This window comes from Balaenoptera physalus, assembly GCF_965194825.1.
Source record: "Balaenoptera physalus genome assembly, chromosome: 5".
NCBI classification, from domain to species: domain Eukaryota; kingdom Metazoa; phylum Chordata; class Mammalia; order Artiodactyla; family Balaenopteridae; genus Balaenoptera; species Balaenoptera physalus.
The window spans coordinates 51,740,860-51,991,408 of record NC_138884.1 but is presented as its reverse complement, the minus strand read 5'-3'; the positions used below and the strand labels follow the sequence as shown (position 1 = coordinate 51,991,408).

The 250,549-nt window shown below is 42.8% G+C and overlaps 2 protein-coding genes and 2 long non-coding RNA genes across 9 annotated transcripts; 2 read left to right on the top strand and 2 right to left on the bottom strand.

The window, feature by feature from the left end:
* Positions 1 to 15,840: 15,840 nt before the first annotated feature.
* Positions 15,841 to 158,136, top strand: LOC309661883. 6 transcript variants are annotated; one of them, XR_014264332.1, is made up of 9 exons: positions 15,841 to 15,912; positions 19,910 to 20,055; positions 145,567 to 145,758; positions 147,405 to 147,550; positions 148,677 to 148,776; positions 149,513 to 149,924; positions 150,104 to 150,391; positions 152,007 to 152,115; positions 153,797 to 154,321. It is a non-coding gene; the product is annotated as an uncharacterized lncRNA (long non-coding RNA). The 6 variants fall into 6 exon arrangements; XR_014264331.1 differs by lacking the exons at positions 148,677 to 148,776; positions 149,513 to 149,924; XR_014264330.1 differs by lacking the exons at positions 148,677 to 148,776; positions 149,513 to 149,924; positions 150,104 to 150,391.
* Positions 150,398 to 163,221, bottom strand: LOC309661851 (stearoyl-CoA desaturase 5-like). Its single transcript, XM_082463991.1, has 2 exons — positions 162,683 to 163,221; positions 150,398 to 151,571 (listed from the first exon to the last, which is right to left on the bottom strand). The coding sequence occupies exons 1-2, from the start codon at positions 162,921 to 162,923 to the stop codon at positions 151,468 to 151,470; spliced, it is 345 nt and encodes a 114-aa protein (XP_082320117.1). The 5' UTR covers positions 162,924 to 163,221; the 3' UTR covers positions 150,398 to 151,467.
* Positions 163,222 to 185,277: 22,056 nt separating this feature from the next.
* Positions 185,278 to 203,500, bottom strand: LOC309661505 (protein transport protein Sec31A-like; the record flags this gene model as incomplete). Its single annotated transcript, XM_082463189.1, has 7 exons — positions 203,140 to 203,500; positions 195,261 to 195,299; positions 193,688 to 193,746; positions 191,922 to 192,185; positions 189,429 to 189,548; positions 186,930 to 187,001; positions 185,278 to 185,454 (listed from the first exon to the last, which is right to left on the bottom strand). The coding sequence occupies exons 2-7, from the start codon at positions 195,286 to 195,288 to the stop codon at positions 185,278 to 185,280; spliced, it is 720 nt and encodes a 239-aa protein (XP_082319315.1). The 5' UTR covers positions 195,289 to 195,299; positions 203,140 to 203,500.
* LOC309661887 lies at positions 189,558 to 191,629 on the top strand. The gene is made up of 2 exons (XR_014264338.1): positions 189,558 to 190,078; positions 191,572 to 191,629. It is a non-coding gene; the product is annotated as an uncharacterized lncRNA (long non-coding RNA).
* Positions 203,501 to 250,549: the final 47,049 nt, after the last annotated feature.

Genomic DNA, 250,549 nt, shown 5'->3' with positions numbered 1-250,549 from the left:
CTTCTTCGACTTGGGAGCGGCTGGTGGAGCTGGACTGAGGCCCCTTCTCTGAGGGGAGGGGGCCTGGGGAGCACTCTGGGCCCCCCAACCTCCAGGAAAGGCCAGGCCTGAGGCAGGGGCACGACTCTGGGACAGCCGGCAAGGCGGCAGGCCCTGCGGAGAGGCCAAGAGGGAGGCCAGGCTGGGGCGCTCCTCCTTGTCCTTACCGGCCGCGTCCCTGGGCCTTCGGGCCTCCCGAACAGGAGGCGCCACTCTGAGAACAGACGCATCCCTGGGTCCCAGTCGAGGGCCAGTGCGCCTTTTACCCTGGGGAGGGGAGGGCCGCCCAGCCCGGGATGGAGAGACCTCCTGACGTCCTGGAGAGGGAACAAAGACTTTGGGCCCGAACGGGCCAGTGTCTGTTCGGATGGGCCTATGAAGAGCCTCAACATCAATCTCTGGTGGGCAGGCTTCATCACTGACCCCTCGATGGCGGTCCTGGTCGTGCCTCTGGGCACCTTGGCCGGCGTGGGACTCAGATGGACTTGAGCCCATTCCGGGTGCACTGTGGCTCGGGGCTGCCGGCCCACCCTCGTCCTTTTTCAAGGCCAGGAGTCGTTTCTGCACCAGCTGGTAGGAGGGAGGAGGACAGTGACGGCTCCACGCGCACGTGTGAGAGGAGGAGCACTGGGCAGTGGGACAATGGCCCTGGGGGGGAGGAGGGGACGGGTGACCCCAGGACTAGACTCCAAATCCAGACACGGTGGCATTCCTGCCATCCTCCTGCACCTTATTCCCAGCTGTGTGTCCTTCCCTGCGCTCCCGGCTCCCCATCCTCTCCTTCCTATCACCCTGCGCTGCACCCACCCCAGAGAGGGCCCTTCCCCATGCCAGGCCTCCGAGGCAGGGAAGGGATGGACAGAGCCATGTGGGCCTCCTGCTCTGGGGCCCTACCTCTCCCCTGCTCACTGGGGTCCCTCCGTGCCCTGGTCTTCCTGGGTGTCCCTTGTCTCCCCTGTTCTACCTGCGATCCCTCCCTCCTCGGGCTCCCCTGGGCCACCTGGTTTCCCCTGTCCCCTGGATCACCTGGGGTCCCCCCTCCCCTGGAGTCCCCTGGCTCCCTAAGTGTTACTCTCCCTCCCCTGGCTCACTTCTTCAGGGGTGAGTCCTTCCTCCTGCTTCGACTCCTCAGCAAGGGCCGAGACATCCAGCTGTGGGTCTGGGGAAAACAATTCTGCCGGGAATCGAGGGTGAATGACTGCCTCCACCTCGGACAGAAAGAAGAGGCTGTGAGCATCCTTGGCCAGGAGTGGCCTGTGACACAAGAAGACCAGGAGGGAAAGTGAAAAGCAGAGACCCACCCACACTCTCCTCCACAAGGCGGGGATGGTCAGCACACACACACACACACACACATGCACATACACAGTCACACAGAAAAGAGCACATATACAGATGCACATACACAGACACACAAAGGCATACACACAGACACAAACATATACACACATACATCTGCGTAAACCTCCCCTAACACCAGGCTCAGGAACAAGGAGCTGAGCTTAAGTCCCATCGGCCTGAGCAGAACCCAGATCTTGGGTGCTGAGAGTTCCATGCCCTGGCATCTTGTAGACCCCAGGCTCCAGGCCCAGCCTACCTTGGTGACAGAGTGTTCCCGGGAACGCAGCTCGTCAGTGTAGCTCAAGAGACACGGGTCCAAGTAGGTGTCGTCCTCTTCCTGCTTCAGCTCATTTCCGGCCTTTCCACATTCTGCATGTGACTTGCTTGGGGCTGAGTGGACGGGCCCCACCAGCGCCTCCATCCTGTCCACATCCTCCCTCACAGCCTCAGGGGGAATCTCCTTGGGCGCCTTGGGCTCCGGGTTCCGCTGGGATCTGTGTGGCTTCGGGTGCGAGGGCTGGGCCCTGGGGCCGGACATCCTGGGAGCACAGGCTGAGGCAGAGCAGGAGGAAGGGAAGGAAGGTGAGGGACTCCCGGTCCACCTCCTGACCACCGAGCGCACGTTGGTGAGGGCATTGTTTGGGGGACGTTGATGTGGGTGTGGGAGGGGTCAGGACCATCTGAAGCCTCATGCACAGTTGGAGAGGGGAGGTTAGGGGGTCATCTAAGAGAGTCACAAGTAAGGAAGTGGGGAACCTCCAATTTTCTAGGGGTCTCCCCATCAAGCCCACTTCTTAGGCAGACTTAGTGTGGGGTCCTTTGAAAGGGAGGTGTGAGAGGAGTTACAAAACTGACCAAGTCAATACCCCCTAGTGAAAAACGGCAGCTGAGACCCCCACCCACCCCCCGCCTCGGTGGCTGTTTTGGTTGAAAGACCAATGCCCCTGTCTTGAAAGAAAAGGATCCACATGGGGACGGTGGCCAACCCTAGGCCCCTGTTACCTGTGCCTTCAGCTCCAGTGGGAACCTGGGTGCCTGGCTGAAGGCCCACTTTCGGGGCTGGGGGCCCCCGAGGATCCAGCTTCGGTGGGTCCTGCGCGCACTGCATCCACTGCAAATTCTGAATGTGCATATCCTCCTCGGCTGCAAATTCCATGAACCTGGGGGGTGACGGAGGCACAGGCCACCCTGAGAAAAACGCCTGGGTTCTGGAGCCCAACAAAGGCAGCCAAGAATGAGGCACTGGGAGAGGATGTGCCTTGGGGCCGTCAAGGCCCTGTGAGGTGCTGTCCACAGGAGAGAGCTGCTCCTGGAAGTGATAACAAGATCTGGGACCCTTCCTGCCTCACCAGCACTGCAGGGCATTCAACAGCATAGACCCAGGTCGCTGAATTGAACCAGGTCAACGGGACACATGGCTGACCCAGGGGGCACCCTCCTCATGCCCCCGTCCCCATCCAGGACCACATGCAGGGCTGCCAGCCAGAGGCTGGAACAGGCATGTGCTCCCCACAGGGGTCCTTGCCCGAATCCAGGACCCTGGGCTAGGACTGAGAGTCCTGCAACATAGACCTGGAGACAGGGCCCAGGAGAGGCTGGACGATGTGGATGCTGAGCTTAGAGGAGAGGCCTTCCCTTCCTCTGAGAGGCGCTCGTTTGTTTGGTTTTGTTTCTTAAACCAAGGGGATTACCATGGAGCAAACACTGGAAGGGCCGGAGACCCTTGGGCTGACGACAGCTGGCTTCCCCAGCCTCTTCAGGGATGCCAGGGTACCCACTCAGGGCACTCTTCATGAGGAGAGGTGGTCCCAAATCTATGTTAGTGGCCGCCAGCCACCCACCACTAAGGAAGCAGCAGGCTGGCGGGTGGAGCTCTTTCCCCGGCCCAGCCCATATGGCCGGAGTGGGACCCCTACTGGACTCACAGCTTCACCCTGCCCCGTCCTGAGACCTTCATGTCAAGGTAAGGGTAGGTCAAAATCAGGGGAGGGCAGAGCTCCTGGTGGAGGAAGGACAGAAGTCTCAATCTCTCAAGGTGAGGGAGGGGTTTCTGGGGGACAGTAGGGCCCCTGGGCTGCGGGGCCCCTGTGCTGGGTGACAGCCCTTCTCCTCTGTCCTCTCTGATGCGCACCCCCACGGCCAGACCCTGCCCTCACCCACTCGCCTCACCCTCCACGCAGCCCCTGGGCCCAGGACGCTGACTCACTTTTGCGCCGTCTCGTAGTAGGTCTTCCGGTCAAGGTTGCTCAGGCGCCGCCATTCCTGCACGGCCCTCCACAGTCCCTCCTCCAGCAGCATGGTGGGATTCAGGCAGGCCACGGATCGAAGCACTGGGCTGTAAGCCCTCGGGGTCAGTCTCCGGGCCCAGCCCAGCCCCCACCTGCCTGACCCCACCCGCCCATGTGGACCACACATCACTCAACCCAGAATGACTGAGCAACAGGAGGGTGAGAGGCGGGCGTCTGGGAGGGCAAAGACAAGCCTTCCCGGCCACTGCTGTCACCGCCTCACACTCACTCAAGGATGACCATCCACTCCCAGGCTAGAGCTGGCACATTGTGCCTTGGGGAGCTCTTTTCCTCCTCAAGGCTGCATTTTCATAATAAAAATCACTATCATCAATGAGGCATGGCAAGTGCCAAGCAATCTGCTCACACTTCATAGATTAGCCCAAGGAGTCTTCTGCACAGTCCTCTGAGTGAAGTGTAATTGTCCCCTTTTTACGAGGGACCGGAAGTTTAGGATGGAAATGCCTGCCAGGCTCACAACTCTAGTGGGAGAGAGCCCACGCCCTTAGGAGAGCTCTACCATCACCCTGTTCCTAGTGGAATTCTCCACAACGAAGTGGAGGCATGCATAAAGCGCTCTCCTGGGCCCCGCGCTCCTCCCCCTCCTCTGAAGTGACCTCCCCTGGCCATGTACGCTCAAGTCCTGTATGAAGGACACGGCACCACAGGAGAGTGCGGCATCCGCTCCTCGGCTCCTCACCTTACACCACGACCCTCTCTGACTGCAAGTCTTCAGTCCATATTACCATGAGAATCATGGAAGAGCAAGCTGGCCAGACTCACAGGGTGGTGGGGCCAGTTGAGATAGGGCACATGTCAGTCCTGATGTCACGGACTGGCAGGCCCACCCATGTGACCGACAGTGTGCCTTCTCATAGCATGGACATCGCCCTCACACCTTCCTTCCAGTATCCCTAGAAACCTAACGTGCGAGTCCATCCCCAGGTCCTCTTTATCTAAAAGCTCCCATAAGCTCAGGACCCCCTGAGCGTTCACTCACATGAGAAAGCAGGAAAAAGCTTCTGCATCAGGACTCAGGTGAAAGTGTCTCCGGGCCAGGGGCTTGATGTGCTGCCAACGTCTGAAGTTACTGTACTCTCTCTGGGGGTTAGAGGAGCCATCCTGCGAGGTGTTGGACTGGTTGGTGGCCAGGCGGCCCTCCCTGGAAGTGCCATGTGGCCATGGCCCAGAGTTCACTGGGCGAATGATAGGGGCCAGCTGGGCAGCTGGTGGTGGAGCTTGAGGAGGAAAGCCTGGGGTCCAGCCTCCCTTGCCAGCCTGACGTCCTCGAGAGGGAACAAAGACTCTGAGCACGACCGGGCCAGTGTCTGCTCGGATGGGCCTATGAAGAGCCTCAACATCAATCTCTGGTGGGCAGGCTTCATCACTGACCCCTCGATGGCGGTCCTGGTCGTGCCTCTGGGCACCTTGGCCGGCGTGGGACTCAGATGGACTTGAGCCCATTCCGGGTGCACTGTGGCTCGGCGCTGCCGGCCCACCCTCGTCCTCCTTCAAGGCCAGGAGTCGTTTCTGCACCAGCTGGTAGGAGGGAGGAGGACAGTGACGGCTCCACGCGCACGTGTGAGAGGAGGAGCACTGGGCAGTGGGACAATGGCCCTGGGGGGGAGGAGGGGACGGGTGACCCCAGGATTAGACTCCAAATGCAGACACGGTGGCATTCCTGCCATCCTCCTGCACCTTATTCCCAGCTGTGTGTCCTTCCCTGCGCTCCCGGCTCCCCATTCTCTCCTTCCTATCACCCTGCGCTGCACCCACCCCAGAGAGGGCCCTTCCCCATGCCAGGCCTCCGAGGCAGGGAAGGGATGGACAGAGCCATGTGGGCCTCCTGCTCTGGGGCCCTACCTCTCCCCTGCTCACTGGGGTCCCTCTGTGCCCTGGTCTTCCTGGGTGTCCCTTGTCTCCCCTGTTCTACCTTTGATCCCTCCCTCCTCTGGCTCCCCTGGGCCACCTGGTTTCCCCTGTCCCCTGGATCACCAGGGGTCCCCCCTCCCCTGGAGTCCCCTGGCTCCCTAAGTGTCCCTCTCCTTCCCCTGGCTCACTTCTTCAGGGGTGAGTCCTTCCTCCTGCTTCAGCTCCTCAGCAAGGGCCGAGACATCCAGCTGTGGGTCTGGGGAAAACAATTCTGCCGGGAATCGAGGGTGAATGACTGCCTCCACCTCGGACAGAAAGAAGAGGCTGTGAGCATCCTTGGCCAGGAGTGGCCTGTGACACAAGAAGACCAGGAGGGAAAGTGAAAAGCAGAGACCCACCCCCACTCTCCTCCACAAGGCGGGGATGGTCAGCACACACACACACACACATGCACATACACAGTCACACAGAAAAGAGCACATATACAGAGGCACATACACAGACACACAAAGGCATACACACAGACACAAACATATACACACATACATCTGCGTAAACCTCCCCTAACACCAGGCTCAGGAACAAGGAGCTGAGCTTAAGTCCCATCAGCCTGAGCAGAACCCAGATCTTGGGTGCTGAGAGTTCCATGCCCTGGCATCTTGTAGACCCCAGGCTCCAGGCCCAGCCTACCTTGGTGACAGAGTGTTCCCGGGAACGCAGCTCGTCAGTGTAGCTCAAGAGACACGGGTCCAAGTAGGTGTCGTCCTCTTCCTGCTTCAGCTCATTTCCGGCCTTTCCACATTCTGCATCTGAGTTGCCTGGGGCTGAGTGGACGGACCCCACCAGCGCCTCCATCCTGTCCACATCCTCCCTCACAGCCTCAGGGGGAATCTCCTTGGGCGCCTTGGGCTCCGGGTTCCGCTGGGATCTGTGGGGCTTCGGGTGCGAGGGCTGGGCCCTGGGGCCGGACATCCTGGGAGCACAGGCTGAGGCAGAGCAGGAGGAAGGGAAGGAAGGTGAGGGACTCCCGGTCCACCTCCTGACCACCGAGCGCACGTTGGTGAGGGCATTGTTTGGGGGACGTTGATGTGGGTGTGGGAGGGGTCAGGACCATCTGAAGCCTCATGCACAGTTGGAGAGGGGAGGTTAGGGGGTCATCTAAGAGAGTCACAAGTAAGGAAGTGGGGAACCTCCAATTTTCTAGGGGTCTCCCCATCAAGCCCACTTCTTAGGCAGACTTAGTGTGGGGTCCTTTGAAAGGGAGGTGTGAGAGGAGTTACAAAACTGACCAAGTCAATAGCCCCTAGTGACAAAGGGCAGCTGAGACCCCACCCCCCCACCCCCCGCCTCGTTGGCTGTTTTGGTTGAAAGACCAATGCCCCTGTCTTGAAAGAAAAGGATCCACATGGGGACAGTGGCCAACCCTAGGCCCCTGTTACCTGTGCCTTCAGCTCCAGTGGGAACCTGGGTGCCTGGCTGAAGGCCCACTTTCGGGGCTGGGGGCCCCCGAGGATCCAGCTTCGGTGGGTCCTGCGCGCACTGCATCCACTGCAAATTCTGAATGTGCATATCCTCCTCGGCTGCAAATTCCATGAACCTGGGGGGTGACGGAGGCACAGGCCACCCTGAGAAAAAGGCCTGGGTTCTGGAGCCCAACAAAGGCAGCCAAGAATGAGGCACTGGGAGAGGATGTGCCTTGGGGCCGTCAAGGCCCTGTGAGGTGCTGTCCACAGCAGAGAGCTGCTCCTGGAAGTGATAACAAGATCTGGGACCCTTCCTGCCTCACCAGCACTGCAGGGCATTCAACAGCATAGACCCAGGTCGCTGAATTGAACCCGGTCAACGGGACACATGGCTGACCCAGGGGGCACCCTCCTCATGCCCCCGTCCCCATCCAGGACCACATGAAGGGCTGCCAGCCAGAGGCTGGAACAGGCATGTGCTCCCCACAGGGGTCCTTGCCCGAATCCAGGACCCTGGGCTAGGACTGAGAGTCCTGCAACATAGACCTGGAGACAGGGCCCAGGAGAGGCTGGACGATGTGGACGCTGAGCTTAGAGGAGAGGCCTTCCCTTCCTCTGAGAGGCGCTCGTTTGTTTGGTTTTGTTTCTTAAACCAAGGGGATTACCATGGAGCAAACACTGGAAGGGCCGGAGACCCTTGGGCCGACGACAGCTGGCTTCCCCAGCCTCTTCAGGGATGCCAGGGTACCCACTCAGGGCACTCTTCATGAGGAGAGGTGGTCCCAAATCTATGTTAGTGGCCGCCAGCCACCCACCACTAAGGAAGCAGCAGGCTGGCGGGTGGAGCTCTTTCCCCGGCCCAGCCCATATGGCCGGAGTGGGACCCCTACTGGACTCACAGCTTCACCCTGCCCCGTCCTGAGACCTTCATGTCAAGGTAAGGGTAGGTCAAAATCAGGGGAGGGCAGAGCTCCTGGTGGAGGAAGGACAGAAGTCTCAATCTCTCAAGGTGAGGGAGGGGTTTCTGGGGGACAGTAGGGCCCCTGGGCTGCGGGGACCCTGTGCTGGGTGACAGCCCTTCTCCTCTGTCCTCTCTGATGCGCACCCCCACGGCCAGACCCTGCCCTCACCCACTCGCCTCACCCTCCACGCAGCCCCTGGGCCCAGGACGCTGACTCACTTTTGCGCCGTCTCGTAGTAGGTCTTCCGGTCAAGGTTGCTCAGGCGCCGCCATTCCTGCACGGCCCTCCACAGTCCCTCCTCCAGCAGCATGGTGGGATTCAGGCGGGCCACGGATCGAAGCACTGGGCTGTAAGCCCTCGGGGTCAGTCTCCGGGCCCAGCCCAGCCCCCACCTGCCTGACCCCACCCGCCCATGTGGACCACACATCACTCAACCCAGAATGACTGAGCAACAGGAGGGTGAGAGGCGGGCGTCTGGGAGGGCAAAGACAAGCCTTCCCGGCCACTGCTGTCACCGCCTCACACTCACTCAAGGATGACCATCCACTCCCAGGCTAGAGCTGGCACATTGTGCCTTGGGGAGCTCTTTTCCTCCTCAAGGCTGCATTTTCATAATAAAAATCACTATCATCAATGAGGCATGGCAAGTGCCAAGCAATCTGCTCACACTTCATAGATTAGTCCAAGGCGTCTTCTGCACAGTCCTCTGAGTGAAGTGTAATTGTCCCCTTTTTACGAGGGACCGGAAGTTTAGGATGGAAATGCCTGCCAGGCTCACAACTCTAGTGGGAGAGAGCCCACGCCCTTAGGAGAGCTCTACCATCACCCTGTTCCTAGTGGAATTCTCCACAACGAAGTGGAGGCATGCATAAAGCGCTCTCCTGGGCCCCGCGCTCCTCCCCCTCCTCTGAAGTGACCTCCCCTGGCCATGTACGCTCAAGTCCTGTATGAAGGACACGGCACCACAGGAGAGTGCGGCATCTGCTCCTCGGCTCCTCACCTTACACCACGACCCTCTCTGACTGCAAGTCTTCAGTCCATATTACCATGAGAATCATGGAAGAGCAAGCTGGCCAGACTCACAGGGTGGTGGGGCCAGTTGAGATAGGGCACATGTCAGTCCTGATGTCACGGACTGGCAGGCCCACCCATGTGACCGACAGTGTGCCTTCTCATAGCATGGACATCGCCCTCACACCTTCCTTCCAGTATCCCTAGAAACCTAACGTGCGAGTCCATCCCCAGGTCCTCTTTATCTAAAAGCTCCCATAAGCTCAGGACCCCCTGAGCGTTCACTCACATGAGAAAGCAGGAAAAAGCTTCTGCATCAGGACTCAGGCAAAAGTGTCTCCGGGCCAGGGGCTTGACGTGCTGCCAACGTCGGAAGTTACTGTACTCTCTCTGGGGGTTAGAGGAGCCATCCTGCGAGGCGTTGGACTGGTTGGTGTCCAGGCGGCCCTCCCTGGAAGTGCCATGTGGCCATGGCCCAGAGTTCACTGGGCGAATGATAGGGGCCAGCTGGGCAGCTGGTGGTGGAGCTTGAGGAGGAAAGCCTGGGGTCCGGCCTCCCTTGCCAGCCTGACTAACTCCAACAGCTGAAGCAGTCACCACGGTCCCCATCACAGGGGTTGCTACGAATACGGGTGCAGGACATGAAGCACTCCTGCTGAGGGCCCCTGCCGCGCTCCAGTTGAGGGGGGCCTGAGTAACGACAAAGGTCTGAGTCTGGGGGACCTCCACTGTCCTCCCTTGTGACCTGACTTGTACAGTGAGGTTGCAAGCCCCAGGGGCACTGGGGCCACGGCCACCATTAGCCACCAAAGGCGTCCTGGGGAAAGCTGGCAACAGCAGGCTGCTGCCAGGAGGGAATGCTGGCGTGATGGGACGTGGCAGGTGCTGCTGCCAGGGTGGCCGGTGCTGGGCGCCAGGAATGGGTGGAGGGAAGGGCACTGCCGTGAAAGTAGACAAGGAGGCCCCGGGGCTCATGGTCATATCCGTTCCCAGCACTGCAGATGCTGTGGAGGCAAAGGAAAGGAGTGAATGCAGGAGGAGAATGGGCACGTGGCACTGAGGCTTTCTGTGGCATCAGAGTGTAAATCTCCACAGGGGAGGGACACTTGGACAAGGGAAACTGTGCAGCGTGCAAATGTCTTCCAGTGATTTTCATGCCCTGACCTCCAGTTGAGAATTATTCCACTGCTGACCCCGCGCCCATCCACCAAGGTCCCTGACCCCTGTCTGCCGAGAAGAAATCGCCTCAGCAAGCACTGACTTGGAGAGCCTCCCTAAGGCACCCCCTGGCACCTAAGCCTCACAGGCTGTCTCCCAAGACCTGGAACTGTGTGGACATCCGCTCTGTGAGAAATGCCCCTCAGCCGGCGTACTAGCAGGTAGGGACCTTCTCCAAAGTAAGTTCTAGGCACCCAAAGGCCCTTTGTGGACAGGTATTGTGTAAAATATTAGGGCCCCACCTCCTCCTCAGTCCTCCTTTTCCTGATGCTCAGTAGAAATCCCCTCTTTCTTTCCTAGCCTCACAAAACAATACAACAAAATGCTGGAAAATATCTCTCTAATGGAATCCCGATACAAACCCAGAACACTGGCCCAGAATGCACCTGCATCTCAGAACAACCCACAGCAGACACGTAACATGGGCCAGGTCCTGCCACCCCCTCCCCAGTGCCCAGAGTCACTGTCATCACCCAGGAGTTCTGTTCCTAGGAGGCGGGGGTGGGGGGAGTGGTGTGTGAGAAGTAGGCACGTGTCCCTTAGATTCTGTCATTTCACAGCCAGTGATGGCTGCAGAGGATTAAACAAGGGCCAGGGAATTGTCATGTTACATTGGTCATGGGAGTACAGACCGCCTGTGGTCCTTCCCCCTCCAGCTCCCAATAACGGAAAGACAATCTGAGAAGCAGGCATAAGCCAGTTGCCATGGCGATCAAGTTGTCTGGATCACATCCCTGTTCAGGAGAACAAGGTACACACCACGGTGCACCTAATTAACCGGAACAGGTGTCATAGGACGTTTAATAATAACACAGAAGATCGTCTTCCTGCCCCTGGGCTACACTCCTTCCCCCTTTAAAAGAGGAAGCAGCCTTCACAGACATTCCACCCGAAACAACCCCACTCCACATCTGTCCCCTGTCCATGAAGGAGTGACAGGAAATATGAACAAACTCTTCCTCTCAAGGCAGCCTGAGGGTCCACCATGAGATACTGGACGAGATGAAGTAGGTCTGAAGTACTGCGATTCCACAAAAGGAAGAACAATTCAGAGCAACTCAGGAACCTGAGCCCTCTCTTGGCTGAAGTTACACGGTTGCCCATCCCCTGTTGAATCCAAAGCAACAGTTGCCTGAACTGAGAAGTGAGCTCTGGGCTGGGAGGAGTGGACGAGGTGTGGGCTGCGGCAGTTCGAGTAACCTCCGGCCTAGCTCTCGGAGAGGACACTTCACTGCAGGCGTGGCCACACACAGCCCCACTGAATAGTTTTCTCACCAAGACCATCTCTCCCCACGGCCCCCTGAGACACAGTATGCTCCTGTTCAAATCCCGTAGAAAGATACGGTGAGGCAAGCTTCAGGCGCCTCAGGAACACAAGACAGGTCTAGGCTTTCCTCATGACCCTCCCTGTGTCACCACCAGGACATCACACACATCCTTACACACACGTTTCAAAGTGGCTGGTCTCCCTTCTAGAAAGAATCAACCTGCCTGCTGCCATCCTTTCTCCATAGCCAGGGCGATTCCTCTTGATCCACCTCCAATGACCCCTCCTCCCCAGTGCAGTCTCAGGTTTCTTCAGGCTCCCCAGTCTCCCAGGTGAAATGTCCTTGTGTGTCCAGGGCTCTCTTCTCCCTCTACTTCAGTCCAACTGTGTGCCCACCGTGAAGTGTCACGTGTGAACCCGAAGGATGGGAGGGATGGCAGGGTCTCTGAGAACACACCCCCAGCCTATAGGCTTACCTCCTTCTGAAGCCATCCTGCAGGCTTGGGCACGGACTACTGCTGCCTGGTAGCCTCCATGAGAAAAGTCAAGACCAGGACCCAGAGAGTGACCTGCTTCAGCAGACGCTCAGGATCCAAGTGAAGGAGGGCCAGGTTTGAATCATAAAAGTAGAATGTGGCTGAAACGTTCTGCAGTGGGGGAGGGGCAGAGGGCACGTGGGTCTGGGTAGGGTGGGGGTGGGGAGACATTCCACGAGGGCTCTGGCAGGTAGGCAAGAACCGGAAGTTCCTTCCACCTCACACAGTGGCAACACAATTGGCGTGGGCCTCTTTACGCAGTTTATAGACTGTTTTCTTGATCCACGGCACCGAGGTTGGACTTGACGGTCCCTTCCTTTCACTTCTTTTTCCATCAACCTAGTTTTGTGTCCCTCAACACACTCTGCTTCCTACCTGGCTCTTGACTTACTTCAACAGAGACTAGACTTCCTGAACAAAATTCAGAACTGTTAGTCTGATAAACACTTGGGTATTTATGGCCACATGGAACTGAGTATTTGCAATTAGGATTGTCTCAGCAGATCCAGTGTCTTTGACTGCTGTATGTACATCACTCCTAAGGGAGTGGTCCTTGTGCTCCAACCAACATCCAGCAGGACCAGCCTTACTAATGTTCCTTTGTGCTGGAAAGCCCCCGTCCATGAAAAAACCATCATGCAGCCCCCATGTCCAAGACCAGAATTCACTAAATGTCTTTCTCATAGTATTCCATGGTTGTAAAAGATTTAGTTTTGTACCTTTTAAATGATTTTAGTATAATATTTTAAGCGAGCCACACCTTCTCATGGTTCAAAATTAAATTGTGCAAAATGGAATATGCAGTGGCGAGTCCTCCTCCCACCTCTTTCCCCTGTCAACCCAATCCTCTTTCCCGGAGGAAACCAGTGTTATCTCTTTCACTAAAATCTTCCCAGAGATACGTCATGCAACTAAAAGCGAAGGCAATCTGTTTTCAGTTTTTAAAATGCCTTCATTTTTTTTCTAGTTGAAAATTCATGTATGTTCCAATATATCTGAGGATATTTCCAATGATTGTCTTTGTACGGGTATCGTGGCTCCTCTGTTTCTGCACTAGATTCCTAGAACAAGAATTTCTAGTCTCTTAAAATTCAAAGCACCTGAAAGAATAGGGTGGCTCGATCTAGTAAAGAAAAGTAACAAATGCCTAACTGAATTTGACTTTTGAATTTCACATAAACAATGAATTCATTTTTAGTACAACTTTGTCCCATGCAACATTTTGGACATAGTTTTACTGCAAATTCTTTCCCTGTTTATCTGAAATTTACATTTAACTCGAAATCTGTATTTTATCTGGCAACACTACCAAAAATTCAGAACATACTAAGCTATTCTCAGTTACTCATCCTTATGACAAAGAGAACTTGGAGTGACGAGACTCAAGTGTGCACCTTGGCTCCAACAGAAAACACAACTGTAAACATCCACAAAATCTACAGGCTCTTTGGATGAAATGGATTTGGAAGAGTCATCATATAGCACTGAACATCTTGGCTTAGTAGCGGTAAGGACAGAAGTAAGGAACAAGAAGGCAGAAAATCTTCTTCTCTTTCCTTATGTTAAAGGGACTAAACATCCTAGAGCCCTGGTTTTTCTAGGTGTTAAAAGTCCACTACCCATGAGATGAATGTGCACCTTGACACAGTGCCAAGAGTTTATCCACCAGTGTCCAATCCCCAGACAAGCCCACTTCCATCGAAATCCTAGCCTGCAAGCCCTGCTTACAAGTTTGTTCATTTCCTGTCTGCATTACATACACTTGCTCTTTACAATCTAGGCTCATCATTGCATATGGCCCCATCTGCATGGGAATCATGGTAGCATTCCTTTTACAAAACTTGTTTGATTATGATTTTCATATTGAGAATCCATGTCAGTCAGTTTACCACTATCAAAATGATATGAAAGAGTATTCGTGTTTTGTGTCGTGAGAAGAGAGGACTGTTAGGAAACTTGTCAAGGGAGATGAAGGCTGAAAACCTCAGAGGATGGCAACCAATCACTTAGGAGACGAGATTCTCTCACTGCTGTAGCTGCAGTAGAACTCCAACTGATTGTGGGGTGTTGGGGAAGGAAACAGAGGTTTAGAAGGACTGTTCCACAGTGTGAAAAAGACTCCTGTTGGTGCTTAAGAAGTTCCTTGCCCCTTGTCAGGAAAAACTGACTCCGAAGAAGATGAGAAGATAAGGTGAGAATATTTCAAGCAACATCATGGTGAACTTTATATCTAAAGAAACTCCTGTCGGGGGCTGAAAAAAATAAACAGTTTGGGAATATCGCTCAGTACTGGAGCTTTTACAATGAAGGAAAACGCATATGATTTTCACCCAATAACTTCATACTAGAGGGATGGTGAGGCAAAATATTGTACCCAGGCACTCGAGAAAGGCAGGCTTCCTTGTTGCTTCCTCCCTTTGTTCAGTCATTCAACCAATTATTTACAAGAATCTCACTCATAATTCTGATACAGGATTTGAAGGACTCTTCTCAAGGCCACTGATACAAAAATTGCACTGTGCAAAAATTAGCCAGTCCCAATTCTGCAATCACTTTTGTAATACTTCAAAATCCCACACCCCAGAGACAGAGATCATCCAATTAGCCCAAATGTAATTTGGGAAGAGCAGTCACAGAAGGGAGTATCTAAAAGTCCTTTGGATCATGATCTCTGACTATTCCTGCACAGAGGCTGCCGGCAGGCATTGACTACTGAGAAAAAACAACTCTAGACATGCATCACAAGCCTCAGAAGACAGTTCATCTTCCACTCAATCACGAAACATTAAAGAAATGAAGAGATACCATGTTTGTGTCTGGTGGAGTTTTCAAGTCTGTGCACTTGGAGGCGCTTAGTGCTGTTAGACGTGAGGGGTCTTCAGAGGCATCCTGTTGAGTGAGAAATGCTCTAATCTTGCAATTGACCAGAAAGAGGATCTGATGATTGAAGTTTCTTTGGGAAGTACTACAAAGTTAGGGCAGTAAGTTGATCCCGCTACTATTTTTGTTGTTGTTGTTGTTTTTAATGCCAACTGAAAGTCTGCAAGATATTACAAAAAAGGAGGGAGGGAAAGTAAAATTGTTCCCATACTACCTGCTGTGTTGAAATTGGCCCAGATTGTCCACTCTCTCTCAAAGTTATTAAAAAAAAAAAAAAAACCGTACAAAGGAAACACCTGTGAATCAACATTTATTGAAAAACCTCCATGTATTAAATACACTGAGAAAAAATATTCTAGTAGAGTAAATGCGTTTGGAAAAACTCTAGGAACGGAGTCAGGAGACAGTATCTTAAGAGTGTTTCCCAGGTCTGAATTCTTTGCTAGAATTGTTTAACGGAAACTTCAGGCTTGCTAGGAAAAAGGACCTACTGTTTTTTGAAAGGCTTGAAACAAGCCAACCTTGAAACAAGGTTCTTGAAACAAGAACCAAGGAACTGCAGTCCAAAGGGCATGAAAGCACTTGCCTCAATTGGAGGCTACTGTGCTTAGAGCAGAGCTCTCCAGAACTCTTTGTAGCTAAGTGCATGGGTTTCACGTGTGCAATAGAAAACTCACGAGTGCACATCTCACAAGAGCTGGTTTTAAGAAGAGACCATCACGAAAGTTCCCGGCGAGGAGCGTCGCCAGAGACGCTCCGCAGCGTGCCCGACACTCCACCTCGCTCCTCTCTGGCAGAGAGCTGCAGGACCAGATGCCCGCGTGCCCCGCGCCTGCACGCCTGCGCACGCTCACTAGGGCGGGGCTCTCGGGCACGCGGACCGCCGTCCTCCAACTGCTCCTGGCGTCAGTTGGGGCAGTCGGCTCCGGAAGACAGGAGCGCATGCGCAAGCGTGGAGGGTGGGGCCCCAAGGGCCGTCCGGCGGGGGAGGGGCCTGTCATGGCGGCCTCGAGAGTCAATTCCAGGAACCCTGAGGTAAGGGGTACGGGGACTTTTGACCCCTCAGGTGTCACCGCTCTGCGCTGTTGTTCACCCTGTGGGTTATTTTTGCCCTTGTCCGTGTAAGGAGACTCCCCACAATGTGGATTCACGCCCCCATAGAGCTCGATTCCCTTGAGGGGTTTACCCCAGGGTTATTGGCCCCACTAGAGAGCCGGCTGCATGAAGTGTTCAGTGATTGCGAGGCCTACAGTGGGGGGGAAATAGTGTGTGTGAGCTATTAAACAGGTGCCGTTCTAGGCTGCGCGTTCTGAAGAGTACAAAAGCTAGAGGGACGTTCCTGCGAGTTGAAAACCCTCATCTGGTTCCAAAGGTGTAGCTCAGGTGATTGGCAAATGAGTGAAGAGCGAAGGAACACACTCATGGTTTCACTAGTGTCTTCCTTCTTATCATAAAAACATCAATCACCACTTATGTCCAAACTGCATTCTTTTGTCAGTGATGGGAGCAACTTTGCTGAATGTGGTAATAAACATGTATTTGTAGTCTGATGTCACATCATGATTGATTTGCAAGCATAGATGGGGTCTGTACATATTTAATTGGTTGGTGGGAATCTGATATGTAGTCAAATGTGTGGGTTGGTTTTGTCTGTGGATGTTTGTGTCTGAAGGGAGGTCGTGCCCGTGTTTTTGTGAGAGCGTGTAAGAGTGAGTGTTGTACTTGGAGGGTGTTGAGATGTGACGCAGGCATACTCAAGGAGTTGGTGGATAGGTGTTTGTAATTTGGTGTTTGGGGAATATGTTTACATGTGTTTTTTTCACCCATGAATTTGGGGATTTATGTGTGTCTAATGGTGGATTTGGAAGGATTATCTGCATGTGCATAAGGGCAATGTCAGGAAAAGTAGTGGTGTATATTACTTTGGGTGTCCAGTCTGTTTATTTTGTATATTTGGGGAATGTAGGATGATCATTTGTGTATTCAGGGCATGTTGTATGGTTATGGGGTGTTTGGGTGTGTGCATTTTCAGGAGCTGTCTATGTATATTTGGATGTGTAGAGGGCAAGTCTGTGGCTATTTTATGGGACTGGTGGATGTTGTATATGTAGGTATGTTGTGTTTGTATGATTCTGTATTCTGCAAGATGGCAGAGTTAGTTCTGTGTAAGAGGTTGGGAATGTGGGGTTATATATATGCCAGTAGTGTGGTACTGTATGTGCATTTGGAACAAAGGGCATATAGGATGATATTATTGCATATTTGTAGTGTTCTGGGTAATTGTGGTTGCATTTGGGACTTGTGGAGAGTTATGTGTTAAATGAGTTTGTGTGTGTATTCAAGGGGCATGGCCACTTGGAGGAATATTTGCTGAGGCTGTGCATTTGTAATTTTCAGTAGGAGCCTCTGAAGCTTATGTATTTTGGGAAGTGAGTATATGTGTATCTGATAAAGAGGTGGGGTTCTATGTTTCTACAGGGAAGTTGGACAATTGCATTTCTATGTATTAGAAATATGTGATACGGGTATTTGTGAGTACTTGCATATGTGTGAGCTGGCTCCTAATAGCTAGGGATAATTTGATATATGGAAGTTGTTTCATAAATGGTTTGCTGGAGACACTTCCATGTATCTTACTTGTGTATTCTAATCTGTGTGTGTGTCCATCATCAGGTTCATGCATTATCAAAGTTTGTTCATAAGGTATGGAATTGTTAGGAGTATTCAAAGTGTATTTCTTTGGAGAATGCTAGGGTGTTTATACATGTGTTTGGTAGGAGTAAGAGGTGGTCTGTCTATATATTCGGGGTGAGGGTAGAAATATATATATATATAAACACCCCCACACATATACAGTTTATATGTTGGGGTAGTGGCGGGGAGCTTGTGTTCTGGAGAGGTAGCATAATGTATAGTGTTTGGGAGGGGATCTGTATGTTCAGGGCTTGGGAATATTTGCATGTGTGTGTCCATAGGTGTGTGAGAATTGTGTATGTATAATAGTAAGACTGCAGAGGTTTTGAGTGTGTCTGAGCATTTGGGGTGTACACTCATGAGTAGTTTGTGGGTGTGTGTATTTGTGATTTGTGAGTATAGCAGGAGGCTTAGAGTCCTCTATGTGTCTATTTCAAAATGTAATGCCTGAAGAATTGAGTGGTGTTGCTTGTATGTGTTCTCAGTATTAGTGAGGTGGACTTATATGTACCGTTGACCCTTGAACTACACACGTTTGAACCACACGGGTCCACTTATAGTGGATTTTTTTTCCAGTAAATACTACAGGACTACTACACGATCCATGGATGCAGAACCACTGCATGGAGGGTTGGCGCCCTAACCCCCAAGTTGTTCAAGGGTCAGCTGTATTTGGTAAGTATAGGTTATTTGTGGCTGTGTGTGTTTTTGAGTTCCTGGGGCTTCTGGGGTATGTATTCTGGGGGATGTGAGAGTTTAGTTTGTGTGTTTGGAAACCAGTAGACGGTGTAGGTTATGTGTGTGTGCAGGAATCCTGGAGTATATGTATTTTAGGGCTGTGGGACTGCATATGGGTCTTTTTTGGGTTGCACGTGAGACAGTTGTGTACTTGGTGAGCCTGTGTGTTTAGGTACTCAGTGTGTACATCTGGATGGCATATTGGTTGCACGTGTTTGTTTTCAGGCCCATGTTGTGCGTGTATATATAGTTGTGAGAGTGGAATGTGAATATTCAGGGTGAGCAAGGTTTCGTCTGTAAAAATTTAGATAGTAAGAGGTGGTCTGTTTGTGTATTTATTCAGGGTGAGGGTAGAAATGTATGTGTGTGTTCAGGATATATATATATGTATGTATATGTACAAACACATATGTATATGTGGTATCCTTTTGGTTCTATATCTGTGGTGGGAGTTGAGGGGTCTACTTGGGGTGTAAGTGGATTGTGTGCACAAATTCATAGGAAAAGGTATGGGATGTGCTGGAACTGGTTCATACTATCTTGGGATAGTCAATGGTGCATATCTCTTCCCAGCTCTGTGTTCAGTGATGTCAGGTGGGTAGCTTGAAATTGGTCATGCTGGGAATATTTATACCATGTAGATAGCATAAGTGAAGTCTTTCCCACCTTTCTCAGAGAGTTTTTTAGCGCTTACCAGCAGACCACTGATGTGCGTGTTTGGATGTATGTATGTATGAAGCAAGAATATTTGGGCATCGGTGGATACGTATGGGACACCCATGTGAATTGTGAGTGGGGCACCTGGGGCTATGGGCCCCTGTATATGTGCATTGACCCTGGTAATTGTGAATCATTGCATTGCTCCTATCAGGTTGGTCTGTTCTTTAGGGCCAAAGAATCCCCATAAATGTTGTAGATTCCCAGTAGAAATCATGCAGATGGATACAGGGGTGTCTGTACCTTAGGCAGGTGGACACTCCTTCAGCATTTGGGTGGTCCTAGCATCTGTGTCCCTAGAAGGGGGGGCCTGGTGGACAGATGGCCATGCAGAGCAGAACCTTCACAGGTGTGTTGTTGGCGTGACAGGCAGCAGTCAGAAAGTCACGGGGCTTCCTGGATAGGAGGTCAGATGACCAAGGGCTCTCCCAGGAAAATACCCTGAGAATCAGTTGGACAGCCACAGGCGTTACTGGCTCTTCTGGGGCACAGCTGACGTGCAAGGACACCCTCCACATGGGGTCCAGAGCCACGTGTCCCTGAGCCCAACTGCCCCAGGGTGGTGGGAACTGTTGCATATCAGGCTGGTCAACTGTATCACTAGGTCTCAACCAACCTGTCTCCATGGAAATCTAAGTCCTCAGGGGTAGGCAGGACCTCTAGGGATCAGTGAGCTGACTAGGACAGGGGTGGGGAGGCTTTGTCCCTGAGGGAGAGTTGGGAACTGAGACCTGGAGAGCCTGGGGAGTCCCACTCTGAGGAGATATGGCTGATATGGCTCTGATGTTCCCAAACCCTTTAGCCATGTTCTCTGTTCTTTTCTGAAGGCTCATGATGCTTCTAGCAGTGGGAAGCTTATCTCAGTTTCATGTTTCTCTGATAGGATGAACTGACCCTTTTATTCACTATTCCACATCGAGCTGCAGACCCATCAGATGGAACCATGTGATCATTGTGGCCACCAGCTGACCCCACAGCCACCTTGTGCCTTCCTTGGACCCACCCAGGAATTTCTGAGCCTTCTTTATGGTGAGTCTTGTGGCCTTTTCTCCCTCATTGGGAATCCTCCTGCCAATAAAACATGCTGTGAATGTTAACAAAAGGAAACCTCAACTAGAATTGGAGTCTGGAAGGCCCGTAGAGGGAGCTCTCATGCCGTGTCACTCATCATCCATGACCCCAAGAGGAAGAGGTCATTCACTGACCCCAAACAGGAAGTGCAACCACTTTACTACCCCAGCTGGAGGAGGGAAGACTTCCTTCCTGGCCAGCAACAAGAAATAGAAAATAGAAATAGCTAATAGAGAATTCCGCAGTTTAGCCAATGAGAAGCCATTGTCACCTCAAGTTTCACTTTCCTCCAGTGAACTTTCATTTTTTCCCTTGATGATGACTTTCTTTCCTTGTCCCACCCTCTTTACTTTGAAAGCCTTCTGGGACTTCCCTGGTGGTCCAGGGGCTAAGACTCTGCTCTTCCAATGCACGGGGCATGGGTTCGATCCCTGGTCGGGGAACTAAGATTTCCACATGCCATGTGGCGTGGCCAAAAAACAAAAAGCCTTCCATGTTGTGTAACCCGTTGGAGTATCTCCCTTTCTGTCAGATGAGATGCTGCCTAATTCATGAATCGTTTAATAAAGCCAATTTATTCAAAATTCAAAGTAAATCATCACATTTACTCAGTTAAATTTTGTTTTTTAATACATTGGTGGCATTCAGAGGTGGCTGCTAACAGTTTCATATGTACCCCTCCAGAAATGTTCTGTATCAAAATATGTATGTGCACTTTTCTAAAATCCACTCTTATGATTCCTCCTGCTAACAGGATGATTTTATGATTAAATGCTTATCTTTTTAAAAAGAAAAAGATAAATATATTGGTGGCAGTGATGGGATCTGAAGCAAATTTCTGATAACGTTTGGGACAAGGAGAAACAGGTGTAGTGCCCACAACTCCTTTGAGTTCACTGTCTTTCTTGCCATTCCTGAAGGTTGTTGGTAAGCTCCTCTTGGTTTGAGCTCCATTCTCTTTGATTGAGTTTGTGCTCGCAATCTAATTGGCTTTCCTTTACAGGGCAGATCAGTTTGGCTGGTAGAGGATTCTCCCTGAGGCCAAACCCCTAGCCTTTCAAATGGAAATTCCCAGGACACAGTAACATCTCTTGGTTATTGCCAGTATATTTTTGAGTGGGAAACCTTAGCCCCTAATTTTGTTCCCTGGATTCCACATTGCGCACGGCTGGCAGTGTAGTCTGCCCTTGCCCATCTGTTTGGAATCAGCCCTCAGTTTCCATGCTTGGAACTGTTGGTGGCAGCTATAGTTCTCCAGTTTGTTTGGCATCAGTTTGCAGTCCCCATTCCTTGGGATTTGCTGGTTGGATCTTTTTCCTCAGTCCAGGGATCCCTGGGAATTGGTGGTGGTGCATACCAGGCCTTCTTTTGGCCAGGACATAGTGACATCTCTTTGTTACTGCTGATATATTAAGGCGCAGTTCTTTTGTGTGTTCTTTTGGGTTGACAAAGGCTAGCTAAGGAAATGAGATCCTTTATCACCAAAGAGTTGAGAATGCCAGCTTCTGGCACACCTGCTTATTTTATATTTGAGAACTATGGTCCTGGAGGCTGTAGATATTTAGAAAGATGGCAAAATTATACTAATATTGAGCTAGAATTACAATGGTCATTGTGGGGAATGTTCCAGTTAGACAAGATTGTTCATTTGAGGAAAACACTGGAGAGCAAGGGTTCCCAAATTGGACAGGGAGAATGAGATGCCTGCTTTAGTTGGTATGTAAAAGTTTAAAGAAGGTTTCAAGATTCCAACATAGCTTCGTTTAGAGACTTAGAACAAAAAGCTAATGAAATATTGAAGAGACAAAAGGTACCTGAAACAAAAGACCATAGGACGGATGTGACTGCAGATTGAACTCCTACTGTCCCCCCCTTTCCTTTTTCACCTGAGTACTCTTGTTTTACTCATTTTCTGTCTGAAATACTTTTCTATTCCCAAGAGAATATTTAACAATTGCCATTTAAAGTCAAACTAGCTGAGGTTGCAGGTGAGCCCCCTCAGGTGTCCTTTACCCCTAGGTCAAAGACTGAACTGAGAGCTATAGTCAAAGAATTCTCTAAACCTAGGGAGGAACCCCCAACATTTTTTGGAAGAATTTAGAGTCACTGTCACGGCCTATGTCCCCAAACTGCTAGATCTTTATCCGCTTGTACACATGTTGGTAGGACTGGGGGAAGCCCCAGAATGGACGCGGGAAGCAAAATGACATAATCCCTAGGATGATATTCAAGATCCTCAACCTAAAAAGGCTTGCAGAATAACAAGTAACCTTTTATAAGCTATTCCTAAAATCTTCCCTGCTCACACTTGGTCTATTATTAATTGGCCTAATAATGATTGGCCTATTATTCACGCATACAAACAAAAGAGGGGTGAATCTGTGGAAGACTTTAGAGCCAGTTTGTAGGCTCTCTTTTTACAGCATTTGGGGTTGCAAGCAATAAAAAGGCCACTCAGCCTACTTTAACTGCCCTCTTTGTAAATGGATTATCTTCTGAGATTAGTGGACTGATTAAAGGGCAGAAAATAGGCTGGGAAGCTGTAGGCCTGACTGAACTCCTGACTGTAGCTGAGCATTTTGAAAGGACCTTGGAGCAAGATCACAAACAGAAATCCACCAAGCTCATAGCCTTACAGTTACAACAGCTCTAAGGCAAGAGACACAAAATAACACCTAGGCCTCCCCCCATTACAACCTCCTAGGGGTCCATGATCAATTCGATGACCCAAAGTTGATGTTTCATTTGTAATCAGTGAGGACACTAGAAAAAAAGGTGTCCTCAAAGGTCCTATGCAAACTCTTCACAAATGCTCTCATATCTGTCTCAAAGGGAGGGCCCCCCACCATGACCCTCTCCCCTAGTTGGCAGAACTCCAGAGGTTCTCTGGTAAACGATTGCGAGCAATTACCTTAAACAGCCCAGAGGAAAATAGAATGAAAATTAATGATAAACTGCCAAATTTTAGTTGATACTGGAGCTATGCTTTCTACTTTAAACCCCACTCTCATATTCTACTTTGAAATCTACATTAAACCCTAACCCTAACTGTAAACGTAATTACCTAACCCTTTAACACCCTAGCCCTAGCCCTAGCCCTAGCCCTAACCAGATCTGTGCTTTCTACTCTAAATCCCACCCTCAAAGAACAACAGGTCCCTCTGAGTCAAGAGGATGCTTCCATGGTGGGAGTACCTAAGAAAGTTCAGAGAGAATTTTTATCTCAACCAAGATTCCTTTTTGCTATGCAATATAGCCCCAGTTAACCTATTTGGTAGAGATCTCTTTTGTAACTTAAAAGGGCCAGTACATTTTGCCTCCAGTGGAGATCTCACCTTAAAGTTTCCTGATCAACTTGAACCTGATTATTTATGTTCCTTACAATCTGTCCTGGACATAAAAGAGGAAGTTCAGCACAAGTTCTCTAATTTGATGGAGATGCCTGCAAATTTGGGGGCTACTTCTGACAGTGTTAACATCAGAAGAATAAAAAAAATGCAAACCTATAAAGATTCAGATAGATGTAGCTAAACCTCTCCCTAGGTTTCCTCAACAACTATTAAAGCCTGCGGTCATACAAGGTCTCACACCTATTGTAGAAGACTTAATTTCCCGGGAGGTAGTCATTCCTGTACTCGTCCCTGCAGCATGCCAATCTTGCCTGGTTGGAAACCTGGCAGGATGGCGATTTGTCCAGGACTTGGGAGCTGTTAATAAAAATAGTTATTCCCTGTTTTCCTGTTGTTCCAAACCTAGCCACCCTTCTGTCACAAGTTTCAACTGACTTGGAATGGTGTACTGTTGGAGACCTTTGTTCACCTTTCTTCAGCATCCCGGAGACCCAACAGCCAATATCTATATGCCTTTACTTGGAACAATCAACAATATACCTGCACTTTTATGCCTCAAGGGTTCACTGGGACCCCTTCTTTTTTCTCCCAAGTACCTCACCAAGATTTAAGTACCCTCTAGTTCCCTGAGAAATCCACCTTTTTACCATATGGAGATAACCTCCTGCTGTACTCAGCTACTGTAAAGATTCCATAAGGCATGCATAAAAGATTCCATTTATTTGTTGCAACAGTTAGCTGAGAAAGAACACAAAGGAAAAATTACAATTATCCCTAGAAACTGTTCATTACCTAGGACATAATCTAAGCACTGAAGGAATTCAGCTATCTGCAGAGAGAATTCGGCTGATACAGGAACTTCCTAGACTCACAACTAAGTGCTAGCATTGTGGATTTCTAGGTTTAGCTGGTTATTGCAAGCTCTGGGTTCCAAATTTTTCTCTGTTACCTCTTCCACTCTATGAACTTATTAAAGATTTAGTCCCTGAATCCTTTGCTTGGGAAGATAAACATAAGCAGGCTTTTACAAGGCTAAAACAAGCACTGCAAGAGCTGCCTGCCTTAGGGTTCCCCAAATGATCAGGTTCAGGTTGATCCGGAAACTTTAAGGTGAGATCTCCACTGGAGGCAAAATATATTAGCCCTTTTAAGTTAGCAAAGAGATCTCTACCTAATAGATTAACTTTAGGTTATTCAAAACCTTTTACTTGATTTGTGCATGAATGGCATAATCAGGCCCCGCGGAACTATGTGAGCATGGTAGTAAACATAGGCCTTTTGCCTATTATAGCATGCAACTTGAGTCAGTTGCTTATGCCTATCTCAGTTGTCTTAAGGTTATAGCCACAACTGCAAATTTAGTGGAAGCCTTGGCAGATTTGACTCTAGAAAATGAAGTTTATTTGCAAACTCCACACATTGTCCACAGTCTTCTTAACTCTGAATTGGCAACGTTTCACTGCAAGTGTCACTAGATTCACTTCCTGTGAAATCCTGCTTTCACCACCTAATCTTTATCTTAAACTTTACAACGTTCTCCATCCTGCTGCACTACTACCTCTGTCTCACAAAGGTGAGGACCATGACTGCAAGGTAACAGTGTCCCATGGGAATTCCCTGGTAGGCCATTGCTTAGGACTCCGAGCTTCCACTGCAGGGAGCGCGGGTTCGATCTCTGGTCGAGGAACTAAGATCCCACAAGCCACGTGGCGCAGCCCAAAACAAAAACAAACACAAAACACAAAAACAAAACAAACAAACAAAACAATGTCCCATTTTGTGACACCGTGTCCTGCGTAAAGATGTTACCAAGTCCAAGCTTGCTGTGCTTGCCGCACGACAGGCCAATAAATGGGAGATGAGGTGTTGAGGCAAGGAATATGACTTTATTCGGATGGTGACAGGGAATACCTGGAAGGGAGTTTTCCTCTTCCCTGACTCATATGCTGCCACTTCCCGTTTAGGGTGTCCCAGTCAGCCTCGGTGGGGTCAAGGGATGATTTGCAACAGCAGCAAGAATTGCAGCAACATAGGAGGCACTTACCTCAGCGGCATTTGCCCGCTCGGGGTGCCATGATGCCCCTGGTAGAGCTGCCTCTGTCACGGGTTAGGGCTGTGTGGGGAACTCATGGATGTATGTTTGGGGTATAGGACGGTTTGGGGTAATAGTAAAGCTGTGTAGAGACTGTGTATGTGTGATCTGGGGAGAGATGAGGGGCCTGAGTGCCTTTATGAGTGTACGGTTGGTGTAGCATGGTGCGGCTGGGTGGTGGGGCTGGTTCTGGGTGTTTTGAGGCTCTGTGTGCAGGCATTTGAGAAGAGGCAGGGGTATGCATTTTAATGTTTTGTGTGTTGGATCTGTGTGTATTCAGAGTATAGGGGTTATACATATGCTCATCCTGTAGGGTAAGAGTTTAGGGAGTGTATTTTTGGTGTGGAGGAATTTGCAGAGACTGGGGATGTCAGTGTAAATTGGGGTTGTTAGCTGTGTGTGTATAATCAGGGGATGTGACAGAGGCTGTTTATAGTATCTCAAGAGGGAGATGGGTGTATGTTTGTATTGGGGGTGTGAGTTCATCATGTGTTCTGGGGGGAGTATTTAGGAGAAGGTTGGAAACATTGTGTCTCTCTGATGGTATTTTGTGTTTGTCTCAGCTTCTGAGGCATTGTACATACGTGGATGTTCACAGCTGTGGGGGGACTGTATGTGTTATATTTGGATTTGGGGGGTTGTGTCTTATATTAAGAAGTATGTGAGTTTGGTTTGAATGTATTTGGCTATTGTTGAAGGGTTTGTGTGTTTGCATTGGGGGGTTATATGGGGTTGGGTGGATTTTTGTGGGATGTGAGGATTTCGGAGTTTGATTATCGGGGGCCGTTGGGGGTGTGTTTTTGTATTCAAGACTGTGGCTGTGATTTTATTGGGGTTTGTAGTGCATGTATATTGGAGCAGGAGGGGTCTGGGCACACAGGCATCTGCTTATAGGTAGGGAGTTTGTGTGTTTGAGGATGTTTGGAGCTCTGTGGGGCTGTGTGATGGTGGCACAGGCGACTGTGGGCAGGTGGAGTGTGTGTTGGGCTGGAAGGGAAACTCGAGGGCAGGTTGGTGACTGTGAGGCGCCCATGTGAACTCCCACGTGGACTGACCTTTGTTCCTTCTGACCTTCTATGGCTTGTACCCATCCTGATCTTCTGTGGCAGCTACTCCCCTGGAATGGTCAGCAATACTCTGCTCATTCTTAGCCAGATGAGTCAGGAAACGTCACTTCCTCCGGCAGCTGGATGTGTCTCTTGCAAGTGAGTGGTCCTGGAGTCCAGGGTGCAGGACTGGTGGACAGATGCAGAGTGAGGCTGATTCCCCCGTGAGCCCTCTCCTCAGTGAGGTGGCCAGGAGGTCAGGGCTGTATCTCCAGAGGGTCAGACATGGCCAGTCCTCTCTAGAATGTGCTGGAGGGGCCAACTCATTGAACGGACCCTGCCAGGAGATAAACAGACCCCGAGGACAATTCCTAAGGGAGAAGTCTCTACCTACCCATCTTCCACTTTCTCCTTTGGATGGCCTCTACCACAAGGTAAAAGCTAAGCCCCCTCACACGGCCCTTCTTGGCCTGGTCTTACTGACCGGCCAGTCTCTCCCCACATCCTGGCTCACTCTGGGCCCTCTGGTGATACCAGCATGAGGCCCCCCTGCATGTCAGTTCTCACCTCCTTGCCTTGGCCCTTGCTGCCCTTGCTGTTTGTCCTGCTCTTCCTCCCCCAAGGCCGTGAGTCACCTTCTCCCGGTGGGAAGGATCCACTGAAAATGCAACTTTGGGTAATTACTGCATCACCTGAGTCTCTAGCACGTGCCAGGCACTATGACGCTTGCCAAATCCATAAAAACCCCACAAAGCGGATGTGCTATTAGTTGCACTTTGCAGGTGATGAAGCTGAGGTTCAGAGGTGAGCAACCATGACCAAGTACCCTGTATGTACCAGAATATCAATCAGACTGGTCAACGTATCCAATAAAGCCAAACATTAGTCTGATCAGGACGCCTAGATGCCAGGCTGTAAAGGCGCAAAATATGTCCCAGCAAGAGAAGGAGCAGTGCCAAGTACCCCAGCAAAGAAGCAGAGTTCATATCCTGCTTTCTTAATCAAAATAGCTGCAGATCAACCCACAGTTTCCTACTCTGTTAATAGGAGGAAAATACCAATGTGCGTTGCCCCATAAAACTACCTTAAGACAGTATGTATGATCCCAAGTGCTTTGGTAATGACCCCAAATCATCATCATGAAGTTGGGATACTTCTTAAAACACTGCAAGTCTTACACACTGGCATATAGAATCTGTAAAGTCAGTTCTTTGGGTAATGATGGTAGACAGAAGTGGCCCAGAAGGACAGAAGACAGAAAATAGAGCAGAAACTATTTGTCCAGAGGTGACAATGGGTCATAGCCAAGGTTCAAGCATTACTAGGGAGGTGGTGAAAATAGTAATGGGCATAGAGTGTAGTAAGTCAAGGATATCTCATGTAGTTTCCAATGAAAGTTTGTGAAAGACATATAACTAAAAAGATAATAGGCTGGGAGGTGAAATAGTACAAAACATTTGATATATTTTTTACAAGGATAAAAGAAGATAGAAATGAACATTAAAGAAGTCGGTCAAATAGAAACACTGTAAGATGGTAATAACCTCACAATATGATGAGGCAACTTAGATTTATTTTGTTTAAATAAATTGGTAGACTATATTTAGAGTAGTTTTAAGTTTAAAGAGAATTTGAGCAGAGTATAGAGTTCTCATACACCCCCTCACATCTATTCCCCAAACCAAAGTTTCCCCTATTATTAACGTCTTGCATTAGTGTGGGGCATTTTTTACAATGGATGAGCCAAAGTTCATACATTACTATTAACTAATATCCATAGTTTATATTACAGTTTACTCTGTTGCATATCCTATGGGTTTTGACGAATGTATGACAAGCGTTGACCATTACAGTATCATACAGAATAGTTTCAGTGCCCTACCTTTTCCAGGATGTCATATAGCTGAAATCATACAGTATGTATCCATTTCAGTTTGGCCTCTTTCATTTAGCAATATGTGTTTAGGGTTCCTCCATGTCTCTTCCATTTAGTACTCTTATAGCTCAAGCTGCCATAACATAATACTATAGCCTTGGTGACTTTAACAACTCACAGTTCTAGAGGCTTGGAAGTCTAAGATCACGGTGCTGGCCAATTCAGTGCCTGGTGAGGGCTCTCTTCCTGGCTTGCAGACAACTGTCTTTTCACTGTGTCCTCACATGGTGGAGAGAGACAGAAAAAACTCTCTGGTTTCCTCTTACAGGGGCACTAATAGAGCCTAATCCTCATGACATCATTTAATCTCATTACCTGCCAAAGGCCTCATCTCCAAATACCATCACTTTGTTAGAGCTTGAATGTATGAATTTTGGGGGGACAGAATTCAGTTGATAGCCTCATTCTTCTAACAGTATAAAATATGACGAATAAAGAAAGCTCATCATTAAATTATCTCTTTTCTAGAGTTTCTGTCCCCATGTAGTTATCAACTCCTGGGTAAGATAGCCTGGGCAAGCAAAATTTTAAAAAACACATGAACAAGTTTTTTTGAATCTCAAAATGATTTGAAGGCAAGAAACAGTGTCTGAGAGAAAATTGGGGAACCTTACTTGCATAAGAAAAGGTGATATTCCTGTTCAGAGTTGAATGCCATTTTGGAGCCAGTCAAGCCAGGCTGAGGAAGCACATTCTAAGCAGAAGCAATAAAAATTGTGTGCAAAGAGCCAGGCTTGTTCTAGAAATTAAACAAGCCCCACTGTGAATGTGGAAGAGTGAATGAAGGGATGAGAAGCAGGATAGGTGAATGGAAACTAGGTTACAGAGGCCTATGAGTACAGATGGGCATATGCATGTAAGAACACTACTCATGGCAGGGAAAGAACCACCTGGATGTATCAGAAGGAACAAGTTCTTAACACTCACAAAGGGAAAAAAAAAAAAAGAAAGCCTGGTCTTCCCAGCTAGAATGGAAAACTGTTTAATACATGAGTATTCAGAATAGTTTTCAATCCTGAAATGTGGGGAAAAACTTAACATGGTCTAAACATTACTTGGTTTCCACCTAGAAAGCTTAAAAGCAAGACTCAGAAGGATAAAATTATTTTTAAGTAATTTAACTGCATCCCAGAACAAAGTTCAAGAATATGTACAGAAATACTAAAATATTTAGCACCAGAAAAAGAAAATCTACAGTGACTGTCATCCAATAAAAAAATTACCAGGTATATCAAGAAGCAGGAATATAGAACCACAATGAAGGGGAAAAAACCTAATTAAAACTGACCCAGAAATAGAAAAATTAAAGCATTAGTAGACAACAAAACTAAAGTAGATATTATAATTATATTTCATATTTTCAAGAAGCTACAGGAGGGATTGGACATGTAAAGGAAGGTATTTTTTAAAAAGCAAATCAACGTTTTAGAGATTAAAATTAAAATAGCTGAGATTAAAAGTACATTGGATAGAATTAACAGTAGATTAGACATTGCAGAAAAGAATTAGTTAACTGAACAAAAAGCAATATACATTATTCAAAATAAACACACAAAGAAAAGAAAAAAAACTTTAAAAAGATATGAATATCAAGAGAATGGGAAGTCAAGTCATACATGGGGAGAAAAAATTTGTAAAAGACAAATCAGATAAAGGATTGGTATGAAAATATACAAAGAACACTTACTGCTTACCACTAAAAAAAGAGGACAACCTGATTAAAAGTGGACAAAAAATCTAAACTGACACCTCAGTAAAGAAGATATAAAATATCAAATAGGCATATGACAAGATGCTCAACACCTTATGTGTTTGGAGAACTGCAAATTAAAACAACAATGAGAAACCACTATGCAGCTATGAAGAGGACAAAAATTCAGAACACTGACAACACCAAATGCTGGTGAGGATGCAGAGCAATAGGAACTCTCATGATTGCTGTAGGGAATGCAAAATGGTACAGACTCTTTGGAAGACAGTTTGGCAGTTTAATAAAAGAGTAAATATACATTTACCATAAAATGCAGCAATCAAGCTCTTTGGTATATACCCCAAAGAGCTGAAAATTTACGTCCATACAAAAGCCTGCACATGAATGATTGTGGCAGCTTTATTCATAATTGCCAAAAATTAGAGGCAACCAAGGTGCCCTTCCATAGATGGATGGATTAAAAACAAAGAAACAAACAAACAAAAACCTGTTCCACATTCATACAAAGGAATATTATTCAGCAACAAAAGGAAATAAACTACCCATGAAAAGACATGGAGGAACTTAAATGCATATTACTAGGTGAAATAAACCAATCTGAAAGGGCTACGTACTGTATAATTCTTAACTATATGATAGTTTAGAAGGCAAAGCTATGGAGACCGTAAAAAGATCAGTGGTTGTTGGGGGTTTGGGTGGAGGAAGGGAAGAGTAGGTTGAATAGGTGGAACACAGGGGATTCTTAGGTCAGTAAAAGTATTCTGTGTGATATTACAGTGGTGGATACATGTTGTATTAGTCAGAATTCTCCAAAGAAGCAGAACCTATAGAATACATGCATGTGTTTGTAACAGGGAATTAGCTCTTATGATAATGGAAGCTGAGAAATCCCACAGTCTGCCATCTGTAAGCTGGAGGCCCCAGAAAGCTAGTGATATAATTCAATCCTAGTCCAATGGCCTGAGAATCAGGGGAGGTGGTGATATAAATTCCAGTCTGAGGTCAGGAGAAGATGAAACATCTCACCTCACACCATGAGGCAGGAAAAAGGGGCAAATTCTTCCTTCCCCCAGCTCTTGTTCTATTCAAGCCCTCAACAGACTGGATGATGTCCACCCACATTGGGGGGGGGGGCAATCAACTTTACTGAGTCCACCAATTTCAATGCTCATTTCACCTGGAAATTCCCTCACAAAATATTCCCAGAAATAATTTTTAATCTGGGTCCCCCATAGCCAGTTAAGTGGACACATGAAACTAATCATCACAAGTCGACCCTGTGTCAACATGACACCCATATGCATCTCCTCAAATCTTACTTAATCCCCAAATAAGACAATAACAAGGTCTTAATTCCACTTAATATGATACAAAAATTCTGAGTCCAATCAAAATACACTAACCTTATCCCCAGAAGAGGAGGTAAATCCTTGTGATATAACTTAAAGTACTATAATGTAAAATTAAGAGTACTTACATATTATGATATAAGATCAATACAACTCATGTTACATAATAAGGGAATATGAGAGAGAAAAAACAAATACACACTTAACACAAATATATTCATAGCAAAAAAAAATGGTGTACTCATGACAATTACAGTCCTCGTTTCTGTAAGTGGTCAGTTATAGCTGGTCTTTGTAACTACTTTCTTATACCCATTCTGTATTCTTTCTATCTTCAGCAAGCACCTCAGCAGATCGTGGTTCTTCCCTGGTGGGTGACCAAATCCTTCCTTCTTGAATAGTCTGGGTCATTAGTAGCCCTGCCTAGACTGGGTTGTTGTAGTTTTCCACTGAGCTTAATCAAAGAACATGGTAATACTAAGGGATGCCTTAAGCGATCTACTATATCCAGATACACTTTTCCTTACCCGCCGGTGGGGTCCGCATTTCTGGGGGGCCGGGCGCCTCAAGCCGCAGAGGGGATGGCGGCTCCGTTGCCATAACGGAGAGCTGAAGCGGCAGCAGCAGCGAGAGCAGGGAAGAAAATAAGGCGGAGGGAGGGGACGCCGGAGAACCCGGGGGTCGCTCAGGCTCGGCCGCGAGGAGGCCCGGGGGTTCCTGCGGCTGGTGCCCTCTGTGGCCCGAGGAGGGGGCCCATGACGCCGCGAAGGCGCGGGCTCTGCCGTGCCCAACACTCGGCGGAGCGCGTCTCTCGGCTCCCGGCTCTCGCTGCTCAGCCGCCGCGGCCGCCGACCCGGGCGCAGCCCAGGAGACTGACCTCAGCGGATAAGCGGCGGCGGCGGTGGCGCCCCGCGCTCCCTCAAGAGTTCTTTATATGTTCTTTATAGATACAAGTTCTTTATCAAATATGTTACTTACAAGTATTTTCTCCAGTCCATGGCTCCTATTTCGATTTTCTTAACTGTGAATGCTTTTTTCAAAGAGCAGACATTTTTATCATGATGAAGTCCAGTTTATTGATTTTTTCTTTTATGTATTGTGATTTTAGTGTCATATCAAAGAAATATTTGCCTAACCCAAGTTCACAAAGATTTTCTCCTATGTTTTCTTGTAAAAGTTGTATAATTTTAGGTTTTACAATTAGGTCTACAATCCATTTTGAGCTAACTTTTGTACAAAGTGTGCGATATGAATGAAAATTTATTTTTTGTTTACACAAGGATCAAATTGCTCCAGGACTATCTGTTGAACAGAGGATCTTTTCTCTACTGAGTTGCCTTTGTAGCACAAAATCAAAACTATTATGTCATGAGTTTTGCCCAAACCCAGTCAGATTCCCATCTTGAAAATCCACCTTAAACCATTGGAGTTCAGACCCCTAATCTTGTAAATATGTTCCCACAACTCCTGCTTCTGATAACTGCTAAGATTCTCCCAAGGTGTGGTGTTCTCACTCGCTGATGGAGGTTTAAAAAACTTAGCGGTGCTTCATGGAGAGATAACCAACTGACAAATTCCAACCCAATCTGATAATTTCTTTATTTTAAATTGAAATAATTATTTAAGAATGTGTTTAGATAGGAGACATTATACATAATTAGGGTTCATTTTGTCAGGTGTGATTTCACAAGGAATTTTTTTATCATAACTTAAGATTTACTGTTGTGAAAAATATTTGACAGTAGCTTTTGAAAAGCACAATTAGTCAAATTTGCACTTAAAATTATAATTCTTTTATTTTTCAATTAGAACTGTTTATCCTTTCATATTTAATAAGGGCTTCATAGGAGTGCTTCTCACTTTTATTTGTTTATTCATTCAAAAATTACTTTTGGGAAACATTAGTTTGTAACACTGCAACAAGAAACTACAGGAACTATAGGACTAAAAACAGTAACATTTGGTCACAGCAACTCGTGGCAAACATAATATAAACTACAGCTTAGAGACCACGATGGTATAGATTAAATCTTTGGGATAGAAATGAGTGATCCAAAATGCATTAGGTTATAAAACATATTCTTATTAGCTTCTTGTATTTATTTCTGTTAGTAATTATAAATATAAGCCGTTTATTGAAGTCTCATGATATTTCTAGCCGTGACCATTTTCCAGGAAGTGTTTTTATAAAATACACGTGATTTTATTCTCATATTAAAAATGTGGATACTGAGGGCTTCCCTGGTGGCGCAGTGGTTAAGAATCCGCTTGCCAATGCAGGGGACACGGGTTCGAGCCCTGGTCTGGGAAGATCTCACATGCTGCGGAGCAGCTAAGCCTGCAAGCTACAACTACTGAAGCCCGCGCCTAGATCCCGTGCTCTGCAACAAGAGAAGCCACCGCAATGAGAAGCCTGGCACCGCAAGAAAGAGTAGCTCCCGCTTGCCGCAGCTAGAGAAAGCTCACGAGCCCGAGGCAACCAAAAATAAAATAAATAAACATAAATAAATTTTTTTTAAAATGTGGATACTGAGATTTAGAGAGCTCTGGTGAGGAGCAGAGCTCCAACGCCTTCCTCGTCTCCTATCCTGTTGGGCTCTGTACCCTCTCCTTCCCTAGGTCCACAGAGCCTCAAGTCTATTGAAACTGATTTGGTCCTCTCTCCTCAACATCAACCTGCCTGTTTTCTTTGTTACTTCTTTGCTCTAATACACCACCCAGAGCGTGGCTTGGAGGATTTGTATGCAGGGTTATTTACCATACACAATTAGGAAACCCCTCCCCGTGTGTTCTTCGGTCTCTGGCCATGGCGTTGGCAGTAGTCTGGGCTCACTCTCACTTATCACTGAGCCTCTGATTGGAGTCCTGGCGGCCGAGGCACTGTCACTCATGACAGCACAGCCTTTCTCCTTTGATACTTTCATAATCTGAAAATGAAATGCACATCTTTCACTGGTAGATTAGAAATAGAATTTTCTTCTCTACTTTTCATTTGCAGACTAGGTTTTAAAGCCTCAAGTGACTGTGTGAACTTTATCTTGTCTCTGCCAGCTGTCTGCATCCGCAGCATGGGGTGACTTTGGTGGCCAGACCTTTCTCATGCTCTCCACCCATCAAATGGCTTCAACCCAGGGTCCCAGGAGTGTGTTGGTTTCCTGAGGAACAAAATCCTGTCTTCCAATAGAACGCTTACTTCCAGCTACTCACTGGCACATACAGAGTCATACAGAGTTTGTAAACCTAGCTTTTCTTCTTACTACTTGGAGATTAATCCTATAATGCCCTCATTCTTCCAGAACAATAGTTCTCCACATGAGAATTAAACAACTGCTTCTTTAAGCCACATTGAGCCACATCTGGCAGGAAATGTTGTACTGAAAATTGGAAGATCTAACTGGTGGCTGGATTTGACATTGCTGAGTCTTTTGTAATATTCTCTGCTTCATTTTGCTGAGAAATGAAAGTTTGCATTAGGTGGTCTGGAGTTGTGAAACACAAATGTGGACATATGGAAAAAATTCTCAAAGCTCTTTTTATTTTTCTTGAAGTGACAATATTGCCTTATGTTTAAATCCACTGAGTAGAATAATATTACTTATTTAAAAGCCTACATATTTTCAGCTTTATAATATCAGGCACGCCTATGGAAAGAAGCCTTTCATCAGAGAGGGGAAATAGTTAGTATTTAGAATGACAATTGTAATTTTAGCAGTTTAACTGGGACTTTTTATTTTTTATTATTTGGTTAAAGGGCCAGATAGTAAATATTTAGGCTCTGTGGGCCTGCAACTCCTGAACGCTGCCACTGCAGAGTGAAAGCAGCCTTGGACTGTACTTAATGAATGGGTGTGGCAGTGTTTCAATGAAACATTGTTTAGACAGGAACAAAGCAGATTTGGACCTCATGCCAGTTTGTTGACCCTTACCCTAGAAAAAACTCTGAGTTCCACATTCTTTTTTTATATCCCCATGACCCTCCTTTTTAAAATCATCTGCCATCTATACCGTGCAGTGCAATGTTAGGTTGCCAGATTTATATTTGTTGATTGTAAGTATGTCTCCCAAACTATATATTTATATGAAATTCAAATTTATCTGGGCATGGTGTATTTTACCTGGCAACCCTATCCCAGTGACCTTTTTCCCACATATTCCACCTTAATTTGGAGCTTGATGTCCTTCCCTAGATCAAAATCTTCTTTGGAAAATGTCTGACGTTCTTAAAGATCAGCTGAGGGGGAATTTAGGGCCACACTGCCTTTCCTACAATTGCCTTTGTCGCATGTTAGGAACAATAATGAAGGAAAAGGAACAAAGTTTTTGTCTCAGGCTAAATACAAACACATCTGTACTTGTGCAAGAGAGGTTTGGTGGAGTCGTAATTTCCTTTCCATTCCCTGAACATCTGCCCTGGTCACAGGTTACCTATTGTTTCTAGGTAAGTGAATCCTGATGGAGTCAACATGGAGGACGATATTCAGAGAGGAGGCGTCTTAAAGGGATATGATACAGAAGAGAACCTACCTAGTACAGAGTAAATGCTTCAGTGCATACATGTTCATTATCATTCCCTAGTCCTTTAACATCCCAATTATTTCAATTCATTCAATATAAAATATTCAAAGAAAAATTCTGCCCATATACTCTGTACTTGCTTAATAAATAAGCCTCATTAAAGTTAAAATTTAGAAGAATGAGACTATACAAGTCACAAGATCAAGGTATTATTTCAGTCATTCTAAATGATGTTGGTATTTGAGTTCAAATTACATTGCACGCTGGCTCTGAAAGGGGCAGAATTATTTTCCAGAAAATGTTGGCAAAAATCTGCTAGGCTGTGAGAAGTTGGTTCTCATGTACTCTGGGCTGTGAGAGAACACTGTCTTTTCCCATAAACACGAGGGAAGGTGAAAGGGCTCTGGGGACTTCTGATGGGGAAGATAATGAAAGGTGCCTTCATACCTCAGCTGTTCAGCACCATTAACCTTCCCAGTAATTGAAACACACAAAAGGGGGGGGGGGTAAGTGAGAGGCCTCCCTCTCGTCTATTACCTGGCAGGTACAATTACTTAAGCCTTCAAATAAAGGAACGACTTTAGGTTCCTTTTCAACCATTCTTTACAAAAAAAATCAACCAAAGCTTTTTGTTTTTTAACTCTAATGTTATAATCATTTCTTTCTTTTGATTTGTGCCTGTGGATTAAAGCATACCCAGCTCAATAAGGTGGGCATTTGTTATTTAATTAATGTAACTAATAAAGTCCACCATGTAGAAAAGGTTACAGCAACAAAAAAAAGAGGTCTTAAAGGTTTACCATAGGAGACCAATTTACGATTCAAAGTGGTTTTAGACTGACAGGCAAAAATAAGATTTCATTTTCCACATGGAAATGAAAAATACAAATGCAAAATTTTAATCTAGTTCAAGCTGAGGAATAACATCATATTGTAATTACAATACAAGGAAAATGAACCTAATCCTATAAATGTGTGTATGGACATGAAGGAAACTAGTTTTCATCAGTTATGTCAATGACATAACAATAGAGCAATGGAAGTGTGTGTGTGTGTGTGTGTGTGTGTGTGTGTAGGGAGTTGTTATTAACACTTCTCTATGCGAATTATACATGTACATATAAGAATGTATTTCTGTGATAAGACAAGAACATCTAGAAAAGCATTTTAAAAAGTAGTTATCTTTGCAAAAGCTAAAAGTTCCTATAATTAAAAAGCAAGTCATCCAGCTCATGTCACATACTCACAGTATCATCCAGTGGCATTTATATCAAAACTTGCTATTATAAGTTAGATTGTATTTGCTTTTGAATCTACTTGAATTATGCAGCCATTATTTGAGCTAAATTACAAAAATGTTAAATGTTTCTATTATCTAAATCACGATGAAACAGAAAGATATTTCAAAGTTTCTGATACAATTTTTTTTTCTTTTTTAAAGGGGAAGAGGAGGAAATGAGGAGTCTTTTGTTTTTTTTAATTGATTGATTGATTGATTGCTATGTTGGGTCTTCGTTTCTGTGCACGGGCTTTCTCTAGTTGCGGCAAGCGGGGGCCACTCTTCATCGCGGTGCGCGGGCCTCTCACTATCGTGGCCTCTCTCGTTGCGGAGCACAGGCTCCAGAAGCGCAGGCTCAGTAGTTGTGGCTCACGGGCCTAGTTGCTCGGCAGCATGTGGGATCTTCCCAGACCAGGGCTCGAACCCGTGTCCCCTGCATTAGCAGGCAGATTCTCAACCACTGCGCCACCAGGGAAGCCCTCTGATACAATTTTAAGTGAAAATGGTGAGAAAGTGAAGCTGCCAGATGGCAAATATTTAATTTCTGCTCAGTTTTCTTCCATCACAAATACCCTGTGCTGGGCAGAGACTGAGGTCTAAATGGTCCTCATTCTTCACGCTCCTGGATTCACCCTCTTTGACACATGGCTTTTCAGCTCCTTTTACTGAAGAGGCAGAATCTGTTCTCCCGACCCTTGATCCCGAGTTAGGTTATGAGATTTACTTCGGTCAATGGAATGCCAGCTGATGTGACACACGAAGATCAGAACAGACTTGTATTTTTCTGCTTCTTCTCTTAGTTCTGTGCCACCGCGGTGAGAGGTGCCTGGGTTTGTTTGCTGCGCAATGATACACAAGTCCAGTCATCTCAGATGGGGCCATTCTCCATCAGCGGACAACAGCCTCCCCAAGGCAGGTGAGCAGGAGACCAGAACACCTGCTGAGCCAAGAGTGTGGTCTTGAGACCCCTGAGCCCAGTAAAGTGGTGTCTGCCACTGAGGTTTCTGGTTGATTCACAGCATTATTATGGCAGTAAATAACGGATATTGCTGCTTATGTTTTTTAACTCCCATTTTTCAGTTACATTTCTATTTGGAATAGTGTGGTAAAGTAGATGTCAGTGGATTCAATGTTTTTCTAGAGTTTCTGTATTCCTTTTTAAAAACAGCTTTGAGATATAATTCACCTACTGTACAATTCACCTACTTAAAGTGTCCAAATCAATTGTTTTTTTGTATATTCACAGAGTTGTGCATTCATCTCCACAATCTATTTTATCAATTTTATTGATAAAAAAATTTTGGAAATTTTATCAATTTCCAAAAAAAGAAATCTTTCTTTTTCTAGCCTACAAGTCTCCCATCTCCCACAGCCCCAAGCAAACACTCATCTACTTTCTGTCTCTATAGGTTTGTCCTTTTTGACATTTCATATCAATGGGCTCATATAATATATGGTTCCTTATGACTAACTAATTTCACTCAGAGTATTTTCAAGATTCCTCTACATTGGAGTACTTCATTCATCAGTACTTCAGCCTAAAAAATATCACTGGAATTATGGAATAAACTTAATCCTTAAGGGTGTGTTTTTTTAATTAACCAGCACTATTACGAGTTCTCAGTCTTGTTTTCAATTTAAAAAGACTTTTAATGATAATCATTAAAATGCTTATGGTTGAATTTAGATTCAATTCTGTGCAATAAAATCAAATTGGTTATAACACAATAAAGGCCGTATATGAGAAGCCCATAGCTGATGTCATACTCTGTGCTTTTCCTCTAAGATCAAGAATAAGAGAAAGATGCCCACTCTCGCCACTTTTATTCAACATAGTATTAGAAGTCCTAGTCAGAGTAATTAGGCAAAAAAAAAAAAAAAGGAAATCAGCAGCACCCAGCTGGAAAGGAAGAAGTAAAATTGTCAATATTTGCAGATGACATGATATTATATATAGAAAACCCTAAAGACTCCACCAAAAAAACACTGTTAGAACTAATAAGCAACTTTAGTAATGTTGCAGAATACAAAATCAATATACAAAAATTGGTTGCATTTCTATATGCTAGTAATAAAACAATACCACTCACAATTGCATCAAAAGAATAAAATACCTATGAATAAATTTAACCATGGAGGTGAAAGACCTGTACATTGAAAACTATAAGACACTGATGAAAGTAACTGAAGGAGACACAAATAAATGGAAAGATATTCTGTGGCTCAAAGATTAGAAGAGTTAATATTGTTAAACTGTCCATACTACCAGAAGCAATCTACAGATTCAATTCAATCCCTATCAAAATTCCAATGGCATTTTACACAGAAACAGAGCAAAAAAATCCTAAAATGTGTAAGGAACCACAAAACACCCTGAATAACCAAAGCAATCTTAAGAGAGAACAAAGCTGGAAGCATCATGCTTCCTGATTGTAAGTTATATTACAAAACTATGGTATGGTATTGGTATAAAAACAGGCACATTGATGAATGGAGCAGAATAGAGAGCTCAGAAATAAACGCACACATATATGGTCACTTAATTTATCACAAAGGAGCCAAGAATATACAATGGGGAAAGGACAATCTGTTCAACAAATGGTGTTGGCAAAACTGGACAGCCACATGCAAAAGAATAAAACTAGACTACTACCTTACACCATACAAAAATTAACTCAAAATGGAATAAAGACTTGAATTTAAGACCTGAAATCATAAAACTCCTAGAAGAAAACATATACGGTAAGCTCCTGGACATTGGTCATGGCCATGATTTTTTGGATATGACACCAAAAGCAAAGGCAATAAAAGTAAAAATAAACAAGTGAGACTACATCAAACGAAAAAGCTTTTGTACAGTAAAGGAAACCATCAACAAAATGAAAAGGCAACCAATTGAATGGGAGAAATATTTGCAAATCATGTATCTGATAATGGGCTAATATCTAATATATATAAAGATCTCGCACAACTCAATAGCAAACAAACAATCTAATTAAAAATGGGCAAAGGATCTGAATAGACATTTTTCCAAAGAACACATACAGTTGACCAACAGGTATAGGAAAAGATGTTCAACGTCACTAATCATCAGGGAAATGCAAATCGAAACCACAATGAGATATCACTTCACACCTGTTTGTATGATTATCATCAAAAGGTAAGAAATAACAAGTGTTGGCAAGGATATGAAGAGAAGGAGACACTTGTGCACTCTTGGTGGGAATGTAAATTGGTACAGACAGTATGGAAAATAGCATGGAGTTTCCTCAAAAGATCAAAACTGGGACTACCATATGATCCAGCAATTTCACTTCTGTGTATTTGTACAAAGAAAATGAAAACACTAACTCCAAAAGATATATGCACACCCATGTTTATTACAGAATTATTTACAATAGTTAAGACATGGGAACAACTTCAGTGTTCATTGATGGGTGAATGGATAAAAAAATGTGATACACACACTGGAATACTATTGAGCCATTAAGAAAAAGGAAATTGTGCCATTTGTGACAACATGGAGGGACTTCGAGAGCATTATGCTAAGTGAAATAAGTTAGAGAAAGATAACCTCTGGTCTCACTGATATGAGTAATCTTAAAAAGAAAAAAAAGGAGCTCATAAATACAGAGAACAGATAGTTGGTTGCCAGACTGGGGGGGTGGGGATGGGGGTGGGAAGTAGGTGACATGAGTGAAGGGGGTTCAAAAGGTACAAATTTCCAGTTATAAAATAAATAAGCCACAGGGATGTAATGTATAGCATGGTGAATATAGTTATTAATACTGTATTGCATATTTACAAGTTGCTGCAAGTAAATCTGAAAAGTTCTCATCACAAGAAGAAAGAAAAAAATCTGTGACTGTGTATGGTGATTGATGGTAACCAGATTTACTGTGATGTTCATTTTGCAATACACACAAATGTCAAATCATTGAATTGTACACCTGAAACTAATATAGTGTTCTATGTCAATTATACCTCAATAGAAAAATTCTTAGGTCAAGATCAGATGTTGATTTTAATTTTAAATTAGAAAAGGACTTTTAAGGATGCACTCAACTCTGCCTCCCTCTTCCTACCCCAAAGGAGTAAAGAAAAATTGTGACCTTTTATGCCTTTCATAAAATTAGAAATTTTGTTTAAAGGGTATAATATATCTCAATTTAAAAAGTTTAAAAAAAAAAAAAGAATTTTTTTTCCTGGACACTCATGTAGTTGATTCTGTGAATTTATCCTTCTTTGTGATATGATAGAAGGAAGTTCTAGAATCTCCCTTTTCTCTATATGTATGCACCTCAGCTGCTGCCATCAGTGGACATGTGTGCAAGATGCTATTGGAGACTCTGGTGCTTGAATTGGGTAGAATGCTGGACAGCTGACTCTGCACTTCATTTTAACGTTAAGCCTCTCTGATTCTACTTGTGCCAGAATGTCAGAAAAAGTGTGTTGTTTATGCACAATCCTGTGAAATGTTTATTAAGCACTTTTGGAAATACCATGCAGTATTGCTTTTATACTTCAAGTTCTTAGTTGTGGTTTGTTCTATCTTAGATACCAGTGTTTGTTAGTCCCCAAAAGTCCTACTGGGTTGAAATGGGCTGAATTGGAAAGAAATAGTATGAGCAGATAAGGTAGGGGGTCTATGGAGAAAGAAAACCAGGCATGGCTTTCTGGACATAAGAGAACACCTATTAATTTAGTACAAGCCATTTTGTGATCTAAGCCTGGCCAGAGTGCTTGCCCTTGAACAGGTCTCAGTAATGAAGGATCTTAAGGGAAAACAAGAATGCTGACTGTTATCAGGCAAGAGAAGTAGCACTAGTAATAATGTATCAGTTGTAAAGACTTGCAGTTCTGTTTCCATGGTAAAGATTAGCCTGAAGCACTCAAGCACCAGGTCAAACGGAACCTAAGGGATGATGGCGTTGACCTTTTCTGATCCTCCGGATTTCAATCTACTAAAGCCTGGGCTCTGCCTACCTCCCAAGTCCTTTCATGAATATACATGTACCCTTAGCTTAAAACTTCCCCAGTTTTGCTGTTTGGGGAGACACCGCTTTGGGAAAGATCCCTGGTGTTCTACTTACTTGCTGCAAGTAACAAATCCTTCCTTCTCTCACTCTTTGTCTTGGTTGTGTCTTTTGGCTCGACACCCACCAAGAGGCAAACTTAGTTTTTCGGATAACAATATGAGGCTGACTATTCTCTAGCTGAGATTTATGTAATTAGATGCATAATCCTTTGGTTGTTAAAACCAGGGCTTCCAAGGGCTAGTTATAGGGAACATAGCTCATCAGAGATAACCTGCAAAGACACCGTGCAGCGTGTTTTTTATCACACATGTGACAATTCTTCTCCCTCCAGTCTGTCTCTCCATAATCGTTCTTCAGGATTTGTTGCCTGGGGGCTTATGGGAAAAATGACTCCTAATAGAAATACTATTATATTTTATTCACAGTATTCTTTCAGAGGATTGAATGATAAATCTGTTCCCATTACAAGAGTAACGTTAAATGTATTCCCAGATTTAGATAAAACACGCAGAAATAATTTACAGGGAGAAAACTGCTGAATAAAGAAGAAAAATGAATGGAGTCATGTTTTGATCTATGGAGAGCATTGAGAAAGGATTTCATTCGGGTGGGGTGAGTTGATCCTTCCCCTTCTCGGTAGGGAATCCTGAGTGCACAGACTGCTCCCAGGTGAACAGGAAAACAGAAGACTTTGGTCAGGAAATGCCAAGGGTGTAGTTTCACTTAGAATATACTTTCCTAGGCAGCCTGTCTGCACTTACACATATGAGGGTCCACACACTTCTGAACATCGGAAGTTGATTTCTTGTCTTTTATTTGTGACGTGTGCTGATTTCAAGTTCTCTTTTGTGTTTGGTGTGAACTCTGCAGACACATACATATATGCGCGTGTGTGATTTGTGGGGTTTGAATCATCACTTATAGAAATGTGCAAGATTAGATCTACACTTTTGTTCACCTTTCCTTTGTTTTGATTTTTTAAAATTTAATTTAATTTTATATTGGAGTATAGCTGATTTACAATATTGTGTTAGTTTCAGTTGTACAGCAAAGTGATTCAGTTATACATATACATGTATCCATTCTTTTACAGATTCTTTTCCCATATAGATTATGACAGAATGTTGAGTAGAGTTCCCTGTGCTATACAGTAGGTCCTTGTTGATTATCTGTCATCTTTCTTACATAAAAGAGCAAAGGGCTGTGGAAACAGGTCACAGAATGCAGCGGACTGCCCCTGACCTGCAGGGATTTAGCTTGGAGGCCTTGGCGGTCCCGTTAGGCATCCTTTCTCCTCTGAGCCTGGAGCTCTAGCATCAGCCTACCTGATCCAGCGCCCTGTGGATGAGCATGGTGTTAAGTACTTGACATTCATTTTCTCCTGTAACCCTTGGATCAGTTGTCTGCTGGTAAGACTTCTATTATCTTATGAAACAGACAACGAAGCTGAGGATCACAGATGCTGAGCAGCTGCCGGGGGTCTCACGGGTGGGTACCAACTCCCAGGGCAGCTCTGGGGCTGGTACGTGGAATGCTCAGCAGTTTCCATCCCTTTGTGGGGGTTTCAGACCTGTAATTTCATAATGGCTCTATGACTGGCTATCATCACCATTCTACACACAAGAAAAGTGAAGCACAAAGCCACGAAGTCTCCAGCGAAAGAAGGCAGCTGGAAAGGGGTAAAACCAGGAGTCGCATCAGCTGTCTGCTAGCAAGTCCCTGCTTTGGGCCCTGCTTTGCCTGGTCTCTTCAAGCCTCCTCACCTGGGGCTGCCCTTGTCTTGGAAGATCATGTAACAGCCCCAGTGCTGTCCAGTGGTCAATGCTGTGCACTGCACAAGGACATCTGCCTGCAAATCTCAATCCCTCGTGGGCTGTTTCATCTCTGACTTGGAAAATCCATCCTGAATGTCTGCTCAAGTAATTTACCAGCATTGTCCTTTTTGGTTTTAATTGACATCAATTACTGAGGCGCCTTCTAACCCATTTTAAATGGATTTCCCATGAACAACTGAATAGAGTTTTCACAGGTGACAACTTTTCTGTTTCAGAGACCTGAGGGCCAGTGAGAAGGGATTTCAGAGCTCAGCTGACCTGGTCCAAGTCTGGCTTGCTTTGTGACACATCCATTAAACTCTCTGAGGTTAGTCTGTCTATCCATTAAATGGGCAGAGTAACATTTACTTCAAAGGAATGCTGTGACCATTTATTTAGATTACACACACACACACAGACACACACACACAGACTGTCTGTTGTATAGGCTTTAAAAAATATTAGACACTTAATGTAAATCATTAATTTATATTTGCTTTAAAAAGTAGAAATACCATATTCAGGTTCTGGGACATGTATTAGGCACTAGGAAAATGTCTGACTAATAAATGAAGGTCACTCTACCGCTTGTGGCTTTTTTCAAGGTTCTAAATGCACCCTCCGAGCAAGCTTTGCTCAGTGTTTCCCGGGACTGCTGATTGATGGGGTGAGTGGGAAGAGTTCCTGATTCCCAGGGGCCCTGAGTAGGAGTGGAGAAAGCTGGAAAGTTGGGATCAGAATCTACATATTTGGGTCAAATTCTACTTGTAAATTCTGTGGCCTTGCCAAGCTATTTACATTTTCTATTCCTGTGTTTGTTTTTTACCCAGGTTGCAGAATAGAAATAATAAAAACAGCTTTTCTGCTTTGTTCTCAGGCATATAACGCCCTACTCAAGGTTAAAGTTACTTTCATATTCTGATCACTTTGGATGGTGCAAGAATGCCTGGACACTGTTCCTAAGTCTCAGCGCATTTGTCATGAGTCTGGTCACACTTTTAGGAGAGTATTGATCCTAGTGATGCCATGCTCATCCCTCCTTCATTTACATCTGCTGGCAGCCTCTTTAGGAAGTAGAGGAGGCCATGTGACTTACCTCAAGGTCATGGGTCTTGAAATCCTTCTTCCTCCATGGGCCATCAGGCCTCTATCTGTATACTCCGAAACAATTTATCTATTTATCTGCTTATCTATCTATCCATTTATTTATCTATCCATTTATTTATTTATTTAAGATGCCTTTTATATTCCATCATTTTTCAATATGAACTTTTGGGTAACTGTATTAAAGAATTTGAATGGAAAGGAATACACATACAGTATATAGAAGTTGATTCAGAACTCTTCATTCTTCAATTAAGTGTATTCAGTTTACCTACTTAACATAAGGTCACTTCCCTGATGATATTTGGAGTAAGATTCCTTCTCCCAGGATGCCAGTTTTTAGTTTTATATATCTGCTGACCACAATTCTCAAATCTCCAAGTAGGAATATACATAATAAAATGCTGACATTATAGTAGAAGTCGGGTCGGTGTTTTAATTAATTATTTTTTAATTTTAATTTTTTCCAGCTTTATTGAGATGTATTTTGACACATAACACTGTATATATAACCGTATATATTTCGAAATGATTACCATAATAAGGTTCTTTAGGTTTTTATTTTTAAATATGAATCATTAAATGAGTTGGGAAAACAAAAGCAGTCTTTTTTACAACAGTTCTCAGTACATGTAAATATTTTCTTCAAACCGGATTAGTTACTTGTCCTAAGTTCTTTTCAACCAAGAAAAAAAAAAAAGAAACTCACATTTTTCCTAGCATCGGTGTTAATGCTCAAGCATCATCAGCGTGGTGAAGCTCGGTCTCAGACTGAAGTCCGCTGACCTGCTCAGCTGTTCAGAGTGGGAAACCTGCCGGTGAAGGAGCTAGGACCGCGGATTCGGATTCGGAGCGAGTGCAGGTTGAAGACCTTCACCGACTTGACTCGCACTTCCTCCCGCCACCGCCAGGAGCGCCCGGGACGCGTGGAGCTCGCAGCGCGGCGGGAGCGGGTGGGGGTGGGGTGGGGGTGTGGCTGCAGGTTGGGGCTCCCGCCCGCCGGCTGCGCGGGTTCGCCGAGCCCGGAGGAGGGAGCGCTAGCTACCCCGAGCGGGAGGGAGCTTGCAGACTCCGGCTCAGAGCAGCTGTCTGGACACCTTGGGTTTTGGGGTGGGGAGCCCAGGCGACTGTGAACATGGACTCCGCCGCGGGAGCCTGTCTCAGGATGCTCTTTCTTTTGTCTGCAAAGCCCTGGAGTACATTAGCAGCAGGGAATACTTGTGAGTACAGCAAATCTTTTAAAACTTATACTGACAACTGAGAATTCGTGTTTTTTAAAAAAATAATTGAATTTTACAAATGGAATCACTGGTCTGCTTCTGAAAATGAGGCATTTAAAAAACATCGCAAAGTCCCAACGCTTGGATAGGATGGTTTACAATGGTTTTTCCACTTGTCAAGTCTGTAATACACAAAGCCTGTTTTGACTTGTCTGTGAGCTGAATTTTGTCTGTGTGCTGTTGTTTTGAATATTCATTGAGAAAGCTCAAATTCTAGTAAAACCTAAAATTAGCATGAGAATATTGAGGCGGAGAGAGACCAGAGAGAGAGAATAGCAGGAGATGAGGAGAGAAGAGCATGCCAATATGTCATTTATTTCTTTTTACTATGAATACATTTTGCAGGATTTATGTCAGAAAGGAAATCGTTGGCCGACCTGGCCGGGTCCTGCATTAGCGTAGATGTTTGCAGTTGGCGCCCTGCGGAATCGGGTACCAAGAACTCGGGCGCTGCAGCGGCGGGCAGGCTCCGCAGCAGAGCCCAGGCGGCAAACCTGGTTAGTCCCCAGAATTACGAGAAGGATAGACCCCTCAGAATTAGAAGGCTTTTGCTTAAAGGAAAAACATAACCTGCCATTCAGGTTCATTTGCAAGTGCACATGCTTGTATATTGTGATGTGCTGTGTTTCTCATTTTGTTGGTTCAGTGAAGATGTATTAACCTCTCAGTTCTGGACTGGCAATGTGAGTCTGATCTAAAGATGCTAGCCAAATTGATTCAGCCGACCTCAAGGCATTTTAATCTGGAAATCGGAAAAAGTTTTCGAAGTGTTATTCAGATTGAAATTTCCATCATAGCGCTTTTCTTTCCTTGAGGGATTGGAAGAAAGCCCCCTTAGTCCTACATCCACACCCCATCCCCCTCAAGAATTTTTTTTAAATCAGGTTGTAGGGAGTAAGGCAAGCTATTATGCATTTCAAGAAAGTGCTAGTAGGCATGTTAGAAACCGACCTTGCTGCTGGGTATCCAGTTTTATCTGGGGGTGGGGTGGGCTGGGGAACTCCGCCCTTACCAGGAAGTTTGTGCTAAAGTGAAAAGCATATTGTACAAAGAGTTACCCTTCCAGCATTCATCCATATATGCCCCGAGGCTGTGATAAGTTTGTGTTGTCATCATTTAGTATCAGCTGATTTAATGCCATATTATATGAGTCACTCCTGAAAATGAGCCTTAGTCTCCTTTAAGAAAATACTGCCCCGTGTTTCAGACAGAATTTTAATTTAGCTTTGGGCACAATTTCCATGAATTAATTAAAATGGAGGCATTTACATGAAATCCTTAGGTCCTGCGGTAAAGCATTTATCACTTTGCTAAGACATTTAAAATGTAGTACTAAATGATTTGCTAGTATAAAAGAATTGTAGAATAATTTAACATAGTACACTGAGGTGCAATTAAAAAGTCACCAGAGGTCACTCTTACTTAAAGGAAACATGGCTTCAAAAATCCTTCCCTTATAAGAGAAGCAGAGTGCTGTGCTGCCTTTCTTGTCTCCTTAGTTGTGATTACAGGATATTGCAAGATCAGTTATTTTGATATTTCTTTATTTTCTGTTTGTATTTTATTCCCTGAAATCCGCAGAGGTATCATGTTCTTCATACTGAGCATCTTTTTTAAGAGTCACATGCTCTGAGGTGCTCCATGTCTGAATATCCAGGCAGATATCCTTTTCTGAATTGAATATATCTCTAAGCTCAGTTCGTCTGGGTCTCTGGCTGACTCTTCAAATGTCAATGCTAGTTTTCACTTTTCAGCCTCTGTTTTATTTAGATGTGTTTAGTAGTCTGATTAAAAGTTCAGTAAGTTAAAAGTACCTATGTAAATGTGCATGGCTAAGAACATTTTAGATACTATAGAGTCCTTGATCACCGCAAAGATGGCTACTATAGTTGTTCAAGTGTCAAGTATATATTTAAATGTCTTTGCAGACTTAAAGATTCATAGAGGGTACACAAACTGTGTTTGATAATTGCTTGCTAATCTCATTTGACAGTATCCTTTGTGGCAGTAGAGGTAATTATAGTCTAGATTATAGACTATTATATTCTATATATTATAGTATTATAATATAGATTATTATATTATAATATAATAATCTATATTATAGTATTATAATATTACATATATTACTATCGTATTATAGTCTAGATTACATATTATAGTAATATGTAATAGTCTAGATAGTCTATATAGTCTAGATTACATATATAATTACTATTATATATATAATATATATATTATATATATTACATATATATAGTCTAGTCTAGATAGTCTATATAGTCTAGATTACATATATAATTACTATTATATATATAATATATATATTATATATATTACATATATTATTATTATTATAATATTACATATAATACTATCGTATTATAGTCTAGATTAGCTAATTTGACCAATTGGATTTTTCCTTAACTCTCGAATATTTGGGAGGTGTTTGTTTGTATGTGTAGATGTATATACAAGCAAGGTATTTCAAACCCATATTTGAAATTTGTTACTACATAAATCAAGGTAGAGGGTTCTTTTAGTCCTGTCCCATCATTTGAGAAATTCTAAAGAGGAGTTTGCCAGCAGGATGGGATTTAGGTTACCAACAAGAAATCACGAACACCAGCATTTGCTCAAGTCTTTTGATCACTAACCTTTTATTCCTAAGAAGTGTTTTAAGAACTCAAGTAATCTTTTCAGACAAGACTTTAAAACTAACAAAAATGAAATATTCTTAAGCCCTGATAAAATAATGAGAACTGTATGTAAATGTTCAAAAAGGTAAAGATCTTCTCCCCAAAAGGATACAGTGACATTTTTCCTCTATTTACAATTGGTTCTCAGTAGTAAATTAGTCAGACAGACGCGGGGGCGGGGGGGTGTCAACCTGGGTGAGGTTCTGGCATAAGACATACTCTCATACAGGACTTGGTTGAAACATTTGACATCTCAGAAATTATCCATGTTTTGACATGAATCTTTATAATTAATGGGAAATTTTAAGTCAGGAGGAGTCTACACAGGGCGAGAGTAATGTTTCTAAATAGCCAAAAACATGGGCTTTTTTTTTTTTTTTCTCTTATTCTCTCTCTTTTTGAAGATAAAACAAGTTGAATGGACAGCATCCTCTAGGACCTGATATTTAAAAATTGTGCATCTCTACTTGGTCTGCCTTCTAGAACTCTTTGTATTTAGTCAAGATGAAAGTGTTGTTCTAATGGAGTTATCCTCTTAAATGGAACGCAAGAGGAAAGTTAGAATATAGATTCCAAGTTAGAGCCCTGTTTTCCAGAAGTTGTTGTGCAGACAGTGGTTGGTTTGCTCACTTCCTACCATGAGCCACAAGTGGAAGAGGGCAGTAGCTCTCTGTTTTAGGATTATCCCTGTGAATCTACTATTTGTTTATGAACTTTCAGATCTTTTGGGGGGGGGGGGAGAAGAAGAGATATAATCTGAATAAGAAAATGTCAATATTTTGATTGCATATTTAGTGTTGTAAATCTGTCTCCTGGATCGCATGTCACTTTGAGGAGTAATGTTTACTCTTTCCCGATTAAGGAACAACACAATTGGAAGTTAATTTACAGCTGAATTATTTTCCCCATATAAGTAAAGTGCCAGCTATAGCTAGTAGCTGCTGTCCTCCCTAACTCTGCTCCCCAGTGAAAAGAAAAAGGACTGAAGTCTCTGAAAAGGACTGAAGCCAGTGTTAGACATTTCAGTCGCTGTTGATGGTGATTATTTGACGTAAATGATGACATTTATAGACCCAGGGGTTCAATTTAGTGAGTGTTACACATTCATCCGCACCTTGTTAAATCTCAGTACTTGTAATTTTCTCTAGAAGTCTTCTTTTGTTTCCTTCCCCTGTCAAAAGTGCCCTTCCTGTTGTGAGAATAAAAGATGTATTTCTGGCCCACTACAGGTGGGGCACACAACTTGAATCACTGTTCTAGGAGTGGTAATCAGGATTTGTTTTTATCCAACAATGTCTCTTCCCTGTTATGGCCTGCATATGTATGAGAGGTCTCTGCCCTTGGTTGGGGGAGCAGATCAAGCCCATTTTGTTGGCCAGCATGGGAGACAAACATGTGCTCTTCATGTAATACCTAGTGCTTGATCTAGGCAAATATATTAGCACCTCAATTTGAAGATTTGTATCAGATTTGAATCCTTTCTTCACTGGAGCAATGGCTCCTATGTGCTAAAGTGTTACTGTATCATCTTTAATGAAAGTTTATTAATATGATCCTCTAATAGATATTATCACACAATATTATTCTTTTAAAATAAAAATAACATACATCGTATAATAGTGAGACACTTGTTGTATAAATTATCCTAACCCAATAACATGATTAACCTTAAGAATTTGGTATAAAAATACATGAATTGCAGAATGGAGGAACTGAACATAATGCTACAACTGCTAAGACGTATAAAGTCGTGAGAATTGATTTAAGTGAATGTCTAATAGTGTGTTTATCAAATGTCTCTTCTCAAGGGTATTGGTTGTCAGAACTCCTGTTATTTCAATGGGCACAGATTCTTTGTAATTATTTGCTAAGTGTCATCAACATATTCTATTGCTATGTGAGCACAGTCAATCTCAAGTAATGCCATGTGTGCTAAGACAATACAGTCCATAAAGAAGTTTTCACCTTGGGTAATATGGACTAAAATCCTGCTACTGTTTTAATTGGTGCAGGCTTCTTTTTGTCTCAATAGTGTGCTTAGTGGTTTTCTAGAGTGAGTCGAATCCTCCAAGTTAATCAGGATTATCCCTGTGAATCTACTGTTTCTTTATGAAGTTTCAGATCTTTGGGGAGGAAGAAGAGATATAATCTGAATAAGAAAATGTCAGTATTTTGGTTGATATTTAGATTGAATTACTTATGTCTACCTATTTCTGAAAGGCATTAGACCATATGTAATATGTTCCTTGGTTTAGGGAGGGAGCCTATCAGAGGATGTGCCCCTGGAGCAGGTGAATGGGGAATCCATTCGTGATTCAGTGAAACAGGTTGGGGAAAATGAGCATAGAATATGGAGAGAGGTATTTAGTAAGCACTGGAGCTTGGACTTGTTGGAAAGAGTCTTCAACAAACTGGTAAACGGACGGTTTTTTTTCAAAAATCATATTTGAATAAACTTCCCAGAAATACTGAGGTCAGAATATTTTTGAAAACTTCGGGAAAACAACAACATTTTTTTCTCCAAAAAAACTTACAAAGTCCATGTGACTATCAACACAGAGTGACAGGCAAGGCTAGAGCTGTGAGGGTCCTGAAGCTTATGCAACTGGGGGAGACTCTTTAAGCAAACAAACAAACAAAATGACCCTAAAGACACATTATCAGTGACCCTCCCACGCCTGAAAGCCTGTTCTGGGGAGAAGACTGGAGCTCAAGAATGTCTGCTCCTTTGAGTTGATTTGGAAAAACAACCCCAAATCATTCAAGAGTACTAAATAAAGGACATATTCACTGACAAAAATCTCAATTAACTGAGCAAATTTGAATTTGAATTTTTCCCTTTAAATCAAAATCAGAATTTGAATATAAAAGTATACTTATAAAAGTATAAAAGAGTTCAAACAATTTGGAATGAATAGATCCAGGGTTTACCTGCAATTCTAATTCTAATCCTGAAAAACAAATATGAAATTAACCTCTGGATCTTCTCCCCACTTAACTTTTCAGAGCCTTTAAAGGCTTGGCTTCAACATACAAAGTTCTTCAGAGTAACTTCCAAAGTGTCCCCACTCAATCTGCCTACCTGGGGCCCGTTGCGGTGCTGATTGCTATAGGCTCTGTTGCATCATATTGAATAACTTTTAAAAACGGAATTATTTATGTCTACCTATTTCTGAGAGGCAGGAAACCATATGTAATACGTTCCTTCAAAATATCATACATGTTTTTTCCAGTTTGAGTTCTATGGCATAAGGTTAAAATCTGTGTGCTAATTAAAGTTATACACAACTTGTAAATACTGTAAAAACTAACACAACATTGTAAATCAACTATACTCCAATGTAAAATAAAAAGTTAAAAAAAGAGAGGGTATGATAGAGTGACCTTTTGACATTATGCAGGAACATTGTTTAATAGGCCCACATGATTGTTTAATTACCTAGAAGAATGCACCCATGTCTGACTTGGTCATTTACTATTTGATTGGAGTTTAGAAGCTGAAATTGATGATTTTTTTTTTTTTCAGGTACATATGGTAACTACAAAGGTTTTATTGCCCTGTAGGACATTGATCAGTTTTTTTGTAACCTAGCAATCTCATTCTAATGTTCTTCTATAAATGCCTGTAAATTCCTAGTTTCTCAAAATGCTCTTTTACTGGATTAGTCATTAATGAGTTTATGATTCTTTGGCATGCATTTGTTCTATATTTGTACGTGTTGTGTTTTTAACTTTTTGAAAACAATGCTTTGACATAGAGATTGCACATGTCTGGTAGGTGTACACATAACCTTGTGTGATAATACATGTGCTTAGTTTGAGTGTTGCTTTACAATAAATTTCCTTTCTGGTTCATTAGAAACTTTACTTTTCAATAATAATATAGGGAGTCTGGCTCACAATAAAAAATAAAAATATTCTCCTTAGTTTCCAGGTAATGTGTATTTTCAGTGTACTGATTTGAAGTAGAATTGAAACAAAGTACTTGAAATTTTGAGTAGTTTAAAGTTAGAAACTATATAATTTTTATTTAAATATATGCCCATTTAATGGACCAGTTTAAAAAAAAACCTCCCTCCAAGGCTGTTAATCACAAATGAAAAAATGATATATTTTATCTAGGCTATGGCTTTTATTAAGTTTTTACTCGGTAGTACATCAGGAAAAGATACTCATGGAGGATGTGCTAGTTATAGCTAACTCATGGAGAGAAACTTGAAAAAAGTTTGTTTTTTAAACTGGCAAATATGATACTTTCGGATGAGTCATTTTAGGGCTATGGTAAATGGTGTATCAGATATTTAAATGTATGTGTTCCTAAGTTGTATCACCTGTGGTTCCATCTCTGGCCTTAGTGGCTGTCACCTGTGGAGAAGGCATTTTTATGCCACGTGTTCACTGGACCACTGTGGGAGGAAGGGGCTGGTGAACCTTGTTTGGAATCAGTGGCAGTTTCGATAACCTCAGAAGCCACTTAACGCTGTGGCATAGACCTAGGGTCCCCACATGCTCGTTTCAGTAGCATCTCATTACTTGGGGTGTTCGAGACCCAACAGAGGGTTTCTCTGGAGCTTAGGAGCAAGCAGTGACATTGCTGCTTGGATGATGCAGGAGCGACCTGCTGCCTTGAGACATAAGACCAGGTGCCACCTGCAGTTCTCAAGGTTGTAATTAGTTTTTATTTTAACATTTATAAATCCTCAGGCAGCCAAAGAGCTTGATAAAGTTAAGCTAAATACACTCTTCCTCGGAGTGGTGAATTGGTGGGAGAAGTGGCAGAATGAACCATGTGTGTGTACGTATGTTTGTGTGTCTTAAGGGAGGCTGGTTGGGTAGAGAGACCTGCCGAAGGAATTAAAAACCACTGTCAATAGTTGTAAGAGAGGCACAGATTGGATTAGGTGACAATCCAGTTACGTGGGATTGAGCTATTTCTTACTTGTTACCATGCAGAACGGATATTCTCCACTTTGGATTTCTGAGCATGTGAGTAATCAGGAAATACAAAGACATCTGCCCTGACCCAGTTGAACCCCAGTTGAAACTATTGCCTTCACGTGTCGGAGGTGTTTTGTGTTCTAGGATATTGCTATGCAGCCACCGTTAGAACCAGCAGCACTTAACCTGCCTCTGAGGCCTTCCCAGGTCCTGCTTCCTGTTAATACAGTTCTAAGGAATGGCTGGTAGGATTTTGATTTAAAGGCGAGTAGATATAATAAAGGGAATCTGATTAGCATGCGAAAATAATTCAGTAATTTGATTCAGGTCAAAGAAAGTAATTTTAATATAAACTTCTATTATGGAAGAAAATATTTTAAGAACTGTTAACTATTTTAATGTCTCAGATTTGGCTGATGTAAGAAAAAGAATATGTTTCTATAGACATCTGTTCAAATGTTTGGAGATTATCAAAATTAAGGATTTGTCATATAGCTTTACGTTTGCTGTGTCTTTGATGATTAGAAACTTGAGAATAAGGACATTGCTATACACTAAAAGTATAATAATACAACATAAAAAGAAAAATATAGCTGTGTAATGTCATCAAGCTGGCTAGCTGCTGTGTGTCTGTGATTCTTAGGCTTCTCTGCAACGTTGTGTTAATTCATGGAAGTTTTCTTGTTTTAATTAATTAATTAATTAATTAATTTTTGGCTGTGTTGGGTCTTCATTGCGGCACTGAGGCTACGGGCTTTCTCTAGTTGCGACCAGCGTGGGTTACTCTTTGTTGTGGTGCGCGGACTTCTCATTGAGGTGCCTTCTCTTGTTTCGGAGCGTGGGCTCTAGGCGCAAGGGCTTCAGTAGTTGTGGTGCGTGGGCTTAGTTGCTCCGCGGCACGTGGGACCTTCCTGGACTAGGGATCGAACCCGTGTTCCCTGTATTGGCAGGCGGACTCTTAACCACTACTCCACCAGGGAAGTCTCGATTCACGGAAGTTCTGATAAGAAAACCTGTGAGCCTTGACATTTCAGAGCACATCCTTTTCTATGGTGTGAACCATGCCGTCATTGCGAGGGGTTAAAAAAATTGGGGGACTGAAAGAGGATATGTTGACTAGAGTTTAGTTAAGGTACGTATAAGAGAGTTTAAGGGAGCGAACGCCAAATTACTCTTTGCTTTCTTAAAGTGACAAGGAACATTTCTGAAAACTATTTTTTCTGGCATAGAACACAGTAGAATTGACAGATCTCAGAGTCAATTACCTATTAGAGGTAAGTCAAATGATCTATTTTGAACTATGGTACAAGGTTAACAAACATAATATTGATTTTCCAGTTTATAAGAATAAACTTTGGATCATAATTATTTACTATTCTTTTGTCATGATGAACTACTGATCTATTTTAAGAAACCTGAAAACCTGATCTTTGGGAGATTTGCATCGCTATGGACTGATTTCACTTGTTCTTCTTGTAAGTGATAGGATTCATTTGTTGGAAGATAGGCTGCATGCTTGCCTAGGGAAAGTTCCTTTTCCTCATGAATATTGCTGCAAGGTGAAGCAAGAGTGGGGAGATACATCCTGCAGGCTATTGCGCATTTGAGCATGAAAAGGACATATGTTGTATCTTAATCTCCATCCCAGTTCCCTAGGGATGAGACTGGCTTACCCACCCTCCCAAGGCCTCCTTCCCAACCCCCAGCATCAACATGCCCAGAGCCTTCACGAGCATCTTCTTCCATTTTCTTAGATGGAGGTGATGCCGAATGACTTCCTGGGTTGACTTGCGTGGATTTGGCCAGCCAAAGAGGTGTCCTTCCTCCTTCACTACTTCCTGTGGGATCCATCCCCCTGAGGTCTTCCACTGTTATTCCATTTCCCAGGTGTAAGAGGGACTGAAGTGGGAGGATGGCAGTGAGAATGAAAAAGTGACACTGCACACAAAGAACACTTTCAGGACTTAATGGTTGTTTGATTCTATGTGGAGTAATAAGAAATGGGAGTGTGAAGGACTGGGGTATTGGCAAGTGACTTAAACAAAACGGGGAATTGTTGGTTCACATCATTGCATTTCAGGCAAGGTTAGATCCAGATGAGGCTGTGCCATCAGGATCAGCCTCTCTTCATGTTTCCGCTCTGTCTTCCCAGTGTCAGCTTGATGCTCAGGCAGGAATCTGCTTGGTAGCTCCATGTCCAAGGTCGACCTTCCTAATCACAGTGATAGAATGCTTTCCTCTATTTGGACTTTGGTCCTTATTACCCTGAAGCACTAAGCATGTATTTATTTGTTTATTCCCTCAGCTCAAGCTCCAAGAAAGCAGAGACTTCCTCTTTCTTTTTTGTTGTTATTCCTACTTCCTAATCCCCAGAGCACAGGGATGGTCCTGGAAGACAGTGGGTTCTCAATACATATTTGTTGGATAAGTAAAAAGGTGAATGATTCTCTTTCCCCAAACATCCAGCAAGATCCCCAGATCTGACTTCCACTGTTTTGTCTGTGTTGTGACTGCTCTTATCCAGCTACTGTGACAGGAAAGGTTGGCCCTCATGACCAGTGGTGGAGCCAGGAAGTGATTGCAACTTGATCCTTGACCAGGTGCTTTGACTGCATCACTTTGACAAGAAAGCAAAATGCACAATCCATTTAGGTAATTAGTTTAACATCTATTATGAAAAGCACTAGCTTTCAGGCTCTTACTGGCTTCATAGAACAGATGCTTGGTTACATGTCTCCCTCCTTAATCAGATTTTAAACTTCCTGAAAACAGAATCACGCTTCTTTGTTCCTGCAGTGCTTTGCTGATGGTACTCAGTAAGTACCAAATAAATGGAGAAATTAATATATTTTAAATATGCTACCTTGAAAGTATATAGAATATCTGCAGAATCCCCCCGTGTATTTTATAATCATTTTTTAGGTGGCCTAATAAAAATGAATTTTTATGTGACTATCCCTGAGCTCTCTACTAGCCAACTGATTTGTTCATGGAAGGATCCATTGGCTGATTTTGAGTGTTTTGTTTTCTTCCAGTAGGAAAATGCCTGACATAACTTCTGACCCAAGGCTTTGATAAAAAGCATGGTGCCTGTTCTAAAAGTTGCTGGGAAGCCCTGAGGGAGAGCTTGAAAAGGCCAGGTGTCAGGGGAACTACCAAAGACCAACAAGCAGCAAAGAGGAGGCCTTCTGGCAGGTATTATTAGGCAAGATGACTATTATCTAGGGAGATCTTGATCAAGTCTGATCTCAGCAAGGCTCCATATTCAGGAGGAGCCTGAAACAGAGGTGCCTGGGGACAGTGTGTAATTGGCATTCTCCACAAGCCTGGTTCATAGTGTCTACCTGATACTTGAAGCAGCATCTAATCCAGGTGGGAAAGGCTCACTGCACATCAGGGCAGAGGGCCTGCAGGTGCACAGGTGGCCATTGCACTTCAGAGTAGGTGTCCAGTTGTCTCCTTGACACCCATGAGGCTAAATTCATTTGGGTCACAGCTGCCTCTGGGAGTGAGAACCATGGACTCTGTGTCCAGTAACCTGCAACATCAAGTGGAAGCTCCCATTGTGCTTGCAGACTTGACCCCCTGGTCTAGGGTGAGGAATTTCTGAGTCTGTTTATGGCTGGCCATTACTGTCAACAAAACCTGTTACTATCTTTGAGAAGTTTTATGACTAGCTAGCTCAAAGGCATGACAAAATGCACATGCTATCACTTAAAGACTACCTCTATTTTCAAACAAAGATTGTTCGTATTTTCAGAATTACATAGAAGGGCACAGTGGAGGTATATAAATGAAGATGATTCCAGCAGCACTCCTTCAAACAGCATAAAACTATAAAATTCAACAAGATGTACTAACATAATGAGTCACACTTTCAGATAGGCAGTGGAATGGAGTGGTTATGAAAGGAATGTTTGGATTAGGTTTCTGCTTCCACTGATGAATGCCAGCTGTGTGACCCTGGGTAATTTGCTTATCCTTTCTGTGTCTCAGCTTCCTTGTCTCCAAAAATATAAGTAATAATTATAACCCATCTCATAGACTTGTTATGAAGATTAAATTAATTAATATATATAAATAATGCCTGGAACATAGTAAGTCCTCAGTGAATTTTAGCCATTACTATTGCTCCTGTTGATCTCAAGTGTAAAATCAGAAATGTGACTTTGGTCCATGATTTTGGGTAGAATAATCAGATAAGCAATTTTAGGGAAAGGCATTTATACTGGGTATTTCCATTATTCAAAGTATTATCACTAATACTGCAAGATTAAGACAATATTACAAAAGAAGACTATTTAAAAATAAGTTTATGTCATAGAATTAGAAACTCTAACAGTACATTGATATGTTTCAGCTTTCTGTAATATTATATCTCTCTAAGCAATAAAGCTTTTCAGATTAAGCTATTTGGATTAAATTGTCACTAGCAACTTTGACTTCTTTCGGTTTTATATATTTTTCCGTTAGCTGAAAAGGACTCCCCAGATTAAGACAGTATGCTGCTGAAACATATACTGCTTGTTATCTGGCTGTTTTTTATGAAGTCTTCTAAGACATATAGTATCTGACCATCAGTATGGGTTGTTTGACATTTATGATAGTGAAATGAGTGTTAGTGTCCAAGTCAAACATATTTTGTATGCTTTGGAATGTCATCTCACTTAGAATGGGTATGAAAACTTTGGTGTGGATCCTTGGAAAGAGAGCATTACTGTTTGATTGTGAAAGGTTAGGTTTAGCCCCATCTCTTGAATTTTCTCATGTCCCCTTTTCTTCAGTCATCCCATCACTGACTTATTCAAACCCTCTAAATCTCTGGCATTTACTATTGTTGTCTTCATGATTTTCCTGTCTCTACCTCACCTCCTTCTGATCCATTTGCTATCCTGCTGCCAGAATAATCTTTCTAAAGACCACTTACCTGATGATCTTGCTTTTCTGGGTAAAGATTTTCGAATCTTCCCTCACATCACACACACACACACACACACACACACACACATTTATTCCTTGAAAGGTCCCTTCCCTTCACTTCCTGTTCCTAGTCCCTCCTTTAACTGACCCTAAACTACAACCACCACCTAGCTACACTGGCATTCTTCCATCAGGACTTTCAGTTACCCCTCCCTCTACTTCTGGCACTTTCTCTCCATGTCTTGTCTTCCTGTTGAATATAGTCATCTAGGCTCTTACAGATCCATTTCCAGGAAACATATGCTCACAATAAAAATAAAAACATAAAATGCAAGAGGAAGAATCATCAGAAATAATAAACTACAGAATTAGACCAAAATAAATGTATATATTGAAATAGATTTAGGATATAAAATTTGTTTTATATGTATAAAGAAATAAAAGAGTAGAAGAATGGAAAGAATAAGAGACTATCAAAATGATCAAGTAGAATTGAAAAAGAGTAGTATTGAGAAATGAAAAATGTAATCACTGAAATAAAGAATTTAGTGAATGCTGAAACAGCAGATTAGACACAGGTGAAGAGAGACTCAACAAATTAGAAGACACGTTTGAAATAAATAACCAGCATGCACTACAGAGAGATGAAGAGATGGAAAATATGAAAGCCAGGTTAGGGGACAGGGTAAAGCGATTGATTTTTGTATCTGATCTGAGTTCTAGAAGGAAGAGCATGTGGGAAAAAGAAATACTTAAGAGATAATCTATGGGAATTGCCCAAAATTGAAGAGAGTCACCAATGTTTAGATTCAGGAAACCTCTCAAATCCCTAGTGATACAAAGGAAAATAAATTCCCACCCAAAACAACACTTTATATTGGAACTGTAGAACACCAGAATCAAGAGATGTTAAAAGCAGATAAAAGATAAGTATAATAAATAAACAAACAAAATCAGAGACAAGAACTGTTAAAGTTCTGAGAGGGAATAATTACCAACCAAGAACTGTAGACTCATTGACTTTCTCTTTCTTTCTCTTTCAAGAATGAAGGTAAGATAAAGCCATTCACAGAAATATAAAATCAAAGAGCATTTAAGGCCAATTAACCTTCACTAAAGAAGTGTTAATGGATATACTTAGCAAGAAAGAAAATTATTACAGAAGGCAGTTATGAGTACTTATAATCTAGTAGCTAGAAACAAATGGCAGGTCCTCAGGTATAATCACATATTTGAACAGTAATAAAGCTGTTTGTACAACAACATCTTCATGAAGTTGATGGAATTCAAAGGAAGAAGACAAGATAAATCTAAGAGAACAATTGAAAATATAGTTGGAAAAGGCTTACCAGACTTAAAGCATTCTAAGGTCCCTGCATTATTTTGTTTAATTTTAGGCTTTGTTAAATTGTTAAGCAGAATGCAGTGTAAAATTTTAAGGATGACCACTTAAAGAAGAGTAATAAGACATACACATTTCAAACCAGTAGGAAAAATGGAATGGGATGGGGGTAGATTTCAGTCTGTTCAACAGAAAGCAAGAAGAGAGGGGAGGAGAAAATAACTGAGAAAAATAGACAAATAAGCATAAAATAGAATAAAATGAAGTGATAAGGATATAGAGATTTGAATAAATTATTTCTAACTTTGATTTTAAGGATATATATATAACAGTTAGAAAATATTATGCAGGCTTTTCAATTACATGTGGAATATTTACATTTTTACTTAACCATAAAACCAGTTTCAATAAATTTAAAAGAATTAGTAACATAAAAATAAAATTTCTTAAAACTGAAAAGCAATAATGTATCTCACTTATAAAAGCTCATATTGTGCTGCGTTAGATGAATGGAAAACAATAATTAAAAAAAAAATACCTAGAAACATGGTCACATTTTAAACCACCAAAAATAATGATATAAACTTATTTGCTATAATGGAATGAGAGCTAGTTTAACTTCAGCAGAGCTGTAATACAAGAAGCAAAAAGAAATATAGAAACAAGTATAAGTTCTGAAGGAAAATAACTTTTTTACTAGAAACTATTATTTAAACCATCGTAAAACATGAGTGGAGAGGATGAAGAGGGAGACTAAAATCTTGCTAATGTTCTTTGAGACATAAGTAGAATTTAACCATGGACATTGTTTAAAAATTGAGATAAAGTGTTGCGTTATAAATAGAAGGATGATCAGTAGAAAATAAATTAAATGTGATATTTTGTGTGCTTTGCAAAATCATGAAACTGATTTTCCTCCTCAGAAAAAGTCCTGTTTTCTGTTTCATGTTTTAATATGATTGCATGTTTTTTCATTCATTGTTCTTTCATCTGATAGTGAGAATATTCTTGGTTAAACAGTGAAAGTTTGTTTGTACTTTAGAATAGGTGTATGAAGCTGTTTAAGCATGTGGATTTTTTTACCCAATCTATTTTTTTTATAGACTACTGTTGGCTTGAGGAAGCAGACCTGTGAAAACTGTTAAGGATGATGAGTAGCACCACTGGGTGGATTTGGGTGACACAATATAATTCATGTCCTTAACATCTTACTATTATTATACATAGAAACTTTCACCAATTATTGTTGCTGAGAAATAACTGAAACATTCTCCTGTAAGTGATTAAAATATTTGTCGATTTCTCAGATTTTTAAATAGAATGAAATTGGATCTTATCATGAATTTTCTATAAAAATCTGGAGTTCCTTTTAGGTTAACAGATTTGTATCTTTTATAAACTAATTTTAAGTTCTATAATCTTATATAATGCTTATATGTAGTCTTATGTATAATATACATATAGTCAGGTTTACGAAAGAGAAGGCCATTTCCATACCTGGTATAATTCAACAAATTCTGTGAATTTTTAATTTCCACTTGCTGCGGAATTAAAATGTTTCACCTTCTATTTTGACATGAGTGCTGTATACCAGCACAGTTTGGAAGTTTTGTACAGAAAGGGAAAAAAGCACCCTCTTCAGAAAAATTTTTAAAGAAATATTTAGTTGTACCTTGTGAAAATAATACCAAATAGCTATTTTATCTTTTTTTTTTTTTGCAAATATGGACATTTTTTTAATCATCTTTTTTGGACTATAATTGCTTTACAATGGTGTGTTAGCTTCTGCTTTATAACAAAGTGAATCAGCTATACGTATACATATATCCCCATATCCCCCATATCTCTTCCCTCTTGCGTCTCCCTCCCTCCCACCCTCTCTATCCTACTCCTCTAGGTGGTCACAAAGCACTGAGCTGATCTCCCTGTGCTATGCGGCTGCTTCCCACCAGCTATCGGTTTTACATTTGGTAGTGTATATATGTCCACGCCACTCGCTCACATTGTCCCAGCTTACCCTTCCCCCTCCTCGTATCCTCAAGTCCATTCTCTAGTAGGTCTGCGTCTTTTTTCCCGTCTTGCCCCTAGGTTCTTCATGACCATTCTTTTTTTTTTTTTTTTTTTTTTTTTAGGTTCCATATAAATGTGTTAGCATACGGTATTTGTTTTTCTTTTTCTGACTTACTTCACTCTGTATGACAGACTCTAGGTCCATCCACCTCACTACAAATACCTCAATTTCGTTTCTTTTTTAGGCTGAATAATATTCCATTGTATATATGTGCCACATCTTCTTTATCCATTCATCTGTCGATGGACACTTAGGTTGCTTCCATGTCCTGGCTATTGTAAATAGAGCTGCAATGAACATTGTGGTACATGACTCTTTTTAAATTATGGTTTTCTCAGGGTATATGTCCAGTAGTGGGATTGCTGGGTCATATGGTAGATCTGTTTTTAGTTTTTTAAGGACCCTCCATACTGTTCTCCATAGTGGCTGTATCAATTTACATTGCAAGAGTGTTCCCTTTTCTCCACACCCTCTCCAGCATTTATTGTTTGTAGATTTTTTTATGATGGCCATTCTGACTGGTGTGAGATGATATCTCATTGTAGTTTTGATTTGCATTTCTCTAATGATTGATGTTGAGCATTCTTTCATGTGTTTGTTGGCCATCTGTATATCTTCTTTGGAGAAATGTCTGTTTAGGTCTTCTGCCGATTTTTGGATTGGGTTGTTTGTTTTTTTGATATTGAGCTGCATGAGCTGCTTGTAAATTGTGGAGATTAATCCTTTGTCAGTTGCTTCATTTGCAAATACTTTCTCCCATTCTGAGGGTTGTCTTTTCGTCTTGCTTATGGTTTCCTTTGCTGTGCAAAAGCTTTTATGTTTCATTAGGTCCCACTTGTTTATTTTTGTTTTATTTCCATTTCTCTAGGAGGTGGGTCAAAAAGGATCTTGCTGTGATTTATGTCATAGGGTGTTCTGCCTATGTTTTCCTCTAAGAGTTTGATAGTGTCTGGCCTTACATTTAGGTCTTTAATCCATTTTGAGTTTATTTTTGTGTATGGTGTTAGGGAGTGTTCTAATTTCATTCTTTTCCACGTAGCTGTCCAGTTTTCCCGGCACCACTTATTGAAGAGGCTGTCTTTTCTCCATTGTCTATTCTTGCCAGCTTTATCAAAAATAAGGTGACCGTAGGTGCTTGGGTTTATCTCTAGGCTTTCTATCCTGTTCCATTGATCTATATTTCTGTTTTTGTGCCAGTACCATACTGTCTTGATTACTGTAGCTTTGTAGTATAGTCTGAAGTCAGGGAGCCTGATTCCTCCACCTCCGTTTTTCTTTCTCAAGATTGCTTTGGCTATTTGGGGTCTTTTGTGTTTCCATACAAATTGTGAAATTTTTTGTTCTACATCTGTGAAAAATGCCAGTGGTAGTTTGATAGGGATTGCATTGAATCTGTAGACTGCTTTGGGTAGTATAGTCGTTTTCACAATGTTGATTCTTCCAATCCAAGAACATAGTATATCTCTCCATCTATTTGTCTCATCTTTAATTTCTTTCAACAGTGTCTTATAGTTTTCTGCATATAGGTCTTTTGTCTCCCTAGGTAGGTTTATTGCTAGGTATTTTATTCTTTTTGTTGCAATGGTAAATGGGAGTGTTTCCTTAATTTCTCTTTCAGATTTTTCCTCATTAGTGTATAGGAATGCCAGAGCTGTCTGTGCATTAATTTTGTATTGTGCTACTTTACCAAATTCATTGAATAGCTCTAGTAGTTTTCTGGGAGCATCTTTAGGATTCTCTATGTATAGTATCATGTTACCTGCAAACAGGGACAGCTTTACTTATTCCTTTCCGATTCGGATTCGTTTTATTTCTTTTTCTTCTCTGATTGCTGTGGCTATAACTTCCAAAGCTATGTTGAATAATAGTGGTGAGAGTGGGCACCCTTGTCTTGTTCCTGATCTTAGAGGGAATGGTTTCAGTTTTTCATCATTGAGAAAGATGTTGGCTGTGGGTTTGTCATATATGACCTTTATTATGTTGCGGTAGGTTCCCTCTATGCCTACTTTCTGGAGGGTTTTTATCATAAATGGGTGTTGAATTTTGTTGAAAGCTTTTTCTGCATCTATTGAGATGATTATATGGTTTTTATCCTTCAATTTGTTAGTATGGTGTATCACATTCTTTGATTTGCGTATATTGAAGAAGCCTTTCATTCCTGGGATTAACCCCACTTGATCGTGGTTTATGATCCTTTTAATGTGCTGTTGGATTCTGTTTGCTAGTATTTTGTTGAGGATTTTTGCATCTATGTTCATCAGTGATATTGGCCTGTAGTTTTCTTTCTTTGTGACATCTTTGTCTGGTTTTGGTATCAGGATGATGGTGGCCTCGTAGAATGAGTTTGGGAGTGTTCCTCCCTCTGCTATATTTTGGAAGAGTTTTAGAAGGATAGGTGTTAGCTCTTCTCTAAATGTTTGATGGAATTCCCCTGTGAAGCCATCTGGTCCTGGGCTTTTGTTTGTTGGAAGATTTTTAATCACAGTGTCAATTTCAATGCTTGTGTTTGGTTTGTTTATATTTTCTATTTCTTCCTGGTTCAGCCTTGGAAGGTTGTGCTTTAATAAGAGTTTGTCCATTTCTTCCAGGTTGTCCATTTTATTGGCCTAGAGTTGCTTGCAGTAATCTCTCATGATCCTTTGTATTTCTGCATTGTCAGTTGTTACTTCTCCTTTTTCATTTCTAATTCTGTTGGTTTGAGTCTTCTCCCTTTTTTTCTTGATGAGTCTGGCTAATGGTTTATCAATTTTGTTTATCTTCTCGAAGAGCCAGCTTTTAGTTTTATTGATCTTTGCTATTGTTTCCTTCATTTCTTTTTCATTTATTTCTGATCTGATCTTTATGATTTCTTTCCTTCTGCTAACTTTGGGGTTTTTTTTGTTTTTCTTTCTGTAATTGCTTTAGGTGTAAGGTTAGGTTTTTTATTTGAGGTGTTTCTTGTTTCTTGAGGTAGCATTGTATTGCTCTAAACTTCCCTCTAGGACTGCTTTTGCTGCATCCCATAGGTTTTTGGTGATCGTGTTTTCATTGTCATTTGTTTCTAGGTATTTTTTGATTTCTTCCTTGATTTCTTCAGTGATCTCTTGGTTATTAAGTAGTGTATTGTTTAGCTTCCATGTGTTTGTATTTCTTACCGATTTTTTCCTGTAATTGATATCTAGTCTCATAGCGTTGTGGTCGGAAAAGATACTTGATATGATTTCAATTTTCTCTAAATTTACCGAGGCTTGATTTGTGACCCAAGATATGATCTATCCTGGAGAATGTTCCATGAGCACTTGAGAAGAAAGTGTATTCTGTTGTTTTTGGATGGAATGTCCTATAAATATCAATTAAGTCCATCTTCTTTAGTGTATCATTTAAAGCTTGTGTTTCCTTATTTATTTTCATTTTGGATGGTCTGTCCGTTGGTGAAAGAGGGGTGTTAAAGTCCCCTACTATGATTGTGTTACTGTTGATTTCCCCTTTTATGGCTGTTAGCATTTGCCTTATGTATTGAGGTGCTCCTATGTTGGGTGCATAAATATTTACAATTTTTATATCTTCTTCTTGGATTGATCCCTTGATCATTATGTAGTGTCCTTCTTTGTCTCTTGTAATAGTCTTTGTTTTCACGTCCAAATAGTTATTTTATCTTTATATATGTATCTAATGAGGTACCTGAGAATGCACTGCTTTATTCAATAGTAATCTAATTTTTTATTTACTTGTTAAATATGTGCGTGCACGCATGCGTGTGCATGTGCACACACACACACACTTCGTAAAATGATTGGGTTTTCTACTCTTGTAACAGCAGTGGCCTGTAATTTTGAATAAACATGAACAATTAAGCATAATGATTGTTTTATGGAAACTTTTTGGTCAGAGACCCAAGTTTTCAGTGAACTGTTGCTATTAATAATTAAATAATTTTTAGGTAAACATTACATTAAACAGCAATGCTATATTATAATAGTGTACCTCAGTAGATTAAACCTGAAAATATTTACCAGGAATTAATTATTTTAAAACTTTAGGTGTCATTTGGATCCAAATTCCAAACTATAAAATTTTCCTTTTTCCCCTATATATTTTGTGTATATTCTTGGAACTCTACAAAGAAGTTACTGTCTTGTTTTTTTCCCCTCTGGCAAAATGAGAAAAGCGGTATTTTATGGAGGGATCATTAACAGGTACTTGTGCTTTGAATGGATTGATTGTACTTGCTGCCTTTAGCTATGAACATCTTTTTGACAACTGTCCCCTGTTGAATATCTTGGAGAAAAGAAGGAAGAGAGGAAAGGAGGAAGACAAGGAAGAAGGAGAGGGTGGGAGGAGGAGAGATGGATGGACAAAAGGAAAGTATTTCCAAATTGCAAGACAGCGTATGAATCGAGTTTTATCCTAGTTAAACAAGCTTTTTGAAACGCCCAGTTGATTATTTAAAGCACCAAATACACATTTCTTTGCAATGATGTGTATTCTCTTTTCTCATTCTACCACAAAGCAGTGAATCTTTAGCTTTGGAATATGTTGGTTATTTTATTTTAAATTTTTTCCAAAGAAAATGCCCAAATTACCAAACATAGTGTAAAAATTTCTTGTGTAACTTAAATCTTGTCCTAAAATTTTAACAATTGTTATAGTATTTATGGATCAAATATTACAGTATAGGTGTTATTTTTTTGTTAAATTTTGTAAGTTTTTAAAGTTACATGGACTTTTAGAAGAAGCACTCCTGTAAATATAAAGGAACATCTAACCCTTTCATGTTCATCACAGGTTTTTAAAAAATTTGTGCAGCAGTTTTTAACTCTTCTACAATCACATAATACAGAAAGAAATACATAATTTTGCCTCCAATTTTTAGTGGAGAAAATTGAAGGATAAAAAAATCTCTAAAGTTTCAAAATAAATTATTCACTCAAAAAATATTTATTAGGGGCTTCCCTGGTGGCGCAGTGGTTGAGAATCTGCCTGCCAATGCAGGGGACACGGGTTCGAGCCCTGGTCTGGGAGGATCCCACATGCCGCGGAGCAACAAAGCCTGTGAGCCACAACTAATGAGCCTGCGCGTCTGGAGCCTGTGCTCCGCAACAAGAGAGGCCACGATAGTGAGAGGCCTGTGCACCGCGATGAAGAGTGGCCCCCGCTTGCCGCAACTAGAGAAAGCCCTCGCATGGAAACGAAGACCCAACACAGCCAAAAATGAATTAAAAAAAAAAAATTTATTAGGTCCTTGCTCCATGAAGCAACTTATATAGCAGCAACATTTGTAGAAGAAAATTATGTGATTTTGGCAATTACAGTAACTTGGTAATTCACGTGAACAATGTATGAACAGAAAAATATAAAATTGCACACTTTTTTATTGAGTAAATTTGACTTGTAACATTGCATATGTTTCAGGTATACAGTATGTTACTTTGATACATTTATATATTGTTAATGTGATTGCTGAAGTAATATCACATTACATAATTATAATACACATGATCACGTTATGTAATTATAGTACAGTATTACTGTCTATTTATTATACTGTTCATTAGATCTTCATGGTTCATTTACCAATTCTTCCAAGTTTGTACCCTTAAAGACCATCCCTCTTGTCCCTGTCCCTGGTAACCACCGTTTTATTCTGTTTTTCACAGGTTTAACTTTTAGATTTCACATGTAAGTGACATCATACAGTACTTGTCTTTCTCTATCTGACTTACTCTCTTAGCATAATGTTGTAGCAAATGGGAGGATCTCTTCCTTTCTCATGGCTGAATAACATTCCACGGTGTATGTATACCACATATTTTTTTACCCATTCATCCACTGATGGTCTTTTGGGTTGTTTCCGTATCTTGGCTATTGTGAGTAATGCTGTGATAAACATGGGAGTGCGTATATCTTGTCAAAATCCTATTTTCATTTTCTTTGGTTGTATACCCAGAAGTGGAATACCTGGAGTATATGATAGATCTACTTTTAATTTTTTGAGGAGCTTCCATCTAGCTTTCTATAGTTGTTAGACTAATTTACATTCCCACATCCTCACCAGCATCTGTTGGTCCTTGTCTTCTTGATGATAGCCATTCTCACAGGTGTGAGGTAATGTTTCACTGTGATTTTGATTTGCAGTCCCCTTATGATTAGTGATGTTGAGCATCTTTTCATGTGTCTCTTGGCCATTTTGATGTCCTTTTCGGAGAAATGACTATTTACTTCTTCTTCCCATCTTTTAACCAGATTGTTTGTTTTTTGTTATTGAGTTGACTGAGTTCCTTATATATTTTGGATATTAATCACTTATTCGATAAATGGTTTGCAAAATTTTTCTCCCATTCTGTAGGGTGTCTTTTCATTTTGTTAATTAATTTATTCTTTTGATGTGCAGAAGCTCTTGAGTTTGATGTAGTCCCATGTTTTGATTATTTTCTTTTATTGTTTGTTATTTTGGCATCATGCCCACCAAATTATTGCCAAGACCAATATCAATAAACTTCTCCCCTAACATTTTCTTTTAGGATTCTTATGGCATCAGGTCTTATGTTTAAGTCTTTGACCCATTTTGAGTTAATTATTGTGAGTGGTGTGAGATAGGGGTCTACTTTCAGTGTTCTGCATATGTTTCTCCAATTTTTCCAGCACCATTTGTTGCAGAGGCTATCCTTTCTCCACCGGCTATTCTTGCCTTCCTTGTTGAATACTAGTTGACCGTATATGCCAGGGTTTAATTCTGGGCTCTCTATTCTGTTCCGTTGGTCAATTTGTCTTTTTTCCCCCCAAGTACAATACTGTTTTTCTACTATGGTTTTGTGGTATAGCTTGAAATCCAGAAGTGTGGTATCTCTGGCTTTGCTCTTTTCTCTCAAGATTGCTTTGGCTGTTTGAGATCTTTTGTGGTTCCACACACAGTTTAGGATTGTTTCTTCTATTTCTGTGAAGAATGCCTTTGGTATTTTGGTGAGGACTATGTTCAATTTGTTGATGGCTTTAGAACTATTGATATTTTAACAATATTAAGTCTTTGGATCCATGAACATTTGTTTGTGTCTTCAATTTCTTTGATTTTGTTTGTGTCTTTCCATTTGTTGGTGTCCTTGATTTCTTTCAGCAGTTTTGCAGTTCTAATTGTACAGATCTTCCACTTCCTTGGTTAAATTTATTCCTAAGTATTTTATTGTTTTTGATGCTATTGTGAAAGGGATGGTTTTCTTTATTTCTTTCTCAGATGCTTTATCATTAGTGTAGAGGAATGAAATTGAGTTCTGTACGTTGACTTTGTATCCTGCCAATTTACTGAAATTGTTGATTAATTTCAATAGTTTTTTGGCTGATTCTTTGGGATTTTCTATATATTCAATCATATCATCAGCAAATAATGACAGTTTTACTTTTTCATTTCTGATTTGGATATATTTTATATATTTATATATATATATATTTATATATATATTTATATATTTATATTTATATATATTTTATTTCTTTGTCTTGCATAATTGCTCTAGCTAGGACTTCCAGTACTATATTGAATAAGAATAGTGAGACTGGGCATCCTTGCCTTGTTCCTGGTCTCAGAGGAAACACTTTCCATTTCTCTCCATCAGATATAATGTTACCCTTGTGTTTGTTATACATGGCCTTTATGTTGAAGTATGTTCCTTCTATACCCAGTCTGTTAAGGGTTTTTATTATGAAAGGATGTTGTTTTATGTCAAATGCTTTTTCTTTCTCTATTGAAAAGATCATGTGATTTTTATTTTTTCTTTTATTGATGTGATGTGTTGGATTTATTGATTTGCATATGTTGACCCATCCTTTCATCCTAGGAATAAATTCCGCTTGGTCATCGTATATAATTCTATTAATGTGTTCTTGAATTTGGTTTGCTAATATTTTGTTGAGAATTTTTGCACCTATGTTCATCAGGGATATTGGTCTATAGTTTGCTTTTCTTGTGGTATCCTTATCTGGCTTTGGTATCAAGGTAATGCTGGCCTCATAGAACAAGTTTGGAAGTGTTTTCTCCCCCTCAATATTTTGAAAGAGTTTGAGGAGGATTGGTATTACTTCTTTAAATGTTTGATAGAATTATCCAGGGGAGTTTTCTGGTCCCGGAGTTTTCTGTGTTGGGAATTTTTAAATTACTGATACAGTGTCTTTACTCATTATTGGTCTGTTCCTACTTTCTATTTCTTCCTGATTCAGTCATGGTAGGTTGTGTGTTTCTAGAAATGTATCCATTTCTTTTAGGTTGTATAATCCATTGGCATATAACTGTTCATAGTAGTCTCTTATGATTCTATGTATTTCTGTAGTATCAGTTGTAATGTCTTCTCTTTTCATTTCTAATTTTATTTATTTGACTCTTCTTTTTTTTCCTGAGTCTAACTAAAGGTTTGTCAATGTTGTTTATCTTTTTGAAGAAACATTTTGTAGTTTCCTTGATCCTTTCTGTTGTTTTTCTGGTTTCTAGTTCATTTATTTGCATTCTGATACTTACTATTTCCTTAGTTCTGCTAACTTTGGGCTTAATTTTTTCTTCTTTTTCTAGTTCCTTGAGGTATAAAGTTAGGTTGTTTACTTGAGATATTTCTAACAGCTTAATGTATTTATTGCTATAAACTTTCCACTCAGATCTGCTTTTGCTGCATGCCATGATATTTGATATGTTGTGTTTTCATTTTCATTTGTTTTGAGATATTTTTTATTTCCTTTTTGACTTCTTCTTTGACACAATGGTTGTTTAGACGTGGGTTTACTTTCCACATGTTTGTAGATCTTCTCATCTTCCTCTTGTTGTGGACTTCTAGTTTCATACCAATTGTGGTCACAGAAGATAGCTGATATGATTTCAGTCTTCTTAAGTTTGCTAAGATTTCTTTTGTGACCTATCATATGATCCAGCCTGAATGTTCTATGTGCACTTGAGGAGAATGTGTGTTCTGCTACTGTTGGATGGAATATTCTATATGTGTCTATTAAATCCATTTGTTCTAAGGTGTGGTTCAAGTCCAACGTTTCTTTGTTGATTTTCTGTCAAGACAATCTATCCATTGCTGATAGTGGGGTATTGAAATCCTGCAATTACTGCATTGTTGTCTATTTGTTCCTTAATATCTATTATTACATACTTGTATATTTCAGTGATCAGGTTTTGGGAACGTACATATTTATTATTGTTATATCTTCTTGATGTAGTGACCCCTTTACTGACCTTCTTTGTCTCTTCTTACCTTTTTTGGCTTGAAGTGTGTTTTGTCTGATACAAGGATGGCTATACCCACCTTCTTTTCATTTCTATTTGCTTGGAATATCATCTTCCATCCTTTCACTTTGAGCCTATGTGCCTTTAGAGCTGAAATGAGTCTTCTGTAGAGAGCATAGAGTTGGACCTTGTTTTTTCAGCCAACCACCCACTATGTGCCTTTTGATCGGTGAGTTCAATCTGCTTACATTTAGGGGTGATTATTGCTATGTAAGAATTTACTATTGCCATTTTATCTTTTGCCTTCTGCTTATTTTGTCTCTCTGTTGTTCCTTTTTTCTTCTCTTTCTGTCTGCCCTTACAAGTTGGTGGTTTTCCATGGTGATTTGCTCACTCTCCCCTTTTTTATGTTTATGTTTCTGCTCTAGATTTTTGCTTGTGGTTACCATGAAGTTTACATAAAACATCCTACAGGTAAAATAGCCCCTTTCCTGCTGATGCCAGTTTATCTTCATTCACCTATAAAGGTTTCATCTGCTTACTCTTCCCCTTTTATATTTTTAATGTTAGAAATGATCTCTATGCTGTGATTTCATTACCAAGTTGTAGTATCTATAGCTATTTTTAATGCTCTTTTCCTTTAACCATTATATTATAGTTAAGAATTTAATATACTGTTCTAGAAAAGATTTACAGTATTCTAATTATGAGTATTTATCATCTTAATCAGAGTTTTGTGTACTTTTGTCTTTTTGTTTCAGCTTGAAGAGCTCCTTTCAACATTTCTCATAAGGCAGGTCTAGTGGTGGTAAACTCCCTCAGCTTTAGTTTGTCTGGGAAAGGCTTTAATTCTCCTTTATATCTGAAGGATAACTGCCACATAGTCTTAGATGGAAATTTTTATCTTTCAATATTTTGAATATGTCATTCCACTATCTATCTCCTGACCTTCAAAGTTTCTGCTGAGAAATCTACTGTAGCCTAATGGGGGTACCTCTGTAGGTTGCTGTCTTTTTTTTTTCCCCCTGCCTGCATTTAAAATTGCTTCTTTATAATTGAATTTTGACAGCTTCATTAAAATGTGTCTTGGAGGTCTTTCTGTGATGAGATAACAAGATATTCTGTTAGCTTCGTGGATCTGTATATTCATCCCTTCCCCAGATTTGGGAATTTCTCAGCTCTTATTTCTTTAAATAAACTCTGTCCCCTTCCCACTCTCTTCTCCTTCTGGGATGCCCATTATTCTTACGTTTCCCTTTCCAATAGAATCAGATATTTCTCATAGGCTTCACTTTTTAAAAATCGTAGCTCTCTCTTTTCTTCCACCTGAATTATTTCTATATTTCTATCCTTGAGCTTGCTAATTCCTCTTCCACCTGATTTGCTCTATTTCCAGTGCATTGTAATGCATTCTTTATCTCATTTGAGTTCTTCAGCTCCAGAAATCTGTCAGATTCTTTTTTAGAATTTTAATCTCTTTGGTAAAGTATTCCTTCTGCTTGTTATTTTCATTCCTAATATCATTGCATTGCCTTTATGAGTTTTCCATTGAATTTCTTCGTAACAGCTATTTAAAACTCTTTATCAGTTAGAGCACAATATTCCATACCTTTGGGTTTGGCTACTGGAAAATTGTCTTTCTTTTTTTTGTGATACCGTATTACCATGATTCCCTAAATAAAAAATGGAACACCATTTTTATTTAGTTAAGACTTTGTTTACTTTGATCCTAAGAATGCAACAGGTCGGTAGTTAGGAGCTTTCCTTTCCAGAAGGTGGCGCTATGGCACAAGTTTTTGGTTTCTCTTACCAGCGTTAACTAGCGGCTTCTAAGATTGGGAACCCACACAGTTAAAACAAAACAAAACAAAAACAACAACAAAAACAATGCGTGGTGGCAGAATGTGGGCGCAGGGGGGAGGTGTGTGTACTTAGCACTTGGGGCTTTGTGGGTGTCCATGGCCTGGTAGAGGTATCCTCAAGTTGGGATGGGGGCGGTGTCCCAGGGGTCCTTGGGTGGTCGGTCCCCTTGCCTCCAGGGGCAGACAGCAGGAGACATTTTACTTCAGTTCTCTTTGTCTGTCTACTTACCTTTCCTTTCCCTCTGCCCATTCACTGCAGTCTCTCCTCAGAGAGAGCAACTGGTCCCGCCAGCTGTAACACACGTGGCTGGGCAGACTTCCAGTCACTGCCTTCATCCTCCAGCTCCTCTGCCAGAAAGGTGGTGCTGGCTCGCTGCCAGAACAGCAGCCGCCTTCTGTGCTGTCACAGCCTCCTGCCACCAGCTCTGCAGCCACTTACCTCAATCCCTGCTACCTGCTCCATGGTCCAATCCACCCACTTTGGATGCACAGGTGGATGGATCTCTTGGATGTCGTTGTATGCTGTGGATAGGTGCTTTTTTTTTTTTTCTGGTTATGGACGTCCTAATAGTTGTAAATCAAAGGAGAGAGAGAAAAAAGGAACGATTCACACTATCATGATACTGACGTCACCCCAAAACTGCATATTTCATTGCTCTGTGACTATTTCAACAATTTGAGTAAGTTGTGTGGAATATTAGACTTTGCCCCTTAAATGGATATTTCAGATTTATATACAAGCAAGGAAGTTTTCCAGTTAATGAGCTATGGATAGTGAAAGCCTTTTTAAACTAAATATCTAAAGTAATATCAATACTAATATGAGTCAACAGCTGAGTTTCCCAAGTGCATCTTTCTGGGCACTAGCGTGATAGGGCTTCAGATTTTTGAAAGTATGTCTTTTACACTGCCCAACTCTCCAATTCTGGTTTAATAACCACAGAACATAATACAGATACCAGGGCTACTCATATGAAAACTGCAATTTAGTGCACACTCCTGGTGGCCACGTTGAGGGTCTCTCCTGGCACAGTTGAGGTTTTCATCCACTGCAGAGATCTCTCAGCTCCTGTCCCGAGTGTTGTACATTTTCTTCTCTGAAGAACAGAATGTGTCTGCCTTAAGTACACAAATAACTCCTCTCACTAAATCAGAATTTCAGGGGCAGGGATGGGGAATTGCCCCTTGGGTATCAGTGTCTGAAAAACTGCTGTGTCTATTTCTCCCCTGAATTTCATTGCACAAAATTATACAATCTTGATAAATCTAGACATGTTACTTCTAACACAGACATGTTCTCATCTTTCCATTTGTGAATTATTTTTGAAAAATATCTGAGTGTGTTGGATTGCTGAATTTTACTGACATGCCCTGTTTAAGCAGGAATGAGAATGCCTTCTGAAATGAATACTTCATTGGCAGTCCCTTCCTATTAGTGAGAACCCCTCTTCTCTATCTATATTTTCCTGGGTCCCACTATCACATACCTACCCCACACCCAGCCTGGAAGTTAAGACCGCATGATTTTTCTGTTAGGATGAACTTGGCTGTTTCAGTGTTTTAAGCTCAATATATGTCAGGGTTGAAATATAACTTAGATATGGAGATTTAAGAAAGTTGCTCTCGGACTTGTGATCAATTTAATTCAGCAAACATTTATCAAATGCTTACCATGTGCCAGGCACTGTGATAGAAGCTGAAGAAATAAAGATAAATAGTGGTTCTTTAAAAAAAAAAAAAGTGCTGTTCCTGTATGAGAAGCAGTATGATTCATTAAACTGCCACAAGTTATAATTTTAGAAACACTCCCACCACTGGGAATCTGTTCCTTTTGTCGAGTATAATTTTTCAGCAGTCATGAGTGAATAATAATTGGGATAATTAAAATTGACCTTTAAAACAGGTCTAAATCCTTGTCTGCTTAGGGTGCTGAAGCAGGACAATCCATGAAAAACTACAGCCATTCTTCCTCCAGATATTTGATTCCTCTGAAGGCTGGTAGAGTCACACACCCTTGCACAATTTTAAAACCATGAAGGGATAGAACTAAGTTTTATAAATGGGCTCCAGGATGTATAACTGGGGGGAAAAAACCCTGAAAGTTTCTCTTCTTTCTCAGTAAGTTATTTAAATCATAGCACTTATTTTTAAGTGAATACTCAGGGTAGTTGATAAAGAGAAAGCCCCCCTGCCCTTTTTTAAAAATAAACTTTATTTTTTGAGCAGTTTTAGGTTTATGTAAAATTGAGCAGAAAGTACAGAGATTTCCCATATACCCCCTTCCCTCACACATGCTTAGCCTCTGCCATTACCAGCATCCTTCTCCAGAGTGGTATTGATACTTTTTTTAGTTTACAATTGATGAACCTGTGCTGACACGTGATAGTCACCCCAAGTCCATAGTTGATGTTTCACTCTCGGTGTTGTACATTCTGTGGGTTTGGACAAATGTATAATGACATGTATCCAGCATTATATTATTATACAGAATAGTTTCACTGCTCTTAAAATCCCTTGTGTTCCTCTTATTCATTCCTCTCTCCCATCGAAACACTGGCAACCACTGATCATTTTACTGGCTTCACACTTCTGTTTTTTCCAGAATATCATATAGCTAGAATCGTATGGTATGTAGCCTTTAAAGACTGGCTTCTTTCACTTAGTAATATGCATTTGGGTTTCTTCTGTGTCTTTTCATGGCTTGATGGATCATTTCTTTTTATTACTAATGTTCCATTATATGGATGTACCACAGTTTGTTTATCCATTCCCTACTAAAGGTGTCTTGGTTGCTTCCAAGTGTTGACGTTTAATGACTAAAGCTGCTATAAACATTTTTGTGCCTGTTTTTGTGTAGACATAAGTTTTCAACCCCTTTGGGTAAATACCAAGGAACAGATTTTGGATTGCATGTAGGAATACGTTTAGTTTTGTAAGAACCGGCCAAACAGTCTTCCAAAAAGGCTGCACCATTTTGCATTCCCACCACCAATGAGAGTTCCTGTTGCTCTACATCCTTGCCAGCATTTGGTGTCATTAGTGTTCCAGATTTTGACCATTTTCATAGGAGTGTAGTGGTATCTCATTGTTGTTTTAATGTGCATTTCTCTGAAGACATATGATGTGGAGCATCTTTTCATATGCTTCTTTCTCATCTGTATATCTTCTTCGGTGAAGTGTCTGTTAAAGTCAGCTTAGGACCATTTTTTAATTGGAGTTGTTTGTTTTCTTATTGGTAAGTTTGAGTTCTTTGCATATTTTGGATAAAAGTCATTTGTTCGATGTGTATTTTGCAAATATTTTCTCCCATCCTATGGCTTGTGTTTTCATTCTCTTGACTGTCTTTTGCAGGGCAGAAATTTTTAATTTTAATAAAGTCCATCTTATCAGTTCTTTTCTTCATGGATCGTGGCTTTGTATCTACAAAGTCTTTGCAGAACACAAGTTCATCTAGATTTTCTCCTATGTTATCTTCAAGGAGTTTTATAGTTTTGTGCTTTACAGTTAGATCTGTGAACCATTTTGAATTAATTTTTGTGAGGGGTAAAAAGTCTGTGTCTAGATTCATGTTTTTGCTTATGGAAGTCCATTTGTTCCATTACCACTTATTGAAAAGACTATCTTTGCTCTATTGTATTGCCTTCGCTACTTTGTCAAAGGTCAATTGATTATATTTGTGTAGGTCGACTTCAGGGCTCTCTGTTCTGTTTCACTGATCTATTTGTCAGTTCTTTTGCCAATACACTGTCTTAATTACTGTACCTTTATGGTAAGTCTTGAAATCAGGTAGTGTCATTCCTACCACTCTGTTCTTCTTCAATATTGTTTTGGCTATTCTGGGTCTTTTGCTTTACCACATAAACTTTAGAATCAGTTTGTTGATATCCACAAAATAACTTGCTTGAATTTTGATTGAGATTGCCTTGAATCTATAGATCAGATTGGGAAAAACTGAAATCTTGACAATATTGAGTATTGTCAATGAACATGGAGTATCTCTCCATTTATTTAGTTCTTCCTCGATTAATTCCTCAGAGTTTTGTAGTTTTCCTCATATAGATCTCATGCATATTTTGTTAGATTTATACCTAAGTATTTTATATTTTTTAGGTGCTAATGTAAATAGCATAGTGTTTCAGATTCCTAATTCCACTTGATCATTGCTGGTATATAGAAAAACAATTGACTTTTGTATTTTAACCTTGTATCCTGTGACCTTGCTATAACCACTTATTAGTTCCAGGAGTTTTTGCATAGATGATCTTGTCATCCATAACAAAGACATTTCTTTCCTAATCTGTATCCCTTCTATTTCCTTTTCTTGTCTAATTGCATTAACTAAGACTTCTAGTAGGATGTGGAAAAGGAGTGGTGAGAGGGAAAATCTTTGCCTAGTCTTGATCTTAGTGGGGAAAGTTTCCAGTTTCTCACCATTAAGTGTGGTGTTAGCTGTAAGTTTTCGGTAGATATTCTTTATCAATTTGTGAAAGTTCAACTCTATTCCTAGTTTACCAAGAGTTTTTACCATGGATGGGTGTTGGATTTTGTCAGATGCTTTTCTTCATCTATCGATAGCACCATGTGATTTTTCTTTGTTAGCTTGTGGATGTGATGGATTACATAAACTGATTTTTGAATGTTGAACCAGCCCTGAATACCTGGGACAAATTCCATTTGTTTCAGTATGTAATTCTTCTTCTATTTTTTAAAAATCTGTTAAAATTTTTATTTTATTTTACTTTATTATTTTGTTTTTGGCCACACCGTGTGGCTTGTGAGATCCTAGTTCCCTCACCAGGGATTGAACCCAGGCCCCCTGCAGTGGAAGCATGGAGTCCTAACCACTGGACTGCCAGGGAATTCCCTGTAATTCTTCTTATACATTGTTGGATTTGATGGCTAATATTTTCTTGAGGATTTTGCATCTGTGTTCATGAGAAATATTGGTCTGTAGGTTTCTTTTCTTGTAATATCTGTGATTGGTTTTGGTATTATGGTACTATTAGCCTCATAGAATAAGTTAAAAAGTATTCCTCTGTTTCTATCTTCTAAAAGGGATTATGGAGACATGGCATGATTTCTTCCTTAAATGTTTGGCAGAATTCACCAGGGAAGCCCTCTGGACTTTGTGCTTTCTGTTTTGGAAGGTTAGTATTATATTATTAAAATAATTATTTGAATTATTGTTTCAAATTTTTTAATAGATATTTGTCTTTCTCCGTCTGACTTATTTCACTTAGTATGATAATCTCCAGGTCCATCCATGTTGCTGCAAATGGCATTATTTCATTCTTTTTAATGGCTGAGTAATATCCCATTGTATATATGTAGCACATCTTCTTTATCCATTCATCTGTCCTCAACAAAATACTAGCAATCCAAATCCAACAGTACATTAAAAGGATCATACACTATGATCAAGTGGGATTTATCCTAGGGATGCAAGGATTTTTCAGTATCTGCAAATCAATGGCTGTGATACACCACCACAGGTTAAAGAATAAAAACCATATGATCATCTCAATAGATGCAGAAAAAGCTTTTGACAAAATTCAACACCTATTTATGATTAAAGACTCTCCAGAAAGGGTCCTAGAGGGAACACATTTCAAAATAATATAGACCATATACAACTAACCTACAGCTAACACCATACTCAACAGTGAAAATCTAAAAGCATGTCCTCTAAGATCAGGAGCAAGACAAGGATGTTCAGTCTCACCACTTTCGTTCAACATAGTTTTGGAAGTCCTAGCTGTGGCAAACAGAGAAGAAAAAGAAAAGGAATCTAAATTGGAAAAGAAAGAAGTAAAACTGTCACTGTTTGCAGATGATATGATATTAGACATAGAAAATCCTAAAGGTGCTACCAGATAACTACTAGAGCTCATCAATGAATTTAGTAAAGTGACATTTTCTTTGCTGAGGAATTTTTAGTCTACTTTAGAACATAATGCATATTGAAAAGATGCCATTTATATACAGTTGTGTATAAACTGGATTTGAAAGTTCTGAAGAAACTAAGAGCATGCATCACCAAGGAGCTGTAGTAATCCAAAGAGATTTGTTTGGGACTGTTTTTTATTTATGGAGGGGGTAGATTTAAGTAGTTTTAGGAGGAGGTCAAGGGTCTGGAAAACACTCAGATAGTGTCACTTAGATTGAGAGGATTAAGGCAACTATGTTTTCCCCAGCTATGGGAAGTTCCAAATTTCTAAGATTTTACCTGGAGAAAAGATTATATATATAATTTTTAAAAACAGAAGCTGAAATATTGTTTAATAATTTCAGTATAAAGCTGTTCTGTTGGCAGGACAAACAATAGGCTATTGATTAAAATGATGTTACAATAGGTACAACTACTGAGACAATGTTTGCTCATTTAATACATAAGAACTTATTCTAGAAGCATGCACACAAGGATGCTCCGAGCACTCTGATCTGAATCACACATAAATCATGAACAATTACGGTGTGTCTGTATTTTCCACAAGACACGTTACAATGGATCATCAGTTTCCCTTTAGAGTTCCTAAGCTTTTCTGAGAACATTTGAGCTTCTGAGTACATTTGAACTTTTGAAGGAATAAGTGCATTTCAAAACTGAGATTATTTCATAGAATAATTTCTTCTTAATATGAGTGTTATTATGAAGAGAAATAAACTTGCTTTAGCCTATTGAACTGTAATATTATCTGTCTATTTTCATTTGTTAATTCTTACAAGATTATTACTTGTACTCACCTCATTTTCCCCCTAAGTGGTAAATAGTTGTACTTTTCAGTTGTTTTGCCATCTCGTTTGTTAAAAACAATTATTTATGAATAATTGTTGTAGCTTTGAAGCATTTCAGGATTCATCTTTTTTTTTTTTGGATAGAAATAGTATGTATCAGACTATTGATAAGAATAATATTCAGTGGAAATCAAATATTTTTTAATGATTCCAGAAAAAGAAAATTAAATTGTGTCTTAACAATTTTGGCTCCAGGAATCGTAGTATAAAATATAGACATTTCAGATTGAAAACAATGGTTTAGGAGATTTTTGGGTGGCATCTGAGACTTCACCTTACTTGAATGTAATTTAGTTAAAAACACAGTGAATGTACAGAAAACACTGTCCAAACACAGAGCAGCTCTTTTCCAAGTACCTTATTGGACATGGTCACGTTTTTTGATCACGTGCATTCTCAAATTTGACTGTGTGGAAGTGAATTGGAACAACCAATTAGGGTTTTAAAGAAAATGATCACTTTTAAAATTGTTTCTCAAAGGCAAAGATGACTTCATAAGAGCGAGTACATCTTACTCTTTTTTTTTTTTTTTTTTTAAAGGCTAAGATTCATATGCCTTCTTTTGAGGAAAGAATAAAAAATGAGAATATGGCTTGGAACGTTGAATGCTGCCTTCTGTATCTCTCTATAGGGAAAACGTCCTTATAGAATATTTTGAAGAAGCTTATGTGATGACTTGTCTTACCATACTGAAAATAATAAAAGCAAACACTATTGATCCTCATAGAAACCCTATGAATTGTGTGATTCCCCTTTGTCCAGTTGTGTGATTCAGTTGTGTGACATCCTCATTGTACAGATGAGGTAACTGAGGCTTAGGGAGGGCCAGTGACTTCCCAAGAGTAGGCAGCTTGGTAAATGTCATGCCCACACCCTGTCTGGCTCCAGAATCTACACTTGGTCCTCACTGTTTCCAACCCAGAAAGGAGAGACCCCAATACGGTGAGATGAGAAAGATGTGAGCAGAGGGGACTGAGTGGGGAGCATCTGGGGAGACTCAGGAAGGAAGCCATGCTGGGGGGGGTGGGGGAGGCTGGGAAAGGAGCAGGCTTCCCAAGCTAAACAGTTGATGGAGATAATCTTCATTTACCCTCAACCAGCTCTGTGACTTTGAGCAGGTTACTTAGATCCCTGGGACCCCTTTACCTAAAGGGGGAATGATGCAGGCCTGGTCTGCTCAACAGGCAGGGAAATTGTCCCCTGAGAAATTGTCACGTTAACATTCGAGTTAGCACAGCTGACTGTGGATTGTGGATGATCCCAATCTTCTGGAATTTTCTGAATGGCTAATAATGCCCCAGTAATGTCTCAACAGCTTTGTACTTGCAGTGCACACACTCACAACGGGTGCTTCTTTGCTCTTCCTTTTGCCAAGGACCCTTCGGGCACTTTGCTGAAGCCTGACTCCTTCTCACAGCAATGCTTGTAAATGCATAAAATGTATACATAGGGTTACAAAGTAAATAGTTATATTGAAATGCTGATATCAATGTACTAGAAATTGTAACATAGTGTCTTCTTAGTTATTAGCGCATTCAAAAACAAGATCTAGTGGTGACTTTAATAAATACTGTTATTTTGAAGTAAAGGGGACCATAAACAATATTTCTAGATGTCTGTGACAACGATTGCTATTAAAATATCTGTAACTTATGTTGGTAACATATGCACGGGCACTGGTGAATATAGTCTGGTTTGTCTACATTTGTGACTGAAGAATATGCTAAATTTTAGCTAGAGGTTAGTGAAAATAAAGATGTAATTTTTTTCTATTCATCTCAACAGACCCCCTATATCATATTTGTACCACATGTTAAGAACCCCTGAGCTGTGTGGTTCACTGCTTCAAGTTCTGTGAAAAACCCTCTTGAGCTTTGATTGAACTTCTAATGAATCTTTAGATCAAGCTAGGGAAAACCAGTACCTTAAAAGTAGTCTTCCTATTTGCAATCATTGTAGTCTGAATTTATGTAGTTTTTCTTTAATGTCTTTCAATACAATTTTTATAATAATCTCCATAAATGTCCTGCAAATTCTGTAAGATTCATTCTTAGCTACTTTATATGTTTTGTTAGTATTTGCTATTCTATTTAATTTCTAACTATGGATAAGTTTAGAAATACTATCAGCTTTTGTATAATGAATTGTTAAGCTAGCCAATGACTTTCAGAATTTCTACCTCCATAATCGTATCATCTGGAAACGATAACGGTTGCTCTTTTTTATCCAATTTTGTGCTTTTAATTTTTAAATTTTCTCTTACGTACTGATAGGACTTTTCAGTGCAATGTTCAATAAAAACAGTGGTGTCTGTGAAAGTGTTCTTTCTGATTTTCAAGGAAATACTTTTAATATTTTCCCATTTAGGAGTGACGTGCTGGAACCAATTTTTAGCAGCTAGCAAGAGCCAATCATTAACTTTTCATGAATTTTGCATGAGAATACAATCATTATTAAAAATTAAATTATATAAACATAATTAATTAAATCATATTAAAACAAAAGTAATACATTCTGAAAACTCACCACTTCCTACTTTATTTTATGTCATCTTGCTGTTATCAGTGCTCTTGAGGTGATTTACATACCTTGTGTCTGCGTGGTGAAAATACTATATAATGATTCTTTTTCCAACTTCCTGGTCAGTGACATCACGTTGATAGCTTTGAATTGGCCATGGTACGAGTATTTACACCATGGAAAGTGGCAAATGCTGCCAATCAGGGTTTTTAATTTTCCTTAAGAGCCTGTTGTTCAATGTTTACTAACACACCTCTGATCAAGACTGATGTTTGCCACAGGCTCTAGTATTTTCCTAGCCTGTTAACTAAAAAGAAAGGAAATTAAGGAAGAAGAGAAGGGAGGGTGGCAGGGAAATAGGAAGGAAAGGAAAGTAAAAGGGAAGGAAGAAGAGAGGAAGAGAGGACAGGAAAGCTTTACTCAGTGTATTAACCCGCACGTGGTGTTTCCCCCCAGATAGCTGTGATGCTCCTCTGGCGTCTGCCCTGCCCCGGGCTTCCTTCAGCAGCTCCTCAGAGCGGTCCAGCAGCCACGGCCCTGGCTTCGCAAGCCTTAATCGCAGAGACGGTGAGTCTGCAGCTGTCTTCTTGTCAATCCACGCTGATTCTTTCCCAGAGAGAATTATATTCATTTTTAGTTCATATTCCTTCTTACAGGTCAAAACTTAATTATATTGAGTTTAATGAATGAAACTGAAGAAAGCAGCAGGTTCATCATATCTGCTAGTATTCCTCTGCTAGCTTTCTTCTTGCTTATGATCCATTTTTTGGTTTGTTTTGATATCTTCCTTCCCTGTTGATTGCCAGCAAATGATCATCAATAAGATTTATGAGAAGGGAATTATTGGAGTCTAGATTTTTTCCGGGGTTATCATCCCTTTTTAGTTTTAGGACCGGCGACAGAAGGGTGACTAGTCAAGTGCGCTGGTCATGAATAACTAAAACAACACAAGAAGGAGCCAGTGCTGCAGCCACTGGGGAAAACTGAACAGGCCACCGCGTGATGTTTGCGAGATGTGAGGCTGCCAAAGGATGTCATGGGAAAATGACTCCATTCCCAGGACTTGGCCTGGGAGGAGACCAGGTGAAGGCTGCCACTGAAAATAAAGATTCCCTTCCTATTAGTGGGAAGGGAGTTAATGACTTACTTTTTGGAAAGGTCCATTTTTGCTACTTGAATGTTGTCCAGTGAATTACCTCTTCTATTGCACAAATACTAATTCAGTGGATTAAATAAGTGAATACATACACTTCAAATTCAAATGCTTTGCTACTTTTTTTGATTAACTTTTATTGGAGTAGGGTTGCTTGACAATGTTGTGTTAGCCTCCACTGCACAACAAAATGAATCAGCCACACCCGTACAGATATCCCCTCCCTTTTGGACTTCCCTCCCACTTAGGTCACCACAGTGCCTTAGGTAGAGCTCCCTGTGCTATACAGTATGTTCCCATCAGTTGTCTATTTTATACATAGTATCAATAATGTATATATGTCAATCCCAGTCTCCTAATTCCTCCCACCCCACCCCTTTCCCCCTTGGTATCCATACATTTGTTCTCTACGTCTGTGTCTCTATTTCTGCTTTTGTTTTGCTACTGTTTTAAGGGATAGATTTTTTAAATGAAAGATTAATTCAGAAAGTAAAAGTTAAAATTAACTGTGTCCCATGTAAACGCACTGCTGTAAATTCTGGAGATAATACTAAGGAATTGAGTGTTTTCCTCCCTTTCTTTGACATTTCTAAGATCAGAGTTAAAGTCTAGCTTGAGCTTTACTGTGTCCTTAAGGATCAAATTTGGGAACCTAGTAAGTGATCAAATAGATTGGCAGGGAAGAGTAAGAACACAGGTGAAGAAATTCAATGAGCTCAGGATGGGAAGGCATGTCCATTAATTGTCCAGCTTCATGGTCTTTTCCCAGGAAAAAGCATTTTGTGGCCAGATATTTACTCCTCAAAGCATCATTCATAATCATTTTTAGCACCCCAGTAAAAATATATTCTCATTGAAACCAGATTTCAAGAAGATCAGTTATCAAATTACCCATTTTCGGTCTGGTGGTTATTCTAATATCAGCTTAACATCTAAACTTTCCAGTGGTTTCCCTAAAATTGTAAAAACTAAGTAAGCCATATTTAATTAGTTTAAAGAGGCCCGAGGGGCTTGTGTGTTGTGTTTCTAATTTGCATGTGTAGAGTCTCTTTATGATTCAGGCCTCCAGTGCTATCAATATGGTGGCACTGGGAAGTTTATAAACATTAGAAGGGAAAATCCTGAAGCTTTAGATGAACTTATTTCCATTATATTTAATTAAAAAACTAATAACTCAGAATATTATAAGCCATCATTATAAAATGGTAAGTACAAAGCTTATCTTTTATATTTAAACTACTCTCTTTGCAAATTTAAATTAATTATTTTAAGAGTGGCAATCAACTGATGAGGGTTTCTTTTTAATGGTTGTTGCTACTCTGATTGCATATAGTGTACATTTCACTAAATATCCCTAGATATTACCACCTGATTTCAGACCCATTTCTAAAGCATGCTTTAGACAGCACAATTTATCAATATTCCTTCTGAAGGATTATCTATATGTGTTTTCTGTTAAAAGCCAGCATCCCAGAGTCTTTATTGACATTTCCTTTGCCTTGGTAAATGCTAGAGAACATATTAGTTCACTTTAGTTTAGATTATTATGATGTAAAATGTGGATAGTATGAAATGTGGATGAATATAATGAGGGCGATGATGCTTCATATATAGTAGTTTTAGCTTTTTGGAATATTTTGTGTATGATCTAGTGAGGAAAATCATGTTAGACTCCCTGATTGTATGGTTAAAATTTCCTTGGTCTGTGTTGTGGTATTTGGAAGTTTTAAAGAAGGTGGTCTGTCTTACATCCCTAGTTTCTTATTTTGCCCATAAGTCATTGCGCTTCTAGAATGTTCATTAAGAATTAGAAATGTCTCAAATATCACAGCTTCCACCAAGAACTTTATACATAGCAGCTGATCAATTCATCTACCTGATACATAAAGGTAGTAAGAGAATAGTCTATACATAATTTTTGATTGTATGTGTGTGCATATATATAAATTTGACCCACTGTATAACCCCCCAAAGCCAAATAATTCAAACTTTAAGGCATTTGATGATTTTAAAGTACTTCACTGATTCAACACATAACAAATGTTAATTAATTGACTAGAACTTATTGCACATTTCATGTTTTCTCTTTTACATATTTTTTACTTATGCAGTTTATGTATTTATTTTGTTTTCTATTAATTTATGAAAAGTAGTAAAATATTTCTTAGAAAAGACTTTGCAATAAATAGAAGAAAGAAGTCTACGAAGGATATTAAGAGGAATGAGCAGAGAAGTTAGGAGGGATCCAGGCGTTTCTAGGGACAGGTGGGCCAAAGCAGAGAGATGCAGACCTTGCATCTTTGAAAACCATGATTCCTGAGCATGTTACCACCTGTTTGCCAGTGTTTTCTGTGAGCTCCCTAATGGAATTGTTGGTTATTGTAGAGATAGTAATGGGCTAGTATCATCACTCAACATTGGACTAAGTGCTCCTGGAGTTTACTTTTGAAATTTCTAGTCTGGTTCCTCTAGCATTCCCATTTTGAAGTCTGGGATTGGGTTCCAGATAATACATTTAACAAAGTATCCCCTCTGAGGTCATACACCTTACCTTTGTATACAGAGAAACACAAATTACTGGAAATGCCTGAATGTATAATTTTTCAGAACTGATGGATTTTTTTTAAGGGGTAAAACACAGACACGTACATGTATTCATATACCTATTCAAGAAAATTAATGCCATTAGATAAAAATGTAAAGTTCTTGAAGCTTTACATCTTTACAGTCAAATTGGGTTTGACTATTCATATTAGCTGAATTTCTTTCCATCAATATTAAATTGATATTTCCTAGAATTACAAGTGACCTAATATTTCTCATATAAAATCAAGGTTGCTGAAATCTGTGTATTCTAAATAAGAACATGCTATAATATTGACTTCAGTTTTTTCTTCTCAAAAATCTCCTAAAGGAACTTTATGCAGTTTATCCAAGTTTATTCAAAACAAAAGTTAAAAAACCAAAACCAAAAGTAAAAAAACTACCTTAGAGTAAACCATGCTGGACTTTCATTCTAGATCTTGCATGTGAAAATAACCTTTTGTTTTTACAATTATTGTTACTGTAGGTGACCCTTCATGAAACTGGCTTTAGCATTTCAGATGCTGCTTTCCAACTCCGGATAACATGTTCTTTTTAGCCACGTGACGTGTCCTCTTTAGTCACCGCAGGCATGGTGGTGAGATGAGTGGTCTGGCCAGAGCTGATTGAGATTGATTAGGAGGAAGTGTACACACATTTTGTTCTCCTTTTTTGTTCCCCCAAAGTGCTTGCATAAACAATCATCCCCAGAAAGAGGGACAACTCCATCCATGGCCCAGATGCTGAAAATCATGCCCAGTAATGCGGCAAGCCACTCATCACTGACAGCAGAAATGAGACTGCTTTAAATTTAACTTGATCAAAAGTGGCATATCAGATTACTATATTGTGTATTGCAAGCAGAAAGTAGATGGAGACAAGCTGAACTGACTGGATGTTTTCTTTTCTCTTTGTAATTCTTCACCTTTCCCGTACCGAGACATTGATCATATTTCCTCACAACAGACTTATGTGTTGGTGGAGCCAGGAAAGATTTTGTCTAATGCTCCCAATACAATTAATGGCTGAGCATATTAGCAACAATTCTCAGCGTTAAGATATTTATTTCTCACTTTAGGAAGTACATTTACTAGTACAAGTTAATACTCCAGGTTTTAGCAGGAAATAAATACACATGATTCGATTAGGAGAAAATGCTTAGGCCTGGCCATCAGACACTAAATATTTTCTTATAACCTGGAACGTCTGATTATTTGGACTCTGCAATATCCCAAATAAGCTATGATGTAAAATTTACTGTTTTTTACAAAGAAATGTTAGAAAATGGAAAGAGTGAATAATAATTTAAAATATCTAGACGTATATCAACTCCTGATATAAATCAGAATATTACTGAATACATCAAAAATGTTTGATGCAAATCTTATAATAATAAACTTGTCCCTCATATTTTTTTCATAAAATCGTAGTTCTCCAGTATTTCTATCTTTTATTCACAGGCTAGGTGCCTGGTAGAACTGGTCAGTATTCCCAAATACTAGTCTGAGCAATTCAGATGGCAATAAAAGGGCTTGCAAACCAGATTTTTATAAGGGCATATGAATGTACTGGGGAATTTTTGCCTCTGGATGTCAGATTTTTCATTCTGTTTATCTGTGCTTCCTAAAAGTTTTTAGACCTATTAGGGCCAAGACACATTCTTTTTCCGATTTTTCTTAACAAATGATCCTGCAGATGCAGCTGTGGGTATTGAGTGCAGTGGACAGGCCAAATGTAATAGCATCCATGTAAAATACACCCATGTACTAAAGCACAGAGCACTGTCTTGGTGACCATGCAACTTTATTCAATCACAGCATGATGGTAGCATGTGAGAGGAGAAGCCCCCAAATCCCAGGGTTCGTGCAGACCCTGCCGTACAGTTGTCACACAGAACTCATCTGCTCAGGTTTTCCCATGGTCCTTTTCAAGGTCTGGAGTCTCCAGGTTACCTCCATAGAACCTAAGATGCTAGATGAGACAAACAAGAACAAACCAAACATGTTTTTCAGCGTTGTCAACAACCTTCAGGGAGGCAATGTTGTCATCTCTCTCTACCAAGTAGCCCAAATTATAGCACGACCCCCAGAATAAGGCAATCCTCAGTCTCCTTTGGATTCAGTGGACTCTTTTGAATGGGTGAGCATCTTCCAGGGATGCTCAGATTTCTTTGTTCCTGCTTCTTTCCAAGACAGTGTTTGGGTTTACAGAAGGGCTGGTGCCCTCATGCAGCTGGATGGTGGGGCTTCTCACGTTGGGGCTCAGCTCCTTGCTATCTGCTGAAGGGAGTTTGTCTGCTTTTAACGCTGAGGGTTACTTGGCACCTGCTCCTGAAGCCTGTGGCGGATTTACCTCTTGGTAAGACCGCGTTCCCAGGGAACAGGTCATTGTCCCTTCCGGGATCTTTGCGATGTCACTTCTTGCCTCCCTGAAGCCTGACCATGAGTCTCATTTGGTTTCCAGCCTGAGCAGCCTTGGTTACAGGTTTAATTTGCCTTTGCCAAGCTGACCTTCTGTTCAGATCCAGTCAGACTCTCATCTCACTTCTGTGCCCCCTTTTGATGGCCTGTGGGCAGTCTGGTTCACCATGCCAAGGGGAAAAAGATCGTCAAATGGTTTTGTCCTGGCAGTTTAGTCCAGAAGTAACCTATCACTTCCACTCAGAGCTTGTTGGCCAGAGCTGGTCACGTAGCCCCACCCAACCACCACGGGGCGTGGAAATCGCAATCCTCCAAGTGCCTGGAAGGTAGAAGAAGGGAAATAGTTGGCAACCATTAGTAATGACTACACAGCCCCCTACAAGGTGATCTCCCAAAATTCCAAATGGAAGCCAAGACAAAGCCTTTCCACAGCTTGCTTATTCCTCTCACTTTTCTGATCCCCCTGGGACTTCGTTCCTGAGCAAGGTGTCTGAATCACCCTCCCACCACCTTTTACCCTTCCTCCATTTCCTCTCTTTCCCACGATCTTCTGGGTTCCCATCTCTTCTTCCTGCCAAAGAGGGAGACATCACACGTCCTGTTTCCTATTTTCTTAGTTGGTCTTTGCCCTCCCTGGCTTCTCTAGGGCTTCATGGGATAATGATCACTGGCTAACAGGATTTACCAGAAAGGAATGAAAAACACAACAGTTTATCCTTGCAAAATTATGTCTGTGTTTATTATCTGCCCAGTAAGTATCTTATGGTGGCCACAATTTTGCCATAGTATTTTTCCAAAAGTAAGTACTGCCTATGACGTACTTGGCAACTTCCCAAAAGATATGTGGAAGCCCTTCTAAGCACTATCCAAATTCAAAAATAGTTGTCTAGCAAATTCTACTCTGTTCTTTTCCAAAGTAATTCACTTTTATATCATGTATAATATACAGAAATGTTCATGAAAGTTATTTATTTAACAGTATGTATCCTTGACATACACCATGATGTCTTTGTTTCCTCCACTTTTAATAAATATTATTGGCATCCCTATGGAGATATATTTTGTCCCATCACGTATTGCTTTACTCATCCAATGCAATTGCATTACCTCTTGTAGGGATATTCCCTTTTATTGTTTGGAGTCACTGATGAAAGACATACCAAGTGAGGTGACCTTCAATCCTGCCAAAGGGGTGAGGTTCAATTAGCAACCTTTCATGAGGCATCTGGGATCACTGATGATACATGGATCCTATGTTAAATCAAAGCACACAGGAGTCTTGAACTTCTGGTTTAACTTGTGGCACAGAGACTGGTCCAGGAAGACCACAGCCAGTGGCAAAGGCTAATGGAATATCTCAGTTGACCCTGTGGTCAGCTACTCCCACCTTTGCTCTGAACATTAATGAGGAGCTTCTGGACTAGGGGCTGACTGGAAGATGGTATTTCAGGGGTTCCCTGTTCTCTCTGTCCTGTGATCCTTGCAGTAGACTCTTCCCTTGTTGCCGTGTTTCCTCCAAGGAAATCCAGTGGAGCAGGCTTTTCTCGGACACAAAATAATGCCATACTTTGCTGGGGATGAATGCCTACACCCCAGAAAAATGCACCCTTGTCAGTAGTGTTTACATTTTGTGATGCTTAGACTTCATCCTTTTTGCATTCTCATTTTACTACTCTATTTTGTATAGCAGCTCGTCTGTACATATCTCTTTTTATCCAAGGCTTCCACAGTGTGCTTACAAATTGTAATGAATTCAGCTACATAACATCACTAAAGAAAATGTAAGTTTTACCATCAATGGACTTTTTTTCCAAAGGCTTCTGGCTAACTGAGCAGTCAAGTATGGATGGATAATTTAGTACTCATGGTTTTATTTCTAAGCATCTCACCCTTGCATTTCCTGACATGATCCTACACTGAATTTAATTAAAAAGAAAAAGGAGCTCTTGCCTTAAGAAGAGTAACGGTGTGTCCCTGGGAAGTGGTGGGGGCCTTGGAGCAGAACGCCTGGCCTCCTGCCCTTCTGGGCATCCTGGATTCCCCACTGTTCTCTACATATCAGAGGGAGATGCAGCTATTCTGAGTGGCCTCAAGAATGATCTGGAATCATATCTGTTCTGAATAACTCAGGGGGCCTCTGAAAGATGCACAATGATGCTTTTATAGAATTAGACCAGATCTCAGAGCTGCATCTCTCCTAAACATGAAGATTTCCCGGGAGATGCACAAATAAACTTGGTCATACATTTTATTCAGTCATGAATGAGGTATTTAGTACATGTTCGGATGGTTTATAGGCTTGCTGGGCAATTCGTATTTTATTTCTAAGGTGAGAAATTAGCAAAATCATCTTATAGTCTTGTCAATACAGAACTTCAAACACATAAGAACTGCAAAGCCTGAGATCAACTCAGATCTGAATGCCTCTCTACTGTGTGTTTCTTTAAAACTTGGTCAGGAGTGTCTATGAGAGAAGCAAAACAAAACACACAGTAGCAGTGGATTTTTGTTTATTTTATGCAGAAAGAGCTGCAGTGATGAATGTTAATTGCCAAGGGCATTGAAAGTTGTCCCTCGGGACACTGCACACAGAACTTAAGGGAGTCACGTGTGAACAGTCACACTGTGCTTTTTTTCTTTAATATCACTGGCATTTAATTTGAATCACAAATTAACAAGTATACACTTATATTTTATTTAATTTTAAATTGTCTGTTTACAAAACCATTACAGGGTATGTCTGCATTTAGTACAGGAATCTGTTTTACAATTAGGCAGCTCTGTGTGATTTTTTTCATTATGGATGCACTTTTTGGAAAACTACCTGTTGTCTCCTGCTCAGGCTGCTAGCAGACTGCAGGAAGCACAGCAGAAAAGGAGTCAGAGTTTACCTAGACAGGTCCAGAGGGAGGATTTCTGCATTTTTTACATCCTGATAGCCAGAAATGGTATATGTAGAGAGTTGGAATTGCTCCTTAAGAAATCAGAGCTGGAGCAAATGCTTAAATTTCCCTCAGCAATGTAGGCAGGGTTGTGACAAAAACACCAATATATAAATCCCAGAGATCTCTGAGTGGGATGGTCAGGGAGCATCCCCAGGGCCTGCCGCCCTATGGCCCCTTTTTCCTGGGAACATCTGTTACTCCTGCTTATCTCACCCTCTCCCCACTCACCCAGCCCCGCCTGGAATCTGGAATGAGTTTTCTGTGAATTAAGATGCATTTAAGTGAGGAAAGAAATACACAGAGCTTGATGAGCTCCCATTTGAGACAATGTAATGAAGATCTTGGAGGGAAACTTCCCTTGGTTACAATTTCAATTTAGCCATTTACTTGCTTGACATTTAGATGCCCTGGAGATAGGTTAGTCTGTTCACTCCAGATTATCCCACTTGACTTTGCTCCCTTCGGTATCTTTCTGCTCTGGACCTTGTTCCAACTTGAAGAAGGCATGAGCTATTCTCCTTTTCACCTCTGGGTAATTCCCACCTCTGGGTAATTTCCCCCTCTGCACAAAGCTGACACTCATTATGACAGTGCATGCCCCGTGGCCACCAGGGGCAGGGGTCATTTTCGTCTTGATCAGTGACCAGAATAATTAAGGCCCTCGCTGAGAGTTTCCTGTTCAGCCTTTCCTCTCCCCAAAGACACAAGTCACTGCCTGTGTCTGAGCCTATGAAAGGTGGGGGAAACAATCTCACAGGCATAACTAGAGACAGAAACCTTCCAATATATCTGCCAGTGTATCACTATAAAAGACAGTCTGCTATTGATGAGCAAACAATACTGAATAACTGACACATCACAGGGGTATGTTCTTAGAAGGGGTAGACAATGAAAAGGGAGCTAAGCTTTAATAAAATACCCTCACCCCAACCTAAAATGATTATTTTTTGCTTGTCTGCAAAGCAGAGACTGTAACACCCGTCCCACTTGCCGGGTGCATGGAGGAGTTGTGAGGTAGCACTTAGAGCATCTGGCAGGGTCCTGAACACATCACATGCTTGTGACAAGTTTTGGCTTTCCTCATTTTCTCTCCTTTATCTAGTATAAAGTGGCAGGTAACGGGCCATTCAGTAATGAAAAGACTGCAATGCCCCACACTCTGGATGTCACCCCTCTTTCACCATGACTGTCTCCCGTCTTGCGATCGTGTATGGGAGAGAAAGTATTGTGCTAGATGCTCTAACACAGCTTCTTGTTGAATTCTCATTGCAGCCCTAAAGCATACCTATCACACTTTGCTGGGAGGGATGTTTTGTGTTCAGTGTCCTAAGCTGTGGAACCTTGTTCTGTGCAAGTCAGATCCTCTGGACATGTTTTCCTTTGTATGAATTGTGACACTTCATTCAACTAAGGGGCTGAGGCAGGAGACAGGACGGTGACAATGGAAAAAGACAGTCTGTGGTGTGGTCAGGGGAAGAGCTGGGTGGGAGGGCAAGTGCCTTTCTTGTGGGTTCAGCACTGGTGACTCCAAAACAGTAATTGCAAATCCCTGGGCTCTGTTTCAGGGGGTGTTGGTTCCCAGGGGGAATTTACTGAAGATTTGCAACATTGAATAATGCAGGCTGATCAGTTTCAGAACCACTGCTCTGCAGCTAAGAGCTGGTGGGGCGGCTGTGCTCAAGCGTACCCACTTTAATGTTGTTTCAGTGCATTTTGTTTTGTTTTCCATTACAGAACAGTGATCTCCCTTACCCGTCAGTAAAACTGTTCGGGGCTCCCTAACAGTCCTCAGGTTATGTTTGTGCATTTCCCACTTTTTCCAGTCATTAGAAAAAAGGGCATCTACCCCGGTGGACTGCGTGCATGGGCGAATGCACAGTAATTCAACATCATCACCCTCCAGGGGTCTGGGGATTACGCCGTGGCTGTGTTACCCAGCTGAAATGAATTGCTTTGCAGCACAGGGAATTCTGCAGTTTCATTACTTTATCAGAGTACCTACTTAATCAGATAGCTTAATTTGCATACCAGTAGCACCTTCTCACCACAGGTAAGGAATATGAAATGTTCAAGGTTGATTACCTGCAGACGGTGAAGAGTGGTTGACAGAGACGTGGCTGCATCTGTGGGCGAGGCTGGTCCCAGGGCAGATGCTGGAAGCATGCTGACGCTTTTTACTCTGTTGCGTTTCTGTACATGTGGTGCCCGTGTTGATGGTACTTCCCGCTTCAAGAGAGATTAAAGATGACAGAGAAAGAATGTGAAATGCAAAAAGAAGTATCTTCAGTACATTCTTTACAACCTTGATACTAAGAATACAGGACATTTAGCAGTTTCGCAGAGATTGAAACTGATTCATATAAAACTTCAAATGTAGAACTTTTAAGTTAAAATGATCAGCTAAAAGCCAACACCTAATTTCTGACTTCTTTTGGCAATTATTATAAAATTACAGGCAGTTGCAGAGTAATGTTACTTGGGACTGTTAGTTAACCCTCAGCTAGAACCCAGAAGGACTTATCATTCATCAAACATTAGATGGGACCTTTGCACAAATCAGTAGAAGTAGCAGGGAAGTGTTGGGTGGTGATCAATCTTGTTATTAAAGACAAAGAAAGACTGAAAACTATCACAGGTTGGAAGACACTAAGGAGACAAGGTGACTAAATGCAATGTGGGATCCTGGAACAGAAGAAGGGAGTTAGAGGAAAAACTGGAGACATCAAAATAAAGTTTGTCGTTTTGTTACCATTGTACCAGTGTTAATAGCTTAGTTTTGATCAAAATACCATGGTGATGTCAGATATTAACATTAGGACACACTGAGTAAAAAGTAGAGAGGAACTCCCTATCCCATCTTTGCAACTCGTTTGTAAATCTGAAATTATTTCAAAATAAAAAGTTTAATAATGCATTACAGAACAGCCAGAGTTGTGGCATGTTTAAGATGTGGATCAAAGGAAAAGACATTGTGCTTGTGGTTGAGAGGAAATTTTGGAATTTTGGAATAAAGATTGCAGGAAATGAGGAAATCTTAGAAAGAATTTGAGTTTTAAAGAATTTGTAAGCTTTAAATTTTGCTAAGGGTTATACACGTAGTGCCGTTAGCAGAGGACATAGTGAAGCAACAGATGTGTCCACTTGCTAGTTTCACCTCCACACCCTGATGTAAGCGCTCCACTTCCATTTTCCTTTGAGCTGTCTTGTAACCATGTCACACACCTCCTGACGTGTACTTGGTCGTAACAGCTTTTGTAAACAGGGCATGGATGTTAATAATAGCCCCTAATAAAAAAGATAATAAATGTTGTCTAAAGTGTCAGACCTTCTTATGAGAGCCTCAAATTAGATGTCAGGACAATGGGGAAAATTTTTTTTAAAGCTCGTTTTTTTGTGTTAGGGACTGTTTACATGACACTGTATTTTCTAGACATGGATAATTAGCAAAATATCAGTTCCAGAATGCATTTCAAACCTGTTTCCCAATTTTTATATTGCATAATAATTTAAATTCAGAAAATTGAATATGACATCTAAATCCAAATTCAAAACTCATGTTTCTGTTAAACTAGAAGAACAAGATCTATCAATCATACATTCACAGGTATCCCTAATTCTTTGGTGTCTCACAGGCACTGGAGAAAACAAAGCACAGTAATTTCCACTCTGCGCCTATTGTCTTGAATACCTGAGAAACTCCTCCTCATTCACTTCCTCTGGGTTCTCTCTCACCCTCCTTGCTGCCTTTTTAGAACTCTCCCTCCCTGCACAGAAATCACTTTCACCTCCACCCCTCCCATATTACATTTCAAATTGTTCTTTGAAATGTCTGCTTCTCCTATGAGTCTGTAAGCACCATGAGTGTAGGGCTATGCCATAGCCATCTTTGTTATCCCAACATTCAACATTGTACTTCCTCATGCTGGGCATCCAGAATTAAGGTTTTCTAGCTTTATTTTCCAACAAAGGAAAGTTTGTTATTTTCCAACAAAGGAAAGTTTGCCCTTTATGTCCAACAAAGGGCAAGTCATGCATTGAAGCCAGTAACGACACTAGTTCCAAGCACTGATGTAATGGCATGGTGTTTAGTTGTCCACCTATTACATTAAGCAATTTCACTTAGCGGGACACCCCAATACCAGAGAGTCAGGGGTTATGAACTAAGAAACAAAACAATTAATATAGGCTTCATCCATTTACATTTAACCTGTGTTTTTATTTTGTGTTTGTGTGTGTGTATGTGAGTGTGTTTATATAATTATGAGGCGCATTATATAATGCAGAATTTGAAACTATGATTTTCATAAATCTTATTTATGACCCCATTCTTACAGGTTAATATAGATTTCAAAGATTTCTCTGTCTTTACCGGTTTTCTTATTTTTATTCCCACAAAAAGGAGCTGGTGGCTGGTCTCCCCTTGTGTCAAATAAATACCAGTGGCTGCAGATTGACCTCGGAGAAAGAATGGAGGTCACAGCTGTGGCCACCCAGGGAGGATACGGGAGCTCCGACTGGGTGACCAGCTACCTCCTGATGTTCGGCGATGGCGGGAGGAACTGGAAGCAATATCGACGAGAGGAAAGCATCTGGGTATGTGCTTTATTGAAAAGCAGTCTGTCGGAGTATGAATTATGCCAGTTACTGCATGTTGCTGCCCATCTGTCAGATCAAGTATAGAACCAGAGCCTCCTAAGTTACTTGAAAATGTTTCCACTGAATGTAAGCCACATGTGACGTTCCAGAATACACCGTCCATGGCTAATTTATGAAATAAGTAAAACAATTTTATAATGTAGCGAAATATTGGAAATGTCTTCCCATTATTCCTTTAAATAGTGTGAAGTCTAAGGAATAAATGTCACATACAACTGATTTTATTTTTGTTTTATAACAAACACAATAGTTTATATTGCCTCAGCATTTTTAAATAAAGCAAATTCATTTTCTCTGTGCCCTCTGATAAACTGAAATTTCTGAAAGACCCTGAACATGTAAAAATAGATGTAATGGAGAGTCTCTCTGTGGAGGACTTGTTGAGGGATATGTTGAGTTCCTGCTCCAACAGGACCTTGGGCACCATGTGGCCCCTTGTAATTTATGGACAATAGATCCCTAGGATTCTTTGCAGTCATAACTATTTTACATCAGTGACATAGTTTCTACTTCTGATTACATATCCATGCTTCGTTTTGAAGAATTAAATTTTGTTTGCTTTACTTTTTGAATATTAAAATTTATGTAATTTATTCTATATTTAGCATTTCATATCTTTAAATCACAGTCTGCTCTGAATGAGAAGCTCTAAAAGTAGAGTGTTGTAAAGGTCTGCAGCAGGTTTGCAATTGGCTGATGGGGTGTGGCCTGAAGAAGAGTCATCAGGTGGAGAAGAAATTACTTTTTTCTTCTTATTAAAAATATAATTTAGATGGTTGCCAAGAGCCAGGGGAAGGGAGTAATGGACTGTAAGTGTTTTAATGGAGACAAAGTTTCAGTTTGAGAAGATGAAAAAGTTTTTGAGATGGAAGTTGGTGATGTTTGCACAACAATGTGAATGTTAATGTCCGGAACTGTACACTTAAAAGTGGCTAAAATGCTAAACTTTTTGTTATGTATATCTTACCACAATAAAAAATACACAGTGTATCTTCCATTTAATTTAGGCTAAGAATGTTGTATAACTTAAAAAAAGTTTTTTTTTTAATTGTCAGGGTAAGAAGAAAATTGTCAGCTAAAAAGCCGTTATGTCTTAGCACATAGCTTATCTATAAAACTAACAGGCAACAAAATGATAATATTCGTTGTGTAACAAACTGCCCTCATTTGAATTTCCTTAGAACTCTGTAACTTATTATAACTTAATAGATTGTGGTCTACTTAATTTCTTATCCCTGGAGCTTTTATTAGTTAGTCAATAAATGTTGATGTAAATTGAATCAAGAAAAACTAGTTAGTTGTCTAATACTAGATAAAAGAACAAAGTGGGAGGGGATATGTGAGTGTTTTTAGGGCTGGCTGACCTAAGGTTTCCAAACAAGTAATTGCCATGTGTATGATCCGAAGCAGATATTAATGTTGTGCTTATTCTAAGAACACCAAGTCCAAAGCAGGGTTAAGGTCAATATTGCTTAAGTAAGTTAAAGCTTAATGAAACATCTACTTACATAGAGAACTTTTGTTCAAAATTAAATACTATTTTTCAAAATTAGTTAACTAATAGTTAATGCCTACTTATTCTTCATTGTATTAATTAAGGTTCATATTTTCGCCCCGCTCCAATCCCATTTGATTGAGCAACTCTAACAATTCTTGTTTTTAGTTAAGCAGGTTGGAGAGGAATCAAATGTAAGCATCACCCTCTGCTGATTTCTTTAAAGGTCAGCACCCTTGGGGAAATAGGGTCAAGAATATAGTGGCATTATTAACCCTAGATCATGCAGGTGAGGACAGAAGTGGACCCCTCAATCCTATCCATCCTATCACACAATAAACATGGGTAAAGTGGCCTGCCTTACACTCCTGCTGAGCTTGCATCCCTCCGTGTGTCCCCAGCACTTCATGGTGCCTGGGGCCAAGCACGTTGGTAAATGTTTGCTGAATTAAAACGAATGAGTGGAATCTACGTTCTGGCAGGATGCCTTCCTTGGCTCCCTGCTCTGTGCTTCTCTGTAGCCCTTGGTCTCAACTTAGTGATCCTTGAAGCTCCAGTGGAGGTGTTTCTCCTCTCTTACATTTTGAGCTCCTTTAGGAAAAGGGCTCATCCTCACATCTTCTGCGTGCACCACCGTGGGTTAAGTGAATTCTTCTCCTAATCTGGGCCCGACTATACACAACTGCCATTGACAGCAGTAAATCACACTAGTTGATGATTCTGACATTATACTCACAGTTTCTTTAAGAAGATTGGGCTGGTTTGACTGCTTTCCAGACCTCTCACAAAATGTCAGCTGCTCTTAAAAATCAACCATACACCTTACCAGAGGTTCTACCCCTTCTTCACGTGGTTGTTTTAGATATGAATTGCTGATGTTAACTTGAGAATGAATTTAAGATTTTAAAAAATGTCCTTGAGATATTATACTCTTCATTAGTGAAAGTAATATGTTTATTCATGGTGCCATTTACTTAATTTCCTATCACTGCTTTAACAAATTTTCATGGATTTAGTGACCTAATACAAGACAGAGTTATTATGTCATAGTTCTGTAGGTCTAAAGTACAGTAGACCTGGCTGGGTTCTCTGCTTAAGGCATTTTTCCTGGAGGCTCTGGGGAAGACTTGTCCTTCAAGGTGTCTGGAGATTCCCAGAACCTTCCCCAGGTTCCATGATTTGCTGGGATGATTCACAGGACCAGTGTGTAGTCATACAGCTATGATTTAGCACAGTGAAAGGACACAGAGCAAAATGAGCAAAGGAAGAGGGTGCTTGGGGTGAAGCCCAGAGGAAATCAGGCCCAGGTTTCTACAGTCCTCTCCCAGGGAAGTCATATGGGACTAGCTTAATCCCCCAGCAGTGAGTTATAGAAACCCACATGGAATGTTACCAACCAGGTGAGCTCATGTACTGGGGGCTGGTCATGTAGGCACCCTCTGCCTTGCATGTAACAAAATCCCAGACTCCCAGAAGGAAGACAGGTATTGAGTATGAACCACACTGTTTGAACAAACATTAGGCACAGTAAGCCACCTTTATCATTAGAGTCTTGGGAATGGGCCAGCCTTGCAAGCAGGCCTTTCAGAGGGCAGCAGTCAGGACTGCCCTCCTGATGCTTCTGCGTACACACTCACTCACTTCCTTGTGTGTGTAGGACTGAGACACTGATCTCCTGTAGGTTGCCAGCTGGGGGCTGGTCTTTGCTCCTAGAGGTTTCCCACATCCCTTATGCTTTCTGTGTGGCCTGTTCTTGCAGCAGGGGGTCAAGTCCCTTTCATCTTTAAATTGCTCTTTGTTCTTGTTCTCCTTCTGCTGCACCTCTCTGATTTCCTCTTCTTCTAGCTGGAGAAAGTCCTCTACTTTAAGGGCTCATGTGGTTGGACTGGATCGACTTGGGTAATCCAGGACAGTCTTCCTAACCATAATCCCATCTGCAGAGTCCCTTTTGCCATGCAAAGTAACATATTCACAGTTCCTTTCTTTAGGGCCTGGACATCTTTGAGGCCTTTCTGCCCACCCCACTGTATTTATACATCTCTGATTTTTTTTTTCTTTCTGCATTTGGTATCCTTTCCTAGCAAACACATTTCTCATTGGATCTGAAGATGTTTTCCAGAGTCATATGAAGTCATGTTGCAGGGGTATCTGAGCACCTGCTCGCAGTTGGTGTGTCACAGGTGTCCCCCCTGAGAGGCTGCTGCCCCGCCATCACTAGTGTAGCTCTCACCCACAGCAGTGTCCCCAGCTTGTGGTCTCGCTGATGTAACCTTGACCCCCAGCAAGAAAGACTGTGTATTGGCTTTCTTCTCAGGAAGCCTCCTTCTACTTTTATAAGAAAGTCCAAATCAAGCACTCCTTCTCTGGCCTTAAAAGTTTTGTGGATGTTCTCCCTGTCATAATTTTTTTAAGTGACTTTTCTTGTTCTTCTGGGTCTATCTGCTGTCTGTGCTAACTCTGTCCGCTAATACATGTTAACTCTTTCCAAATTCCGAAAACTCTGAGAAAAAGGTCTATCCTAACTCCTTACTGAAAATGGACATAAGATGATAATAAGACAAAAGGTCTTTACTTATGTTACTTTGGGCAAGTTGTCCATATGCTTTGCCACATGTCTGCCATGGAATATTAATTAATATGTGCAATGCAATGTATACCACTCTAAATTCTCAAAATTATAAAATTGAGACATGGCTGGCCACAAAGTCTTTGAAGAAAAGATTTGAGGACTGCAGGTCCAGTTACTGAAGGTTAGTTATCCAAATTGACTTTCTTAAAAAAAGAAATTATGTTCTTCACTGGTGATATGTTCCACTTTAATATTTTTTCTTAATGAGTGACTGCTTCCATGGCTGAACTGGATTTCTATGTGAAAATAACCAAAAAAATTAAACAAATACTCAGATCTGTGAAATACATTCCAAAAGGGTTTTATTTAAATGGAAATATAGGCATGTGTCTTACATGACAGAAAAGGCATCACCATCTCTCACCAAGGGATGCACTACATCTCACGACATACAAACTCTTTTGATGTGCAGAGTAAATGTCCTCACTTGAAATGTAGTGGAAGAAGTATCACTGTTTGAACAAGTTTAGAAGGGGTGCATTTCCTATACGATGTGAACAATCATGGTTTATATCGGTCATTTAGTAAACCAGGTGGCTTGACCAAGCTTGGTGCTAAACGTCCATAGGACTTAGAAGATGAGTTTGCAACTTCAGCCCAACTAAATCAGGAAGTGGCCAGAGTCTTAGGACGCTGAGGATCATAGAACAGCATTGCAGTGAGCAGTGCAGCAGATCAGTGATCACTGACAGAGCTCACTAATGTTTATTTTCTACTGTTTCCCTGAGAATATGTCAGCCAACACTTACATCAATCTACTGTGACTCTTAGATTCATTACAAGAATTTTGTGGGGCAGCCCTTGCGAACCAGGATTCTTACCTGCAAGCTAATGTGAGCTCTGAGCTCCCTGGGGGCCTCTGGACCAGGCTGGGGAGAGGTGTGGGCGCCAACCACTGGCCTGCTCTGAGTCTGGGTCTGTGAGCATCCCTGGTGGGCAGGAGAGATCTGTGAGTGGGCAGCCTAGAGCGCTGGCAGTATTCTAGAGGGGTGTTGGGGCAGCTCCATCACCACCCTCCTGGGCACCTATTTGGTCTTCTTGGGACCCTATAGCAAGCCTTGTCCCTCCCAGACCACCTGCCTGCCCTGACTCTGTCTCTTCTCCCTCCCCGTTCCAGTTGTTTGGGAACAATGGGCTGACTCAATGAGAGCCAGGCCAATACCCACCTCTCCTCTCGGGAGACCGTGCCTAATGGTGTCCACTGCAATGGTGTCCTCTGTTGAGGCTTATCTGGCCCAGGGACCACTGGGTCCCTATTGGCCATGGGGACCTTTCCTCCTGCAATTCCTGGGTGTTTTTTCTTCTATTTTATCAGTACTTTGTCTTCATTCTCATCTCCTTACTATTTCTCCCTCTTCTCCTCTATCCTTCATTTCTTTCCTTATCTATTTTTTTCACCTATCATTAAATACTTTTCTCCTTATTTCTCTCTTCTCTCTCCATTTTCCCCTATATCCCTCTTCTATCTGTATTGTTACAAATTCTAGAAAATCAACTTGAATCAGTCTAGGTAATTTGGGAATCCGACCATACGGAGAAGGGGAGGATTTAGCTGGGTCTCTGGCATGGCTGTAACTAAGAGGCAGCCCTGCCCTGTGCCTTCTGTGGATTAGCTTCTGGCATTCATTTTCCTATATTGGTTCAAAAATCTGAGGAAATGCTCGGACTTACTTGGCTCTGGCTGAGGGGAGTCTCAGATCTCACCACCTGTGAAGAGCTGATCTGATCAGGACGGCTCCCAGGCCACCCTACACTTAGCACCGAAGCCCCTGGATTGGGGGGTGGGGCCATGTAAAGACTTGATGTCCACCCTAATGGGGGCACTTAGAAGGGAGGGATGCTGGGAGGGCCATATTATCAAATTTCCTGTTCTTTGTCTCTCTCTCTCTCTCTTTCACTCTCTCTCCATGACCTTTTGCTTTCTTTTCTATTTCTCTGCTTTCCTCTTCTTATACATCTTATCTTTCTCCTCCTCGCCTTCCTTTTTTCTCTATGAATTAAAGGACCTAGATTGCTATGAGTCCTGCTACTCAACATGTAACCTACGGACCAGCAGCATCACCCGGGATCTTGATACAAATATGGAATCTCAGCCCCCACCCCAACCTATTGAATAGAATCTGCATTTTAACAAGATGAGCAGGGGATTCCAGTACAAGCTAGATTGTGAGAAGCACTGACTGGGATGAACCAAGTCCCATCTGTGGGGGAAATTGTTTTGCCCCTTAACTATCCTCCAGCTGCCTGGATCAGAGGAGACTGTGCCGCCTGCTCTAGGATGCAGCTTATCCCACGCACGTGTTAGCCTGAACAGGTGATGCTCTCTGTAATAGGGCCTCAGGAAGCTTGCTCCAGTGCCCTCTGACTGCAAGACACCCTCTTTCTCCCTGATAGTCACCAACCTAGGGGGGCGGAGCCCAGGTATTTTCTCATTGTTATCAGTGAATAACAATCAAGTGGTTAAAGTTAGTCCTATCTTTGAGAACTATAATATTTCCTGAATCGCTATACTCTGCATTCATTAGGAGTTTATTCTTCATATTAAAAACTCATCAGAACTCTAATTCAGAAGTTATATCCTTTATGAATTTAAGATGGAAATTGTTATTCAAGATGCATTGAATTAAACTAAGAATTTAAGTGCATTTTTCTTCCTATGCAGGCCCACTGTGTGAAAAAGGCATTCTTCTAGGAAAGGACTGGCAAAATATATTTGAGAAAAATAAGAAAAGAAATTACATGAAATAAACATCAGTTCTAGTATAAATAATTCTATTTAATAGATTTCTTTCGCCTTGAAAAAATAGGTAGCAGTAGGTCCTTAAATGAATATAAAATAGACATAGCAAATCGTTTGAACCTTTGTTCTTCTCTAGATCATTTCCAACCTAGAACACCAAGTAGACTAATTAATAAGGCTAATTAATATTGTATTGAAAGATTCACAACAATCTCACAGTGCTCTAAGAGAGCAACAAAGGTGACCCCAAATTTGCAGGGCAGAAGAAAGACACGGAAATACTGGAAGCATGGGGGTTGGGAAGGGGACTGTTTGTTATACCTGCACCACTTCATTTATTTAAGAGAAAGAGCTGATGCACATATGGCAAAATATTTACCTTGTTAAAATAAATCTAGATTATCAGTACATGCATATCTGTTTTGGGGGGATGTTTGAAATATTGCATAATCAAATTAATAAAGAATATTGGATTCAGGTTTAAAAGAATTACGTTTACTTGGTATAAATAGAAAGATCATATGACTGTGTAGTTTCAGAATAAAGAGGGATAAGAACAGTGTCAAATCATAATAAGAAACACTGGACTCAGAGATAAGGAGGGTTTGTATGTAAGGAAGCAGACACTCTGCTAAGTGTGAAGCTCTATTGGTAGAAGGAGCGGAAATTCTCTTGACAGAGATTCCTGCTAATTCAGTCATTTAAATATATGTTGGTTTATTTCAGGTCTAGGTTAATACATTTATTGCTAATGAGTTGATGACTCAACAGAGCCAAGCCCCACATCAGGTAGGAGGTTGCAAAGAAGGGTCTGCAGAGTGTGCCTTGGCTGTCTGAGGCTTGTGCCAGCTCCAGGCTTGCCGATTTCAAGTTTGGCTCTGAGACTGGGTGGTTTTGGGCAGAATAGGAGCAGCCTTTCAATGATTGTGTATCGATCTCTTCCATGTACTTGGCCTTGTCAGGGACACGGCCCTCTCCGTCCTAACCATTCACCTCATTACGTCAAGCGCATTGATCCCCGAGGCAGTGACTTTGTACCATGGACAGTGTTGTTGATTGCACTTACCATTGTGGACCACAGTCGAATTTTCTGTACATGTCTCCCCCTCCTGGGCTCTGAGAGCCGTTAGGTCAGGGGTTAATCTCCTCAGAGGGCGAGGCCTATTACAGATTCTCAATAAGGAGTTGTTAGATTGAGTTAAGGAAAAGTTGCTGTTCTCAAACAGACCTCAACCCAGATGGTTAGTTAAGTTAAAACTTAGCCAACTGTGTGATGCTGCTTGTGTGATGAGAGGCTTTCGGTGCCAAGCCTGAGTGTAACAAGAGGCTTAACACTTCTTCCCCACAAAGTTGTACAAGGACGATGCCCTACTGAACCTGAGAGAGAGGTGGTTCCATTTGCCCTTCATTGCAGGTCTCAGTGACAATAGAGATAAAAGCTGGATTTGGTCTGTCGAAAACTCTCAGAGCAGCTGAAAAGGTTGAGGCAGAGAAGTGAATGAGACACCTGAGCTGCTACCACAAAGTAGCCGATGGGTCCCTGGAAACCCAGGATCCAGTAACAACTGCCTCTTGCCAGGGCCAGCTGCATTCGGTGGGTGTGGAGCGTCCTTCCTTCCATTTGTCGATTACACTCCTTCCCAACTTGAAAACCTTCACTCAAATCCCTTTTACTCTGTACTAAAATTGTGTAGACACGCCCTTCTTTTTCTACTCCTAGGATTTTTCATTTTTATTTCTCAGGTATTACTTTTCTTTTGCCATATTTATTCACCTCGTGCTTATTTCACATCAATTGTGGCATCAGGGACTACAGCTTGTTTATCCCGATATCCTTTGTACCTACTTTATTGCTTTGCAAAAGTAACGATTTTGCTCATTTGAATTGCCAGGTGTTATCAGGTTGGGAGGGAGGGGTGTGGTGGTGAGTAGAATTTTAAATATGCAGCAGGATAAATAGCAACTCTTGAGACATCTTACAAATGACAGTTTTACTTTTCCTGGAATGAAGTAGTTCCAGAAGTGGTGTTATTAGAGATATATGGAAATTAGGATATATTTTATGAAAAAGGTAAATCTTAAACAGTAATATGAACAGAGTATGGCAGAGTTGTGGGGGAAATAGCTTTATAAGTAGACTTTTTTATTCATTTGGGAGATGGCAAAAGTATTGTTTTTGATCAAGAAAAGTAAATGATGGAAAAAGTGAATTTTTACCAAAAAAGGTGCTCCGGCAGCAGACTCATTGAAAGGAAGTGCTGCAGAGCCAAGTTTTGGGAAGGTGGAAGGCAGGACAGCCCAGGGAGCATCTCACCAGGGTTTCATGGAAATTCTTCCTCGTGACTGCAGTTCTGGCAACTTAGCTTCATAGGATGTTGTACTAATAGTGGGTCTCATAGGGAACGACAGGCAAAGTCTACAAATTCTACAATTTGCACACATAATGTAAATGTACAGAAGGCACAGATATGGTATGTACTTCAGGCTATTCATGGGTGATTTCCTGGGTCTGTTGTTTTGACATAAAAGACTCAAGTGGTTTGGTACCAAACTAATTGGGATCTTGCGAAAATGGCCCACAGCAGAGGTGGAGTGTTTAGAGCACTGCTGTGTTCACAGCCCTTGATAACTCCTATGGTTTCTGCACTCTGCAGTCCTATGCCACTTAACAGTTAGAACAATTTTCTGCCTTTGATGCAGACCACATTTTATATATTTGTATAGACAAAAGCTGAATGATGAAATTTTAAAATTTTGCAAAACAGAAAGACAGGCTTTGAGAACTTTTTTTAATATTAATATCACAGTCTCAAAACTCTTGAGATGTTGAGAATTTCTGATCAGCAAACCTCAAACTTTCAGAGTGGCTAAGACTAGGGCAGCAGTTGAGAAGCTGGATGCTGTTCAAGCATGTTTAAGGGTCTCAGACAGAGAGAAATATTGGTTTAGACCAGGGGCCAGCCAACTTTCTCTATAAAGGGACAGATAATAAATATTTTTGGTTTTGTAGACCATGCAGTCTCTGTTGTGACTGCTCAACTCTGCTGTTGTGTGAAAGTAGCCAGAAGCAATATGTAAATGAACGAGTGTGGCAGTGTTCCAATACAACTTTATTTAAAAAGCCACACAGCCAGCTGGTTCTGGGTTTAGGTTGCTTACCCCTGGTCTAGTCCACTTTGTATCTATTTAAGGTATGATGTGTGGATTCAGTATGAAGAAATGAAAATTACAACATCAGTGTGACACAATGTAACCTCTCCCACTTGAACTCCACAAAACCTTTGCTAATACTCTTGCTTAGGACAGTCCTTTTCAAACTGTGTCCTAGAAAAACTTTCTTTTCATTTTAAATGTATGCATGTAATTTGATGTCTTTCAGAATAAGATATAGATAGTATACATCTGATCTATGATATTATTACATAGCATTTAGCATAAAACTAAGGTTAAAAAGAGAATCAATTTAAAGAAAACTATTAAACCAATAAGAAGTTTTATACTGAGTACTTAGTGAGTGCCTGACACTGCTTCATGCGCTTTATACATATTTATTAAACACATCCTCACAACAGCCCTCTTATGCCCAGTTTACAGAAAAGGACACTGAGGCATGAAAAGTTCAAGTTCACTATCCTCAAATCACAGAACTAGTTAGTGATGTAATAAGGATTTGAACCCTAGCTGTCTGGCTGCAGGGCCCACACTCAAACCACCTCACCACAGTACAGAGGATTCATGTTGGAGGTGAATAAAGTGATGATACAGGATGGGGATCCTCCTCCTCAGGGCGTGGGAAGCAAGCACTCTCAGACAGTGCTGGTAGGAGCATAAAATGGCCTAAGATGGGGATATGCCCAAAGCGTATACCCAAAGCGGGATCTTGAAGAGATGTTTGTACACCCATGTTCATCACAGCATTATGCACGTCCTTGGAGGACAATTTCTATAAACTTAAGTGTTCAAAAGCACCCGCTAGTTAGAGCGCTGAAGATGACAGCCCAAAAGGAGTAATGCTTTTAAGTCTTGTCAATATATCGTCTACACCAAGTAACAATTCCACTTCTAGGAGTTAGTCCCACAGGAACACTCAGAGGTGCACAGAAAGTGCCTGTAAGAAAACTAAGTGCATTGTTTACAGTCAAGATCCAGTTTTCTGTCAATAGGTGAACACAAAGAAATTACGATACTCCATTTTATGGAATAATATAGTATTATATGGAATTCATTCCTTTGAAAACAATGAGGTTATTTAATTAATTGATCTGTTTATTTATTTGAGGTAACGTTGGTTTAAAACATTATATAAGTTTCATGTGTACAAGATTATCAAATGCATTTATTCATAATGAGATTTAAGAAACATTTTTTTTTTACAGCTAGGAAAAGGGATGTATTTATTGTGCTCCCATTAGAAATTTCCAAGATGAACATATACGTATATGTGCATGTAAATATATATAGACTATTTCTGGAAGCATACAAGATAAATTATTAATAGCATTTCTCATTCTGGGTAAAGATATGCCATGAGTACGCGATGAATGGTATTTTTAAACTACATGCGTATATTGCTGTTCAATTCAATACCAGGTTTTGAAAGGATTAGAGGAAAAAAAGCAAAGGAAATACAAAATAGTTTTTTAATTGTGGTAAAAAACACATAACATTAAATTTACCATCCTTACCATTTTTAAGTGCACGGTTCAGTGGTGTTAAGTATATTCACATTGTTGTGGAATAGATCTCTAGATCTTTCTCAACTTGTAAAGCAAACTTAAACCCACTAAACACAAATTTTCCTCCCCATCCCCTCAGCCCTTGGCAACCATCTCTCTACTATCTGTTTCAATGATTTTGACTACCTTAGATACTTCATATTAGTGAAATCATACAGTATTTGTCCTTTCGTGATGGTTTATTTCCAGTAGCATAATGTCCTTGAGTATCCATATTATAGCACATGACAGAATTTCCTTCTTTTTAGGGCTGCATAATATTCTATTGTATGTATATCCCAGATTTTGTTTATCAGTTGCTATGGTCTGAATGTTTGTATCCCACCAGAATTCATACGTTGAAATCCTAACCCCTTAAGGTGATAGTATTAGTAGGTAGGGGGTTTTGGGAAGTGACTAAGTCTTCCACTAAGAAAGGGCTTAGTGACTCATAAAGAGGCTCCAGAGAGATCCCTACCTGATTCCAACATGAGAGAATGCAACAAAAGTCTGAGACCCAGGGCTTCCCTGGTGGCGCAGTGGATGAGAGTCTGCCTGCCAATGCAGGAGACACGGGTTCGAGCCCTGGTCAGGGAAGATCCCACATGCCGCGGAGCGACTAGGCCCGTGAGCCACAATTGCTGAGCCTGCGCGTCTGGAGCCTGTGCTCCGCAACAAGAGAGGCCGCGACAGTGAGAGGCCCGCACACCGTGATGAAGAGTGGCCCCAATTGCCGCAACTAGAGAAAGCCCTCGCACAGAAACGAAGACCCAACACAGCCATAAATAAATAAATAAATAAAATAAAATTAAAAAAAAAAAAAAGTCTGAGACCCAGAAGAGGGCCCTCACCCAAACTTACTGGCACCCTGACCTCAGACTGTCAGCCTCTAGAACCGTGAGCAATAAATTTCTATTGTTTGTAAACCACCCAGTCTGTGGTATTTTGTTATATCAACTTGAATGGACTAAGAGATCTATTCATCTATCTACGGGCAGTTGGGTTGTTTGCACCTGTTGGCTATTGCGAGTAATGCTGTGATAAACATGGGTATATAAATATCCCTTCAATATCCAGATTTCAGTTGTTTTGGACATATACCCGGCAGAGGAATTGCTGGAGCTTATTATGCTAATTCTATTTTTACTTTTTTTGAGGAACCTTCATATTGTTTTTTATAGTGGCTGCACCATTTTGCATTTCCACAAGGGTTCCAATTTCTCTGCATCCTCCCCTAAATAGTGTTTTTATTTGGTTCCCTTACCCACTGAAATAGCCTCAAGATATGTGGGGAGATGCAATCCACATGGACCCTGAGTGCTTGTGTGCTCTTTCTAGATAGGCTAAGAGTGAAGGCTCTAGCTGCATTTTATCCAGGCCATTCTCAGGGTGTGCTAGCGAAACAGCAGTTCTGAGAGATGAGAGGCCAGCCTCCCCCAGGCAAGGAGCAGGTCTGCATCTTCTCATTACAAGAGCAGTGAATCCCCCGAGCGTGGTGCTTGATCCTCTAAGGCAGCCCACTGCCTGCAGCATCATCCGTCCTGGACCCTTTGCATTACCTGCAGCACATAGGGAGGTTCATGGGAAACCGAGGCAGTATTCACTAAGCCGTGTCTCTGCCACGCGAACATCTTCCAAAATGGTGCCGTTTCTCAGATGTCTTTCTGGATGACCATGAACTATACGACGCTCAGTCTCTCTGTGCTGGTGTTTGGAATGCTTTCAGTTATCGTCTTTTCTCTTTCATGGTGCTTTTCTGCTGATCTTGTTTCCCAAATTATACACTCGACCTAAATTATGTCAAATATAAGATCTGTGTACTAACTGTTAGAAGTCAAACCATTTATATGGCCTTTTTATTAAACATAAAAAATATAAAAATATGCTCATTACTTACTTGAGATTTTCAGCTCAAATTGGGATTTAGACTTAAGTTTCCTTCATGTAAGTAGATTCTAAGTCATTTCCACAGTGAATATATTCCTAATACAGGCTTTTAGATGATACAGATAAGAGTAAGTACTATTTCAAGTTAAGAAAAACCTTTTTGGGTGACTTTCTTCTTTTTTAAAAATTAATTTTATCGAAATATAGTTGATTTACAATGTTGTGTTCATTTCTGCCATGCAGCAAAGTGATTCAGTTATGTATATATACACATTCTTTTTCATATTCTTTTCCATTATGTTTTATCACAGGATATTAAATATTAGTTCCCTGTGCTATACAGTAGGACCTTGTTGTCTATCCATTCTATATATAACAGTTTGCATCTGCTAATCCCAAACTCCCAATCCATCTCTCCCCCAGCCCTCCTCACTCTTGGCAACTTCAAGTCTGTTCTCTATGTCTGTGAGTCTGTTTCTGTTTCCTAGATAAATTCATTTGTGTTGTATTTTAGATTCCACATAGAAGTGATAGCATCTGATATTTCTTTTTCTCTATCTGACTTACTTCACTTGATATGATCATCTCTAGGTCCATCTGTGTTGCTGCAAATGGCATTATTTCATGCTTTTTATGGCTGAGAAGTATTCCGTTGCATATGTGTACCACGTCTTCTTTATCCATTCATCTGTCGATAGACATTTAGGTTGTTTCCATGTCTTGACTATTGTAAATAGTGCTGTAAAGAACATTGGGGTGCATGTATCTTTTCTAATTATAGTTTTCTCTTGATATATGCCCAGGAGGGGGATTGCAGGATGATATGGCAACTCTATTTTTAGTTTTTTGAGGAACCTCCATACTGTTTTCCAGAGTGGCTGCACCAGTTTACATTCCCAGCAACAGTGTAGGAGGGTTCCCTTTTCTCCATACCCTCTCCAGAATTTGTTATTTGTAGACTTTTTAATGATGGCCATTCTGACTGGTGTGAGGTGGTACCTCATTGTAGTTTTGATTTGCATTTCTCTAAAAATTAGCAGTGTTGAACATCTTTTCATGTGCATGTTGGCCATTTGTTTGTCTTCTTTGGAGAAATGTCTATTTAGGTTTTCTGCCCATTTTTCAATTGGGTTTTGTTGTTGTCGCTGTTATTGAGTTGTATGAGCTGTTTGTATATTTTGGAAATCAAGCCCTTGTTGGTTCCATCATTTGCAAATATTTTGTCCCAGTCCGTATGTTGTCTTTTCATTTTGTTTATAGTTTCCTTTACTGTACAAAAGCTTGTGTGTTTGATTAGGTCCCATTTGTTTATTTTTGCTTTTATTTCTATTGCCTTGGGACACTGACCTAAGAAAACATTGGTACTATTTACGTCAGAGGTTGTTTTGCCTATGTTCTCTTCTAAGAGTTTTATGGTGAGGTGGCTTTCTTCTGGCATATATAAGGGTAAGCTAGGGCTTCCCTGGTGGCGCAGTGGTTGAGAATCTGCCTGCCAATGCAGGGGACACGGGTTCGAGCCCTGGTCTGGGAGGATCCCACATGCTGTGGAGCAACTGGGCCCGTGAGCCACAACTACTGAGCCTGTGCGTCTGGAGCCTGTGCTCCGCGATGGTGAGAGGCCCAGGCACCGCGATGACGAGTGGCCCCAGCTCACCACAACTGGAGAGAGCCCTCGCACAGAAACGAAGACCCAACACAGCCAAAAATAAATAAATAAATTTATTTTTTTAAAAAAAGGATAAAATCAATCAGTTCAATTTAAAAAAAATAAAAAAAAATAAAAGGATAAGCTGTCTCTGAGATTATATTACATTGGTTTGGATGCATGGACAGGAGTGCATCTGTCTGCCATGCACCCTAAATACCTATAGGGTGAGCTCCGGACCTGAAGCACATGACTCATCTTCCAGTCATTTCCCCAATTACCCTGTGGTGTGCTTGAAAACCTCTGCTTATTTTATTGGCATACTCTACCTTTCACTTTGTCCTTGAGGAGGGATCAGTTAAGAGCTAAGGAAGAGCAGTTTTGAAGAAGAGTCAAAGGTCAGGGCATTTCTCTAGAAGGAGCTGTGCATAAGAAAGAAGAAGGGCAGGTGGTGGAAATACCAGAACTTAGCCTCACACTACAGCTCTGGCCAAGGGAGAGAAGTTCAAAATAAATAATGTTTGATGTGCATTAGACAAATGAAGTTTATTTGGATTTGAACTCCTGTCTTCTCTTTTATGTTTTTTTAATGTTCTTAATCATTCAACCTGAATGGCTTATCTTCCTCTCAGAGCTTTGAACATTTGAATGATTCAGTATCCTTCTTTTTTAGAAGAGAGAGAAGAGAAAAATCACTTGAGCAGTGGAAAGAGATCCCTGGGGAGCTCTTGTGTATGCTGCAGCAAATGCTTTATTAGCTAAAGTTCCCACTGATGGAAAATTCAGACATAGGAAAAGCTCCTACATATTGGAAGCAAATTTGAGAGTTACCAAAAAATATCGTCAGAATAGAATGCAAAATTACTGTGGCAACACTTTTTCATCCATATATACCCAAGTAATAATAAGTGAAATGGTCAGTGAATTACATCGCCAATAAGTTTTCTAGCCTGAGATTAAATAAATAATAAATACATGAGTCACTTATTAAAGGAACCTGACTGTGATATCTAGGGTCTTTTGAAAACCTTCCCCTGTCAAACAGTACAGGGCACCTTTAAACTGAAAGGAATTAAATCTCTCCCTGTATGAGTTTCCTAGGGCTGCTGTAACAAAGTATTGGAAATTGAGGGGCTTAAAACAACAGAAATTTATTCTCTCATAATTCTGGAGGCTGGAAGTCCAAAATCAGTGTCTTGGCAGGGCATGGGCAGGGCAAGGGTCTCGGGAGAATCTCTTCCAGGTCATTCTCTTAGTTTATGATGTTGTCAGTAATTCTTGGAGTTCTTTGGCTTGTAGATCATCACTCCAATCTCTGCCTCCACTGTCATGGGGTGTTCTCCCTCTGTGTCTTTATTTCATCTTCCCTCTGTGCATGTCTCTTCTCTTCTTGTAAGGACTCAGGTCATATTGGATTAGGGTCCACTGTCATGACCTCATCTTAACGTGATGACTTCTGCAAAGACCAGATTTCCAAATAAGTTCACATTCACAGGTTCCGGAGTAAGAACTCCAATATATCTCAACGTGAACATGACAGTGGCCTGGAAGGACAGAGGTGGCTATGGTCAAACGATGCTTATCGTAAAGGAAAAGAGGCACTTTCTCATTTTGTTTGTTGTGCCCACTTTTTGTAAGGGAAGAAGAAGATTAATCTGGAATTGATGAGAAATTGATAAGAAATGCTCTGGACACCATGGCAAATGGAATGTGAGAAAATGAGCAAACAACACCCCTGAGTACTACAAGGAGTGGCATCTAGAAAGGGAGGCTGGAGTTTGTGTCAAGGTGAAGAACCGTGGTTGGTGTCTGACATTTACTGAGTGTTTATTGTGAGCCAGTCATGGTTTTAAGCATTTCAGGTGCATCATGTCATTTAATCTTTCTCCATGAGCGTCTTCATTTTACAGACGAAGAAACTGAGGCTCAGAGTTACACAATGGTCAATTTCTGTGTTACTCTGGAATATTCTAAGGTATGATTGAAGTAGCCCTTTATTTTCCTGTTTATTATTATTATTAATTATGTGCAGTGAGATGTATTCCCAGAACACACAGAAGAAAGAGAGGATGAGAGGGAGGAAGACTTTACAACGCAATCGTGTTCTTGGTGGGGCAGAGGCAAGTCTGGGTCACCTCAGGGCTGGGTTTAGGAGGTGAGGGTGCACCCAAGGGCAGTGGTCAGAAAAGACCTGGAGAACTGCTGACCTCAGGATCCTGAATGGACACCTATGTGCTGTGGTTTTGCTGTTGTCCCAGCCTAGGCTGTAGCTCTGTTCTTAGGGATCTGCCATCTTTGCTCAAGGTTCCACATAGAAACAAAGATGCTGGATTGTTTGGTGCCTTTGTGAATTCTGTCTCCCTACTGGGAGTGAGATGTAGAATAGACACAGATGTTCCTGCCAGGTTTGGAAGCCAGCGATGAGGAGTTCAGCGTTGGACAAAATGCATTCCCTGCTTCATAAAGGGGTGTGGACTTGCTCAGCTCAGGACCTGGGGCGTCTTGGTTCAGGGAAATGAGAGACAGAGCAGTTCTAGGCCAGGCTTTGCTTTTCTGCCCTCTTATCTGGACACAACCTCTCTGAGCATCAGTCTTTGTCCTTTACTGGTCCTTTCCTCAGTCATAGGAAGCCCTCAAGATGCATCAAGATGTATATTATTCCCTAAATCGATCTGAACCCAATGCCTGGTCCTCAAGAACTACCTTAGGCCAAGAATCAACCAGGGAAGGGGAGGAAGGATGAAAGGAGGATGCAGCGGAGAGGTGCACAGGTAAGAGTCCTAGCTCAGCTGTCACCTGCAGAACAGAAGCAAGTGGCCTTGATTGTTCACACCTCACTTTACCTGCCTCCAGATTGGAGCCTGAAGAGCTTGACTGGATTCAGTTCTCTCTATTAGAAAGTTGTTAGGTCATTTTCAAATGTCATTTTAATTTATTTTCTCATTTACACTTACTTTGGTTTTGCTTTCTGCTTTTTTCTCCTGATTTTGGCTTTATTACTTTCAAGTAACACTTTTCTTTCAATCACCGTTTTCTTCTTCTTAATGCCAGTTTACGTTGTTTGCTAAGGGCTGATTTTGTTACCTTCACTCCTGTTTTGTCTATTTGACAGCCCCCTGAGATGATCTGTTTACTACACTGTGTTCCCCAAGAAACAGTGGGGAAGCTGCCTAACAGACAATCTCCTGGGAGACTTTCCGCTACCCGTTTTCAGTGGGAAGCAGTTTCAGTCAGAACTGGCTCGCTCACCATAGCTGGGTAATATAAGCATCCGAATCACAGGGGGTGGGAGCACGTGGCCTCTCGGCGTTTATCTTGATTGAATCGTGGGTGTGTAACTTTCCGTCGTTGTTCAGCTCTTGATTTGTATTAATGATTCAGAGTTCATTACCTTAAGATAAAAAAGGTGTTCCTGCTGGCAAGAGCTAGATAAGATTGTGGGCAATTTGAGACTCTCACTGTGTGAAGTTGATGATGACTATATTCCCTGGTAAGAACTGAGAAAATCTGTCCTGTCCTGCCACCGCGTGACACCAAACAAGGTACAGTCGCAATGGGCTTTGTGTCACTGACATGAAATTGAGGGTGGGCGTGGTGGCACCCACCCAGAGTGCCCAGGAAATCTGCAGCAGTGGCTGGGACGAGTAGAGTTTCCCATTACCACAGGGAGTTCATAGGCAGGAAACTTTCTGTTTCTCATTGTATCAGTCTGGGTCTCATTGCTAACATTTCACCTAAATGAAAATGCACTTTTACTTTGTTTAAATTTTTCTTGTGGTAAAATATACATAACATATAATTTACCCTTTTAAGTATTTTAAGTGGCATTAAGTACACTCACATTGTTGTGTCACTATCACCCCACTATTCATCTTCAGAATTTTTTTGAGAGGTAAAACAACTATTTACTGTGTATATTTTTTATACAATTTTTAAAGGTTACACTCCATTTTCAGTTATTACAAAGTATTGGCTCTATTCTTCGTGTCGTACAATGCATCCTTGTAGCCTCTCTTACACCCAATAGCTTGTACCTCCCACTCCCCACCCTTTTTTTGCCCCCCTCCCCCCGGTAACCACTAGTTTGTTCTCTATATCTGTGAGTCTGCTTCTTTTTTGTTATATTCACTAGTTTTTTATAGGTTTTAGATTCCACGTGTAAGTAATATCAGACAGTGTTTGTCTTTCTCTGTCTGACTTCTTTCATTCAGCACAATGCCCTCCAAGTGCATCCATCAGAACTTCTTTCATCGTCCCAAACTGAAACTTGCTACCCATTAAAAACTAACTCCCCATTTCCTTTCTTTCTCCAGGCGCTGGCAATCACCATTTTACTGGCTTTATAAATTTGAATAGATACCTCATATAAGTGGAATCATATAATTTTTGTTCTTTTGTAACTAGCTTATTTCACTTAATGTTTTCAAGGGTCATCCATTCTGTGGCATGTGTCAGAATTTCCTTCATTTTAAGGCTGAATAATATTCCACTGTATGTATATCCCAGATTTTTTTAATCCATTCATCTGTTGGTAGATATTTGGATTGTTTCCACCTTTTGGCTATGGTGGATAATGTTGCTGTGAACATGAGTGTACAGATATCTCCTTGAGACCCTTCTTTCAACTTTTTTGGATATATACCCAGAAGTGAAATTGCTGGATCATATGGTAATTCTATTTTTCATTTTTTGAGGAACTGCCATAACGGTCTTGCAAGTGGCTGCACTGTTTTACATTCCTACCAGCAGTGCACAAAGTTTCCTATATATCCTTGCCGACACATCTTATTTTCCATTAAAAAAAAAAAATAGCCAATCTAAAGGGAGTGAAGTAGTATCTTACTATGGTTTTGATTTGTATTTCCCTAACAAACATCTTTTTCTGTGCTTATTGGGCATTTGTGTATCTTCTTTAGATAAATGTTTATTGCAGTACTTTGTGCATTTTAAAATCAGATTGATTTTTTTGTTGTTGAGATGTACAAAGTTCTTTATATATTCTGGATATGAACCCCTTATCATATATATGATTTGCAAATATTTTCTGTTGTTCCATTGGTTGCCTTTTTCACTCTGTTGATAATGTTCTTTGATGTATCCAAGTTTTAAATTCTGTTGTTATGTTTTGATATTTCTTCTTTTTCAGTGTAAGCATTTACAGCTATATGTTATACTGTTATCTATTTTGGCTTATGTTGTCTGTACTTTTGGTTTCATATCCAAGAAATCATTGCCAAATCCAATGTGATGAAATTTTTATACTATGTTTTCTTCTAAGTGTTTTATAGTTTTAGGTCTTATGTTTAGGACTTTGATCCATTTTGAGTTAATTTTTGTATATGGTGTAAGGTAAGGGTCCAGTTTTATTCCTTTACATGTGAATATCCAATTTTCTCAGCACCAATTGTTGAAAAGACTGTCCTTTCTGAATACATGGTACCCTTGTTGAAAATGATTTGTAGATCACTTTGTGAAACATTGACATCTTAAAAATATTAAGTTTTCTAATCCATGAACACAGAATGGTTTTCCATTTATTTGTGTCTTTAATTTCTTTTAGCAATGTTTTGTAGTTTTCAGAGTACAAGTCTTTTGCCTCCTTGACTAAGCTTATTCCAAAGTATTTTATTCTTTTTGATAATGTTGTTAATGGAATTGCTTTCTTAATTTTATTTTTGGATTGTTCCTTACTAGTGTATTGAATTGCAACTGATTTTTGTGTATTGATTTTGTATCCCGAAACATTGTTCCCTGATTAGTTCTAACAATTTTGGGGGGGGGGGTGGATCTTTAGGGTTTTCTACATATAAAATCATGTTGTCTGCAGAGATAATTTTACTTCTTACTTTACAATTTGGATGTCTTTCATGCTTAATTTCTGTGGCTAGGACTTCCAGTATTATGTTGAACAGAAGTGACAAAATCTAGCATCCTTGTCTTGTTCCTGATCTTAGAGGAAAAGCTTTCAACCTTCACCAAAAATTATCATGTTCAGCGTGGGTTTTTCATATATGGCTTTTTATTATGTGGAGGTACTTTCTTCTATTCTTAGTCTCTTGAGTGCTTTTATCATGTAAGTGTGCTGACTTTTGTCAAGTGCTCTTTCTGTATCAGTTGAGATGATCCTGTGCTTTTCCCCTTCATTTCATTAATACTATATATGACATTGCTGGTTTTCTATATATTGAACCATCCTTGCATTCCAGAAATAAATCCCACTTGGTCATGGTGCATAATCCTTTTAATATACTGCTAAATTGGATTTACCAGTATTTTGTTGAGGATTTTTGCATCATTGTTTATAAGGCATGTTGGTCTACAGTTGTCTTTTCTTGTAGTGTCTATGTGGCTTTGGTATCAGAGAAATGCTGGCCTCAGAATGAGTTAGAGAGTGTTCCTTCTCCTTTAAGTTTTGTAAGAGTTTGAGAGGATTGGTGTTGGTTCTTCTTAGTTCTTCTAAATATTTGGTAGAATTCATCCATGAAGTCATCTGGTCCAAGGCTTTTCTTTGCCAGGAAACTTTTGGTTACCAATTAAATCTCCTTACTAGGTCTATTCAAATTTTCTGTTTCTTTTTGATTTAGTTTTGGTAAGTTATGTGTTTCTAGGATTTCATCCATTTCACCTGGATTATCCAGTTTTTTAGTGTACAGTTCATAGTAATCTCTTATAATCCTTTTATTTCTGTTAAATATGTAGCCATGTCTTTGTCTTTATTTCTGATTTCAATTATTTGAGTCTTCTTTTTTTTATTGTCCTTAGTCAATCTAGCTAAAGATTTGTCAATTTTGTTGATTTTCAGAGAACCAACTCTTGGTTTCATGGATTTTTTTCTATTGTTTTTCTAGCCTCTCTTTGTTTATCTCTGCTCTAATCTTTATTATTTCCTTCCTTCTTTGAGCTTTCAATTTAATTTGTTCTTCTTTTTCTAGTCCCTTAAGGTGTAAGGTTAGGTGGCTGATTGTGATATGTTTCTTCTTTTTCAATGTAAGCTTTTACATTATATTTTCCTCTAAGTACTGCTTTCCCTGCATCCCATGAGTTTTGGTAAGTTGTGCTTTCATTTTCATTTTCATTTCATTGTTTTCTTGATTTCCTTTAGTTCTTTGTTGGTGTATTCCTTTAACGTTTTGAGCATACATAAGATAGTTGTTCTAAAATCTTTTCCCAGTAAGTCCAAAACCTGTTTCTTGAGGTATGGTGTCTGGATATTTATTTTGTTCCTTTGAATGAGCCTAGTTTTACTGTTTCTTTGTATGCCTGGTGATCTTTTGTTGAAAACTGGGCATTTTAAAAAACAGCCACCTCTCCCAGTCTTCTTATACTTGCTCTACACAGGGGAAGACCTTTGTAATCAGCCTAATGTGATGTCTTAGGGTCTTTTCAGGCCTGTGTTGTCTCTGGACCAGTGCGTGTGTTTTTTTTTCCCCAGTTCTCCTATTTATACATCTGTTTTTAAATGTCTTGCTTTTCTAAGAGTCTCACTCTTGCTTACTCTTGGGGCCTTAGCTGTTCTATTGTACTCCTCAATCAGTAATCTCTTGTCCTTGGTGTCTGTGAGTCTATAGTTACCTTTGCAACCGTTTTTACAAATCATACCCGCTGCTTCCCATGGCTCCCTTATTCTGAGATCTAAGCCATTTTTGTTTGTCTGAACTCTGAGTTAGGTGTCAAAAGACCAATCCTTAGGCAGCCCACAGACAGGTTAGAACATTGCAGATCAGTCTGCTCTCTCTCAGGTTTGCAAAAGGGGGCTGGGGATCTGGCTGCCACTTTCCTCAAGCTGCACTAAAAAGTGACTAAAAAATGCCACAGGTTTCCTACACTTTTAAATGTGACATTTTTTTGATGGTGCGTTCGCTTGGTTGTTGTAGATCTTTGACTCATTTCTATAGTTTGTATAATGCCTTTTTAGTCTGTTTCTGGTTATGTACTTAAATCAAAATAAGAACATATTCTCGTCACTGCTGGAAGAAAAGAGTCTTTACTCTGCCAACCTGTCACGTGTGATGGATAAAAGGGCCCTTAGGACTGCACGTGGACACTGTCACTTTTTACAGAGAACCAATTGACCTTGTATAACTGGAGATGCTTCCCCTCAAACACAGCTCTGCTCCCTCTGCTGAGGGTGGTGTCAGTCTCTCCAGATGCTGCTGGAAATGGAACACTGCATGCCTGGACACCCCACAAAAATAAAGGGTACTGACGTGCTCCCAGGCCAATACTTGTTCAGGAAGTGAGAGAAGTACTGTAGATATAAAAACATGCCAGTTTCTAAGGCAGCCTTCACTCCACATAGGAAGTACATGGCCAGGATTTGATTTGATAAAAAATTAGTATCACAGTTAGAAACCAGGCCTGACCCTGAGCTCCCTTAACGACTTCATCTAATGTCTCCCTTTGACCCACCCAGGCCTTATCTTATCCTGTGTCTGGCTATCATTGGCTCTGCCGACCCCTAAGCCCTTCCCTGCCCCAGGATCTCCTCTCTCTAGGTGCATTTCAGGTGACCTACACTTACCAATTTCTATCAGATGTTTCCTGAGGGCCATCTGGATGTGATCCTAACAACCCGGGCTGAGTGATGCCACTTTGTGGATTCACTAAATGACACATTTCTGTGGGTCACGTCCTCCCAGCCCAGCGGCCCTAACAAGCACCAGCACGGAAGCTGCTGGCAAACGCTGGGAGGAGCCCTCAGTACTGCAGGGAGCTGCCGGGGGCAGCCTCTCAGGGCCCCACACCCAGGGCTCATCCCAGGAGACACTCCTGAGGAGGGGAAGGCAGGGCTGTGCCCTTGAGGAAGGAGGGACCGCTCACCTCTCTGACCTCGGGCTGGAGAAGGACGAGGGCTTGGGACCGTGGAAGACGGCAGGGAGCTCGCCCTCCTCCCTGAGAGCTCGGTGAGCTGCATCCAGGCGAGGAGGTGAGACCCTGCTCACTGCCCCTCCCTCCGGAATGCAGTCACTGCTACTGAGAACTCTACCCCAGCCCTGATTTCTTTGTGGCTGGTTAGAAAAAAGGGAAAACAAACAAAACTAAAACCAAAACCTGACTCTGTACCAGAAGATAAATGAACTTCCATGTGTATGTAGCACCTTTTAAGGATTTGTCTAATTCCAAATGAAATGATCTCTATTTTAACTCATTACTGATTACTAATTTTCTTCATTTCAGATACAGTCTATAACAATAGATTCCCGTCTGTGTTCTGAAGCAAATCCCCCAGCCTCGCCTCCCACCCCTGTGGGGCCTGGGGAGGGGGGAGGCATCTTCCCCCAGAGAAGGTGGGCATATTCCCCCCTCTCCCCCGTGCCTCCCTGGGCACCCCCTTGCCTGGGGACTGCGGTCTCCCTTCCTTACTCTCACACTCAGGGCCCCTCACAGAGTGGCCCTGACCTGACTCCCCAGACTCTTCTCACCATCCTGTTTCCTAAACTTCAGCCAAGTTCCACCCAGCATCCTGCTTGTCGGGAGAGTGTACCGCCTTCTTCCAAGTCCAGGCCTCTGCATGGAGGTTTGCTCTACCAGAAATGCCCCTCCTCTTGTGGCAACAGTTTAAATTCCTCGTTATTAAATTACAAATCTGCAGCCTCCTCCTCCTTGAGCATTGCCTGATTTCCTAGCAAACGTATCTGCTGCAATTCCCTGCAGAATCACGTCAGGTCAGGGGCCACTTGGTGCTAGTTTCGGTTCCTGCATCCCAGCCTGTGCATCCCTGAGCACACAGCTCCGTCTCATTTGTCTCTGCCTTGGGTGTTTCCTCATCAGTTAGTCTCCGTAAACGTTGTGAGTGAAGTATTTTCTACATTTCCAGGTATAAGCAGCTGCCATCTCATAAGGTAACTTTCTTAAAAGAAGTGATTCACGGTGTATAGAGCATATTGTAGTTTAACCAGTGGTGGGGGGCAGGGTTGATACAAGTTTCTTCTCATTATTCCTAATACCAGCTCACCAGAGTGATGCTTAAAGGCAAGGACAGCTATGCTAATTTTTGCAGAATAATTTTTAATTCACAAAAACCATTCATTCTAAGACTGAAAAGTTGTATGTGAGATAAGCGTATCGTTAATACATCCACAAGCAAATTTTTACAGCCCTGGGACATTACGATGCCCTTAAATCCTCTTGGAACAGGTTGAAAGTTAAACTGCATTGAGGATTTCTGAATTGCTGATACTATGATATACCATAGTTCTATAGTTCATCTAAATTAATAAAATGAGATTTAAAAATCATATTCAAAATTGAGCAAAAGCCAAACTAACTCTTTTCATATTAATTAAATGATAATAGTGAGAAGTATGATTGTCCCTTTCGTAAAACATACCAAAATTATATGTTAGATTACATTCACTTAGCACAAAATGTCTTTCAAAAATAAACTGTAAGCACTAAACAATCTGAGGGATACACCTGCACAATTTTAGTTGCATATCTGCGTGTACATGACTGACATCCCTGACAGCTTGTAATTCATGTTTTAAAAAATGATTCAGTATTTTAAAAGAATATAGCAGAAGGATAGCTTCTTATGCCTAAATCACCTGTTGTGCAAAGTCCTCACTCTAGTGCATTTTACACAATAGGGTTTTATTAGTCATAAACCATGGCTGACAGTCCTAAGCGCCAGTGTAAATGGGGAGGATGAAAATAAAGATGGGGCCTGAGAAACTGAGCTATTGTGAGCCAAGGTCCGGGAAACAGACTCTCTAATAGCTTATTGGGTGTCTAGGAGCCAACAGAACCTTCTAGATAGTCTGTATAGGAAATCATCTAGCTTTCCCAAACTGCATACATTTGGAAGTAAAATTCCATTTGCTGCCAGTATCATTGTAAATGGGGGAGTAAGTCCCCCTTGTAGGGTCTTTAAGGGCCACTGCAATATTTCTGCAGAAGAAATTACAGGGTTTATTATACTCACAGGTCCTAGAGGAGAAGACAGGGCGCACCTCACCATTCAGCAGCCACCTAGCAGGTGGGGAGTCGAGAGAGAGTGAGGACCTTGGGCAAGTCTGGGTGGAGCAGAAACAAGGCTTGAGGAGATTTCATTGTTTCTTGGAATGTCTAGGTCACAGTCGGGGAGGGCAAAAAGGGAATCTTGCGGCAGGAACCAGCCTGGGCACACCCACGCACCTGGTCCCCTGGGTGTTGAGGCAGCAGGAAAATAGGAAATTTAAAAAACAATTTACAATCCAATCATCTTCACTCTTTATTCTCACTTTCAACCTTATTTTCCAAAATATACAATCCTTAGTTCTCCGAAAGTTAGGGAGAGGAAACTGGCTTCCTATTAGTTAACGGTGATGCAACATTGAAACACTGGACATCCTGCTGAGGTTTCCATGGTGTCCGCTGGGCTCTGCAGCACCCAGCTCCTGGAACTTTTCAGACTCCTCAGTGAATTCATTATTGTTTAACAAGAAAAGAACACCCCGTCTTTCTGTTTTTGTTCCTTCTGTCACTGTTTTTATTCTACCTTGCCTCATTCTACAAACCATCGGCCATGGAACTCCTGTATAGTTTTTCATTGTACATAAAACACCAATACATCTTCCATCGTGGAGGTAGTCAGGGCAATCACTGTTACCTCTCTTTTGCGCAGAAAAATGGAGGTTCATGGAGATTAAGAGATGTATACAAAGTTGGAATCACAACAGGTCAGGAACTCTAATTTAGTTCTTTGGACTTAAAAAAATATTGTTTTCTCCACAAATTCATCACTGCCTCACTAAGTTTGTATGTGCAGCAAACATGGACAGAAGGCTCTTAGGTCTGGGCATTCATCACTACCTCCAGGGAGGGAGCTCTCACTGCCCTCAATCTCCACCTTTGCTCCCCTGAGCTCAGGTAGGACCCTGTGGGCAACTCATATGGCCCCCCAGGGCTCTCCTAATGGGTCCAACATTGAAGCCAGGACACAGACCCCATGGGGCCTGTAAACTGCCTGCCCATTTGCACAAGGATGACAGGCAGACTCAGTGATAGGACAGGCAGAGCCCACAGAGAAACAGTAAGGAAGTCACCTGCTCCTCTGTGCTTCATTGAACCTTTGAGAGACAGGCACGGAACCGAAAATGCCATCCTTGTATCAGGACACCTACCACACTTATGTCACTTTCAAACACAAAGTCAAAGAGACTTTATGTCACTCAAAAACACCAAGTAAAAGCTTCTTCAAGACAGGAGGTGAACAGAAGAATTCTATCTTTGACTATTCCTACAATATTTGTAGTGAGTATTTAACATGAAAAAGTAGTCAAAGTATTTTTCTTAAAATCACCTCCTATGCAGCTATATAAATCTTTAAGTAAAATAGTCCAGGATAGAAATATAATAGAGACTGCACACATTCATGAATTTATCTGCCTCCTAACAAGCCCAACTTGTGAAGTGTAGAGCATTTTATATGTTAGAGGCATAATTATAAATCGCTAAAATACCCGCTTGATCACACTGCAGTACATTTTCATTGCTTTACTTGAATGCTCACCTAAGATATTTCTCTGAAATGTACTCAGAGCAGAGACAGTTATACAATGAAAGTGAGAAATTGTAAGAGCATAACACTGTCTTAGAAATAGTCCATGTAGAAACCACTTACCCCAGCACAGTCTTTCCACATGTTTTATGTTCTGTCCACAGAGCCAGCCCATGGCAGCTCATAGTAAGGCGGTCAAAGAGAGTGTTCTGTCCTTTCCCTCTTACCTACTCAGACATCAACATTTTCTCCTGCTCTTTCTGTGTCAGCTGCTCTCAGGTGAAAATAAAGGAGGTGAAAATGTGAGCTTTCCTAGGAAAGCTCTGCCTCTGTCTCCCATCCTCTTCAGAGCCTTACACGGCGCCTGCTGGCAATTGTGGTTCAAGTAATATTGTTGGATGAATAAACGGATGAGAGACCCTGACTTGAAAGATTCACTTTGTTGTACAACAGAAACTAACACAGTATTGTGAAGCAATTATACTCCAATAAAGATCTATTTTAAAAAATAATTAATTAATTTTTTAAAAAAAAGAATGCCACAAAGGGTAGTTCCATTTCAGAAAGACACTTCTTAAGATTGAAAAGTCTTTGAGATTCACAGTAAATCAATATTTCAATGCCATGGTGCCCCCTTAGACACTATGGGGAAGACTAGAAGGGATATTTTGAAAGACACTGCTATTTCTAGTATATTTCAAATCGTACCTCATGGTTTGCCCAGTGATTATAAATTTGATGCTGTTCATCATATAGTCCTTCTGTATAGTGAGGCGAGCGGGGGCTACTCTTCGTTGCAGTGCGCGGGCTTCTCATTGCGGTGGCTTTCTCATGTTGCAGAGCTTGCGGGCTCTAGAGCACAGGCTCAGTAGTTGTGGCGCACGGGCTTAGTTGCTCTGCAGCACATGGGATCTTCGTGGATCAGGGCTCAAACCCGTGTCCCCTGCATTGGCAGGCGGACTCCTAACCACTGCGCCACCAGGGGAGTCCCTGTAGTTTGTCTTCTATAGACGTTTATTCATCTGTAGTAGCCTGTAGTAGTCAGGTGTTAAGTAAGTTTAAAGCATTAATTCTGCTATCTTGCTTTTTTAGCATTTTTGTGAATGAGATAAATCTTTGCTTTTACTTATTGGTAAAGAGTATATTATATTATATTACATTCTATATTTGCATTTCTGAAATTTTTATAGCTAAGACATGATAAAAACATGGGAAGATCTGCTAAACTAAAATGGGGAATTTTCTTCTAAAACTTCGATCTAATGTCTGTGAAATAATCCAGAAGAGAAGTAATAACAAGCAGTTTTCTTTATAAACCAGGGAACATCAGTGAACTCTTCCTTGCATTTCAACCAGTCAGACTGATTGAATTCATATTTAGGTGAGAGTGATTACGCTGTCGAGACTATTAAGTGAGGTGATCTAAGCCAAGTGCTTGGCTCAGGGCGTCATTTATGGGAAGCTCTCCACAAACACACAACATCATTATCATTATTATTTCATGAATAATTTGATAATATATTTGCTCCTGGCTTGGATTCTTCTCTCTTGGATACTTTTGCTAGCACAAAATTTTTTTTCAATTATTGTAAATTTCACTAAATTTTGGAAACTGCTGATGTTTTGTTGCCTAATGGTAAAATACCATCGGATTCTGATTTGAAATGATACATAGAAAAACTCCTCTCTCATGCAGTTAAGAAGTGATTAGTTAGCAGTGTGCAAAACATTCAGGTAGAAATAGTGCCTCCAGGAGTCTCTATTTCAGAATTCCCCAGATAAGGGTAAACTCCCTGCTCCCTCATGTAAACCGACATGTTCATGTTATTGTAGCATGGTCTGTCATCCCGTTGGTTTGGAAGGAAACTAGGATGGTAGAAAGAAACATGCAGAAAGATGCAGTCCCACTTAAGTAGAACCTGTTTTTCAAAAGTGACCCTGTGATACTAGCCCATTAAAAGCTCCCTTAGGAACCTCTGACATCCCCAGGGTCAAACGTGCATCATTCAGTGGCTGTTTCATTATCTCAGTCCAGTGGGTGTCATCCTAGGCACAAGCTCCACCATCACCTTTATTTTTGTTCTTCACTCTGCCCAGATCAGAAGCTGCAAGTTGTTAGGGAACCAAAAGTGCAGCCCCACTAGAAATGGGTAAAAAAAAAAACCCCAAATGTTTGTTTAGATGATATTATCTATCAGAGCTGGAGAGACACGAAGCCAATCATGAGAGAAGAGTCTCTGCTGTATATTAATGTGAACTTTTCTGGAACAACATGCTCTCTTTAACTTTTCCACATGTCTATAATCACTAAGGGCTTGTCTAGCTACATGAAAAAAACAAAACCAAAAGCCCCACAACTGCCTAGAAGCTTATCAATATCAGAAGGGTACATCATTTTAAGTCCATTCAGTATAACACCATTCACCTGTTAAAAAAGAATGAGCAACACTGAGATGTTCTGACATGGAAAGATCTATAAGACTTGAGTGGTTTAAATGGAAACAGGAGGTTGGAGAATAATTTGCAAAATATGATTCCATTTCTCTTAAAATGCATGAAGACAGCTCATGAGTGTTTGCACAGATTAAAAATATGTATGACTATGATGGTAAAGGACTAGAAACACATCCACTGATGGTGACCCCTGGGAAGAGGGTGGGCAGGTGGGTAAGAGATGATTTACATGTTTTATTCTGTACACTTAGTCTTGGAATATTTTATAAGAATGCGTTGATGTCTATAAAGTAAATAATAATAAGAGCAGATACTTAGCACTTACTATGTGCCTGGCACTGTTCCTCAAAGCATGCTTCTGAAGTGAGTACTGTAATCATTTTACAGATGGAAAAACCGGGACACAAATGGGCTGAGAAAATTGTCCAAGACCCCCCCATTTAGTGATTTAGTGATTGACAGTGAGGTAAACAAATTTATTCTATAGCATAAAGAGGGTTGGATCACATGAGCTCTAAGATCGCTCTTATTTTTTTTAAACGTTTGTTGTTGTTCTATTTTATTTTTGGCTGTGTTGGGTCTTTGTTGCCACGCATGGGGTTTCTTTAGTTGCACCCAGCGGGGACTACTCCTCGTTGCAATGCACGGGCTTCTCATTGCAGTGGCTTCTCTTGTTGCGGAGCACGGGCTCTAGGCATGTGGGCTTCAGTAGTTGTGGCCCACAGGCTCAGTAGCTGTGGCCCACGGGCTTAGTTGCTCTGCGGCATGTGGGATCTTCCCGGACTAGGGCTCGAACCCGTGTCCCCTGCCTTGACAGGCGGATTCTTAACCACTGCACCACCAGGGAAGCCCTCTAAGATCTCTTGAGTGATCATGTCTCAAAGGGCTAAGAGGCTGGGCCATGGATTCAGATGTCCCTTGTAATAATCCAGCTCTGAAACTGGCTAGTTGTTCACCGGGGGCAGGTAACTGAGTCCTTCTGAGCCAGTTTCCTTATCTGTACAAGGTAGAGTAGGCACTGCCTCACAGCATTACAAGTGAGGACATATAGGGAGGAATGCCTAGAGACCCAGTTGGACCCTCAGAGTTGGTATGGAGATTATTTTAAGCTCAAAACATTTGGGAATCAACAGATGCAGAAAGAGCTTTCCTTATTTGACTAAAAGCAGACATTTCTGAGAAATGAGGCTTCTATGATTCCCTCTTCAAGACAGGTCTACTTCCAGGAGAGAAATCAAGAGTAAACCTACCACAAATCCCCTCTCTGGGGAGATTCGCATAGAAGAAGGAAAGACCCCTTGAACGTGCAGACACAAAATAATCACAAAATTACTTATCGTTCATTTATTCTTCTAAAAGAATAGAAGTCCTTTCTTCCACTTTCCTTTTCTCTGCTAAGTTAGATATATAAACCTCTAACTTTAAACATTTAGTGAGATAGTTACTTCTCTTGTTAGCTCCCATATATATGAATACACTTCTTCTCCTGTTAAACTATCTTTTGTCATTTTAATTTGCAGGCCTCTAATTACTAAACCTAATAGGGCAGAAGAAAAGTCTGCTTCCTGACACTAGCAATTGGTTGGTGAATGATACCATCATTGCCTGTGACTCTGAAATCGCAAGATCATAGATTAATCTGCATATCTAAAGAGTCCAACCTGTACTCTGAGGTTAAAAATAAGATCATCAAAGCATACTGAAGTATGGATATAAACATTTTGAAATGATAAAGACCTGGCTGTACACATAACATGTTTCTTCAATTCTGTTAAATTTTATGTAGGTGTAAATTTTACTGCAGAAACAAACTCAAAGACTGAAATTACATGAATAGAATATGGTGTAGCAAAATTTAGAGCTGAGCAAATGTGACATATAGTTAACGAGATGCATGCTTTTTATTATGTCACATTTTAATTAAAAATGAATGGTAATCAGTTCACAATAGTGACTTCAGCTGATCCTGCTTCTACATAGTTAAAGCAAAAATAAGCTCCTGATCTGCTCTTCAGAAGATTAACTATGGCCATGGTAGATCTTTTTCTCTTTCCCTTTTGGAAGAGAAAAGGGGAGGGTGTCCCCAGGTGACAGGGACTGGAGTCTTGTGGGCCCAGCACACTTCCCTGTTGGGAAGAGGAAGGAGGAAGTATTTGCTTACGTTTCCCCCAGTGCCTGGAACCTAAGCTGCAGCTTCCCTAGAACATTGTTAATGATGAGAAGGATCTCATGGCAGAGGGATGGTGGCCACCGTGCCTAAACCAGGAACCTGATGCCTTCCCTGTCTTAGATTGTGGAGTTTCCTACCAGAAAATCTGAAAAGAAAGGATTTATGGGAAGCAGTAAATGCAGAAGTAAAAGACAATTTTTTTTAAGCAGATATTCATTTTTAATTAATTAATTATTTATTTATTTATTTTTGGCTGTGTTGGGTCTTCGTTTCCGTGCGAGGGCTTTCTCCAGTTGCGGCGAGCCGGGGCCACTCTTCATCGCGGTGCGCGGGCCTCTCACCATCGCGGCCTCTCTTGTTGCGGAGCACAGGCTCCAGACGCGCAGGCTCAGTAGTTGTGGCTCACGGGCCTAGTTGCTCCGCGGCATGTGGGATCTTCCCAGACCAGGGCTGGAACCCGTGTCCCCTGCATCGGCAGGCAGACTCTCCACCACTGCGCCACCAGGGAAGCCCAGACAATTTTAATAAACCATAAAAATGGTTAAGTTGGTGCTGGGTTGGAAAGAGTGGCTTCTGTGTTCCTTAAGCTTTTCTGTACTATTTGAATTTTCTAGCCAAGTGTGCCTATGTCTATTATTTATTTTTTAGGTCACCAGGGATTTTCTGACTAGTGAGACCACAGACTACATTTTTTTTCATTGTTATTTTCTATCAAAAAACAATGCAATACATACCATTTTTAAAAAGGAAACAAAGAAGAATTTCTAATCATGCATCAATAAAAAACAAAAGAGCACAAACATACATATATATTTTAACATATTGAGCAGATCAATATGTTAAAATATATAAATGTTTGCATAGTGACCTGAAATAAATAGATTATTTAGTCATAGACCTTTTCATATGCATTCTATAGTAAGTCTTCTGAGAGATGAACTTTAATCTTTCCATCCAGAACTTTGGAGTATCTGAGATTTTGCCCTATTTGCAACAAGTTAAGCTGCCGTTTTCCATGGATGCAGGTAGAAGACAGAAGACTTATGGGTCAGAAACAAAGGACTCTATTACTTACTTGGTTACTCATAAACCACTGCAGCCAGCATGGGCATCCGAATATTTGCCTTGGTTCTCCTTGACCCTGAGTCACACAGGGGCTGTGTGGCTAGGCCCAGATGGATGCCTGCACACACAGTGGGTTATAATACAAGAGTTCAGGGAATCAGAATCTTTTGGGAGGTAAGCATGCTTGCCCTTACCTCTGGAAGAAGACATTATCTTACAAGGCTGTTTTCTATATAAACATCCTTGGAAAGATAGCTGAGCATAAAGGGCTGTCGGTGCTTCTGTTTGTAAGATGTGCAGAAATGTGAGAAGCCCATGGAGAATTGTCTTACCTCTGCTCTGACTAACACACAGCCTTTTACTTTTCTTATGAAATGGCAATTATATGTTGCAAAGGACTTATTTGACATTTACTTAAACTTAGTTTTCAAATATATATTTCTTTGTCCTATTCTAAGATTAACTTCTCTTGTGTAAGAGTTAATTTTGAAATTACAGTGTGAACCGTATGACCTTAATCATTTTGGTTTAACAGTATTGCTAACTCAAATTTAAAAAGCATCTCTATTTTGTCACTAAAACTACCAAAAGAGCTTTAAATACACAATTAGTTTAAAAACAGCTGTTTGATCTTGACATATTTTTTTTAAAGAGCTTTTTCATATGGACCATTTTTAAAGTCTTTATTGAACTTGTTACAATATTGCTTCTGTTTTATGTTTTGCTTTTCTGGCCCTGAGGCATGTGGGATCTTAGCTCCCTGACCAGGGATCAAACCTGCACCCCCTTCATTGGAAGGCAAAGTCTTAATCACTGGACCACCGGGGAAGTCCCAATCTTGACATATTTTTAAACATATTTGGCTAAATCCTATGTAAGTTAACACTTCCTCTGAAATCGAAATTGTGACAAACACTGTAAGAGAGCTACTATTTTTTGCATAAATGAGAGCAAAATCTTGTGGTAGTAAGTATGTTTCCCTTACAAACACAGTGTAGGATAAATCTAAATATTCTGATTTGAGAAGAAAATTTTGAATGGAGGAATTTTTCATTCCACTGTTGCAGGATTGTCTACTTTTCCCTAATATTAAAATGGACAGTTAGCCTCTTGAAAGAGGTTAAAAATCCATACGGAATGTCTCAGAAGGGTTTAGTTGTTCAGTGGCTTTCACTCTTCCTCACAAATTATTTAAAAATGGAATTTTTGTTCAAGATGTCTACCATTAGCGTGAAATTTATTTTCCAGTTTTATTGAGACGTAATTGACACATGACACTGTGTAAGTTTAAAGTGTACAACAGAATGATCTGATGTATGTATATATTGTGAAATGATTACCACAATAAGCTTAGTTAACAAACATCACTTCACATTGTTACACATTCTTTTTCTTGTGATGACAAGTGTGAAGTTTGATGCTTACCTGGTTCTCTTCTTTTGGACTTTGGCAAATCTAAGAATTAATCCTACCACACATAGCCTATACTAGTCTACCCAAATCTAACAGTTAGTACAGACATTAACACATTTATTTGTTTGTATGTTTTATTGAGCGCAAGATAATCATCTCATTCTCAGAAGCAATGAAATCACCGAAAGAGCCAAATCTTGAGAAAGCCTCGTAGAGTTGCCCTGTTACTAGATAAAGCGCTTGGAATATATAAGTATGTTGTGTCACGCGTCTTCCTGTGACCTGTGATTGTTACTTGAAAGTGTGGAAATGCAGAACAGATCTCCTGTTATTATGAAAGGCCCATCTGTGACAGGTGGAAAGGAGGACGCTATGTTAAGAGCTTGTTCTGTGCAGTTCTCATGGAGGTGACTTGTGTCCTATAGGGAATGTCTCCAGGCTGCATTCCACTCTGGGTTCTTTGCCTCTGGCAGTTCTCCGTGATCACTCCTGTATTGGGGTCCCCCACGCCACTCCCAGGCTCCATGATTCACTGGAAGGACTCATAGGAATCAGCCTAGGGTTATATTCACAGCTGTGATTTCTTACAGCAGAAGGACACAAAGTACAGTCAACAAAGGAAAAGGCAAGTGGACCAAAGTCTGGAGGAAACCAGAGGCAAGTTCCCTCGAGTCCTCTGCCAGTGGAACCACACAGGACACGCTTAAGTCCTCCAGCGATGAGGACAACATGTGTGAAATGTTGCCAACCAGGGAAGTTTAGCCTCAGCCTAGGAGCCCAGGCTTTTATGGGGGATGGTCATGTAGGCACCCTCTCCCTGGTACATATCAAAATCCCAGATTCCAGAAGGAAAGCAAGTGTTCAGCACCAACCACATTGTTTGCATAAACATCTTAGGCAGCAGTGAGCCACTCTTATCAATTCTGGGAGTGGTGAAAGCCCTCCCAAAATTCAGGTGCCTAGACACCAGCAAGCCTTTCTCAGGATGGTGACTCAGGCCTGCGATGTTATCACTGTTATCTCTTTTGGTTCTGATTTTTTTTCCTCCTTTCCTTCAGTCTTTCTTACCTTCAATCTTATATTCTATTATTTTAATAAGATGATCTGATTTAACACCCTTAGTTTCTTACATGAAAATACCAGCATGGTCCTGCGCTAAGGTGGACAGAACACACCAAGTCCTTCTGAAGCTCTGGAGGCTCTGCTCCTGAGGAGGGCACGACCAAGGCCCTTCATTCATTACCTAAGAAATGGTCATTCCCTAGTAAGGCACTTAATCTGTCACATTTCAAAAATAAGTGATGCCACATTTCAAAAATAAGGACTCAGGGTGATTTCCCTGAGTCCTTAAGAGCGATGGCTCATAGAGGACACCTCTGGACTGGCCCTCTCTATGGGAGAGAACAAGGAGCCTGCGCTAGAAAGAATGGAAAGGCCTAGAAATGACCAACTGGCCCTGAAAATTGAGTCAGTGAACAAGTGTCTGTTAGGCACGGACGGTGTGGAATGTGGTTAAGGATGGTCTGAGTTAGCTAGGAGGTACCATCGTGGTCCTTCTCAGACACAAACTCTTCCGGGAATTCAACTGGCAGACACAATTAAACTTGAAAACTTCCTGAATTTCAACAATGCCACCGAGTGCCTTCTGCTTGCCAGAACTAGACTGGTCAGTGATGGTCTGAGGAGAAACTTAAAGTACTTTGGAAATAAGGCAGACTTAGAGAGTGGTAGCGAACATGGCACCCACCTAGCATACAAACCTTGTGAGACCCTGAGGGTCATGAGTATAACGGATTGTGGCTGAGCCGGAAGGGACTCACCGATCCAAGTCACTCAGCAAGGCCACCACAGGCCAATCCAGAAGCTAAGAGTATTATTTTCCTCGGGCTGCAGTAACAAAATGCCACATTCAGACGGTTAAACAACAGAAATTTCTTTTCTCACAGTTCTGGTAGCTGGAAGTCCCAGATCGAGGTGTTGGCAGGGTTGGTTTCTTCTGAGGCCTCTCTCCCTGGCTGACAGATGACTGTCTTCTTGCTGTGTCCTCACATGGTCTTTCCTCCGTGTGCACACTTCCCTGGTGCTTCTCTGTGTCCAGATTTCCTCTTCTAGTAAGGACACCAGTCAGATTGGATTAGGACCCACCCTAATGGCCTCCTTTTACCTTAATCACCTCTTTAAAGACCCTTTCTCCAAATACAGTCACATTCTGAGGTACTGGGGGTTAGGGTTTCAACATAACAGTAGGTTACAGGAATTCCCTACCATTTGAAGTAGTTTAATGTTGAACTAAACACATATTGGTATCACTTTAAGTCAATGGAACTTCTTAATGAGAAATCTTCCTAAATTTTGTACAAATGACCCAATTTGCATATTACTATTTTCAACATATACAGGAGGTCACTGGGTTAGTGCTATTCTCCCAGTAGTCCTAAAACAGTCTAGACTCACAGTTAAATACTTTAATTCCTTTAATTTCATTAATTTATTTAATTCCTTGAAGCTGCTAATAGAATATGCCCACTACCCAGCACTCCTTTGAGGCATTCCTTAATAACACTAAGCATACTTCATTTTCTTCTTTTGTGTTACTCTTGAAGTTTAGAAGCCAATTCATTTGTCAGAACTAAATTTGTGCCATGTATCAAATAACATACTTTTATTTGCAGTGTTCTAGTATTGTTTTCAACAGCCATATATTGATTTTGAGACAGGCTGGGACCTGGGACCCTTTGCTGGGACCTGGGGCCCTTTGCTGCAGTGTTGCAGTGCTTGCACCTCAACACCCTCTCGTCGAGCAACAAAATAACAAAGAAACTGTATGGGACTAAAAATAACGACGTGCATGCCCAGTTGGGGCAAATTCTGGACAAAAGATACAAAGAGACCAAAAAACCCAACTGCCACTTTTGAAGATCCCAGAGCAAAAGCAGGGTACTGCACGTGCCCCCTGCACACAACACCACCTAAGCGGTGGGCAAACCACCTAAGCCACCCTTCTGGCCCGACCCCTGGACACACCCCTGCCCTCACGCCATGTAACAGGGGTCCCCAACCCCCAGGCCACAGCCTGGTAGGAATCAGGCTGCACAGCAGGAGGTGAGTGGCAGGGGAGCGAGTAAAGCTTCATCTCCTGCTCCCCATCGCTCACATTACTGCCTGAAACATCCCCCCACCCCACCCCCTGCCGGTCCGTGGAAAAATGGTCTTCCATGAAACCGGTCCCTGGTGCCAAAAAGGTTTGGGGACCACTGCCATATAAGCAGCAAGCTCGCCCCCGCTTAGGGAGCACGCAAGCAAAGGAACCTGTTGTTTGTTCTCGCTCCCCCCTGCTGCAGCAGGGGCCCCAATAAAGCCTTGCCTGAATTTCTTGTCTGGCCTTTGATCAATTTTTATTGTTTAAGGACGCCAAGAACCCTGGTCGGTAACAATTTCAAACTACGGTCTTGATGTCACTGGAAGTAATTTTTTTCTGACTTTTTCTTTCTTTTCAACATCTTTGCCAGCAAAAGATATGTTCCCAGATGTCTTCTAAAATGTTTTCTTCCTGATCATTTAGAAAGATTGGGAAAGAAAGAGTATTGAGAAACTTGAGCTGTACTTTTGCTGCACAGGAAGGGTGAGCTGTGTTCCATCCTAGATTAATAATATTTCAAGCAGGAGGGAAAAAAAAAAAGTAAAAGCCTATAACTTTAGCAATGTGTTTGAAAAATACTTGATTTCAATAATATTTCTATCATGCTTACGTTGCAGCTGTCTAAACAATACAGATAACAAAAGCATGTCAATTAAAAGCAGCATTTAGGACCCAGTTTCACAGATCTGCATTGGCCCTGGGGTTCGGATTATTTCAGGGCCAGGCGCTGTGAGTTCCTGTGTGGTGTAGTTGTGCTCAGCCATGGGGCAGGTGGGTTCCCTCTTGCTGTAGGAGAAGGTGGTGGGACACACGGAGATGGTTATCTCTTTCTGCTTTTGACTCTCCTGACTTGTTTCCACCAAGAGGCCATAAACCCAAACTGGAAATACTGATTAAGTGCATACTTTTTCCAACACATTGACCACAACTTGAGATTTTCATGGCGGAATATATTACCTAAATGTCTGGAAAGCAAATATTTTAAGTGCACTTTAGGTAGATGTTTGCTTACTTTAATCAAGCAGAAGGAGAGATTATTCTTTTCCCTTCTGGAACGTGTTGAGGTAAACTTATCTACAGAAGGGAAAACTTTAGAGTTCACCTGGTACAAAGCACCCGCATCCGGATAAACTAAGGTTGTTACCGAGTCCAAGCTCGCTGTGCTTGCCCCACGACAGGCCAATAAATCAGAGATGACGCATTGAGGGAAAGAATACGACTTTATTCGGAAAGCCAGCAGACCGAGAAGACGGCAGACTAAAGTCTCAAAATAACCATCTTATCGGGGTTTGGATGCCAGTTTCTTTTATAGCACAGAGATGGGGAGGAGACGAGGACGTAAAGTAAAAGGGCCATAAGTTTTGCGAATATCCCCTGGAATGGCCAGCCTCAGGGAGGGGATGTGTTAATTTCTTTTTAATTGCAGCCATCCACAGGTGGACAGAGTCCGTATGTTTCCCTGAACAAAGGCACTTTGGTTTAACATTCAGACAGAGGAACAGGATTCCCCCAGGCAGGCCATTATGTACAGACAGTATCCTTTTAGTGAACAAAAGCAGCGGAAGGCAAAGGTTAAAGTAAAAGAAACAGATCCACCGTGTAGTCAGATTTGGTTCTTCCCTGTAACAAGGTCTCAAAGAGTGAGTGACTCCCTCCAGGTCACATATAATAATAATATATAAAACAATAAAAATTATTCTGGTAGAGAAAAGAATGCAGAACTCTAGCCACTCTAACTCCTTAGTTAAAAAATGAGATTTATTTGCAGGATAAGAATGATGCTGCTATTAAAAATAATAATAGCAATAGCAAGTTTGAAAACTTTCACGTGGACCTATTCAGGTGCTTAATTGGCATTTAAGGCCTTCTAAGTATCTGTACTAGCCTCCTTCAGGTCAGCCTGTGTTGCTGGGAAACTGCTTTTCTCACTACTCTCTGGACAAAACTCTGGGTCTAGTTTCCATTATTCCGTGGAGTGTTTTTAGATCCCACCCGTTGTTAAACACACACACGCACGCACGCACGCACGTGCCCAACGTCTCGCCTGCGGGCTTTCTCGCTTTTCTCTGATTCCCAGGGGTACTTACTGTCTAGATCCTCATTTCCACATTTGGTCACATCCAGTCCTGAGAGACCTGACTGCTTTGTGTCTCTTTTTTATACTTCATGCTCACAGTGCTAGACCCACAACAATAAATTTTGAATAACGCTGGTAAGTTGGAAGTACTTGGCCTTTATTCATCTAATCTCAATTTTCTGTAAGGTCCTTACGAAAACCCCACTGCCTATGAGACTTTGGACATTGGCTGGCAACTGCTCCGAATCTTCCCCAAAGAAATGCTGAAGAGAATCCCTCAGAGCACCTTGAGCGAATTCTACCCTCGAGACTCTGCAAAGCATTAGCTGCTACTTCATCACTGGCTCGATGCTCTTGTGAAATACTGGTTCTGTTTTCTTTATTCCTTTTGCACTCACCCATCCCCACCTTTGTGTTGGAGTTTACTGTGTTACCCTGTAATTAAAAACAAAGAATAGGTAACATATTGTGCCAGTGTTGCAATGTTTTAAACTGCTAACAGACTTTAAAATATCCCCTGTTCAGAAAACCTGGAACTGCAGTGCTTTGTTTAAAGTAGCTGAGGGTTGGAGGTGAACTTTTCGTACTGATGTGTGTATTTGTACGTAGTGGTGTAGTTAGCTGCCTAGTGTCCTCATTATTTGGGTCTCTCAGACCTTCCCTGTCCACCCCCTCCAGAGTATCACTATCTGAAGTTACAATGCTTTGATCTCCAAACTAGGGACAAGATAGGGTCTGAAAGACGCTTCCTCTCCGAGCCGAGACTCTTTCCTGAGCGCTTGTTTTTAGATTTCGGTGTGCCTCTGGGTCTGCTCTAGGCAGACGGCTTTTCCTGTCCACCTGCTGTTTCCTGTTTAATGAATAGATTAGAAAAGGAGTTTCCTTTTCGTCTTTGGTGCGGATAAGTTTCAACTCCTGTGTCTTACCGTTCTCCCTCCCTCTGAGTAACACAGAATCATGCAGCTTTTGCCCAACTGGCATTGATCTGATAGTAGTGAGATGCCCTGTCTTGATGATCCCTTACTGGGTTTCCATGCAGAGGAATCATAATGAAAATAATTAATAGAATTCTTGGTTGGAAAGAGTTGGGATACAATTTTTTAAGAAAGAAAAAACCTATATCGGTTCTACATTCGGACATGCTAACAGTGGTTTTAAGTTTCTAAAGTGTTGACCGGATGCTAAAGGCAAGGTGGGGAAGAGAAAGCTCGTCTATGTATGGAATCTTTTTTATATATATATAATCTATGGATATTTTAAACTCTGTTAGATAGCAGCCTTTGGAAAATCCCCTGTTTGGTCCTGCTTTCTGACCTATCTGCCTTTTCAGGGTAATCTTGTGGCACAAGTGATAGCATTTAAAAGCTTTAGTGTTTTAATTCCTCCTCCTTCCTGCTGCGAGCCCTGAGCTGTCTTCTATGCACTTCTGACATGTCTACTGTTTGGTCTCTCTGTGTTCTTTGTTACTTGGGTGCAATAACAACTTCTCTGTGCATTCCATCTTTCTTTCAAGTTGTGTAAAGTTCTTCACTTTTTTTCTCTGAGGGTGTAGGGGGTGGGGGGAGTCAGCATGATTTTATATATATATATATATATATATATATATATATATATATACTTTTTTTATGATTATATTTTAATGTAGAAAATGTGCCCCAGATATAAAATGAAGATAAATATTAAATTAAATGGAAGTTACCTAAAGTGACTCTGTATCTTCTAATCAGAAAAGCAATAGCAACAAGCAAATATATAATAATGCACCTCTCTTTGATTGACAGTTTTGAACATCATAACCAGTATTGTGAACCAGCCGCTTGATTCACAATATTATGAACCATGTCCCCTTTACAGGGACATGGCCCATGTTCTGTACCCTCTGCCTTTTAGGCTGCCCTTTCAAGCTCTTTTCAGTAATACCTCTTCCAACATATTGTAGTTTGATCCAAGGTTGAGAGTTGCTAGGGTGTGGGGTTGTTTGTTTGTTTGTTTGTTTTGCAGATCGTTAGTGGCTGTAAGTTCTCTGAAACTTGAAGTTTTGGTTTTTTTTTTCTGTAAAAAATTGACGTTTATTGATAAGAAAAAGCCATTTTTCCCTTGAAATGAAGACTCAACTTTCAACCTACTGGCAAGAGATTCCCTGCCCTGCTTTAATCAGAAAATACAAGGCATTAATGATTAATCCCGCCCTGTTGTGTACCAAATTTTGGCATACCAAAATAATGAGATGCTTGTGACCATAAAACTCTATTTTACTATAAAGTGATCTTCTAAAAGAACAAGGGCATAAAATTCACAATAAAAACCAAACAATTACTACAGTTAATATCTGCAAGAGTCATAAAGAAAACAACCCAACTTCTCACTCTAAAAGAAACACATTTCTTGGAAAACAAAAATTCACAGTAAAAATTAAAAGGCTCATAATAACATTCACAGCTCTAAACTAAGGAGAAACCAAGTAAAAAAGAGCTTTGCTAGGTTTCTAGGTAACTCATATCTGTAAACTTCTTTCTTAGAAGATGCTTCAAAACACAGTGAATAAGCATTTTAACTAAGATAATTAATATTCACTCTGCAAAGTCATGGCCAAATCAGGTCAGTTAAGTTCAACCTTAGAAGAAACAAAGTCACTTAAAACTGCTCCAAGTTGAAAAGTGATGTGTCATGATACAATTCTGACAGAAATAAACTATTTTTAAAACCAAAGATAATTGTTTTTAATTCTTCAGAGAGTAATGACCCAGAACTGTTAATACATGGGAAAAAGAACTTCTGAGACTGTGCAACTAGAGTGCTCACATGTAACTTCATCAGAGATCTCCAAAAACAAATATTCTGCAAGTGCAGTGCTCAACTCTTCACCATGGACCCACAGCATAGGCCAACAAAGCCTCCTAAATTAAATGCGAGCCAAGCTTGGAAATCTCTTCTTTCGAAAACTCAAGCTTGGCCTTTAATTAAAGATCTAAGCAATGGTTCCTCTAACCAACTTGGCAGACCCAGCAAACAGACTACACAAACAAAGCCTTCTGCTTACTCAAATCCTTTCACAATACAGTACTCTTGGAACAAAAAGCTATACACAGGAACTGGGTCATTCAGCTCAATTCAAAGGTAAGGGCTGTCATTTTCCAACCTACTATTTCTCCTCTAGACAAGTCATATCTCTCTGAAGTTTTCTCTTTAAAAGGTTTGGTCATTTCTGATCATGTTTATCCTAACATGTTGGCATTTTTTTTTTAAATAAATTTTATTTATTTATTTTTGGCTGCGTTGGGTCTTCGTTGCTGCGTGTGGGCTTTCTCTAGCTGCGGTGAGCGGGGGGCTACTCTTTGTTGTGGTGCGCGGGCTTCTCATTGTGGTGGCTTCTCTTGCTGCAGAGCACAGGCTCTAGGCATGCGGGCTTCAGTAGTTGTGGCACGTGGGCTCTAGAGCGCAGGCTCAGTAGTTGTGGTGCACGGGCTTTGTTGCTCCCCGGCATGTGGGATCTTCCTGGATCAGGGCTCGGACCCGTGTCCCCTGCACTGGCAGGCGGATTCTTAACCACTGCGCCACCAGGGAAGCCCAACATGTTGGCATATTAACAGAAAGTCCTCAGGCCCACTTAACACAAGGTTTCTAACAGAAAACTTCAAGAAGAGATTTAGCTCCTATAAAGCCTCTCAACATTCCCAAATGGCTCCCATTTGGATTCTGTTTAAGTAAGGACTTACTATTGCTGTTTTGTTAATTGTCTTATGTCTGTTTTGCACTCTTTCTCTGTAGCTTTATTTCATTGTTGTTTGATTATTTTTTTGTAGTGATTTACTTTGATCCTTTTCTCTTTATCTTTTGTTTATTTATAGTAGGCCTTTTCTTTGTGGTTAGCTGAAGGCTACATAGAAATCTTGTAGTTCTAAACATCTATTCTTTTACTCCCACCCAAACTTTGTGTCCTTATAGTCAGTTTCCTTCTTTTTATATTGTTAACAAATTTTAACTTATCTCAGGATTAAAGTACTTTATACAGCACCATTACAGTGTTATTATGCTATATTTGTGTGTGTGTGTATGAGTTTACCATTGAAATTTATGCTTTTGTTTGCTTTTGCATTTCTGTTCACATGTTTTCATTTCAAAGTGATCTCCCTTAAGCATTTCTTATAAGGCAGGTCTAGTAGTGATGAACTCACTTTGATTTTGTTGACTTTATCTCTCCTTTATTTTTAAAGCATAATTTTGCTAGGTATGGTCATTTTTGCTCACAGGTTTTTTTTTTTTTTCAGTACTTTGAATATATCATCCAACTCTCTCCTGGCCTGTAAGGTTTCTGCTGAGAAATTCACAAATTGTTTTCTGGGAGTTCCCTCATATGTGCCAAGTCACATTTCTCTTGTTCCTTTCAATATTCTCTCTTTGTACTTCACATTTAACAAGTTGATTATAACGTGATTGCGTGTAGTCTTCTTTGTGTTGATCCTATACTGAGCCCTTTGAACTTCTACTGCTACACTATTTATTTTCTAGATATCTTATATCCTTTTTGTTCTTCAGTTCCTTCATTATTGCATTCTTTTGTGGTTGATGTTTTTCCCAGTTTACCATTTTGATTCTCTTCTTATTTCTTTTCTGTATACTTGTGAGGTAGTTTTCTTAGTGCTTATCCTAGGGGTTAAAGTAAACATCTTAATTTTATGAAAAAACAAATTTGAAGTAATAACATTTTTATTTAATAATAACAAAAATTCTGCTTATTTACATCCCACATCCTCGTTTACACTGCACTTGTCACAAATGACATCCTTATGTATTGTGTGCCCATTAATAGCCTTATAATAACTATTTTATATATTTGTCTTTTAAATCACATTTTGAAAAGAGGTGTTACAAACCCTAACTGCAAATGTGTTGGCCTTTTAAACTTAGTGTAGTTACCTTTACCATTGTTCTTTAATTCTTCATATGGTTTCAAGTTACGTTTCATTTCAGCCTGAAGGATTCCTTTAACAGTTCTTATTGAGCAGATCTACTAGTAATGAACTTCGTCAGTGTTTCTTTATATGAATGTCTTAATTTTCCTCTATTTAAAAAAATTCTGGTAAAATATACATAACATAAAATTTATCATCTTAACAATTTAAGAGTGCAGGCCAGAGGCATGAAATATATTTACACTGCTGTGCTATCATTACCATCATCCATCCACAGAACTTTTCATCTTGCAAAACTATAATAGTCTGTACTCATGAAACAACAACTCTCCATTTCCCTTGCCCCCTCACCCCTGGAAACCACCATTGTACTTTCTGTCTCTGTGAATTTGATTACTCTATGTACTTCATATAAGTGGGATCATACAGTATTTGTCCTCTTGTGACTGGCTTATTTTACTTAGCGTAATGCCTGAAGGTTGGTCCATGTTGTAGCATGTGTCAGAATTCCCTTCCTTTTTAAGACTGAATATTGATTTATTGTTTGTATAGGTCACATTTTGTATATCCCTTCATCCCTCAATGGACCCTTGAGTTTTTTCACCTTTTGCCTATAGTGAATAATTCTGCTATGAACATGGGTGAACACATAACTCTTTGAGTTCATAATTTCAATTCTTTTTGAGTATTTAATAGGAACTCGAATTATGGGATCATATGGTAATTCTATTTTTAATGTTTTGAGGAACCACCATACTGTTTTCCTTTCTGTGTGCACCATTTTCCATACCCACCAACAGTGTACAAGTGTATACATACTGGATATTAACCTTATCAGCTATAGGATTTGCAAATATTTTCTCCCATTCAGCAGGTTCGTTTTATTTTTTGATGAAAGAAGTATTTTTAAATTTTGAATACCTAGTTTATCTATTTCTTTTATTACCTCCACTTTTGGTGTCATATTCAAGAACTCTTGGCCAAATTTCATGTCATGGTTTTCTTCCCAGAACTTTCTTCTAAGAGTTTTATAGTTTTAGGTCTCACATTTAGGTCATTCATTCACTGAGTTAATTTCTGTATGTGGTGTAAGGTAAGGGTCTACCGTCATTCTTTTGAATGTGGATATTGTTTTTCCAGTACCATTTGTTGAAATCGCTATCCTTTCCCCATTGGGTGGTCTTGGCACGCCTATTGAAAATCATTTGGTGATGTATATACGGGTTTACTTCTGGGTTGCTGTTTTGTTCCACTGGCCTATTCTCCGTCCTGTATGTGTGTTTATGCCAGTACTATTTTGATTACTGTGGTTGTGTAGTAGGTTTCGAAATCAAGAAATTTGAAACTTCAAATTTTGTTCTTTTTCCACATTATTTTGACTATTCAGGCCTTTTAAATTCCATATGAACTTTAGGGTGAATTTTACTACTTCTGAAAAAACCTCACTGTGATGTTTAAAGAGATTGCTTTTAATCCGTACATCCCCTTAAGTCGTGTTGACATATTAACAACATTAAGTCCTCCAATCTGTGAACACAAGATGCCTTTACATTTATTGGTGTCTTCATTAATTTCCTTCAGCAACGTTTTCTAGTTTTCAATGTACATGTCTTTTGTCCCGCTGGTTAAGTTATTCCTCGTCTTTTACTATATTTCATGATATTTTAAATGGTATTTTTTTTTAACTTTCCTTTTCAAACTTTTCATTCTTAGTGTATAGCGAAACAACTGATTTTTGAGTGTTGATTTTGTATCTGGCAAATTTTCTAAATTCATTTATTAATTCTAACAGATTTTTTTTGGTGCTTGTGTGTTGTCTCTGAACAAATATAATTTTATTTCTTCCTTTCCGATTTAGATGCGTTTTATTTTTTATCTTGCCTTATGTATTTGGCGAGGAATTCCAGTACTTTGCTGAATAGAAGTGGTGACAACAGGCATCCTTCCTTTGTTCCTGATCTTAGGGAGAAAGATTTCACCACTGAATATAATAGCTGTTGGTTTTCTATCTGTGACCTTTGTTATGTTGAAGTCATCAACTTGTATTCCTGGTTTGTTGAGTTTTTTTTTTTTTTTTTTAATCATAATATGGCATTGAATTTTGTCAAATGTTTTTTCTGCATCAATTAAGATGATCACATGGAGTTTAGTCCCTTCAATCTGTTTATGTGCTATACTACATTGATTGATTTTCATATGTTGAACCAACCTTGCCTTGCAAGAATAAATCCCATTTGGTCATGATGTATAATCCTTATAATGGGCTGTTCTGTCTCTTATTATTTTAAAGGGTTTTTGCATCAGTATTCATAAGGGATATTGGTCTGTAGTGTACTTTTCTTGTAGTGTCTTTAGGTTTGTAATTGATGTAATGTTAACCTCATAGAATGAGTGAAGATACATTCTCTCCTCTTAAATTGTTTGGAAGAACTTGAGAAGGATTGGTGTTAATTCTTCTTTAAGTTGTTGGTAGAATTCACCATGAAGATACCTGGTGCTGGGCGTTCAGTTGTTGGGAGATTTTTGATAACTGATTCCATATCTTAACTTCTAGATCTGTTCAGATTTTGTATTTCTTGGTACGATGTGTGTTTCTAGGAATGTGTTCATTTCATCTAAGTTATCAAATTTGTTGGTCTACAACTGTCAATAGTACTCTATTGTAAGCCTTTTTATCTCTACAAAATTGGTAGTAATGTCCCTTTCTTCATTTCTGATTTTACATATTTTGTTCTTATCTCTTTTTTTTTAATAGTCAATCTAACTAGTTTTGTCAATTTTGTTGATCGTTTTCCTCTTTCTACAGCTATTTTGAGGCATAACTGACAAAACTGTAATATATCTAAAACATAAAATGTGATTATTTGATATACGTATATATTGTGAAAGGATTCTCACAATCAAGTTAATTCACATACCCATCACCTGTCATATATTTACTTTTTGTGTGTGAGGACACAAATTCTACTCTCTCAGAAATTTTCAGTTACAGAATACAGCATCATCAGTTAGTCCCCATGTTACACATTAGCTCCTCAGACCTTATTCCTTCATTTTATCCCTCATGTTATAACTGAAAATTTGTATCCATTTACCAGCGTGTTCCCATTTCCCCCCATGCCCAACTGCAGGCAACAATTTCTGCTCTGTGTTTCTATGATTCCAACTTTTTTTTTAGATTCCTCACATAAGTGATACCGTGCAGCATTTGTCTTTTCTCCATCAGGCTTATTTCACTTAGCATAATGTTCTCCAGGCTCATTCATGTTCTTGCAAGTGTAAGGATTTACTTTAAGGCTGAATAATATCCCATTGTGTATGTTATATATGTATATTTGTGTGTGTGTGTGTGTGTGTGTATGTATCAGATTTTGTTTATCCATTCATCTGTGAGAGACAGGCAGGTTCTTTCCATACCATTACTGTGAATAACATTTCAAAGTTTGTTTTTGTTTTTGTTTTTTTCCCGTACCACGTGGCTTGTGGGATCTTAGTTCCCCAACCTCGGATTGAACCCAGGCCCTCCCCTCAGCAGTGAGAGCACGAAGTCTTAACCACTGGACAGCCGGGGAACTCCTAAAAAAATATTGTTTCTTTTTGCTATATGACCAGAAGTGGAGTTGCTGGATCACATGGTATTCTAATTTTATTTTCTTGAGGAATCTCCATACTGTTTTCAGTACTGGTTGTACCAATTTACATTCCCAAAAACAGTGCACACAGATTCCCTTTTCTCCACATCCTCACCGGCATTTATCTCTTGTCTTTTTCATAATACACATACTAACAGGTGTGAGGTGATATCTCATTGTGGTTTTGATTTGCATTTCCCTGATGATTGGTGATGTGAATCACCTTTTCCTATACCTGTTCCCCAAATGTTTGTCATCTTTGGAAAAATGTCTTTTTAGGTCATTTGCCAACTTTTAAATTGTGTTATATGGTGTTTTTGCTACTGAGTTGTATGAGCTCCTTGTATACTTTGGATATTAACTTCTTTTTAGACACGTGATTTGCAAATATTTTCTCACACTCCATAGGGATGGGGAGGATCTAAGTTGCTTGTCTGAGGTCACACCGCCGGAAGGGAAGGCTCTAAGAGTCCCAAGTTTCTCTTCCTCGCCCCTCTTGCTTCCTGCCCCTGGAATGTGGGCTCCCCCCAGATGGAGCAAAGTACCTGTCAAGCAGCATCAAATATCCAGTGCAATCAAGACAAGTTCTATGATATGAAAGCAAGTCCTCAGGGCCAAGGCCCATGGTCCTGCTAACTCCCTGGGAAAGAGGCCTCAAACATCACTCGTGATATCAGAGAGAGCCAAGGACACACACAGGGAACGTTGCCCTGGGCAGTGGCCACTTCATGCTTCATGGTGTGTGACCAGTGTGAGAACGCAAGGCCGTAGGAGGGCCCCATGCTTGGCTAAATACTCTGCCACCACCATCTTGAAATTCTTGATAATTATTGAACAAGGGCCCTGTATTTTCATTTTACACCCAGCCCTGTAAATTATGTAGCTGGTCCTGCTTCTGGGAAAGTTGCTTGGTCACCTTCTCCCTGCCTTCCCTGTCCCCAGTCTCAGGACTTTGTGCAGGGCCAGGGCTGCACACAGTCACTGTAAGAGATGCTTTTCCGACCACCGTTTGGAACCAAAACAAAACCAACAAAAGCCCCAGATCCATGCAATTAGCCAATATCTCCTCACCAAGACAAAGCCCCTCTGCCTGGAAAGATGCTGCTACTGGCTTGAGACTCCTTTTCCCCCTGAACATCCTACCCTCCAAGGTCTTGCTGCCATTTTCATGTGACACAAGTCAAATGACCAGGGGCTTTTTTCCCCTCTGCATTTTCCTGCATAGATTTGCACCTGTTTCTGTGGCTAATGTTACTGTTGGGTTTCTGTTTTCCCATCTCTGTCCTCTCATCCCTGCTCACACACTGCACACACAATCATAAATTATATTCCAGACAGGCCAGGAATCTCTCCTCACACACATCCCTAATAAAATGTTTATCTGATGGTTTCAAGACCCTAAGCTGCCTCCAGCCAATTTTTGCTAACATACGTCACCCCTGGGACTAGCCAGAGGTGGGCAGTCAAACGTTAGCATCAACACATCCTTTAGAAGGTCCCTAAGAGGGCTACATGCTCCAGGGCTATTCCTGGAAAGTTGGTCACAACCTGTGGGATGGCCAGACATTCCCCCCAGTCCCAGGAAGGGGAGGATGAGGTCAGAGAACTTGCAATGTCGTGACCCTTTGATATGCCTCTCACAAGGACAAGCTCTCCTCGAAGGAAGGTTATACATAACTGAGTGTTTCTGTCCAGGTGGTACTTATAATAACCAAAGGAATTAATGCAGATTAGTTTTCTTTGGTGTCTGGGTGTGGTAGGCATGATGTCCCAAAGATGTCCACGTCCTAGTCCCTGGTACCTGTGAATATGTTACATTACATGGCAAAGGGGAAGTAAGGTTACAGATGGAATTAAGGTTGCTAATCAGCTGACTTCAAAGATGAGATTATCCCGAATTGTCCAAGTGGGACCAATGTAACCACAAGGGTCCTTAAAAGTGGAAGAGAATCAGAAGAGGAGGTCAGAGTGATGCTATGTGAGAAGGACTTGACCTCTAGGTCGAAGATAGCGCCTGGCTTTGAAGACAGAACAAGGGGCCATGAGCCAAGAAATGCAGGCAGCCTCCAGAAGCTGGAAAAGGCAAGGGAAAAGAGTCTCCCCTAGAGCCTCCAGAAAGGAATGTCGCCCTGTTGACACCTTGATTTTAACCCAGTGAGAACTGTGTCGGACTTCTAACCTATGGAACTGTAAGTTTATAAATTTGTTTTGCTGTAAGTCACTAACTTTGTGATAATTTGTTACAGCAGCAAGAGGAAAATCATGCACTACCTCCTTAGATTCTTATCACCGGGGTGTGTTTAACAAGCAGAGCTAAGCGGAGGCAGGGAAAGGCCCTTGGAGGAACCACCACTGCTTCCCTCGTGATGAGAAGACCTGGCAAAATTATGAAGTAAGCAAAGTGATGAAAAACACCCTTTGGAAAAAAAAAAAAAAAAAACAAAAAAACACCCTTTGTTTTTTGTCCTTGGGTTGTGCCACAATCCAAGGGGATCCCTCATTTGGGGGACTCCAGGTAGACCTACCCCATAAAAGCCTATTGAATCCAGAAGCTCCCAAGTTTTCCTTTCAGCCTACCAAGGGTTAATTATCCTAGCTATTAACTAAAGCATGAAAGTGATCATATTGACTATAGATACACGACAGGATAATGGAAGAGCGTATATAAATGAACACTCATTTACTGTTTATCCTTTTGGGAAATGCTGACATGCTTAATGAGCCTCACTCCAACCCAGCAGCACTTAACCTTTTTAAAGTCACAGGCTCTGCTGAGAATCCAATGGAAGAAAAACGCCAACACACCCAAAACCTATTTCGGGGGCTCATGAAACCCCTGAGGCATCCAGCCTCAGCCCAGAACCCCTGCTCCAATTGCTAGGACAGCTAAGGAAGGTAATTTGAAGGCTGTTTAAGGCCTGTGTCCCTAAAATCACTTCTCCCTGTTGGCTACTTCCTGCCTGTACACAAAGCTGATCGTGGGGCCAACCTAAAAAACACCAGAATTATTAACAAGTACCTCTTTCCCACTGGTTGAAGAGACCTTAGGGGTAACAGACCAGAACCCAGTGATGGGAACAAAATGTTCAAAGAATGGAGACAAGAAGCAGTGAGAGATAACCTGGGCGGGGTGTGGTGGCGGACAGATTTTGACATGGCAACAGCATATCTTGTGGGCAGAGAGGCACAAAATCCCCATTCCCTGTTAAATAGGATCTGACTACCACCAGAGTGAGGTGGATGAGCCCAGTCCAAGGGGGAGACTGACACCCACATCCCCGTCACGGCCACCTGGGTACATCCCTGGGCAATGCTATCCGATCCATCCCCACTCCAGAGACACCCATGAGCCCGGTGCCCAAACCACTGCTGTGTAAGTCGGTGCCTCTCAAGGCAGTGTCACCTGAGGGTGTCCAGCAGGGCTCAGGCATCAGAAGGACATTCTCGCAAGGCCTGACTGCCCCTTACCAGCTCTGGATCTTGGGCAAATGAGTCCGCCCTGCATTCTGCCTCCTCAGATGCAAAATGCAGACGATACCAGGACAAGTCCACAGTCCCTCATCAAAACCCAAGGGTCAGATGTGCTTCAAGGTTCAGAATTGTTCAGATTTGATAAAGGTAATAGAGTGCCTATGCATTATAGTAATACCCATGGTGGGTCTGTCACACAACACATCAATACGAACATTCAGACTAAAAAGGATAAACAGTTTAGGTCAGATTTTGCCACCAAATGCATTCATTGGGTTAAGCTTCCCCTCTACTTAGTTATGAAATAATTTTGTTTGCAAAGTTTTGCTGTTGTTCAGAACAGCCGTGAAGACATTAAGGCCCTGTAGGATTATTGTTGTGTGGATTAAAACAGTTACAACACCCACCTCCTCTAGCCATCCCTGCACCTCAGGCCCACTTCAGTCCTCGTATTCATCACACTGAGTTACAATTCTCCTAGGTCTGTCTCCTCTTCTAGATCGTGAGCATTTTGTGGTCAGGAATGACAGCTTGCTCACCTGTGTATTCCCAGGCCCATGCTGGGCACATGTCCATAAATGTGTGCAAAACACAAGTTAATTAGTCATCTAAATCTCTCCACCTGCCTGCCTCCAAGCAGGTGGAAAAGCGCACCCCAGAAGTGCTCCCTCCCTTGCTCCTGAACCCGGGTACACATCAGAACATCAATCTGCCTACTCAGCATCATCACGACGGTGCGGGAACCTCCTTGGCACTTTCAAATACTTTTTTCATAAACCCAATTCATGTCCACTAGGAATGGCCCTGACAAGGGAGAGACTTGGGAGATGAGAACTTTTGCTAATCAGCAAAGCTATATCTGAGTCCAGACTCTTGCCTCCAGCCTTTAGACTGAAGAAGGACCTGGCAGCCCCAGGGGGCCAAGGAGGCCCACCTGTCTGTTTGCTTCTCCGGGAGCTGCTCCCACACGTCGTGCAGTCTGGGCACAGCACCAATGCGAGCTCTGCTTTCAGGACTTTGCATCTCTCTTTCTCTGTGAAGACTCCACGCCTGCCTGGGTTTGGAAGGCTCTCGGCTGCCTCTTCACACTTATCTCTGAATGAGAGAAACCCAGCCCGGCTCCCCTGAGCAAGGCTGAATGAGCCCCGAGATCTAAACTGGCAGGAGCTACAGCTTGAGAACCACTCGTACTAAAATGGAGAGGGACTTGGAGAGCGCAGCGCCTTTTCAAGAGAACGGAGAGGAAAATTCAACAGCGGGAGGAACTGAAACAGCCACTTGGATTACTGTCCTAGGTGAGGGTGGTCCCCTGTGTCACGTGGTCACCTTTGTCACGTGGCCACATTGACAGGATGCAGGTTAGAATTAAGCCCACTGCCGCCCATCGGATGCACAGTGAACATCTAGAGCGTCTCCCCAATGGTTGTCATCTCTTGGTGGGTCAGAATCATTTACAAGGGTCCTTGTATCTCAGGTAGCAGAGGAGCCTAGGTCCAGGACGCCCCTAAAGTGTGCCTTGTCCCAGGCAGAGCTGCACTGCCTCCCCGCCTGCCTGGTCTAAGAAGTATTTGCTCCTCAGCAAATGAAGACGACTGGAAAGCCCCGACCCTCAGAGATGAAAGGGGCCCGAGAGAAGGGCTCCACCGACCTCCATTCTTTGAATGGACACGTTTCCTGAACGCGGTCACGTCTATACAGCGGATTTCCTGCACCAACTCGCTGTCTGGTCCTGGGAGCGATAATAATGATGCCACCGCTACTCGTACTGGGGCTGCCTTCCCGGAGGGGAAGATCGGGCAGGGGAGGCGCTGAGGCTACGCAGTTGGCTGCCGCACCTGAGTCCCCTCCGCAGTCCTAAGAAAGGTTTCAGGGCCCTCTTCCAAGCAGGTGGAGGTTTCTGCCTAGGGCTGTTTGTTTGAGGCTTTCTCCTGAGTTTTTTTCACCTCTTCTGAACAGCCTTCCACCCCAGGGATGACCCAAGCACCTACCCCCACCCCGCCCCGGGGAAACAAGCTCACTCCACACCACAAAGCATTCCGGGTCCGGGTCCGGTCCGATCACAGGTTCTCCTTCTGCTTTAACTCTCCTCTCTCCAGTGAAACTCCCACCCCCTCGGGCTCAGCCCTGTGTAAGAAGCTGTGTGCTGAGAGAGGAGCCCCTGCAGCTATTCCCATTCCCCAAATGCTGCCTCTTATCAACCCTAAGGAATCTCGGGCTAGTGGAATTGGAGGCAATGTAACAGCCTTGCACCTGTTCTGAGACGGGGCACGTGTGTGGGGATGTGACATTAAACTGCTAGGGACACAGCATCACTCCCAGGTCACCTGCCTCCGGGTCACAGCACCTCCAACCCACAGGGTATAAGAGCTACCCGTGGCACCTGTTAAAATGCAGAGTCCGGGTCGCTCCCAGAGGTTCTCATCCTGTAGGGCCTGGGTGGAGCTCCCGTCTGGGTAGAGCCCCCTGATCTGCACGTTGCACGAGCAACTCAGATGACCCCCAATACACAGTCCGCAGACCAGCCTGAGAACTACTGCCTCGCTCATTACCTATGTCTGCTGCTCAGTTTCTACCCCTTCCCGCTTCTGAAAACTGCCCCTCACAAATGTTTTCCCGCAAAGAGCTGGGGGCAGTTGGTAGGGGAAAGGTGGCCCCCGAGGTTTTCCATGAGGACGATGTAGCCAGAATTACCCCAACTAATACTGGATACTTAAGTATATACAGATGCAATTGTCTTGAATTTGCTTCAATCTAATCCGAAAGGGGGGGGGGGAAGCTATAAAGGACATTGCTAGGGTACCTGATGACATTCGGCTATCCACTGTGGATTAGATAATATCAAAAAGTTGGGACTTCCCTGGTGGTCCAGTGGTTAAGACTCTGTGCTTCCAAAGCAGCGGGGGCCAGTTCCATTCCTGGTGGGTGAATTACGATCCCATATGCTGCTGGGCATCGCAAAAAAAAAAAAGATAATATCAAGGTTAAACTCCTGGTTTTGAACATTGTACTGTGGTTGTATTCTTATTGTTAGGAAATACATACTGAAGTATTTAGAGATAAAAGGACACAATATCTCTGACTTATTCTCAAATGGCTCAGAAAAAATAGTAGTCACACATATGTATACATACACACATAGAGAATATGATAAAGCCAATGGGATAAGATGGAAATTGTTCAGTCTGCGTAGAGTAAATGGGAGTTCCCTGTACTGTTCTTACAACTGTTCTATGTATCTGAAATTATATATCAAAGTAAAAAGTTACCAAAAAAAAAAATCCCCAGGTGAGGGGTGGGTGTGGGGATAGAGACTCCATTCTCTTTACTTTTATGTATGTTTGAAATTTTCTATCATTAAAACGATTCCCTGTACCAAGCCTCAGGTATGGTTTGAGTGGCACCGACCCTGGGCTGCTGGGAGCCTAGACACCGTCCACAACATCACGGGCAATGACCTGTGAGCTAGGAGTACCGCCTGGATTAGCGGTAAGGTCCTCCACGTTCTGTCCTCCCAACTCCCAACACTTAGCGATACACCTTCACAATCTGACTTTTCCAATGTTATTTTTTTCTGATGATTAATATCAAATCTTTCGGGCGGAATCTTACATAAAGGCAATTATAAACTAGAAAATAAACATCACCTTTTAGACACACATTGCCTCTATCACAAAAGAAGTTTTTATTAGGACAGGTGATTTACTTTCAACCCCAGAACTTAGATTGGGCCCTAATACCTTTCCTTACATGATTTAGGATATAAATTTAAGCCAGAATGACTGACTGATTTTTTCAAAGTTCTCATTCAATTAAAATAGAAAAGGATAGAAGCTGAAGATTATATGAATCATATGATAACAAGAAAATGCATATGCAGAGATGATATTAAAAATATTTGAGTACACCATAGGGAACTATATTCCATATCTTATAATAACCTATAATGGAAAAGAATCAAAAAAGGAATATATATATATATATATATATATGTATCTCCAAATTACTTTGCTGTATATGTGAAAGTAACACAATATTGTAAATCAACTATACTTCAATTAAAAAAAAACTGACAACCCACAAGGGCACCAACCAATCAAAACCAATCAGAACAGATTTATTTTTAGATTTAAGCCCTGCAGCTGAGCCAGGTATTGGCCCTTTAGCTCTTGGATTGTTGGGAATTCCAGGAGCACCAGGGAAGGCACAGTTATCCAATGATTTTAACCACTGGGCGAACACTGACTGACTACCAGCTCTGTGCAGGAAGGAATATTAGCTCTAATAACTATGGTTTATTCCAACCCTCCTGGGAGCTCTGCCAAGTTTAGGTTCATACCCAGTCTATGCTCAGAGGGTAGCTCCAGATGGAGTCAAGACCCTGGAGTAATTCAAGCAGAGCTCAAAAATGTTAATGACTCACCCACTTGTCAGGAGCTAGGGAGCCAAACACAATGGATTTGGAGGTGGGAGATGGGAGGGGGAGATATGTGGGCATTATTCACACTTGCTAATAAATACCTTCTTTTGCTTATAGAGACTCTAGGGCAAAACAAATGCTTTCAGGGACACTCCAGTGACTCACAGGCTGAGAATAGAGACGATCTTCATTGTAACCATCTGCAAAAGCTTCTTATGAATGTATTTATTAGAGGAGGGAACCGACAAACTACTCCAGGAAAGTTACATTTTAGAAATTCATTTCTAATTTCATGCATAGAACTTTTAAAGAAGTAAGAGTATTTTCCACTTCTACTCATGCCAAGAGAACATTAAGTTGGATACACTACTTGGGGAAAATCACAGCTGTTCCTCTGAGTTATAAAAGGTAGGAGGGTAGAGACCAGGTCTCTGTTTTTTTACACAGTGCCTGGCTCAAGACCATAGCAAATTAATTGCCTGCTTGATAAATGTTTTTTGACGATGAGGTGGAGGATGCTTTGGGAGATGGCCTTGCTCATTCAGGTCACAGGCTGCATTTACAGCCGTTGTCTCTTTAGGGAACCGAGCTAAAACCCATACAGCCAAATTGCCAGGGCATGATGGTATGCATACAACAGACAGTGATACAGGAAGAAAACAAATTTAAACCTGAGTTCTAAACTCTATTCTTGTAACTCTTCATTTCCAAGTCCACTGGTATTTGATTTTTTTTTTTTTCCATTTTAAGGGCAGGGCTTCCCTGGTAGCGCAATGGTTGGGAAGCCGCCTGCCAATGCAGGAGACACGGGTTCGAGCCCTGGTCCAGGAGGATCCCACATGCCGCAGAGCAACCAAGCCCGTGCGCCACAACTACTGAGGCTCGCGCGCCTAGAGCCCGTGCTCCGCAACAAGAGAAGCCACCGAAGTGAGAAGCCCACGCACCGCAATGAAGAGTAGCCCTGGCTCGCCGCAACTAGAGAAAGCCCGCGTGCAGCAGCGAAATCCCAACGCAGCCAAAAATGAATAAATAAATTTTTTTTAAAAAAAGAGTACCTGCTGGGTGAGATTAAGTGGACTTTTTTTTTAAGTGGACTTTTAAATGCCCTTTTAAGTAAAATTTGAGGCAAGAGAACAGAAATCTGACCGTGACGTCATCACTGACGTTCTGCGTCACCTGAACGATGAAGACAATGACCAGCCAAGAAAACCATTCATCAGTCTGAGGAAAGTGTGTCACCATGGAAAACCTTGGTAAAGAACACATTCTAAGTCACTCACTGTCCATCTTTTTCTTTTTAAATCCATTCTCCCACAAGGCATTTAACACTTCCCTGTGCCCAGAGCAACCTTCCCCAGCCCCGTCTCACCGCATAAAAACCCAGAGGAGTGATAGAGAATTCTGCAAGCTCCCCACTGAGGTCAGGGTGACTCCCAGATGGACACGGGTGCAGAGGGGCATGCAGATTCCTGGGGCACTGAGAAAGGCTTCTCTCTCCCCAGTCCTTTCCCCAAAATCACATGGAAAGTTCTCTTACAGGGGCAAAAACATCTTTAAAGTTAAGAAACAACATGAAAACTTTCCTTAGAAAGAAAGGCCACACAAAGATTAAACTCATTCATTCGTCTCCTCCTGCATCCATTCCCCCAGCACAGTGTATGTTGAGCAGAGGCCATTGCCAGGCTCTGGGGAGGCAGATGTGCCATGGGAGAGCTCAGAGCCTCATGGAAAAGGCAGACATTTACAACTCGCTGAAATGACAGCAGGACTGGAGACAAGCGGAGCGGGTAGGGAGTAGAGGGGAAGAGCGTGCTAAAATATGAAATCAGAGCCTTTCCAGGGAATGGAGGTGACACCAAAGAGGGAAGGTCATGAGAGGGAGTAAAGGCAGGCCCTGGAGCAGAGGTGTTGGCTGTCCCAGCAGCCATGCCCTCTTCTCCCTTCCCCCAGAGCCTGGGTTTTGTTTGGCTCTTAACCCCCGCCTCATGTGGCATGTGGCTCAGTGGCTAACACTGATTATCCTGAATCCCTTGCCAGTGATGGTTTAACAAGGGACTTGGGACACAATCCTGCAAGTGAGACTTGAGGAGACATCAGCTGTGAGATGACCAGGAGAGAGTTTCTCTCTGATGAGACTTCAGGAAGGGGCAGCTTCTCTCTTCTTCTGTAGGACACTGTTGTAACTCCTGGAACTCTGGCAGCCATCTTGTAACCACAAGGAAAACTAAATGCCACAAGGCCACCATGGCAGAAATGAAACCTGCACTTTGATGTTATTACTGAGTCATCCCACAAGTGCCCTACCTTAGGATTACCTACCAGTGAAATTAGAAATTTTCCTCATCTTTTAAGCCATCCTAAGTTGAGTTTTGTGCTACTTGCAGCCAAAAGCATCCTTTGTGGAAGGTGGCCCTTTCCTGAGGCCCCCTCGCCTTTACCAGTTCATCTGGTAAATGAACTGTTAACTGTTTTACCAGTTAAACAGACATGCTGAATTCCCAAGGGCCATGCACAGAGACTTCCTGTTATTTTTCTCCAGCTCTACTCATGAAAATAAAATTAATTTTCTAGCCCATGAATTAAACATCACTGCTGCCGGCTGAAAGATTTTAGCAACAGCCTTTTGTTGGCAAGAGAAGCAGGATCCCGACATGTTCTAAAATAAGCTACAAGGAGGCAGGAGGGGAGGAGGCCATTAAACGGAAAAAGAAAGAGTTGCCAAATCCCACCCATGTGCAGCTTCTCTGACCCGTCGGCCTATGGCCTGACTTGAGGGAGTGATTCTCTAAGTTCACTGCAGATGGGTCGCCTGGAGACCTTATCAGTGCAGGTAGTGATTCAATAGGTCCAGGGTGGGGTCTGAGAGTCTTTCTTTTTAACAAGCTCCCAGGTGATGTTGCTGGACCACAGCCTGCAGGGACCCACAGAGCCCTCCGTAATAAGCTGCAGAAATGGGAAGGAGGACATTGAGGAGGGTAGTGAGAACCAGCTGTTTAAGCTCAGGTTCAAGGGAGGAAGTGAGGTGAGAAGAACTCCCCTACACACCTGTACCTTTGAGAAACAGAGGAAAGAGGAACACAGGAGGAGGAGAGAGCCCTGGGTCTAGTATGCCTGTGCTATTATACCCTTGGGGCATTTTAGTAATTTAGTCCTGGGACAATACCCCTGAATCTGTGAGATCAAAGGCCCAGTTGAGACATTATTTCTAGCTCTCCCTCAGCTCTGGCCAGCCTGAGGGAGGTGCCCGGCCCCACTGCACACCTGCTCCAAGGCGTCTGCCTCAGGGTCCTTCCCGAAAATCTTCAGACTCACTCATCCCGCTGCCATGTGTCTGGTCTAGAAGTTATACACCAAGAGCCACTGGTGTGTGTGATGGGTGAGAGGAGGTGAGAGGCAGGTAGAGGCTGCAGGGCAGCCCCTCCGAAAGCCTGATCTCCTCCCAGTCTTCCTGGTCCTCTTGAATCTTCCTGCCCTGGATCTGGACCCTGATCACTTTCAGCCTCGCTGAACCACCAGGTCCTTGACTGGCTCTCCCCTCTCCCCTGGGGAGCTCTGTAGCCTGTGGCTACAGTGCCATCTCACCCAAACCCCTTGGCCAGCCAGCCTCGGGCCTCCTGGAGGCTCAGTCCAGCCACCTCCTCCCCCGGGAAGCCCCCCCAACTCCCCCAGGCTGGCACCTGCAGCTCATGCTGCCTTGGCGGTTCTCACCTGTGCACCCGTCTGTCTCTCCAACTGGCCTTAAGTGCCGTGAAGTCAGGGATGGTGTCGGTGCCTGGCAAGTAATGGGTGAGTAATAAGCATAACTGAATATGGATAAGGGAATTAAATAATGGTTCTCAGCCCCGCTCTGCATCAGAAACACCTTAATGCCTTTTTCAAAAAAGCCAGGACCTCACTCCTAGAGATTCCAGTGCAGTAGGTCCGGGTGGGGGGGCGCCCAGGCTTCTGAATATTTTAAAAGATCCCCAAGTGATTCTGATATCCTTTGACAATAGTTGAAAAGGAAAAGAATGAATGAATTAGTGGACAAGTGAATATGTGACTGCACGTGCAACTGTGAGGCTCTCTCGTGGCCGTTCACACTCAGAGTGAACAAACGGCAGACGCTGATGAAGGAGGATAGCGGGTCCCTGCTGGGATGGCCACCAACCCATTGCCAGGGAAAACAAAGTCAGAAAGCAACTGCTTTACCCCTGACCAGGGCTTTCTGACAACCGGGGGGTAGCCGGAACAAGTCCCAGCCACCAAAGGGGGAGCTAAAGGAAGGGAAGGCGCGAAGGGAAGCACCGAGGGCCAAGTGCCTCACTCTCGTTCCTTTCACTCCAGCTGCGACATGCTGCTGGTTGTACCGCTCTTCTCACTGTGCAGCTGGGGACGCTGAGGCTACGGGAGGTGAGCGACCTGCCCAAGGCTATAGCTGGGGGGCTGGGCCTTGAACCCAGATCCTCTGACTCTAACGTCCATACTCTTAACCCCAGGGTGGCACTTCCACAGAAGCAGGACATGTCACAGCAGAGGGATGGCGAGACTGCACACCAGAGACTACAGAATGTCAAAATAAATGCTCAACAAGAATAATGCCAACCAAAGACAATGTTGCCTTTTATAAAAATTCAGAGAAACCACCATGACTGTGTCACCCTTTTGTAAATCTCTCAGGGACTTTTCCAAGCAATTATTATGATGTTATACAATACACAAATCAGTACAAGATGAGAACTAAATGTTACACGAGGTCAGGATAATCTATTTAGATTTAAAGGCTATGCCTTATATTTGAGCCACAAGAACTCCAAGTCCCAGACAGACACGGAAGCCCTGCGGGTTCCCTGACGCCTGGCCCACGGTGGGGTTGGTAGTAACAGAGAGCACTGCATGTCTATCCTCTGGCACCAGTTTGACATTTGCCCTGATTCTTAAAACAACTTTCAGCTCAGTATTACCATCCCTATTTCAGAGACCAGGAAACCGAGGCTCACACACTAGAAAGGGGCCTGCCAGAAGTTGAACTAAGTGGCAATGCTGGGATTCCGGCTCTGGTTTCCACTCTGCAGAGTGACTTCACATTTCAGGATGACAGTGCAGTTGGCAGTGACTTCACATTTCAGGATGACAGTGCAGTTGGCAGTGACCTTGACCAGTGTTAGAAAAAAACCGAGTTAATAATGTTAACCTCAACCTATATTTATACTTGTTGGGACTATTAAGCCAGCAAAAGCACACCATTCTCTCGGGTTTCGCTGCACTCCACCCAGCCTTGGGTAGGGCTCTTAGTGCTTGCCTGGTTATTAAAAATGCAAGAGTTGCAACAATGGGCTGGGAATTACAAGATTTAAAAGGAAGATTCATTTATGTTTTTCAGTTTTTTAGTAGTTTGAGCATTAAAGATTTAAAAAACAAAAAAAGATGATTCAAGGAGACAGAAACGGGGAAAAAAGTCAAAACTGAGACCCTAAGACATTTAGGAGAAATGATTTGGCCCTGTTTTTACAGCAATTATAACTGGCTCTGCTCAAAAAGCCCCAAAGAAAACACTAAAGACCAGGTAAGTTATCAGCTGAACAAAAAGATTCTTCTTTACAAAATAATGGCCTTCTGGAGGAAGACAGGAGGAAGAGAGGATGAAAGAGAAGGGAATGGGGGAGGGAGGAGGGACAGGGGGATCTGTGTTCATTTCTCTTTGGAGACTTTGAGAAAGAACCCTTGTTTCCCAAGCCAAAGCAATCTTTTCTATGCAAGAGAGGCAACGAAGCCATGTTGTGTGCCAGCTTTGTAGAATTGATTGTGCTGCAAGAGGGCCTTTTTTCCTTCTAGTAAAGAAAAAAAGCCAGTATCAGGACCAATAATAATAAGAGCAGCTAACAATTACTGGACATCAGCCAAGGTCCAGGCACTGTGCTAAGTAGTTTACACCTATTATCGAATTTAATTCTCACAGCCTCATGAGCAAGAAGTATTGATATACCCATTTTACAGGTGAGAAAGCTGAGGTCTGGAGATGTTCATTTGCCCAAGGCCATGCAGCTGGTACGTAAGTAGGAGAGCAGGGATTCACATTCTCAGTTGTTTCTCTTCTGAGCTGTGCTCACCCTAGAAAACCCGGAGGTAAAACAGAAGTCCGTGGCCACGCATTCTGGGAGGGCGTCAACAATGTTAGGGATTTGGTGGAAAAAGAAGCCCAACAAAGACATCAGGACCATCGAAGGTGTGGATTCAGGTTACCCAAGGCCTGACAGAAGACAGCTCATCTTTGGGCAACTCTCCGAATTGGACAGAATCTGACTGATGGACCAGTACCTTCCAAACCCCAGCCTCTCCTGACCCTCCCTCCTGCTAGACTGCCTCGTCAATTCCTGCCACCGCTCAGATTCCTCCCCATAGGCTGTGTGCCAGCAACCTGAAGGGCACCAGAGAATCCTGTCTCTACCTTAGCAATGGTCACATTTGCCCTGGGGCAAGACGGAAGGGAGCAGGGCATGTTACTGTTTTGCATGCCTGATACTGTCACTGAAATTGTCATGATGTCACCAAGGCATATTTAGGGGACTCGGATGACATTTCAAGGGAAACCAGAAAAGTCCCTCATGTTTTTGGAAACCAGTGGCCAGAACGCCTGGAGACAGGGCAAAGCTGCTGGGAAGGGGCGCCAGGACTCTGACCTCGACACCACAGCTGCAGCTCCTCACTCCCCTATTCCACTCGTCTTGGGAGTCAGGGCATGAACGAACTGCCCCTTTGGCCAAAAACCCTCAAAGCAGGCACTTTTGTGAGCTCAAGGCTTCAGGTGAAGATTTTTCCTCCAGCTGGAGGGCGTGTTCTGTGCTCAAAAGTCATAAACTCATCCCTCAGGACCTGTGGGCACCAAGAGCATTCCGTTCTGACAGCCTGCCCACTCAGAAAACTGCAAGGGTAAGAAGAGAAAACAACTTGCTCTGGGCCCAAGGAGAGTCATAAAAAGGTGGGGAGTGAGGCAGTGGAGGAGGTCTGGACTGAACAACTTGATGGGATCTTTCACGGATGACATTTTACTGCCACGCAAATTACTCTTCGCACAACTGAACACCTAAAACATCCTCTGCTGGGTGCTCTGCATGGATGCCTCCTGTTTCCAGGGCAACCATACCTGGGGTGGAGGGTGGCAAGCAATAATAGATGGGCTAGTTAAGCCTACTGCCTTGACAACTCAGGTCCCTGAAGTGGACGAACAGCCCACTGGTGCATGAACTCAGTCCGAACACTACACAGAGCCAGTGGGAGAGATGATGAAAAGGGCATCCAGTGGGGAGAAATTTGAAGCTCAAGGCACCAGGGCTTTCAATGAAAATAACCCTGATCAACAGTCTCCCTATAGATTCTAGCCATCAGCACACTGATCTTAGCTGTCTCTCTCCCTCACTTCTTCTCTCACAAGCTATCCATCAGATAACATTCACTTACTTGGAATGTTTCTAAGTCACAAGTTTGAATCTTGAAACTACAATATCCACCACTGTCGGCTCTTTTTCTGTTTGTTTGTTTTTTGGAGGGGGGCAGCAATGAAACCCAGGTAGGAAGTGAATCAAGATTCAGGGAATGGAACTGATGAAAAGTAGCTAAGGCAATAGACTATGCAGGAAGGCACAAGGATGGGCTTGGCAACATCACCCACAAAGGGGAACCCAGAGTCCTGCAGTGTGTTGACTTCTCCGGGGAAGCTAAAGGATTTTGAGGCCGAGGACGGTGTCTTCTGGCCGAGGTCTTTCAGAAGAAAGATTCTGTCTCCACCACAGTGAGTGGCCTGGAAAGGGCAGAGGTGACTGGCAAACCTGGAGAGGAGGCCTTGTCCTTGTGGCTCCTGGTGGGATGCCAGAACCAGCAGGTGGGTGGCTGTAAGGGATGGAGCCTGTGGGTCTGTGGAGCTCCAGGCATGTAAGACAATATTTTAAGTGCTCACTTCTCCCTGAGCTCTCTGACACTGGGCTATTAAAGCTAAGCCCCAATCCCCTGGAGGCAGGTGAGCTCTGAAGTCCAAAGGCACAGTCCTGCCCCTGCAGGGAGAAGGAGTGGGGTGGAGAGGGAGCAGCTCCCTGGAGGATCCAGGGTAATAAGGGTTTTGGTTGGCAGGTGGGGGGAGTGTGTCCATGAAGCAATGACTGAGCATCTCATGATCTAGTCATCTGGAAGTAAAGGAAGAAGGAAGACAGGGAGAATGAAACCAACACATAACAGTAAAGAAGATGGTGGAAAGGACACTGAATTGAGGCGGTGTACTGAGCAGGGGAGGGCTGAGCAGGGAGGTTACCCGAAGCTTAGGGGGCTCTGGGAGGCTTCACAGATGCCCACAGACGCCCCGCCCCTCTCATCATTCCTCAGCTCTGCTCAGCCACACTCCCCTAAGAGGCCCCCATCTTCTGGAAGAGTTTGCTTCCGAGAGCAGGGACTGCAGAGTTTCAGGGGAAGGCTTGGAAATGAGCGGCCCATTATGAACCCAGGCATTTGGAGCTGGCACTATGCTAAATAAGACGCCTTGCAGAAAGAGGTTTTCTTATTTTCTTCCTTCCTCTTCCCCTCTGGGAATAAAAGTAGGTTGTGTTTCTCCTGCCCCCGTTCCTTGGCGATCTCGGAAAGGAGAGCTGAAAGGGCTTCTTGGATCATCTCGTCCAACTCTCAGCCCAGGATATCAAGGCCAGCGCCTTTTGTCCCGGCTAACGTGGCCACTGCAGTGACTGAGGCCAAAACCAGTTGCTGGGGCAGGGGGTGTTGGAAGTGGTTCTGAGGTCAGCCACTGGAGTCACGTAGGGCAGGCACTCGGCCCCCGGGCCCCGGGAGGTGGGGGGCATTGGGGGGGGGGGGCTCCTGGGCTCCCTCCCATGCCGGCAGGGTTGCGGGTGCTAGGAAAGAGGGTGGCGAGAGGGAGAGCTACAGGTGCGGTGACAGACAGGCACTGGTCAGAAGGGATAGGTCCCGGAGGGGATCTGCTCTGCCACGGTCTAAGCTTTGTGCCGGGGGGCAGAGCGTTCTCGCCGCGGGGTTGGTGTGCTCGCCGAGAAACTTCTGGGACCTTAGAAGTGCAGCTGGGCACAAGAGATCACGGAGCGGGCAGGGATGGGGGCCTTGAAGGGGCAGGAAGGGAACTGGTGTCTTCCATCTCCTGCGCGAACATCAAGACTGATCCGGTGCCGGGTCTCTCCACCCCCGCTGCAACTCCCTTTCTTGTCCTGAACTCGGCCCCAAGGTCCGTGGCCCACAGAGGAGACTGAGAAGCCGAAGGGCGGCAGAAAGGAGCGCCGCTGGGACCCGCCTGGGCGACACAATCATCCCATCGGTCTCCCCGCCCTGGAACCCGGGTTCAGCCGGTGCGCCTCTGCGCACAGCGGTGGCGCCGAAGGGCCCCGAGTCCGTCCAGGAGCCGCCAAAGGCACCTACTCAAGCAGACAGCGGAGGAGGCAGAAGTTGAAAATACCAGCACAGAAATACCTGCCTGTACCAAAGGCCGGACGACTGCAGGCCGGGGGGCCGGGGCGCGTGGTGGGGAGGCGAGCGGAGAGCGGAGGGGGGCTCCACACCGCCCGAAGCCAGCGGCGACCCGCGCCCCCGCGCGCCCCGCCGCCGCCTCGCCTTGGTGCCCCGGGCGCAGGGGCCGCCGGCCGGACTTACCCCACAGCAGAGTGAGCGGCTGGGCTTTGGGGATGAGCGCCAGGGAGTACACGGCCCCCAGGTGGAGCAGGCTCATCAGGAAGACGTTCCTCCAGACGATGTCCTGCCGCCGCCCGCGCGCGCCGGGCTTCTCCCGGCCGCCGCCGCCGCCCTCCGAGCCCTCGACCCCGAAGCCCACACGGATTTCCTCCTTGGCGGTGCGGAAGGGGACCTTCCCCTCGTCGGCGGCCGGGCCTGGCATGGCTGGGGAGAGGCGGGCGCTCGTGGCAGCGGCAGCAAGCAGGCGAGCAGCCGGCGCGGAGCTCTCTGGTGGGGGCGACGGCTTCTGCCTTTTAGGAGGGGATTTCCGCACCTCCCGTCCCCGCCTTCCCTGGGCTTCTCTGCTTCCTTCTCTCTTCTTCTGGCGTTCAGCGCGGCTTAAGGATGCAAATCTTGGCGCCCGGCATCTACTGCTAGCGAGTCGCCCCTACCGCTGCCGGGGCTGAACTCTGCGGCGAGGAACTGGAGGTGAGCGCCAGGGGCTGGAGGGGACGCAGGGGGGTGGGGGGAGGGGGCGTGGAAAAAGCCGAGAAAGCGGCGGGGGTGGGAGCGCTCCGAGGGAGGGAGCTGGGAAGAAAGACCCGCATAGCTACAGCCAATCAGGATCGCCGGCGGGGCTCTTAAAGAGAAAGGCGCCCCCTGGGCCTCCGCTGCCCGGGCTCCCCGGGGCCGGACGGGGCAGCCTGCTCGGCAGGCAGCGTGCAGCCTCCGCCCGCGGGTGGGTGAGCGGTGGCTCCCGGGTCAGGGAGCCTGCAAAGGGGCTCACAGCACTTCTGCAGCTGTTGTTGTGTGTTTCTCCGGTTCCCAGAAATACCCTTCCCTTTTGAAAAGACTTCTTTTTGCTTTGAAGCTACGGGCTGGAGGATTTACAATACTTGCCCCAGGTCGCAACACAAGCTAAGGCCAGATCTGAGTTGAGAATCACAAGTCCCTGTGTCTCCAGGTTCCTATGGCTCCTTGGGCCTGGCCGGGGCGGGGGGGGGGGGGGGGGGTGGTGTTGCAGGCAGCCGCTCAACTCTTTTTTTTTTTTTATAAAACACCTTTATTGGAGTATAATTGTTTTACAATGTGGTGTGTCAGTTGCTGCTGTATAACAAAGTGAATCAGCTATACGTATACATATATCCCCATATCCCCTCCCTCTTGCGTCTCCCTCCCACCCTCCCTATCCCACCCCTCTAGGTGGTCACAAAGCCCTGAGCCGCTCAACTCCTTATTGGACAGCTTGCAGCCAGACACACAGTAGGTGCTCAAATAATGCCTATTAGATGATGAATAAATGGTTTGGGGGCTGGTTAGTATACAGTAGTGCGCCGCCACTGCGCGGCCCATCGGCCACGCAGCTGTTTGTGGCAAATTCTCCGCTAACCAGTGCGTTTCTGGACTGTCTCCTAAGCCTCGAAGTCAGCACCGTTGAGATGGAGCTTTAGAAAAACATCACCCAGAACGTTCCAAGGAAACTTAACCTCAGAAGAATCGTGTCTGCTCATTCCTCCTCTCCCAACGCAGATAATTTAGAGCTATCCAGAGGGAGCCCTGATCGCACAGAAGTGTAGAGGAGGGTGAGCTGGCCGTGTCCCAAGCAGCTGTGGCTGCACCTGCGGCTGATAGCAGAAGGACAGGGGCCAGGAATGGAAGCTAGGGGCTCTGGATTCTACTTCTAATTCACTGTGACCCAACTCAGTCCTCTGGGGACAGATTTCCTTACCAGGATCTAAGCTTTATTCTTCTTTCCAGCTTGCAAAGTCTATAAATGTGAGTTTGAAAGGATACCATTATGTTGACAAAGAAAGCTGATTTTTGGATCAACTTGTTAGGAATCCTTTCCAGCGTCACAGGAGAGGGAAAAACATTACCAAGGATTGACTACATGAAAGGACCATACATGAGCATCTCATTGTTAGTAGACCAGAATCAGTCCAATCAGCCAGAAAAAACAATACCTAATTTAAAACTGAAGCAACGTATGTGGCTTGTGGAATGGTGGCCACTGAGCCAGTGTTACGGTGTTGCTTCAGTTGGAGCTGAAATTATAGAATGAAGGGACACTTGCCCGGCGCCCACATAAACGCCGGCCCTGTCATTAGACCAGTGAGACAACAGAACATGAGACTTGAGGGCATAAACTTCATCAGCCTGCTCAACCTTGGCTTTATAACGAACCACTTTTTCTTCTCATGCCCCCTCTGCTCCCCACAGCCACCAGACCCACATCTTCCCTGTGGTTCTCTATTCAGACTGTCCTTTCTCTAGGGGTGGAGTAGTTGCTCTGTCAAAAGCCTCTCTCTGGGTTATTGTAATGACTCACCACACCCTCACTCTAACCATTCAGTCATTTGTTGGGCAGGCTATGTGCACCAGTCCTGCTATGTGCCAGCACTGGTGCACACTGGGGATACGAGGACGAATAAGGTGTGGTCCATGCCCTAAAGGAGCTCCTCATCTAGGAGGGAAGACAGATCAAACAAGTGTTACCTCTTGGCTATGAACTGGGAAGGGCAGGAAGGTCCAGTCCGTTATCAGAAAAAAATAAATAAATAAATTCTTGTTAGGCATCAAGTGTACATACAAAGAGTTCAGGGGAGGCAGCAAAACAGTTCTTTATGTGGCCCCAGAGTACCTTATCTGTTACATAAGCTACTTCATCTTGGCTCTATCTTAAATGAATATCTTCCTCTCTTCCTCCCAAGAGGTCAGACTGGGTGTGGCCAATCATTTCAGTTGGTTGGACTCATGATAGAGAAGGAGATGTTTTCATCTGTTGGAGGTGGGAGGACGTGCTCTTCAGGCCTTTCAGATGCTGCTTACAGAAGGATGGCTGAAGGACATTAGCCCCTCCAGATCTAGCCTCAGAGTGACACCTCTACACATACAAGGTATAGTCTTGAATATCCCCTGTGGCATATTATGCCGTCAGGGCTACTGTCTCTTTTCTCCACCTTACTAAAGACCCTAGTATATTTTCTTAGCTTCTGGTCAAGACCCTAGAAGTGGATGGGTATTCATCTCACTCATGGGACAGTAACCCTTATCCTGTCAAACAAAGAATTACCAAAAATGTGAGAAGACCTATTAGAGGTATGTGCAGGAATTAAGTGGGGCCATGAAGAAAGGAGTAGTTAATTCACACTAGAGGGGAGGAGGCGGGTGATATCTGGATAAGGGTTTTTTTTTTTCCTTTCTTTTTTTTTTTTTTTTTCATGTAATGTCTGAAACATTTATATTAACATATTTCCATACATATTTCCATACAAATACAAATATAAGATTTTTAGAAATTTCATGTAATGTCTGAAACATTTATATTAACATATTTCCATACAAATAACCCAATGAAAGTTTAGTATTAGTTGTTTTGTTTGCTTTTTTATACTGCAGGTTCTTATTAGGCATCAATTTTATACACATCAGTGTATACAGGTCAATCCCAATCGCCCAATTCAGCACACCACCATCCCCACCCCACCGCAGTTTTCCCCCCTTGGTGTCCATATGTCCATTCTCTACATCTGTGTCTCAACTTCTGCCCTGCAAACTGGCTCATCTGTACCATTTTTCTAGGTTCCACATACATGCATTAATATATGATATTTGTTTTTCTCTTTCTGACTTACCTCACTCTGTATGACAGTCTCTAGATCCATCCACGTCTCAACAAATGACTCAATTTCGTTCCTTTTTATGGCTGAGTAATATTCCATTGTATATATGTACCACAACTTCTTTATCCATTCGTCTGTTGATGGGCATTTAGGTTGCTTCCATGACCTGGCTATTGTAAATAGTGCTGCAATGAACATTCGGGTGCATGTGTCTTTTTGAATTACGGTTTTCTCTGGGTATATGCCCAGTAGTGGGATTGCTGGGTCATATGGTAATTCTATTTTTAGTTTTTTAAGGAACCTCCATATTGTTCTCCATAGTGCCTGTATCAATTTACATCCCCACCAACAGTGCAAGAGGGTTCCCTTTTCTCCACACCCTCTCCAGCATTTGTTGTTTGTAGATTTTCTGATGATGCCCATTCTAACAGGAGTGAGGTGATACCTCATTGTAGTTTTGATTTGCATTTCTCTAATAATTAGTGATGTTGAGCATCTTTTCATGTGCTTCGTGGCCGTCTGTATGTCTTCTTTGGAGAAATGTCTATTTAGGTCTTCTGCCCATTTTTGGATTGGGGTGTTTGTTTCTTTGATATTGAGCTGAATGAGCTGTTTATATATTTTGGAGATTAATCCTTTGTCTGTTGATTCATTTGCAAATATTTTCTCCCATTCTGAGGGTTGTCTTTTCGTCTTGTTTATGGTTTCCTTTGCTGTGCAAAAGCTTTGAAGTTTCATTAGGTCCCACTTGTTTATTTTTGTTTTTATTTCCATTACTCTAGGAGGTGGATCAAAAAAGATCTTGCTGTGATTTATGTCAAAGAGTGTTCTTCCTATGTTTTCCTCTGAGAGTTTTATAGTGTCCAGTCTTATATTTAGGTCTCTAATCCATTTTGAGTTTATTTTTGTGTATGGTGTTAGGGAGTATTCTAATTTCATTCTTTTACATGTAGCTGTCCAGTTTTCCCAGCACCACTTATTGAAGAGACTGTCTTTTCTCCATTGTATATCTTTGCCTCCTTTGTCATAGATTAGTTGACCATAGGTGCGTGGGTTAATCTCTGGGCTTTCTATCTTGTTCCATTGATCTATGTTTCTGTTTTTGTGCCAGTACCATATTGTCTTGATTACTGTAGCTTTGTAGTATAGTCTGAAGTCAGGGAGTCTGATTCCTCCAGCTCCATTTTTTTGCCTCAAGACTGCTTTGGCTATTCGGGGTCTTTTGTGTCTCCATACAAATTTTAAGATGATTTGTTCTAGCTCCGTAAAAAATGCCATTGGTAATTTGATAGGGATTGCATTGAATCTGTAGATTGCTTTGGGTAGTAGAGTCATTTTCACAATGTTGATTCTTCCAATCCAAGAACATGGTATATCTCTCCATCTGTTGGTATCATCTTTAATTTCTTTCATCAGTGTCTTATAGTTTTCTGCATACAGGTCTTTTGTCTCCCTAGGTAGGTTTCTTCCTAGGTATTTTATTCTTTTTGTTGCAATGGTAAATGGGAGTGCTTCCATAATTTCTCTTTCAGATTTTTCATCATTAGTGTATAGGAATGCAAGAGATTTCTGTGCATTAATTTTGTATCCTGCAACTTTACCATATTCATTAATTAGCTCTAGCAGTTTTCTGGTGGCAGTTTTAGGATTCTCTATGTATAGTATCATGTCATCCGCAAACAGTGACAGTTTTACTTCCTCTTTTCCAATTTGTATTCCTTTTATTTCTTTTTCTTCTCTGATTGCCGTGGCTAGGACTTCCAGAACTATGTTGAATAATAGTGGTGAGAGTGGACATCCTTGTCTCGTTCCTGATCTTAGAGGAAATGCTCTCAGTTTTTCACCATTGAGAATGATGTTTGCTGTGGGTTTGTCATATATGGCCTTTATTATGTTGAGGTAGGTTCCCTCTATGCCCACTTTCTGGAGAGTTTTTATCAGAAATGGGTGTTGAATTTTGTCAAAAGCTTTTTCTGCATCTATTGAGATGATCATATGGTTTTTATTCTTCAATTTGTTAATATGGTGTATCACATTGATTGATTTGCGTATATTGAAGAATCCTTGCATCCCTGGGATAAATCCCACTTGATCGTGGTGTATGATCCTTTTAACGTGTTGTTGGATTCTGTTTGCTAGTATTTTGTTGAGGATTTTTGCATCTGTATTCATCAGTGATATTGGTCTGTAATTTTCTTTTTTTGTAGTATCTTTGTCTGGTTTTGGTATCAGGGTGATGGTGGCCTCATAGAATGAGTTTGGGAGTGTTCCTTCCTCTGCAATTTTTTGGAAGAGTTTGAGAAGGATGGGTGTTAGCTCTTCTCTAAATGTTTGATAGAATTCACCTGTGAAGCCATCTGGTCCTGGACTTTTGTTTGTTGGAAGATTTTTAATCACAGTTTCAATTTCATTACTTGTGATTGGTCTGTTCATATTTTCTGTTTCTTCCTGATTCAGTCTTGGAAGGTTATACCTTTCTAAGAATTTGTCCATTTCTTCCAGGTTGTCCATTTTATTGGCATAAAGTTGCTTATAGTAGTCTCTTAGGATGTTTTGTATTTCTGCTGTGTCTGTTGTAACTTCTCCTTTTTCATTTCTGATTTTATTGATTTGAGTCCTCTCCCTCTTTTTCTTGATGAGTCTGGCTAATGGCTTATCAATTTTGTTTATCTTCTCAAAGAACCAACTTTTAGTTTTATTGATCTTTGCTATTGTTTTCTTTGTTTCTATCTCATTTATTTCTGCTCTGATCTTTATGATTTCTTTCCTTCTGCTAACTTTGGGTTTTGTTTGTTCTTCTTTCTCTAGTTTCTTTAGGTGTAAGGTTAGATTGTTTACTTGAGATTTTTCTTGTTTCTTTAGGTAGTCTTGTATAGCTATAAACTTCCCTCTTAGAACCGCTTTTGCTGCATTCCATAGGTTTTGGGTCGTTGTGTTTTCATTGTCATTTGTCTCTAGGTATTTTTTTATTTCCTCTTTGATTTCTTCAGTGATCTCTTGGTTATTTAGTAACGTATTGTTTAGCCTCCATGTGTTTGTCTTTTTTACGTTTTTTTCCCTGTAATTCATTTCTAATCTCATAGCGTTGTGGTCAGAAAAGATGCTTGGTATGATTTCAATTTTCTTAAATTTACTGAGTCTTGATTTGTGACCCAAGATGTGATCTATCCTGGAGAATGTTCTGTGCGCACTTGAGAAGAATGTGTAATCTGCTGTTTTTGGATGGAATGTCCTATAAATATCAATTAAATCTATCTGATCTATTGTGTCATTTAAAGCTTCTGTTTCCTTATTCATTTTCATTTTGGATGATCTGTCCATTGGTGTAAGTGAAGTGTTAAAGTCCCCCACTATGATTGTGTTACTGTCGATTTCCTCTTTTATAGCTGTTAGCAGTTGCCTTATGTATTGAGGTGCTCCTATGTTGGGTGCATATATATTTATAATTGTTATATCTTCTTCTTGGATTGATCCCTGGATCATTATGTAGTGTCCTTCCTTGTCTCTTGTAACATTCTTTATTTTAAAGTCTATTTTATCTGATATGAGTATAGCTACTCCAGCTTTCTTTTGATTTCCATTTGCATGGAATATCTTTTTCCATCCCCTCACTTTCAGTCTGTATGTGTCCCTAGGTCTAAAGTGGGTCTCTTGTAGACAGCATATATATGGGTCTTGTTTTTGTATCCATTCAGCCAGTCTATGTCTTTTGGTTGGGGCGTTTAATCCATTCACGTTTAAGGTAATTATCGATATGTATGTTCCTATGACCATTTTCTTAATTGTTTTGGGTTTGTTTTTGTAGGTCCTTTTCTTCTCTTGTGTTTCCCACTTAGAGAAGTTCCTTTAGCATTTGTTGTAGAGCTGGTTTGGTGGTGCTGAATTCTCTTAGCTTTTGCTTGTCTGTAAAGCTTTTGATTTCTCCATCAAATCTAAATGTGATCCTTGCCGGGTAGAGTAATCTTGGTTGTAGGTTCTTCCCTTTCATCACATTAAGTATATCATGCCACTCCCTTCTGGCTTGCAGAGTTTCTGCTGAGAAATCAGCTGTTAACCTTATGGGAGTTCCCTTGTATGTTATTTGTCGTTTTTCCCTTGCTGCTTTCAATAATTTTTCTTTGTCTTTAATTTTTGCCACTTTGATTACTATGTGTCTCGGCGTGTTTCTCCTTGGGTTTATCCTGTATGGGACTCTCTGCGCTTCCTGGACTTGGGTGGCTATTTCCTTTCTCATGTTAGGGAAGTTTTCAACTATAATCTCTTCAAATATTTTCTCTGGTCCTTTCTCTCTCTCTTCTCCTTCTGGGACCCCTATAATGCGAATGTTGTTGCGTTTAATGTTGTCCCAGAGGTCTCTTAGGCTGTCTTCATTTCTTTTCATTCTTTTTTCTTTAGTCTGTTCCGCAGCAGTGAATTCCACCATTCTGTCTTCCAGGTCACTTATCCGTTCTTCTGCCTCAGTTATTCTGCTATTGATTCCTTCTAGTGTAGTTTTCATTTCAGTTATTGTATTGGTCATCTCTGTTTGTTTGTTCTTTAATTCTTCCAGGTCTTTGTTAATCATTTCTTGCATCTTCTCGATCTTTGCCTCCATTCTTATTCCGAGGTCCTGGATCATCTTCACTATCATTATTCTGAATTCTTTTTCTGGAAGGTTGCCTATCTCCACTTCATTTAGTTGTTTTTCTGGGGTTTTTTCTTGTTCCTTCATCTGGTACATAGCCCTCTGCCTTTTCATCTTCTCTATCTTTCTGTAACTGTGGTTTTTGGTCCACAGGCTGCAGGATTGTAGTTTTTCTTGCTTCTGTTGTCTGCCCTCTGGTGGTTGAGGCTATCCAAGAGGCTTGATGGGAGGCTCTGGTGGTGGGTAGAGCTGACTGTTGCTGTGGCGGTCAGAGCTCAGTTAAACCTTAATCCACTTGACTGTTGATGGGTGGGGCTGGGTTCCCTCCCTGTTGCTGTGGCATCAGAGCTCAGTAAAACCTTAATCCACTTGACTGTTGATGGGTGGGACTGGGTTCCCTCCCTGTTGGTTGTTTTGCCTGAGGCAACCCAACACTGGAGCCTACCCGTGCTCTTTGGTGGGGTTAATGGCAGACTCTGGGAGGGCTCACGCCAAGGAGAACTTCCCAGAACCTCGGCTGCCAGTGTCCTTATCCCCACGGTGAAACAGAGCCACCACTCGCCTCTGCAGGAGACCCCCCAACACCAGCAGGTAGGTCTGGTTCAGTCTCCCCCAGGGTCACTGCTCCTTCCCCTGGGTCCCGATGCACACATTACTTTGTGTGTGCCCTCCAAGAGTGGGATCTCTGTTTCCCCCAGTCCTGTCAAAGTCCTGCAATCAATTCCCACTAGGCTTCAAAGTCTGATTCTCTAGGAATTCCTCCTCCCGTAGCCGGACCCCCAGGTTGGGAAGCCTGAGGTGGGGCTCAGAAGCTTCACTCCAGTGGGTGGACTTCTGTGGTATGTGTTCGCCAGTCTGTGAGTCACCCACCCAGCAGTTATGGGATTTGATTTTACTCTGATTGCGCCCCTCCTACCGTCTCACTGTGGCTTCTCCTCTGTCCTTGGACGTGGGGTATCCTCCTTGGTGAAGTCCAGGGTCTTCCTGTCAATGATTGTCCAGCAGCCAGTTTTGATTCTGGTGCTCTCGCAAGAGGGAGTGAGAGCACGTCCTTCTACTCCGCCATCTTGAATTTCTCTCTTTCTTTTTTCTGGAACTTGATTTTTAAAAATTTTAAATTGTGGTAAAATACGCATAACAATGACCATCTTAATCATTTTTAAGTGTTCACTTCAATAGTGTTAAATATATTCACATGGATATGTAACCAATCTCCTGAACATTTTCACCCTGCAAAGCTGAAAATCTATACGCATCAAACAACTCTCCATTTCTCTGTCTCCCTACTCCCTGGCATCCGCCATGTGGTACTTACTGTTTCTATGCGTTTGACTACTCTGGATATCTCATAATATAGTATTTGCCCTTTTGTGACTGGTTTACATCACTTAGCATAATGTCTTCAAGTTTCATCTATATTGTAGCATGCGTCATAATTTCCTTCCTTTTTTTAAAATAATTAATTAATTAATTAATTAATTAATTATTTTTGGCTGTGTTGGGTCTTCGTTTCTGTGCGAGGGCTTTCTCTAGTTGAGGCAAGCGGGGGCCACTCTTCATCACGGTGCACGGGCCTCTCACTATCGCGGCCTCTCTTGTTGTGGAGCACAGGCTCCAGACGCGCAGGCTCAGTAGTTGTGGCTCACGGGCCCAGTTGCTCCGCGGCATGTGGGATCTTCCCAGACCAGGGCTCGAACCCGTGTTCCCTGCATTGGCAGGCGGATTCTTAACCACTGCGCCACCAGGGAAGCCCTCCTTCCTTTTTAAGGCCAAATAATATACCTCTCTCTCTCTCTCTCCCTCTCTCTCTCTCTCTCCATCTCTCTCTCTCTCTCTCTCTCTCTCTCTCTATATATATATATATATATATATATATATATACACACACACACACAAACACACACACACTACATTTTGCTTGTCCACTCCATCAATGGACACTCGGGTTACTTCCACCTTTTGGCTATTGTGAATAATGCTGCTGTGAACATGGATGTACTGTTATATCTGCTTTCAATTGTTTTGGATATATACCTAGAAGTAGGATTGCTGGATTTTATGGTAATTCTATATTTAATTTTATTGTGGAACTTCTATACTGTTTCCCATAGCAGCTGCACCATTTTACATTCCCACCAACGGTGCACAAGAGTTCCAAATTCTCCACATCTTCACTAACACTTGTTATATTCTGTTTTTTTATTTTTTTCGATTACAGCCATCCTAATGGGTGTGAGGTGATATCTCGTTGTGGTTTTGATTTGTAGTTCCCTAATGATTAGCAATGTTGAGCAGCTTTTCATGTCATCTTTGGAGAAATGTCTATTCTAGTCTTTGCCCATTTTTAAATTAGATGTTGTTTGGTTTTCTGTTGTTGAGTTGCAGGAGTTCTTTATATATTCTGGATCTTAACCCCTTGTTAGATAAATGGTTTGCACATATTTTCTCTGATTCCATACTTTGCCTTTTTACGGTTGTGTTTTTGATGCTGAGAAGTTTTAAATATTGATGTAGTCCAATTTACCTATTTTTACTTTTGTTCCCTGTACTTTTGCTGTCGTATTCAAGAACTCATTGCCAAATCCAATGAAGCTCTCTCCCTGTGTTTTCTTCTAAGAGTTTTATAGTTTTTATCTTTTATGTTTAGGTCTTTGATCCATTTTGAGTTAACTTTTGTATATGGTGTATGGTAAGGGTCCATGTCATACTTTTGCATGTGGATACCAGTTTTTTAAACACTATTTGCTGAAAAGACTCTCCTTTCCCCACTGAATGGTTTTGGCATCCTTGCTGAAGATCATTTGACCGTATACTTGAGGGTTTATTTCTGGACTTTCTATTTTATTCCATTGGTCTATATGTCTGTCTTTTTGCCAGTACCACATTGTTTTGATTACTGTTGCCTTGTATTAAGTTTTGAAATCTAGAATATGAGACCTCCAACTTTATTCTTCTTTGTCAAGATTATTTTAGTTATGTAGGGTCCAGTGAGATTCCATGTGAATTTTAGGATGGGTTTTTTTCTGATTCTGCAAAAAATGTCACTGAGATTTTTATAGGGATTGCATTAAATCTGGAGATCACTTTGGTTAGTACTGACATGTTAACAGTATTAATTCTCCAGTCCATGAACATGGAATGTTTTTCCATTTATTTGTGTCTTCTTTAATTTCTCTTAGCATCATTTTGTAGTTTTCAGTGTACAAGTCTTTTGCCTCTTCAGTTAAGTTTACAGGGTAAGGATTTTGAAGAAGTACTGTCTAATAGAAATATAATGCATGCCACGAATTCAAGCCACTTGTGTAAATTTAAATTTTCTAATAGCCACATAGAAAGAAACAATAAATTTTAATAACATTTTACTTAACCCAATATATCCAAAATATTATCTTTTCAATAGGTAATCAATGTAAAATTACTGGGACATTTATACTTTTTTTCACACACTGTCTTCAAAATCCAGTGTTTATACTTACAGTACAGCACATCTTAATTCAGATTAGCCTCCTGTGGCTACTGGCTACATATTAGAGAGCACAGTTTTGAAGGATGAGTAGTTTACTAGACAAAGAAATGGAGGAGGGCAACCCAGGCAGAGAAAATAGTGTGAGCAAAAGCTTTTGCATTTGTCACTCAGAGAGATGTCTGGAATATCCGAAGTGAAAGTAGAGAAATGGTGGGAGATGAAGATGAAATGTCATGCAGTGGGCAGCCCATGAAGGTAGGTGGGTGTCTTTCATGCCCAGCAGAAGTAGCATGTGAGGGGAGTCACTGACTGGCTTTATGCAGCGTAATAATATGATCAAGTTTGCATTTCAGAAGGACCACTCTAGAAGAGGTGTGGAGAATGATTGGACTGCAGGTAGACAGAGGTAAGACTGAAGGCAAGAAGAGCAGTCAGGGCACCATTTTAAGAGTCTGGTCGATTGATGAGGAGGGTCTGAAGTAAGACAAAGGTACAGATTCTGGAAAAGATGTGTTAGAGAGGAGACGATAAAGCCAGAGGAACTCAAATAGAAGAACCAACAGGATTTGATGCTTGACTGAAAATGAAGGAGGAGAAATAAGAAGTACAGGATTCTTTCTGGGTCCCTGGGTTGGATATTCAGGTGAAAAACAGTGTCACTTACTGAGATACTAAATCGTACTGTGTTTATTACCATTTTTGTGAAACGGGGACGATAGTACCTCCCGTACGGTATTTCTATGGTGACTGAAGTTTAGAACAGCGTCTGGCATGTAGCACGGAGTCCATAAATATTAGTCATCTTCATCACCATCACATGGGTCATCATTTCTGAGAAGGGACTGAAGACATATTCAGTATAGTCAACACTTGGTAAATATGCATATAGGCCTGGAGCCCAGCAAAGGTCTAGGCTGGAGAGAGTAACTTAGTGGTAGTTCAATTTAGTAAAATCCATGGCAGTGGAAGCAGTTGCCCAGGGAAGGTAAGAAAAGGACTCAGGATAGACTTCTAGTGAACTGCTATTTGTGAGAATAGCAAAGAAAGAGAAGCCAGTGGTGTGGACAAAGCAGGACTGATGAGAGATGGGGAAGAAGGTGCAGAGTGTGGGAGAGCAACCTCGAATATTACAGGAAGGCTGGGGAGGATGGGAATGAAGAGACCACTTCATACAGAGGTCATCGCTGACCTTTGCCAAGGCCTTTTCATTGAGTGATGGGAACAGACCTTACACAGAGGTGTGTTTAAGAATAAGGAGGAGGAGCGGGACTCCCCTGGTGGTCCAGTGGTGGTTAACCCTGCACTTCCAATGCAGGGGGGGCAGGTTCGAACCATGGTTGGGGAAATAAGATCCCACATGCTGCACGGCTCGGCCAAAAAAAAAAAAAAAAAAGGAATAAGGAGGAGGAGACAAGCATGGCATACCTGTGTAAATTAATTTTCAAGAAGTTTGACAATGAAGAGCCGAAGGACAGAGAGGTGAAGCTGAGTGTGTTTCTGAGGAATCTGAATATATCTATTGGGTTAGGGAATGATAATGAAAGGTCAAAGTTCAAAAATATAAGAACGAGGATGCTTGATGGAACTATTTTCCTAGGGTTGGGGGTTAGACAGAATGGGATCAGGTGATCAGATGGTTGGCTGAACTTTGAAGAGAGGGACAGCTTTTTCTTGACACTGGAAGGAAATGAGGATGAGGGCAGATTTAGCTTGCAGAGTGAGCCAGTAAAGTGAGGCAGGGTGCTGTGATTCAGGGCTGGTTTGCTCTGAAGGGAGGTCAGATCACCTGCTGGGTAAGCAGAGTGGGAATTTGGTAGAAAGCTGGGGAAAAGTGATGAAAGATTCCAGGAGCTGTTGAGCAGAATGAGAGAGGAAGCTGACCAAGACCCCTAAAAGGTTGTAGAGCCAAATTAAGGGCCCAAGTAAGAACGGAAGCCACAAGCTCGTAAGGCGCCAGTCTGCACAGTCGTGGTGACACAGCCTCACTCGGCAGTCGGATGGGATCTCCAGATGGAAGTGGGGATGGGGGCTTGATGGGAGGACAAGAGAGCCGGGTGACTGAGGTGCTGGTGAGACAGAAGTTTGTGAGGAGTCCAGGCTGGGGAAAGGGGGAGGAAATGTGATCAGAAGGAAGTGAAGGACTCGCAGGTAGTGGAGGAAGCAAAGGCATCGAGGTTTGGAGGAAGCTGAAGGGTAGATTTCTATCTGTCAGGGAATGAGAGTAAAGGAAGCAATGGCCACTGTGCACCGAGTGGGATTCGGAACTTAAGACCTATGGTGGTCGAAGAGTTTCCAATGATAAACTCCAAGGTGAGGCCACAGGGTTATATAGGAGGTGGCGGTCGCTGGAGCTGGGGAGGCTGAGGTATCTGGACAGCACCTCCACGAAAGGCTGAAGTCCCACAGGGAGGCATATGGGTTTAGCTGGAGAAGATTGTGAGCCGGGTGCCCAAGGGCTGTGGGGAGGCTTCCTAAACAAGGACAGGTAACAGTTCTCAAATGTCAATGAACAGTTACAAGTTTACAAACACAAACTACAAAAGGGCAGCTCTGAGATGTACTGGGAGAAAACCGTCATAGCCAGAATGCCTAGGTTCTGGCCAACAGTATGTGCCTCGGAGTAGAAGTTGCTTCAGGTAGGGAGAGAAAGAGGACAGGAGATGAAAGTGTTGGATGGCAACACTACCTATAAAAACTGTGTGTGAGACTTGCTTGTGAGGTGTGTGGGCTGGCGTGGTCAGTAGGGCTTCATGGAGACGGTGGCAGCAAACAAGGCCCTGAAAGATAGAATGACCTGGTAGCAACTCCCAGTTGGAACGCTGTGCCAGAGAAGTCTCAGAGATGGGAGTGAGCCTGGCAAAGTATCTAGCTAAAGGGTTAATACAAGATTTTTAAAAATTGTATAAGAAATGTTTGTGGAGGGACTTCCCTGGTGGTCCAGTGGTTAAGACTGCACACTCCCAATGCAGGGGGCCCTGGTTCAATCCCTGGTCAGGGAACTAGGTCCTGCATGCCGCAACTAAGACCCGGCACAGCCAAATAAATAAGTAAATAAATAAATTTTTTTAAAAAAAAGGAGTTTGTGGAGAAAATGCAAGCTCTGGGGAGGAAGGAAAGAGGAAGAAAAGATCCATTCTTGAAGTAAGAGATTTACAGTGATTCTCATGCCTATGGTTTTCTTAAGGAAATTTAGATTTTGGCTACAGGAACTACAGTGTTGTGAAAATGATCCAGGTTTGGCATCTGAAAACCTGGCTTTGAGTTTGTCTTCACCCCTCTGAATTAGCAAGTCTGAGTACTCTGTGATTTGGGGACCATGACAGTCTCTTAGATCTTCAATTTCATCCTACATAATGTAAGAATTAAGACAGCTCCATTCTGGGAATACTCTCTGTGCAATTTACCTAATAATCTAACTTTGGTTTTTTCATGTGCTAAATGGATATACCACTTACCTCACAGGAACAGAGGTCAGGACAATGTCTGATACCTAGTTAAGTGCTGAATAATGTTGGTATTTTATCGGTTTTTAATCATACCAGAGAGATAGGCTCCACACAGTTACGAAACCTGCCTGGCCAGGACGCCAGGATGCTTCTGGGGGCCCCAGACTGGGAAGAGACGCATCCCTGGGTGGGCTGGAGGGATTCAGACCTTGAAGGAAGGGATTCTGGCTGCACCAGGATTCGTTTGCTCTGAAGGGAACTATGAAATAAAATAAAATCTCCTGCTCTACTTTATCAAGGTAATCATTTAAGGCAACTCCTTTGGCTCAGGAAGGAATGAACTCTGCAGCTCTTGCGGATTAAAGGACGGGGGGTTGCCTCTTGGATGAGATGCATGGACAGCAATTTCAAATGTAAACCTCTTTCTGCTCCCAGAGTAAGAAAACCACTCATAGGCTTTAGATTAGAGTGATCTCAGGAGAGCATAAAGTTGGGAAGTTAGCCTCCAAGACTATGGGAGGATCGGTTTTGAGACACAGCAACACCACGGCATACTAGAAAATTAGTCTTCTCAGCTTCCTTCAATCACAGGAGTGTTGTCATCTCTGCTTCTGTACTAAATGGATTGGAATATTTTCCCCATTAAGATTTTATAGCAGTGGATGAGGGGAAGCTGTTCCTCTGAAAGGAATGCGTCTATTGCTTTGGCTGCGAAGAGAGGAAGGGGTTTTCTTTTAACAAAACCCCAGCCTTACTGCTTAAGACTCTCCCCCCATTTCCTGACCACTCTTCATAGAGTGCTCCGATTTGGCCGCAGGAAACTGGCCACTGGAAATAGCCAGATGTGAAGACCCTACTTCCTAATTCATAGATAGGAGAGGGTCTACTTAGTGAAAAACCCAACCCAAACCTGCCTCTGATATCACCTGTCAGTGACATGCTGCCCCCTGCATCTTTCCAAGTTACCTTCAGTTTGAATCAATTAAGAGTCCTTCCTTAAGCATCTATCGATTTCGCCTCCTCTAGAAGCCAGCACCGAGCTCAGCTCCACAGACAGAGGAGTGCATGGCTGTGCTCCTGGAACTCCCAGCCCGATAGGGAGGCAGAGAGGGATCAAATAATCCCTACAGGGCGTGCATGCACAGACGCTAACCAGTGCTACGGAGGAGTCACTCCTTTTTACGACCCAGCTGTGACACGTGAACATTTGTCAGTACCTATGCCACATCCCCCTTTGACCAACAGCTGCCTACAAATGAGGTCTACAAACCAAAACAAGGTCCACACTCCTCCCCACTCTCTCTCCCTGCTCCCAAATCCCAGCTCTCTGAATGAACAATCCCTATTGTTGGGGCAGAAGAAAGACAGAGCTGATGAGGTTTTCTCCCACATCTCTTCCCGCTCTCCCGTCCCCGTCCTCCGACAACACCCACCTTTCTTTTAGGATAGTTATTTTGGTTTCCAAGGGCAGATGAACAGAGAAGCTCTTATTTACTTCTCAGCATTAGCTGCTGTCATTGTTTCTGTTTCAATGACCTCTTTCTCTTCTTGCTGTGTCCGTTACCACGGGCTGCTCTTACAGCAAAGGCCCTGTGGTTCTCTAGCTTGGAGAGGGCATTTGTCAATAGAGTTCAGGAATGTCAAAAGAGTGACCCAGGTTTGCAGCACCAGAGGGAAAACTCATTCATTGTTGAGTGTCCTGTGTAATCAAATATAGCATATTCTTTTTTTTAAATTAATTAATTTATTTTTGGCTGCGTTGGGTCTTCGTTGATGTGCATGGGCTTTCTCTAGTTGCGGCAAGCAGGGGCTTCTCTTAATAGTGGTGCACGGGCTTCTCATTGCACTGGCTTCTCTTGTTGCAGAGCACGGGCTCTAGGTGCATGGGCTCAGTAGTTGTGGCGTGTGGGCTTAGTTGCTCCACGGCATGTGAGATCTTCCCGGACCAGGGCTCGAACCCATGTCCCCTGCATTGGCAGGCGGATTCTTAACCACTGCACCACCAGGGAAGGCCTAGCGTATTCTTGATGTGGGGAACGGGTGTGTAGAAAGGTTAATTTCATGGAAATATTTATCATTGCTGAGGGGGACTCACTACTTAAGGACCTCAAGGCCAAGCAAATATATCTGTCCCAAGTCCTCAAATTAGAAACTTATTTCTTAAATGCCCGCCTATTCATTTCCAACCAAGGAAAGCACTGCATTGATTGTTCTTCAGAAAAATCAATCAACTCTTCGAGAGGAAAAAAGGTATCCAAATATAAATAAGCTTGAGTTGTTTCTGTTATCTTTCTTCAAAGCTTTGGTACTATCCCAAAATTGTCTTTGGTTCCTTCTGAAGACTTGTAGGTAACATACAAAGACACTGTGGGACAGGTAGATGGGTCATAGACTTCCAGAGCTGTAAGTGAAATTAGAGATCATCTAGTCCTACCCCCTCATTTTACAGGTGAGAAATGGAGGCAAAAGGAAATGGGGTGGTTTGACCAACAGTAAGTGGCAGAGAAGACACTAGAACCCAGCTCTTTGACTCTCAGATCGGTGCTCTGCTTCACTGTCCCTCGTGAAGATGTAATTATAGCAACTGGGATAGAGCGGGCTCTCTAGTAGCTTTTTTTTTACACGTAGATATTCTTTTTTTTTTTTAATTTTTATTTTACATTGGAGTATAGTTGACTTAATTAAACTTAAGAACTTTTGCACAGCAAAGGAAACCATAAACAAGACGAAAAGACAACCCTCAGAATGGGAGAAAATATTTGCAAATGAAACAACAGACAGGATTAATTTCCAAAATATACAAACAGATCATGGAGCTCAATATCAAAAAAACCCAAACAATCCAGTTAAAAAATGGGTGGAAGACCTAAATAGACATTTCTCCAAGGAAGACATACAGATGGACAAGAGGCACATGAAAAGATGCTCAACATCACTAATTATTAGAAAAATGCAAATCAAAGCTACAATGAGGTATCACCTCACACTGGTCAGAATGGCCATTATCAAAATCTAGATAATAACTATCTAGATTGATAGATTGATAACTATCAAAAAATCTAGAAACAAAAAATGTTGGAGGGGGTGTGGAGAAAAGGGAACCCTCTTGCACTGTTGGTGGGAACGTAAATTGATACAGCCACTATGGAGAACAGTATGGAGGGTCCTTAAAAAACTAAAAATAGAACTGCCATACGACCCAACAATCCCACTACTGAGCATATACCCTGAGAAAACCATAATTCAAAAAGAGACATGTACCCCAATGTTCACTGCAGCACTATTTACAATAGCCAGGACATGGAAACAACCTAAGTGTCCATCGACAGATGAATGGATAAAGAAGATGTGGCACATGTATACAATGGAATATTACTCAGCCATAAAAAGAAACAAAATTGAGTTATTTGTAGTGAGGTGGGTGGACCTAGAGTCTGTCATACAGAGTGAAGTCAGAAAGAGAAAAACAAATACTGTATGGTAACACATATATATGGAATCTAAAAAAAAATAAGGTACTGATGAACCTAGTTGCAGGGCAGGAGTACAAAGGCAGACATAAAGAATGGACTTGACATGGGGTGGGAGGGTGAAGCTGGGGTGAAGTGAGAGTAGCATCGACATATATACACTACCAAATGTAAAACAGTTGGCTGGTGGGAAGCAGCAGCATAGCACAGGGAGATTGGCTCAGTGCTTTGCGATGACCTAGAGGGGTGGGATAGGGAGGATGGGACGGAGGCTCAAGAGGGAGCGGATATGGGGACATGTGTATGCATATGGCTGATTCACTTTGTTGTGCAACAGAAACTAACACAGTATTGTGAAGCAATTATACTCCAATAAAGATCTATTAAAAAAAAAAAAAAAAAGAATCCACCTGCCAATGCAGGAGACATGGGTTTGAGCCGTGGTCCACGAAGATCCCACATGCCACAGAGCAACTAAGCCCATGCACCACAACCACTGAGCCACAACTACTGAGCCCGCGTGCCACAACTACTGAAGCCCGCGCGCCTAGAGCCGGTGCTCTGCAACGAGAAGCCACCACAATGAGAAGCCCACGCACCACAACGAAGAGCAGCCCCTGCTCGGCGCAACTAGAGAAAGCCCGCGCGCAGCAACGAAGACCCAACGCAGCCAAAAATAAATACATCTTTTTTAAAAAAAAGAAATGGACTAAAAAAAATCAACAGGGTGTGCAGCTCCACTAAAAAAAGGATCTCAGACATTACTGAGTAATGATGTTTATACAAAGTTATTCTAGGTGACTAACATTGTTTGCTAAGTAAATACTTTAGCAGGTCTCTGGAAACATTAAACCAGAGTGTAAAAAACATGCACCACGGTTAAACCAAAGTCTATTTCCTTTTGTTTGATTTTATTAGGTTTTTCAAGGTCTGTCCCAACACCCTAAAACCCACACATTCCGTATCTCCCAGAGGGGAGAGAAAGCAAACAGCTGGAAATTTAGGAGTGGTGCAGTCTGACCCCAATCAGCTCGTAGGGGCACTACTCAACCTGAGCCTGAGTGAATGGTATGGTCACCAAAGCCCTGAGCAGAGCAGATGCTACAGAAATGTATGTAAAACCAGTGTGCCAGGAAAAGTGGAACTATAAAACTAATCTGATCACTTTTTCTTTGTAATTTAGTTTGGTTAAAAGATTTGGAGCATTTATCTGTTAGGGGAAACAGTTAAGAGCTTCTGCGCATAGGCAGTCCTTCTTCACTGAATAATTGGAGATGCTACCTGCCTGTGACTTCTTCAGCATCTGATGAACACCCTGATAGATTTGTCAGGGGTGACATTTGGGAATGCTGCCACCGCAGCAGTTGAACGACAAAGAGGGGTGCATACGTATATATGTATGTGTGCATTTGTAGATGTCCATTCCAAATGAAGTCTCCACCATGGCTGAGCAGTCAACAGATGGCCTTGCAGTCGTTCTTAGGTGAACACAAATCTGGTTCAGGAGACAAGCGGTTATCAGAAAAGTGTTAACCGATCACCATCCCTCCCTTTATCTTTCAGGCAGGTGTTAAATAGAGTACATCTGCTTGCCAGGAATCCTACTGCATCTTTCCATCCTCCAGCATACATGGGAATTCTCTGAATCCAAAGGAATATATAGGCTTGTTGGACTCTCAACAGTCAGATGCAGAGCAGTTGTTTCCAACTTTCTCCTGCTGCCACACTATTAGAATGAACCACCATCTCCATCAGCCGTGCATCCCACACACATAAAGCTTCTCAGACAGGGCCTAAGGTACATCCATCCCATCCAGCCCAAAAGGTCATACGCAGAGTGGAGGAGAGGAGCAGGTGAAGTATGAGAAAGCACGTCCCAGGGATCTGCTATGTCTCCCAGCCAACGCCCAGCCCCACCTACCAGTTTCCCTCGCACCCCTTTCCTTGTTCGCTTTTCTTCAGGAAAACAAACTGCTCTCTTCCCATAATCTCCTGTTATCTTCATACTGCAAGACTAAACTCTATTTTGGGTTCAAGTCTTCTTACCTCCATCCACTTGTAACAGCTGCTCAGATGTCAGTGGCAAATCGTTTGTTTATACTCATACTTGTAAAATCTTTGGGGTTGGTCAGGGCTCCACTGCCACCTATTCCTGTTTCTCATCTTTTGGAATTTTTTTTGTAAAACGCTGCCAGTTATGCCATTGTCATGTCAAGGTAATCATGCAGCCATAACACAAATCCTAACTATAAGGGCAATACCTCAAAAAAATTACTAGAGGCCAGCCTGCTGTTCAGATGGGGTCTTGGGCTGACACCACAGTCGAGGGTCAGGTCCAGAAGGTCAAGTCGCCGCTTCAGTGAGTCATAGGACTGACTCAGACCACCAAACTCCCAGGGAGCTGATATATCACCCCACTCATGAGGCTCCAATGCTCATTCATGTTATTAAGGTTCTCCTTTTTCAGTTATAAAACTATTTTTATTTTTTAATGTCTTTTTTTTTTTTTTTGGCTGCATTGGGTCTTCGTTGCTGTGCGTGGGCTTTCTCTAGTTGAGTCCAGTGGGGGTTACTCTTTGTTGCAGTGCGCGGGCTTCTCATTGTGGTGGCTTCTCTTGTTGTGGAGCACAGGCTCTAGGCGCGCGGGCTTCAGTAGTTGTGGCACGTGGGTTCAGTAGTTGTAGCTCGCGGGCTCTAGAGCGCAGGCTCAGTAATTGTGGCACACAGGCTTAGTTGCTCCGCAGCATGTGGGATCTTCGCGGACCACGGCTCAAACCTGTGTCCCCTGCATTGGCAGGTGGATTCTTAACCCCTTCGCCACCAGGGAAGTCCCTATTTTTACTTTTAAAAGAGGGGTTTTATTTGGTGAGCAGGGAATCCCAGCAAAGGAAATTAAGAGGGTCTTGCAAACTATGTCACTTAGGCTGCAAAATGCCTGATGAGCTGCACTTAGTCCTTGAAACAGCACCTGTCTTCACAGTAGTCACACGTTTTATCTTCTGCTTTTCCAACTCACTTAGGTAAAATTGCTTAAACAACGAAAATTATTAGTATCTAATTCTCCTCAAGATTCTATGGGGACCATTATCTTTTGTTTACCACACTGTTCTTCAGACAGATTACAATAAAATCATTTGACGAAAACACTGTCTGAAAATATGTCAATTCAGGAGGCTGACAGAAGTTAAAGCTTTCTTTCTGAACTTAAATACCTCAGAGAAATAGGTAACTTTTTAAAAATGGATGAATAAGTTTCTAAATATAAAATGGAGACAATTCAATCTTAAAACTCAAACAGAATATTGAAAACATTAATAGAAAAAAGTTCAATGCATCGTACAGAATGAAAATGCTCAATCTTTTCCTATAGATACTTAAAACTAGTGACCCCACTTTTCATTAATATTTGCTAAAATCTATGTAGCAGCCTCTAGATTTAGTTATTTGTTCAGGACCAAAGTGAAGCCAAAGCCACAAAAAATAGAGATTAAGCTAAACTGTGAGTAGCTGTTTAAAAAAAAGACTACATACACATAAATAGGATTACACACTTTAATCTGATTGACACGGAGGAAGTAGGGAGGACATGAAAGAAATTTAGTTGCAGCTCTGCTTTACACATAACCAAAGGCTCCTTCTCCAAAAAGTAAACCTGAGGTTTCAAAAACCATATTTTATCAGAATACTTCAGGAAAGCATACTATGTGTAATCCAGGAAATACATTATTTGCAGAATAGGAAAATCATCACAGGCAATAAAAGATTACAACAAAAGAAAGCACCAGGGTTTTGAGCAGGTCTAAGGTGAGTATATCTGCAGAAACAATGTAAATGTTCTTGAGTGGCTGCTATGGAAACATGCTAAGGAGGACTGGTCCACATCTTATCGTTTTTTAAAACATGTTTCTTTGGAAAAACGACAATAGTGGCTGAGAGTGAAGCCATCCTTTAGACGCCCAGCTTATTGGCCTGGGTGAGAACCACTTTGAGAACTGGCATGAAAGCAGAGGTCTCACTGAAGTTGCTGGTGCTGACTGTGTGGGTATGGATGGTCAATCCTTCTGAGTAGTTTCGAGTCTCAATGCTCCTTGCGATGTGTAAACCATTGATGATTGTTGGTGAAAGCTGAAGTAAAGGTGGAATTGAGAGAGAGAATTAAATTAAGGAAGAATTTTCCATGAGACCCTCTATAAACATTAAACCCTGATATTTAAGAGGAGCTTGAAATAAACATTATTTCAAAAATGTATAAACTGGTGAGCATTTCTAGAAAGATTGTCGGAACAACCAACACTTAAGTTATAAAAGCGAACCATGACAAAATGATTATGTAAGGAATTATTTACGAATTATACATGTATGGTAAGCCAGGTATTTTCTTACAGAAAAGCCAGATTTCCTTCCCCAAGTTGGAATGTTAATGTCTCTCTCCACTTAAGAGCTTTCTTATTATTTTATTTTAGATAACTTAAATATTTTAAATGACTAAATTATTTTAGATAACGGTCTCACACTTTTTAAAAGTTTTCCTATGTACATGAAGGAGTTTCACGATTCTTAATCATGACATCTCGAAGTAGGGGCCCAATTTACTCTAAAACCTTGTGGACAATAAAAACCTTGCACTTCTGGTCCACTGCCATTAGGAGGGCAACAGTCCTCATCATGTACTCAATTTGCCAGTTCTTAACTGCTTTTCATAATCCTGTCATCTCTGAAAATCATAAGACCTCTAGTTTTTTTCCCCCCCATGTCATTACTTGGCATGCATGTCCATACTTTCCAGAGAAGACTTTATTTTGGATCAGTCCATGGGCCACACCACTTCCACTGTTATATCAACTTTCTCTGGTTTGGTTCTCAGGAGACAAATGGTTATTTTTAGCTGATGGCATTGATATGGGGAATGGGGAAGAGAAATGCTAAAATGCAAAAATGTGAAAAAGTCCCAATTCTTTTTTTCTCTACTAGTGCTTTCATTAATAAAACACAACAATTCTAGAAAGGAATGGAGAGGTTGGGAGGGACAAGAGAACAGAACACACAGGGCATTTACTCCTTACTGCCGATCATCTTCATAGTTATACACATTGATCTGCTCAATTTGTGGCTACCTTTGGCTTTGCCTTTGTGTAACAGCTATTCTAAAAGAAAAGGATCAGAGTCTTAGACTACGAAAGAGATTACAGATTTGGTCTCTGGAAAACAGAGTATCTGCCCACTCTCTGATTTCTTAATTCACGGGACATATAAAAATGAATAGAAGTCCAGTTACCGTAGGACCAGTACAAGCCAGTTTGTATATCTGCTCTTTGTCATAAAAAAGGTTAAAAATTCTCTCTCCCTCTTAATCTCTCTCTCTCTCTCTCTCACACACACACACACACACACACACACACACACACACACTGCCCTATCCCCTTTTCCCCGGTGACTGAAATGAAAGATTTAGACAGAGAGAAGTCCACTCTATGAACTGTCACGATCATTTTGCCCCCAAGCATACTATATATTACATGCAAGTGCTGATGAGACACTTATTTTACTAGCAACCAGGAATAAATGATTATCATAAATCCTTCTTTTCCCCACAAACTTACTGTCTGTTCCCTAAGTTTATCATACAGAAACTCCAAACGTTTGCTGGCATCATCTAGCTTCCTCTTGGTTTGCTGCAGGAGAGAAAAAACAGGTATGTTATGTATGAACAATAACTTTTATCCCAAGAACTTGCCTTACGTCATTTCACTAAACCTTACAGTCATGATGTTGGACAGCTTCATTTTATAAAGAAATGGAGATAGCTAAGACCGAGGAACTTGAACAGATTATTAGAACAGAGATCAGTATCTATTAAGGCAGGGAGGGCAAGAAAGTGAGAGCCTTCCTCCTAGGGTGCAAAGTGGAGCACTGGCTGATTTCACGGGGACTGCGGCTCACGTGAGGTGAGTGAGTGCCCATCTACACTGTGTGCACAGGCAACGCGAAGGGCCACCTGGAGGCAGCAAGGGGTCAGTGTACTACAGAAAGGAAGGTCTAACAGTTACTGTAAATTAAATAAAATGAACATTATGGGCGCTAGAAGGCAAACATACAGGTGAACTGTGGAATCTCAAAGTACTACTTATACGCTCAGTCACATTTGGTACATTTAATCCTGTCTTATTCTGGGCCTTTAAAACACCAAAAAAAGGAGAAAATTATCTTTTGGTGGCTTAAGATTATTAAGAGGGAAGTGTTAAAATGAGTTCTTAAATTAAGGAGTCCTCCTACCCTCATCCTAGTACTGTGAGTATAGTGAGAGAAAACTATCCTAAAAGTAAAGGTTTAAAATTATACTGTGATTAACTTCATATCTACATTATGCAACAGCCTTAAAAGTGACACTGCTTTTCAATATTTACTGAGTGACTACTACACGCCATGCTGGGACAGTGTTGTGTCTCATGGATCTCATATTCTATTGGGTGGGGAAAGGATACTAAATAAACAATATATTGTATGTCAGATGGTGATGAGTGCCATGAAGAAAAGTTAACAGGGTAAGGGGGTCAGCAGTGTTGGCAGTATGACGTGGTAAAAAAGTCCTGACGGCTAATGGGACATCTGAGCAGACACCAGGAACAAGTGAGCAAGAGCTATGCAGCTCTGTGGGGAAGAGTTCCAGGCAGAAGGAGCCACAGGTACAAAGTCTCTGATGCTGACACGTGCTTGGTATGTCTGAGGAGGGAATGTCAGTGTGTCAGAAGAGGAGTGCGGAAGAGGTGACGCCATCGAGGATAACCTTACAAACTAAGCTGTGCTGCACAATTACGTTGTGCTGTTTGGACATAACTGAAGTGGAAATAAGAATAAAGCCATACTATAAAAATGATGTCAAGTATTGATTAAGATGGACTTTTGTGGAGGGTTCAAAGTTAATCCCACGTAGCTACCAGCAGGAGTCCTGGGCGGTATTTGAACTTCCTCCCCAACTAGTGACAGGAACAGTTTGTCTTTCTCTTCTGCCCAGGGGTGCTGGGTCACCAGAAGGAAGGTGATAGGGTGACCTGGAGGAGGGGAAGCTCAACACAAATTTCCTAAGCTAGGCCATGTACGAGGTGTCCTCCCAACCTCTATTTACATTAACTCATGCCTGAAGGAAGACTGGAGCTTTCCCACATTTTTATTAGGATTCCTCCAATTTGTATGATGAGGACCTGTCTGCCTAGGAGACACTGTACACTTACCTGTTTAACAGCTTCACCTGTTCTCTGTTCCTAGCTTCGTCTTTCCATCGCTCCCAGAATGCCAGGCGCTAAGGTTTATGTTACCTTTCCCCTGCCTCTGCTTTCCTGACACTTTCAGTGCAGAGAATTGCTTTCCAAAAGACTGGCAGAAGGCTGCACATATTAATACTCAATGTTTGATGAAACAACAAATTCCAGAAGCTGTTTTTCAAGCAGACAACTGGCCAGTGACTAAATAAACATATTCAATGTTTGTTGGCAGAAAGTGAAATTTCATCTAAAACAAAACTGGCTTTGTGGAATTTTTGTTGTTGCCAATACAGTCATCCTCTAATAAACTGAGTAAAATCAGTTACTTTGACTATGAATATGACTCCAATATCTAAAGCACTGAACTATTTTTAAGGTCTTAGCAAAGTTAAAGATTGTCTATCTACTTTTAAAAGCTTTGATGTAAGCTCAGAAAGAAACCCCAAATCTGAGTTTCACCGTTCTGTTGTATTTTTGTGCTAGGCATAAGGTTTGCCGATGAGACTCAGTGCCGCATAGTGGTGGAAAGCATGAATTCTGGAGCCAGACTAGGTTCGAATGCTGGCTCTGCCTTAATTATTACGTAACTGCTTTTTGCCTTAATTTCCTCCTCTGTAAATAAATATGACAAACCTACCTACCATGAGGTTGTTTTAAGGATTAAAGTTATATGTAAAAAGCAGTTGAATGTGTTTTTATATGTACAGCAAACTATATATAAGTGCTAGCTTTACTACTTTTGCATAAACTCTCAAAATACATCTTGTAAGACTTTAAGCAATCATTATAGAAGCGCTCCATAAGGGATTCTTTTAATTAAGCAAAATAAAAAATACATACAGGATCTGTGGCTGAAGAGAGGCAGCGCTGAATAAGATCCTCAAATGTGGTCTTTAGAATGAGGTGTTCATCTGGAATCGGTTTCTTGGTAATTTTTTCTGTTGGCAAAGACTGCACATGCTGGAATAAATAATACCATAAAATGACTAGAAATGACCAGAAGTTACCTATACACAAAGCCCTGAATCTGTGATAAAGAGAAACCAAGGACCTTGTAGGTAGGCTCTTCAAAATCAAATGAAAAATTAACATGTGAAATCACTTGGGATAAGCAAACATAAAAATCAGATATTCAGTAGAAGATACAGGTACTCTTTCTACAGCTTCTATTTTCAAAAATAGGATGGATATAAAGTATCTGATTAATTATGGAACATACATTGATCACTATTTCATATAACTGATGGGAAGGAGACCTGTGCCAGTAGGAAATGAAAAGAACAAGGCACTTACAAAGTTGGCTGGTTGGAGTGGCTGCTTGCTTTGCTTGTTGGCTCATTTTTGTTTATCCTGACGTTCTTCTATTCTTTGGTTTACTCTTGGAGGGTGTTAGCTGGGCTATTATCAAACTGCAAGATTACACCAACGGTGAGGATAGAAGAGACCATGATCTTACTGAATGTACAGATGGGAAAACAAAGAAGGAATGTGTAAGTGTTTAAAGTTTTGACTGATTAGTTCATTCATAGAAAACATTAGGCAATTCTGTATTAGGCATTGGCTAGGTATTGGTGAGCCAATACGGAAATGATCTCATCCCACAGGGAGTTTACAGGCTGATGGAAGAGAAAGTTTTAAAATGTCATAAATGTATGTAAAATAGCAACTGTGATTAAGTTAACATCACTGGAACCAACAGACAATATAATTGGGATTTAACTGAGGGGAAGGCTCTTGAAGGAAGTTATATCAGAAGGGTAAGTAGGAGTTAACCAGTTAAATGGGGGAGGAAATGCATTCCAGACAGAAGAACGTGTACACAGTCAGGATCATGATACAAGGGACTGAAAGGGGGTCACTGTAGCTGGAGCAGAGAGAGCGAGCAAGGAGGAGTGTGAGCTGAGCGATTCCAGACAATGTGAAATACTTTGGTCTTTATCCTGGGAACAATGGGAAGCTGTAACGTTTTAAGCAATGAGGAGATAAGACCAGATAAGAGATGAGTCAAAGTCGATGCTGGCAGACCAACTAGAGGCTCCTGCACTGCTTAAGACTGGAGACGAAGGTAGCATGGACTAGACTGGAAATGTAGAGAAGGGATTTGAGAGAGATTTTAAAGTAATATCAACAAGACTCGGGGATAGCTCTGAAAAACAGGTTAAAGGAAAAAGAATATAAAGATGATGCCCAGGTTTTTGGCTGGATTAAATAGGAAGGGTTATGGTGCCATTCGCTGAAACAGGACACACCAAAAGACGACTAGGTTTGGGAGGAAGACGATGAGTTAGATTCTGGATATGTTAAGTGTGAGGTGCCTCAGAGACATCCAGGTGGAGAGGAAGCTGGACACTAGGGCCTGGCTGAACACACGCCTCCGTGCAGCTCTCCCTTTCAGCGGTAACTGGGGTTCTGGCCCAGATGAGCGCAGCTTGAGCACCCAGCTCTAAACAAAAGTGGACGGCTTCACAAACACCACAGACGTGTAATTATACAAAATTAACAGTGCGTCTTTGTAATTTTATATATTCTCGTGGAAAGAAGAAGGTCCTCCCATCTCCATCAGAACACTTGTTTTCATAATGCAACTGTTAATGTTTAGAAGTTCCTTAGGCAGAAATCTCTTAACAGCAAAACATAGTCTTGTGGTAGAGATATAATCTTTACAAATTTGACTTCAGAGAGTCAAAGACAGTAACAGACAGAAGAGCTAGTTTTATACTTGGGCAGGAATTGATTTCATCTTATGTTGAGCTGTGACTTTACTTTTCATGAATAGATCAAAATGTTTCTCTTTGTATGTCTAAGTCAGTTATATGGAAATATGATAGATTTTTCAGCATCTAGAGCCCTGCCAACTAGCTGTTTGTATGTGAAAAGCAAGCACAAATCTATATCTCCATCTAAAGATATGGCTATATTATTAGCTCTTACACATACACAAGAAAATATATAACTCATTACATTTTTATTTTCTATTTTAAAGGAAAAAACCTTTGGAAACAGCTTCTGCTTAGCAACCTTGGATGCAAATATGGATTCAACTGCTCTTAAATTGTGCCTACTGATTAGATCAGATGAAATACTGTAATTGCCAAGTTACTGTTAACGTAGACTAGTAAATACATAAGCTCCTTCTAGAAAGTTTGTATATGGCCTCGTCATTGAAAAATAATATACATACATGAACAATCTTAAAAAAAAAAGGTATTATTTTTAAGTTGTCTAAATTGAAATCAAATTGAGGTAATAATAAAGGTATAACCATAAAAGTTAAAACGTTAAGAAAACATACCGAAATAGAGCCATCTCCCACTTCCACAGATTTACTGTTACCTGCATGGTATTTCCAATAGGAGCCCCAGGGGCACCTTCAATATTGGGCTTTGAAAAAGACGGAGGCATGCCTGGTTGACTGAGGGGTTGCTGTATGCCGTGGAAGGGCTGGCCACCTGGAAGGTGTGGCTGCGGGAAGGAAGCTTGGCTTGATATTGGTGCTGGAGCTGAAGGCTGTTGCTGCAGCATCTGTGACTGGGGGTCACCCAAGGGGTTCATGATTGGTGATGTGATGGGAACAGGAGGCGTAAAGTTCTCAGGCATCTTTTAAAAGAAATAAAAGGCACCAAGAGTAAGGAGAAAACGGTATGATGACAACATCTCCTCAGCTTTAAATAAGGGAGTTAGCCATTTGTAGCAACGTGGATGGACCTAGAGATTATCACACTAAGTGAAGTAAGTCAGAAAGAGAAAGACAAATACCATATGGTATCCCTTATATGTGGAATCTAAAATATGACACAGATGAACCTATCTATGAAACAGAAATAGAATCAGGGACATAGAGAACAGACTGGTGGTTGCCAAGGGGGTTGGGGGAGAGTTGGAATGGGAGGGTGGGGTTAGCAGATGTAAGCCTTTATATATAGAATGGATAAACAACAAGGTCCTACTGTACAGCACAGAGAATTATATTCTATATCCTATGATAAACCATAATGGAAAAGAACATATTTAAAAAAGAATGTATACACACATACATGTATAACTGAATCACTTTGCTGTTCAGCAGTAATTAACACAACACTGTAAATCAACTACACTTCAATAAAAAAATTTAAAAAAATAAGTAAGGGAGTTAGACTATTCCATGGTTAAAAAATTTTTTTTAATAACAGTAGAATACTTTTTAAAATGAAATTTTATGCAGAATTCTAGAGAAAAACATAAAAGTAAAGGTAATCTAGCTAAGAGGGCTGGGAGCTCAAACCTGGACCTTTGTTTCCCCTTTACCTTCCACACTTATCCCATAACGGGCCAAAACCATGGTGTTTTTGAAAGAGGATGTCAAAGTCTGGAGAATTATATCTAGCCATACTGGGATCAGATATGCCAAATATGTGTTTGTGTGTGTCACGTGATCAGATGTAATACCTTTTTCCCAGATCATTAAGTGATACCTACTTAGTGATCAATCACACTCAAAGCAGTAGATTAAATTTCTGATTATCATTGACCTAATTTTGGGGGGGCTTTCATCATTTAGTATCTCCCAATTTTACATTCTGGCCTCTCATTACTATACTTGGGGGACAGAAATCACTAGGAGTAAAAAAAAATAAAAAGGCTTGGGGTAAAAGAAGGAAAGAAGAATCTTAAGTTATGCTCTAACAGCTCTCAACAGTTATTAACATCTAAATGATGCTCAGCTACAAGGCTATTTCTTTTCATATTGTATGTGATAGACAAAAATAGTCCAAAATATAATTACAAATTCATGATTACTGTTAGAACCCAAAACCAAAGTAACTCCTAAAAAAAAAACCATTTGAGAAGCATGAAATTTTGTTTCCTACTCTTTGAAAAAGATCTGCTGGGAATTTACATCTTGCTTTTTAAAAAGGGTTTAATTCATACCACCATACTATTTTGTACTTTCCTTCCTTCCCTTCATGGATTAGAAGATGTAAGTTGAAATACACATATTAAGTATATTAGTCAGTCAGCTTTGCCTTTAAAGGAACAGTGAAGTGTGGTGTGCTTCAGGTGGCTACATGATTGACAGGACACCTGTAGGCAACTGAATAGACATCTTTTTCTAGTACCTTCTTCTTCTTGGGTACTCTGTTCAAAGCTGGAGGATCATTCCAACCATTCTGAGAACCTATAACAGATAATAGAGGGCATTTTCCTTTAGAATCCTGAAAAGAAGAACACTAAATTGTATCCATCATATAATATCTTCAAATTTTACTTTCACCCTGAGATAACTGTCACAGAAGTTTTACCAGCTGAGCTGCTGGGATCACTATGTAGCCCTGGACTCTCAAACTCATTACCTCTAATAATCACAGGGCCTTGGCTTAGAAAGCAGCATATCTTGACATTATTTCCTTTTAAAGTGAAAGAGTTGTACTAAATTTAAGGATAGTGAAGTTTTTATGTCTATATTGGTATATAACCTTCAAACAATTCTCTCCTAAGAAAGAAAAAATAAATCCCCTGAGTCTGCTAAAAAAAAAAAAGGCTTCTGATATATTCAACACACAAAAAAAGAATAAAAGTGGCAATCTTCTATTTCCCCAGAGAGCAATTCAGCATACCCAAATCATCCACATGGTAGAAACACCGTTAAAAAAACAGAGCCCAACTACGCAACACCAGTATGTTTTTATCACCTTTGCGTTAAGAACAACCTATAAAGTAGAAAAAGGCATTCAAATATCTGTGGTAAGATTTTTTTTTTAATACACCCCTCCCCCCCCCCAAAAAAAATTTCCACGCTGGCAGCAAATATAAAATTAAACTACTGTCACCTTTAGGAAACTTCCTCCCCCCTCAAATCTCCCAAAACCTGTCATCTCAAAGTGAGAAATGAATATGAGTAGCAGAACTCATTAAGGTACTTAATGCCTGTATCTTTAAAAAAAATTTTTTAAAACATCTTTATTGAATGCCTGTATCTTTAAAGAAAAATGGAATAAAACATGCCAGAGATAAGATAATTACTAAATCAAAATATAATCATTTTACATCTTATTAAGTTTTGTGTATGTGTATATGTAAAAGCAAAAAATTCTTCTTCTTTCAATAAACATTCTTTCAGTATTTTACTTTTGCTTGTTTTATTGATATCTACGATATTAAATCACAACAAAATTGCTTAGCAAACCAAAGAACATAATGTCATAGAAATTTTGTAAAAACACGATCTTCTCCTAACCAGCATGCACTCATTTGCCTTGATTTTAAAAGTAGAATTAATTTTCTACAAGGTGACTAGGAGACAGAACGCCAAATGAGCCTCAAAACATTCAAGAGCTAATCACAAAATATTAAACCACATGCTGCTATTTGCTTAACAAATTCTTAAAGTTCTCATTATACACAGACTAATCATTCAAACCTCTCCCATCACCTTCTAATCTTTCTTATATCTAAGACAATCTTGGTATAGCCTTGTCTTTCAGTCTATATAAAATAGACAACTTTTATGATTCAAGATCATTTGTGTCACTATGTTAATTCAGTCAGTTCTAAGATTTGATTCCATTAAGAACTGATCAGATTTAGGGTATTATCGGCTTTAAAGTTCACATGCATAATTGTGAATATCCATTCATTAATTATAGTCAGTGATTCAAAGATTTCCAAAGATATATTTTGTAACTAATTCACCTTCCAACATAGATGCCTGGTCTTGCATAGACTGATTTTCTGTAGACAAAATGTAAAAGTCACTTAAACAGTATTATCATCAAAGATATTCTAAACTCTACTCATTTTTTTTTTGAATTTTTGAATTTTATTTATTTTTTTATACAGCAGGTTCTTATTAACTATCCATTTTATACATATTAGTGTATACATGTCAATCCCAATCTCCCAGTTCATCACACCACCACCTCCCCCCCACCACTTTCCCCCCTTGGTGTCCATACGTTTGTTCTCTACATCTGTGTCTCTATTTCTGCCCTGCAAACTGTAAACTCTACTCATTTTATAATTGTTTCTCCTCCCTCCATCAACCCCAAGAAAGAACAAACTAATTTTATAAGGGAATAAAACTTACTTTTTAATCAAGTCACGTGAAATGGCTTCTATCTAATTAAGAAAGTAATCAGTTTGTGGGCAAAGCTAATTCATTCATGAGAGCACTTCCTAACATATTATAACTGTGTCCATTTTAGTATTTTTTAAAGCTGTGAATCCAAATCAGTTGAAGATCTTGCAAAAATGCAGATTCTAATTCACTAGGTATAGCGTAGGGCCTGAGATTCTATTGCTTCAGCCAGCTCCCAGGCAATGCCAATGCTGCTGGTCTAAATCCTCTTTAAGTAGTAGGGTTTTAAAGAGAAATGGGAGGATTTCTGCATTGTCGTGCAGACTTTAACACTACATTGTTAAAGATAATAAGCATTTTAGACGATCTTAACAAGGAGGTGCTACTTTACTGCTGGATTTGGGAGGCCCCAAGGATCTGCATTCTGGAGGAACTGTAATTTCTGGGGTCACAACATGAATATGAGCATAAATGGGAACAGGCCCAGTAAATATGTAACCATCTCATATGGTCTTCTCTATAAGAATATACAGATTTGCAGACTGTTTAGCACAAATCTTCCAGAAATCACTACTTCTCTTAAAAGAACTGAAGTTTCTGGCAGTGGACAAGAGGAAAGAAGGCTGAGAACTAATACAGCAATTCCAAAATTGTCGGATGTTCAGGATTGGTCCAGGCCCAGTCTCCAATCAAAAGCATGCAGTGTAGATACATCATATGTACCTACAACTTACGGGAATTCAACTTACGGGATACATCATATGCACATACAACTTACGGGAATCCCGTAAGTATGTGGGAGTTATGATAGTTGAACTTGGGGAGAGAGGAATCGAGAGTATATAGCATTAACTAGTGAGTTCAATTCAGTTTGAGCTCTACTCAAGAAGCACATGCCCCAGAGAAACTGTGAGGTGGGAGAACTAATGCCACAGTTTGGAATTTCTCTGTATGGCGCTAAGGATAGATGTTTCTCATGCAATATGGCTTCTGACCACAGGCAACTTCTTCGTGAGGGCTTAACTGAAGAAAGCGGTGATCACGGATAACTGACTCTTAAGTGATTTCTTATTTTTGTCTTAAATGATGACTTTACAATTTAACTTCCCATGCAAGATATGACCTCACAGCACTACAGTTAATAAATCCCTGGGAGTCACTGTGTGTGTGTTATGACAGAGGACAGACCTGACTTGAAACTAGTGATGTACTCTCTAGCGCCAGACTTCAGCTTCTGGGCTGAGGGGGTCAATACACAGTCCATCCCCAGGTTCTACATCTGCAGATTCAACCAACTGAAGATCAAAAACATTCAGGAAGGAAAAAACTCCAAAGAGTTCCCAAAAGCAAAACTTGAATTTGCTGCAAGTATTTACACAGCATTTACACTGTATTGGGTATTACTAGCAATCTAGACATAAAAGTATATGTGCATAGGTTATATGCAAATACGACACCACATTATATAAAGGACTTGAGCATCCTTGGATTTTGGTATTGGGGCAGGGTAGGGGGGAGTCGACGGTGTGAAAAACCTAAAAGTACTGGAGGTACCCTGGCCTTGATCGTTTTTTTCAGGGAGCAGTCTCAACAACATGCCTCCTCTCTAGCCCTGTGAAACGTGGGAGCAGAAGGTGAGACCAGTTTTTCCTCTAACCTCTCGTGGCGGTGATCTTAGCCTTGGATATTAAAGCCTGAGTGGGTATCCTGATTTCACCAACTATCAGCAGCACAAAAAAGTATGTGGAACAATTTCATATGACCCTTTGGTAGAATGACACCAAAGTTATAATGAAATCAAATTAAATCGAAAGTTACGAGTAAAACTGAATGAAATAAGAAACAAAAAGATTTTCAACAGGAACATATAGCCAGTTGGCTATCCCTCATAACTTGAGGGTGGGCTGCCTGTTGAATTGAAAATAACGACTGTACAATAATCAAAGTTCCCACCAAAACATATGCCTAACTGGCCCCTCCTAACCTCAAACCATGCAATATATTTAGCAATATGTTTTATTTCAGCCCAGAAAATCCTTGTTCAAATCTCTGATCAATTTAACAGTTTTATCTTAGCTATGATTCTAACCCCTCAATACTTTTGCTTTTATATCTTTAAATTGTTTAAATATGACTTTTTAAAAACACAATTAGGGCTTCCCTGGTGGCACAGTGGTTGAGAATCTGCCTGCCAATGCAGGGGACACGGGTTCGAGCCCTGGTCTGGGAAGGTCCCACATGCCGCGGAGCAACTAGGCCTGTGAGCCACAATTGCTGAGCCTGCATGTCTGGAGCCTGTGCTCCGCAACAAGAGAGGCCGCGATGGTGAGAGGCCCTCGCACCCCGATGAAGAGTGGCCCCCACTTGCCGCAACTAGAGAAAGCCCTCGCACGGAAACGAAGACCCAACACAGCCATAAAACAAAACGAAACAAAACAATTAAATTAACCTCTACTTTATGGAGACACACTTTAATAGCAACACTAGGTAAAGCAAACTGAATGAAGAACGTGAATATCTACAGGAGACAGTATTATGGGGGTTCATTATGGATGTGCAAAATGATACTCTTGGTCAATATGTTTAAAAAAAGATAGCACAGTCTAATCTTGGACATAATTCTCTCATAAAACTAGTAAGGGAAGATAATCTTTTTTACCTTTTCAAAAAACCTTAAAAATGGGCATAAATCTCTTTCTTACTCTCTTTTTAAACATGACAATGACTTTAAAGAACATTGGAAAATGGTTCATGGTGTAATATTAAGGAAAGTAGTAAGATGTAAATTATGAGTGTATGTGGGAGTTATGATCTCAATTCTTTAAAAATGCATGCATACAATAAGATACTACTATCTTCACACCCATTAGAATGGCAAGAATTAAAAACAAAAACAAAAAAACAGGAAACAAGTGTTGGTGTGGATGTGGAGAAATTGGACCCTTACGCATTGCTGGTGAAAATGTAAAATAGGGCCACCACCTCAAAAAATTAAACACTGAATTACTATTTGATCCAGTAATTCCATTTCTGGGTATATACCCAAAAGAACTGAAACCAGGGACTTGAACAGATATTTGTATACTCACATTCATAGCAGCATTATTCACGGCAGCCAAAATGCCCATGTGTAAGTTAATGGATAAACAAAATGTGGTATATACATAGAGTGGAATATCACTCAGCTTTAAAAACGAAATTCTGATTACATGCTATAATATGGATGAATCTTAAAGACAGTGAAACAGCCAGTTACAAGAAGAAAAAACTGCATGACTACTTATATGAGGTACCTAGAATACATACATAGAGACAAAGTAGAACGGTGGTTACCAGGGACTGGGGAAAACAGGGGGTTTTTAACGGCTACATAATTTCAGTATGGGATGACAAAAAAGTTCTGTAGTTAGTGGTGATGACTGTACAATAATGTAAATGCACTTGATGTCACTTAAAAATGATTAAAATGGTAAATTTTATGTTATGTATATTCTACATTAAAAGAACTTTAATATATGCATACATACATATATGTGTGCATATATGTGTACGAAGGGAATAAATACACCTAAATTATTAGTGGTTATATATGGGTGGCAGAATTACAGATAATTTTAATTTTATTCTCTATACTATTTGAGGCCTTTCAAAATCCTACAGTAAAAAATTAATAAAAATCAAGGGAAAATTAACTTAAAAACTGAATATGGCATGTCACTGGATTCTGGAGACCCTTATCCACCTTAGTGTAGGGATTAGTCCTCCACATGGTCTTTAGGGAAGGAAGAGAGAAGCGCTTGGTCTCACATACAGAAGTGGAGTTGCTACCATCCTTACTTGAATCTCACTTCTCAATGGGAACCTTCTCAAGGTGTTCTTGCATAATGGTAGGATGTAGGCACTGGCTAAGATACTCTCAGCGGATTCACAGAAAAATATTAGTGCCAATGGTACGGAGACTTTTGGCTAAAAGATCATTTGAGACGGAGAGGACAGAGCATCCTTGTTAATCTTACACCTCCCCCTTCGCCGTTAGCCTCGCACGTCACATTTTTTAAAAGGCACCACAAAGTTAAAAATTTAAATTTAGAGAGAATGAATCCTTAAGGTCATTTTCCAATGACACGAGATAAAACAGATGTATCCAAAGAAAAATAAAGAAGGCTATCATGCTCCTTTCCTTTGTTTAAAGGGTTAAAAACCAAGTACTTATAATTTGACTACGGAATGTTTATGAAAATTTTAAAAAAATTTTTTTTCAGCACACTGTTTCACGAAAATATTCAATATTATGCCCCTTCAAGACTCTTCTATGTGAAGGAGCACAAGACTATATATATATACATATATATATATATACCCAAATTAAATTTTCCATTTTTTAATACTGTTTACTCAAAAACAGCTTCATGAGAGCTTCACATTTTATCAGAAAATTTTGCTAAGTAAACTTCTTGGGCCTTCACATTTGAAAGTGCTCTCCCTTAGTAACAAGTATACATTAAACCAGGGACAAAAAAAAAGGTGGGGGGGGGGGTACAAGCAGTATCTTACTTATCCTGCACAGTAAAGCTAGGAAAACTTCCTGCTTTTTGTGCTGCCACCACTGAAACATGTCGCACTATACTAACTTAGGCTGTTAGCACTTTATACCTTGAACTCGGAGACAACCTGTTTTCCTTGCCTCTGATTCTGCCATGCTGCCCACAATCTGTTTTGCAGAACCACCTCCAGGTTAACCTCCCTAAAGTACCACTTTGACCATGCCTCTCAGGAGTTCAAACTCCTCCACTAGAAATTTTCTTCTTACTGTATGAAGTATAAATTTCTTGCCCTGACATTTAATGTCTTCCAAAAGTTGGCCCAAATACAAATTTTATGTTCCAACTTACAACAAAGCTATGTGCTGTTCACTAGAAATAGAAATGTACTGTACTTTTCTGCCTTCCTACCTGTGCCTAGAATAATTCTGATTATAGACTGAGCAGGTTCTCATTAAGAATTTACTGAATGAATGTTTTGATGATTGCAACATGAGTTTCTCTGAGCAGTGCGCACATAATTTTGTGGTTCACTAATAGTTACAGGGCTTGAAAATCCTAGTGTCTATCAAGAAGAATCCACCGGACAAGTGGAATTTCCAAGTCCCGTAGAAAACCATGATATAATAATCTAAGACATATTAGAACAAAGATAAAACTTTTAGTCACAGTTATCTGTATAACCTAAGCAAACTTTTTAGGAAATCAAAAAATAAAATAAGGTAAAGCTCTAACTGTTAATTAAAATACAGGGACTACTAACATGCAAGAGGTAACAAAGCAGCTAGCTTAGTGCATGCTGAGTATTGCAAAATGTATGGCTTCATCTTCCTATTAGTTACTGTGCTTCTCAGCCAGGTTAGAACATTGTTACTTTGTACATAAGCAAAGACTTTATTATAAGGCCAAATGCCCTTTAGCTTAAGGAGGAAAAAAATACCCATGCAAATATTTAACTTAGATGATGAAGTAACAAATGCTTAAAATAGTGATGCTAAATGTTTCTGTAATTCCAACACTGATAGCTATTTCTACTGCTTTCATCAGGACTAGACTATCTGGTAAAGAAGAATGAACATGGGCTCTGAAGACTGAGAGACCTGGGTATCTCAGTTGTATCTCAACTTGGAGTCTATCACCATGCAATCATGAAAACATTATACACAACCCTAGGAAACTCAAGCTTCCTCATGGCAATTTTAAAAAAAAATAATTATTCCTATTTCTCATGGTTATGAGAAATAAGAAAATATACGGCAGTGCTGGTACATGTCCAATGTATGTTCAATAAATGATCATTCACTTTCCTACTTCCCTGCACCACTTTCCTATGTGGGGATTTACTTGAATCCATCTTTCACTCAAGCTATTACCCAACTATTCAGAATATATACTGTTTTCGCTCATCCAGGTTTTAAAAGGTAATTTTTTGAACTCTACAATTGAATGAACACTCCTCTCTAAATATCAACCTATTGAAATATCTGTATTGAAAATTATACAAATTGTATTTGTGCAGTAAAGGCTGATACATATTGTGTGTATGATTTTTGGTACTTTGGACTTTAATATTATATATCAAAGAAGAGAGAAGGAGATATGTGTATAATTCTGGATCCATAAGACTTCCAAGAAAAAAAATACTTCCTCAATAAATCCTATTATATGACCAGTGTTTTCAGTTATTAAAGCTACTGCTTAGCAGTTAAAAAGAGAAAAACATATACTGGACTTCCAGGAACAACTTCAGTAGTAGAAAGCAAGACTCACTTCTGTTTTGCCCCTCTAGTTTAAAACCATCAATTATAATCTGAAAAGGAAACTATTTTCAAATACCCTTAGTAACAAGTATACATTAAACCAGGGACAAAAGGAAAAGGCCCAGAGCTCTAATTCTGGGCGAGGTGTCATCACGGCTAACTTTGCAGTCACCGTCCCCAAATGCTTTCAATCTCTTCCTAAGCTTATGCGTACATACTATTACTATTATGAGGAAACTGAGGCTTAAAGTTAAGTACTTATTCAAGGTCACATAACTAGAAAGGAGTGAAGCTGTGATACAAACACAGGAAGTCTGATTCCAAAGTCTGAATTCTTTGCTATGTTAGTGGTTCTTGCCCCGATTCATTGATCTCTTTTTGTAATACGTACTTCTGAGGCCCCTTTTACAATCCTAACATGAAAATCAGATAATATTACCTACTCATAAAAAATTAATATAATGCTTTAATTGTAACATGAAAGATAAAAAGAATCTATAAAATGTGTATTTACTATAAAAATAATTTTAAATTATGCTTTTAATTAGAAAATTTCAGGCAGAACTACCCTGTCAACAACAAAAATGCCTAGAAATTTCCAAAATGTTTGTGAGGGTAGAATTGTCCTAATGGAGAGAATCCCTGCACTACTGTATACTTTCTGCTGTCTTAGAGATTCTGTCAGAGTTGCATTCTTTCACTTTTTTCCTTTCAATACACGTCAAGATCCTTGCTCACCTTTACAAACAAACATAATTACAAAATTTGTACAGCCTCATTAAACCCTGTATTATTTAATCTCTATGAATGAATTTAAGGCACAGATAATTTTAAAAACTGAAAATCTAGGAAGAACACAGAGCATCGTTTTACTCTGGCAAAGAAATTAGTGTCAATTAAATCTAGTTCCAACCACCACTTATCTGGCCAACTAATTTCTTACCGCTTATTTTAAATTCAATGGCAGATTATATACTCTTACCCTTTTAAAGCTCTAAAGCTTTTCTCATTTAGCAACTAAAGTTCACTATGGGAAAATCACACTTTTAGAAATAGTTTTAGAATTTGTTATACAATTAAATCAATACCTCACCTTGCCCAGTTTATAGTTAGAAGTAATTCCCCTCCATGCACCCACGTGATCACGAAAAAATAAAAGAGGGAGCCAAACCAAGTCCCTTTCAAGCGCAGACCTGTTCTTTGGGATGCAGGCAGCTCGCCGGCAGCAGGCAGTGTACCTGTTGCTCCAGGAGGCAGCGCATACGCTGAAGATGACGGTGGAGCTCCTGGTCCGCCGTGCTGGAAGGACGCTCCAGAGCGAGGGGGAGGAGGGAACGAGGCAGTGGGGCTGGACGTAGGTGGAGAGGCCTGGTGCTGTGCTGTGTACAGCTGAGACTGCCCAGAATAGGACGAAGCGGAAGATATGTACGGGGTGTTAGGGTAAGCGTTTGAAGCAGGGGGCGCAACAGGCTGCTGAGGTCGATACGCTGCTGACCCCCCTGTTCCGAAGGAATACTGCTGGACTGGCTGAGAAGCTACACCAGGGAGAAGGAGCAGAGATTTTAATTAGTTACACATTTATTCAGACAGCAACAGAAAACCAAAGTTATCTCATTCTATGGAAATTATTTTCTAGTTCAAGTCAATTTAAAACTGCAAAAGAAGAGGAGAGTGATAAGAAAATAAATTAATTGTGCTAAAAACTGCTTCTTGCATCCTAAAAGCACTAAAATGCAATAAGCAGATAGATAGATGGGGGGAGGAGAACTTAAGGGAGGTGGGTAGAGAATATATAACTATATATTTAGGTGAGCAGAATTCTGCTCAAAGAGGAATAATGAAGGATATACCTGTGTATCAGAGGGAGAGGCTGCAGGTGGATGGCTGGGAAGGGCGGTAGGAGTTTTGTTACTCCAGGTAGTGACAGTGGGGGCAATTCTAACCTGAATTGAACAAAGAAATACCAATCACAGAACATAAAACATGAAAATGTTAAAAGAAGAAACAAAAAACCCAACAGGCATTAATAGCCAGATGCAAAGCAAAAAATAAGAGCAGCAAGATAGCATACGTTAGCCAGGCAACTGCTTTCAGGTAATCCCTTTCAAGGGATTCCAAAAGAAAAAAGCACCTTTCACAACAGAACAGGGGAAGGAAGGCAGTGGAAAAATCAATATGAAAACTAAATCAAAGCAGAAAGAACAATGCCGTTCAAGTGTCAAGAGTAAGTGGGAAAAGGTAAGTTCTGTAACTAGGGAAGGAAAGAAGACATTCCAGGGGAAAAAAAAAAAAAAGGTAATTGAGTGAAAAAGTGATTTTTGAAGCACTAATTGTATTCATGCTACTATTAGATCTGTAAACACATTGCTATAAGCTCCCTTTTCCGGATTTCATTAGAGCCACAAAAATTATGTTAGTTCCGTATGAGGCTTAGAATCATACAATCAGAGCATATTAAAGATCATCCAATCTGATCCCCACCCTTTACCACTGAGAAAACCAAGGCCCAGAGAACTGAAGGGGCTGGCTGAAGTCCATACAACCTGTTGTTGATGGAGCTACGACTGATTCTAGGTCTCCTGATTCCCAGGCCAGTGTCTGCCACGCTACGCCATGTTGCTTACCCTGGAGTCCAGAGGTTTTCAAAAACATTTTTTTAAGCCATCAGAATATCTTTTGTCAAGTAAATCTTTGTAGAAGAAACTCTATCATATAAACAATTAATAGCAAAGATGTGCTGGTCATAGTAGGAGGAGAACTCCTACTCAGTTGGCTTCTCTTTCAGAAATCCCTTTACTCCTGCCTATAAACATGCCTTTAAAACCACAATCCACTGTCCTCATTCAACATATCATAAGCTTTAACCAAGAAAATCACTGCATAATTTATGACTGAATTTGTTTTCCTTTTCTTAAAGTATGAGACTGCTAAGTCACGGTATAATAAAAGTCCTTCATGGTTTTTACATTTTCCCAGAAAGATAGATTAAACCCAAGGACATAAGGAGTAAATATTCTCTTCTCCCAATGCAGAGAACACCTTACTTCAGTGCCCTGACACAGTGAGGTCAAACTCAAGGTGCTTAGCTTAGGAGTTCCAATCCTGTTAACCATTAACTAGCCATGCTGACAAATTCAAGCTCTATGTCTTAAAACTCTGGTTAGTCGCTAGACTTCTCCACCTCTCAGTTTCCCAGCCATCACCTGATTTGCCCTATCTATGCCATAGACTTTCTAAGTCTAGCAACAAGAGTGGAGAATTTAGTTTTGTTTATCAATATACCCTCAACAGGGAGAATAAAGACAGGCCCTTAAATTCATATTTGTCAAATGAACGAAAAAACAAAACAGAGAGTAGTACAGTCATAATTATATTCAAATGTAATCTATCCTGATTAAATAGCAATCAAAAGCATGACAGACAAAAGAGCATGAATTTTTTTTTCATGGTTTTATGCTTAGTTTTGCTACAAAATGTAAAAATGACCCCATCAATTCTATCAGCAATTTGTTCTATTTTAAAATGGGCAGAGGGACTTCCCTGGTGGCGCAGTGGTTGGGAATCTGCCTGCCAGTGCAGGGGACACGGGTTCAAGCCCTGGTCCGGAAGGATCCCGCGTGCCGCGGAGCGGCTGTGCCTGTGCGCCACGGCTGCTGAGCCCCCATGCCTGGAGCCCCTGCTCCGCGCTGGGAGAGGCCACCACAGTGAGAAGCCCAGGCACCGCAGCGAGGAATGGCCCCGGCTCGCCGCAACTGGAGAGAGCCTGCACGCAGCGGCAAAGACCCAACGCAGCCAAAAATCAATCAATAAATAAATAAATAAAAAAGAGAGACTGCCATCGAGGTGGTTTCATCTCAAAAATAAAATGAGCAGAGTAACTACTAACTTTGTTATCAATCAAGACCATTTATTACTTACGAAAATATACTTTTTATTTAAGAACATGAAGGTTATCTGCTGGTCTGGAAATATAAGTTTCTACATGAAATAGTAAAAGACAATAAGAGGTCACATTTTATGCCACTAACCATTTGGTAATTTTAATTTAATAAATAAATTAGTTTATTAATAAAAATTATTTAATCATCTTTACATTCCCCATGACCTACAACTTCATATACCTTTGGTCACTCACTTTTCTCTAATATAAAGTTGTCCAAAAAAATGTTTGTATTCTGGATACTCTTTATTGTGCTGATACAGAAGACATAGTAAAACCACACTAATGATTCAGAAAATAATACTTAAAAAGAGACTATTTTCTAAAAACACTTTAAAAAATTGACCAAATTACCCACAAAATTGTTCCCACTACTTTACTTAGTTTGTTAGATGAATCAAATTAAATTTCAAGAACAGATGTACATGTGTAATTTAAGCTTGAGTGACGGAGAAATAAGAAGAAATCTCCCCAGAGAGCTTAAGTTAATTTTACCTAGTTTGTAAATTATTTGACTAGATTAAAGGGATAATTTTTAAAAACATCATAAATGCTACTTTCAAGAAAAGAAAAACTATAACCATTAAAATAATACATTGTCTAGTTTTATCACTGGTCTCTTACTCAAGACACTAAAACCACCAATTTGAAATACATAAATGTTCCTACTTTAATCTGGACCATATCACTCACATGGGGATAATATTGTTGAGCTGGAACTCTTGGCATCTGTGTGTGGCCAGCAACTGGTCCAGGCCTGCCCTTGGGCAGCTGCTGCCTCTCATAAGGAACTTTAGGTGACTCCTGTTGCCCTGGTGCTGGATCTCCTTGTGCTCTACAAAGTCTGTCACGAAGCTGAACAATATTTGGCTATAAGAAGCAATGGAAGAAAGCAAAGCCAATTGTTAAGAGTTCACCCAACTATATATGACAGCATGTTGATCTTCTTAAAGTAAGCTTGATCATTCATATGATTTTTGTTCATATGCTGTGTATTACGCAATAAACCCCGGCACATTAGGGTCTGACATCATGGTTTCTAATACTCAAGAACTGACACCAAAGGTCCATTATATACAGTGTAACTTGTAAGTTCACTGAGGCAGGGATTTGAATTATGCCTGCCACATGGTAGTATGCAAGATCAATGTCACTTATCATCACTGCTCTTTTGTTGTTTCTCTTGCAGTTGAGTAATGCTCACAAATCACAAAAGCAGCTGAAAAAATACAACTTTGTTTCTCTGCAGGGAAAAAAGGCTCCAAAAGAGAATCAGCTGCTAAAGATGGTGATGGAAGAAAATGGTGATCTATGAAAGACATGAAAATTAATAAAAAAAGAGATACTTGAAATAAACTAAAAGAGTAAGATGTCAAACTCAGGGTAGCTCACACAGATCTATAATTATATAGATCAATAGTAAGTATGAGTTTACCATATACATGTTCCAGTTATTAACAAACAACAAAAAAGCAATGTGTTAAAATGTTTCAGCAAGAATTCATTTAATATCTATAAAAATGATACATTTCTATAAATTCATTAAAGGTTTAAACACATCATTTACATTTTGTAGGTATACTTAGGTAAACCTGCCTTTTATGGAGGGGAACTTTATACTATAATGATATTACAAAGTCTCAGGAAATAGTCCCCAGAAAATACTAAGGGTATACTGAGATATATAGGAGGAAGTAACATCAAAATTACAAGTTTTGCATAAAGAATGTTCTTTAAAAGTCCAAAGAAAAGCATGAAGAATAACCTATAGAAAATGTATGTGATTATAAACAGTATTAAAAATAAAGAGTTTAATTCTCAGGCTAGAAGGTCTAAAGGTCTTAGAGTAAGTCAGTCTTAAGATAAAGGGTCTTATACCTCAATATAATAAGAAGACCTTATTAAGTACAAAATCCTATAAAACTATTATACCAAAGTCATTATAAAGATAAAGACTTTGTTTCTATTCTACTTCATATTCTCATGAACAATTTAGAAAGATGTGAGCTGGATCCTACATGTAAGTGTACACAAAACCAACTAGAGAGTCATACCTCCACAGTCCTGGAACACAGATATAAGTATTTTTACTAAATCAAATTTACTGACAATTCCCTAGAACAGACAAAATACTGAAAACAATTAACTAAAAAATTTCGTCAAAAAGAGAATAAAGTTTAGAACAAAAAGTATAGAAATAAGAAAAGGCTCCAAATTAAGCTCTAGCAGATACACAATGCAGATAGAAATATCCTGCTTGTGGAAAATCTTCCTCACTCCCCACCCCAGCTTCCACCCATGCTGCATTATCGGGTTTAGATTTCCCTCCTCTGTGCTCCCACTACCTCTATCATTGTCCTTATCACTTTGGAATCCCATGTATACTTCTGTTGTCATTTTGAGTTTGGAAACTCCCTCAGGGAAAGGATCTTGGCAATCCTATTCATCACTACATATTCAGTCACTTATTGAATTGAAACAAATATCATGAAAAAGCCCAAGTTTTATTGCACACCAAATAAGGACACTAAATTAGGAATGTGATATAGTTCTCTCTGCCTTGAATACTTTAAAAATATACTCACCCACAGACAGCATCGGACTGAAACGGCATATAAAATGAACGACTTTGTTAACTCCTGGGGTGTCATTTGTGAGAATTTTAAAATCACGACCCCAATTTGTTTGATTAAGTATTAACATTTATATCTTTTTTTTTAAATAACTAATACCTTCTTTTTTTTAATGAATGAATGAATTTATTTATTTATTTATTTATTTATTTATGGCTGTGTTGGGTCTTCGTTTCTGTGCGAAGGCTTTCTCTAGTTGGGGCAAGTGGGGGCCACTCTTCATCGCGGTGCGCAGGCCTCTCACTATCGCGGCCTCTCTTGTTGCGGAGCACAGGCTCAGCAATTGTGGCTCACGGGCCTAGTTGCTCCGCGGCATGTGGGATCTTCCCAGACCAGGGCTCGAACCCGTGTCCCCTGCATTGGCAGGCAGATTCTCAACCACTGCACCACCAGGGAAGCCCAACATTTATATCTTTGAAGATACCTACAAAGAGTCTTGTGCACAGAATCAGCATTTGGCTTAGGAAACAAAAAGCTGGCCCTTTTCCTACTTATTCTCCTCAAATACTAAGCCCTTCAGTACAAAGGGACAAGCATTCTATCTCTCTGACACAGCCTGGGTACAGCTGAAATTACACTTGAAGACGTGTCAATAACATTCACCTATTAGGTGATAGAAATTCAACTGCTCCAAATCATTCCACCTACTAGTACATTTATGTTTCATACTGAGTGCTATCTACTGAACTCACCTATTAAAAATAATAATAGCAATAGCAAGTTTGAAAACTTTCACATGGACCTATTCAGGTGCTTAATTGGCATTTAAGGCCTTCTAAGTATCTGTACTAGCCTCCTTCAGGTCAGCCTGTGTTGCTGGGAAACTGCTTTTCTCACTACTCTCTGGACAAAACTCTGGGTTTAGTTTCCATTATTCAGTGGGGTGTTTTTAGATCCCACCCATTGTTAAACACACACACACACACACACACACACACACACACACACACACACGCATGCACGCACGCACGCGCCCAAGGTCTCACCTGCGGACTTTCTCCCTTTTCTCTGATTCCCAGGGGTACTTACTGTCTAGACCCTCATTTCCACATTTGGTCACATCCAGTCCTGGGAGACCTGACTGCTTTGTGTCTCTTTTTTATACTTCATGCTCACAGTGCTAGACCCATAACAATAAATTTTGAAGAACGCTGATAAGTTGGAAGTACTTGGCCTTTATTCATCTAGTCTCAATTTTTTGTAAGGTCCTTACGAAAACCGCACTGTCTGTGAGACTTTGGACATTGGCTGGCAACTGCTCCGAATCTTCCCCAAAGAAATGCTGAAGAGAATCCCTCAGAGCACCTTGAGCGAACTCTACCCTCGAGAGTCTGCAAAGCATTAGCTGCTACTTCATCGCTGGCTCGATGCTCTTGTGAAATACTGGTTCTGTTTTCTTTATTCCTTTTGCACTCGCCCATCCCCACCTTTGTGTTGGAGTTTACTGTGTTGCCCTGTAATTAAAAACAAAGAATAGGTAACATATTGTGCCAGTGTTGCAATGTTTTAAACTGCTAACAGACTTTAAAATATCCCCTGTTCAGAAAACCTGGACCTGCAATGCTTTGTTTAAAGTAGCTGAGGGTTGGAGGTGAACTTTTCGTACTGATGTGTGTATTTGTACGAAGGGGTGTAGTTAGCTGCCTAGTGTCCTCATTATTTGGGTCTCTCAGACCTTTCCTGTCCACCCCCTCCAGAGTATCACTATCTGAAGTTCTAATGCTTTGATCTCCAAACTAGGGACAAGATAGGGTCTGAAAGACGCTTCCTCTCCGAGCCGAGACGCTTTCCTGAGCACTTGTTTTTAGATTTCGGTGTGCCTCTGGGTCTGCTCTAGGCAGACGGCTTTTCCTGTCCACCTGCTGTTTCCTGTTTAATGAATAGATTAGAAAAGGAGTTTCCTTTTCCTCTGTGGTGCGGATAAGTTTCAACTCCTGTGTCTTACCGTTCTCCCTCCCTCTGAGTAACACAGAATCATGCAGCTTTTGCCCAACTGGCATTGATCTGATAGTAGTGAGATGCCCTGTCTTGATGATCCCTTACTGGGTTTCCATGCAGAGGAATCATAATGAAAATAATTAATAGAATTCTTGGTTGGAAAGAGTTGGGATACAATTTTTTAAGAAAGAAAAAACCTATATCGGTTCTACATTCGGACATGCTAACAGTGGTTTTAAGTTTCTAAAGTGTTGACCGGATGCTAGAGGCAAGGTGGGGAAGAGAAAGCTCTTCTGTGTATGGAATTTTTTTTATATATATAATCTATGGATATTTTAAACTCTGTTAGATAGCAGCCTTTGGAAAATCCCCTGTTTGGTCCTGCTTTCTGACCTATCATCTGCCTTTTCAGGGTAATCTTGTGGCACAAGTGATAGCATTTAAAAGCTTTAGTCTTTTAATTCCTCCTCCTTCCTGCTGCGAGCCCTGAGCTGTCTTCTATGCACTTCTGACTTGTCTACTGTTTGGTCTCTCTGTGTTCTTTGTTACTTGGGTGCAATAGCAACTTCTCTGTGCATTCCATCTTTCTTTCAAGTTGTGTAAAGTTCTTCACTTTTTTTCTCTGAGGGTGTAGGGGGTGGGGGCAGTCAGCATGATTATATTTTCATGTAGAAAATGCGACCTGGATATAAAATGAAGACAAATATTAAATTAAATGGAAGTTACCTAAAGTGACTCTGTATCTTCTAATCAGAAAAGCAATAGCAACAAGCAAATATATAATAATGCACCTCTCTTTGATTGACAGTTTTGAACATGATAACCAGTATTGTGAACCAGCCCCTTGATTCACAATATTATGAACCATGTCCCCTTTACAGGGACATGGCCCATGTTCTGTACCCTCTGCCTTTTAGGCTGCCCTTTCAAGCTCTTTTCAGTAATACCTCTTCCAACATATTGTAGTTTGATCCAAGGTTGAGAGTTGCTAGGGTGTGGGGTTGTTTGTTTGTTTATTTGTTTGTTTTGCAGATCGTTAGTGGCTGTAAGTTCTCTGAAACTTGACGTTTTGATTCAGGGTCCACTTAGCATTTTCGAGAGTTACTAAGGTGTTTTATAGCATTCTTTGTTTCAGACATTCTCAGGACCTCTAGAGCCTGTCTGCCATGAATGAAAGAGGGTAATAAATAGAAAATGAAATACATACTGAAGCAAGCCAAAACTTGCTTCAAATAAAATCTGAAAAAATGGTCCAGTATATAAAGAAAACATACTGGTTAAAGCACAGGGATGTGGCATCACGGTGGCCTCCCATTTCTTTCCCCTCTTCAACTCAGAGTGACATTTAGGAGATGTAGAGGAAGAGGCTCAGTCATAGCAAGAGTAGGTAGACCTGTGTTCTGATTCTGGTGCTGCCACTAACTGTATGGTCTTGCTTAGTCATTTAACAGATTTGTGTTCCTTTTAGGGTTATTATAAGGACTAGAGATTTTGCTTTTCATATTGCTTTTTAACTTACGTAAAAAAAAAAAAAAAGTTTGTTGTATTGGCATGTGTCTATTTCTGTATTCTCTATCCTATTCATTGAACTATGTATCTATCCTTCCACCAATACCACACTGTCTTACTTATAGCTTTACAGTAGGTCTTAATATCCTCTAACTATATTCTGCTTTCTCAAAATTGTTTTACTTATTCTGGTTCCTTTGCCTTTACCTTTTGTTCATACATTTTAGAATAAGCTTGTCCATGTTGACAAAAAAATTCTGTTGGAAGTTGACCTTTTATTATGTTGAGTCTTCCAATCCATGAATGCGATATGTCTCTCCATTGATTTAGGTCTTGTTTGGTTGTATCATACAGATCCTCTATTAAAATATTTATAATCAAATATCTCATGTTTTGGAAGCATTGTGTATGGCATCGTGTTTTTAGTTTTGGTTTCCAGTTGTTCATTGTTAATATTTGGGAATATGACTAATGTTTTTGTGTTGAGCTTGTTAGACTTTGTTAAAGAAATTGCCAATTATTAATTGCTTCTTAGAGATTTCTTGGGATTTTCTATGCAGACAGTCATGCTATCCATGAGTATGGACAGTAATATTTCTTCTTTTCTAATCTGTGTGTCTTTCTTTCTTTTTCTTGCCATGCTGCACTGGCTAGTACCTACAGTACTAAGTTGAAAAGGAGAGATGAAAGAGGACATTCTGGCCTTCTTTTGAATTTAGGAGGAAAACATTCATTCTCTCACCATGAAGTATGATGTTCACTGTCGGTTTTTTGTAGGTATTCTTTACTGGGTTGAAGTAGAGCCCTTCTATTCCTAGATTTCTGAGAGTTTCTGACATGAATGTGTGTTGAAGTTCATCAAATGCTTTTTCTTCATTAATTGATGGGGCCATGTAGATTTTCTTCTTCAATCTATTAATATGGCAAATTACGCTGATGATTTTTGAATAGTAAACCAAGCTTGTGTTCCGAGAATAGACTCCATTTGATCAGAGTGTATTGTTATTTGCTTCCTTCTTCATGCGTTGATTTTATTGTGCAATTTTTTTCCCATTTCCATGGGTGAAAGCTTAGATTATTGATCTGAGACCTTCCCTCTTTTCTATTCTAAGCATTTAGTGCCATTCGTTTCCCTCTTAATAATGTTTTATCTGGATCCTTCCACATTTTATGTGTTGTATTTTCATTTTCACTCAGTTTTACTTAACTTAAAAATCTTCCTTGAAATTCCTCTTTAACCATGGATTATTTAGAAGTGTGCATCTTAATTTCCAAATGTTTGGAGGCATTCTACTTCTCATTCTCATTTTTATACAATTTAAAGCTTAGACTTTGGACACAGTGGAATAAAATGCAATTATGTTTGTTTAGTTACTTTATAGAGGTTCTTCAAATATCACTGGAGTGAAGTTTTCAAATATTAGTTTTCCATAGTAGTTCCCAGTCTTTTGCACTTGTAACCATAAGAGAGTTCCCTAAAAATATGTAACCCTGGCTGCTGGAGCCATGTTTATCAGGGGAAGTTCACAGTCACAGGAATAGTGAGTGGGGAGTTTGTGGGTCCCCACTGCACACTCTTCTCTGGGCCAGCGCACAGGGATCCAGTAGGGATCCAGGGTCCAGGAGAGGGACTCAAACTTTGGGCTCTGGTGTTTATATTGCAGAATCAGGGAAGCCCAGGTCCCGTGTGGGCAGGAACTAGGACCAGCACTGGGACACACAGGACCCAGGTCCATCCCTCTGCATGGAACGAGCACTCAGTCTGAGGGAGGCCCAGCCTCTCTCCTGCTGGTCAGGGCTGAGCCAAGCTGCGGTTGCAGCTGTATTGCTCAGTAGGCCCATGGCTGAGTCACCAGCTATGACAGCCGTAAGCCCTGGCTATGGGGAGTGTCCATGAAGTCTTGAGGAAGGCTGGCCTTCTTCCTGCAGGGAGGCAGCCTTGAACAAGTCAGCCCTGCCCTGTCACTACTTCAACAACCCAAATTTTCATTACTCCCTCTTGCTCCCCAACCCCACTCAGATAAAAGCATAGTTTCTCATGGGGTGGCCTACCATTTATTTTTCAAACATTATCAACATCATTTCATCCAAGAAAGGACATTTGAACCCCAATTAACTAAGAAGCACATATTGCAGAATAAGCTCGTTTGCCCTAAAACAAGACCCTTAGCTATTTCCATGAACCATCCTTGATTTCTCCATTTTGCTGCTGAGTAGTGCAAAGTTGGTGCTCAAGAACTCCTTGGATGATGGTGTGCTATCAACAGCTGCTGTGAAAGCAAGAAGATGGCACCCTCAGTGCCTATATGGGCAGAGGAGTTGAGGAGACAGTAGGTGATGGCTCTGTGCTGTCAGTGAGGGCTGTTTCCTGCCCGCACCCCTTTTAATCCCTTTGTATCCCTACCACCTGAGGAATGAAGGCAGTGATGAGTTATTGGCAGAATTGCCCTGTCTGATAAGAGGGTCACCTGCAAGCCAGAGGGCCCAAATCCTCCCTGGAACACATCACTCCCTACCCACCACTTAACAATTCCCTTCAAACAAAGGTGCAAATTTGTAATAGCTGTACCGTTAAGATATGCAGTCTGTGATTTGGACAATTGTGACTCCTTGCCCTGTTCTTGGAGAAACATGACGTTTTGTAGGGAGAACCCAGGCCAGGTGGCCAAAGTCTCTGTCAAGTCTGTTTCTTCACCAATACTTGGATTCAAGTTGAGGGTGGTGGAGATGAGTGGGCCTTCACCATGATAGCCTTTCCCTGGTATCACTGGCCAAGGTTCCCTTTGGTGAATATTACATACAAAAGCTTGCCCAGCACATGCCTCGCTCTCAGACGAGCCGTGGCCACGCTGCTCCTGGGATTAGGCACCTCCTTTGAACACCCTGTGGATGGTGCTCATCTCCTTGATTCTGTGAATGTGTCATTTGTTAAACTATTACTTCTTGAGGCCTGTAAACTATTATTTCTTGATGTCTGTGCAAGTTTCAATTCTGCAATTTCTATTTCATTCTTCTTACGGATTGAAGAACACTAGTGAAATTCCTCATCTTACAATCTATGCTCCTTAACATTAACCGTAGTCTTCTTAAAGTCCTTGGTCTTGCTCTCTCAAAGGCTCCCGGGGGCTTGATTCCAGTGGGCTGGTGAGGTGGACACCACTGAGCTTGACAACATGCCATACTCCACCCAAGCCTGGAGATCTCCGGTGTCTGGGGGAAAAGGCAGGGGCCGTGAGACAGGAGACAAGAATGGAGGTAAATTCAGGGGTAAAGCCCAGGGAAGAGTCCATATGTCAGTTACAGGTCAGCTATGGGCCCTGTGTCCGAGAAGACGCCCCTCAGTGTGGGATGACCAGCTGCTCTCAGAGAGAACGAGGCTCCTGGCCCCGGCTTCTCATGTGATACTGGGGCAGATCCTATGCACAGAGGCTGTGGCCTGCAGGGGGCGTGTATGAGCACCTCTGCAGGGTCGAGGGGCCAAAGGGGGCCATGGGCAACCTCTCCCAGGAGAAGTCACCTGCCCTGGGGCTGGGGCATCAGTCCCTCAGACCCACACCATCTACCTTTCTACCTGGGTTCCAAGCCCAGCAAGGCACAATCCTGACTTCCCCAGTGTAGGATTTCCCCAGTGTGTGACAAGCCAGGCTGTGGCCACCTACCCCGAGGGTATAGTTCAGCGGGGCAAAGCCCGTCACTGCCCCCTGGGGAGGCAACTACAACAGAAAGGTGAGCTTTGGAGAGCAAGGGTCAGGAGTCAGGGAGGAGAGGCAGAAACCCAAGAAAGGACCCATCGCCTGAGCCCACATCCTTGTCCACCTCTGTGGGGTCAGTCAGCCTCCAGTGTCCGCTCTGAGATCACAAGACCCCTCAGTACTGGCCATCACAGCCACCTGCCTCAGAACAAAACAAGAGGGCACAAGAGCAGGAGGCCCGTATGATAAGCGTGGTCCGTTGAGGAGGTGCTCCCGGGGCCAAGTGACAAGACATGGCTTCTCAGGGCACAGCTGCCCCCAGGCTCAGCATAAATGTCTGGGCTGTGAGCCCATTGGTTCTGGGAAGGGCACCAGCACAAGGTGAACAGATGCTCCATCCTGTGAGGCAGGCAAGCCAGGAGCCCAGCACTGACAGTCAGCCTGCGCTACACCCTCATGCTTCCCAGGGCAGGAGCCTCGGGGCGGGGGGGGGGCAGGGCCTGCCCTGAGGTCACAGCAGAGGAGGTTTGCTGCTGGAGGGCCACACACAGGACAGCTGTATAGAATGTGATCAAAGGCTCTCTGGTGCTTCATGCCATTCAAAACCAGGGGCTCTTAAACAGCCCGAGGGTAAGATACCGCCAAATCCTTGCTGAAATTTCTGAGCCCATCCTCAGATCCCAAATTTTGCCCAGATTGCCAAAAGTTTCCTGGACTTCTGGTCAAGGAGCCGATTCATCTGGACTGCTCAGTGCACAGCAAGATTGCCAGGACGGGGCCTAGGGATCTTGCCCACACAACCGTCCCTGACACTTGCTCCTGGAGAACCACCTGCCCAGCTACCGACATCTCCTCCTTCCCTCTAATCAGGCTAAATGCAACTGGGAGAAAGGCAACACAAAAGGAGGCAAATGTGGAAACATAAACCCGACAGTGCTGTCTCCCCCAGCCAAGAATAAGAGTCCATGAGTCTACCCGCTGCACTCACCGGAAAGCCCCCACATATCACCAGAAGCACAGAGAGCACACAGGCCATCAGATACACCTGACCTCAGTTTCCTCCTGAGAGAGCACTCAGGGGCCTCCCTGGGATTTGGAGGTGTCAACAATTCACTGCATTGTGGCTTATGCCACAGAGCAATTTTGAACAAGGATTCTAGTACCGGTAAACTTTAAGCACTGCTTTAAGTCCAATCACTTTCTGTTTAAAGAGAGAGGACTTGGGACTTCCCTGGTGGCGCAGTGGTTGGGAATCCGCCTGCCAATGCAGGGGACATGGGTTTGGTCCCTGGTCTGGGAAGATCCCACATGCCGCCGAGCAACTAAGCCCGTGCTCCACAATTACTGAGCCTGCGCTCTAGAGCCCACGAACTGAGCCCGTGTGCCACGACTACTGACGCCCGCGCGCCTAGAGCCCGCGCTCCGCAACAAGAGAAGCCACCGCAATGAGAAGCCTGCTCACCGCGACTAGAGAAAGCCTGCGCACAGCAACGAAGACCCAACGCAGCTAAAAACAAATAAATAAATTAATGAATTTGAAAAAAGAGAGAGAGGAATGGAATATTTTAAACAGAGACATATGAGCCCTTTAAAGGGCAAAGAAATGTTGCTTACAGCTTTTCACATGGAAAAGGAAACAAAAAGTGACTGGGTTTGCTGTGTTCCTTGAATTTGTCTAGTACTAGCACTAGATAATATTGACGATCTTCACGCTTGATCACAAACAACATGATGCTGTAATATTCAAACTGTTGGTGAAACGTTTTTAATCTCATGATTTACTCTGGAACAATTGTGTTGACATAGGTACTGATGGTGCAAAAGCAAAGGTGGCAGAAGTGCTGGCACCTTAACCCAAATCAAGGAGTAGCACCAAACTGTACTAGTTGGGCTTGTATTCACTACCCTACACTTGTATTAACAGTGCCAGTTCCAGTTAAGAATGTTCTGTCTTCAACAGTAAAAATGATTGATGTTAGTAAATCTTGACCATTGAAATTGAATATTTTATAGTGGATGATGAAATTCAACCTACAAACATCACACATCTGTAGAGCAAAGGGAATGGGAAAAAGTTAGATCAGATACTGATAAAGAGGAAGTGGATGACATGGATGATAGACGTGAAAAATTAGCTAAAATGTAGCACAGAAAAGAAACAGTCAGAAATTATGAATGAGAAATTTAGGGACCTGGAGTCTGCTGGTGGCTTGATTTTGGGCTTTGCAGCCTCCAGAACTGTGAGAACTAAACGTCTGTTGTTTAAGCCACCCAGGCTGTGGTAGTTTGTTATAGTCCCTTGAGCTAACACATATTTTGGTACCAAGAAGTCGCAAATACCTAAATATGTGGACGTGGCCTCGGAATTGGATAGCAGGTAAAGGCTGAAAGAGATTGGAAGTGCATGCTAAAAAAAAGCAGAGATCACCATAAAGGCCTTTCAGCCCTTACCTATTCAAAGTGATTCTGCTGATGGCTCAGAAAGAAAAGACGCACACTGGAGAGAAAACCTCCATCTTTGTAGAGAATACAGAAATAATCATGAACAGATAGAAATATGGACGTTAAAGGCTATTCTGGTGAGGTCTCCAACAGAAATGAGGAACACGTTATCAGAAATTGGAGGAGACGCAGTTCTTATTATAAAGTGGCAAAGAACTCGACTGAACTGTGTTCTAGTGTTTTTTGGAAGGTAGACCTTGTGAGTGATGAAACTGAATATTCATCTGAGGAGATCTCTGAACAAAGTTTGGAAGAAGTAGCTTGGTTCCTCCTCACCGCTCACAGTGAAACACATCAGGAGAGAGAGAAATTGAAGACCAAATTGTTAAGCAAAAAGAAATCAGAACTTAGAGATTTGGAAACTTCTCAGCCTATCCATATTTGAAAGTGAGAAAGCTTGTTCTGAAGAAAACTCGAAGGGTGTAGCAGGTGTGCTATTAATTTAATTAGTCATCTCAGCAGAGGCCAGGAATAGAGGATTAAACCAGCAGGGACCCTGCCAGTTTGAACGAAAGGGGACAGAGAAAGCCAGGCAGAATGAGGGAAGGCTTTCAGAATTCTTGGATTCTACAGAATGGGAGCCTAGAGCAATTTGGCTGTGAATGTGTACTCCTCTTGAAGAAAAGGGAAGAAGGACCCCAAAGGTGATTCCGAGGTCATCGGGTCTGTCAATCCCACCACAGGCCCAGGGGGTCTCAGTTTCAAAGTGTGAGATTGTCGCCCTCACAGAGAGTCATGGTGTAGGTGGAGGCCCTACAGAGAGCTGCAGTGTGGGTGGCACCCCACCAAGCTGAAGGAGTGGGGCTGCCCCACCGAGCTGTGGGGATGATGTTGCCACCCCAGCGGGCCTGGAGGGCAAAGCATCACACTAAAGCGGGTTATTCTCGTACCTTAAGATCTAATGGGATTGGCCTTGCTAGGCTTTGGACTAGCTTGGAGACTGTCACCCCTTCCTTCTTTGCTATTTCTTCCTTTTGGAGTAGGGATGTCTATTCTATGCCAGTCCCAACATGGTATTTGGAAACACTTAACTTGTTTGGGTCACAGATTTACAGCTACAGAGGAATTTTGCCTCAGGATGAATAGTACCTCCTGTCTCACCCATATGTGATTTAGATGGTGTTTAGATCAGACTTTGGACTTTAAATTTTACAGTTGATGTTGGAATGAGTTAAGGCTTTTGAGGCTGTTGGGATAGAATGAATGTATTTTGCATACAATAAGGACACGAATTTTGGGTCCCAGGGGCAGAATGCTATGGACGTATATCCCCCCCACCAATTCTTATGTTGAAGCCCTACCCTTCAATGTATTTGGGGATAGGGCCTTTGGGAGGTAATTAGGGCATGGGAATGGAGCTTTCATAATGGGTTTAGTGCCCTTAAAAGAAAAGACACAAGAGAGATCCCTCTTTCTCTCTGCCACGTGAGGACGCGGTAAGAAGACAACCATCTGAAAAGTAGGAAGAGAGCTCTCACCAGGAACTAAATATGGCACCTTGATCTTGGACTTCCAACCTTCAGAGGTGTTAAGAAAGTACCGTCTGTTTTTCAAGCCACCAGGTCTAGGGCATTTTGTTATAGCCGTCCAAGCTGATGAAGACACAGAGAATATATAAGATGGTCTAATATACATATATCCAGGGTTCTAGAAGTAGAGACAGGAGAGAATGAGTAGAAGTAACATATGAAAAAGATAATATTATGTTCTAGATGAGATGAAGAATGTGGATTATCAGTTAATGAAGCAAAATAGATCACATGGAGGATACATTTTTTTAACCTGAAACTAATCACACGTCAAGAAACTGGAGAACACAAAAGACAACAGACAGTCTTCCAAAAAACAATCAGCAAGGAAACTGATCACCCACCATGAAAGGGTGTATTGATGGCATAATTTGAAAAAAACAGTAACAAAAGCCATATTCGATGGAATAAATACTCAAAGTTCTGAAAGGAAAAACTTTTCCTCTGGAACTGATTACCCTGTCACATTATAATTTCTAAAAGTTCACCAACAAGGGAACTGATAAAATATTTTTAATGTATGCATACAATGCAAAATTATAAATAATTAAAAAATTAAAGAACATCTAATATATCCATTTTTCTTAAAGTAAGAATGTTGAAAGAAGAAGCCAAAGGCAATATGATTTACATGACACCATATATAACCAAAAATATTGTTATTATACATAATTTTGATTATCTACAGCTCTGCTAAAAGCATAAACATTTTTATAAGATGGATATATACCAAGTTCTTGATGGTAGCTATCTTTCTCATTGTTGGTGAGAGGTGTAAAATGGGACAACCCTTACGGAAAACAATATGAAGTTTCCTCAAAAAATTACAAATATAACTACCATGTGATCCAGCAGTCCCACTTCTGGGTATGTATCCAAAAGAATTCAAAGCAGGATCTCAAAGAGATCTTTGCACACCCACATTCGTCGTAGCATTATCCAAAATACCCAAGACGTGAAGAAGCCCAAATGTCCATCAACAGATGAAGGGATAATGGGGGTCTAAAAACACAAGGAAATATTTCCTTCCTTGAAATAAAAGGAAACCATGTCTCATGCTACAACATGGATAAACCTCTAAGACATTATGCTAAGTGAAATAAGCCACTCATCAAAGGACATATCATAGCCACTCACATGAAGTATCTACAGTAGTTAAAATCATAGAAACATACAAAGGTGATTGTCAAGATCTCAGGGAGGAGGAGGGAGAATTAGGGAGTCTCTGGTGTCCCAACCCCCGCCTGGGTCCTGGGGAAGGAATCAGAACTCAGAACCGGGAGAAGAGGCCTTGGCCAGCAGGGAAGGGGGGGTGAGGCCCAGGGCGGGTCCACAAAGGATCAGAGCATCTGAGTGCATTAGGAGGAAGGGGCTTCAGAGGTGGGCCAGCACAGGCCGTGACGGGGGCTAAGCAGGCTGCGAGGGGGGGCAGTTCAGGGAGACAGCAGGGGTCTGCTCCCTGCCCCTCATTGTTTGCTCGTCTCACCCTTATGAGCGGGTCATTTCCCCTGCTCTGATGATTCAGTCTCTGCCGGCAACCACAGGACGGTGACTGAGGCCTCTACACTCCTCAGCATGGATCCCAGCTCCCACCCAGATCTGGGGCCACAGACACCTCTCCCCACCCCTGCTGCCCCTGTGAGCAAGCTGTTCTTGTGAAACACGGTCATAGTTTGTCAGGAGGAACTGTTTTCTATGGGAATACAAATCAGTCTTGATACCAATACACACACATGTCCAGCCATGGGTGGAAAGGGAAGGGACAGTAGTTCTGGGGTGTCGTTGCACACCCCTAGGCCCCTAAGGCCAGTCCCCACAGCCACAGCCAGATGGGTCCTCCTCCCTCAGCTGAACGAGATGCTGCTGCACAGAAATCCCACAAGTCCCACAAAGGGGCCCCACTGTCACTACCCTTATACACACCTGTAACAGGTGCCCCATGAACTTCCCCGCGCCCATTCCCCTTGTTGCATCCTCATTGGGATTAAGAGGTAGCTGCCTCAACCACGCTCCACATTGCAATAATCCCAGTGGGACTAGAGAACGCTCCCGCTATGACGAGGCAGACAGTCCTGTCCCCATGGCCAAGACTTTTCCTGTCTGGTCAGGCCACCCACACAGGAAACCCTGGATGAGCGGAGGGTCACCCCAGCGCCATCGCCTGGCCACTTCAGGGAAGCAGAGAGAAGCTCCATAAAGACAAGGGCCGTCTCCAGGCTCCGTCCTAGAAACTGGTTAGTGTCCAGAGGGCTGAGAGGCACAAAAGCAGCTCTCCCTCCCCAGACGGTTCAGGGATGCAGAAGATGCTACAGATGCCCCAGAAGGCCCCTAGCCAAGCAGGCTTTAGAGAAGGGGATGATGACGGGGTCCCTGGGGAAAGTGAGAGCTGTGCGTTCCCAGGGGCAGCCTGAGGAGTCCTTGTCTATGTGGAGGAAAGGTTTGGTCACCTGTAGATCCATAGCTCCTGTGACCTCCCTCACCCTTCCTTCTTCTCAGGATCGCTCTCTGTGGAGCAGCTCCACACGAACAAGATGACAGTGGCCTGAGAGCATTTCCCACCAAAACTATCTTTATTGACCATTTTCATACATCACTCCAAAGGTCCTGCCCACACCCACCTCCCCCACCTCCCTAACCCCCCACAATCCCACTCCCCCTCCCCGCCCTGGTGGTCCTGCCCTCCCTCCCTTCCCCCCACATCCTCCAGGATCAGCACTGGGGTGAGGAGGAGCCCCTAGGCTCCCGTGGGGGCCGCCCTGGGGGGCTCGCCCTGGAGGGCCGGCCCGGCTGTTCCCTACTAGCTGCAGCGCTTCCTCTTCCTGTTCCTCCTCTTCCCTGTGACAAACGGGTCACGCTTTCTCTTTCTCGGCTGTGAGGGGCGAGCCAGCCCCAGAGCCAAGGCTGGCCTCGCAGAGACCCCGTGGGCAGCCCCGGGGATGGGCAGCTTCTCAGCAGCGGCTGGGCGCCCACACAGAGCCCGCTTCTTCGACTTGGGAGCGGCTGGTGGAGCTGGACTGAGGCCCCTTCTCTGAGGGGAGGGGGCCTGGGGAGCACTCTGGGCCCCCCAACCTCCAGGGGAGGCCAGGCCTGAGGCAGGGGCACGACTCTGGGACAGCCGGCAAGGCGGCAGGCCCTGCGGAGAGGCCAAGAGGGAGGCCAGGCTGGGGCGCTCCTCCTTGTCCTTACCGGCCGCGTCCCTGGGCCTTCGGGCCTCCCGAACAGGAGGCGCCACTCTGAGAACAGACGCATCCCTGGGTCCCAGTCGAGGGCCAGTGCGCCTTTTACCCTGGGGAGGGGAGGGCCGCCCAGCCCGGGATGGAGAGACCTCCTGACGTCCTCGAGAGGGAACAAAGACTTTGGGCCCGAACGGGCCAGTGTCTGCTCGGATGGGCCTATGAAGAGCCTCAACATCAATCTCTGGTGGGCAGGCTTCATCACTGACCCCTCGACGGCGGTCCTGGTCGTGCCTCTGGGCACCTTGGCCGGCGTGGGACTCAGATGGACTTGAGCCCATTCCGGGTGCACTGTGGCTCGGGGCTGCCGGCCCACCCTCGTCCTTTTTCAAGGCCAGGAGTCGTTTCTGCACCAGCTGGTAGGAGGGAGGAGGACAGTGACGGCTCCACGCGCACGTGTGAGAGGAGGAGCACTGGGCAGTGGGACAATGGCCCTGGGGGGGAGGAGGGGACGGGTGACCCCAGGACTAGACTCCAAATCCAGACACGGTGGCATTCCTGCCATCCTCCTGCACCTTATTCCCAGCTGTGTGTCCTTCCCTGCGCTCCCGGCTCCCCATCCTCTCCTTCCTATCACCCTGCGCTGCACCCACCCCAGAGAGGGCCCTTCCCCATGCCAGGCCTCCGAGGCAGGGAAGGGATGGACAGAGCCATGTGGGCCTCCTGCTCTGGGGCCCTACCTCTCCCCTGCTCACTGGGGTCCCTCCGTGCCCTGGTCTTCCTGGGTGTCCCTTGTCTCCCCTGTTCTACCTGCGATCCCTCCCTCCTCGGGCTCCCCTGGGCCACCTGGTTTCCCCTGTCCCCTGGATCACCTGGGGTCCCCCCTCCCCTGGAGTCCCCTGGCTCCCTAAGTGTCCCTCTCCCTCCCCTGGCTCACTTCTTCAGGGGTGAGTCCTTCCTCCTGCTTCGACTCCTCAGCAAGGGCCGAGACATCCAGCTGTGGGTCTGGGGAAAACAATTCTGCCGGGAATCGAGGGTGAATGACTGCCTCCACCTCGGACAGAAAGAAGAGGCTGTGAGCATCCTTGGCCAGGAGTGGCCTGTGACACAAGAAGACCAGGAGGGAAAGTGAAAAGCAGAGACCCACCCCCACTCTCCTCCACAAGGCGGGGATGGTCAGCACACACACACACACACACACACATGCACATACACAGTCACACAGAAAAGAGCACATATACAGATGCACATACACAGACACACAAAGGCATACACACAGACACAAACATATACACACATACATCTGCGTAAACCTCCCCTAACACCAGGCTCAGGAACAAGGAGCTGAGCTTAAGTCCCATCGGCCTGAGCAGAACCCAGATCTTGGGTGCTGAGAGTTCCATGCCCTGGCATCTTGTAGACCCCAGGCTCCAGGCCCAGCCTACCTTGGTGACAGAGTGTTCCCGGGAACGCAGCTCGTCAGTGTAGCTCAAGAGACACGGGTCCAAGTAGGTGTCGTCCTCTTCCTGCTTCAGCTCATTTCCGGCCTTTCCACATTCTGCATGTGACTTGCTTGGGGCTGAGTGGACGGGCCCCACCAGCGCCTCCATCCTGTCCACATCCTCCCTCACAGCCTCAGGGGGAATCTCCTTGGGCGCCTTGGGCTCCGGGTTCCGCTGGGATCTGTGTGGCTTCGGGTGCGAGGTCTGGGCCCTGGGGCCGGACATCCTGGGAGCACAGGCTGAGGCAGAGCAGGAGGAAGGGAAGGAAGGTGAGGGACTCCCGGTCCACCTCCTGACCACCGAGCGCACGTTGGTGAGGGCATTGTTTGGGGGACGTTGATGTGGGTGTGGGAGGGGTCAGGACCATCTGAAGCCTCATGCACAGTTGGAGAGGGGAGGTTAGGGGGTCATCTAAGAGAGTCACAAGTAAGGAAGTGGGGAACCTCCAATTTTCTAGGGGTCTCCCCATCAAGCCCACTTCTTAGGCAGACTTAGTGTGGGGTCCTTTGAAAGGGAGGTGTGAGAGGAGTTACAAAACTGACCAAGTCAATACCCCCTAGTGAAAAACGGCAGCTGAGACCCCCCCCCACCCCCCGCCTCGGTGGCTGTTTTGGTTGAAAGACCAATGCCCCTGTCTTGAAAGAAAAGGATCCACATGGGGACGGTGGCCAACCCTAGGCCCCTGTTACCTGTGCCTTCAGCTCCAGTGGGAACCTGGGTGCCTGGCTGAAGGCCCACTTTCGGGGCCGGGGGCCCCCGAGGATCCAGCTTCGGTGGGTCCTGCGCGCACTGCATCCACTGCAAATTCTGAATGTGCATATCCTCCTCGGCTGCAAATTCCATGAACCTGGGGGGTGACGGAGGCACAGGCCACCCTGAGAAAAACGCCTGGGTTCTGGAGCCCAACAAAGGCAGCCAAGAATGAGGCACTGGGAGAGGATGTGCCTTGGGGCCGTCAAGGCCCTGTGAGGTGCTGTCCACAGGAGAGAGCTGCTCCTGGAAGTGATAACAAGATCTGGGACCCTTCCTGCCTCACCAGCACTGCAGGGCATTCAACAGCATAGACCCAGGTCGCTGAATTGAACCAGGTCAACGGGACACATGGCTGACCCAGGGGGCACCCTCCTCATGCCCCCGTCCCCATCCAGGACCACATGAAGGGCTGCCAGCCAGAGGCTGGAACAGGCATGTGCTCCCCACAGGGGTCCTTGCCCGAATCCAGGACCCTGGGCTGGGACTGAGAGTCCTGCAACATAGACCTGGAGACAGGGCCCAGGAGAGGCTGGACGATGTGGATGCTGAGCTTAGAGGAGAGGCCTTCCCTTCCTCTGAGAGGCGCTCGTTTGTTTGGTTTTGTTTCTTAAACCAAGGGGATTACCATGGAGCAAACACTGGAAGGGCCGGAGACCCTTGGGCTGACGACAGCTGGCTTCCCCAGCCTCTTCAGGGATGCCAGGGTACCCACTCAGGGCACTCTTCATGAGGAGAGGTGGTCCCAAATCTATGTTAGTGGCCGCCAGCCACCCACCACTAAGGAAGCAGCAGGCTGGCAGGTGGAGCTCTTTCCCCGGCCCAGCCCATATGGCCGGAGTGGGACCCCTACTGGACTCACAGCTTCACCCTGCCCCGTCCTGAGACCTTCATGTCAAGGTAAGGGTAGGTCAAAATCAGGGGAGGGCAGAGCTCCTGGTGGAGGAAGGACAGAAGTCTCAATCTCTCAAGGTGAGGGAGGGGTTTCTGGGGGACAGTAGGGCCCCTGGGCTGCGGGGCCCCTGTGCTGGGTGACAGCCCTTCTCCTCTGTCCTCTCTGATGCGCACCCCCACGGCCAGACCCTGCCCTCACCCACTCGCCTCACCCTCCACGCAGCCCCTGGGCCCAGGACGCTGACTCACTTTTGCGCCGTCTCGTAGTAGGTCTTCCGGTTAAGGTTGCTCAGGCGCCGCCATTCCTGCACGGCCCTCCACAGTCCCTCCTCCAGCAGCATGGTGGGATTCAGGCGGGCCACGGATCGAAGCACTGGGCTGTAAGCCCTCGGGGTCAGTCTCCGGGCCCAGCCCAGCCCCCACCTGCCTGACCCCACCCGCCCATGTGGACCACACATCACTCAACCCAGAATGACTGAGCAACAGGAGGGTGAGAGGCGGGCGTCTGGGAGGGCAAAGACAAGCCTTCCCGGCCACTGCTGTCACCGCCTCACACTCACTCAAGGATGACCATCCACTCCCAGGCTAGAGCTGGCACATTGTGCCTTGGGGAGCTCTTTTCCTCCTCAAGGCTGCATTTTCATAATAAAAATCACTATCATCAATGAGGCATGGCAAGTGCCAAGCAATCTGCTCACACTTCATAGATTAGTCCAAGGCGTCTTCTGCACAGTCCTCTGAGTGAAGTGTAATTGTCCCCTTTTTACGAGGGACCGGAAGTTTAGGATGGAAATGCCTGCCAGGCTCACAACTCTAGTGGGAGAGAGCCCACGCCCTTAGGAGAGCTCTACCATCACCCTGTTCCTAGTGGAATTCTCCACAACGAAGTGGAGGCACGCATAAAGCGCTCTCCTGGGCCCCGCGCTCCTCCCCCTCCTCTGAAGTGACCTCCCCTGGCCATGTACGCTCAAGTCCTGTATGAAGGACACGGCACCACAGGAGAGTGCGGCATCCTCTCCTCGGCTCCTCACCTTACACCACGACCCTCTCTGACTGCAAGTCTTCAGTCCATATTACCATGAGCATCATGGAAGAGCAAGCTGGCCAGACTCACACGGTGGTGGGGCCAGTTGAGATAGGGCACATGTCAGTCATGATGTCACGGACTGGCAGGCCCACCCATGTGACCGACAGTGTGCCTTCTCATAGCATGGACATCGCCCTCACACCTTCCTTCCAGTATCCCTAGAAACCTAACGTGCGAGTCCATCCCCAGTTCCTCTTTATCTAAAAGCTCCCATAAGCTCAGGACCCCCTGAGCGTTCACTCACATGAGAAAGCAGGAAAAAGCTTCTGCATCAGGACTCAGGTGAAAGTGTCTCCGGGCCAGGGGCTTGATGTGCTGCCAACGTCGGAAGTTACTGTACTCTCTCTGGGGGTTAGAGGAGCCATCCTGCGAGGTGTTGGACTGGTTGGTGGCCAGGTGGCCCTCCCTGGAAGTGCCATGTGGCCATGGCCCAGAGTTCACTGGGCGAATGAGAGGGGCCAGCTGGGCAGCTGGTGGTGGAGCTTGAGGAGGAAAGCCTGGGGTCCAGCCTCCCTTGCCAGCCTGACGTCCTCGAGAGGGAACAAAGACTCTGAGCACGACCGGGCCAGTGTCTGCTCGGATGGGCCTATGAAGAGCCTCAACATCAATCTCTGGTGGGCAGGCTTCATCACTGACCCCTCGATGGCGGTCTTGGTCGTGCCTCTGGGCACCTTGGCCGGCGTGGGACTCAGATGGACTTGAGCCCATTCCGGGTGCACTGTGGCTCGGGGCTGCCGGCCCACCCTCGTCCTTTTTCAAGGCCAGGAGTCGTTTCTGCACCAGCTGGTAGGAGGGAGGAGGACAGTGACGGCTCCACGCGCACGTGTGAGAGGAGGAGCACTGGGCAGTGGGACAATGGCCCTGGGGGGGAGGAGGGGACGGGTGACCCCAGGACTAGACTCCAAATCCAGACACGGTGGCATTCCTGCCATCCTCCTGCACCTTATTCCCAGCTGTGTGTCCTTCCCTGCGCTCCCGGCTCCCCATCCTCCCCTTCCTATCACCCTGCGCTGCACCCACCCCAGAGAGGGCCCTTCCCCATGCCAGGCCTCCGAGGCAGGGAAGGGATGGACAGAGCCATGTGGGCCTCCTGCTCTGGGGCCCTACCTCTCCCCTGCTCACTGGGGTCCCTCCGTGCCCTGGTCTTCCTGGGTGTCCCTTGTCTCCCCTGTTCTACCTGCGATCCCTCCCTCCTCTGGCTCCCCTGGGCCACCTGGTTTCCCCTGTCCCCTGGATCACCTGGGGTCCCCCCTCCCCTGGGGTCCCCTGGCTCCCTAAGTGTCCCTCTCCCTCCCCTGGCTCACTTCTTCAGGGGTGAGTCCTTCCTCCTGCTTCGACTCCTCAGCAAGGGCCGAGACATCCAGCTGTGGGTCTGGGGAAAACAATTCTGCCGGGAATCGAGGGTGAATGACTGCCTCCACCTCGGACAGAAAGAAGAGGCTGTGAGCATCCTTGGCCAGGAGTGGCCTGTGACACAAGAAGACCAGGAGGGAAAGTGAAAAGCAGAGACCCACCCCCACTCTCCTCCACAAGGCGGGGATGGTCAGCACACACACACACACACACATGCACATACACAGTCACACAGAAAAGAGCACATATACAGATGCACATACACAGACACACAAAGGCATACACACAGACACAAACATATACACACATACATCTGCGTAAACCTCCCCTAACACCAGGCTCAGGAACAAGGAGCTGAGCTTAAGTCCCATCGGCCTGAGCAGAACCCAGATCTTGGGTGCTGAGAGTTCCATGCCCTGGCATCTTGTAGACCCCAGGCTCCAGGCCCAGCCTACCTTGGTGACAGAGTGTTCCCGGGAACGCAGCTCGTCAGTGTAGCTCAAGAGACACGGGTCCAAGTAGGTGTCGTCCTCTTCCTGCTTCAGCTCATTTCCGGCCTTTCCACATTCTGCATCTGAGTTGCCTGGGGCTGAGTGGACGGACCCCACCAGCGCCTCCATCCTGTCCACATCCTCCCTCACAGCCTCAGGGGGAATCTCCTTGGGCGCCTTGGGCTCCGGGTTCCGCTGGGATCTGTGTGGCTTCGGGTGCGAGGTCTGGGCCCTGGGGCCGGACATCCTGGGAGCACAGGCTGAGGCAGAGCAGGAGGAAGGGAAGGAAGGTGAGGGACTCCCGGTCCACCTCCTGACCACCGAGCGCACGTTGGTGAGGGCATTGTTTGGGGGACGTTGATGTGGGTGTGGGAGGGGTCAGGACCATCTGAAGCCTCATGCACAGTTGGAGAGGGGAGGTTAGGGGGTCATCTAAGAGAGTCACAAGTAAGGAAGTGGGGAACCTCCAATTTTCTAGGGGTCTCCCCATCAAGCCCACTTCTTAGGCAGACTTAGTGTGGGGTCCTTTGAAAGGGAGGTGTGAGAGGAGTTACAAAACTGACCAAGTCAATACCCCCTAGTGAAAAACGGCGGCTGAGACCCCCCCCCCCACCCCCCGCCTCGGTGGCTGTTTTGGTTGAAAGACCAATGCCCCTGTCTTGAAAGAAAAGGATCCACATGGGGACGGTGGCCAACCCTAGGCCCCTGTTACCTGTGCCTTCAGCTCCAGTGGGAACCTGGGTGCCTGGCTGAAGGCCCACTTTCGGGGCTGGGGGCCCCCGAGGATCCAGCTTCGGTGGGTCCTGCACGCACTGCATCCACTGCAAATTCTGAATGTGCATCTCCTCCTCGGCTGCACATTCCATGAACCTGGGGGGTGACGGAGGCACAGGCCACCCTGAGAAAAACGCCTGGGTTCTGGAGCCCAACAAAGGCAGCCAAGAATGAGGCACTGGGAGAGGATGTGCCTTGGGGCCGTCAAGGCCCTGTGAGGTGCTGTCCACAGGAGAGAGCTGCTCCTGGAAGTGATAACAAGATCTGGGACCCTTCCTGCCTCACCAGCACTGCAGGGCATTCAACAGCATAGACCCAGGTCGCTGAATTGAACCAGGTCAACGGGACACATGGCTGACCCAGGGGGCACCCTCCTCATGCCCCCGTCCCCATCCAGGACCACATGCAGGGCTGCCAGCCAGAGGCTGGAACAGGCATGTGCTCCCCACAGGGGTCCTTGCCCGAATCCAGGACCCTGGGCTAGGACTGAGAGTCCTGCAACATAGACCTGGAGACAGGGCCCAGGAGAGGCTGGACAATGTGGATGCTGAGCTTAGAGGAGAGGCCTTCCCTTCCTCTGAGAGGCGCTCGTTTGTTTGGTTTTGTTTCTTAAACCAAGGGGATTACCATGCAGCAAACACTGGAAGGGCCGGAGACCCTTGGGCTGACGACAGCTGGCTTCCCCAGCCTCTTCAGGGATGCCAGGGTACCCACTCAGGGCACTCTTCATGAGGAGAGGTGGTCCCAAATCTATGTTAGTGGCCGCCAGCCACCCACCACTAAGGAAGCAGCAGGCTGGCGGGTGGAGCTCTTTCCCCGGCCCAGCCCATATGGCCGGAGTGGGACCCCTACTGGACTCACAGCTTCACCCTGCCCCGTCCTGAGACCTTCATGTCAAGGTAAGGGTAGGTCAAAATCAGGGGAGGGCAGAGCTCCTGGTGGAGGAAGGACAGAAGTCTCAAACTGTCAAGGTGAGGGAGGGGTTTCTGGGGGACAGTAGGGCCCCTGGGCTGCGGGGACCCTGTGCTGGGTGACAGCCCTTCTCCTCTGTCCTCTCTGATGCGCACCCCCACGGCCAGACCCTGCCCTCACCCACTCGCCTCACCCTCCACGCAGCCCCTGGGCCCAGGACGCTGACTCACTTTTGCGCCGTCTCGTAGTAGATCTTCCGGTCAAACTTGCTCAGGCGCCGCCATTCCTGCACGGCCCTCCACAGTCCCTCCTCCAGCAGCATGGTGGGATTCAGGCGGGCCACGGATCGAAGCACTGGGCTGTAAGCCCTCGGGGTCAGTCTCCGGGCCCAGCCCAGCCCCCACCTGCCTGACCCCACCCGCCCATGTGGACCACACATCACTCAACCCAGAATGACTGAGCAACAGGAGGGTGAGAGGCGGGCGTCTGGGAGGGCAAAGACAAGCCTTCCCGGCCACTGCTGTCACCGCCTCACACTCACTCAAGGATGGCCATCCACTCCCAGGCTAGAGCTGGCACATTGTGCCTTGGGGAGCTCTTTTCCTCCTCAAGGCTGCATTTTCATAATAAAAATCACTATCATCAATGAGGCATGGCAAGTGCCAAGCAATCTGCTCACACTTCATAGATTAGTCCAAGGCGTCTTCTGCACAGTCCTCTGAGTGAAGTGTAATTGTCCCCTTTTTACGAGGGACCGGAAGTTTAGGATGGAAATGCCTGCCAGGCTCACAACTCTAGTGGGAGAGAGCCCACGCCCTTAGGAGAGCTCTACCATCACCCTGTTCCTAGTGGAATTCTCCACAACGAAGTGGAGGCATGCATAAAGCGCTCTCCTGGACCCCGCGCTCCTCCCCCTCCTCTGAAGTGACCTCCCCTGGCCATGTACGCTCAAGTCCTGTATGAAGGACACGGCACCACAGGAGAGTGCGGCATCCTCTCCTCGGCTCCTCACCTTACACCACGACCCTCTCTGACTGCAAGTCTTCAGTCCATATTACCATGAGCATCATGGAAGAGCAAGCTGGCCAGACTCACAGGGTGGTGGGGCCAGTTGAGATAGGGCACATGTCAGTCCTGATGTCACGGACTGGCAGGCCCACCCATGTGACCGACAGTGTGCCTTCTCATAGCATGGACATCGCCCTCACACCTTCCTTCCAGTATCCCTAGAAACCTAACGTGCGAGTCCATCCCCAGTTCCTCTTTATCTAAAAGCTCCCATAAGCTCAGGACCCCCTGAGCGTTCACTCACATGAGAAAGCAGGAAAAAGCTTCTGCATCAGGACTCAGGCAAAAGTGTCTCCGGGCCAGGGGCTTGACGTGCTGCCAACGTCGGAAGTTACTGTACTCTCTCTGGGGGTTGGAGGAGCCATCCTGCGAGGCGTTGGACTGGTTGGTGGCCAGGCGGCCCTCCCTGGAAGTGCCATGTGGCCATGGCCCAGAGTTCACTGGGCGAATGAGAGGGGCCAGCTGGGCAGCTGGTGGTGGAGCTTGAGGAGGAAAGCCTGGGGTCCGGCCTCCCTTGCCAGCCTGACTAACTCCAACAGCTGAAGCAGTCACCACGGTCCCCATCACAGGGGTTGCTACGAATACGGGTGCAGGACATGAAGCACTCCTGCTGAGGGCCCCTGCCGCGCTCCAGTTGAGGGGGGCCTGAGTAACGACAAAGGTCTGAGTCTGGGGGACCTCCACTGTCCTCCCTTGTGACCTGACTTGTACAGTGAGGTTGCAAGCCCCAGGGGCACTGGGGCCACGGCCACCATTAGCCACCAAAGGCGTCCTGGGGAAAGCTGGCAACAGCAGGCTGCTGCCAGGAGGGAATGCTGGCGTGATGGCACGTGGCAGGTGCTGCTGCCAGGGTGGCCGGTGCTGGGCGCCAGGAATGGGTGGAGGGAAGGGCACTGCCGTGAAAGTAGACAAGGAGGCCCCGGGGCTCATGGTCATATCCGTTCCCAGCACTGCAGATGCTGTGGAGGCAAAGGAAAGGAGTGAATGCAGGAGGAGAATGGGCACGTGGCACTGAGGCTTTCTGTGGCATCAGAGTGTAAATCTCCACAGGGGAGGGACACTTGGACAAGGGAAACTGTGCAGCGTGCAAATGTCTTCCAGTGATTTTCATGCCCTGACCTCCAGTTGAGAATTATTCCACTGCTGACCCCGCGCCCATCCACCAAGGTCCCTGACCCCTGTCTGCCGAGAAGAAATCGCCTCAGCAAGCACTGACTTGGAGAGCCTCCCTAAGGCACCCCCTGGCACCTAAGCCTCACAGGCTGTCTCCCAAGACCTGGAACTGTGTGGACATCTGCTCTGTGAGAAATGCCCCTCAGCCGGCGTACTAGCAGGTAGGGACCTTCTCCAAAGTAAGTTCTAGGCACCCAAAGGCCCTTTGTGGACAGGTATTGTGTAAACTATTAGGGCCCCACCTCCTCCTCAGTCCTCCTTTTCCTGATGCTCAGTAGAAATCCCCTCTTTCTTTCCTAGCCTCACAAAACAAAACAAAATGCTGGAAAATATCTCTCTAATGGAATCCCGATACAAACCCAGAACACTGGCCCAGAATGCACCTGCATCTCAGAACAACCCACAGCAGACACGTAACATGGGCCAGGTCCTGCCACCCCCTCCCCAGTGCCCAGAGTCACTGTCATCACTCAGGAGTTCTGTTCCTAGGAGGCGGGGGTGGGGGGAGTGGTGTGTGAGAAGTAGGCACGTGTCCCTTAGATTCTGTCATTTCACAGCCAGTGATGGCTGCAGAGGATTAAACAAGGGCCAGGGAATTGTCATGTTACATTGGTCATGGGAGTACAGACCGCCTGTGGTCCTTCCCCCTCCAGCTCCCAATAACGGAAAGGCAATCTGAGAAGCAGGCATAAGCCAGTTGCCATGGCGATCAAGTTGTCTGGATCACATCCCTGTTCAGGAGAACAAGGTACACACCACGGTGCACCTAATTAACCGGAACAGGTGTCATAGGACGTTTAATAATAACACAGAAGATCGTCTTCCTGCCCCTGGGCTACACTCCTTCCCCCTTTAAAAGAGGAAGCAGCCTTCACAGACATTCCACCCGAAACAACCCCACTCCACATCTGTCCCCTGTCCATGAAGGAGTGACAGGAAATATGAACAAACTCTTCCTCTCAAGGCAGCCTGAGGGCCCACCATGAGATACTGGACGAGATGAAGTAGGTCTGAAGTACTGCGATTCCACAAAAGGAAGAACAATTCAGAGCAACTCAGGAACCTGAGCCCTCTCTTGGCTGAAGTTACACGGTTGCCCATCCCCTGTGGAATCCAAAGCAACAGTTGCCTGAACTGAGAAGTGAGCTCTGGGCTGGGAGGAGTGGACGAGGTGTGGGCTGCGGCAGTTCGAGTAACCTCCGGCCTAGCTCTCGGAGAGGACACTTCACTGCAGGCGTGGCCACACACAGCCCCACTGAATAGTTTTCTCACCAAGACCATCTCTCCCCACGGCCCCCTGAGACACAGTATGCTCCTGTTCAAATCCCGTAGAAAGATACGGTGAGGCAAGCTTCAGGCGCCTCAGGAACACAAGACAGGTCTAGGCTTTCCTCATGACCCTCCCTGTGTCACCACCAGGACATCACACACATCCTTACACACACGTTTCAAAGTGGCTGGTCTCCCTTCTAGAAAGAATCAACCTGCCTGCTGCCATCCTTTCTCCATAGCCAGGGCGATTCCTCTTGATCCACCTCCAATGACCCCTCCTCCCCAGTGCAGTCTCAGGTTTCTTCAGGCTCCCCAGTCTCCCAGGTGAAATGTCCTTGTGTGTCCAGGGCTCTCTTCTCCCTCTACTTCAGTCCAACTGTGTGCCCACCGTGAAGTGTCACGTGTGAACCCGAAGGATGGGAGGGATGGCAGGGTCTCTGAGAACACACCCCCAGCCTATAGGCTTACCTCCTTCTGAAGCCATCCTGCAGGCTTGGGCACGGACTACTGCTGCCTGGTAGCCTCCATGAGAAAAGTCAAGACCAGGACCCAGAGAGTGACCTGCTTCAGCAGACGCTCAGGATCCAAGTGAAGGAGGGCCAGGTTTGAATCATAAAAGTAGAATGTGGCTGAAACGTTCTGCAGTGGGGGAGGGGCAGAGGGCACGTGGGTCTGGGTAGGGTGGGGGTGGGGAGACATTCCACGAGGGCTCTGGCAGGTAGGCAAGAACCGGAAGTTCCTTCCACCTCACACAGTGGCAACACAATTGGCGTGGGCCTCTTTACGCAGTTTATAGACTGTTTTCTTGATTCACGGCACCGAGGTTGGACTTGACGGTCCCTTCCTTTCACTTCTTTTTCCATCAACCTAGTTTTGTGTCCCTCAACACACTCTGCTTCCTACCTGGCTCTTGACTTACTTCAACAGAGACTAGACTTCCTGAACAAAATTCAGAACTGTTAGTCTGATAAACACTTGGGTATTTATGGCCACATGGAACTGAGTATTTGCAATTAGGATTGTCTCAGCAGATCCAGTGTCTTTGACTGCTGTATGTACATCACTCCTAAGGGAGTGGTCCTTGTGCTCCAACCAACATCCAGCAGGACCAGCCTTACTAATGTTCCTTTGTGCTGGAAAGCCCCCGTCCATGAAAAAACCATCATGCAGCCCCCATGTCCAAGACCAGAATTCACTAAATGTCTTTCTCATAGTATTCCATGGTTGTAAAAGATTTAGTTTTGTACCTTTTAAATGATTTTAGTATAATATTTTAAGCGAGCCACACCTTCTCATGGTTCAAAATTAAATTGTGCAAAATGGAATATGCAGTGGCGAGTCCTCCTCCCACCTCTTTCCCCTGTCAACCCAATCCTCTTTCCCGGAGGAAACCAGTGTTATCTCTTTCACTAAAATCTTCCCAGAGATACGTCATGCAACTAAAAGCGAAGGCAATCTGTTTTCAGTTTTTAAAATGCCTTCATTTTTTTTCTAGTTGAAAATTCATATATGTTCCAATATATCTGAGGATATTTCCAATGATTGTCTTTGTACGGGTATCGTGGCTCCTCTGTTTCTGCACTAGATTCCTAGAACAAGAATTTCTAGTCTCTTAAAATTCAAAGCACCTGAAAGAATAGGGTGGCTCGATCTAGTAAAGAAAAGTAACAAATGCCTAACTGAATTTGACTTTTGAATTTCACATAAACAATGAATTCATTTTTAGTACAACTTTGTCCCATGCAACATTTTGGACATAGTTTTACTGCAAATTCTTTCCCTGTTTATCTGAAATTTACATTTAACTCGAAATCTGTACTTTATCTGGCAACACTACCAAAAATTCAGAACATACTAAGCTATTCTCAGTTACTCATCCTTATGACAAAGAGAACTTGGAGTGACGAGACTCAAGTGTGCCCCTTGGTTCCAACAGAAAACACAACTGTAAACATCCACAAAATCTGCAGGCTCTTTGGATGAAATGGATTTGGAAGAGTCATCATATAGCACTGAACATCTTGGCTTAGTAGCGGTAAGGACAGAAGTAAGGAACAAGAAGGCAGAAAATCTTCTTCTCTTTCCTTATGTTAAAGGGACTAAACATCCTAGAGCCCTGGTTTTTCTAGGTGTTAAAAGTCCACTACCCATGAGATGGATGTGCACCTTGACACAGTGCCAAGAGTTTATCCACCAGTGTCCAATCCCCAGACAAGCCCACTTCCATCGAAATCCTAGCCTGCAAGCCCTGCTTACAAGTTTGTTCATTTCCTGTCTGCATTACATACACTTGCTCTTTACAATCTAGGCTCATCATTGCATATGGCCCCATCTGCATGGGAATCATGGTAGCATTCCTTTTACAAAACTTGTTTGATTATGATTTTCATATTGAGAATCCATGTCAGTCAGTTTACCACTATCAAAATGATATGAAAGAGTATTCGTGTTTTGTGTCGTGAGAAGAGAGGACTGTTAGGAAACTTGTCAAGGGAGATGAAGGCTGAAAACCTCAGAGGATGGCAACCAAATCTCTTGGGAGACGAGATTCTCTCACTGCTGTAGCTGCAGTAGAACTCCAACTGATTGTGGGGTGTTGGGGAAGGAAACAGAGGTTTAGAAGGACTGTTCCACAGTGTGAAAAAGACTCCTGTTGGTGCTTAAGAAGTTCCTTGCCCCTTGTCAGGAAAAACTGACTCAGAAGAAGATGAGAAGATAAGGTGAGAATATTTCAAGCAACATCATGGTGAACTTTACATCTAAAGAAACTCCTGTCGGGGGCTGAAAAAAATAAACAGTTTGGGAATATCGCTCAGTACTGGAGCTTTTACAATGAAGGAAAACGCATATGATTTTCACCCAATAACTTCATACTAGAGGGATGGTGAGGCAAAATATTGTACCCAGGCACTCGAGAAAGGCAGGCTTCCTTGTTGCTTCCTCCCTTTGTTCAGTCATTCAACCAATTATTTACAAGATTCTCACTCATAATTCTGATACAGTATTTGAAGGACTCTTCTCAAGGCCACTGATACAAAAATTGCAGTGTGCAAAAATTAGCCAGTCCCAATTCTGCAATCACTTTTGTAATACTTCAAAATCCCACACCCCAGGGACAGAGATAATCAAATTAGCCCAAATGTAATTTGGGAAGAGCAGTCACAGAAGGGAGTATCTAAAATTCCTTTGGATCATGATCTCTGACTATTCCTGCACAGAGGCTGCGGGCAGGCATTGACTACTGAGAAAAAACAACTCTGGACATGCATCACAAGCCTCAGAAGACAGTTCATCTTCCACTCAATCACGAAACATTAAAAAAACGAAGAGATACCATGTTCGTGTCTTGTGGAGTTTTCAAGTCTGTGCACTTGGAGGCGCTTAGTGCTGTTAGACGTGAGGGGTCTTCAGAGGCATCCTGTTGAGTGAGAAATGCTCTAATCTTGCAATTGACCAGAAAGAGGATCTGATGATTGAAGTTTCTTTGGGAAGTATTACAAAGTCAGGTCAGTAAGTTGATCCCGCTACTATTTTTGTTGTTGTTGTTGTTATTTTTAATGCCAACTGAAAGTCTGCAAGATATTACAAAAAAAGGAGGGAGGGAAAGTAAAATTGTTCCCATACTACCTGCTGTGTTGAAATTGGCCCAGATTGTCCACTCTCTCTCAAAGTTATTTAAAAAAAAAAAAAAACCGTACAAAGGAAACACCTGTGAATCAACATTTATTGAAAAACCTCCATGTATTAAATACACTGAGAAAAAATATTCTAGTAGAGTAAATGCGTTTGGAAAAACTTTAGGAACGGAGTCAGGAGACAGTAGCTTAAGAGTGTTTCCCAGGTCTGAATTCTTTGCTAGAATTGTTCTTTAACGGAAACTTCAGGCTTGCTAAGAAAAAGGACCTACTGTTTTTTGAAAGGCATAAACAAGAACCAAGGAACTGCAGTCCAAAGGGCATGAAAGCACTTGCCCCAATTGGAGGCTACTGTGCTTAGAGCAGAGCTCTCCAGAACACTTTGTAGCTAAGTGCATGGGTTTCACACGTGCAATAGAAAAATCACGAGTGCACATCTCACAAGAGCTGGTTTTAAGAAGAGACCATCACGAAAGTTCCCGGCGAGGAGCGTCGCCAGAGACGCTCCGCAGCGTGCCCGACACTCCACCTCTCTCCTCTCTGGCAGAGAGCTGCCAGAGCAGGTCCCCGCGCGCCCCGCGCCTGCACGCCTGCGCACGCTCACTAGGGCGGGGCTCTTGGGCACGCGGACCGCCATCCTCCAACTGCTCCTGGCGTCTGTTGGGGCAGTCGGCTCGGAAGACAGGAGCGCATGCGCGAGCGCGGAGGGTGGGGCCCCAAGGGCCGTCCGGCGGGGGAGGGGCCTGTCATGGCGGCCTCGAGAGTCAATTCCAGGAACCCTGAGGTAAAGGGTACGGGGACTTTTGACCCCTCAGGTGTCACCGCTCTGCGCTGTTGTTCACCCTGTGGGTTGTCTGTGCCCTTGTCCGTGTAAGGAGACTCCCCACAATGTGGATTCACGCCCCCATAGAGCTCGATTCCCTTGAGGGGTTTACCCCAGGGTTATTGGCCCCACTGGAGAGCCGGCTGCATGAAGGGTTCAGTGATTGCGAGGCCTACAGTGGGGGGGAAATAGTGTGTGTGAGCTATTAAACAGGTGCCGTTCTAGGCTGCGCGTTCTGAAGAGTACAAAACCTATAGGGACGTTCTTGCGAGTTGAAAACCCTCATCTGGTTCCAAAGGTGTAGCTCAGGTGATTGGAAAATGAGTGAAGAGCGAAGGAACACACTCATGGTTTCACTAGTGTCTTCCTTCTTATCATAAAAACATCAATCACCACTTATGTTCAAACTGCATTCTTTTGTCAGTGATGGGAGCAACTTTGCTGAATGTGGTAATAAACATGTATTTGTAGTCTGATGTCACATCATGATTGATTTGCAAGCATAGATGGGGTCTGTACATATTTAATTGGTTGGTGGGAATCTGATATGTAGTCAAATGTGTGGGTTGGTTTTGTCTGTGGATGTTTGTGTCTGAAGGGAGGTCGTGCCTGTGTTTTTGTGAGAGCGTGTAAGAGTGAGTGTTGTACTTGGAGGGTGTTGAGATGTGACGCAGGCATACTCAAGGAGTTGGTGGTTAGGTGTTTGTAATTAGGTGTTTGGGGAATATGTTTACATGTGTTTTTTTCACCCATGAATTTGGGGATTTATGTGTGTCTAATGGTGGATTTGGAAGGATTATCTGCATGTGCATAAGGGCAATGTCAGGAAAAGTTGTGGTGTATATTACTTTGGGTGTCCAGTCTGTTTATTTTGTATATTTGGGGAATGTAGGATGATCATTTGTGTATTCAGGGCATGTTGTATGGTTATGGGGTGTTTGGGTGTGTGCATTTTCAGGAGCTGTCTATGTATATTTGGATGTGTAGAGGGCAAGTCTGTGGCTATTTTATGGGACTGGTGGATGTTGTATATGTAGGTATGTTGTGTTTGTATGATTCTGTATTCTGCAAGATGGCAGAGTTAGTTCTGTGTGAGAGGTTGGGAATGTGGGGTTATGTATATGCCAGTAGTGTGGTACTGTATGTGTATTTGGAACAAAGGGCATATAGGGTGATATTATTGCATATTTGTAGTGTACTGGGTAATTGTGGTTCTATTTGGAACTTGTGGAGAGTTATGTGTTAAATGAGTTTGTGTGTGTATTCAAGGGGCATGGCCACTTGGAGGAATATTTGCTGAGGCTGTGCATTTGTAATTTTCGGTAGGAGCCTCTGAAGCTTATGTATTTTGGGAAGTGAGTATATGTGTATCCGATAAAGAGGTGGGGTTCTATGTTTCTACAGGGAAGTTGGACAATTGCATTTCTATGTATTAGAAATATGTGATACGGGTATTTGTGAGTACTTGCATATGTGTGAGCTGGCTCCTAATAGCTAGGGATAATTTGATATATGGAAGTTGTTTCATAAATGGTTTGCTGGAGACACTTCCATGTATCTTACTTGTGTATTCTAATCTGTGTGTGTGTCCATCATCAGGTTCATGCATTATCAAAGTTTGTTCATAAGGTATGGAGTTGTTAGGAGTATTCAAAGTGTATATCTTTGGAGAATGCTAGGGTGTTTATACATGTGTTTGGTAGGAGTAAGAGGTGGTCTGTCTATATATTCAGGGTGAGGGTAGAAATATATATATATGAACACCCACACACACATACACAGTTTATATGTTGGGGTAGTGGCGGGGAGCTTGTGTTCTGGAGAGGTAGCATAATGTATAGTGTTTGGGAGGGGATCTGTATGTTCAGGGCTTGGGAATATTTGCATGTGTGTGTCCATACGTGTGTGAGAATTGTGTATGTATATTAGTAAGACTGCAGAGGTTGTTGGTGTTTTTCTGTTTTGAGTGTGTCTGAGCATTTGGGGTGTATACTCATGAGTAGTTTGTGGGTGTGTGTATTTGTGATTTGTGAGTATAGCAGGAAGCTTAGAGTCCTCTATGTATCTATTTCAAAATGTAATGCCTGAAGAATTGAGTGGTGTTGCTTGTATGTGTGTTCTCAGTATTAGTGAGGTGGACTTATATGTACCGTTGACCCTTGAACTACACACGTTTGAACCACACGGGTCCACTTATAGTGGATTTTTTTCCCAGTAAATACTACAGGACTACTACACGATCCATGGATGCAGAACCACTGCATGGAGGGTTGGCGCCCTAACCCCCAAGTTGTTCAAGGGTCAGCTGTATTTGATAAGTATAGGTTATTTGTGGCTGTGTGTGTTTTTGAGTTCCTGGGGCTTCTGGGGTATGTATTCTGGGGGATGTGAGAGTTTAGTTTGTGTGTTTGGAAACCAGTAGACGGTGTAGGTTATGTGTGTGTGCAGGAATCCTGAAGTATATGTATTTTAGGGCTGTGGGACTGCATATGGGTCTTTTTTGGGTTGCACGTGAGACAGTTGTGTACTTGGTGAGCCTGTGTGTTTAGGTACTCAGTGTGTACATCTGGATGGCATATTGGTTGCACGTGTTTGTTTTCAGGCCCATGTTGTGCGTGTATATATAGTTGTGAGAGTGGAATGTGAATATTCAGGGTGAGTAAGGTTTCGTTTGTAAAAATTTAGATAGTAAGAGGTGGTCTGTTTGTGTATCTATTCAGGGTGAGGGTAGAAATGTACGTGTGTGTTCAGGATATATATATATATGTACGTATATGTACAAACACATATGTATATGTGGTATCCTTTTGGTTGTATATCTGTGGTGGGAGTTGAGGGGTCTACTTGGGGTGTAAGTGGATTGTGTGCACAAATTCATAGGAAAAGGTATGGGATGTGCTGGAACTGGTTCATACTATCTTGGGATAGTCAATGGTGCATACCTCTTCCCAGCTCTGTGTTCAGTGATGTCAGGTGGGTAGCTTGAAATTGGTCATGCTGGGAATATTTATACCATGTAGATAGCATAAGTGAAGTCTTTCCCACCTTTCTCGGAGAGTTTTTTAGCGCTTCCCAGCAGACCACTGATGTGCGTGTTTGGATGTATGTATGTATGAAGCAAGAATATTTGGGCATCGGTGGATACGTATGGGACACCCATGTGAATTGTGAGTGGGGCACCTGGGGCTATGGGCCCCTGTATATGTGCATTGACCCTGGTAATTGTGAATCATTGCATTGCTCCTATCAGGTTGGTCTGTTCTTTAGGGCCAAAGAATCCCCATAAATGTTGTAGATTCCCAGTAGAAATCATGCAGATGGATACAGGGGTGTCTGTACCTTAGTCAGGTGGACACTCCTTCAGCATTTGGGTGGTCCTAGCATCTGGGTCCCTAGAAGGGGGGGCCTGGTGGACAGATGGCCATGCAGAGCAGAACCTTCACAGGTGTGTTCTTGGCGTGACAGGCAGCAGTCAGAAAGTCACGGGGCTTCCTGGATAGGAGGTCAGATGACCAAGGGCTCTCCCAGGAAAATACCCTGAGAATCAGTTGGACAGCTACAGGCGTTACTGGCTCTTCTGGGGCACAGCTGACGTGCAAGGACACCCTCCACATGGGGTCCAGAGCCACGTGTCCCTGAGCCCAACTGCCCCAGGGTGGTGGGAACTGTTGCGTATCAGGCTGGTCAACTGTATCACTAGGTCTCAACCAACCTGTCTCCATGGAAATCTAAGTCCTCAGGGGTAGGCAGGACCTCTAGGGATCAGTGAGCTGACTAGGACAGGGGTGGGGAGGCTTTGTCCCTGAGGGAGAGTTGGGGACTGAGACCTGGAGAGCCTGGGGAGTCCCACTCTGAGGAGATATGGCTCTGTTGTTCCCAAACCCTTTAGCCATGTTCTCTGTTCTTTTCTGAAGGCTCATGATGCTTCTAGCAGTGGGAAGCTTATCTCAGTTTCATGTTTCTCTGATAGGATGAACTGACCCTTTTATTCACTATTCCACATCGAGCTGCAAACCCATCAGATGGAACCACGTGATCATTGTGGCCACCAGCTGACCCCACAGCCACCTTGTGCCTCCCTTGGACCCACCCAGGAATTTCTGAGCCTTCTTTATGGTGAGTCTTGTGGCCTTTTCTCCCTCATTGGGAATCCTCCTGCCAATAAAACATGCTGTGAATGTTAACAAAAGGAAACCTCAACTAGAATTGGAGTCTGGAAGGCCCGTAGAGGGAGCTCTCATGCCGTGTCACTCATCATCAATTACCCCAAGAGGAAGAGGTCATTCACTGACCCCAAACAGGAAGTGCGACCACTTTACTACCCCAGCTGGAGGAGGCAAGACTTCCTTCCTGGCCAGCAACAAGAAATAGAACATAGAAATAGCTAATAGAGAATTCCGCAGTTTAGCCAATGAGAAGCCATTGTCACCTGAAGTTTCACTTTCCTCCAGTGAACTTTCATTTTTTCCCTTGATGATGACTTTCTTTCCTTGTCCCACCCTCTTTACTTTGAAATCCTTCTGGGACTTTCCTGGTGGTCCAGGGGCTAAGACTCTGCTCTTCCAATGCACGGGGCATGGGTTCGATCCCTGGTCGGGGAACTAAGATTTCCACATGCCATGTGGCGTGGCCAAAAAACAAAAAGCCTTCCATGTTGTGTAACCCGTTGGAGTATCTCCCTTTCTATCAGATGAGATGCTGCCTGATTCATGAATCGTTTAATAAAGCCAATTTATTCAAACTTCAAAGTAAATCTTCACATTTACTCAGTTAAATTTTGTTTTTTAATACATTGGTGGCATTCAGAGGTGGCCGCTAACAGTTTCATATGTATCCCTCCAGAAATGTTCTGTATCAAAATAGGTATGTGCACTTTTTTAAAATCCACTCTTATGATTCCTCTTGCTAACAGGATGATTTTATGATTAAATGCTTATCTTTTTAAAAAGAAAAACATAAATATATTGGTGGCAGTGATGGGATCTGAAGCAAATTTCTGATAACATTTGGGACAAGGAGAAACAGGTGTAGTGCCCACAACTCCTTTGAGTTCACTGTCTTTCTTGCCATTCCTGAAGGTTGTTGGTAAGCTCCTCTTGGTTTGAGCTCCATTCTCTTTGATTGAGTTTGTGCTCGCAATCTAATTGGCTTTCCTTTACAGGGCAGGTCAGTTTGTCTGGTAGAGGATTCTCCCTGAGGCCAAACCCCTAGCCTTTCAGATGGAAATTCCCAGGACACAGTAACATCTCTTGGTTATTGCCAGTATATTTTTGAGTGGGAAACCCTAGCCCCTAATTTTGTTCCCTGGATTCCACATTGGGCACTGCTGGCAGTGTAGTCTGCACTTGCCCATCTGTTTGGAATCAGCCCTCAGTTTCCATGCTTGGAACTGTTGGTGGCGGCTATAGTTCTCCATTTTGTTTGGCATCAGTTTGCAGTCCCCATTCCTTGGGATTTGCTGGTTGGATCTTTTTCCTCAGTCCAGGGATCCCTGGGAATTGGTGGTGGTGCATACCAGGCCTTCTTTTGGCCAGGACATAGTGACATCTCTTTGTTACTGCTGATATATTAAGGCGCAGTTCTTTTGTGTGTTCTTTTGGGTTGACAAAGGCTAGCTAAGGAAATGAGATCCTTTATCACCAAAGAGTTGAGAATGCCAGCTTCTGGCACACCTGCTTATTTTATATTTGAGAACTATGGTCCTGGAGGCTGTAGATATTTAGAAAGATGGCAAAATTATACTAATATTGAGCTAGAATTACAATGGTCATTGTGGGGAATGTTCCAGTTAGACAAGATTGTTCATTTAAGGAAAACACTAGAGAGCAAGTGTTCCCAAATTGGACAGGGAGAATGAGATGCCTGCTTTAGTTGGTATGTAAAAGTTTACAGAAGGTTTCAAGATTCCAAAATAGCTTCGTTTAGAGACTTAGAACAAAAAGCTAATGAAAAATTGAAGAGACAAAAGGTACCTGAAACAAAAGACCATAGGACGGATGTGACTGCAGATTGAACTCCTACTGTCCCCCCCTTTCCTTTTTCACCTGAGTACTCTTGTTTTACTCATTTTCTGTCTGAAATACTTTTCTATTCCAAAGAGAATATTTAACAATTGCCATTTAAAGTAAAACTAGCTGAGGTTGCAGGTGAGCCCCCTCAGGTGTCCTTTACCCCTTGGTCAAAGACTGAACTGAGAGCTATAGTCAAAGAATTCTCTAAACCTAGCGAGGAACGCCCAACATTTTTTGAAGAATTTAGAGTCACTGTCACGGCCTATGTCCCCAAACTGCTAGATCTTTATCCGCTTGTACACATGTTGGTAGGACTGGGGGAAGCCCCAGAATGGACGTGGGAAGCAAAATGACATAATCCCTAGGATGATATTCAAGATCCTCGACCTAAAAAGGCTTGCAGAATAACAACTAACCTTTTATAAGCTATTCCTAAAATCTTCCCTGCTCACACTTGGTCTATTATTAATTGGCCTAATAATGATTGGCCTATTATTCACTCATACAAACAAAAGAGGGGTGAATCTGTGGAAGACTTTAGAGCCAGTTTGTAGGCTCTCTTTTTACAGCATTTGGGGTTCCAAGCAATAAAAAGGCCACTCAGCCTACTTTAACTGCCCTCTTTGTAAATGGATTATCTTCTGAGATTAATGGATTGATAAACGGGCAGAAAATAGGCTGGGAGGCTGTAGGCCTGACTGAACTCCTGACTATAGCTGAGCATTTTGAAAGGACCTTGGAGTAAGATCACAAACAGAAATCCACCAAGCTCATAGCCTTACAGTTACAGCAGCTCTAAGGCAAGAGACACAAAATAACACCTAGGCCTCCCCCATTACAACCTCCTAGGGGTCCATGATCAATTCGATGACCCAAAGTTGATGTTTCATTTGTAATCAGTGAGGACACTGGGAAAAAAGGTGTCCTCAAAGGTCCTATGCAAACTCTTCACAAATGCTCTCATATCTGTCTCAAAGGGAGGGCCCCCCCATGACCCTCTCCCCTAGTTGGCAGAACTCCAGAGGTTCTCTGGTAAACTATTACCAGCAATTACCTTAAACAGCCCAGAGGAAAATAGAATGAAAATTAATGAAAAACTGCCAAATTTTAGTTGATAGTGGAGCTATGCTTTCTACTTTAAACCCCACTCTCATATTCTACTTTGAAATCTACATTAAACCCTAACCCTAACTGTAAACGTAATTACCTAACCCTTTAACACCCTAGCCCTAGCCCTAACCAGATCTGTGCTTTCTACTCTAAATCCCACCCTCAAAGAACAACAGGTCCCTCTGAGTCAAGAGGATGCTTCCATGGTGGGAGTACCTAATAAAGTTCACAGAGAATTTTTATCTCAACCAAGACTCCTTTTTGCTATGCAATATACCCCAGTTAACCTATTTGGTAGAGATCTCTTTTGTAACTTAAAAGGGCCAGTACATTTTGCCTCCAGTGGAGATCTCACCTTAAAGTTTCCTGATCAACCTGAACCTGATTATTTATGTTCCTTACAATCTGTCCTGGACATAAAAGAGGAAGTTCAGCACAAGTTCTCTAATTTGATGGAGATGCCTGCAAATTTGGGGGCTACTTCTGACAGCGTTAACATCAGAAGAATAAAAAAATGCAAACCTATAAAGATTCAGATAGATGTAGCTAAACCTCTCCCTAGGTTTCCTCAACAACTATTAAAGCCTGCGGTCATACAAGGTCTCACACCTATTGTAGAAGACTTAATTTCCCGGGAGGTAGTCATTCCTGTACTCGTCCCTGCAGCATGCCAATCTTGCCTGGTTGGAAACCTGGCAGGATGGCGATTTGTCCAGGACTTGGGAGCTGTTAATAAAAATAGTTATTCCCTGTTTTCCTGTTGTTCCAAACCTAGCCACCCTTCTGTCACAAGTTTCAACTGACTTGGAATGGTTTACTGTTGCAGACCTTTGTTCACCTTTCTTCAGCATCCCGGAGACCCAACAGCCAATATCTATATGCCTTTACTTGGAACAATCAACAATATACCTGCATTTTTATGCCTCAAGTGTTCACTGGGACCCCTTCTTTTTTCTCCCAAGTACTTCACCAAGATTTAAGTACCCTCTAGTTCCCTGAGAAATCCACCTTTTTACCATATGGAGATAACCTCCTGCTGTACTCAGCTACTGTAAAGATTCCATTAGGCATGCATAAAAGATTCCATTTATTTGCTGCAACAGTTAGCTGAGAAAGAACACGAAGGAAAAATTACAATTATCTCTAGACACTGTTCATTACCTAGGACATAATCTAAGCACTGAAGGAATTCAGCTATGTCCAGAGAGAATTCGGCTGATACAGGAACTTCCTAGACTCACAACTAAGTGCTAGCATTGTGGATTTCTAGGTTTAGCTGGTTATTGCAAGCTCTGGGTTCCAAATTTTTCTCTGTTACCTCTTCCACTCTATGAACTTATTAAAGATTTAGTTCCTGAATCCTTTGCTTGGGAAGATAAACATAAGCAGGCTTTTATAAGGCTAAAACAAGCACTGCAAGAGCTGCCTGCCTTAGGGTTACCCAAATGATCAGGTTCAGGTTGATCCGGAAACTTTAAGGTGAGATCTCCACTGGAGGCAAAATATATTAGCCCTTTTAAGTTAGCAAAGAGATCTCTACCTAATAGATTAACTTTAGGTTATTCAGAACCTTTTACTTGATTTGTGCATGAATGGCATAATCAGGCCCCGCGGAACTATGTGAGCATGGTAGTAAACATAGGCCTATTGCCTATTATAGCATGCAACTTGATTCAGTTGCTTATGCCTATCTCAGTTGTCTTAAGGTTATAGCCACAACTGCAAATTTAGTGGAAGCCTTGGCAGATTTGACTCTAGAAAATGAAGTTTATTTGCAAACTCCACACATTGTCCACAGTCTTCTTAACTCTGAATTGGCAACGTTTCACTGCTAGTGTCACAAGATTCACTTCCTGTGAAATCCTGCTTTCACCACCTAATCTTTATCTTAAACTTTACAACGTTCTCCATCCTGCTGCACTACTACCTCTGTCTGACAAAGGTGAGGACCATGACTGCAAGGTAACAGTGTCCCATGGGAATTCCCTGGTAGGCCATTGCTTAGGACTCCGAGCTTCCACTGCAGGGAGCGCGGGTTCGATCTCTGGTCGAGGAACTAAGATCCCACAAGCCACGTGGCGCAGCCCAAAACAAAAACAAACACAAAAACAAAACAAACAAACAAAACAATGTCCCATTTTGTGACACCGTGTCCTGAGTAAAGATGTTACCAAGTCCAAGCTTGCTGTGCTTGCCGCACGACAGGCCAATAAATCGGAGATGAGGTGTTGAGGCAAGGAATATGACTTTATTCGGATGGTGACAGGGAATACCTGGAAGGGAGTTTTCCTCTTCCCTGACTCATATGCTGCCACTTCCCGTTTAGGGTGTCCCAGTCAGCCTCCGTGGGGTCAAGGGATGATTTGCAACAGCAGCAAGAATTGCAGCAACATAGGAGGCACTTACCTCAGCGGCATTTGCCCGCTCGGGGTGCCATGATGCCCCTGGTAGAGCTGCCTCTGTCACGGGTTAGGGCTGTGTGGGGAACTCATGGATGTATGTTTGGGGTATAGGACGGTTTGGGGTAATAGTAAAGCTGTGTAGAGACTGTGTATGTGTGATCTGGGGAGAGATGAGGGGCCTGAGTGCCTTTATGAGTGTACGGTTGGTGTAGCATGGTGCGGCTGGGTAGTGGGGCTGGTTCTGGGTGTTTTGAGGCTCTGTGTGCAGGCATTTGAGAAGAGGTAAGGGTATGCATTTTAATGTTTTGTGTGTTGGATCTGTGTGTATTCAGAGTATAGGGGTTATACATATGCTCATCCTGTAGGGTAAGAGTTTAGGGAGTGTATTTTTGGTGTGGAGGAATTTGCAGAGACTGGGGATGTCAGTGTAAATTGGGGTTGTTAGCTGTGTGTGTATAATCAGGGGATGTGACAGAGGCTGTTTATGGTATCTCAAGAGGGAGATGGGTGTATGTTTGTATTGGGGGTGTGAGTTCATCATGTGTTCTGGGGGGAGTATTTAGGAGAAGGTTGGAAACATTGTGTCTCTCTGATGGTATTTTGTGTTTGTCTCAGCTTCTGAGGCATTGTACATACGTGGATGTTCACAGCTGTGGGGGGACTGTATGTGTTATATTTGGATTTTGGGGGTTGTGTCTTATATTAAGAAGTATGTGAGTTTGGTTTGAATGTATTTGGCTATTGTTGAAGGGTTTGTGTGTTTGCATTGGGGGGTTATATGGGGTTGGGTGGATTTTTGTGGGATGTGAGGATTTAGGTGTTTGATTATCGGGGGCCGTTGGGGGTGTGTTTTTGTATTCAAGACTGTGGCTGTGATTTTATTGGGGTTTGTAGTGCATGTATACTGGAGCAGGAGGGTTCTGGGCACACAGGCATCTGCTTATAGGTAGGGAGTTTGTGTGTTTGAGGATGTTTGGAGCTCTGTGGGGCTGTGTGATGGTGGCACAGGCGACTGTGGGCAGGTGGAGTGTGTGTTGGGCTGGAAGGGAAACTCGAGGGCATGTTGGTGACTGTGAGGCGCCCATGTGAACTCCCACGTGGACTGACCTTTGTTCCTTCTGACCTTCTATGGCTTGTACCCATCCTGATCTTCTGTGGCAGCTACTCCCCTGGAATGGTCAGCAATACTCTGCTCATTCTTAGCCAGATGAGTCAGGAAATGTCACTTCCTCTGGCAGCTGGATGTGTCTCTTGCAAGTGAGTGGTCCTGGAGTCCAGGGTGCAGGACTGGTGGACAGATGCAGAGTGAGGCTGATTCCCCCGTGAGCCCTCTCCTCAGTGAGGTGGCCAGGAGGTCAGGGCTGTATCTCCAGAGGGTCAGACATGGCCAGTCCTCTCTAGAATGTGCTGGAGGGGCCAACTCATTGAACGGACCCTGCCAGGAGATAAACAGACCCCGAGGACAATTCCTAAGGGAGAAGTCTATACCTACCCATCTTCCACTTTCTCCTTTGGATGGCCTCTACCACAAGGTAAAAGCTAAGCCCCCTCACATGGCCCTTCTTGGCCTAGTCTTACTGACCGGCCAGTCTCTCCCCACATCCTGGCTCACTCTGGGCCCTCTGGTGATACCAGCATGAGGCCCCCCTGCATGTCAGTTCTCACCTCCTTGCCTTGGCCCTTGCTGCCCTTGCTGTTTGCCCTGCTCTTCCTCCCCCAAGGCCGTGAGTCACCTTCTCCAGGTGGGAAGGATCCACTGAAAATGCAACTTTGGGTAATTACTGCATCACCTGAGTCTCTAGCACGTGCCAGGCACTATGACGCTTGCCAAATCCATAAAAACCCCACAAAGCGGATGTGCTATTAGTTGCACTTTGCAGGTGATGAAGCTGAGGTTCAGAGGTGAGCAACCATGACCAAGTACCCTGTATGTACCAGAATATCAATCAGACTGGTCAACGTATCCAATAAAGCCAAACATTAGTCTGATCAGGACGCCTAGATGCCAGGCTGTAAAGGCGCAAAATATGTCCCAGCAAGAGAAGGAGCAGTGCCAAGTACCCCAGCAAAGAAGCAGAGTTCATATCCTGCTTTCTTAATCAAAATAGCTGCAGATCAACCCACAGTTTCCTACTCTGTTAATAGGAGGAAAATACCAATGTGCGCTGCCCCATAAAACTACCTTAAGACAGTATGTATGATCCCGAGTGCTTTGGTAATGACCCCAAATCATCATCATGAAGTTGGGATACTTCTTAAAACACTGCAAGTCTTACACACTGGCATATAGAATCTGTAAAGTCAGTTCTTTGGGTAATGATGGTAGATAGAAGTGGCCCAGAAGGACAGAAGACAGAAAATAGAGCAGAAACTATTTGTCCAGAGGTGACAATGGGTCATAGCCAAGGTTCAAGCATTACTAGGGAGGTG

Excerpts from the sequence above, each read along its gene's own strand:
- LOC309661851 (XM_082463991.1), bottom strand. The coding sequence starts at position 162,923 with ATGCCAGGCCCGGCCGCCGACGAGGGGAAGGTCCCCTTCCGCACCGCC. Across the intron at positions 151,572-162,682 it reads GCCGCTCACTCTGCTGTGGG|CATATGGGATCGTAATTCAC; the intron begins GTAAGTCCGGCC and ends GATGCCCAGCAG.